Genomic DNA, 288,358 nt, shown 5'->3' on the forward strand with positions numbered 1-288,358 from the left:
TTGTTGCTTCTTGTTTTTTGTCCTACACTTCAGCTGAGGGTCACTGAATGCAGCAGTGATAGATCACGTCTGGTAGGGGCTGAGAAGCCTTCTGCATGTTGATTACACAACAGTTTTGGGAACTGCACTTCAGGGTGATGATTACTCATCCAGGAAGCAACTTAGCCCAAATGTCCTTGAAATGTTTCCAAATTTTATTCTGGATACTTTACAATGTCTGCCAGTGTGTGTGTGTGTGTGTGTGTGTGTGTGTGTGTTTGTATTTGATTGTGATTTGGAAAAACAAAACAAAAAGAGGATTTGGGATTTGGCTCAGCCTATCTGGTAAAATCTAAAACGTACATTTGTGACTTGCTGTGCTTGTTCCATAAGGTGGCGTTCATGTTTAGTGCAGGATTTTAAAAACAAGGGCTTTGAAAAGACTGGTTGATGTACTCTGCTATGCAGAATCATTCACTAGGAATGGAATCAATGCGGACCAGCTGATATAGCTGAATGCTTGCTTCTTGATTTAAACTGATCCTCAGAAGAAAATTTATTACTTTGAAGATTTATACATTCCACGTTGCTCTTTTTTCCCCCTCTTCAGAAATGGCAAATGCTGTTGTTTCAATATTTCCCAGTTATGTGACAAATTAAGGCAAAGTCATTGGATCATAAAAGGCTGGTAATAATAGCCTATAATTGCCTTCATGTGTTACCTATGCATGAGAAAAATATTTTACTTTTTTTTTTTATAAAGGAGGAAATACTATTATTCTCACAAGTCCCAATCCACCCCCTCCCATCTGTGTTAAAAATACATGGTCACTCCTTAGCTAATCAGCAAATTTATTAAGACCTGCATTTTGCCATTTGGTAAATGTACGATAGCTCATTTTTGTCCCAGTCAGCTGTCACAATGCTCAGTGTTGAAGTTGAGAAACTTCAAAGTTCCTGCTGTCCTTATTATGGTTCCATATCTTTAAACTGGACTCTGACAGCCCTTTAAACAAAGGACTGGATTCTGTCAAGTAGTACAGATGGCCACCTTAGGCCATCTAATCTCTATTTTTGACCTACCATTCAGGGATGGCGTGAAGATAAAATCAGATATATACCTATGTCTAATGCCCTGAACTCCTTGAACAAAGGGCTGAATGCAACTAGGGCTACAATCCTAGGTCACAAAGAACCCAGGGAACAGCCGTTTGTTAAGGGGGCTGGGAATTGTAGCTCTCTGAGGGGTTAACTACCATTCCCATGATTCTCTGGGGGGAAGTGATGTACTTTAAATGTGTGTTAAAAGTGTATTAAATGTATGGTGTAGATGTGATCCTATTCTCATTCACTGGGCAGTAAGTTCCTTTGAACTCATTGTGGACATGTAATGGATTACACTGTAAAAAGGATTAATAAATGGTGATTCTCATACACCTATGTTTTCTGGGTGTCCTATTGTTTTGGGAACCCAAGGCCATTTCAGCATCTTCCTTCCTTCCTTCCTTCTAATTATATCCCCCCCCCTTTCTGCAAGGAGCTCAAGATGGTATACAAAGCACTCCACATCCCCATTTAATCCCCACAACCAACCTGTGTGGTAGATTAGGCTGAGAGGCAGTGACTGGCCCAATATCACTCAGTCATTTCATAATTGAGTGGGGGATTCAAACTCTGGTCTCCCAGGTCCTAGTCCAGCTCTCTATCCACTACACCACACTGGCTATAGGCCTTGTTCTTTTCCATTTCCTTTTCACCACAAAACTTTCCAAGAACTGAAAGTCATTTATTACGACCAAACAAGCCAATACGTTTTTGGAAGAGAAAGAGATTGCCGCTAGAGGGGAGGATTTACAATTATAACCTCATCTTCCAAGTGACTGATCATGTTGCCATGGGATGGACATCCTGTCAAACAGATCTACAGTTAACAAGGAGACTCTTTCATTATGGTTGGCACTGTGACTTTAGCTTTGCTTTTAATGCCACTGCGGAGGTGTTTTCCATATCGCCCAGTCAGCACTTTTGCATACGCCCTGCCTCTTTCAACCACTCAGGAGCAAAACGATATCAAAGGGACACGAGCAAAACACCACCATCAACCCACATCAGTGCTGATTCTGTTCAGAGGGCTCAAAACAGCAGTTCTTACATTGCTGACAAATAAGCTCTCAAGCAAGGGAACAGAATAGGGTGGTTCTACATTTTTTCGGATCAAATCCTGCTCCCCGATCTGTCAGTTAAATGATAACTAGACTCTTAAGAGCCTAGGCTAGTGAGGTTTGGTTGCTCCTTTGAAATAGTAATTCCTTTATCTTTCAGTGATGTCTCAAAAAGATGCAGCATCAGGCTAAATCAGACAGTAAACATGTCATTGTCTTTCATGTTTAAGAACAAATAGTCAGGGATGAGGAACATGCCCCCCCCCAGATGTTGTTGGACTTTAACTCCTGCTAACCACAGCCAGTTTAGTCAGCAGTTGGAGAGAAGGGTAGTTAGAGTCCAGTGGCATAGAGTGGGCTGCTGATTCCCCCTCCCTATTATAAAATAGCACCAGAGGGGTGATCTGGATCAGGATCATGGAGGGAGGAAGCCTTAATGCCCTCCCTAACTGATTTCCTGCCAAACCCCTACCCTGAAGATGTCGTTGCAGCCAAAGCCTCAGAGCCTTGCAAATTTTCTACCCACATATTCTGAGCCCAAGTCAAAGTGCTGGTTTTAACCTGTTAAGCCTTAAGAGGCTTGGGTGTCAACTATTTGAAAGACTGAATCCATACCAACCTGCTTGCATGTCCTCCTCATTTGCCTGCTATTTAGGTCAGTGGAGTTGGCAGGCTTGAGATGGTGGCCCAGCAGCACTGGAACTCGTTCCCATCAGACACCTGGAAAGCTATTGCTTTCCAGCACTTTTGCTTTGTTTTTTTAAAAAAAGTATATAAATTATAATATTTACAAATTATTCAAGAAAAAACAATACATTTATTCATCAACTTCCCTTCCATGGTTCTTTCTAATTATCTTCTACTGCCGCATATTCTAATTGCTCCATTTTAATGAAAGCTTTCCATTAATTTTGCAAGACCTACCTGTTCCAGGTGTCCTTCATCTGACTGATACAGGGCTGAAATGTGTGTCTTTTCATTGCTCTGCTGTGAAATTATGTCTTATAACTTGGACTGGCTATTTTTATTTTCACTACTGCTGGCTTAGTAACTTCAGAGGTGTTGTAGAATTTGAGGGTGAAATCCAGTTCTTCTCATGCAATAGGACCTCAAAGAGGCATCCTATGGTTTCTTTCAAATTTAAAAAATACTATCTTCTTGAACCTATAGTATATACCGGTATATTATTTCTCCACTTTTAATAGATATAATTACATTTTCTATAAATTATATAATTTCTCCACATTTCTGAATGCGAGCGAAGCAAGTTTGTGGGAGATGGGTGGGCACACAATTGGCAGCTTTCCACGGACACAAAACTTGCTAGTTGCAGCCCTGCTTGGGGCAGAGCAGTGGCTGCTGTCAGCCTGAGGGATCTGCTGGTGGCTGAATGTTGTACATGGCCTTGGGAGGATAGACCAGCATTTGATTAATGTGTTGAATATTATTACTGAGATATTCACGCTCTATAAATCCCTCAGAATATATTACATTATTAAAATGAGCTTCACCTTCAACTTGATTTCTTTATTTTTAAAAAGAGGTTCATTATGTCCTTGATGGAATATCAACATTCATGTCAGTGTAACATCTAAAGGAAATAAGGCCATACATTGTTGTAGCGTTGCTCAGCCCATGAGCCAGTCTCCTTGGGGTGCTCCAAGCACTTTCAAAGGCACCTCCTGGGTTGTTTACAGTGTCTCTTTCATGTGCTTTATCTTCCAGCAAATTGCATCTCTTCATAATGTACAGACTAGATTGGTGTAAGTGGACATTTGCGACTTATCAGGTCAGAGGGTTTCATGTCCAATGCCAGATCAAAGTCGGCAAATGGTAGAGGAGTTTGTTCTTTCTGCCATTTTGCTTCCCTGTTCTTTCAAAGTATATTTCCACAGTGGGATGCTACCCTTTCCCTAAGATGCAGGTGAGGATTTCATAAAGCCACAGGTTCCAGAAGGACCTCTAAATTGTCTCTTCCTGGTGTTCAGTGCCAGATTACCAAACAGGCAGAGTGGGCACCAGCTTATGAGCCCCATGCCCTTTAGGGACCCCGTGACAACGGATCAAAATAATATTGATTTGATCTTGAAATAAACTTACGATCAAGCTTTCTTAGTTCAATGTTATCCCACTAGAGAGCACGCATGAGGGGAGTCCCCCAGATTTTGACTGCCTTGGGTCCACCACAGGGTTTAATCGGCAGTGCTGGTGCTAGATTTAGGCATGATTCTGAATAACAAGATCAGAGATGGGGAACCTGCAGCCCTCCAGATGTTGTCAGATTCCAACTCCGATCAGCTCCCACCAGGATGGCCAGTGATCAGGGATGCTAGGAGTTGCAGTCCAACAATATCACAGCTTTTCCATTCCTGTCTTAGATACTGAGCAGTGGAATAAAAATGTGGGAAACTGCTTCAATTTCTATTTATTGAGAATCACGAGCCGGTACTTTATCAAAATTTAAAGTCAATAAGGGGGGGGGGTTCCATATTATTTGTTTGTGTGTGCGTTCAAATTAATAAATGTGCAGTCATCACTCATTTGTTTTCTTGGATCCAGACCTCTTTTGTCAAGATGGTGCTTCTGTTGCTGGAACTTTGCATTTTCCCAGTGGTACTCAGACCACAGCTCTGTTGGGGGCACAAGGCCCTCCTGTGGTGCAATGGGTACCTGGCTGTTAACCAGAAGGTTGGTGGTTTGAGCCCATCCAGGGTTGGCTATGAGTGGGATTCCTGCATTGTAGAGGGTTGGAGTAGATGACCCTTAGGGCCCCTTCCAACTCTGCAATTCATGGTAGCTCAGTTGATGAGAGCAGGGTACTAATAACACCAAGGTTGCAGGTTCGATCCCTATATGAGGCAGTTGCATATGTCTGCATTGCAAGAGGTTGGACTAGATCGGGCTTCCTCAACCTCGGCCCTCCAGATGTTTTTGGCCTACAACTCCCATGATCCCTAGCTAGCAGGACTAGTGGTCAGGGGTGATGGGAATTGTAGTCTCAAAACATCTGGAGGGCTAAGGTTGAGGAAGCCTGGACTAGATGATCCTCAGAGTCCCTTCCAGTTCTATGATTCTATGAATTCCGTGATTCTATGAGAGCTTTGTGGAATGTGGTTGCTCTAACATCACACTGGGGTATGAAATGAATGACCCTGCCTGTGTGAAGCTTCCTGCTGCTCCTTCATCAAGTTAGGATTGACAAGAAAGTCAGCTGGCACCATTGACCCTTTGCACTCAGCCAACCTCTCTCTAGCTCTCTATACTCTCAAGTATTCATTGTCAAAGTAGCTGCTGCTATCTCTGTATTAATAAAAACAACCTTGTGGACATCGTAACTGTCCTATCCAATTAGTTTTCCTTTATGTCAGGCACAGTGTGGCGACACTTGCAGGCTTGGCTATCAAAACAAAACCACCGTCCATCTGGAAGGATGGTTTTGTGGTATGTGCCAGCCATATTTATTTATAAAAACCCTGGGGCCACTTAGTGACAGCAACCTTCATTCTAAAATTCAATTTATCATTTCCTAATAAACAAACAGTTATAGTTTCAGTGACATGATACCCATGTTATCTCCTTGCTCAAAAATTATAGAGCAGGCACCCTATTTTCCCCCCTTTGTCAATTGTTAACATGGAACTTCTTCCACTAGTGTTTTTAGCTGACAGATCAGCTGCAATCCTTCTTGGAAAGTGATGACTGTCTTCTAGTAATGATGAAATTTGGCGTTACACGGGCCTGGCTTTGAAAAGTGTGTGGAAGTGACAACAGGGTACAAAAAGAGGTGACCATGCTGTTAACTGTGGCTGGCTGCAAAAAACAAATACAACACTGGTGTTAGAAATCTTCACTGGCATAAGTAACAAGAAGAAAACACCAAGCCACTTCTTCAAGAGAAAAGAATGATAAAAAGAGAGGACCAAATGTTAGGTATCTTTCTGAATATTGTTCTTGCTATGTATTTTTCCTTTGGCTTTTGAACTATCTGCACTCAGACATCACATCAAACCATAGTTTATCATGAGGGCAACAACCCTAGGCTTCTCCTGGGCTCATGTGCTCCCTCACTCCTCTGGGCATGACCACAAAAAGGGGTTCAGAAGGTTTTGCGTCTTCTTCTTTATCAAGCACAGCTTTTTGTCCAAACCCAATAGACCAATTTATCGTAGTAATGGTTTGTTTGAAAGGAACCACATTCAAACCCTGGTTTATGAAGCTTCTTCTTTCAGCAAACCATAGTTAAGATTAACCTTGGTTTAAGATTCAGAAGGAATGTTAAACCATGCTTAATTGAAATCTTAAAACAAACCTTCCAATTTCCTCTTAGTGGGTGTGCTGTGTGGAAAGTGTGGGGTGGTTATTTGTGCCCAAAGGAATGCTAGGTTTGGTTCATTCCCATCACAACAAAATGTGGATTGTCACAATGTACAAATGTAGCCCATTTCAGTACCTGGATCTTGATCTTGCTTCTTCAGCAATGGAGTCTGAAGTGCTTCTGTTTGATTACAGAGCCCAGGTATAAATTATCTCTGGTGAAAGCTGGTGCTAAATAACAGGCTGTATTACTAATTAGGGTAAATGTCATAGCAAGAGCATGCTGACATTGTTACGATTAATGGCCCAGTGCATTACTATTTAAAACACCTTTGGAAGTTAATGGAATTGTATTAATTGTGCTGTTGAAGGGACTGAGGCAAGTGGAGTCCATCATTCCTGGGCTTTCTGGAGCAGCACCTCTTGTCATTATGTTAGAACTGGATGCCATGCAAGTTCTTTATGCTTTAAAGATGTTCTCCTCTGCAATCATTTCTCAAATTAATATAGCAGCTGTGCTCTGCTCCCTAGTGGAAAGGGAAGGAATCCAGCTGGATTCTTCCAGTAGCACAAATCCTTCTTAGTGGACAGATTACGTGCACATTCTCCATGAGGTCTAGTGAAAGTACACAATTGCCAGCTGTTGTGCACATTAACTGATCAGTTTACATTACACACACGCACATACCTTCTAAGAAGGTTGGGTAGGATACATGGAGTTTGTCACATTTTATCCTAACAATGACCTTGCATGGTAGGTTTAGACTACCATGAAGGGCATCCACTGAGCTTCATAGCTGAATAAGTATTTGAACTAGGGCCTCCTCTGTCCATCACTTTATGTACTTTATCACACTGGCCCTGACAAAGATGGTAGCTGTAGATGAAAATGAAGCTTTTCATTTCCCCAGTGGGTGAGAGGGTGGTGGTAACCAAGCAGGCCTCAAGAGGCTACAATTCATCTGCCCAGATTTATGTTAAATGCACCAGCAAAAGACCAGTAAATGTTTTTCAGATGACAAAAGATAAAAGCATGATAATATCAAATAGAAATTAAAAGTATGAATCATGAGGAATGAGAAATCCAAGAAATAATGATGTGGTTGTTACATGGAGGGATTATGACATGCAAGATTAAAATCAAATACTGAATTCTATATTGTCTGACCTAAACTTTACCAGCTTTCTAGTTAAAGCTTACTACATAACCTTAATTTTTCTGGCTGCATGGTCTTTTAGAGAACAGCATAGCTAACAAAGTGAGATCACAGCAAATAGGCTCCTGTGGACTCAAATGCATGTTGCTAGAGATCAGTCTGGTGTCCAGAGTAGAGGATCCAGGAAAATCCAAAGAGAAAATAAGTTCAGTTAAAAATTAAAGAAAAAATGTTTCAAAATAAAAGAAAGAAATATGAACCTTAGAATCCCGGAGCTGGAAGGATCATCTAGTCCAACCCTCTACAATAGCAGGAATATGCAGCTGTCCCACACGGGGATCAAACCTGCAACCTTGGTGTTACCAGCACCACTCACTAACCGACTGAGCTATCCAGCACCCTTAACTGACAAAAAAACACTAAATTTAGTCAAAGCTGTCTATAGGCTGAAGCTCAGAACAATTATCATAAGGAATAGCTATGGCAGCGGCAAAGTAAAATCTCCCCAAAACTCGGAGCAAAGATTAGTCAGAGTTGTACACAAAAGATGTGGAAAATTCAGCACAGAAAAACCTAACCCAGTGTAAAATTATTATCAAGAGTAAGAATGGAATCTAAAAACACATCTTTCTACTTTTTGTGTGTTTGAGAAAAGAGATAAGTTACAGCACAAAAAAGCCATCAGAAAGGATTGTTTGTGTGAAATAGAGATGAAGCCAAGATAGAGTCCAGAGAAGAAAATGAAACCTCTCTGTTCTTCAGCATGCTCAAAACTCCCCCCCTTCTTGTTGACTGATTCCTTTAATTCCCCTTTTGCTCATCACTAAAATTTGTTCTGTATCAGAACACCTGCAGAAACAGTTTTCTATTTTTTTTAGAGGCTGACATTATTGGAGTACAGGGAAAGCCTAAGAAAAATACAACCGTCTCCCTTCGCTGTGATCAATCCGATGCACGGGCGAAAAGAGGAAGCCCTAGCCTTGTGCAAGGAGTTTTACTATTTCTGGCTGTCAATCAATAAATGGCAACATTAACTTCTTCCCAACAACAAGGGAAGCCCCAATCGCATCAGTGGCCAACGATCAATTAGCCCGCCCCCCAACTTTGGAGTGTCCTGGCGGCCCCCACCGCAACACGTGCTCTCCATGAAGGAGAACACGCTTTGCACTGAAATGAATGGGGTAGAAAAACATAAAGACAATGTAATTAGGTAAATTATATAATGTCAAAGCAGCAGACAGCAAGATGAGTAATGTAGTTTTGGTGGAAGATGAACTGCAGTAGAATAGAAACAGTGCTGTATGCGACAAATACAGGGGGAAATGGAAACAGTGCCTTCTTGCATCCCTACTCATGACAAACATTCAGGCCTGCTTCAGTCATGAGCCAGAGCTTCTTCCATTCTACTCCACAGGTTCTGGGGTGATCACATTCACCAAGCACACAGATTTACCCTAAAAATCAAGCTTAGTAAACATAGATGTTTGCAGCTTGTTGTTAGCCTGGCATCTTTTCCCCCCTTATGTGTCAGTTGCCATATCTAAGCTTTGCACATAGTAGTCATCTCTGGTTTTCTCCATTGTGCAAATGTTCCCACATGGCCAAAAATATTTCTTCAGGGACCAGCTTGCCAAGTCTCTGTAAATGAAATTTTCTTAAGCTAGTTAATAGTGTTCTGTAATGGAAGGTTGGCGTGTTCTCTATAAAATTTGATTGTGTGAACTCAGCAACAGACATAGATGGCTACATCACAAAGCCAATTTCTGTGATCACTGAGTGTGGAATGCTTTTAAGAATACATTGGTTTGAGGTTCTCCCCACAAAGCCTCACTGTGTGCAGCCTCTCTGAGAACAACAATTTCACTTCCATGAAAATTTGCACTGTTGTGTGCAAGAGTGGAAAGTACAGTGGTACCTCGGGTTAAGTACTTAATTCGTTCCGGAGGTCCGTACTTAACCTGAAACTGTTCTTAACCTGAAGCACCACTTTAGCTAATGGGGCCTCCTGCTGCCGCCGTACCGCTGGAGCATGATTTCTGTTCTCATCCTGAAGCAAAGTTCTTAACCTGAAGCACTATTTCTGGGTTAGCGGAGTATGTAACCTGAAGTGTATGTAACCTGAAGCGTATGTAACCCAAGGTACCACTGTAGAGTATATTTTGCCTGTGTGAACGTTTTCACATTCCCTAAAATGGTTTCCCAGTGAATATCAAATCACACAAAAATGCAGTGCAGCACCAAGGGCAAGACATATATATTACGGTACAAAAACAATAGTGGATCATTTCAGCACATTTTCTGGCTGCTTCCTAACATATTTGCAAAACAGACATGAGGAAATGAAGCACTCCTCAGAAAATACAGGACTAAGCTTTCTCCCCAATACTCCTTTGATACTTGGCAGACATCCTTGCCCAGCAGGCATCCTTCCTTCCTTTTGCTGGAAGGAATAGCATACAGTGGTACCTTGGGTTAAGAACTTAATTCGTTCTGAAACTGTTCTTAACCTGAGGTACGACTTTAGCTAATGGGGCCTCCCGCTGCCGCTTTGTGATTTCTGTTCTCATCCTGAAGCAAAGTTCTTAACCCGAGGTACTATTTCTGGGTTAGCAGAGTCTGTAACCTGAAGCGTCTGTAACCCAAGGTACCACTGTTGTTGTCTTCTTGCTGCTAGATCACAGATCTCAGCAGCCAGACTACCTCACTTGCCCTTTAAAACGCACACACACACACACACACACACACACACACACACGTCCCTTCCAACTCTACAATTCTAAGAGACTATGGGCATTATTTGATTTTAGGATGCCACTGTATCCCTGGAAGTATTTTATCAGTAGCTGAAAATTCAACAGGTGCAGTTTCCCCCACTGCTGCCTCTACAATAAGCCGCACTTGTTGAATTTCTAGCAACCCTATTAGTTTCGCTTCCTAGATAGGCTTCTTATTTCCTTCCCTTTCATTTTTCAAAGGAACTGCAGGACTCTTTTTTTATTCATTAAATGCATTCATGTTACAAAATGATGAATGATTAATTTGCCCCCAAACCCTTCCCATTTCCACCTCTTCCCATTATCTGTCTATTCTCATCCTATATAGCTCTGTACAGCCTTGTCTATCTAAGAGATCCTCCTGCATCCAAATCGCCTTTTTCTTTTCCCCTGTCCCATTACTTCATACATTCTGCTATTTCATCAAATGCTGCTGATGTTTCTCTTTCATTTTAATGCCACATTTTTTATTTGCACTCTTGTCTATTGAGAACCACATTGCAGAGAGCTGTTTTCGAAAAAGTAAAAGTCCTTCCTAAAACCTAATACTCAATATTTTTTTCTGCCCATTTAATAATCTTTCTAATTCACTTTCTCTTGGTTTTATGGATCTCTAAAGCTGCTCTCTGGATGGTTTATATTTTTAATGCAATTCCTTTTATTGCTCATATTCCTCCTTACCTTTTGGCTTAAGCACCTCAGCTTTGAATGTTTTTGAGTCCCAGGCTGGTGAGTCTCATATAATGGAAGAATGTGCTCCAGGCAGCATACACGGCAGATGAACAAATGACAATTCTGAGGTGTACATTAGGGAATCTAACATACCAGCATCCAAGATTTTTTCCACTCCTCAAACCCAAGTCTCCTAGGAGCCTGAGAGAGAAGCGAGTCTTGTCTCTTTTGAATTACTAGTACAATCCGCAACCTGAACTACACAATGTATTCCTGTAAACAAAATCTATGACTATGCAAAATGGCCCACTCTCTATGACATGGTTTTATATAGCCTGTCACTTGTTGGTGAACACTAAGGTTCTGATTAACGACATTTAATGGCTGGTAGTGGCTGTTTAAACCTACTGACATTTTTGACACATCCATCTGCCTGGAGATTGAGGACCAAACTTACACAGGAGATCTGTGGCCACTGGGTGATATCTACCATTCATCATATCCAGAAGACACCCACAAAAACCAAGTCCCTAGATTTCAATAGCCTAAGTATGACAAATGTTGGATATGACGCTATAGCTCTCAATATTTCTTTTTAGATCTAAAAGCTTTTTTAAAAACAAAGAAACAAATGTCAAGAAATCTGATTATGTGTTTCCTGCACCACGTGTCATTTGGCCTATGAGCAATTTTTCGAACTTGAATGTGAGCAAGTATGGTGCTTGGTGAAAAAGGCTACTAAGAGACTTCTGACTGGGGAAAGCAGCTTCTTAGGTGTTGTGATGCTTGCTGAGTAGCATCTCTAGTGGATATGCTTGCTACCCATCTGCTCAACCTGTACTTTTCTCTGTTAAAAAAAAAAAAAGATACTGAACAAGTGTTCGCTTCTCACAAGGAAACTGTTCCTGAAGCAAGCTTCCCTTTAGTTTGTACCAGTCAGGGAACTGGGTAGTATAAAATTGTATTAACAAATGGTGCCAGTGCTTTCTAATACCATGTTTACAGTGGCGGAGCCTCATGCTCCGGCACCAGGGGCAGAGAGCAGATGGTGGCTTGGCTGGCACATGTCCTGGGGGGGGCGGGGGCATGTCCCGGGGGCATGGTGCATTGCCCGCAGGGGCGTGGTGTGCGTCCCAGGGGCATGTCACGCCGCCTGTAGGGGCAAGGCACGTGTTCTGGGGGCATGATGCACATCCTGGGGGTGTGGCACGCATCCTGGGGGTGTGGCGCCCAGCGTGGAAGGGCAGCCATGATGGCACCCCACCGGGATCATAGTGCCAGGGGCGGTGCGCTCCCCCCCGCCCCCTCTTCCTCCACCAGTGCTTGTTTACTTGTGGAAGGCAGGGAGGGAAGACCCAGCCAGAAGAAGTTACTGTTCAACTGCCTGTGCTAATCTATATAAATTCTGCATAGTCCCTTAAGTTAACACAGGGCTAATTGTTGTGCAATAGCAGCCTAGTCCTATGGAAATAGAATAGAGATGAATAGGTGACACTGTCTTTTCCTGAGTCAGACCATTGGCCTATTTAGGTCAGTATTGTCTACACACACTCACAGCAGCGCTCTCAAGATTTTTGGACCAGAGATCTTTCCCAACGTTGCTTGGAGATGCTGGAGATTAAGCCTGAGATCTTCTGCTCTGAAAGCATGTCCTCTACCATTGAGCCCCTGCCTCTCCTCCAGTGCAGTATCCATAGCCACTTCGGAGAGGAGCTCAGAAAAACGATGAATTATTATTTTTTTGTTCAAGATGCACAGCTTCTACAACAATGAGCCTGCATTCTCATCTTTACCTGCCCCCCCACCATCCGGCATGTTCCTTGCTGTGCTGCATAATGCAATTAAATTTGGCACTAGCCGAGGGGGGTCGCTGCACAACCGGATCATCTAACAGTCTTAAAGATGAAAACTCAGTACTCCATCTTGCTCATGCTTATGAAGTAAAAGCAAACTTTAGAGCAGGATGTTTGAACTGTAATCCAATTTCATTTCTTGTAGCTTCATTAGTCCTGGTGATAAAAGTTACAAGTCGGTCTGATTAAATTTTCTCCGAAGACTACAGAGGTACTGAGATGGCTAAGGTAGGTATAATACGGATTTGAAAAATCTGAACTCCTGGAGAAGTGACCCTGCCTCTATTTCTTTATTTATATCTGGGCTCCATATAAATCCCCAGGGATGGCAAATAGGGATGCATCCGTAATCCATTTGCTTTGCAGTACTAGAAAGATACAGATGTCCTAGAAAGTGTTGTTTTGATTGGTGCATGGAAAACTACTGTGCTTTGTTGCTGTACTTTGAAAAGCCAAGAACCAAAGATGGCTTTGATGCTTTGTTACATCGTGGAAAAAGTTGCAGAAATATCATTCTCTGCTCTTTGGATTGGTACCTTCCATTAATTAACACTAAGGATTGGGTGTTTTATTAACACTAAGAATTTATTAACACTAACAATTTAACACCATCTCTCTAATCATGTGGTCTATCATTGGCTGAGTTCGGCTTTGGCTGGGAAGGGCGGGATATAAATAAAATTTTATTATTACTACTACTACTACTACTATGTGGTTCATCTGGAAAATGTTGGCTCATCTAGGAAGCACTGCCCCCACTCTCAGTTTTCTGATTTGACCTCATTGAGCCAAATCTGATTGGCTGCTTGCTTCATGATGTCATCCTATCCATTATATAAGTCACCAGTATGACTGATCCAGGAAGGAGGGGCAAAGCAACTGCTGATCTGGGGATGGTACCTAAACAGCAGCAACTAGATGAAACTATGGGTCTGATGTGGGTCAAAAGAGTGAATATTCATGCAAAGGTTTTTTGGGGGGGATAAATATTTCTACCCTACCAAAATCGGTCTTTCCAACCTACTGGAGACTATTCAGCATAGCTCTGAAAAAGACACATAATATTCCACACAAGAGTCAGCTTCTGAAATACATTAGAACATGAATTTAAGCCAATATATAAGCTGAAGTGTATCCCCCCCCACTAAAAATGCACTTGTACCACACCTGCATGCATTTTCTGACACGTATGAATGCTATCAACATGGGACAGCGACCAGAAATAAGACTGAATGCACATTGCCATCCATGTCGGTTTTGCATTCGTGTCAGGAGTTCATTCGTGTCAGGAGCTGATTCAACAGAAAGCTGATTTAAGCTTCAAAGCTCCTTTGGGCTGATAATGACAAAACCTTTATTGTTCTCCATCCTCTATATAGTACGCACACTGGAATAGCCTTTTAAGGCGCAGATTGCATGTAAAACCTGCACAGCAATCCACTTTACAAGCCACATTTTTACAAGTCATAGCTCATTATCCACACAACAGCCCTATGAGGAAGGTGATTATTTCTCCCGTGTTACCTACAGGGAATTCTAGAGTCCGTTTTGAATATGAATACGATGCTAAATCCAAGTCTCTAGTATTTAATCTCAGCAGGCTAGCTGTGGGATTTGAAGGGGGGGGGGGGAGAGGACCCTGACTACGCTAAGTTTGAAAATAAATATATCTAGCTGAAGACTAGACAGACAACTATTATCCAAAAAGTATAATGCCATTAGAATCCATAGTGCCGAGCACTGCAGCTAAAGTGGCGAAGCTACATTAATAAATAATAACTCATAAACGCTGCGGTGTAATGTTCTCTCTATTTAATAAGGTTCTACATTGATCTACAGCTGCAAATTATACTTTTTTGATTGTTTAAGTAATACCGTGCTTTCACGCGGCTTCCATTTTATGAGGTAATTTAAACTTCCACAGTCTCGCTAATGCTGACTGAACAGAAGTGGCCCAAAGTTATAGCTATTTTACATATCAGATGGGAACAAGTTCTTCCTTCCCTGTTCTCTCCCTGGTGTGCCTTTCCCCTTTTGTTTCACACAGCACCATCAACCAGTGTGCAAACACAGATCTTGATTAACAAACCCAAAATTATTATTTTAAATTAATGCTCAGCTAACCTGGATCCATTATTTGCTCAATCTGATGAGGACCAAAAAAAGGGGCGGAGGGGAGAAATGAGAGGAAAAGAAGGTACTTTCTAAAAGCTGATTGCTCTAATTGCTCGTTGTTTTTGATCCACCACCTAGAACCACTTTCCAAAAGTTTCATTAATGAATGTAAATTATGGTTGACTTTTTGATTCACACAGATATGAACTCCAGACAACAGTGATAGGGTGGGAATCAAATAATGAGTCCCGCCAGTGGAAATCGGGACATCCCATTTTTTTCACACAAGAGCACGACACCCAAAGCCACACATTCTTGGGTGCTGTGAAGGCACAACCCCCAAAAGATGCTTTTTTTTCATGGCCATGATCTTGCTTGCATCATGTGACTCGCATGAGAGTGTAGCCCCATAGGACGCACATCCTGGTTTTTACTTCGAAATGTTGGAGGGTATAGGTAATTAGGCTTAGGACTGCAGCTTTAGTTAGTGTCTTTCCCCATACAAGCCCACGTAGCCATTAAGGTCTGGGGGACGGGGCCTTTTCCATGGTGGCCCTGAAGCTTTGGAATTCCTGCCCATATTATAAGATACTATGCTTCAAGGTCTCCAAAAGGCCTTAAAGAAACATCTGATCCAACTGGCTTTCCAGAGCTGATGTCTTTATTGCCTGGACTGTGATTATTACATAGTTTTGCTGTGGGTTTTTTCCTGTTTGATGTGATTGAATATGTTTTATTGGTCTTGTTCTTTCAGAATATTTGAAGGATTTCTAATTTTTGTATTATTGATCTTCCACGTTGTATTTTGTTGTTGTTGTGAGCAAATAAATACTTCAGATTCCTTCTACTATGAGTATTAAATTTACTGGATCACCCTGCTCAGAAAGGTTTACTTCAGTCTAAGTCTCCATGTTTTCTGAAAGAAAAGTAAAACTTCTGGTAGGTAGGTGTTTAACTTATGTTAATGGCTCTATTTATTGAATATAAGTTTTTCTTTTGGACAATCTTTAGTAATATTTGTTTCAATACAGTGTCATTTTGTAGTTTGGGAACTGGTTTTAGCCACCTTGAGGAGATTGCCAGTTCTTGGGCAGCTGGGGTATAAATTAATAAGATTGTCATAGTTTTTAAAAAATCTGGTTTTCCAAAACATTTCTTTAAGGGTGCAAGATTCCAATCCTCATTTGCACAATATTTGTAATTAAACTACAATATCCTCTAGATGGCAGCACCTTTATATGAATTTTGAATCTTACAGAATAAAGGAAAACAAAGCTGCTTCATGAAGCTGTTCTGCGGAGATTTGATCATGTTTTGTTTTGAATGGAGGGGTGCCTGCCTTTGCTCTTTGATGATCCCTAGAGCAGGATAGGAAATGACTAAGGAAGAGAAGCAGTGCCAACTTTGAGGCAGATGTCCAGGGACCCCAAAAGCACCTGTGAAGCAGTGGCAAGTTTCGGTGAGATCTCGTAAAGCATACAAGACCTCTCAAGATCTCCTAAGATCTCGCTGGAAGCTCCTGCCATTGTTCCTCCACCACTAGCAGGGGCAGCAGGCAAGGTGTCAGTGGGGGCCCACCTCTTAGGTTTCTGCCACCTGAGGCAGCTGCCTCAGCCCACCTCATGGGTAGGCCAACCCTGCTTCGTCTTGGGTGCCATCTTAGGACCCTGTTTACTTATTTTTTAAAATGTCTATTAATTAGGTATAGCCTGGGGGGATGCAGGGGGACGCATACTCCTAAACATTTTGTGAATCTTTGTACCTTTGTCCATTTACTGTATTTATTTTCCCGGATTTGAACTAGAAAATGGTGATTTTCTTGAGTCAAATTGAGAGTACCCCCAAACATTTTTATTTTATTTTTAGAAAAAAGCAGCGGGTATAGCAGTATACCTAATAAATATTTATATCTATCTGTCTTCTTTATTTTTCACCTGTCTTCTAATATAGGTATAGCACCACAATGCTATACTGCTATCACATTCTGCATATGTTTCCTGCAGGTGAGCTACCTCTCAAAAGACTAGGCAAGAAAATGGTAATGTGAACTGGCTCTTTTTCTCACTTCTCAGCAGCTACAGTCTGTAAACATCACTTTCTGTTGAACTTGATGTTGGAATATCCAGATGTATTTATACCTTCCTCCTCTCCAGCACTTTCCCCTCCTTATTGGGATGAAAATGGTTGTGATGAGACCTCCGGGTACAGGGCGGTATATAATTCTAATAGTAATAATAATAATAATAATAATAATAATAATAATAATAATAATAATGCATTTTAGAGCTGAACAGCCGCAGCAATGTTGTAACCTCCATGATCTGCACCAAATGAATTGGCATTCTACTTGCGTTTAAAAACCTTTTGTGCAGAACAGTCTAATTTTGTCTTATCAGCACTTTGTTTTTTTGTCACTTCAGTTAGTACTTAATTCAATAGGCCACTTGTAGTCTAATGCTTCAGGCTGCATAGAATGGATTTAAGGGCTTAAGAATGTATTTATCACATTTGTACACCAAGGATGTCAGAGGTTATCCCCATTCTGTCTTCAGATCAATGTGGTGTGGTAGGTTGGGCTGGTAGAGAGATGCTTTTTCAAGGAGTTTCATTGGCTAGATGAGGATTTGAATTCAGGTCTCCCTGGTCCAAGACCAATGTCTTGCCCACTACCGGTGTTGCTGAATCTGTGAGAAGGCTGGTGCTGCTCAGTGATCATATTTGGCCCTTCTTGCATGCACTAAATCTCTTCAGAAGGAAGAAAAGACAGAAACTTCTCTTAGTCTTATTGACTGTTTATTCACTTCTTCAAAAGCAATTAGGAATTTAATCACAGTTTCTATGGATTTCTGGGGAAAATCTGTAATTAAATCTGCACAGTGCCCTTGCATGATAGGTTTAACTTTTCCACAGCAGTGCGGGAATACTTTTAGTATTCTCGTATCTCTGCATTAAAATTGGCCAGGCATGCCACAAACCCAGGACCCCACATTGCTTTCCTACATAGCTGAAAATCCATTCTAACAAGCCAGAATTGGAGGTTAGCCCTCTTGATCTAATCAAAGTTGTTCTCATAATGGACAGAGATGTTCCTTTCCATCATTATTTTACAGCACAGAGAGGAAAGGAAGAAAGCTCTCTCCCTCCTTGTGTGGGAAATGAGGCTGGCCTCCCTCCCAATAAAGCTGGCTTAAATCTGCCGTTAATTGAAAGCTTATCTTCTCTCTGAAAAAGGGAATGATGTTCATATAAAAACGCAATGTAATAACTTAATAGCTCTGCTGGAGGTGACTTGTACGTGTGTGGGACAGATCGAGAAGGTTAAGAATTGTGGATGCTTAATTCCTGTTGGTTCAAATGTACGTCTAGGAACGAGAAGCGAAGAAAGAATATGGTCTTGCTGTCTTATTCCTGCTTGCATGGATGAGAAGAACTGTCACAATTGATCCAATGTCACTGACCCTCTCTTGGCTGTTACCGTATCAGCAGTCAAATGATGCATGAGGCAGGCATTCTCTGCTGGACAGTTGAAGGAGGCTGGGTGCAAACGAGGCACGTTCCAAAATGAGAACACGGCTTCTGTGAGACTGCCGAACACCCCTTTTCAAGACAAGTCCTCTTCAAAATGGCACCATTATTATGCCACAGACCACCTGCATTTTCTGTCCCCAGGAGTTTTTCCTCGTGACCCTTTCGCATGTGGCTGAGGGACAGGCGGAAGTATAGCTAGAACGACCCCAAAGAATTTAAGGAGCAACATTTTCCTTGCATAGAATTTACACTGAAGTAATTCCTGCCTTTTAAGCCCAGTCTCCTTCCAAATCTGATGCACCCAAAGAAAAGAGATACATTGTTCCTGCCTGATGAATTGGATTGATACTTCCTTATCATGCCATTGGACTGTAAAATGTAAAACCTGGATCCATTCCAAAGTTCTTTCTCTTTGCTTTAGCATTTTAGGGAGCCTGAAGACAGATGGACTTGTTCATCCTACTTCTAATTCAGCAATGAAGCTGAATTCTGCATGAGAAACAGTGCTTCTTCTGCAGGTAGGGATGGTGGTTGGGGGGGGGGAATTAAATTCAGTTTGCATTTAAAGGTGAACTGACTTAATTTCTGAAACAATGCATGAACTGGAACACAGCTATTCTTCGACATTCACACGTCTCCAAATTTTGCGATGCTGTTCTCCAGCCAAGTAATGTGTACAAAAATGCACGTATATTTATAGTAATTGTATCAATGTAGCAATTCTAGATGAGGCCCATGAGATGAGATGAGACAGGGAATGGGGCAGATAAACACATTCTGGTCTGTTTAGGATGCTGTGTCATGCTGAGGATTGCAGCCCCATGACATCCAAGAATGAACCTCTCCAATCAAGACAGCACATGCTCTGCGGGTCGGGATGGGTGAACCTGTCAATTTCAGTTTCAATTTTAGTGTGCATTTCTCATTTTATACACACGTTTGTATCAGTGGCGCAGGGTGGGTTGTCAGCACCCGGGGCAAGGCAAGTAATTTGCACCCCCTAACCCGTGGATTTGCGCCCCCTAACCCGTGGATTTGCGCCCCCTAACCCTAACCCCCAGATGTTGCGCCCGGTGCGGCCGGCACCCCCTGCACCCCCCACGCTACGCCACTGGTTTGTATGCAATTTTCCACGATATACACATCTTTGCAAAGCAATTTCCCCCAATATAATGCATTTCTGTATGTTACTTGCATAGATATATGAATTTTTAATGTATGTTTTACTGCAGTATGTGCATTTTTGTACACAATATTTGACTGGAGAACTGAATTGCCAAATTTTGAAAAGTGGGGATTTCAATGGGTGGCTGTGTGTTGTTTCAGAAAGTGCAAATCAGGGAGGTCTGCCTTTAAATGCCAGTTGAACAAAATTCTCTCCCATCCTTATTCACACCTAGCTTCTGTTGCAAGCGCACAAAGCCAGTTTCCCCTGCGCTTGGTCTGTGAAAGGTTATACATCTGCACAGAAAGGGGGGGACTGCAAAATGAGCTCACCATTCAAATTAAGTACCTCTGTATACCTTATAGTGAGAAAGAGCCTTAAGACTGACATTTCTGAGGCAAACTCATTTCCACAACACAGCCGATTAGAATGGCATTGAATTATGCTCGCCGATAGGACAGCCTGACAGAGCTGTTATGATTTCAAATCCAGGACTGTGAATCTTTATTTTTTCATTCTGCCCTTTACATTTTGTTTACACTCCTTCACTTTGCAAGATAATTCTGTTCCCTCCTTGGGTATTTATATCTCAGCACTGTGTGGGCTGCTATCTTCTCCCAATCTAATAATCTCCCTGATGAGCTCTACAGCAATATTTATCTCTCCTGATCTTCTCATCATAAATCAATTGCACTTGCCTTTTTAAATCTTTTCGGTGTATGGTGCTCCATTTGTTAGCTTCCACCAGCCTTTGATTGCGGAAGCACACCTATGAAATTGCAGATCCACAGATCTCACCAATACCCCTCCTTAGCTGTTTGGCACTTCCGCTGGCAGGTTGTTTACCTCACTGCTGCCTGGCCTTGTGATAAGGATGGGAACACAGGTGGTGCTGTGGTCTAAACGACTGAGCCTCTTGGGCTTGCCAATCAGAAGGTCGGCGGTTCGAATCCCCACAACAAGGTGAGCTCCTGTTGCTCTGTCCCAACTCCTGACAACCTAGCAGTTTGAAAGCATGCCAGTGCAAGTAGATAAATAGGTACCACTGCAGCGGGAAGGTAAATGGTGTTTTCGTGCACTCTGGCTTCCGTCACGGTGTCCCATTGTGCCAGAAGCAGTTTAGTCATGCTGGCCACATGACCTGGAAAGCTGTCTGTGGACAAACGCCGGCTCCCTCGGCCTGAAGCGAGATGAACACTGCAACTCCATAGTTGCCTTTGACTGGACTTAACCATTCAGGGGTCCTTTACCTTTTTTACCTAGTGATAAGGCAAACTGGATAATCCCATGCTGTCAAGGCAGCAAGGATCAAGCTAGCTGGGCAAGTGCTGGACTAGCTTTAAAAAAAGAGCAAGGAGGGTACCATGAAGGGGCAAGGGGTTGTTTAACCCCCCCCCCACCATTTCTCTTCCAGCTTCCTCCAGCTGTTGCCCCCTAGATGGGATGCACTGATGTGTGTTTGCAACAAGCAACAGGCTGCAGGGGGAAACTGCCGCTTGACCATTGTCTCTTGCAAGTTACTCTACCCCCCATGTTGCTTAGTAGCGAGCAGTTTCCAGGCCTGCATCTTCCCTGAATACCTGGATTTGCACATTAGAAATTAGGTTGAGAAGGTGGGTCTACCTTTTGTTGCTCTTAGAACACTGCCTGCAAGGGATTGGTTTGAAGGAGTGTGGTTCCATTGCCTGTGTGTGACATCACTTCTCTTGTTCTTCAAGTGGAATTCTGAACTACCTTAGCAGAAGCTTTCGTTCCACGGACTGTTGGAGAACAATAACCTCCACTGCCTCCAACTTCTGTGCCCTCCTCTGACACCCAGCAAGCTAATATACCTTAAAAAAAAACATTGGTTTGGTTTTGGAGAAAGAGATTCCCACCCCTGCCCCTCGCATCTCTCAGCAGAACAATTTGGCTTAATAATTAATAGATTGATCACTCTTGGCAGCAAAGGTAACGACCATGGTCCAACTATATGGATAATGGTACCCATGTAATAAAAACGTATTGTTGTTGTTATTCAATGGTAATCGGCTTTAACAAGAAACTGAAAAGACTACGCTGTTGATGCTGGGGCAAATCCCTTAAACAGTGACGCAGCATGATGGAGCTAGTTAATGTTATAGCACATGATTGTCTTTACTTTCTGCAATCAGCGTTTTATTCACAATTTTACAATAGGTGTAAATTTTTATCACTCGTTAGGCAAGCAGAAGAATGAACTGAACCTCAAGAAAAATCACTTAAGAATTGGCTACAGTGATATAACAGAGCAATAACTGATCCAAGACCAACCATCTAGTGGGAGAAGAAAAAGTAAGTGACATATAAAATGCTAAAAGGTCAGATTTCTTCTTCTTTTTTTAAAGAAAGAAAGGAATCCACAAACAGGAACATATTGTACCTTGTCAACAGAATGGCTGTGAGCTGAGCTTTAGAAAAATGAAGGTTCATTATAAAAGCTTTAGAAGTGAAAAATAAAATGTTACATTCTGGATCTTCTTTGTAGGCTGTGAGGGGGGTGGGAAGAAGACCATGACAGGAGCAACAGGAAATAAGAAGTCTAATTAAGCATCAATCTTGCTATGTGAATGATAGAAGCAGAGGGAATTAGGCCTGGAATTTTGCTATGATGGACAGATTATGTGACCAGGAAAATGAAATAGTAAACATATTGAATCAACTGGACAGATTATAATAAATTTAAGCATGCTTTACTTAAGAATTAGTACTATTAAGCTCAGCTGGAATTACATTCACCTAAACCTAATATGCAGGCGATAGTGGCAGATTAGCTGACATTTCTTTTCTTAACTAAACATGGTTGATTACCTGCAGGATATGGCATTGTTTTTGTGGGGATTTGAGGCTGTAGCAGGAGTTTCATTGTGGAGTGGGAACCCCCACTCACAATGTTTCAGATAAAATGTGATTACGTCTTAGGAGCACCTATATTTACAGCTCATACTCAATGCACTGAAAGACAGATGGACATATGCATTCAAAGCAAAACACATCAACTCGGTTACTTTTTTAAAAAAGGGAGAGGGAGCTGCTCTCTGATTGGGGGCTGCATAATGACGCCATGTTGTGCAGTGGTGTGGAGTCGCAATTCATGAAGGATGGGGAAGCGCAACTGGGAGAGCTGGTGGAACTGGGAGTTGTGGCATCAACACCAAATTGGAATGTGAGATCTTCTGCCCCTGAACACATTCTGCCTCTGCTTACCTCAAGGCAACCCAAGGCTTCTGTACTCCCATTGTATTTTCAGAAAGAGAAATCACCATCACATCTGGCTGCTTTTCTTCCTCAGCTTCCCAGCTGGCCTTTGCATTGGATGGATGGACATCATGGTGGATTACTACAAAATCCTGGATGTTCCCCAAAGTGCCTCTATGAGTGATATTAAAAGAGCGTAAGAGAAATCTTTCCTTGGAGTGCCCCTTTTCCTACAACCCTGTAATCTTAACCTTTCCTCATGTTGCTTCTCTGTCAACATTTACCAGCAGGGCTTGATATTAGTAAGTGACTTAATCTCAGGAAAGGTGCCATAGTTCAGAAGTAGAGTACCTGCCTTGCATTTAGAAGGCCCCGTGTTTAATTCCTGGCATCTCCAGGTAGGGCTGGGCAAGAACTCGGTCTGAAACCCTCAAGAGTTTCTGGAGATAAATACTGAGCCAGATGGACCAATGATCTGACTCAGTATAAGGCAGGTTCCTATGTTGTTAACTTGGCTTCCTCCGTGGACAATTAAGGCAGAAATCCAGTTGCAAGCTATTGCCTCATCATCACCATGATAAGTCATGGTCTGAGAAACTGTCCAGAATAATGGTACTGGAAGATGGTCACTAGCCTATTTGGGTGGTTCTCACCATTATCATGGTGGAGAGCATAGGTGGATAGTTCTAGGATGGATAGCCACTAATGTTTGTTGCATCTTGTGAACTGTTCAGGTACAGGAGTAAAGTGCTCAGATGGCACCCAGATAAAAATCCAGATAACAGGGCAGAAGCTGAACAGAAGTTCAAGGAGGTTGTGGAAGCCTACAAAGTCCTTTCAGACAGTAAGGCACCCAGTTTCTCTTCAGTGCTCCTTTTCTTCCTCTCTCCAATAAAACATTCACAGTCACAACAGCTAATTTATTTTTGACTGATTAATCCCAAATAAAAACATAATGAACATGGATTAAACTTTGTCAACTGCTCTAGAATGCAAATAAATGAACAAATAAAAATAGTAACACTCCATTCTTTAGACAGCGACACAAGGTTGCATAAGTAATTCCAAACTTCCTTCATTCATCTTTTTGTTTGCATAGTCGGAATTGTTAACATATTTTCTCCCAATCCTTCAATGTACATACGAGACCATTCCCACATTTGACCTTTGTTTTCTTCCACTCCAGTTTAAGCTGCTTAATCTAATCTCCATTTACAATTATCTTTGGAAGGATGGAAGTTCAACCTTCTACCTTGCTGACAGAATGATATTTTTTTCTAAAAAAAGGCTTGAATATGGAGCTAAACTAACTATGATTGGAGCTAAACTTTACAAGAAATATGGATTTGCCACCACTCTGTCCTTTATCTCCAATTCCTAGTAAAATATAGCATAATAATACAGTTTGGACTGTGGGTCAAATTAGACTCAGCAGGAGTCTCAATTTGGGCTGCAAGGTTGTTTACCCCAAACAATACCCACCTGCTCTGCACCCGACATCATTTGGAACATAAGGTGAGGGGCACGTAAATACGTGGTTGCAAAGAAACTATAAGGAGTTTTAAGCACACTCTTTATTGTTCCTTCGCAAGCAGAGCTCACTAACAGCAAGGCCTTTTGAAGCTGGTGTGGTTTGGAGTCAAACTGCACTTGTAACGGGACATTTTTATTTTGTAGACCAGCTTTGCAAAGAGCTGCAGAGAAACAATATCCTTTTGCAGGCATGGTTTGCATCCAAACCATGCCTACAAAAGGCCAAAGTGGGGCTCACTGTCAATATAAATCAGTTGATCAGCACTAACAGCAGGCCCCTCTGAAGTTGTCGCCTGGCATCATAATAAGACAATTAACAACTGGGCGGCTCTGCCCACCTGTCAAAGTGGCCTGGAGGTGGCAGTGGAAGTCATGTTCTGGCCCAGCAGTTGGAAAAGATACCACACCCCATCATGCGCTGTGCATCTCCCCACTGTCAAACTGATATTACATTCTTCACATTCACTTCCCAGCCATGCTTCCCCCAGGGAGGCTCACCTGGCGCCTTCATCATATCTTTTGGCAACAGGCAAAAACATTCCTCTTCTCCCAGGTCTTTGTTTAATTAGCCAGTTATGGCCTTTTAAACTGTTTTTGTTTCTTACTGTGTTACGTATTTTTGTGTTTTTATAATGTAAACTGCCCTGTGAGCCTCGGAAGTAGGGTGGCATAGGAATGGAGAGAACTGAGGTCCAGAGACAGCGGCTTGTCTAATAGTCACTGAGTTGGATTTATGGATGTGGTGTGGTTTGAATCAGGGGCCTCTTAGTTTCTTTAACATGATGCAGAACAGCAGCAATAAAACTGGAAAATTCAAAGCTAGAGATGAAGAGGCAGCTTGAAATTTCCTTCCACTTTTACTTCTATTCCAGGAAGCACACGTAACCAGTATGATGGGAGCAGCACAGAGACGTTCAAAGAAACAAGTGAGTAGTCTAGAGAAGAGGCCAAGGGCCTCGTCCCAACCTGTGATTAAGCCTAGTAACATCTCTAAGGCTTAGTGGGACTTACCAACCTGTCCGCTTCAGTTCCTCTTGGATTCATATTTTTCCAGCCTTTCACCACATTTCCACATCAGTTTGCATTTTTTTCTTGAAGCCCACATATTTTTACGTTCATTTTTCCTAAAGTGCATGATTTTTGCATGTGACATTGCATCCACTCTATCCAGTTTTTCAAGCAATTTCCTCTAGCATGATGCATTTTGGAACATGATTTTCATGAATATATGTACACTTTTTTGTACACAAATGGTGTTGCAAAATTCCGAGAGGTCTGACTTTTGAAAGATAGCTGTCTTTTGCTTTGTGTATTGGATATGCGAACAAATTTCTCCCTCTGTTCCTAACAGGACATTAATTGTTCTGTTTAGCACTGGGCTCAGGAAAGCAACTGAACACTCTTTGCAGCTCTTTCACCCACTTTTTAAAAGGATTGCTCCAGCAATCTTTAAAAGGGTGGGAGAAACTGCTGCAAAGAGCATTCAGCCCTATCCTGTGCTTAGACAGGATTGTGGGGACCACAAAGGATTTCAGTGGGTGTGTGGAGCAACCCACCTGTCAAACATGTGATGCCATAGTGGTGTTGTGACTGCCAGATGGATCATCTCACCACCTGCAGAGCCCAAAATGTTCCCCACCCCTATTGTACACATACCTCAAGAGCTATGAATGGTTTTCAAAAGTCTTCTTCACCCATATGTGTTTAAAGAGATCCAGAATCTAATTCTGTTTCCTTACGTACAAAGAAGCATGCCGCCCGTTGAAAATAGCTACTATAATACATGTAGGTTGACTGTATCTAGGGGTTTCATGACTGCTGCAGCCTGGTAGATTGGAAAGCAACTTGGAGCAAATAGCTAGTTCTGCCTCCAAGGAGAGATTCTTTTGCCTCCTTTCCTTAATCCTCCTCTACATCCTGGAAGGAGAAGATGCAACAACTTTGGTGATGTTGTAACAGCTCATTTTTATTTTTCAAAACCATGCTATTTACATATCCCTTTCAAACAGCACAGCATTTGGAATTGTTTCCCTTTCTCTCTCCTTAGAGAGATCTGAGGATGAGAAGCACCTGTCTGTGTTTGATCACGATGGCATCAAAATATTCTTCACAAAACAACGTTCTTCTTCAGGTAATCTTTACATCCTTTCTGGAAAACTGCTCTGCTGTGAAGCCTGTTGGTTGCCACAGCTGTTAGCTTAGGACCGCTAATTCAAGTACCCAGGGCTTTTTTTCCAGCCAGAACTTACCGGAACTCGCTGGAACTCAGTTCCGGCACATCTCAGGTGGGCTCCATTACCGTGATAAGAGAACAAGGGAGGCGATCATGGTGAGTTCCGGCACCTCTTTTTCTTGAGAAATAGCACTGCAGGTACCTATATTACATACCTGTGGGGAGGCTTCTGTTTGTGGCACAGTATTCTGATAAAAAGAGAAAGAAAGTAATAGCTAGGTTCTAAGGATTTAACCAAACTGAGAATACATACAGGCCAGGCATAAACTATGCTGTGGAAAGAGAGCAGAAGAGCAATGCCTGTATGTATCCTAAGGAAAATATTATTTGGAAGGGTGTGTTGATCATCATCATCTCTATCTCTTTCTCTCTGTCCCTTGGCCTATTTCTGGTTTCAATATTTCAGTTCCACTTGTCCTTCTGGTGCTTTGTGCCAAAGTGGTGACTAAACAGCAGCATAAGACTTATGCTGTTGTTACCAGCAACCCTTCCTCCCATTGCCAGTGTTATCAGAAAAATCACTAAAGCTGATGTAAAAATCTGCTGGGGCGGAAGCTGCTGTGGAGGTGATTTGATCCTTAGGGAGCAAGTTCAATAGCTCCAGAGGTCCTTTTCAGTCTTATAACTAGTATCGCTGAGGTAATTGACAAGAGCAAGTGTCGCCAATATGATAACCTCCTGATGTTTTGGGAATCAAACCTGCATCACACCCAGGCAGCATTGCTATGATTAGAGCAACTTCTGGAGGGCACTGAGTTAGCTACCCCTGACCAGAGCATCTTACAAGAGAGGATGAAAGATGAATTACAGTGTGCTTGTTGTGTGTGTGTGTGTGTGTGTGTGTGTGTGTAAGTGTGTAATTTGTGGCCTGGATGCACTTCATAATGAGTATGTGGCAACCTGTGTGTTTCAGATTTTTCTGTATCCTTCTTCAGCGCTCCTAAAAGGTTCCATCACTTTTCCATCATGACTGCCTTCATGAATGGCAAAAAAATCACAACCAAAAGGTAAGGGGGGTGGGTGGGAGGGAACAGCTTTGTAGGAATCTTCTCCTTAAGTCTTGATTCTCCTGGCTGCATAACTCTGTGTGTTTGCAATGTGCAAGCATGTCGAAAAGCAAAATGCCTCTGAAATACCAGCTGCTGGGAATTACAGGTGTGCACTCATGTCCAGCTTGCAGGCTTCCCATGGACATTTGTTTGACCACTGTGAGAACAGGATGCTGGACAAGATGGGCCATTGGCCTGATCCAGCAGGCTTGTTTTATGTTTCTAACTCCTGGGTCCAGGATAATGTAATGTATCTGTGTTTATACTTTGTATGTTGCGTGGAGTCCTTAGGATAGCAAGCAAGTAATGTGTCTGACTCTCTCAGGTGTACAGGATGTGAGAGGGTATCTGTACGTCTTTAGAGAAAAGAGGTATGTGAGTGAGTTTAACAGTCATATGTCTACCTTACAGAATTTGTGAGGAAACTTTTATTAGATGAATATTTGAGACAACAGTGACTTGACGGGCAGATTCCTACACACATATAGGAGCAAATAAAGTTCTCACATGCACATAGGGATCTATCCAAATGAGTGTTTGAACAAGGAGGCTATAATATGGAGGCTTCTCTTGTTCCTAAAGCATCTGTCCCTTGTTTGGTCAGGTAACTATGTGACATTTCTCCCCTTCAGACATCTCGAGAATGAAAGCAAGTACTTGGAAGTAGAAGAGGACGGGAAGACGGTATCTATCCATGTTAATGGTAAATTTGAGTGGGCTGTATTATGCCTTGTGACAGGTGTTAGATGCTTACCTCAGTGTGTATAGGGCACCTCCGAGGAGCCTGGTTTTCAGAAAGCATGCTTTCCCTCTTGAAAATTGAGACACCCAGAAAATTCTGACTCAGAGGGTTTTTTGTTTCCTTTTGTTTGAAAACCACCTTATTCTTTCACAGCTCATTAGGCAAACAAAAAACAAAACAACAACCCAACCCAATAAGAAAACATGTTCTTTGTCCTGTAAATTATAGGTAAGGATGATTAGCTCTGCAAGCAAACAAATGACTGAACAAATGAATGAATGAATGAATGAATGAATGAATGTGCAGGATATATGCCAAATACACTCAAATCTGGAATAAACAATAGAAAAGACAGAGCAATTTCATTGATTAGCATATGTTGTATTTGTGTAATCTAGGGAATCTACAATATTCACAATATATTAAGGCCTGGAATGGCAGGCAGTGGGAAGAGGGTAACATCCAGCTATTGCCAACAAACTTCTATGTAGAGTAGACCTATTGAAATTAATGAGCCTAAGTTATGCATTTTCAATAATTTCAGTGTGTCTACTCTGAGTATGACTAACACTGAATAAAACCTATTAGGTCATGATGATGATGACAGCAGCATTTATATACTGCCCATCTGCCCAAGTCCTCTGGGCACTTTACAAAGACGATAAAATACAAAACCCTGTTTACAAAAACAGAACAAAACAAAACAAAACACCTAAACCCAAAAACCAAAAAATAAAAGCTCAGCAATGCTATCCCCAAAGCAGCACAAGACACAGCTGATAAAAGAATTATAATCGGCACAACCAGCATAAACCAGGGGATGCTGGTTGCAAAAAATGAACCCTCTCTGGTTTACTCGAGTCTAGTCATTTACTTGGCAAAATTATGCACCTTAGTCAATTCAGGCACTGTTCTCCATTACCTGTCTTATATCTCCTTCAATGTCTGCTTCTCTCTCCCCTGTTGAATTTAAGAATGTGTGTGGTGCATTATTATCCTAATTTCCATGGGACATGATAATGAGTGGCATGCAGTGCCTCTGTTCCATTCACATAATAGACTTCTGCTTGGCACAAAGGAACTTCCTCCTCTGTATAGCTTTTGCACACCCTTACAATTTGCCCCAGGGAATCCCTGGAAAGTCCTGTTGCATTGAATACAACCCAATCTGTTTACTCTTTTTCTTGGGTATTTCCTTTGTGTGAGTACGATTGGTGTTCCTACTAAAGCCACCAAATGCAGACCACTGACCAAATTTTGGTAAGCCATCTGGTAGATGGTGGGATATTCAAGATCCCTTTCTGTTGCCTCAGACAACCTAGGGACTTAGAGACCATATGGGGACCATAGGGACTGAGAGAGAACATGTGTGGCTGAATTCAGCATACCCTTAGTGTGAATAGGATATAAGGGTGACAAAAAGGATTGGATCTAGACTTGGTCAAGCTTAGAGCAGACCCACAGAAATCTCGTTGATTGTGACTATCTTAAGTTTCATTGATTTCTGTGTCCATTCTAAGCATGACTAAGTCTGAATGCAACAGAATAGTTAACATTATTGTCAGCAAGTCATAAGAATTCTGGATGTTTACATGCTCTACAAATTTCTTTGTATGCCCTGAAATTGTGTGATAATTTGTAATCATGTTGGACACGGAAAGAGTGTGTAAATGCAGATCCTAGGCTTATTTCTGTAGCTCCATCACTGGAACAGACCTCTAGTTGACCAATATATTCTGGCTCTTGCAGGCATACCTGTTTACGATAGAGAAATTAACGCAAACAACTGGGATTACAGGTTGGACAGGGGCTACTATTATCCAGAAAAGAATCGGTTTTGGACATGTGAAAGGCGTCGGTGGGCAGAAGACTGGCGGCGCTGGGCAAGCCAATGGCGAGACTGGGCAGAAGAGTGTCGAGACTGGGCTGAAGGAAAGCAACATGAGAAAGACAAGTGCTTTTCTAGGGCTAATGCTGGTCATCGCTGGGCAAAAGCAGCACAGGGTCCAAAGGCTAGTGAGGAACATCTCAGGTCAGACAGGGGTTGTCCTAGGCCAGGGGAAGGGAAATGTGATCTGAAAGAAGGACATAAGACTAATAAGGGACTATCTCGCACAGAAGTGGAACACTCCAAGTCAGATAAAGGGTATTTTGTGTTTCCCAAGCCAGGTGAGAATTCTGGACCAGATGAAGGGCATCTCAAGGCAAACAAGAGGCAACAGAGAGTGGACGAGGGGCATCCCCCATCAGATAAGAACAACCCAGGAGTTGTTAGGCTGGGGGAGGGACATACGGATCAGGACAAGGGGCATACCACATGGAAAAAAGAGCAGCCTAGGCAGGACGAGGGGCAGCCCAGGCCAGATAAGGGGTCCCTCAGTCACAAGAAACCAGACCCTGTGTGTAATGAATCAGCTATGAAGCACAAGGTGGTTTCTGAACACAACCCTCAGGCTTGGAATAGGGAGCCTCATGCTGGGAAACAGAAGCAACCGGCAGAAAGCAACCCACGTGCTGTGAAAAGCGAAAAACTGCTCAGAAAGAATGAGCTGAAGGATGACAAGCCGGAGTCCAAAGGTGAGAAGAACAGGCTTATGTTAGAGTCTGAACCTGGGAAGGGAACAGAATTCAATGGTATGAAGGGAAAGGCTTGCGCTGATACTAAAGTGGCTCCTCAAACACATCTGACTTCCTCTGGTGGCAAAGTGCTGCCACTGAAAAGGAAAGAGCCCCAGATTCGGGTAAGAAAGCTGTATGGCAAGAGGAGCAAGTCTCAAGCTGGAAGGAGGTCATCGCACGGTGGTAGGAGCAAGTCCCGGGCAGGGAAGAATAGGGTGCCTGATGGGCAAAGTAAGGCAGAGCCTGCGGGGAGCAGCTCATCTAAAGGACTCGATGAAGAACAGCCTGAGGGGAATGACTTAGCTAAAGACCCCAGTAAAGGAAAGCCTGAGAGGAACGACTCAGTTGAAGGACGCAGTTTAGGAGAGCCTGAGGGGAATGGCTCAGCTAATGGAAGCAGGGAGGTGCCACCTGATGGGAAGCAGACACAGGCAGATTCTAAGGGTGCACTGCAAGGTCGGAAAAAGGGACCTCTATCAGCTCTCCTGGGGGGTGACATTTCTCTCCCAACAAAACACAGACTGCTCAGAAGAACAGCACAATCTCGCCTCTTATCTGAAGTCCAGGGTGAAAAGCATCAGTACGTATCTGAAACGAGCCAGTTCATCAGCATGAATGACCAACGGAGAAGGAGACTGACCAAACTCCCTCAGTCTGGTACACAGCTTCCAAGTATTGAAGGCCAGAAACTTGGAGCGAATCAGTTCCCAAATGTGACTCATTGACCAGGGGTATGTTCAAACTAGCTGGCTCACATTTAAGCTCACAGTCTTGCTCAGTGATTTGTGATCACCTCTGACTTCTGTGTTCACACCAGGCAGTGCAGGACCCCACATTTGCTGGGCTGCAATAGGAAGGAGAGTTTCCAGAGATTGCAGTCGGTAAGGGAGGTGTGTTTTTCAATAAAGGCAGTAATGTAACTCTCACAATTTATTGGTATGTGCTTATTAATCGGTAAGAAACAGGACATATATACAGGAGATGCTGAGCTAGCTCTTGATTTCTACATTCCACATGAACCTGATTTTCCCCACAATCAGGATAGATTTGGGTTTGCTGAGCATCTGCTCACTTTTAATTCACCAGTGTGTTTCCATCTATGTTTGTAGATTACAGGATAGGCAAGTACACACAGAAGGGCCTTGCAAGTTGCAATATGGGACCTGATATTGCCTAGGCTTTCTTAACCATGGAGGAAACACACAGCATTTCCAGCCCTAACCCATAAAGTAGGGTTGGGGCTGAGGTCCAGCTACAAGGGCCTTCTAGTGGATCCCTCACTGAGAAGGCACAGGGCCTTCTCAGTAGCGGTGTCCGCCCTCTCACCAGATGTCAAAAAGATAAATAACTATATGACTTTTAGAATACGTCTGAAGGCAGTCCTCTATGGTGAAGTTTTTTTTAATGTTTGATGTTTGATTGTGTTTTTATATTTTGCTAGAAGCCGTCCAGAGTGGCTGGGGCAACCCAGTCAGATGGCCAGCATATAAGTACTACTAGTAGTAGTGCTATTAATTATGTTGAGGGCCGTGTTCCCTCAGGTATAATCCATTGGAGGCCACATGCAGCCAGTGGGCTGGACCATTGTCAAAGGGAGCCACTGTAACAATTTATCTGCTACATTTGTATTAGGCAGAGCCCAAAGTGTGCATGTATGCTGCCTAGGTTGGGTTCCATGAAAGAAGAAGGGTGGTGGAGGAAGAAAAAGAAATAAAATGAAGAAAGTGGGCAAAGGAAGAACCAAATCTCTCTCTCTCTCCATTAACAGGCCAGAACGGATTGCTTGAAAATGGTTTCTTCCCTTCCATTGCTTCATCCCTTTTGACGCTCTGTAATTTTCTTCTCCCTTCTCCCTGCCCTTCTTTGCTTTCTCTGGGCCCCACAATGCTCCATGGCTTTCAGCAACACATGAGACAGCAGTGCTAGCATTATAACAAGTAAAACTAACACAATAAACCCCACATCTCAGTACAGCCTTTACACAATAAACCCCACATCTCAGTACAGCCATAGATGCTGCCTTTACCTGATGAAATATTAGCATCTCAGGGGAAATATACAAAGGTAGCCATTGTAACAATTTCCCTGTGACATTTGTGTTAGGCAAATGTGAATGTGATTCCTCTGGTGTTGTTGTTCCCATGTCATGTTATATTAAATTTGACATGGCACAGATCCTTAAAACATTAATTCCCATCTTCTGGTGATAAGATACACCGTAGCAATCCTATCATGTTCTATAATTTATTTTGAGGCAGTTCACAAGCATCTTTTAATGATTTGTTTATCTCCTCTGAAATGATTAACACATCACTCTTCAAAGGTCCTTATTAGATAAGTAACATGCCACCAACTGAGCTATTGGGCATGAAATTAGGAGATGGACAAAACTCAGGTTCTGGATGAAGCTGAAAATGTATTTTTATGCTGTCAATTAGTAAGTGATTCTGGGCTTCAGCATCTGCAGCATCACTTTGAACAATAACTGGGCTATTCTTGCAGGGAATCTAAATATCATCCCTCAAGAGCACTTACACTGTGGATACATTTTCATTCCACAGCACCAAAATTACAATATTTTGTCTCTGCAAACATGGTAATTTCAGTACCCTTACCACGATAGTTTGCATAGTCTGGACTAGTTGTACAAATGTCAAGACAAAGGATAGGCTTGACTTCATGACTATTATAGTACTGTGACAAACAGTATAACTTCCTTTCTATGTGCAGTGACTGCACCATTTTGTAACTTTAAAATGTGTGCACGTGCATGCATGGATCAAACAACTGATCTAGTTTATTCAGAAGGGAGCCTCATTTTGTTCAGTAGGACTTTCTTCCCAGTGTGTTGTGGAGTGCAGTCTTTCAGTGCAATCCCATACAGTACATGTCTTTTACTTCAATAGGGCAGATAAGTGTGCATATGATTGCAGCCTTTGTTCATACTGTAACCTCTTAAAAATTGCAGTTCTCATTTTTTTTCATGGATGGTGAAATTCTTCATGAATAGTGTTATTGACCTTCCTTGGAAATGTAAATCATCATGGTGCAGTTGTTTATTGATTGTACAAAGGTGTGGTTTTATTTTAAAATGCCTTGCACTCCAAAATGGTTTAAAATGTGTGCAGTATTACTAAATCAAAGAGCAGATAAAAGGGAAAACAAATTGAGAAGATGGAAACATGTGCTGTTCTAATACGTGAACTTTCAAGAAATATTCAAAGGACAATAGTTTGAACACTCCAAATTGATTTTGTGTTTTAAGGTCAGAAGCAGGCCTGACTGTTTTGTAAATCACATGGCTTGTGGGGGAGTCTTTTTGAACTTACAGTTTTATTGATTTTCCCCCCGGGGGTGGGGAGCATGTTTACCAATAGGAAAGGAATGTTATGACCATAATAATGATAATGGATTGTATCCATCTAAGTCAGACTCAGTGGAAACGCACTGGCACGTCCTACTTAATTGCATTGATTTCAATGGGTCTACTCTATAACTTAGCTGAATACAAACCCCAGTGCAGTTAAAGGTTTAGTATCTGTTTAGTTTAGTTTAGGTTTAGTTTAGTGATTATTACAGACCCTTAGTTTAACATCTGAAACCCTAACCTTCATGCTTTATGCGGTGTTATTAGTTGATGCTGTCAAGATTTGTCTGTGTGGGCATATGACAGGGAGCTACAGCGATGGTGCTTCAGTGTTCCTGGTTCTGGGCAGGGGAAAGTAGAGCATGAGTGAAAGGGCTAGTGATAATTTGGGCCAGAGGCCTAGATGTGTGGTCCCATCCCCTAACTGTAGGGGAACATGGCGGGCTCCCCCCCCCCCGCAAAAAAGGAGTGGCGGCAAAACTAGGCCTTCTGGAGTTGGGGCCCTGATGGAATTGTTATGGGAGAGTGGTTCCTGTGTGCAATAAATTGGTCACTTGCATGCCTTGGGTGGAGATATACTCTCTGAAGGAGCAGATTCACAGTCTGGGCATGCTTTGGGATCTAGCTTTGTCACCAGAGGCTCAGATGGCCTCAGTGGCTAGGACCACCTTTTATCATTCTTGGCTTTTGTGCTAGCTGCAACTGTTCTGGGACCAGGATAGCTTGACTGCAATACTTCAGGTACTGACAACTTCAAGACTGGGTTACTTCAATGCACTCTATGTAGTTACTATGATGCACTGCTTGTGATTGGTCTGGAAAATACAGTGCAGAGCAATGCAGCATGAATGTTCACAGGAGTTAGACTCTGTCCATACATATATCACATCCCTGCTCAAGAGATCGGCACAGGCTGCCAATTTGTTACCAGGCCAGATTCAAGATATTTGTATGTAAGGCTCTCAATACCTTAAGGACCACTCTGCTGCTAGACTATTGAACAGAATAGTAACCACAAAAAGTGGCCTTTTCCTGACAGAAATGATTGTGTGTATCCACCCAAATAGTGGAAGACCCATTACAGAATTAGAGTGACTGACCTTGCTAATTATTAAAGAAGTTGTAAGAAGCTGGTATTTTCCCTGTAGATGCATTAAATTAAAACTAGATCTCAATGGCTTGTGAGCAAATAATCTTTTTCCAAAACATCTGGTTTAAAGGTTGCAATCACCATTTAACCCTGTGAATTATGGGAAGTTTTAGCCACTTGCCACATCAGCAAGACAGGTTCTCTACCTCCTGCCCTTGCCTGGAGATTTCCTGGCATTTACTGTAGTATAGATAGCACTGGGTTCGATGGACCAAGAGTCTTCCTCAGCATAAGAAAGCATCATAGAGGTATTGATTCAAATTTCATTTCCCTCACCCCAAACCTCAAAAAAGGGCCTTAGACCAACTGCAGTCTCTCAGCCATCCGGCATATGGGCTCAAAACACTCCACTTATATTATGAAACATGTTTTCTACTTGGTATGGACAAAGGTCCTGAAATATGAATAGTCTACAACAATTATGAACAATGGCAAGCCTATCTAGGGTGCAGAAACAGGAATAAAAGCCAGCCTGTTTAAACTGAAAGAAGCTTGTCTCCTCTTCTGAAGTTAAGAACTGTCACATGGAGCCATTAAATGTTTTGAATCTAAGCTGGTGTAAAATGGCATAACCCTGTCCAAGCCAAGGAGACTGTGTCAATTTATGCCAGGCAGTGAGTTGGGCCTAATGCATCTGGAGCGAGCATCCTGTTTCCACAATAACATACATACACAAAAAAACCCTTTAAAAACCACTACTGCTGTAACAAATAGCGATTTCTGAAGTGCAACCCTCAAAAGTATGTCAAGCCTCTTTTTAAATCAATGGGCTACATTTACACACAAATGCGGACTGTCTATGCAAGCTTTTTAATTTGGCCAGACTGGGAATAAGTAACTTTAAGTTAACAAGTTAATCTTGTTGACCAAAAAAAAAGTTTAGCTGCGGGGAGGAAGTTTGCTTGTATTTTAGAGGTGGCTAAGGGAGCTAAGACAGTAAAGTGAAATATTAACAAGACTTGGCACAGAGTCGCTCAGGACGTCTTAGAGAAAGTCTTCCTCTGCCAGCGCACAGCTGGATTTGCAGAGTGCAGAGGAAAAGGCAGAAATGGCTGAGGAGGAAAGCGGCGCAAAAGGAGGAAAAGAGAAGCAAAGAGGTCAGTGGCTATTTGATGCTTCCCCACCCCTAGTCCTTCTAAAGTAAAGTGACTCTGCCCATCATCCAGAGCTTCTTGTACACTTTGGGGGGGGGGGGTACAGATGGCGCTTCAGTACAAAGAAGCTTGCTCACAGACTCTGAAAGACTGAGCAGTTACACAGCTGCTGAAATGCCCTTTTCTGCACCGCTACTAAAGGCACGGGAGCCCTGTTCTCTTTTGCTACCCTAGTAGAGTTGTCCTCTTCTACTCTAAGCCATCTCTAGGAGAGCTGCCCTTTTCCACTAGAACTTCTCTGTCTGCAAAGGATCAGGGCTCCTACAGATACAATGAATATGTGGAGAATCTTGGTGGAATGAAGGAGGGCCAGTCACTTCACTGGGATTTCCAATGTTGCATATTGGTCATTTACCAGGTAACCTGCTGGCCAGGGATGGGGTCTAGTGCTCAGTGTTCCTCAGGTCTTTTCTTGACTCTGCCGCTTGTCTGATATTTGTCCTTTGGCAGGGCCCTTATCAAAGGTTTGGTGGTGGAGGATCCTAATTGGATGAGGAAGAGCAAAGCTGAAAGAAACCTAAATTTATTTTAAGTTACTAGATGCATGGAGTGATGTTAATAAATTTCTGTTCTATTCATTGAAAATATTTTCATTATGTTGCTGTTCAGTAAAACCCTCCAGGGCAGCTCACAGCAGAGTAATGAAACGAAACAGAAAGATGAAAAAAATAAATTGAAGGAACTCAATTGAATAGATAGAACAGTAAAAAAAATTGAATTAATATAATATGCAAAACATATGGCACTCCCAGTCTCCTTTCCGAGTTCTCCAACACTTACTAACAACAGCCAGTGATGTGGGGCAAAGAATGCATCCCATGATAACGCCATGACAAGGGTAAGTTAGTTTTAAAATTTATCAGCAGAGCTTGACCACAATAGTTCAGGCATTGGTAACATCAGAATTGTCTTCCCTTGTCCTTGACCTGGAAACAGTAGTTACTGCAGGATGCTAAAACACAATTGCTAACAGGAGTGAGACCCTGTCAGCATATAACACCTGAGCTCAGAGGTTAGCAGTGGCTGCCTGCTTGGTATAGGACCAAGTTCAAGGTGTTACTACAGTGGTACCTTGGTTGTCGAATGGCTTGGCTCCTGAACAAAATGGCTCCTGGAAGTGAGCGTTCCAGTTTGCAAACATTTTTCAAAAGCTGAACATCTGACGTGGCTTCCGACTGAGAACAGGAAGCTCCTGCAGCCAATCAGAAGTCGTGCCTTGGTTTTCAAACCTTTTCGGGAGTTGAATAGACTCCCAGAACGGATGAAATTCAAGAACCAAGGTACCACTGTATTCATATATAAAGCCCTTCACAGTTTGGGATTACCATACCCAATACAATCGTACCTTGGATCCCGAATGCCTTGTGAGTTGAACGTTTTGGCTCCGCAAATCCAAAAGTGAGTGATCCTTTTTGCGAATGTTTTTTTGAACCTGAACATCCGCCACGTCTTCCGCAGCTTCCAATTGGCTGCAGGAGCTTCCTGCAGCCAATTGGAAGCCACACCTTGGTTTCTGAACATTTTGGAAGTCGAATGGACTTCTGGAACGGATTCCGTTCGACTTCCGAGGTACCACTGTATATTCTCACTCCAGTGTTTCAATCTGTGGCAGTGGCACAGCTATGGGTGCCATATAATGCCCAGTTTGAACTTGTTTTTAAATGTTTTTGTCAGAGCTGCCCCAAGGTCCCAGCTCACAGAGTGTGATGGCCTGGGATTCCGATTCAGAGGATGAACCAGAGGAATCCCAGCCTGCACAGGAGTCCCCGCCTCCAGGGCCGGCTGAACTGGGGCAAGGCCTAGATGCTGAAGAGCCTGCACCTGTGACAGAGCATCAGGAGCTGGCCCCAGGTGAAGCCCTTCTGGCCCCAGAGGGGCTTGACGACTCAGTGGCCACAGGTGAGCCTCCTCCAGGGCCCAGTAACCCTTCGGCCTCTCCTGATCTGCAGAGGCTTAGGGCAGAGAGGCGAAGGGAACTGGTTGCCCCCAGGAGGAGTGCTCGCCTTAAGGCCAGAGGAGGCGGGGCTCCTGGGGGTCGGGACCGCCCCCGGCCTTAGAAGAGGATAAAAGCCCAGTCAGCCTGGCCCCAGGTTGCGGGAGCAACGTCGTTGTTGGCTTTGGACCTTCCTGTGTTCCTGATCCCTGCTTGGCCTCCTGTTCCTGACCATCCGGTGCTCCTGTTCCTGACCATCCGGTGTTCCTGTTCCCTGCTCGGCCTCCTGTTCCAGCGTTCCTGTTCCCCGCCCGGCTCTCCGCCTCGGACCTCGCCCCTCTTCGTGTGGACTCAGACTACGCTCACGGTACCTCTCCCCCGGGTCCAGCACAGTTTGCTCCCGCCACACCCGCACTCCCCCTTCGTTGGGGTGCGTTCGGGAAGAGCCAGAGGCCATGGCTGACCAGGCGGCTGCGCTGGTGGCATTGGCCCAGGAAAACCAGGCCTTGACCCACACCGTTCAGCAGCTAAGCGATGTGGTTGCGACGCTTCAGCAGCGGTTGGAAGCCTTTCCAGATCCTGGGGCCGACGCCCTAGCTCCAGGCAAGTACCCAGTGGCCTTGCCAGAGAAATTTGATGGGACCCAGGCCAGTTTTCCCATGTTCCTCGCCCAGGCCAAGTTGTACATTCAGGGGCGAGCCCGGAACTTCCCTGACGACCGCACCAAGGTGCATTTTTTAATCAGTTTGTTAAAGGACCAGGCGGCCAAGTGGGCTTTGCCACTGCTCCGGCAAGACTCTCCTTTGCTAACGGACTATGTGGGGTTTTGTAACCACTTAGAGACTGCGTTTGGTAACCCACTGAAGGAGAGCCAAGCCAATCGGGCGATTCGTCGGTTGAGACAGGACAAGTCCACAGTCGCCGCCTACGCCACAGAGTTTCGGCTGTTGGCACAAGACTTGTCTTGGAATGACGCTGCACTACGGGACCAGTATCTTGAGGGACTGTCGGACGAGATACTGGACCAGTTGGCCATGATGGATCGTCCCACCACACTGGATACCCTCATTCAGCGGAGCCTGCAGATAGACGATCGGTTGGAGGACCGTCGCCAGACCCGGGACCGCCAGCACTCCCGACTCCTGGCGCCAGTCCTTCCCAGCAGGTCCACGCCCACAGCCGAGTCGCCAGTCGAGCCAACGCCGCTCGGGGCTGCGCGACCTCGGCTCTCCCCCCCGGAGAAGTCGCGGCGTCGGGAGGGGAACCTGTGCCTTTACTGCGGTGGGGGTGGACATTACGCCCGTTCCTGTCCCGAGAAGCTACCAGTCGCAGGGAAACCGCCAACCTCGGTAGCCGAAGGCCCTAGCAACGTGGGGTCCCAAACCATGCAAGAAGGGCCCTCACCAGTAGAATTGCGACATCTCATGGTACCGGTGCGTCTCTACCCTCCAGGTGGGCCCTAGATTCTTACCCACGCTTTGGTAGATTCGGGGGCAACCCGCTCCTATATGGACGCTGCCTTTGCCGCGCATCATCAGGTGCCACTTCAGAACAAACCAGAACCGGTACAGGTGGAGGCAATTGACGGACGGCTCCTGCGTTCGGGTGCCGTCACTCGGGAGACCCAGCCCTTGGTCCTGTGTCTCCAGCAGCACCGGGAGGTGCGAACCTTGGACATTGCCTCCATGCCCCGGTTCCCCCTGGTGCTCGGAATGGACTGGCTAGAGGCTCACAACGTTCAGATTGACTGGGTCAAACGGACCGTACACTTCCCAGATCCATGTTCCCATGCTCAGTCGCAGATGCTAGCGGCCGCACCCACGGAGGAGGCAGCACCCACGCTCCCAGCCGTGTACCGGGACTACCAAGACGTGTTCGAGGAACGGGGGGCAGACCAGCTGCCGCCGCATCGGTCTTTTGACTGCAGCATAGACCTCCAGCCCGGAGCGCCCCTACCGGTGAGTCGCTTATACTCTCTAACAGAGCCAGAGCGCGAGGCTTTGCAGGACTTCTTGCGCAAGAACCTGGAGCGTGGGTTCATTAGGCCTTCCACCTCGCCTACTGCGGCACCAGTGCTCTTTGTTAAGAAGAAATGTGGGGAACTCCGTCCTTGCCATGATTACCGAGCCCTGAACAAAATCACCATCCCAGACCGGTACCCCTTGCCCCTTATTTCGGAGTTGCTGGAGCGGGTGCAAGGGGCACAGGTGTTCACCAAGCTGGACCTCCGGGGGGCCTACAACTTGATTCGGATCCGAGCCGGGGATGAGTGGAAGACAGCGTTTGGGACCCGGTACGGGCAGTTCGAATACTTGGTTATGCCTTTTGGTTTATGCAACGCGCCTGCTGTGTTCCAACGCTACATCAACCACGTGTTCCAGGATTTGTTAGATAAGTACGTGGTGGTGTACTTGGATGACATACTGGTTTACTCCCGTGACCCGGCTCGCCATGAGGGACATGTCCGGACCGTGCTGCAGCGCTTGCGTGAGCACCGTTTGTACGCAAAGCTCAGCAAGTGCGAGTTCCATCAGCGGACTGTGGACTTCCTTGGTCACCGGCTCTCTCCAGATGGGGTGCAGATGGACCCTGGGAAGGTGGCAGCGGTTCGAGAATGGGCGGCACCCCGGAACCGCAAGGACCTACAGCGTTTCCTGGGGTTCGCCAACTACTACCGGACCTTCATCGCAGATTATGCTCATCGCACCACCCCGTTGACCCAGCTACTGCGCCCAAAGACGCCGTTTTCCTGGGACGAGGAGGCAGAGGAGGCGTTCCAGGGGTTGAAGGCCTGTTTCCAGAGGGCGCCGATCTTACAACATCCTGACCCCTCTCGACCCTTTGTGGTGGAGACCGACGCCTCCAGTACGGCTCTCGGTGCCGTCTTGTCTCAACAGAATGGACCTGAAGCGCCACTCTTGCCCTGTGCCTTCTATTCCCGCCAGCTCCTACCAGCGGAGCGTAACTATACTGTGTGGGAGCGGGAACTACTGGCCATCAAGGTGGCCTTTGAGGTCTGGCGCCACCATCTTGAGGGGGCACGACATCCGGTGGAGGTGAGAACCGACCACCGGAATCTGGAGTACCTCCAGACCACCCGCAAGCTGAACCAAAGACAGATCCGGTGGGCGTTGTTCTTTTCCCGGTTCCAGTTCCGGATCCGCTATATCCCTAGCTCTCAGAACCAGAAGGCAGATGCCCTGTCCCGGAAACCTGAAGACAACGCAGACACGGTACAGCAAGCAGAACCCACCACGATCCTACCTCCAGCTGCGTTCCTGGCCACCCAGGAGGCGGAACCACTGCAGGCTCGGGTGCGGGGACAGCAGCGGGTCGACGCTTGGGCCCAGGAACGACTCCGGGAGCTGGCTGAAGGGTCCAGCCCACAGTATCCGGGGCTGGTCCTGCATCAGGGCCTTCTGCTGCACCACGGCCGTTTGTACATCCCGCCAGGGCCACTGCGGCTGGAGGTTCTCCGGATGGCCCATGATGCCCCAGCAGCGGGGCACTTTGGACGGTATCGGACCACCCATCTGGTCAGTCGTGAGTTTTGGTGGCCCCGCCTGAAGGCCGACGTGGCTCGCTACGTTGCTGGTTGTGATGTCTGCCGGCGCGCCAAGGGTCCTACCGGGCGACCCCCCGGCCTACTTCAGCCATTGCCAGTTCCACCACGCCCTTGGCACACGGTTTCGTTGGACTTTGTAGTGGACTTACCCCCGTCTCGTGGCTGTACCTGCCTTCTAGTGTTCTCCGACCATTTCACCAAGATGGTGCACTGCACCCCCTGCCCATCTGTACCCACAGCCAAGGAAACCGCTCAGCTGTACCTTCAGCATGTCTTCCGCCTGCATGGCCTACCAGAGCGCGTGGTGTCCGACCGGGGCGTTCAGTTCACATCCCGGTTCTGGCGAGCATTACACCAGACCCTCGGGACAGAGGTCTGCCTCTCGTCAGCCTACCACCCACAGACCGATGGCCAGACGGAACGGGCGAACGCGGTGCTGGAGCAGTACCTCCGGTGTTACTGCAGCTACCAGCAGGATGACTGGGTCGACCACCTGGCATTGGCGGAGTTCGCCTACAACAACGCGGTGAATGCATCCACCCAGCAGACCCCGTTCCAGGCCAGTTACGGTTATCATCCACGGCTGTTTCCAGATGTGCTGCCGGCATCCGCGGTCCCGGCGGTGACGGAGTGGCTTCAAGAGCTCCAGTCCCAGCAACAGCTTTTGGTGGAGCAACTGCACCAGGCCAAGGAAGCGTACAAAGCCCAGGCCGACCGCCACCGCCAGGTGGGGCCGGAACTTCGCGTCGGTGACCTGGTTTGGCTCTCCACTCGCCACCTCCACCCCTCTCGACCTTCGCGGAAGTTGGACGCCCGCTTCACCGGCCCGTTCCCTATCGTGGACCAAGTCTCTCCTGTAGCATTCTGTCTCCGGTTACCCGCAACCCTGAAGGTTCACCCGGTCTTCCACAGGTCCCTGCTGAGTCCGGTGGCCCCACCCGACGAGTTCCACCCGAACCGTCCCCGTCCGCAGCCAGTGTTGGTTCAGGGAGAGCCTGAGTATGAGGTGGAACGCATCCTGGACTCCCGATACCGCAGGGGAAAGCTGCAGTATCTCATTGACTGGAAGGGGTATGGACCGGAGGACCGTTCCTGGGAACCAGCGGCCAACGTCCACGCACCTGCCTGCCTCCGAGAGTTCCATGCGACGTACCCCGGCAAGCCGGGTCCGGACCCTCGGTTGAGGGGGGGGCCTGGGAGGGGGGATGGTGTGATGGCCTGGGATTCCGATTCAGAGGATGAACCAGAGGAATCCCAGCCTGCACAGGAGTCCCCGCCTCCAGGGCCGGCTGAACTGGGGCAAGGCCTAGATGCTGAAGAGCCTGCACCTGTGACAGAGCATCAGGAGCTGGCCCCAGGTGAAGCCCTTCTGGCCCCAGAGGGGCTTGACGACTCAGTGGCCACAGGTGAGCCTCCTCCAGGGCCCAGTAACCCTTCGGCCTCTCCTGATCTGCAGAGGCTTAGGGCAGAGAGGCGAAGGGAACTGGTTGCCCCCAGGAGGAGTGCTCGCCTTAAGGCCAGAGGAGGCGGGGCTCCTGGGGGTCGGGACCGCCCCCGGCCTTAGAAGAGGATAAAAGCCCAGTCAGCCTGGCCCCAGGTTGCGGGAGCAACGTCGTTGTTGGCTTTGGACCTTCCTGTGTTCCTGATCCCTGCTTGGCCTCCTGTTCCTGACCATCCGGTGCTCCTGTTCCCTGCTCGGCCTCCTGTTCCTGACCATCCGGTGTTCCTGTTCCCTGCTCGGCCTCCTGTTCCAGCGTTCCTGTTCCCCGCCCGGCTCTCCGCCTCGGACCTCGCCCCTCTTCGTGTGGACTCAGACTACGCTCACGGTACCTCTCCCCCGGGTCCAGCACACAGAGGACCAACGCCAGGTCGTCGTTATGTACAAAAGTCTTTATTAAAGTTCAGTTTCCATTTCAAAGCCGCAGCGCGCAGCTCTACGTCTTAAACCCTAGACCGTCGAAGTTCCGTCTGAATCTCCTCCCCCCTGACACCAGTTTAAGATTCTAGCCCTGCTCCACCTCTTCCTCTGCTCTCTCCTCCGCTGGGTCCTCCTGCCCGCTGAGGCATTCCCCTTTCTGGACTCTTCTGACGCTGAGTCGCCTGACTCCTCCCCTTGCCTCCGGCGGGCTTTAGGACCTGGTTCCCAGTCCTCGTTCTCTACTGTCCCGCTCGCCTGTACATTTGAACTTGGCTCTCGCGCCAACCCAGTGACCTTCCTCCTGACTGTTACACTGCTTCTATCACTGCTTCCCTCTTCCGGGATACTGGCTGGACCTGACCTCCCCTCCGTTGCCTGACTCTCCGATGGAGGCGTGGTCAGCCCTGACTCATCTTCTCTCCCTGGTGGGGGATACGCTGGACCCGATATCTGGGACTCTTCCCCCCCACTATGCTCTGGTGGGGAAGCTGGTCCTGATCTCCAACTGCTGCTCTGGGAGTCCCCGCTGGCCCCTTGCTTCTGGAGTGTCCCCCTTGGGACCCCCCTTGCCCTGGCCACCGGCGCCCCCTTCTGTGAATCTTCCGATTCGCTGGAGAGGCTCATGGAATCTCTCGGGCCACTGTCATCTTCTCCTACGCTGCCCTCCGATTCTTCCCCTTCACTCTCCCTTTCCTCCCTTCCCTGTGCTTCTGCTCCTGAGCCCCTGACAGTTTTAAATCCACAATTTTTATTTTTTATTTCATTTTGTGATACGCTAGTTAGAGGGAGTTTTGTTTTTTGTTTTTTACAGTCAAGGGGCATATAAACATTGCTAATGAAATAAATAAATGAAAGTTACAGGAGACGCCAAGGAGAACTCGAGAACAGCATGTGTCTTTGTTGCAGAATTGTGTCGAGGATAAGTATAGTTCCAACCTGTGAAAGGTTCAGCTGTTCTTTTTTGGTTTTAAACTAATTGTGAATTGTGTTTTCAAAACTTTGAAGACTGCTGCTTTCACTGTGAAATATCAATCAGCCGGTGGAGATATTGTGGGAGGGCCTTTCCCCTCAGGCAACTGATGGAGCCCTTTCACATCCCTCTCCTCTGACACTCATCAAGGTGCACTGCAAAGCATCCTTGCCATTACGGAGAATGCAAGGCCATTTTAGAAGTTACAATGGTTTGGGATGTTCCAGCACCCCAAAGTCCACTCCAGAACTGAACCCCCCCCCCAATTCATGTGTTCTGTAAATTTTCGTGGTGCATTGCTGCGTGCTTTCTGGCACAGCAAAAAAAAGGGATTTTTATTCATCATATGATGCCATAGCGTACATTATTATGCTGACATTACTGCTCCCACATGACATCTCCGACCATTAACTACTATGGCAACAAATTACCTATACTTGGCCTGCTCTTTAGTTTTGCAAAGGCTCATTCTCCTAACAAACAGGAATGTGCCAGGCTATCTGTTTAGCAAAAGAAACTGGATGCTGGATGTTAAGTCCTTATGTAACAAAATAAAAATCAATATCGGGGAAAAACAGCTGTGCAGGAAAAAAGGGGGGATAGAAAATCCTCCTTTCTCATGTGGGACAGGACAAAAGAGAACAGTCTGAACCACATGTGGAATAGGAATCAGGGATTTGCCAAGTACAGTGGTGCCTTGCAAGACGAAAAGAATCCGTTCCGCGATTCTCTTCGTCTAGCGGTTTTTTCGTCTTGCGAAGCAAGCCCATTGACGGATTAGCGGATTAGCGCTATTAGCAGTTTAGCGGCTTTTAGCGGCTTTTAGTGGCTTTTAGCGGCTTATCAGCTTAGTGGATAAGCGGCTTAGCGGCTTAGAAAAAGGGGGGGAAGGGGGGAAAGTCGGAAAAACTCGCAAGACATTTCGTCTTGCGAAGCAAGCCCATAGGGAAATTCGTTTTGCGAAGCGCCTCCAAAACGGGAAACCCTTTCGTCTAGTGGGTTTTTCGTCTTGCGAGGCATTCATTTTGCGGCATTTGTATAATGCAGCAATGAAGGATAAGAATAAAAACATCAGTGTGGAAAGGGTGGGCAATCAAAAAGAAAAATATATACATTGTATGTTAAGTAAATGTGTTATTATTTTTTTAAAAAAAACTAATAAAAATTAATAATGAAAAAAAGGAAGCATCCCTATTGCAGTGGCCCTTCCTTTCCTGGGCTCCAGGTGAGCAAATAATATATCTTGCATACTGCAGTGTGGTGTAGTGGTTAAGAGTGGTAGACTTGTAATCCAGGGAACCGGGTTCGCGTCTCCGCTCCTCCACATGCAGCTGCTGGGTGACCTTGGACCAGTCACAGTTCTCTGAAGTCTCTCAGCCTCACTCACCTCACAAAGTGTTTGTTGTGGGGGAGGAAGGGAAAGGAGATTGTTAGCCACTTTGAGACTCCTTTGGGTAGTGATAAAGCGGAATATCAAATCCAAACTCTTCTTCTTCTTCTTCTTCTTCTTCTTCTTCTTCTTCTTCTTCTTGGGCCTAGCAAGGAACAGGCCACTATATATTAAGGAGATGTGTGCATAGCCCTCACGTTCTTGGTAATGATGGAATACCTTGAAATGCACGCGGCAGTAGTTGAAGGCTGGTGGGAGAGACAGAAAGGACTCAGTATTCCTTGTGGGGAAGCACTTCTGCAAGTGCAGATTTATGAGTGTGGAGCAATGCATGAGGAAGCAATAGATCTTGCCCATTATTCAAACATTATATCGTGCAATCCTACACATAATCTGCACAGAAGTAAGCCCCAGGGAGTTCAGTGGGAATTTCTCCTAGGTAAATATGTACAGGATTGCAGCAGACTTCATTTCTTAAAGAATTTCAATAAAATGTAATGTGAATAAGATATGAACAGAATTAAATACATTCCTAACCATGTCTACACAGAAGCACCTCCTACTGAATTCAGTGGGGTTATTCCCACGTAATGGGGTTAGTATTGCAGTGTTAACATATTAAGCACTCTTCCTAGGGTTTTATTACCCCCCTAGCGCAAAATAAATGGGTTTTTACCATCCACATTCTGTCCCTCTGGTTCTTGCTAAGCAATAAACATTAAGATCACTTCTTAGGGACTCTGTAAAAACAACACGAAAATCAGCACAGTAGGTTTAATCTGACAGACAGCCTTGGAAAGAGTTTCAGAAAAAGAATAAATTGGTGAGGCTTTTGCGGTGTAGAAAGATGACAGCCTAAAGGTAAAGCAGGGTGGGACATCAGATTGGTGCTGCTGAGGTCATTTGTTAATTAATGGTGCCTCGCTTCAGATCTTACTCATAGCTAGCTAATGAGAGAAGTGAACACCAATGCATATACTTAAGCAATAATCCACAAAACCCCATCCTTGCACTTTCTGTAAATGGGAGCAACACTATATGTTATGCTGAACACACAGGGCTGCCTCTAAAAATGTAGCCCAATGTTGAGTTATTCCATCTCAACGCCATGCTCATTTAGGCACGTCTTCTCCTGTTGTGTGGTATCATCACAGGGGTGCCAACTTGAATAAAATATTGGGAGGGGCCCAGGTAAGCCCCACACTGCTTAACTGATCACAAGATGTGGCATGCAGACACCTTTTGAATACCAATGCCCATCATCTTTGGCGGGAGGGTGAAGGAGTAGGCTCCTATATATGATAACATTTGGTGTTTCCCCACTGCTGCCAGCAGGAGCCAAATATGGAGTGATGGCAGAAAAGTTCACATCCCAACCACCTTGCAATGCATGTTGCAAGTATGGCTAAAAACTACATGGGAGAAGAGGGAGAACTAGACAAGCAGCTGCTATTTTTAGCAGCAGCCTTGCGTCAGATATGAACAGAAGAAGCTGCCTTATACTGATTCAGACCACTGGTCCACCAAGCTCAGTATTGTCCTCACAGACTAGTAGCAGCTCTCTAGAGTTTCAGACTGGGGGCATCCCCAGCTCTGCCTGCAGATGATGAGGATTGAATCTCTGTTCTTCTGCATGCAGAGCAGATGCTCTACCACTGAGCTACAGCTGTCCCCCCAATGCATTGCTCTGTCCAGAGACAGGGGCAGTGTGAATTGCCTTTTTAGTACGAATGATGTTGCTTTTTGTTGTTGGACGTAAAACAGCCGGTGAAGAATTTGCAGGAGGGCCAGGAATGGCACGGGGGTAAGGCCTTTGCCCTTCCAGGTCATCTTGTGGCTATAGACATGCCCTTTAGCAAGTTGCTCAGCACTTGTATGACAGACAGCAGCAGCAACAAAAATGACAGAGATTTTTGCCAAGACTTGAACAGCGGAAAAAATAATAGGTGTGTGCGTTCCTATAATGTCGTTCACCTTAAAATGCGAAGCAACAAACAGCAGCAAGGAAAGAAGGGTCCTACATTACAATAACAAAACAAGGAGCAGATAAAACGTAGGAGCCCTGGCTGTGGTTGTCCCTGAAGGGAGCGATGCAGTGGAAATCATGTTTGTTGTTTCTGTATTGATTGCAGAGGTAGCATGCAATTTGATCTTGGGGCTGATAAGAAATGAGAGACTGTGAACTTCAGGTTGTAATTTGGTTCTGGCATGGTTTGCGCTTGTAATACATTTGTCTAGAACAGGGGAGGGGGAACTTTTGGCCCTCCAGATGTTGCTACACTACAACTCCCATCATTCCTGACCAGTGGTTCTGCTGGCTTGGGTTGATGGAAGTGGGAGTCCAGCAGCTAGGGGCATCTGGGGGCCAAGGCCCCTCTAAATTTTCAAGGAATGGGGGCCTGGCCCCCTCAAAATCCCATGGTGGCCATGCATGTACACCGTGAGGTATGTTGACATCATTCACACAAGCCGTGCAGCGTGCGTATGACACATCAGCACGCTACCCAGCATGCGCGAGTGACATCAGCATATTGCACGGCCAAGGCCCTCTCAGTCATGGGGGCAAGCTGGCACACTTGCCAGCAACAACTGGAGAGTCACAACTTAGCCTAAGTAGGACAACTGGAAAGATGAGAAGATAGATTTATATCCCAGTTCATCTCCTGTACACATGCAGCCGCAGAAACTTTGATCACAGTCAGGATAGACCCTCGTGTGCAGCCTAGAAAGAAGTGATCCTGCTTCAGGGAGCACCATGAGCAGAGGTGGTTTTAAGGTAGCACAACTGGTGCAGCTGCCACAACAGTGCTGTAGCATGGAGCCCAAGAGGCGGTGTGGGGCCAAATGTTGCTGTTGCACAGGGCACTGCTGAAACTTGAGAGCCCAAAGTCTGCCACTGCGATAAAAAGAGGAACTGATGCCTGAATGGTACAGCAAGATTTTTAAAAGCCCTAGGGGTAGGGAACCTTATTCAGCCCAAGAGCCACATTTCCTCATGGATGATCTTTCAAGGGTTACTTACCAGTGGTAGGCAGAGCCCAAGGCAAAAGTGAGTGGAGCAATAGCTGTGACTCTTTTCCTTTTGTCCTGCATGTTCTCACAGTGGGAGATGAGGAGATATAAATTGATGGGTTTTTATTTTTACAATATGAGCAAAAACCGGGCAGAGGCCAATATGGACAAATAAATTTGGAGGGAGTGGATTTTGAGCGGCTGGGCATCTTACACACTTTTAATTATACACAGTAGTTCTAAGCTTCCTGTTCTCCCCCACCTCTTCGTTCAAAAATGGTAAGTCCTTTGTGAGGTACTAGGGTTGCTAGCTAATCTCCTCCTGTGGAAGAGGGTAAGCTATAAACAACCCTGCAGGAAGCATCTCACAAAACACAAAAACAGTTACATACAAGCCCTGCCCTTATCTCTGCAGAGGGGTGCATGAGGAATCCATTTATTACCTATACTAGTAGCCTACGGTGGCTGCACAGATAAGAGACTATTAAAAAGAGGGTCAATCAAAAGAAATGTGAGGAGCTCTTCACAGTTATTTATTTTATGTATGCATTTATTTATTGCTCTTATATCTTGCTCTTCCTGCGGCAAGCTTATTGGGGAGCATTTTATTAGTGAGATATCACAGTCTTTTAAAGCCAAGCAGCGCCTAAATAGCAAATGAGCAGCAGAAATCTAAGTGTAAGCCACACAGAGCTCATTTGCTCTGAGCTCTCAATGCATCATTTTGCTTCAGCCAGCTAGTTTCAAATAGGCGGGGATGCCTGTGGTTCCTGCAGAATAAGCCTGCTATTATAGCAGAGATGGCCCAAAGCCACAAACCTTGCCACTAATTATGAGTTTCAACATTTGGAATAGGGATTATCATTCAGTATGCATTTCGCTTGACTCAACACAAGGGTTACTCAGAGTACCTGAAGTGTGCTCAGAGTGAACAGCACACAGCCCTGCCTGCAGGTGCTGAGGACAGCCCTGTCACTGTTGTGATTTAGTGACAGTTTCACCAGCCCAGTTTAACTTTGCTCGTCTCCTTCCTCGTGAAGCTCTCCTCCTGCCTCAGCCTGGCAGAGAGAAAAATGTGCACAATCAGGGTTAACTTAAATCTGAACTAAACTCCACTCATTTGGAAGTCTTCCCAACCAACTCACCACGACAGCAGAGAGTTGTGTGAGGCAAACTGGGGAGGGAAAAAGGAAAAGCATAGGATGGACCTCTCAGGGAGAAAAGAATCTAAGGAGACTCTGTTCACTTTTATTTCTGCAGGAGATAATCCTTCAGAAGGAGTTTGCCCTCCTGAGAGAAAGTCCCCGGTAAGTATTTGATCTGACTTGGTTGGGGTGTGGTGGAAGGGTTGTCGTGGAGGGTTGTTTTTATTTTGGGGCGAGTTTATTTTGCTGTTTCTTTCAACTTCCCTGGAACAATTCTCGAGAGCTTGCTGCTCTTGCCTTCGCCTGTTGTGCTTTGGCCTCTGACAGACAAGCACCATTTCTTGCCTAGGGTTGGTATTAGCATTAGAGATTCGAAACGAAATTCTTTCTTGCTAACCTGATTAATGTACTAGAAAGGCAGCTCAGACAACAGAGGAACAAACCCGAGCCAATGGCTTCTTTGGGAATTACCACTTCTTGGAATGCATTTCCCAGGCAAAAACAACACTCTTTTGAAGGAAGCAAGAATGATATACATAGAGGGGGAGGTGAGCCTGCAGCTTTGCTTGCTGGATTTCAAAAGTGGAGGCAGCTTCCAATTCAGCGGCAATATTTTGATATGGGTTAGTTCTACTGTCAGAATTTCCACTAGATTTTTTCTTCTTTCCCCTCTCTGAGGATAAGTGCTCCTGAGCCTTTCTAGCTTATTCAAAAGCACACATTTTATTCTCCAGACTGTATTTGTAGAGAGCTAGTTTAAAGATTGCTGCAAAAGGAATAGATATGTAATGGTGAATTAAGGAAGAAATTAAGGTACCGTAGATGTGCAGTCAAGCATTGGAGCAGGAAGTACATAACCTTCAAAGAACAAGATTGTGCTATGTATATTTGTAAAAGTCAAAAGGCTAATGAAGAGGAACATACATGGTGATACAGGTGGAGAGGGGAAACCTTGCTGGTTTTTAGTAAAACAAGGGGTGGCTTGGTGAGTGCTCATGTGTTGGAATGTCCTTTCAATCAATTAAAAAAATTAATAGTAATGGGGACAGGGTCTAATTGGGTCACTCAGCAGCATGACTAGTGATAATCTGGAAAAGTGTTCTGATTGAGGTTTTGATCAGGTGAATTTATTTCACTATATACAGTTTTGCCATTTGTGCAGATTCAAGGATGGATACAGGAATGCATTAGCATTGACACCTGTGCAAATTCATAAGTTAATGCTGTAATTACCTTAAGGAATGAGCCAACATAATTTTGTGTTGTTCCCCTTAATGTCAATATCCACTGGAAGAAACTATGGGCTAAAAACAAGTCAAAGTGCAAGTAGATAAATAGGTACCACTCCGGTGGGAAGGTAAACGGCATTTCCGTGTACTGCTCTGATTTGCCAAAAGCGGCTTAGTCATACTGGCCACATGACCCGGAAGCTGTCTGCAGACAAACACCGGCTCCCTCAGCCTATAGAGCGATGAGTGCACAAGCCCAGAGTCGTCCGTGACTGGACCTTCCGGTCAGGGGTACCTTTACCTTTACCTTTAATGGTTTAAATTTTTTTATTAAGCCCTGCTCCCACATACAAACACAAAACTGGTGTTTGGACCTAGATTATGTGATCATACTCACCCCCCCTTTAAGTATTATAGGGAAGCAAGCTCACAACATTCCACCATGCCCATCAGGCATACCTGTTCCAGTGAATATAGTGTCTGAAAAGGTCACATCTGTACAAAATGCAATGTGTGTAGGCCTGAAAAACGGTCAAGTTCCCTCATTCATTCTGGGAATTGACCAAATTGCTTGTTCTCACACATACAAGTTGGTTTATGTTTATTTGTGTGTACTCTATTCAAACATTATGTCACACTCGGATGCCTGACAGTACAGGTTTCCCAAATAGACAAGGTGGGAAGGAGTGATATGCAAGATTGAAAGCAGTGGTGGAAGAAGTTTAGCAAGGCCACATAAATCTCCTCAGATTGGGAAGTAATTGTTGCAGATTAATAAACAGAGAAAATCAAAGGTTCCAGAATAAAGTGTTCTGGGTTAATAAAAGTTATTTTCAGATATTAGAACCAGGGCTTCCAGACCTTTGTTTCATCTAGTAACACAAATGAACCTGAGCTGCTAGTAGAAGGAAACTTCAAGAGGGAAAGTGATGGGCAAGGGAAGGTTTAAGCACCCTCTTTCTGCCCATCACTTATCTGCTGCAAGTTGCACCTGCCCAGAACTTCTTTGCAAGAAGCGATCGTGTCTAGGTTTGGAGGCACTGGAGCTGGAATAGGTAGTTCTGCCCTCGGCTGAAATGTAAACACACACTTGGTTAGGAGCAACTTACTTAGATTTTCAGTTCTATTCTCATTAATGAGATATAGGGATGAGAGAGAAATTTGATTCAGTTCACATTTAAAGGTGAGTTTGCCTAATCCGTGCTTTCTGAAACCATGCACAGTACCAAAATACAGCCATCTTGCAAAATTCGTCTTTCTCTGAATTCTGCAGTGCAGTTATACCAGTAAGGACTGTTATTATTATTATTATTTTAAAATAACTAACTGATATGGAAAGCTGAATTTAAGATTGGAAAACTGGAAAACTGAAATGGACAGATTCACCCTTCCCTAACGAGATGTGTCTCAATCCTCTTTAAATTCCACAGTGATCCTGATATATGTGCTTTCTGGTTCACATCATACATTAACTTAGAAGGAGAAGGGTTTCCCTCTTCTTCTGGCATTGATGTGTGTTGCTCTGCTAAGATGCATGAATTGATGCTAGGTAGATGCTATTTTTACTTTGAAAGACAATAATTGCTCATTAGATAATGACAGATGTTTGAATGAATTCAAACAGAGTACAAAATAGGGGTTAGTGCTCAGGAGCATCCTTGGCATGCCTAATGTACTAATCCTCATTTTGAATTCATCCAGGTTTTTGACAGCATGATGACACTCACCTGATTAGTGAACACTCCTGATAGGAGAGCAAAAATTCCCCTTAACAGAAGTTCCAGTGAACATGTGCTGGATGGAGCAGGATTGCTGCTGCAGACTCAGCATTTTATGAGCATGTATAGATAATCCCTCCATGTAGAACTGTACGTGTGGAGGGCTTTTTCTATGTGTTCAGCAGCTTCTGATTTCCAAGGAGTTCATGCAGGAGCTCACTGCGCATATTCACATGAATGCTTGTTGGTTGGGATAGAGCCTGCTGAGGAAGTGCAAGTTTAATTGTTTTATTCATATCTGCGGTGCCTAAATATAAATTTCAAATTTCTAGATTTGGGCCTTCAAATTCACCTAACCAGCTAGTTGCTGTCAGAACCATGTCACCAGCACTGGATAGGCTGTTTATTTCCCCCACTATCAGATGGGTTTATGTTTCTCCATAGGCTATGCTGTCTCTTTTATGTCCTGAGATAACACCACAAAATGATGCAACAGCACTCTGGGGAAAATGCCAGCTAACATTGTTTCCTTGTTTTACAGCGAAGCCTCACAAAGTTGAGGACAAAGTGAGGGCTTGGCTCTGAATGCAATACGAGTGTCACGTTGCTTCCAGTCACATAGTAATCCTTTCGCGTGTGATGTCTGGAGACCTGTGTCTTACTGATACTGGCATTATCATTTTCTTCCCCCTTTTTGTTTATTTTCCTGTTGATGACATAAATTACTGGATAGATCTCATTACAAACTACTGGATAGATGGAACCCAAGCATGCTGGGATTTGCTTTGTGGTTAGAATTAATCACTAAATGGAACAAATGGAACTTTCTAGAAAAGCAGTTGACATCTGCCCTGATCACTTCTGATCCACAAAAAATCTTCCTCCTCTTTTCTTTCTTTCTTTCCTTTTTTTTTTTGCCAACAGCTGTTTTCCCTCACATAAGCTGTCCCTTAGACCAGGTGGTCATGTAATTATTCATTTCATTTCGTTTATGGATCACTTCCCATAAAACATCCCAAAGCAATTTAACAGTGTAAAATATCAATAATATAAAAACAGCAATAAGAACAATTTAAAGTCAAAGGCAGATAAGGACAGGGATTTTTTTTAAAATCCACACTTAAAGGGGTTGTTGGTGAAGGAAGGTCTTCCAGGTGTGCTGAAAAGGTAATGGATAAGGTATGTCTGATATGTGATTGGCGTTCCAAGGGTAGGTGCTGCCTCGTGAAAGGCCTGGTTTTCCATCATATGGAAGAGAACTCCTGATGAGAGGGTGTCTGCAGGAGGCCCTTTCCTGTAGAGTGCGGTGACTGGGAATACAAGGGATGAGTTTGAAGAAAATCATGAACACACATTTGTGGTTCCTGTTTATCTAACTTGCAAAGCCACAATTATGCCTGCTATAGCTAGAAAATTTATACAGAGGGAGAAATATATATTTCAAACGTATTCACCTCCATTTGACAGTCGTTCACTGTGCTGATTATCAGCCTTCGGGCAAGGCTTTATTTATTATAAGCTCTGTATTTCCTTCGAATCCCTTCTCTGGGGACATCTGCCAATTCAGCATTGAATTATAGGTTTGTACATTTGATTCTGGGATTCTGTGTGCTGTGCGTCATTATTTCAACTGTACATATGACCGAAGGACAAGTTTTGTATGACACTACCTTTTTTCTGGTTTGCTTCTTTAGAAAGTATGTGGTACCAATTACCCTCTCAGCATCGCCTTCATTGTGGTGAATGAGTTTTGCGAGCGCTTCTCCTACTATGGCATGAAAGGTGTGTGTTATATCTTTCATCATTTCTCCACAGCTTCTCAGAGAATAGTTTGGCTCTCTTTGCAATTTGTTTTGCCTTTAGGATGATAAAAGGGGGCCTGTGGGTGGGAGCAGAGAATTAATAGTAGGAATTATCTGAAAAGATTCCTTGCCTTCAGATCTTAAATTGCCTCAGATACCTCAGCTGTCTCTGATACGTGTACACACTAACAGGATAGACTGAAAGGTTATAAACATGGTGCCAGAGGCTGCTTCCAGGTGGGTGGCTGCTAGTACTGCCGAATAATTGCACTTCTGCTGTAAGCTACAAGTGAAGTTGCACTTGACTTTCCACATTATTGGGAGTTCTAAACTTTTTCTGTGTCTGCATGCTGCTGTGTTCTGTACACAAGTGCTCATGACATAACTGCTGTGGGTGAGGCCAACTGAAGCTCAGCACACATCCACTAAAACCCTGCAGCAGCCATTTTATATGGCCCCATTTTTTAAACTTTGTCTTTTAATAAGCTCTAAAATCCTTTCTTGCCTTTATTAATGAATGAAAGGTATAGTGCTATAACACTATAATGCTGATTTGTTTGTTTTGTTTGTGTTTTTTTAAAAAACTATTTTAGGAATACATGCATACAAAAAAAATCCCCTCTCGACTACGTAAAATGGGAGCCATGTACATTTTGCTAAAATTGCTTCGGTCAGAAAGACCATTATATAACAAATTTGGTGTTACAGTGCTGTAACTCTCATTCATTTGTTTAAGTGCCATAATACTACATTTTAAACAAAAGATTTTAAAAATAACCTTTCTGATCACTGCTATTTTAGCGACATGTCAAACATAGGTTACTGGTAGGAGTTTCAATGCTTTTAAATAACATTAATACACACACACAGAGAGAGAGAGAGAGAGAATATCAAATCCCCATACTTTTAAAAAGATAGAATACTAATGCTAATCTACACCTGTGGAGATTCCATCACTCTTCTGTTCTTCTGAAAAATGTCCGACTTTCTGCCTTCTGAGAAAAGGTGGGAAGAGCCACAGGAGCAATAAAGGATGAAAGCATTGTGTGGATGTCTCATGAAAAGTGTGCAAATGAAGCATCAATTCCACATCAAGCATCCATTGTGACAGCCCACTTGCGCATCTGCTCGTCCACTAGTAGAAGCCATATTCCTAAGCCATAGTGCAATAGCCAAATTCAACGAATTCATAACCCCCAACTGAATGTTATTATTATACTTGGTGACAGTTAAGCTTATGCATTACTATTTGTGCTACTGCTCGGACATCAACTCTCAAACTGCTTGCACTAAAGTTATGTTGGATCTCGCCCCCTGCTATGGAAGCTCTCTCCTGTCTCTTCCCTTTGGGGACAGTAATATGGAAGCAGAACTGGAAGCTGGTCAGCAAGGGCTACAATCTCTGGAGAATGACCAGGAGCATATAGGGGAGAGAAAGGAAGAGTGACAGGAAAGGTCTATTGGTCTGACATCCAGGATTGCTTGCTTTTCCTCTGTTGGAGGCTGTATGCTTGTATCAGTGGGATGATAGCTAGAGACTGAGAAAGGGCAATTTGCTCATCACTGTGTTTTCATGGTAGTGAAAGCTGAGCCTCCTTGGGTTTCTTTTGGTCATTGTTGGCATCGGCCTGCCTCAGGAGACAATGGAAAAGTTGCACCTTCAGGGGTAAAGTCAAACCGTTGGAGAGTTACAGAGCCTGCTATGGCTGTAGAGTTTTCATGGTAGTGAAAGCTGAGCCTCATTGGATTTCTTTCTGTCACACCACTGGTAAAAGCACAGGGCCTCTTTCGGGAAAAGAAAATGGCAATTATTGTCACACTCTGGGGCTCACACATTGTTTATGAAACTCATTGCTTTTGTCTTTGTTTTTATCCCTCAGCCGTTCTGACTTTGTATTTCCTCTACTTCCTTCACTGGGATGAGAATACATCCACCTCCGTCTACCATGCCTTCTCAAGTCTGTGTTACTTTACACCTGTCATTGGTGCCCTCATGGCTGACTCTTGGCTGGGAAAATACAAGTAAGGATAAAATATATTACGTCTTCAAGTGGAAGATGGGAGAGGATTTTTTTCAGCTTACATTTTAATTCAACCTTGTTTAATGCAAATTTGTGAAATTTGTGGTTCTCTGAATTTTGCAATGCTGTTCTCCAACCAAATGATGTGTACAAAAATGGGTATGTTAGGGAAATGCGTGCATAACAATGTGCATATTAGTGAAAATAACATACAAAAATGTTTCATATATTAGCAGAAATATGTTTGCCAAAATATGTATATTAGGCAAAATTGCATACAAATGGGTGGATATTAGGAGAACTCTGATGACTTTTCAACAGGAATGAATTTTATAACAAAAGCAAAAATAGATTCAGAAATGTGGAGATCTGAATTTACATTTGGAGAAGTAAGAAACCTGATAGAAACCAAAATTCACAAATTTGTCCATCTCTACTTCAGGTACATAAATGACGCCCCCCCCCATTAATTAATGGAGCAAATGGGGCATTTTCTAGCTGATTAATAGTACTATTTTTAGAAACTTTTGATATACGTTATCACAGATTGCCAGCTTTGTTTGCCATTGAATTTTAGCGTGCCTTATGAACTTGCCTATGCAATGAGATTTTTGTTTGCACTTTGATTGGTCTTTGCACAATTATATCCTGGTTTAAGAAATCTCCTGCTTGTCCAGCTCATATCTAGCACTGGAGGTAGACTGGGAGAAAAGTGCTTAAAGCAGTGAAATGCAACTGAGGTTTGGGTGGGAGGGGTGTTTGCTTCCATCGCTTATATAGTCTTTCGTCTTTCTCATGTACAGAGTAGACTCTTGTAAATAGAAGACTCACTTTATACAGGAAAGTATGCAAACAGGTATCCACACAACGGCCTTGTCATTTTTAACTGGGCTCCACTGACTTCAATAAGGGTTAATGCTGGCTCTGTCTACTTGCACATCTAAGTATTCTAGCTTCCAGTGGCATTTATGTTCAGCTTAATTTCTCTGGATTGCACTGAAAGTCAATAATTTAGGGTGTAGGACACCAAGCGCTGCTCTATCCATTGCTCAGGATCTGTGTTCAGTGTGTTTGGTGTGGCGCCTCCAAATTATTGCTAGGAATGGTTGAGGGCCGGCACCATCATTAGGCAGAATGAAGCGGGCCATGGGGGTGATGAAAAGCTAGCAAATCAATCCGTTGTTTAATTCAATTTATTACTCCAGGGGAAAGGTGTTTGTAGGATTTTAGAGCTTTTGCACCATTACATCTTGTTACTGTCCCCCCCCCCTTTGGTTTTATTTTGCTGCTGTTTTTAGTCTGTTTTTGTTTATATGGTGGTAATTTATTTGTGTACTTTACCATATTAATTTTTACTATGGGCTGCTCAGAGAACTTTGTTGTTGTTGTTATTGTAAATGAAGAGAATGAAATTGGTCTGCTTGGGTTCTGTGGGCTGGGGAAGTGGAGTTTGGGGACACCATTTGCTGTTCTGTCCCTCAGGCAGTGAGTGTCTTGGGCTGGCCCTGCCACCACAAGTAGTGGGAAACAGAGCAGCTGTGCCTGTCAGTGCAGTTGTCCCAACTTTCTGTTCAGCTGCAGCTTTTTCTCAATGCTTTGAAGCATGATGGAGAAAGAGGAGTTTCAGTTCTGGTAGAGGGAAAAGGGTAACAGAGAAAATCCTTGTGCCTTCCCTATCAGGAAATACAGACACACGTTCTGTTTTCAGATTATAAATCATGCCACTGCCTTGGGCTGATAGCATTTCCTTACTTTTTTCCCTCTTTCTCTCCACAGAACAATCATTTATCTCTCCATTGTTTACGTTATTGGGCATGTGATCAAGTCCGTTGGGGCAATACCGAGTGTGGGAAACCAAATTGTTCATGTGTAAGTAATGAAAAGACGGGTCTGCTATGTTTTGATAACATTATTATTAATTGGCTTGTATTAAGGTATAGATCATTCACGTGCACCTTGCAATAAGTGGTTGTGTGGTTATTTCAGGCCTTTTGTTAATGCTGGCACAGTGTCCTCCATCCCAAATCGTGTCCGGACATCGTAGCCTTGAAAGCTGCTAGCACCTTGTGCTAGGCAATCCACCAGTCTTGCGTCTCGGGGGGCAATGCATCAAGTCTTGTACTGTACTGGCATAACCTCCGTACATTTCCATGGCGAGGGTGAGCACTGCTTCAAGTAATGAGCCCTTAGAAAGCGCTTTACGCATGAGCTGCAGGCAAACCTCTGTCCAGAGCCACATGCTTCAGAAGCTCATTAACTTCAGCTGTTACTTATTTTTTAGCACTCTAAGGTTTTTCATTTTGTTTAGATCTAAAGCCCAAACCTGGAGTGGGGCGGGGCGGGGGGAAGCAAACCACTGTTTTAGAAAGTGTATGTTTGGTTTTCTCAGAGGTGAACGGTATAGGCAGGCAAGGACAGAGTCCATCTTAGAATCCTGCAGAAGTCTTGTAATATGACCATCACAGCTGGTTGTATGGAATGTCCTACGGAAACCAGGTAGCGCATTTTCATGCCCACTTCAGCTGCATTTGCCACAGAGGGAGGGAAAGCCATTGGGGGTGGCGGTGGCTCCCATTCAAACTGGGAGCTTATTTAACGACAATCCTGGGACTTGCAGGGGAGGGAACATTTAACCAGCTGAGGAAGGGTTACCCAGCATGGAAAATGGAGTGTGCCTCTGATCCTGCTTTGAAATTGTGCCAGTTCAGAATGCAGGTGTGGAATCACAAATTCAGATGCTCCCCTCATGTCAAAAGCTCTCTACACATGTAAAGCAAATTCTTCTTACACTGGCTGGCAGCAGCTCTCCAGGCTTTGGGACAGGGAGTTTCCCCAAGCCCTACTTAGAGATGCTGCAGGTTGAACTTTTGCATGCAAGGAAGACCCTTATCCACTTCTCTGTTATGACACCAGAAAAGAGCATACAGGACATCATGCATAGTTCTTTGCATTCCAGACTTTTGCTGTTGTTGTTTTTAAAACTGCACTCTTTTGGCCCACATTGTTCAAGGAGGCTTATAAAGCCACCATGAAACATCCTTATCACATGAAAAAGTATTACGTATTAACAGCAGAGTAAAAAATACACCCGCAACAGCACAAATCCAAATGCCATCCAACAGATAACCCCAGTTAATCACTTGGAATGGCTTAACTTTTCAACAGCTTGCCTAAATAAATAAGTTTCTCAAAGCTCCCAAAACCACACTAAAGGAGCGCATTAGCAGACTTCCTTTGGCAGCTCATTCCAGAACTGTATGATGTAATTTTTCTGAATGTTTGAATCAGGCCTTAGGCATCATTCCCACTTCAAGCTAGTGGTGTGCTAGCAACTTTCTTGCCAAATCCCAGGCAAGTGCAGCATGCATATAAATAAAGCAGGGTTTCCCCAAACTTTGGCTGGCTATGACATAGATAATATTTTTTTTCCTGGACTGAAACTGTTTCCCTGCCATGGCTGAAAATGGGAGGCACATGGGTACTATAATATTCCAATGCTGTTGTTGTTTTTTTTATAAAAAAATACAGTGTTACCAGAATACAGTGGTACCTCGGGTTACATATGCTTCAGGTTACATACACTTCAGGTTACAGACTCCGCTAACCCAGAAATAGTACCTCAGGTTAAGAACTTTGCTTCAGGATGAGAACAGAAATTGTGCTCTGGCGGCGTGGCGGCAGCAGGAGGCCGCAATAGCTAAAGTGGTGCTTCAGGTTAAGAACAGTTTCAGGTTAAGAACGGACCTCCAGAATGAATTAAGTGCTTAACCCAAGGTACCACTGTACTTGGGATCAGCTCATAGGAGCAGGACCTGTCTTGTTCAGACCATTGGTTCAGCTAGCTCTGTATTGCGTGGACAGGCGGAGTCCCCAGATCCCGAGTGGTCCCCCCCCCCCGTCATGTGGAATAACGACTCTAGACAACGTGCTATGGGATTAAATTGGCCACAACTTTATTAAATTTCAAATGTGGGTAGACCTTGGCTCAGGCATTGGGCGTTCTCCCTCCCCAGTCCCCAGCCGGGGACCTAGGGAGCTACAGGGTTATCCAGTGTGTGGGGGGGGGGAAGGGCTGGCTCTGGAGAACATATGTTCAAGCAGAGATAGCCGCCCCCGTTACGCCGCCGCCGCAGGGGAGAGCAATGACGACCTTTCAGCGTACGGTCAAAGCCTCCCTTCAGAAACCCCTTTAACGGGGAACCCTGATATCGCCGCCACAAAGAGGAAGATGGACTAAAGGATTCCGCCCAAGGCCTGATACCGCCAAAGTTGTGACGTTTTGCTACAGGAAAGGCGAAACCTGCCAATGCAGGGAAATTCCTTTCCGGCCCTTTAACAGCGACCTTATCGTAGCAGCGCCCGCATACCTGTGGAGAAAGGTTAACCTGCAAAACCTATGAAGAAAAGTTAACCTGCAAAAGAAGACATTAACTGAGGGTGGGTAGGGTGGGAGAAGCTCTGGAGCCAAGTGAGGATTACCAGGTAAGATCCACCCTCTATTGTGTGGGCAGGTAATCCCTCCCCCTACCTGGCCTGGTTTCCCTGGCAACGCTTCCCCCAGGTGGGATTGGACAACTCACTGGGGTAGGCGGGGACCTCCAGGTATCCCACCTGAGGGAAGGCAAAGCCTATGCTGATGGGGCCACTCCAGATCCAGGGCTGCACACGTCCACGCAAAGGGCGCCCCCCGTTTTAAGCGGGGAGCGGTCATTATCTATCTATGCTGACTGGGCAGTGGCCCTGAAGGGTTTCCAATAGGGAATCTTTCACAGTCCTGCCTGGAAATTCCAGCGAGTGAAAATGGAACCTTCTGCATAGAAAGCTTGTGCTCTTCCACTGAGCTACAGCCCTTCCCAGAAGCAGACAGCAGTGTGTTTGCCTGCCATGGTGACAGGCCCAGCATCAGCATGGAACCCACTGGGGCTGATGCCTGGTTTGCTCTTCTAGCACATTCTGTCACTACCCAATACCTACTACCTGAAAGTGGTGGTCAGGGACAAACTGACAGGTTGGTTCCCAGTGTCTGGTGCCAAGTAAATCCACTCGCTATAGAAGGGTGGAACTGGCTGTCTCATCTGCTTCACTTTACACTCATGAGTGGGCTTAGCTGGTGGCAGTGCCATGGCTACCAGTGAGTTCACAGAGTGAGTGCAAAGGGAATAATAATAATATTATAATAATTTATTATTTACACCCCACCCATCTGGCTGGGTTTCCCCAGCCACTCTGGGCGGCTTCCAACAGAATATTAAAATACAATAGTCTATTAAACATTAAAAGCTTCCCTAAACAGGGCTGCCTTCAGATGTCTTCTAAAAGTCTGATAGTTGTTTTTCTCTTTGACATCCACTCAGGGTTAATCAGGGGTTTGCATGCAGATGAAGGTGATGGATGGTTGGGGAAGGACACTGTGTGAGGAGCAGGGAAGGAAAGATCTCCCAGACTGTGAGGCTGGGAGGGTTCACCTCTTTCTGTGTGGGGCAAGTTAAGATCTACCTGTAAGAGAGGACTTTGCAGTCTCCTTTTTCTCTTTTTTCTGTTTAGATTAGTTTATTTTTTGTTGTAACACATCATGAAATGTCTTAATAAAATTTTATTGGGGAGAAAAGGATTCTGGTATGCAATGTAGTTGGGAGGTGCTGCTATTCTCCCTACACACACACACCCTTCTGTGGTGCTGAAATGTCTCCATTCCTGTTTGAAGGGTTCTGTCGATGACTGGCCTGACTCTGATTGCTCTTGGAACAGGAGGTATCAAGCCCTGTGTGGCGGCGTTTGGTGGAGACCAGTTTGAAGAGGAGCATGTAAGAGTTTTGTTTCTTTTATCCATGTGGTTTCTTAATGCTTTTTTAAACATAGCACTTAGCAGGGATGGTTAATCCCTGACCTATGGGCTGTATCTGGACTCCTGAAGCAATTCATGGTGGTCCCAAACTACCATTCCAACAATTTGCCTTCTTTCTTAGAAAAAAACAACCCTTATAAAAAAACATTGTCCAGCAGTTGACATTATTAAGTCCCACCGTTTCTCCATTGACCCGTTATACAGCGGGGAGGGGGGAGGTGCTGTTGCTTCTTTTCACCTTCCAAAGGGTCCCTTCTACATCTGACCTGGCATCATTCTTTGAATGTTGGTGATATTGTTAGATAGTCTCAGAGAGGTTTGGGAAACAGGAAGGAATACTCTTTCCCATTTCCTTTCTAAGACTTCCTGTCAGTGTTGCCTTACCAGAGGGAGAAGGAGCTCCTTTGCAAAAGATAAAAAAGAAGCTGTGTTTCTGCTCCCCACGGCAACAATGGAGCAGGAGCAGACCCTCTCATGCCAGCTTGTTTCCCTTCATCTGCTGAGTGTGTGCCTGTATATGTACGCTGCCTGTTTATCACCTTCTGCTGAGTGTGTGAGTGTGTGTACTGCAATGCAGCCCTTGGAATGGTGGTCAAACTCTCAATGTGACTATCAAGCCCCCTCAAAGGGTTACTCACCCCTGGCTCATCATTTTTAATAAACAGTCAAATGCAATGTAATGAACATTCATTCTTGACTATCCATGCAAAAGAGACAATAGCAAGGTTGCCTATATAAAGGGTAGCTTTGGGTATTACTCAGAAGCTCTGTCCATGAGAAGTGTGCAACTTGCTCATCCTCTGTCCACATCTAGGGAGCCTAGTAAGTTGCCTTATGCCATGTCATAGGCCTTGTCTAATGTAACCAAGCATAATTAAACTCTGTCTGGCAGCAGTGCTCCAAGGTCTCAAACAGAGCAAGGTATTTCTCACCACCTGCTACCTGATTCATTTTGCTGGAAATGCCAGTGGCTGAACCTGGTGCCTTCTGCCTTCAAAGCATGAGCTCTGCCTCTGAGCTAAACCTTTCCTCCCACACTTCTCTGAAGCCTCTGAGGAACAAACAGGAAAATATGCAGGATTTGGTCACTGCTGCCAACTATGGCTTGAGGTCTCGTAAAACATGGACATCTGTGGAAACAAAATGGGATGTCATTGGATAAGCGCCACCTGAAGTTGCTTACTTCCATTTAGTCCCTCCCTCCATATCTCAGAAAGCATCATCGACGGCACAGGTGACTGTGAGCTGCGGTGGTTGGAACTGAAGAAGCAGCAAATGGAGTTCCTGCATTCCTTTGCCAAAACTTTGTGCACACAAGGCAGAATCTGTTTCCTTGGAACCTGTTTTTCCATTTCTTTGCCACCACTTACCCTAAGGATACTCTCTCATGCCATCATGGAAGCTAGGCTGAAAACAACTCTCTGAGCTCTTGGACGTTCCCATTACCTACTACCCACCGTGGCTACATGGAGATGTCAAATAGGCCTAAATGGACCACTGTCCAAACTGAGAAGGAAACTCTGGCATTAACAATTAAGGAAACAAGTTGAAACTATGCAACAAAATGGTGCAATATGTCTCCTCTTAAGAGTTCAGGCCACTTCATTTGCCCTCCTTCCCCATTTTCCTTTTCCAACCAATGCTCAGGATGATATGGCTACTGAGCATATTCAGTTCTCATTGTACTGTTTTGAGTCCTGCCCCCCATAATATGTGTGTGTGTGTGTGTGTGTGTGTGTGTGTATTTATGCTGAACCTGCTGTTCCCCCAAGCATGCTGATACCTCCCTCTTTTCTCTCAGTTGCCCCATTTTGAGTCCATTGCTGTTGGCACTTGTCACAAAGTTCACTATTAAAGTCAGTGTTGGGAACATTAATGGTATCTGTGTTTCCAATAAAAATCATGTGCAAAGCTGGTCAGTGCAAATACACCTTGTATTTCATGCTGGTTTAAAGAACAACTCTCCCTTACTTTCCACTAACCTTGCATACCTCTGCGTCCTAATCTTCCTTTCCTCTCTTTCTCTGTTTGTAGTTTCATACCCCCAAGCCCAGAGCATGGGGAGTTTTTTCTACTGTGCATGGCTTACCAGCACAAGGTGAATGTGTGTGTATTTAAAATAAGATTTCAGCAAGGAATTCTATCTATTACGTTACTAGCAGTTTACTGAAACACCTTGTATTTTTTCTGTAGTGTTCCCCATCCTAGCACCAACTGCATTCACTTTCTCACATAGCTCATGAAACCTAAACAATAGGATACCTTCAGGATATTGAAAATTCCTAGCATCCCCCGAAAGCCTGTTTGTTAATGATCAGGCAGGCAATAGTTTTGATCAAACATGAGATTGCATATTTTCACAGCCCTGCATATCATCTCTGTAGCTGCGGATGGATGTACTGAGTTATTTTATTGCATTTTGGTTGTTTATGTTTGCCTGTTGTTGGGGGGGGGGAATCATGTAGTTAGCATCTGGGCCTATGTCAGAAAATAATATTAGAACACAGATAATCATAGATTTAAGGTATGGGGAAGTATCATTATTAGGCAGACAGCTGACAACATAAGAATCACACAAATCATGTAATTTGGCTGGGGAAGGGAAAGACACATAAAAGATTTGTTTGAGTTTAGAAAAAGTAATTGTAATTGACATTAGGAATCTTCCTCTGCTTATCTCAAAGTAGCAGCTCCTGAGGGTTATATCATTCCCAGAAGTGCAACATCTATGACTAATAATAATTAGTAATATTTTGTAATCAACTTCTAATTAACAACTAATTAGTATGTGATTATAACAAGAACACACAGCACTTGTTTTCAAAATGCTTTGCAGATTCCCTCCAAATTAATCACTGTGCTCTTGTCTGAGAGGTTAAGTATTACCTTCCTGGGTTAAGTTGATCTTTAGAAGTTGTTAAAAGCTAATCGTTAATGGAGACTAGGAGACCTTTGAATGTTTCACCCCAAAATTCCAAACTCTGAGTGAAGAAACAGCTGTTTTCTTTTGGAAGATCATTATCATGTGCACTCTGCTTCAGCGCTGTATTCCTTAAGGAGGATGTACTAAGGTTCACTTCATATGTAGGAATGTAAGCAGGCATTGATTTGTGTTCTGTGTTCATCGTACGCAGTATTGTTTCTGCTCTGCTGCATGTCAGCATCCAACAAAAACTATATTATTCGTCTTGCTGTCCACTGTGGTGGAATATTACATAATTAATTACATTCTTGTTGCATTATTCGACAACATTCCTTCCAGTGCAAACGCCATTTATTGCAGCGCAAAGGAAGCACAGTGCAAATGGAAGGGAACCCCAGCAACAATTATGCAATCATTTGCAGGCTGAAAACAACCACAATGAATACCAATCCTATTCGCTGGATTGATTTCCATTCTGGACATGCACTAAATAAGCAAATGTCATTAATTTCCCTTCCTGTTTCCATTCCCGTTAGAATTCTCCAACATCCCTGCGAAAAGCAGGCATGTGAACAGACTCATGTTTCTGCTTTCCGCGGGTTATTTGGCCTGCAAAAAAGAGCAAGCGCATGCATTTACCCTGCAGGTTGCCGTGCTTCAATTTAATGTGCATAGGTTCCAGATGCACACTGATAAGGGGAATAACACTTGTCACACTTGACTTCTGCAAAGAAGGCAGGGTAGAGTATCTTTCGCAGTGACTGGGACCTTGGTGTTCAGCCTACAGAGCAAGGGTGACCTGGCAGCTTTTATACAGGCAGCACCACATGGTCTATTCTAGCCTACTGCTGTGAAGAGAATTACTTGCTGTCTGATGTGGCTCTTTTCCTTGTAGTTCTCCTCAGGCTGGAGCTTGTTAGAACTCACAGGATGCCTACCTGCTGCAGGCCACAGATTTAAGGCTTACTATGGGCTTAAGTCAATGCGTTTTTATCTGGCAGGCAAAATCCTTGACTTCCCTTCTTTTTGTCACTCAGCTTTATGCCAATTTCTTGACATACTGTTTAAAATGAGCCACCCCAAACTATTCAGGGTATTGCAATGTAACTTCCTGCCCCTGTGTCTTAGGACCACTTCTCCCATTATGCTTTAAAGTAATGGGTGCATTATGGCAAGCTGGAGTATATATTCTGTGGCAAGGAAGGTAGGATTATGGGCAAAAAAATGTGATTGAGAAGGTTGTGTACATACACAAGACATTGCATTGCTGTTCTTTGCATCAAACATTGTATCAAATGCCTGTATGGACCTCTTTAGGTACTCATGGGCAGCAGAAGGCAGTACTGACTAGTTAAGGGTTCCCAAATGTATGTATACTGTTGTTTAAACAGGTACTTCAGATACTTTGGATTATAACTCCCATCAGCCCCAGTCAGCTGTTGTGGGAGTTATAGTCTGAAACATCTGGCAAAGACTGCACCATCATACCACCTATGACTCCCTCCAAAATCATAAGGCGTAGAACTGCCCTTACTCTGCAAAACAACATGTACAAATAAGAATTTCACTACCACTGCAAGATGACATGTCATTTCCTCACCCTCACTACTGCCACTTAACAATATAATTCATTTACACACGGTGGGGAGTTGTGCTTAAAATATTTGCAGACTGTTGTCAACTGCTACCTAGCCTACGAAATTCACTTCAAGATAGATGTAAATTGTGGAAATTGTGTTGAATTGTTGTAGTGCTGGTCATTTTGAATCCTGCTCCAGAAATTATGACAAGCATATTGAAATCAATTTGAATGCATTTCAGAAATCTACCACATGTTCACGATGGATCCCTCACCTCTTCTCCACATTATTCTGTTTTCACATGACACCTGTGTTCTTGGGATATTTTAACACTTTCATGACAAACCATCTCTCCTGCAGTTCTGTCAAGACTTTTTGCAGCTTTGAACTATTTGCAACGCCATTATGGATGAAAGAGAAAATAGACTCCCCCAAATGTTGTGAGTCCTGTGAGCTCTCTTGCTCCATGCAAGTGGTGAACTGTCTGCAACCCACTGTCTTTGGGATATGAGAGTGGCTTTATGACACTCCTGCATGCCCAAGAATGACTACGCATGCAGCTTTACAAGCTCTGTGCTGCAGGGTGACCTCAAGCAAAATATGCATCTGCAAGAATGACTACAGCTTTCAAAATGCAGTGTGATAGAGAGTGAAAATGCATGTGCACAAATATCCAGAGTTTTGAATTAAAGCAAATAATTGAGAAAGCAGCATGGAAGTACATCAGGAACTGAAGGGATTTCAAAGCAACCAACAGAAATCCACCAAAATCCAATTACACCGGAATCCAATTCTTGGAACCAAGAAAATGGCATTGACAACGGGATTTCTTCTATAGGCTTCACACTTGGATTGACTGAGTCAGGATTCGCTTTCTTTCCACTCCGTGGCATCAAGATTATTCAAGAGATGTACCAGATGTGATTGCTCATAATGAGACATACATTTACATCTTAATTGTGGACTCCCAAGTTGGGGAGGCATTTAGGTGCGGAAAATGCATGAAGAACTAAGCCAGAATCAAAACAAATATGTCAAGGGGCTAAGGCTCATGCACTGCCTATTTGGAAATTCACACCTCACTTTATGGATGCTGCTGCTGGGAAGTAACAAAGTGGGGATTGATCTTTGAAGTTTTCTTCTGCAACTGCTAAGTGTTGACAGATGCAGTTGCTCAGCAGGTGCCTGTGCATGGTCTGTGGGAGGTGGAAACCAGTGAAGTCATCAAAACTGGTTAACTCAGGCATAAGATGCTTTAGGGATTTTGAGCCTGGTGATCCTTTCACCTTCCCTCGAATCCTAATGAGATCTCTAAAAAAGTCACCAGCCCATGATATCCACAGTACAGCTTTGAAAGTCCATGCGAATGCTGAAATCACACTTTCAAAAGTTTGAGAATGACTGCTGACAGAGCTTTAAGGCTATAAGGTCCTTCATGCAGCATGGACCTCAAGCAGACAAGCTACATGCCAAGAATCCCAAGTGCCTTCATAATTTCAGAGTCCGTCTTGAATACTGGAAAGCACCAAATGGATAGCAATATGCTAAAGAAAGTGGAGGCGGTGCATCATTTACATCAGTCTGTATAGGCGCAGGCTAGAGATAGGGGAGAAATTGGATTCAGTTTGCATTTAAAGCCAAATTTAGCAAATTTGCATTTTCTGAAACACTACGAGATCTGAAACAGCCATCCTTTAGAATTCACATTTTTCTAAATTTTGTGATGCAGTTCTCTAACCAGCTAATGTATACCCCAAAAATGCATATATTAGGTAACAGTATGCATAAGCATGAATATATTAGTGAAAATAACATTCAATAATTCATTATATTAGGAGAAATTGCTTGCAAAAATGTGTTTATTTGGAGAAATTCACACATGCAGAAGAATTTCATGAGGATTTAAAAGAAAACAGAAAATCCACAAATTGCTGCTGAAATGCTGAGAATTGATTTTAAGAAGGGATCAAAACTGACAGACCCTACTATCCCTAGTCACAGTCACCAGGAAAAGCACCAAAAATGGTATTACACAGGGACAGCCAAGGTGGTGTCCTCCAGATGTTTGGGACTATAATTCTCATCATAGTCAATGTGGTGAAGAGTTAGGGATGACGGAAGGTGTAGTCCACATCTGTCGGGACTCACCTTGGATAACCCCTGTCTAACAGCAGTTAGCAAACCTTGCTCGGTCTTGGGTTTGATGGATAGGCTGTAAGGAACCAGTGTTGCCTTCACATAGCAGGGCTATGGTCCGATAGTTGGTAGTGGGGATTATTTAGCTCAAGGGGCTAATAGGTAAGTGGATGAAACAGTAGCACAATTTGTCCCTTAACAAGCAAGTTAAAGAGTTATGGTGAAAAGTCGTTTGCAAAATCTTAATATTTATTTTCGTTACTTGTATTTCTGTATATATAATTAGTAATCTGGAAACCAAATTCAACTGCAGAAAATTACATTTGCTATACTTAGTGTGAGCAAAAAGGTTTCTGTGCATACTAATTATGGTCAACAGCTCTTGATTTCTATAATTAAGCTATAGGGTAAGCTTGGACTTTTTTATTTTCTGTTTATAGAAAATGTGGCTAAGCCATACTTCCCTTTCAATATTACTGTATTCACTCAAAATGAAATTCAGCTGTTTCCAGATGACCCCAGTTCATCCTGATTTGTTTATAGGGAGGCTAGATGATGTCAGCTATTCACTGAACATTGAATGTGGTGAGGTTAAACAATGCTGCATGTTCCCTGTGACTTTCTTTGTCATAAAAAGTTCATGGGGTGGGGTTTGTTGTGCAGGACCTTCCAAGGACGTGTAATTAGACAATCATAATTTGCCAGCATGTGATTTAATCCCACCCCTACATAGTGACAGTCTGGAAGCAATCATAGATTCACACTTATCAGAATTTTGTGATACAGTTCTCCAAGCACAAAACAGTTACAAAAATGCATATATTAGGGGAAAGTGTGCATAAAAATAAAGCTATTTGTGGAAATAACATACAAAAGTGCATTGTATTTGGGGAAGATGCTTGCAAACATTTGTACCTTAGTCAAAACTGCATATTAAAATATGTTTATTAGGAGGAATTGGCACTAAAATGCTGATGCATTTAAAAAAGAATTCTTAAATAGCTGCAAAATGTGGAGAACTGATTTTAAGATTGGAAAAATGAGAAACTGGGAGAACCTAGATAGATAGAGCCTTTCATCTACAGTACCAGGTTCTGTCTGAATGTTGTTGTTCATGAATAAATGCAACTACAGTGGTACCTCAGGTTACATACGCTTCAGGTTACAGACTCTGCTAACCCAGAAATAATGCTTCAGGTTAAGTACTTTGCTTCAGGATGAGAACAGAAATCGTGCTCTGGCAGCGCGGCAGCAGCAGGAGGCCCCATTAGCTAAAGTGGTGCTTCAGGTTAAGTACAGTTTCAGGTTAAGTACGGACCTCCGGAACGAATTAAGTACTTAACCCGAGGTACCACTGTCTTGAAGTTCTCCTGACTCCGGCTGTTTCCTGGACAGATTTCCTCACCCAATGAATACCCTTCCCAAACCCACAGAATACTTCACTGTCAGCATAAAAAGGTCTTTGGATACAATTGAAAGTTCAAAGTGAGGGCGCTCACCAGATCTCCGCCATAAGAGTCTGCCACAGCATGGGACCAGTATGCTGTGGACCCCAACTTGTTGTTGAAGCCAGCTGGTCCTCTGTAACATGAGGGACAACAAACAGCATTTCTCTGTGTGAGCTCAGTGAGCAAGCAGAGATATGAAAAGCTAAAATCAACAAAGGCACTTTCAATTTCATTATAAAAATAATCAGAGAGAAAGCCTAATAGATGAGCAGGGGGAGGATGTTCCAGAGACAAAGCACCATGATTGAGTCCCATCTCTTCTTGCTGTTCACCTCCCCTCAGAAGATGGAGGCACTCTGATCAGGTCCTCCAAAGAAGATATTAAAGGTTGTGCGGGCTCATGAAGGAGCTTTACCTAAATATGAAAGCATTTTGGGGTAGTAAATTGGCACAAGGAAGGGTGGTCTACAAACTGGCGAAAAATAAACAAAGGTTCGCTGTTGCACCTCTTAAATATTATTAAGAAAATAATATTTGGATTCCACCCACTCATTATCATAGTCTGCCTGTGAAACTCCACAACCTTGAGCACTGGAAGGTAGCTCTGCACATAAAAAAATCTATATGGGGCAATTTCTCATTACTGTATAATGATTTTGAACCTTTTTATAAATTAAATAACCGCAGGAGTTCATGTAAAAAGAGGAGCAGACATTTACATATATTGCTCTCCCTCCTGCCATTTTCTCACGTCGGAATCAGCCTGTGCCAGTACAAAGAGAACTGAGTCTGCCTATTATTTTTGCCAACTTCAGAGTCAATAATAGTGAGAGGTGCCATTAGAGCAGCACTTTGGGGCAAACAGAGAGGGGCCCCACTCAGCAGGAGGAGCTACAAACACAGCAGGGCTGGCTTCCCACACTTTAAAGTACGTGAAGTAATGCACATTACCATCTTAAAGAGTCCCTTCTCTAAGTCCAGAATCAAAATCATCTAACTGTGCTACTCACATTAGAGTATAGCTGAATAGCTGTAAATTGGCCAAGGCTTCTGAGCACATATTGAGTCTGAGTTTTTTTATTTCGCTGGCGGCTCTTTGCTCTGCTCTGTCATCCACAATTAAATAAGTGATTGTGAAACCTGAATCTTTGGCCTATTACCTGGAAACTTGTTGCTCTTGCCTGGTTCTAACTTCCTGAGCTGGGCAACTGGAACACTTTTGATTTCTATGGCTTATTTTTAGTTGTGTTCTGATTAATGAAAAGGAGCAGCCATAAGATTATGCATGGCTTTGCTAGCTTTTTTTAGATTGCCCTGGCATAAGGCATGGCTGGCTGGCTGGCTGGAATCCACACTGTAGCATTTTGTTGTAAATTTCACCTGTATCTGCATGTAATGCATATTAGTAATATAAGTTCTTCTTCTGTGCTCCTGGTTAGCATAAGCAAAAGTTAATAGCCCCTTGAATTTGTCTAGCAAGGATATTTTTAGCCTACAGAAGTAGGTTCCGTTGAAATAAATGAGCTAATACTACGAAGCAAATGTACTTAAGGCTGAAATGTAATTTATATAATCCCAATTATTTCTTGCCTAACTATGGCTTCACGTTGCCAACTTCTTCCACCCTTTTCCTTATCTGAGCTGTTGGTGTATGCTTTTTATAATGAATATGTTTCTTTTCCTATTTATGTTTTTTGGGAGAATATTGCCTAGACATGATGAGCTGTCAAGCACTGCCAAGTTGGATTGAATGAGGCTATACTGGGACTCAATTAAAATGCTCCTTCTGAATAAGTAACTGCTACTCTCTCTGTAAATCCCCCTCCCTCCATCATGCAAAGAGAAGATAATCTTTCCTTCTACTTGTGTATTTATATAGAAGTGTGAAGAAAGAGAGAGAATCTATATCTTGCCTTGATTTTAACCTTGCATTTTATTTTAGGTCAATACAAATGTATAATTCATACTGGAGTGGAATTGATGGAGCCCCGTTGACAAATCCATTTCTATGTTTCTAAGCAGTGTTTTAAAAAATCTCTGATGTTGATTTGATCTTCTCTCATTTCAGGGCCAGGAAAGAAGCAAGTTCTTCTCTGTCTTCTACCTGTCCATTAATGCAGGAAGTCTGATCTCTACTTTCCTTACCCCTGTGCTGAGAGGTCAGTGTTGATTAACAACATGGATGGATGATATTCCCCCAGATATTGTTGGGCTACAACTCCCATCATACTTGACCATTAGCCATGCATGGTGCGGCAATAGGAGCTGGAGTCCAAGAACATCTGAAAGGCCACCAGTTTCCCAGCATTGATTTAGAATGAAGGTGGGAATTAGATGCAGCATGACTATCCCACTCCCTTAGCTAATTGGGTTTTACTGACTTCCACGTGAATAAAATCATATGTCTGTTTGGAGTGACTAGACCACTGTGATTCTGCTTAAAGAATGGAGAGGAGTTGTTTTTAAAACGGGATACAATTTATATGTACAGCACTGGAACTTGGAGGGCTCCACAAAGAACACAACAGAACCCCATTCCCCCTCAGGAGGTGGAAACATATGGATGACTCTTTAGAAACAGTGCCAGGGCAGTCTGAGGAATGGGAGACATGGAAGCAGGAGGTCCACCTAACCAGCCTTCTCTACTTGGGGAAGGATTGCAAACGTGGAGTTCATGTTCCTTGAGTGAGTGGATCAGAGATTAGAGGACAAGGTGGAGATCTCAGAGTTGCACATGGACCTCCTGTTCACCAGAACAGCATGGCAAGCTGAATGCCTGTGCCTATGCCTATGCACTATAGTGGGGTTTGGGGATATAAAAGGAGGAAACAATGCTCTTTTATCTGGTAGGGGGATTCCTTCATGTGCAGGTGCTGTACCCATGTTGCAAAGGATTGTGTCATGTTTGTTTGTTTGTTTGTTTGTTTGTTTGTTTGTTTGTTTTAAGTACCATAAGACTTTCTGTGATATAAACATTGAAGAGAAGATGTGATTGAGTAAGCTCAGTTATGGATCCAACTTGCAATACAATACAAATCTTTATTATGGCCATAGACCAGCATTTAAAATCTGAAAAAGCGCTTTAGAAAGCTAAAAGGTATTAAAGCACAAGATGAATATAAAAGTCTATAAGAATTTTAAAGAAACTAAAAGAATCCAAAAGAAGGGTCAGGAACATTGGACGGGTGTGGAAGAACACAAAAGGTTGATATATAAAGGCTTTAACTATTATTTAAAGAGCACTCTGATATGTTCACTATAACTGATTTATGGCACAGGTCATCCTCCTATGACTCTGGAGCGCTGCTATGCAGAACCTAGCAACACTATACATTGCAGCAGGATCCAACTTGCATTTCCCCAGCTTCTGCTCGTGATCTTCATTCCATTCCCAAACAGAAGGGCTGCTACCCTCAGACCAGCACAGAGTTCAGTACTCTAAATCCCATTGAGTTAAAAGCACAGATAACTGTATATTGGGCTATGACCAACAGATCTGGGACAAACAAAATGGTAGTCATTACAAGATAATGCCAGCCTGCCAGAGATGCCATGCTCTTTTGCTTGTCCTATATTGTATCACTGAAGGGAACAATGTAGGAAGGAGGAAATATCTTACAGTTAGTCAGATAAAGGAGTTTTCCCTCCTGGTCTCATCTTCTCCCATAGAGAAGACATGACAAATACCGTAGATTCCGGCATATAAGACGACTTTTTAACCCCGGAAAAGAGGTTAAAAAGTCGGGGGTCGTCTTATATGTTGGGTATGGCTGCAGTGGGCGGCAGGCTCCACTCCACGCTGGGAGGAAGCTGCCTGGTGAAGCTGCCCAGCGATGCTAAGCTGGCTTCGCTGGGCGGCTTCCTCCCAGCATGGAGCCCGATGCCCACTGCTATTTCGGAAGCTGCCAAAGCTGCCGCCGCCGCTGCCGCCGCCGCCGTAGTAGGCAGCGGGCTCTGCTCCACGCCAGGAGGAAGCTGCCCGGTGAAGCTGCCCAGAATTATATATTCTGGAGTGTGCCCAGAGAAATAATTTAGGATAATAACATAATACCAATTTCTCTTCTACATAACAGCAACTTTCAGGAGCAATATAGATTTGCAAAGGTTTTTAGTTAATGTGCCAAACTGAGTAAATTTCTCTCCTGACCACCAAGTTGCAAAAGCCCATTTCAATCAAAACATCACTACCACCCTGATATTTAACATGTCCAAGTTAGGCTAAATGCTTCCCATTTCTTGCTTCGTGTTTTGACTGCTCTATTTGGTAGCAGGAGTATGATAGCAATGTATTGAGAACAGTTGAGATGTTGTTAGGGCCAGGCCACGATCATTCTGGGATCTTCAGAACAGCAGTAGAGGCAGAATTATGCAGCTTGCTCTGCATTAAAGAATATAGAAATCTGCCATACAGCATGTCAGACCGTGTAGATCAGAACTGTCTACACTGGCCGCCAACAGGTCTCCAGGATTTGTGACTGGGATATTCCTTCCCCTACCTGGAAATGCCAGGGATTGAAACTGGGACCTTCTTCCTGAAAAACAGATGTTCTACAACTTCATTATGATCCTTCCCCATACTGTATGTGTTCTTTCTTGAGAGCTGGTGGAACACAGCATGACATCACCTGGTGAGCATAATCTAGTGGGATCACAAGTTTGCAGACCTTTGTAAATCACATTGTCATTGACTTTGCATGACCACCTATCCACAATCATCCAGTGAGACCTATGCCAGAAAACACTGCCCTAAAGTTCCCCGGCCAGTCTCCCACCCATACACTGACCAGATAGACCTGTTGAGCTTCAGCAAAATTGTTGTGTTCTGTGTTTTCAGCCCATGTCCTGAGATGCAAGGAGTGAAAGCAGACAAAACAAGAGGTTATCTTTAACATTGCACAGAGCAGCTCTCAGGAGAAAAACAATCACATCCACAGGAGCAAAGAGAGGACCGTTTGTGTGTCTTGTGTGTCTTGTGTGTTTTGTGTGTTGTTTTTGAAACCTATTTAGTGTCTGGGGTTGGATTGGGAACTTGCTTGCCTTCTATATTTAATCTAAAGTACAAGGCAGAAAGCAAAGCTATTTACCTGTGTCAACACTGGTAAGTAGGTGCTGCTCAGAACATTTTGTAGCTGATTGAAAAGGAAGCTTCTTTTAGGCTCTGCATCTTATATCAACATAGGTCAATGCCAGGACAAATAAATATTGTGGCATGGTGCAGAGTGGAATGTTTGGTTCTTAAGAGTCTTCCTTGAAGAGAAAAAAGAAGCACATTCCCTTTAAAATTTGGCTGTTTTGTGTGGTCTCTGTGGCTACTATATTAAGAAAGCTATATTAAGTCCCAAACAGCTAAAAACGTCCTCTGGTGAAAATCAGAAATAACACGGGCAGTTCTGGACTATCAAATTTCAGCTTATGCCTCTGAAAGCAAAATACTGTAAATAACCCAACATTAGGCACAAACACAAAGGCAGCATTATAAACTTTAGATAAATATGTCACACATTAATAATAGCCAGTATTTATTTATTTATTATCCTGTTGGTGTTCAGCTGTGAAATTGTTTTGTTTTCATTTGTTCCGGTGCAGAACAAACAGCATCTCTGCAACCACTTCTCCTGGAATATTTGCAGCTGGGTGTATGTAACCCTTGATTCAGAAGTTGGGCCACGTTCATGAGTCTAGAGGTTTCTCTCTGACTTTCACTGTGTTCTGGCTTGAGTACCCAGCCAGGTGAGCCTGGGACTCCAGTCTGGATGCCTGGGTAACTGCTCCCTCCCCACCACTTTCACACCTACTACATATATCCAGGCACACACTGTTGGGAAGTGTTCTTATCAACAAAGTAATGTTGTGGCTTTTGGAGTCAGTGCAATATTAATGTTTTGTGTATGGAAGATTAATTAAGGCAGGAGTTGTCATCAACCATTTTGGGGCAAGTTTGCAGATTGGATAAATGGGCACACATTTAAAGTACATCCAATGCACATTTGAAGCACACAATTCCAAACCAAGACACTTGGCCCTTCCCAGATACAGCAATTCCCAGCACCCATAACAAACCAAATTTCCCAGGATTATTGCAGGGAGAGTTTTGTGTTTTAAATGTGCATGAGATGCACTTTTTAAAGTCATTTGCACCACACACACACCACAACCTAGCACATAGCATAACCTAGCCTATAGGCTACAATAAAATGCTTCTTTTGAGTTTAATTTCAATGAATGTAGGGGACCCTGCAGGCACCAGGGAAAGGTTCTGTGGGCACATGTGAGCCTACAGGTGCCCTTGACTTTAAGCACCAGTTCATACAATTTTTAAAAAATTATTCATTACCCACCCTTCACCAGCTGGCTCTGGGGCAGGTTACGACAATTTTAAAATTCAACATTAAAAATAGTTAGAACAAATTACAGTCACAGGAATTGCCCTCAGAATGCCGCATCCTGAGAAGTCTTAGAAAGTGAGCAGAGCCCTATTTCCTGATCTGCATACATTCTGAGCCACTCACAAAACTGATTCAGTGCATGCAGGTATACTAAGGAAAACTTGTCCTGTGTTGACTTCAAGCAAAGAAAAAGGTGGTAATGGGCATCTCTTTTTATTATGGCATTGGAAGGAAGGATGGGAATCTGAATTGAAACATGATGAAAGAGAGTTCTGTTTCTGCTTCTCTTAGGTGATGTGGAGTGCTTTGGTGGAGACTGCTATGCCTTGGCTTTTGGTGTTCCTGCTGCTCTCATGGTCATCGCTCTCAGTAAGTAGGTGGTGCTGTAACAGAGCAGCGGCAGTGCTAACATCTTATCTACCCCTTTGCAATACTGTATTGCTTAAAGCAGAGCAACTGGATGTACAGTCGCTCACAGCAGAGAATCAGTGTCCACCCAGAGGCCCAGAGAAATGCTGCCTTTTGCTTTGGAGCAGCAGCGTAGCGTGGGTTGTCAGCACCCGGGGCAAGGCAAGTAATTTGCGCCCCCTAACCCGGGGTAAGGCAAGTAATTTGCGCCCCTAACCCCTAACCTGCCGCCGCTGCAAGCTTCTTCTTGCTGCTGCCATGGGGCTCTGCTGCAGCCTGCGCCCGAGGATCTTCGGCGACTCCGGAGGCGGCGAGCGCACCCCCCCCCCCGATGTTGCGCCCGGTGCGGTCAGCGCCCCCGCACCCCCCACACTACGTCACTGCTTTGGAGAGAACAATCTGTGCAACGAAAAAGGCAGTGTTTCCTACCACCACCCACCACCACCCCCAGCTTCTATTTGTCTAGCTGCTTTAATGCCCTCTGGAATAGAAGTCTTCCCAGCAAAGACTAGGAGATGCCACTAGACAGCAGCTGATGTTGCAGGAATGGTCCCCCTTCACACACACCAAACAAAGCCCAACAACATGCCAGCAGAATCCTAGAAGCCTCCTGTTTACCACATGGTTCCTTTGTATTCGTGTACTGTGCTTGTTGGATATCATCTGACATTACTGTTTAAAAAGTACATCACAGAAGCAGTCAAGGGAAAACATGCCAGCAAATGCTGCAGTTCTTTTCTTTCACTTTTTTTTAATAAAAAAAGTCTACCCAAAATGGATTTGTTGCTGTTCCTGCTATTTGTTGATATGGCTGCAGATCCTTCAGTGATATGAGGTGGGCACAACTAAGTTTCAGAGCATATATTGGAATGGACCAAAGCTAAGATTTTAGTTAGTTCCCTTCCCCCTCCAAATTGGGTTATTAATAATTATGGCTCAAAGTACGCACACACACACAGAGAAGCCCAGATTAAATGCCAATTCAAAGCATGCTTCTATTTTACTTGTGTGTTTCTTTACATGTATACTGTGTGCATGCCAACACATGCCTGTGATAGCAACAAAATTAAATGCAAATCAGATGACTGGACCATTTAGTCCAGTATTTCATTTGTTACAGTGACAAATGAAAAAAATAATAATCAGATTTTGAGTATTTTTTTATGCATGATGATTTTCAAATCTGCTCTTGCTTGTGTTGGGTTAGGCAAAACTTAAAAACTACTTTGTCCAGAATGCTCAATCGCACCACAGATGCCTCCCTCCATCCCACATCGTTCTCTTCTCCATGAGCAATTAAGCACAACGTAGATAGTGGGGACATCCGACAAAGCTAAGTGTTGGAAGTTTCAGGGCAGACAAAAGAAAATGCTTCTTCACACAGCACATAGTCAAACTATGGAATTTGCTCCCACTAGATGTATTAACGGCCACCAACTTGGATGCATTTGAAAGAGCAGCAGATGAATTCATGGAGGATAAAGCTGTCAGTGGCAACTTGCCATAATGGATACATTCTCCCTCATCTGTCAGAGGCAGCACGCATCTGAATACCAATTGCTGGGAATCTTGCTGTTGTGCTCAGATTCTTCTCAAGGGCTTCTGCTGGGCTTCCAATTTAGCCACTCCCAAAACAGGATGCTGGACTAGATGGGCCTTTGGCCTGGCCCTGCAGGGCTTTTTGTAAGTTCTTGTGTTGAATTATGGAGTGGATGTGCAGCTGTAAGCGCCAGCACCTCCTCCACACTTTATTCCTCCCCCCCCCACATTATTTGAACACCTAAATAAAGTTTATAGCAATCAATGTTTGGGGACACTTAGATTTTTTTAAAAAAATCATTTTTTGTCTAAATGGACACACTCTTCGTAAGATTTCTAAAGCAGTGGAAAGTGCTTCTGCTTGGTCAAGGCGAGGCACCTGATTTTTGACTGTGCATCCTGCCTACTGAATCCCTCTGTGCCACTTTCCGTGCTATTCTGAAAGGTCCCTGTACACCCAGGACCAACTATGAAAGTTTCTTCATGCAGATGCCTAGCTACATTGGATGTACAGTAACTCCTTTTGCCTACATTCATACCACACTTCTTTTATAGTTGTGTTTATTGCTGGAAATGGAATGTACAAAAAGACTCCACCAGAAGGAAATATCTTACTTGAAATTTGCAAGTGCATTGGGGTAAGTGTGTTTCTTAAATATCCTTTCATGCATGACTCTGAGATTGTAAAATCATATTTTCCACATGTCTGACCCTGATGTTAATTGATTAGCCATATGAGTTTTACAGTGTAATCCTATATAGATTTGCTTAGAAATAAATTCCACTGCAGTGGAATAATGCCTGCTGCTGCTGCTTCTGGCCTCTATGTTGCACACAAACAGGCCCTGGGCAGAATACCTGATCAGCACAATGAAGCAGAGGAGGGGCAGGCAGGCAACATTATCCTGCTCCCTGCTGGATATACTGATTATCTCCACTCTTTCAGTCATCTGCGTAGGGCTTTTATGTCAATGATTCCAAGAGCCAGCTTCAGATTGGAGAAGGGACTTTAGCCAAGTAGCCATTCAGACTCATGGGAATATTTTGTCCAACTTCTCTCAAAGCATAACTGCATGTTGGATCTAAACCAGAGGGCTTGGGGCCAAAAACGTTCATTGGCTCTGCTGCTCAACATCCAGAATGGCTCCCTACCATCCATCATCCTGATTAGTATTACTTTACTCCAGCACTGAGGTCACTGTGACAATTTGCACAACAAGGCATTTGAGGCTTAAACAAAAAAAAAAGATTAGGAAAAATATAACTCAGGGGTGTGATGCAATGGACATGTGAAGAATTGTGAATGGTATGAAGGGTTATATTACATCACTTTCTCATTCTCCCCTTCCTAGCATATTAGAATTCAGGGTTAACGAGTGAAATTGATTGGCACTGTATTAACTGCAGTCAAAATAAGTTGTTTCCCATACAATCATTAGTACATAATTATCATATGAAATTCATCACCAGAAGGTGTGGTGAGGGCCACTAGCTTAAGGTGGTTTCTTAAAATGGATTACCGTAAATAGCTTGCTAGGGAATGGGTTGCTCAGTGGCTATTAGCCATTACAGATAAATGGAAATTCTCTGTCCAAAGGAAGTGCAATTGATGATGAGGTGCTGGGTATGGCTGCCTCAACATCACACCCTCCTCATTAACATAGGGTTGCCACTGCAGTGAGTAGGGCTCTCTGGGGATCTACTGTTGATCATCTGGGCCTCCTGACACTTCTGTACCTTATCTCTGCTGTCATTGTTCATCTGCCTCCTCTGGACATGCAAGGAGTGAGGAGAGGGAGGAGGAAAAAACAGCATCCTTCACTTGCCTTGAATTCTCCATCTGGGTCTTGAAGGAGAGGGGAAATAATGGCCAATGACAACAGCAGCAAGGAGGAGGTGGACTCTCTCAGGGATGGGGCCCACTTGGAGTTGGCATTGGGCCACTGACAAAATGTTGGGGTGAATGAAACTTGGTTTTACTTTTCAAGGACAGGAAACTTTTCTCTATCATCTAGATTTTCCATATCAACATTTCCAAAATAAAGGACACTGCAGATATGCGGTCAACTACAGATATGGAGCTTACCAGCAGCTGTTAAATATTGCCCCTTTTTTCTTGTGAAAAGAAAAAGACCAAGAATTTCAGGAACAATATCAAGCATGCCACGCATGCCATGATTTGCTTTGCTGGACAAAGGGGTATAGAACCCAAGGCCTTATTCATACAACAAATGCCATTACCCAGAAAATAATATCCTTTGTGTCTTGTGGAAGTCATCCAATGAATCAACGAAAAGGATGAAACCTTATTTAAGACAGGGATGAGGAACTCGTGGCCTTCCAGATGTTGCTAGACTGCAATTCCCATCGTCCCTGACCACAGAATATGCTTGCTGGGGTTGATGGGAGTTAGTGTCCAATGGTATCTGAAGGGCCACAGGTTCTCCACTCATGATATATGGCATGAGAGTAGGGTCAATAAAACAATAGAAGCTTGTGTAAGAAATGATGTAATTAATTGTAATGGGCTTTATGCAGTGGACTAAGTCAAACAAATGTAGGAGAAACTCCATAACCTACACATCTCTCAATTGCTTTTATTCCCCTCTAGTTTGCTGTTACAAACCGGATCAAAAATCGATCCCGGCACATTCCTAAAAGGGAGCACTGGCTGGACTGGGCCTCAGAAAAATACTCAGTAAGTCAATATTTGGATCTGAAGTATTTTAATATATATTCCTCCAATAAGATGTGAGCTATCAGAGTATAACAGCTAGAATGTAGAAATGGATCAACTCTCCTCATCTTCATTCAAAATCACTGCAAGTGTCTCCTGACACTCCTGTAAGTGTCTTCAGAGAATATACAAAAAATACATCCTCCCCCCCTAAATTGACTTCAGTTTTTTTGTTCATGTGTGCTTCCTTTATGGAACATTTTTGCAACACTGCCTGGGAATCGTAGTTTGAATACAAGGAAACTGAAGCTCTCAACATCAGCCATAGTGGAAATTTGTTTGTAAACTGTCCCTCTCCCAAAACAAAGCACCCAAGAACAGAGGAGTTTAGATCTAAACCAACCCAAGTTTGCCACCATGAGCACACTGTTCAGGAAGGTGCATCCAATTCCACCTCTGTGGTTAGTGCGCCTCTATTATAGGCATGTGTTTGTCACAATCACACCTTACGATTTTAGTGTATACCTGAAAAAGTAGTGTGTTCCCTGATACTGAGATACATTGATTTGGTGCAGTGCATGTCTGCCTACCCATTTTCTTTGTTCCTCCCTTGTGCTTGCTATATTAGCTCACATTGTTTACAGTACATTTGCTCAAATATCCATAACCAGATCTGCCATGTGTGATTATTCTGCAGTAACTGGGTCACCCCAAATATGCATAGGCATAGCTCTCTTTGCATCAGCCTCCAAAGTCATTGCATCTAAAATGTTCCACAACGGAGCTGAACAGATTGAGAAGCACCTGAACACATCAACTGCAGAACTGGTGTAGTTAAAGCATAAAAGTTGATATTAGGGAAAGCACACATATTTTCCTACACAGAGTTCACCTCCATGCAGCAAAATTATATTGTCTGAGACTGTTGCTTGTAGACCTTTATTTCCTACTAATCATTATTGCCTTTTGCTTTGTGTTTCCCTTCACAGAACCAACTGATAACTGAAGTTAAAATGGTGACACGGGTCCTATTTCTCTTCATACCACTGCCAATGTTTTGGGCTCTCTTTGATCAACAGGTAATGTGCGGTACTATCTAGTGTGGCTTCACTGTACCCCTCAGCCCCAGTATCAAGATAATGCAGCTGCAAGACTTTTTTTCAGAACAGGAGCAATGACATCATTGGGTAAAGCACCAGGGTAATTGGCAGACACACTTTGTTCTGGCAAGTGATTGAGCTAGTAATAAGGCTTTCAGGTCCTTTCCTTTAATGGGGTTTCTGCATTACAGTAGGTTAGGTTAGCAATTTAAATGGCAGTAGTACATCTCTGCAAGCTTGTTTTCATTTCTAATAAAAAGCTTAAGGCTACATTTCAGCTGGGCTGAAGATCTTTTCTTAAATTTCAGTGTGCTTTGCAAGTTTAAACCTATGCAGCCAGAAGTAAACACCACTGTGATCAATGGAACTTACTCTCAAATAACTAGGTATAGGGTTACAGACAGGGTGCAAAAAAACTTTAGACTTTATGGTGCCACAGTGTAGCACCCTGCTTGTGGTTAACGCTTAGCTGGAATGAAATATTCAACGCAGCAATAGAGAAATTAAAATAGTAATTTATTTGTCAGACAAATAAATAAGAGGCACAGTGGTACATGGTTACCAAGCTCTGGCCTGGCCTCCTGCCATTCTGGCCAGCACTTATATTCCCTTAATCCAGCCCCCTTTGCTCCTCCTGTGGCTGCCTCTGTCCAATCAGCCTGGTTGAAATTCCTATTGGCTGTTTGCTAGAACCAATCACAAAAGATACACCCACAAAAGATACACCCACTTCCTTGCCCTTATAAGGGAGACAAAGAGCTATATATATGACATATAAGTAATAATATATCTTACATGGAATCTTAATTACCAGCTCACCTCTTGCCCTCCTTGCCCTATTGCCTTCTAAAACAAATGTTTAATCTTACATTTTTATGTTCAACAGATGTCAAGGATCTTGAGTTTCACATCAACATTGAAAGATTTCCTTCATTTAAGGTTTCTAAACAAATGCCTGACAACTATATATCAAGACTGCTTGGATGGCGTCTTCTGTCTGGCAGGGGGGGGGGGCTGGTGGCTGACTTAATTTCAGGATAAATACAACTCTTACAACCATATGAAATAAGAATCTAGCATTCCTTAAATCCTTTGCATAATTACATTTAAGCCAATATATTTAAGCTAATATATTTCATACATTTATCATAGGTAGCCTCTTAAAAGAATAAAGCTTTTCAAAGTAAAAAGGAAGAAACTCAGTAAAACACAGCTTTTAAAAGAAGCCTCTTCAGTGTACACCTCCCCCTTTCCAGCCTCAAAATAAAATAGGAAGAAGCTGCTTCTTCTGCCAAGCCAGTTGCCTTTCCAACATTTAACACATTTTAACCTTTTTAACTCTCTCAGTTTAAGAAACAGCTTTAGAAGAGACTTTTCAAAAATGTTCTCTTTTTTTCTAGCTAAATGTTTTTCCCCATTTGCTCCTGGCCTTTGAACCTTAGAAAGAAGATCTGGCTCATTTTACTGGGAGGCACATTAGTATTATCTTACCCCATTCCTAATGGTGTTTTTTCAGCCTTGGGGCAGCATATGTAATTCTCCCTTTTTATGACTTTGAGAATTGTTTTTCTACTATAAATCAATGGGGCCCTCTTGTCTTAGGAGAATGGCCAAGGTTTTCTCTGCCTGGCATGAAACATTTGAAAATCCTTTTTAAGCTCATTTTTAAATACAAGCCTTGATTGAAATATATAGAAGCTTTGATAAAAATGCAGGCTTATGGTTAGGTGCCTCATTCCCCCCTTTCAAGCTCAAGGACCTTCATCCCAAGTGTCCTTGATAGCTTGACCTTCATCATATTCCTGAGGTAAAGCTCTGTATAGGGCCATGATATGAGGTAGAGTTTCATTTGAAACCATCTTGCTAATTGTACTTCTAAAACATGAAATGATACATGGCATCATACATAAAACCAATACTACTACTGTCAAGAAAAACAAGCAAGACAATAGTATCCCTTTGAGTCCTGTGACATTAGGTAACCAATTGGTGAGCCATCCCATATCCCATCCTTCCCATGTTTGTACTGGGACATGTGCTATATTCTCCATCTTTGTGGCCAACACACGGATTGCCTCACCATTATCAGAAATGTTAAAGCAACAGGCATTCCCTGTCAAGTTCAAGACTCCACATAGGCCTCCTTGCCTGGCAAGTACATAATCCATTCCCATTTTCAGCTGCAAAATGGCGGCTCTACTTTCATCCAACTGTTGTGCAATAAGTCTCAAACTCTGGGCCGTTGCATTAGTTACAAGTTCCACTACTGCTTGCAATCGAATTATTCTGTTTAGATTATAAATAGGATCCCGTGCCCCTTGTATGAGCTCACCAGGATTCCAGGAGGCAGGATCATAATAGGCTATAATGCGCTCTGGCGGCCAATCATCAGTACCGCTCCAACTTTGGGTACTTCCTCCTGCTATATGAGAAATATCAGCATTCCTTCGTGTTCGCCTGGCCGAACTAGTGGGCATAATCCACATTGGTGGTAATACCCAACCCAAGAAACAAGTCCCACTCCATTTGGAAGGGAGTTTCTTGTACGCCCATTCTCCACATATCCACCACAACCATCGGGTCTGAGGTTTTTGGTACGGGGAATACAGAAGGCGAAATACCAAAAGGGGTAGAGAGTTCACAGTGCAGTATGTTAGATTGCCTTTTTCTGTCACAGTTATGTTCCACACCACTTTCCATGCGTGAATAAAAGGAGGTGCACAGGGCAAGGTATTCCGAGTTCGATAGGTAGTACCGTGTGCCCAGGTATGACTATTCTTCTTATAATCCCAAGTATAGTGACAATGAGAAGAGCCTATCATGGGAGAATCAGCTGCATCTGATGATTTATGTACACAGAATTCCCCTTGTACAGGTATAACTCGTAATGGTTTAGTTGAGTTCCATCCGGGGAAATTCTGTATTTCAGTTTGGTGTGGCATTTCGCTTACCATACCAATAGCATCTAATGGTATCGGTAATAAGGGCATACCTCCCTCTGAATCATCTGGCCCAAGAGAGCAAACAAGGCAATTGGTCCTATTTGCAACATTAGCTACCATTTCAGCTAAACCTACCCACATATTGTGGTCATGGCTGAATCCATATTTAGCCAATTTGGTCAGATTCAAGGACCCTTCCCCTTCCCAAGGGATCAGGATTAATAATAAAATCATGTTGATGTCTAGTATATGCATTCCTTCCACAAAAGATTACCTTATTGTGATAGCAAATAATTATTAGCCCCAATATAATTCCCCCAGTGACAGAAATGGGGAACCACCAAGACCAAAACATATATCCCGAGGATCCCCAATGAGTAATATCTCTGATAATTGTTCCACAAGGGGGGCAGTCAATCAATTGTATTAGAGAATCTTTCCGTTCACAGTCGCTGGTTCAGACGCTCCTCAAGCTTCAGGCGTGCGCAGGTCAGCCAGCTTCCAGGTTGTGGCTGCAGCAGGCCGGTCGTCAAATGTTGCCCGTGACCTAGCCCGTTCCCGGTAGGGCTAGATACAGGGGTTTTTGGAGAGAGTTAGTTTTAAAGGATTAGAGGGGTCACCTTTGCACGTCCAACTGCCTTCAGACTTCTTCAAACGAGAGTGATGAATCCAGGGGGTCACCTCAGCTACCTTCACCGCTGTTGGAGTAGAGAGCAAGACGGTGTAAGGTCCACGCCACTTAGGTGCAAGTGGATCACGTTTCCACTCTTTCACCCATACGCTATCGCCAGCCTGGAACTGATGAATCGGCTCGGCAATGCTGCACGGCGTGCGCTCGAGGGCCCACCTGTTAAGAGAAACAAAAACACGGGAGAGAGATTGCACTTGTCCCTGTGTCACATGATCTCCTATTTGTTTAAGGTCAGCTGGAATATCCTGAACAAAGGAGGGCGATCTCCCATACAGGAGCTCAAAAGGTGACAACTTAAGTCTTTTTGTGGGTGCACACCGAACACGAAACAGTGTTATGGGTAACACATCTACCCATCCCAATCCCGTTTCCTGGGTTAATTTTGCCAATTGGGTTTTCAGAGTCCGATTCATTCTTTCAGTTTTCCCTGAACTCTGAGGCCTATATGCTGTATGCAGTCTCCATTTTACTTGTAGGACTCGACATACATCTTGTACTACTTGATCAATGAACGCTGGCCCATTATCACTTCCAATGCATCTAGGTAATCCAAACCTTGGGATCAATTCAGTGAGGAGTCTTTTAGTTACCTCTCGTGCCTTTTCAGTTCGGGTGGGAAAAGCTTCAACCCATCCGGTAAAAGTATCTACAAACACAAGGAGATACTTGAATCCCTTAGAAGGGACCAGCTCTGTGAAGTCCACAATTAGGCTTTCCATGGGGACGTATCCCACATGCTGAATTCCAGGAGGTTGTACCGGTCCCTGCCTGGGATTGTTTTTAGCACAAAGAACACATTTCTGTGAAATGCAAGTTGCTAATTGTGATAGATTAATAATATACAACTTCCGACTGAGACTCTCTCTAGTTGCAGTACCGCCAAGGTGAGTAGATTCATGATAATTTCTTACAATTGTGCCTGCTAGATGATGAGGTACATAAATCCTATTGTCCGGCAGGATCATCCAACCGTCCTTCACAACTGCTCCTTCCTGTTCAGCCCACTTCCTCTCTTCTGGGGTATAGTGAGGTTTAACATCTTCTGGAACTACCTCTGGTATGAGGGCTGCTATAAATCCTCCCACAGGCTTTTGGGCTGCCTCTCGGGCTGCTTTGTCAGCAGCATGATTTCCTCTGGTTATTGGATCCCTTCCTCGTCCATGACCTTTGCAGTGCATTACAGCAATCTGTTCTGGAGCCCATACTGCTTCTAACAGGATTTCTACTTCAGGTCCATATTTCAAAGCCTTCCCGTGGGCTCCGATTAGACCTCTTTCTTTCCATAGAGCTCCATGTGCATGCAGGGTTAAGAAGGCATATTTTGAATCAGTATAGATGTTTGCCTTACATCCGGCTGCCAATTGCAGAGCTCTAGTTAAACCTATAAGTTCAGCCTTTTGTGCTGAGGTGCCAGCAGGCAAAGCTTCAGCTTCCACAACTTCCTCATTGGTGACCACAGCATATCCTGCTCGTCTGGCACCTTCATGCAGGTAACTGCTACCATCCGTATAATATACAACATCTGGATTTTTCAATGGCTCATCTTTCAGATCAGGTCTACTGGAATAAACTTCATCCATTACTTGGAGACAATCATGTGATTCCTCATCATCTACCTCTGGTAGGGGCAGCAAAGTCGCTGGATTGAGCATATTCACTACTCGTAGATGAATCCTGGGATTTTCACACAATAGGCCTTGGTATCTAGCCATCCTTGGGTTCGTTAGCCAATAACTACCCTTATATTCCATGAGTGTCAGAACAGCATGAGGTACATTCACATACATCGTCTGGCCAAAGGTAAATTTATCAGCTTCTTTGACAAGGCTCGCAGTGGCCGCTACTGCCCTTAGGCATGGAGGCCATCCTTTTGCTACTGAGTCCAATTGTTTAGACAAATAAGCTACTGGACGGTTCCAACTTCCTAATCTCTGGGTCAGGACTGCCGCTGCAATCCCATTCTGTTCATGTACATACAGCTGAAAGGGTTTTTCCGAATTAGGCAATCCAAGGGCTGGTGCCTCCATAAGTCGTTGTTTGATAACTAAAAAGGCTTGTTTCTGCTCAGGTCCCCATACGAATGGGTCCTTTTCTGCACCTCGAGTGCTTTCATGTAAGGGCTTGGCCAGACTACTGAAATCAGGTATCCATAGTCTACAAAACCCTGCTGTTCCCAGGAATCCCCTAAGTTGTTTTCTTGTGGTAGGTTCCTTGATAAGGCAAATAGCTTCTTTCCTCTCTGGTCTCAATGCTCGTTGTTGGTGTGAGATGTCAAAGCCCAAATATTTGACCTTTTCTAAACATAACTGTGCCTTTTTCTGGGAAACTCGGTAGCCAGCTTCCCAGAGCAAGTGGAGCAGTTCCTCTGTCCCTTCTTTACAGGTATCAAAATCCTTTGCAGCTAGTATAAGATCATCCACATATTGCAGAACCACCTTTTCTCCCGGTATTGAGGGGTAACTTGTTAGATCCCTCGCCAAGGCAGTGCCAAATAAAGTTGGGGAATTTTTGAATCCTTGGGGCAATCTTGTCCAGGTTAGCTGGCCTTTTGTTCCTGTCAAAGGGTCTTCCCACTGGAAGGCAAATATAGGTTGGCTCTGTGGTGCCAGCCGGCAACAGAAGAATGCATCTTTCAAGTCCAATACAGTAAAAAATGTTGCTTCTGGTGGGATCAAACTCAGCAAGGTATATGGGTTTGGTACATTTGGGTGCAAGGTCTCGATAGCCTGGTTTACGAGCCTCAAGTCCTGCACTGGCCTGTATTCATCTGTCCCAGGTTTTCGAACAGGCAAAAGGGGTGTGTTCCATTCTGATTGGCAAGGCTTAAGCAGACCATATTTTAATAGGCGGTCCAAATGTTTCTGGATGCCCTCCGCTGCTCGCCGGGGTAAGGGATATTGCTTTACAGATACAGGGGTAGCCATAGGTTTTAGGGTTACTACAATTGGAGCTATATTTTTAGCCATTCCTGGTGGGCTATTTTCGGCCCATACTCCTGGTGGCACCTGTAGAGTTCGGAGGAGCTTGTTTAATTCTGTATCCAATGTGGGTTGGACTTGCAAGGCTGACATTAGGCGCCATGATTGTTCCTTAGGTACTGAGAGGGTAATTATTCCTGCTGCTTTTGATGGCAGTTTCATTTCTGGACCTCGAGGAGTGAAAGTGATTTGGGCCTGCAATTTGGACAGCATATCTCTGCCTAAGAGAGGTATTGGACACTCAGGTATATACAAAAACTGATGGGTTAAACGATGTCCTCCAATCTGGCATTCCAAAGGTTGGAGGAAAGACCTCTTAGCTGACTGTCCAGTGGCACTTTTAATGATTACACTTTTGGATGCCTTTTTCTGCAATAGTTCTGGGAGTACTGAGTATTCAGCCCCAGTATCAATCATAAAATCTATTAAATGGCTTCCTAATTGAATCGTGACCGTGGGCTCCTGGAAGCCTAACTTTATGGAGTCCGGTCGTTCCTAGTCTTGAGTAAAATCCTCTTCTGCCAGTCCAATGAAATTGTCTCTACTCCGTCCCTGTCCTGGTCTCTGATATCTTCCATCTCGGATCATTCCCCGTCCCCGTCCCTGGTTTCTTGGGCCGGAGCCGGAGCCTGGGCCTGGGCCTGGGCCTGGGCCTGGGCGTACTTCTTCCAACCTCAGGGGTTCAGGACACTCCCGCTTCCAATGACCCTCCTTCTTGCAATTTGCACATTGATTCCTTCCCAGTGGTGGATTCCTTCCTCGCCCTCGCCCTCCATTTAAGGGGCGGTGGTCTTGCTTCACTGCTGTGGCTAGCATTACCATCTTTTCCTTCTGCCACTTCTTCTTCTCTTGCTTCTCAGCCTCATCCCTATTCCGATAAACTCGGCGTGCAATGGCCATAATTTGGCTCATCAGCATCCCTTCCCATCCTTCTGATTTCTGAATTTTCTTACGAATGTCAGAAGCGCACTGGGCCACAAATGTAGCAGTAATCATTCTGCTGTTTTCAGGGGCTTCAGGGTCAAAAGGAGTCCATATACGATAGGCTTCTTGCAGCCTCTCTAAAAAGTCTCCCGGACTCTCATTTGGTTTCTGTTCTACTTCTGAGACTTTAGACATATTAGTGGGCTTCTGGCATGCCCTGCGGATACCTTGCACAAGTGTCTGGCGGTAGGTGGTAAGTCTGGCCAGGTGAATTGCATTGTTTGGATCCCAATTAGGATCTTCCAAGGGAAAGTTATCTTGGAGATGACGGTCAATATTATAAATATTTCCCACTCTGGCCTGCTCACGCAAATATATCTGTGCCTTTTCAATTATGTCTCTCCTTTCCTCAGTGGTGAACAGAGTATTCAGGAGCTGGCGGCAATCTGTCCAAGTAGGACTATGAGTATTTATTATTGAAGTCACCAAGTCCATCATAGCCTGAGGTTTTTCTGCAAAAGATGGGGTGTGTGTTTTCCAATTCATCAGATCTGTAGTTGTGAATGGAATATATTGCAGGGTCGAAGTTCGAGGTGGCCGTGGTCCGGGTTGCCCATTAACCAGCGCAGGCTCCTCAAGTGCATCAAATACTCTTCTAAGAGGGGCTACTACGTGATCTTTCTCTTCACTTTGCTCTAGGGGCCTCAAATCATAGGGGATGGTATCTGTCGCAAGGCGTTCTTTTAGCAGCTTTATACGCCTGGCTGTATTGCTTGCTGACCGAGCAAGGTCTCCCTGTAACTTCTGTAATATTTCTCTGGGACTTGGATGTACAGGGGTTTGGGGTGGGCAATCAGTTGTTCCACTAAAGGAGACTGTAGATGGAGGTCTATTAGGAGTCACAGGTGGAATAACCACTTCTGCTTGGGCTTTATTATAGGACTCCAATGCCTCCTGAAGATATTTATCATAATCTATCAAGGAATCAAACTCTGTGACTCCACTCCCATTATTCATTCCAGTTTCTTGCCTTGGGGTTACAACTGGTGGAGTGTTTGGATTAAGCTCCCTTCGATGTGGAGCATAGGGTGGAGGTGGAAGCACCTCTTCCTCTGGCCCCTCAAAAATGGGTTTGAGTTTATTTGGCAAGATTCCTTTCCTAGCTTCGGCTTTTACAGCCAATAATTTGCATCGTTTGACTTTGCATTCCCTTATCCATGGAGGATTTTTATTTAATGTGCTCAGCCAGGAATCTATATATGGAAATTGTTCTGGGCACCCTCCAGTTTCTTTGGCGATATCAGTCCAAAGTTTGCTCACTAAATTTATATCAAAGGTTCCCTGAGATGGCCATCCAGTAATTTGTTTTGGCCATTCTAGTTCACATAACGTTCTCAAGCGCTCTGGCGTCATTTTGACTCCATATGCCCCTGAGAAGGCTTTCTTAAAATTATTTAACATACACTCAAGAGGTGTATTTTCCCCCTTTGAACCCCCAACTCCCATTGTATGGCCCTGTGAAGTATCCACTCAGTCACTCACAGACGCGCTTTGTGGGTTTCCTTGCCTAGATGGAGTCGCCTCACTAGGAACCGAAGTACTGCCCACTCCACACTCAGGTCAGCTACAGATTGCTCTGTACTTTCTCACACATACAATGCGCTGGATACTTCACCACACTCTACCTCCCAATTTTTCCCTTTCCCTACACCAGATCACCATCTGATGTACCCAACCACCTAGCGTACTCAGTTTCCCCTTACTGAGACGCAGAAGTTTGATCAAGACTTCTCTTCCTCCTAATTAATTGGAGGGCCAAAAATCCCTTTGTGCACTTACCCTTGGTTGGTTCCCTGTTTCCCCCGGTCCGTCGCCGCCAGTGAGCAGGGTATCAGACAGACGAGTCTTCTGCGTTCCCCCTGGAAAAATTTACCAGTGCGCGCTTTGGGTAAGCAGTTGTCCTCTCTCTTGCACCCTGCCCAGTAGGGCGAAGGGGCTGCGTTCCAGCAGACCACTTATCCGAGTCACAGGGCACCATAAAATGTAGCACCCTGCTTGTGGTTAACGCTTAGCTGGAATGAAATATTCAACGCAGCAATAGAGAAATTAAAATAGTAATTTATTTGTCAGACAAATAAATAAGAGGCACAGTGGTACATGGTTACCAAGCTCTGGCCTGGCCTCCTGCCATTCTGGCCAGCACTTATATTCCCTTAATCCAGCCCCCTTTGCTCCTCCTGTGGCTGCCTCTGTCCAATCAGCCTGGTTGAAATTCCTATTGGCTGTTTGCTAGAACCAATCACAAAAGATACACCCACAAAAGATACACCCACTTCCTTGCCCTTATAAGGGAGACAAAGAGCTATATATATGACATATAAGTAATAATATATCTTACATGGAATCTTAATTACCAGCTCACCTCTTGCCCTCCTTGCCCTATTGCCTTCTAAAACAAATGTTTAATCTTACATTTTTATGTTCAACAGATGTCAAGGATCTTGAGTTTCACATCAACATTGAAAGATTTCCTTCATTTAAGGTTTCTAAACAAATGCCTGACAACTATATATCAAGACTGCTTGGATGGCGTCTTCTGTCTGGCAGGGGGGGGGCTGGTGGCTGACTTAATTTCAGGATAAATACAACTCTTACAACCATATGAAATAAGAATCTAGCATTCCTTAAATCCTTTGCATAATTACATTTAAGCCAATATATTTAAGCTAATATATTTCATACATTTATCATAGGTAGCCTCTTAAAAGAATAAAGCTTTTCAAAGTAAAAAGGAAGAAACTCAGTAAAACACAGCTTTTAAAAGAAGCCTCTTCAGTGTACACCTCCCCCTTTCCAGCCTCAAAATAAAATAGGAAGAAGCTGCTTCTTCTGCCAAGCCAGTTGCCTTTCCAACATTTAACACATTTTAACCTTTTTAACTCTCTCAGTTTAAGAAACAGCTTTAGAAGAGACTTTTCAAAAATGTTCTCTTTTTTTCTAGCTAAATGTTTTTCCCCATTTGCTCCTGGCCTTTGAACCTTAGAAAGAAGATCTGGCTCATTTTACTGGGAGGCACATTAGTATTATCTTACCCCATTCCTAATGGTGTTTTTTCAGCCTTGGGGCAGCATATGTAATTCTCCCTTTTTATGACTTTGAGAATTGTTTTTCTACTATAAATCAATGGGGCCCTCTTGTCTTAGGAGAATGGCCAAGGTTTTCTCTGCCTGGCATGAAACATTTGAAAATCCTTTTTAAGCTCATTTTTAAATACAAGCCTTGATTGAAATATATAGAAGCTTTGATAAAAATGCAGGCTTATGGTTAGGTGCCTCAACAGGACTCCTTGATTAGCTCCTGCACTTCAGAATTTACCACTACACCACTGTGTGTGAAAGTAAAAGGTGACCTTCACCAGTGACTTTCACAGTCTTATGTTTGGTTCTCTAGTTTTCTAAACTGTTTTTTTAAAAAAGCTGTCATGAAAATTCATCAGCAAATTGCTCCAAACATGCACAATTTTGTATGCAGTTTTACCTCCTAACACATATCAGTGCAATGCAATTTCCTGTAATCTAATGCATTTTTAACTTCGCCAAACCTTTATTAGGCATTACAAGTATAGGCCATGATAAAACATCCATATATAAAATTTTAAAATATATACAAATAAACAGCCACGTAAAATATGTAATAACGAGGATTTTCATTGGAATTTCTTCTCACTAAATAGTGCCAGTAGTATCTAAGAGATACTGTTGACAAAAACTCAGCCACCCTTGCAGTTACTTCCAGGTTAATGTCAGACAGATAGAAACTAATATTTTCACTGTGCCATGATATTAGACTACCCAAAAAAGGGGATAGCACACGTTTGTGTAGCTGGTTGTACAATGGACAGTAGAAAAGTTTCCTGTAATGCACACATTCAAGCAATTAAACAGAAGAAAAAACCCTCTGATATTATTAGAGACCAAATTAAATTCAGCTTGTATTTAAAGGTGAACCTACCTAACCTGCACTTTTCACAACACTATGCAAACCAAAACACAACCACTGTTGGAAATTTTCACTTCTCCAAATTTTGCAATGCAGTTCTACAGCATATGCTAGGGTAAAGTACAGTGGTGCCTCGCAAGACGAAATTAATCCGTTCCGCGAGTCTCTTCGTCTTGTGGTTTTTTCGTCTTGCGAAGCACGGCTATTAGTGGCTTAGCGGCTATTAGCGGCTTAGCGGCTATTAACAGCTTAGCGGCTTTAAGAAAAAGGAAGCAAACTCGCAAGAACTCGCAAGACGTTTCGTCTTGCGAAGCAAGCCCATAGGGAAATTCGTCTTGCGGAATGACTCAAAAAATGGAAAACTCTTTCGTCTTGCGCGTTTTTCGTCTTGCGAGGCATTCGTCTTGCGGGGCACCACTGTATGCAATAAAATGCCTGTAGTGAGAACAATGTACAAAAATGCATCGGTCCATCACCTTTCGTCAAGAGCAAATAATCAAACATCCCCAGAAATGATAGACGTTGCTGATGTTCTTTGAATGTGCCAAACACTGTAGAACATATCATTCTGCTTAAATTTTCAATGACAATCCCTACATATGTGGATATTTAAGTCCAATGATGTAGTGGGCATATATTTGCCCCACCTCCATTCCTCTTAAGAGATCCTGGGGCACATATACACTACAAGCCTATATCAAATTTATTTATACCAATTGTCACAATCAAGATAGGTGATGAGATCCTACACACACTTACATGAGAATAAGTTCCATTGAACTCAATGGGACTTGCTTCTCAATAGACATGTGGTGGATTGCACAGATAAGCCCTTGAAGATGAATCTATCCCTAACGACTTATTTTCCTTTTCATTGAGAAACATTGTTTCCGGGTTTCTTACAGCATTTGACTAACAGAAAAGGTATGAATAAGATACTTCCTTGTGTGGGAAATATACATGTCAAGAAGTGGGTATTGCTTAGAAAATCTTACATTTGATCCCATTTTTAAGAACAGCCTTCCTACCTTGGTTGTGTGCATAATTCTACCTGTTGCTTTAGCCTTTTCTTGGTTTGCTAAATGTGCTTCTGTGGATTTTCTCCCTCTTCAAAGGGTAGGCATTTAGGAAAAGAATTGGCAAGGTTCTGTTTCTGGTAACAGATAAGGAGAAAATGCACATGCTTTCATTTAACTGCAATTATTATATATGTTAAGAATGTATGATGAATGCATTTTCATGTTCTGAACCTTAACAATATTTCATGGCCCTTTTTGGTAATTTGCTATTGCTTTTCTTTCCAATGTTGGCCATGCATGCAGTACTCCATGGTATTCATTTTGATCTGTTTTCTCCTTAGGGTTCTAGGTGGACACTGCAAGCCACTAAAATGAATGCTGACTTTGTAAGTAGATAGGGTTCATTCATGATAATTATATTTCTTCATTAAACAAATTCAAGTCAGTAGTTTAAATTATGGGCTGGCAGTGTAATAAAGGGTCACACTTCTATTGATTTTAAAATAAGTGCATCTCTAACAGAACAATAATTATAGACTTAATGACTAGTGGGGGGCAGGACGGGAGAACAATTTAATATGGAATAGAAGAGATATGGAGAGTATTCTCCAGCAATTAATATATTTTGGCTCAGTGAGATTCTGAGAGTCCCTAAGCGAATTCCCATTTGCTCTTTAGCCTACTGTGTCATATTATTTATTTAACAAAAATTGTGTACTGCTTGATAATAAAAAGACCCTCTAAGCGATTTACAGATATATAAAATACAACATCACACTTTTCAGTAAAACCAGGTATTTAAAAGCTTTCAAAATATTATTAGATTAAACAGTAGCTAAAAATGGATAAAACACATTACGATCATCTTCATGGTCTTCCACTTACTTTATCATAGTATTGTCATGATTGTCAGCCTACTTTGTATTATTACCATCAGCAACAACAGTAATGTTCAGTCAAGGTAGGCAAAGCCAGCTCAAAAGTGTTTTCATGCAGTAGGTGGACAAAATAGGATCTTGGACTTCTGGCTGAAACTCTCTTTGACTAAGGTTATTATAGGAAGATGATGTCTCAGCAGAGAGCTAAAGTCTACTGAAGCCTTATGGATGCAACCATGGCCCAAAGTGTGATTGGTTCTGCCTCTTGGGAAAGGTGGCTGAATTATGGAAAAGCCCTTGCCTGATTTTGCAGTCTTTGACTTCTGAGAGGATGGAGGTCCTGCAAGGGTCTCATCATCTGAGTCCAAGAATGGTGGCAGGGCTGTGTCATTGCACTGGGAGGGCCCCAAATAAGATACTGACAGTTATCTCCATGAGGAAGTGGTCTGAATCTTGTCACCATTGGTGTCCACTGCTGTGCACTACAAGGTCTCAGAGGTCAAGGATCATGACACATGACCAGGCGATTGAGCAGGGCAGGGCTGAGAACATAGTTCCAGTAGAGCATGACTGAGGAATCAGACAAATGCTCATGATACATTATGAAATTCATAAATAGATACAGTCCTGTTCTTAAACAAACAGTGTGTCTCTGTGGCTAGTCCCACGTCTGTTTAGAGATGTTGTCTAAATACAGTTTGGTCTGAAATGCAATGAAGTTTTCTACTATGGGATCTCTGTTATGTTCGGCAGATGGCTTGCTTCTAAAGCATTGTTCCTTTCATCCTCCCGCATGTGTTAGCTGTCTGCTTCACTGATGTCAGTTTTGCCACAGTTCTCTTATTTTGTTTGCTAACCAGTTTCAATCCTTTAATTTCAGGGAGGATTTGTCCTTCAACCTGACCAGATGCAGGTAAGGCAATGGTTGTCAGCTAGGGCACGTTGCTACTGTGTCGGAACTCATATTGATGGCACTGGCATAGCACCAGCGATTCGTTGTTTAACCACTTCATCTATATAACTACAGACTGTATCCTGACATTCCATCAGCACCAGTTGTGAATTACTCCCTATGGTGTATTTAGGACTGTAGCCTAAGTTACCATAAATGGCTAATATAATGCATCATTTGGTTTTTCAGTTCTTAAATCCTCTCTTGATCCTTGTCTTCATCCCAGTTTTTGACTTCGGGCTGTACCCCTTGGTGAACCTGTGCAAATTTAATTTCACGTAAGTACCTGAACTTTCCCCCCTTTTGTTTAGAAAATGCACTACAGATTCATGGATGCACACACTCTTGTAGGTTGAAAATGTCTAAGATTATTAGTCAAGGATGGATAGTTTTATGAAGGAGAGGTAACAGAAGGGAGAATCTCCTTCAATCTCTATAGCCTATGAGTTCTAGGAAAATGTGGCCTACTAGTTAAAAAAAAAAAAAAAAATTCCTTCCAGTAGCACCTTAAAGACCAACTAAGTCAGTTCTTGGTATGAGCTTTCGTGTGCATGCACACTTCTTCAGATACACACGAAAGCTCATTCGTGCATGCACACGAAAGCTCATACCAAGAACTGACTTAGTTGGTCTTTAAGGTGCTACTGGAAGGAATTTTTTTTGTTTTGACTATGGCAGACCAACACGGCTACCTATCTGTAGTTAAAAAAAGATGGACTTTTCTGCAGCTTTTAGATATCCCCTCAAAGCAGAGGGACTGCATGCAAACATCAGCATCTTCTAGTTTGAGTGGTTTGTGGTGGGAGGCACCAGTATTTTTACAACCTTCCAATATTTTTCTGTCAAAGTAGAGCATCTTTACGTATTGAAACACTCTCCTAACTTGTGCTTCACTTCATTTAGGCCCAAGGGATATCCACACAAGCACAGATATCACATTTTGAAAATGTTGGTCATGATAGGTGCTCTGGGAGATGAGCAATTTATCCTTACATGCCTTCAGCACTTGTAGTTCAATAACCCAAGGCAATTTTTCTGTCTGCTGCCCTAGAAGGGAGTTGGAGATAGATCATCAGTGGTGCTTTCCTCCACTTCACACATTAACTAAATGCCAAACAACGTTCCTTCCTAGAAGAGCTAAGGGGAAGATAATATGAAACTTGCTAGCACAGAGCATTTTTTAAATAGCTTATCAATTTGAATGGGCCTCGGTTATAGCCTCATAATAATATAATATGGAGGTTTTATGTTAAAAGAACAGCCTCTGTCTGTTCATATGGCTTAATGTGCAATGATCTCGGACTCAGAGGAATTGCATGATTCATCTTAAATTACACATTTTTTGTAATTAAGTTGTGTTTATTTACTATCAGACCCATTAAAAAGATGGCAACTGGCATGATCCTTGCGGGCCTGGCATTTGCAATTGCAGCTGTTGTAGAACTCAGGATAGAGGTAAGCACTGAGCAGCTGTATGAAGCAAAGAGGTAAAGATACATGCTTCCTACCTCTATGTACCAATGCACTACCCATCCTCCCTCCTTGACTTGTTTTATGGTATTGGCTCCTGAATACACAATTTTAAAATATTCTTAGGTTTCAGATCCCTATTTTGGAACAGAGATTGAGTGTCATGAATCTGTAGATCAGAAAGTGATCTGGATCTAATCTGGATCATTAATAACCAGAATTCAGGGAATCATTGTGATTATATTGTGGCATACTCTTTTCATTAGGAAAGGCTATGTTGAAGCCAATTCCAAAAGAATATTGCCTCCTTACCACATATTTGACAGACATAATCCTAGCAATAGCACGCTGGAACTCATAACAAGTGAGACTCAGTGCCCAGGCCCAGTTCTTGTCCTTTGTGGTGCAGCTGTTGGTTTTTCATGCTTGGGTCCCATGCCAATCTGCTAATACCTGGAACAGGAAGACCACGTGAGATGGGCAGATGTTTCTGGTTCATCTCGGATGAGTAGGACATCTTCCTGGACAGTATACACACACACTTCCTGTTCCAAACATGAATGGTGTAATGTGACACATGGCCACAAAGATGTGATGATCACATCACAGAAGGTAACATAAGCCCTAAGGTTAGAAAGAAACCCACCTGTATGTATATGCTTGTATATATTATCAAGTAGAGGAAAAGTCTGTGCATGTGTGGAACACACCTCTTTTACAGCAACGTTTTCAAAAGTCTTTTATGCCTCTTTTATAATAACTACCAACCATCAAAATATCTATAGCTAAGAGCTATGTTCTGTTGCTATTGTACAGCTTTGGTAAAGGAGGGAATAGGGTTTTGACTAACCAAGTGCTTAATATTACAGCTACCTACTGTAGTATTATAACTTTGCACTTTATTTCCATTAGGAAAATGCTGTGCCAAAGCCAGTTTCAAAAGAAAGCTACATTCAGGTCCTGAATTTGGCAGACAATGATATTGAAGTGGCAATCCAAGATTATGACCTGTTTCGACAGCCGATCAAACCATTTCAGGTGTGCTTATTGGTTATTTCCTTGGCAAGATCATTCCTTTTCAAAGTTAATACTTAACTTTCCAAGTTACCACAGACAGATACCACAGAAAGATGCTGTGAACTGCCTTGAGATCTATGGATGAAGGGCAGTATACAATATTGTTGTTGTTTTGTTGTTGTTGTTGTTATCACACCCCGTGATAATTATTGGTTCTGTGTTTTACATTCCATATGTATTTATTATTGTATGGATCCGTTCTCAGGCATTATGATAATGGCTTCTGTATGACAAAGAAAGCTTCCATTTCCTCATATATTCAGGAGAACAAGAAGATTTGACCTTCCTTCCCCTGTGTCTGTTCTACCATATGGAGCGGTGACACGTTTCTACAGGGCACTGTGCCTTTGACAGCAATCCCCATCCTCCCCAGCGTATTTCAACAAAAAAGGCACAGATGGCTGACTATATTTACTTATAATTAGGGAAAAAAGGTTAAATCTTCTGGCATGAATATGTTCCCCAAAAAGCCTCTTTATATGATCTGTGTTTCCCATAGGTCACAGTCAGTTTAGATCTGAAAGGAACATGCTAGAACAGGAAAAATTAAAAGAAGTGCACAGAAAGAATATAAAAATGGGGTGGTTAACCAAAAGTGCTGAAAGTGTGGTTCTCTCCCCTTTTTCATAATTCTAGGGTTATCAGAAGTAAGTTCAAGCATGCAGTGTATCCAGCTGGCAGGCTTTCTGCATGATTTGCCACTGAAACTCAGTTAAGGAGGGAGTGTTATCATTTATGCTCCTCTTCCTTTGATTTGTTCATGCAGAAGCTTGGGATTCATTGAAGAAGTCTGGGCTGGAGCTTGGTCATGTCCACCTTTTATATTTTTTGGCTTCCCTTTTGAAGTTGAACTTCCTGCCCACCTCATTCATCTAGATGTGAGAGCTAGTGGAGCGGAGCGGCTTGAAACTTAGGTTTCTTCTACACTAACAGTTCAGTCTGAAATTGCCATCCTTAGTTAACTCACCTTTTCAGAGAAAACAGATGACATCATTGGCAGAGTATTGTATTCCATTTTCTGTATTGTCCTCCCATTTTTGTTAAACCTGAATTGTTGTGGTGTGATGTGATATGTGTGTGCAGGAGTAATCTGTCCAACATGAACAAATTGCTCTTGTTCCCATGGGATGGTTTTAGTTCCCAATTTTTCCATTTTTTTTTTCTTTTTACATAGTGAAATTACATTATTTTGCTATATAAAAATGAAAAAGAGAGAGACCATTAGTAACTAACATCCCTGTTCCACTGCTGGAGCAGGAACTGACAACAAGGAAGAAGTTAAAGAACCCATTCAAGGGGCAATTCATCACTATTCTTCCAGCAGAAATTAGAGGAAAGCCACAAAAGGGCAAAAACTTAAATTAAAAGCACAGGCTCACTTAAAAGATTCAACAGCCTATTTACTAATCTCCCACTTGTATTGTAAAACAGGCATGACCTGCAGATAGGTCCATACCTGAGGTATGGGGACAATGGGTTGTATCCAAGGCAGCACCAAGGGTTGAGTCCCCCCAACCCTTTCGAGCTGGTTTTGAGGGTGCTGGGGGGGGCTGCAGGGGAGAGGGGAGCCAAGTTTTGTTCTGCTAGCCATATCCATGGCTCTAGCAGAATGGGAGTGTCGGCTACTGCCCAATTATATTGGCCTATTCAATGGGAATGTTGGGTCATTGACAAAATGCTTTATGCAGTCTAGTATTACATAAATGCTAATAATAGTTCTTTCAGGCTACCTACCCCATGAACCATCTCATGAGTCTTTTTCTGACAAATTGCATAAAATCTTTGGGATGTGCACATGTGCACAGCTGCAAAGGTGCAAGTTCACAGTTTATTAAGAAATGATAGATAAAAATAAACTGAAATAATTTTTTTCCATGCATAATGAATATATTGTTTTCTTTCTTTCATTTTGCTCAGGATCCTGCTGAGTACACCAAATTGATTCTGAGAGATGGCCAACAAAACCTTCACTTGAAGATACAGTATCAAGGATCATCTTTCATGTTTAATTCTACCGCCCACGAAAAGTCAGTGTACAGCTTAATTGTCTGCAAGGTGGAAAGAAGCCTAACAAGCCATTTAGTAAGTGAGGAAACCGAGTAGGGCAATTTCAGAAAATCCAACAACCTACATAATCCTGTAAGGAAGATTCCAGTTTGCAGCCAACAAGCAGAGAACATTAATGTGCTGGACCTGATATCATCCCATTTTCTAATTTTTGCATTTTAAGTTTTGTACCTTCCAGACTAGAGATGCATGCAAATGGCCTCTCAAAATCCTTCCCTGTATCCATGGGGAAATAGCTTGAGAAACCATTTCACCAAATTTCTCCAGGGTGAAAAGTTCTCCAAAAAATTATTGGGACTGGTGATCTGCTTTAAAGGTAGCACTGGCACAGCTTCTAGCTTCCCCCCACCCCAAGAGGATTTCTTTTAGCCTAGCTACCATTTCCATTGTCTCAAACAATGCCCTGGTCTGTGTGTCATTCTGAAGCATTGGTGGGGTGGGCCATAAAAATGGTGAATAATATTTGGAGAAAAATATGTCAAAGTGGCTTTTCCCCCTAGGTGAGTGGTGATAAGGAAAAAAATTCTCAGAAAAAAATGTCTTTTGAAAATAAATTGGCTTAGTTCTACTCCCAGACTAAGGGCTATCTTCCAAAAAGTTTATCCATGTTCCTTGGGATCCAAAGCTATTATTTGATTTTGGTAGGCATGGTAGCAGATTGCCTCACAGATTCTAAATAGGAAGCAATTTTCATCCTAGAATGAAAAGTATAGCATCTATTTAGCGGATATCACAATGCAATTAGTAAGAGATAACTAGTTCATTATCTCATCTACTTATTCATGAGGGACTTATGATTAATTTAGATGTTTTAACAAGTGGTACTGCCTCTGCTATCACTTCTGCTAGGTGGTTTTATAGCTTTTGAGCTGCTAGACCCAATTTAAGCTGCCAAACACTGCAATGGGAGATCAGAATAAGACCTACTGGATGGCAAAGCCCTACAAAAAGAGTAGAGGACAAGAAGAAACTTTTTTCCAAAAGTCTTTCACATAAAATAAAGTTTGCAAAGAGGCTGTGGAATGGCAAATTGGATAAATCAATTAGGTGATGAGATATGTTTAATCACTGCTCTAACACGACACCATAGTAATTTGGAATAGAAGCCACCAAAATGACCGTACCAAAAGCCATCAGAATCATTAGAGTTACATTGGCCATTTGGAAGTACTAAAGCACTTACAATAAATCACTTTTACATTTTTTATTTAAAAAAAGATAAGTTTTTGATTTGACAATGAACCCTGTGTTTGTGATTTAAATCTCTCCTCGTTTTCACGACAGACGCAAATTCTCTAGACTCTAGGCTCTTTGCAAATGAACAGAACAGCCATTAAGCTGACAGAATAGGCCACATGATTAAGCAAACTTCTCTCTTTCTGCAGAAATCTACATAGAAACAGCAAAATCAGAGCTAAAGACTTAATGATGAGGCAGCTTTTGCTGTTTTCTGCTTCTTGCACAATGTAATTTGCATGATGATAGGCTAATGTTTTCTATAAAGAGATGATGAGCAAGGGAATCAGGCCAAAATAAAGAGGTTGAACTATATGATGTTGATGTTTGACCTAAACATTGTATAATAGTAATACTCTTTAAAGATGTAAGTGCCATACTGCGGACGAGTTTCAATGAATTAGACCTATTAGCAGGATCCCTGCACAAACCCTTCCACTTTGCAATGGGGCTCACTGCTCCCAGCTACTCCCCCTGTGTTGCCCCCAAAATTGGCTCAGGGGTGGGAGGTTGTTCTGTGGGGGGAGAGAGGATCATTCTGCCTGGCAAGCTGAAATATTTGCCCTTTCAGAACCATCACCTTAACACAATGTTGAAATCCTTCCCGTGGAAAACTTGCCTTTGTTTATTAGCAGCACAAAAGTAAATCCCCGTGACGGGGTGAACTCCCATTGATCGGTCCCTGTTCCTGCCAACCTAACATTTCAAAAGCACATCAAAGTGCAAGTAGATAAATAGGTATCGCTCTGGCAGGAAGGTAAACGGCGTTTCAGTGCACTGCTCTGGTTCGCCAGAAGTGGCTTAGTCATGCTGGCCACATGACCCAGAAGCTGTACACCGGCTCCCTCAGCTAATAAAGCAGATGAGCGCCGCAACCCCAGAGTCGTCCATGACTGGACCTAATGGTCAGGGGTCCCTTTACCTTTACCTTTACCATGCATGCAGTCTTAAAGATGTTTACAAGTGTCTGGGCTGGTGCAGGACATGTTGATTCATGAGGCAAGGAACAACCGGATGCCATTCCCTCTTTCTATGTAGTACAGAAGCTGACTGGGCTGGCAGTCATTTTTTATTTCAACAAGCGGCTCATGGAGTAGTATCCTCTGTGGCTGAGTCTAATGACAGGAGTTTAAGGTCAGAGGTCTTCTTTCTGCAATAGAGTTTTATTTCCTCTCCCCATGACTCCCAACTTTCTCTCACTGTCTGCTGCTGCCCCTGGACCTATGCCTCTCTTTTCATTTTATTTCCCATGTTCTTATGAAACAGACATTTGCCCCTCAGTGCTTCTATTCTCAGGCTCTTGCAAAAGCTGCCACTAGACATCAGGATGTGCACATATTTTTTTCTGCCTTTGCCTTTGCATCCCCTGTTCATTAGCAAGACATCACAGAAGTCAACTAACACTTACCTGGGAATAAGGTCCATTGAACTCAGTGGATCTGTTTCTTAGGAGATATGCATGGGGCTTGTTTTCAGTTTAAGCCCTGTTGTGTTTGCAAGATTGGATATTTGTTTTGTTTGTTTGGTGGGATTCAGGAAGAGAATGATTGCTGCAGCATCTCCATATATTTGATGGCATCACAGCCACTGGCTGAAAAATTAATCATTGTTGGTTAGCACCAATAACTGGCTGGATCCGCTAGTGAGATGCTAATCAGCTTGAATTCATTATCAAGGGAAATGCTGCTGTGGACTGTTTGCAAACTAGTTGTTCATTATTAATCATGTTTATTTACTATTCCTTTTACAATTTATTGTCTGTTTACTAAATATAAGCCATGCAGCACTCAAAGGCCTTTTATAGACATGGAAGTGAAAAGGTTGGGAAGAAACCCTCTTCCAAAAGTCATTACAGTTAAGTGTAAAGGACTGCCCAGCTGTTGGAATTGTTACTGACAACTGGGGTCCTCTCACTAGTCCTGTTTGTGTGCCCTGAGAAAGTTCTGTGTAACACACTCAGTTTATGGAGTGATATTATAGAGATTACAACCATTATCTAGAAACTTGCAGGTTAAAAAAATTGTTCAGATTTTTAAAATGCTATTTTGGATGAATATGTGAAAATTCAGCAATGCATATCTCTTCCCAGCCCTTTTAATGAGAAGTAACTGTGGTTTGTATCCAGTTGTATCCCTCTGCTGATGGAAAACTTCCAATAGTGGAAGGATGTAATTGGATAGTATCTTCCATTCCTTCAGATCTGTGTGAGATTTCCCACCATTCCCCTCCTGCATCTTTCATCCCCTAACCTTCAGTTAAAAAACTTTATGCATTCAATTTCTTAACCAACTTGATCTGCTATGCTGTGGTGATAAAGCTTAGGCCTTAACCATTCTGTAGGAAAGAAAGGTCACAGACAGTCCATTAAATATTCATCTGCTATTTAGAATTGAGAAATGTATATAAGGTGCTACGTCTAGACCTCTGGTTTTCAACTGATAGGTCGGGACACCCACTTCAAGGTCACAGCCTGATCTAAGGTGGGTCACAATGGCAGCACTTCCACCAAAAAAATGCATGCTTAAAAATTAAGAACTGGGTCTCCAAGTGCATGTTTGGGTTAAAGGTGGATGGAAAGGTTGAAGAGTCCTGTTCCAGAGGCCCTCCAGACACATGGTATCACATGGACTCACTGCAATGCTTCAGTGTGTACTTCTCCACCACTTCTTTCTCAACTCAGTGCTGACCCAGACCCTGGTGATCTTCTCCATTCCTACATGATTTGTGGAAACTAAGGGCTTGTTAGTTTTTGCCCTGCACTTTAAAGCTCTGTGTCCATCTGTTTGGTTTCACTTTTTCATTTTTTGTTCCCTGCCCCAGGAAAACCCACCCTTTAATGCTAAATCGTAACAAACAGTAATTTGGGTTTTCTGCTGATTGCTGTTTGCTCCAATTCAGCGGTAAAGAGTGGGATTTTCGGGGGGGAAGCGCTGGGCACAAAAGAACATCTGGATGAGCCCTAAGTGCAGCTGGTGAAGCACCTGTTTTTGTCACAAAGTAGATCAATGCATGCCTGGGCAAAACAGGGTCCCATTTTAGCTTTTAGCTTTAGCAAGATGAGAAAGTTGCCTTGCCTGTCATTTGGACCAGTGTGAGCCTGGTAGGTTATAAATTGGATAGGAACCTTCCTACCAGAAATCAAGCCATGTAGGACCTGATAAAAAGAGCATTTCAAACATCTTCTTCCATTTAATAAGTTCACATTCAGAACCCATGTTTTTTTTTTAGTTTTTATTTACAAATTATTTGCTTGTTAGAAAACCTGCATGTAAGCAGAAATCATGTACTGATTTTGTTTTCCTTTGCTTTCAGATTAAAGATATGGGGGGAAAGCCATCAGAAGGCATGTCTGCTGTGAGGTGTGAACTGGATTTGGGTGACCTGTTTCTTTGCTGCTCTAATTCCATGCTTTGACAGAAGCCGTTAACACAGGCTCAGCCAGAGCTTGGGCCTCATCAGTGTGTTTCAAATGAAAGCTGTACTATATGGCAATTATGCTTGCTATGGCTGCACCCAGTGAGAGTGTAAAGGTAGGAAGTAGTAGGAAGAGTCTATTATCACTAAGCAGTGACCAAAGAAGAGGAGAACTTTAGCAGTAGGAAATGCAAGGTGATGGTGGAGGCAGGGAAGTCAAATGGTGCAGATATGCAGCTGCTGATTGGTTAGGAACAACCACTGCAGCAGTTCCCACTGAGCACTCTGAAGCAGCCACATCACACACATCTATACAACGCTGAATTCAGTTGGCTCCTTGCAGCTGCTTCTCTCCACCCAGGGAAAGGGTGCTGTGTTTTCTCTGCATTTTGCAAAGCGTTTGGACAAGATGCCTTCAGTTGGTCAATCAATTGCCATTTCCCTCTGGTCCTGATCCATTGTTCTCTCCAGAAGGAGAGGGAGCCTGCAGCTCTTGACAATCTGTGTGTAAACTTGGAAGAGTACATGTGAACAGGCAGAGACATCAACAGGGAAGTGGCACAGGACCAGAGGACTGGCAGTGGGCTCCTTGCTGAGGTGTAAACCTTCCTACCTTTTGCAGTATCCCATCGGCCATAATTGGCTACACAAGTGTTCCACATAGCAGATATGTAAAAGGAGAATCCATGCATTTCTAAATATTCAGGGATGGAGATCTGCCACCAGTCAGAGCTCTGCTAGGTATATCCCTAAGTGTTTAGCAAGTGTTTAGTGTTTAGCAATTCATGTCTCCCATGCCAGATTCCCCCTATTTCATGTGGCACACACAGTTTTGATGTTGCTGCAGCAAACATGATTGCCATGCAAACTGTGAAGAGGCTCAGAGAGACAGCCGCACTAGTCAGGTATTCCGGTTCAGTCTTGTAAGCTACCCAGAGTGGCTGGGGAAACCCGGCCAGATGGGCGTGGTATCAGTAGTAGTAGTAGTAGTAGTAGTAGTAGTAGTAGTAGTAGTATAGCAGTAATACAGTTCATGAATCCACCATGCAAGCCCGAATGGCATTAGAAATGCTTCCTTCAGAGTGGCCCAAGACTGAAATGTGGGTGAAGGGGAGTGACCTTATGTGAAGGATGGGAAACCATTTTGGTATCAGTGAACTACAACTCCCACAATCCTTGACTTTTGGCCATGTTGGCTGGGGCTCATGAGAGTTGACAGGGGAGCGGAACCTGTGTCCCTCCACACAGAACTTACTGGGTTTTAACCCCAATCATCCCTGACAACTTGGTTGGGGCCAGTGGGAGTGGGAGTCTCCAACAACATCCGAAAGCCAGCCCCGCCCCCCGCCTTACCCCACCAAAATAATGTTCTAAAGAAGGAAATGCAAGCTTGCCATATTGCTTATACATGTTCCTTATTTTATTCTTATTCCTGTAATGTGTCTTGCTTTTAAACTGATTAACTGAAGAAAATTCTGAGAGTATTAATAAAGGAAAGAGCACCCCTTCCATCTGAATAACAATTCACATAATTCATTGGGAAAGTCATCTGTAAAACCTTACTTGAGTGGAGACTTCTACACAGTTTGCTTATTACAAATGTTGTTTCTGTTGAACACTCTTTGGAAGGGAAAATACTTCTTTTAAATTACAACCTCTGTTAAAGCCTGTGATTAATGAATTAATCAATTGCAATAATTAATTCCATTTTTTCTCTTATCCTAATTATTGTTGTGTTGCAGTCCACTGCCCACCTCTAGGGATCAGAGCCTCCATCATTCTGCAGAAAGCGGTGGGTGGGGTGGGTAGAATCCCGGATAGTTCAGATCTGTAGCCATTAGACCGTAATGTTTTTTCTTTCTTTGCATTGTGCAAGGAGTAGAAACAGTCTACACTGTGCTTACCTAAAAGCAGCAGGGAACAACTCACTTGGTTTACATGATTGCTGATGCTCATTTGGTTCTAGTCCTTAGCTGCAAGGAAAATGTGAAATATATGGAAAGAAACTTACCATTTTGCATTAGACTGGACAGATTTATTAAGCTTATTTAGGACTTGGAACACTGTACAGTTTATGGGAAAACTAAATCTTCATTGTTGAGTTTAAACCCACTTTGGAGATCTGGCATTGTACCCAGTGCTGGTGTTCCAGCCACGTAGCAGACTTCGGCTTGCACTTCAAAACTTTACCCTCCTCTCACCTGTGCAACCTTAGAATCTGCTTTAGAGGGCTGAGGAACCTTGTGAAGTAGATTTTGGGGGTGCAGAAGGAGGGGAGGAAAAGGGGCTGTGCAGTTGGATTTGACTGGACTGGATTGGATACAACCAATGGATTCCAGGTCAGGAGGATGTAAGGAATTACAATATGCCATTCAGGCGTTCTGTTAAAGTTTGGGTGAATAATATGAGGATGGTGAGGGTGTGCTACCCTCACCCACAATGTCCCTGTTGGCTTCACCCTCAACATTTCCATGTTTAGAGGAAATCCTCCCCACAATTGGGAACCCTACACAGTCCTTTAATTGACAAAGCGAGACCAAACCTGGGAACTTTTGCCTACAAGTATGTGCTGTGCCATGGAACCAGCAAATGTTCATAAACTGTGCTGAGCTGGGATTTATCTAAAATGTTCCTACAGTTTCTTTACCCTCCCAGATGAAATATTTAAGATATAATGGGATCCATTTCACCCTCCCAAAGACATATTCACCCTGTCTTGTTCATAGAGCATTCTATTTAAATTGCTAGCAAAATTAAGCCAGCACAAAAAGGAATAGATAGAATTTCAGGAGGGAGGACACTGGAAATCATAATGCAGGTTTGTGTTTCCTACCAATGTTAGAAGTTCCATTCTGATTTGTTGAAGGAAGGTCTCTTTCAAATCAGCAGATGTCAGGCTTGCACAGTTAGTAACTCAAGCCAAATGCAGCCATGTATGGTGGCTCACTAGGGTCACAGCAAACCTCCTGTTCTGCTGCTTGCCTATATAAGAAAAGATTAAGGGAAGATATGGTAGCATTCTCTCCAGAAATGTGAAGGGATGTCAGGCAGAAGATATTCTCATTGCCCCACTAGAACCAGTGGGTGGCATTCTGCAGGGAAACAACACTCTTGGCTGTTAGGAAAACCCTGCTAATTGTAAGAGTTGTGCAAACCATGCAAAAGGCTGCCCTTCACTGGATGTATTTAAGCAGGAGGTAGCCCACTGCCACAGATGCTCTGAAGGTTCTGTATTGAGCAGGAGTTGCACCAGGTGACCTTCAAGGTCCCTTTCACCTCTGTTGACTGCAAAACAGAGTAGATTTGTCAAGGACCTGGTGGGCTATGCTCAGCTTGGTCAGTCATGAGTTGTGCAGGTCTGATATAGTTGCATAACAGTTACATAACAGTTGCATAACAATTGTTGTTCAGCATCCAGTTTTGGACAGATGTTTGGGCAGACGCCTTGCTGAGAATCACAAGCATCAGAGCTTACTAGCCACCCACCCCCTGCTGTATGTCCTCTGCATGGAGCCATAGTGATGCCCGTGAACTCTGAGATTTTGTTATTTTTCATTCTGAAATAAGTAATAATACAACTCTGCAACTTACCCAGTGCCTTCTGAAAAACATAGTGTTTGCCTAATATAGCCAATAGGAAATTGTTCTTTCTGGAGTAGTATCATGAAGGAGAGTAATGTTTAGCACCCTTGACTAAGGTTTCCATCCCCCCTCAGCCATCCCACCCCACTGAGTTTCTTAGATAGAATCACCCACACAAATCATTTTATTTCTCCTAGAAAGGAAAAGGGCATCATTGCATTGTCTCAAGGGGTTAAATGTATAGGGATACTGTAATCTGTGATTAATTGGTAGTATTTCTGGTGGCAAGACTATCATAAAAATTAAGAGATAGATGAAGCCCCCTTTAAAAAGAGATTGCATGCCTCCAGTGAAATATCTGGTGCTTTCTTTCGCCTTATTCACTTTCTGTCATGATGAAATCAAGTTTCCTTTCAGATTCATTAATTCTTTGGACCTGGATGTCAACATCACTCTTGGCAATGAGGATTTTGTCAGTATTAACAAAAGTTACGGTGTTTCAAGCTACAGGACCCTGGCAAGGGGAAGGTGAGATACTGTCAACATTTCCATGCTCTGAGCTAGCACCCATTTCTCTTTGCGGGCTCTGTGTGATATCTCTGGGTCGGTTCACTAGAAATTTGGCCCTTTCTTGTTATTATAAGGTATGGTTTTGGTCTAGTTTCCCCATGTATATCTTCCAAATACCTTCCCATCCAGTTAATCAGATGAAGAGAAGTACACAGTGGGGATGTTCTGGGCTAGGCAACTCAGTGGATAGCCTACACTCCAAGAAGCAAACAACAACAACAACAAAGCTCCACTGAGTTTAAGAATGAAGCTCACATAGAGCTTTCCCAACCTGAAATGACTGCATGGAATATCCATAAGTGATCATGTAGATGTATGATGGGATTAAGCACTACCAGTCCAAGGCAGGCATCACAGTTTCCCACATAGTCCATAACAAGGAAATTCAGCATTGTTAGAACTGACAGCTCTGATCCTCTCTTGACAGCAAGGAAGGACCATGTGGTACAGCTCATGCTCTTGCAGGCAGAAAGTCCAAGGTTCAACTCCTGGCATTTGCAGTTTAGAAGTTCAGGTAACAGGTAATGTGAAGGACCTCTGCCTGAAACCATAGAAAGCCATTGCCAGTCAGAGTGAACAATACTGGGCCTGATAAACAAATGATGTGTATTAATCCTTCTAGTGTGGCTAGCAGGAGTCCTCCAAGCTCTCACGCAGTTCTTTAACAGCTTTGCTCTCAGAGATCTTTTAACAGGAGGTTCCCAGGATTGAACCTGTGACCTTTTGCCTACAAGACAGATGTTCTTCCACTAAGCAGTGGTCTCTTTTCAAGAAAGGCATGTTCATTGTGCATCTCATCTTGCTCCTGAGTAAATTAGTATGTGTGAAAAAGATGAGTACAAAAAGTTATTCTTCTTCCAGTCCTTATGGTTGGTAAGCCTTGCTGAAATTAGTAAAACCAAACCAGGCATCTGGCAAATCCATATTGCTTCTCTGCAATTTTGCCTACCTGCACATGCAGAACAGGGTCTAAGATGTATCTTCTTCTTCTTCTTCTTCTTCTTCTTCTTCTTCTTCTTCTTCTTCTTCTTCTTCCCCCCTGTCTTTAAAGAAAACCAGAGCTGGAAAATAAAAGTTTAAACAATTCTGGCAATTTACTGTACAATGCAAAATAAATGCACAATTGTTTTTGATCAGTGCCCTTCTTCAGCTGTCCCTAAAGCAATACCTGTGAATATTAAAATGCTCATAACACACTGTACTTAACACAGAACCAGAAGCATGTGTTATACAATGCCCTCAATCAGCTTGAAGGATCTTATTAATGGGTACACCCTGTGCTTTTCAGTCATGAGTGGCTAACCAGGAACTATTGTGTTCCCTCTTTGTCATATCAAGATACAACAATGTCAAATGCAGAGTGGGAGCAGAAGAATTCATCCTGCACCTGGGCCTTCTTGATTTTGGAGCAGCATATACAGTTGTTATAACAAACGTAAGTTGCCCGTTGACTCTTGCATGCCATTCCCAGCCAATGTTCAGCCACTGAAGTCAAGGCCATGTACTTGTCTCCCACATTGACCTCAGTGGGTGTCTGGCTGAAATCCTATGTGGATTTATTAGGGACGCAGGTGGCGCTGTGGTCTAAACCACAGAGCCTAGGGCTTGCCGATCAGAAGGTCAGCAGTTTGAATCCCCACGACGGAGTGAGCTCCCATTGTTCGGTCCCAGCTCCTGCCAACCTAGCAGTTCGAAAGCACATCAAAGTGTGAATAGATAAATAGGTACCGTGTGCTGTTCTGGTTTTGCCAGAAGCAGCTTAGTCATGCTAGCCACATGACCCGGAAGCTGTCTGCGGACAAACGCTGGCTCCCTCAGCCAGTAAAGCGAGATGAGTGCTGCAACCCCAGAGTCCGACTGGACTTAACTGTCAGGGGTCCTTTACCTTTACCTTTTTAATCCCTACTGAACAGAGTGAGATTTACTTCTGAGTAAACATGCATGGATTGCAGGTCTGGCAGGTCTGGCAAATTGCAGGTCTGGCAAATGCTGCCTACAGATGCCAATGACAAAACTTTTTTAAAAAGGCCCTGTGCACATCAGGCAGCTGCAGCCTCTACTTAATTTCCTCAGACACCTGTGGATCATGACATAGGACCCAGAGGCATTCTGGGAAAATTAAGATGGTGGCAGCTGCCTCAGTGTAGAAGAATTATCCTTTGTCTACCCAGAAACAAGCCCCATTGAACTCTTTGTTACTTCCTTCTGAATAAATATGCATAGAATTTGTGATAAACACACAGATGAACTGATGGATGAATGAACAGGCATATGAATGGATAGACACAGCCCAGCAGAAATTAAATTTTTGCTCTTAATTCTTGAGGGTCTGACATAGATTGTCCAGTTTTTTGTTTTTGTTTTTGTTACTGAATATTTAATACTTCACTATTTGTTATCCATAGCTCTATCAACTGTTTCTTGAGACACAATATGAGGCTGGCCAATCAGGAGCAGGAATTTCCAATACTCATTTATTCATCCCATGTCCACAATGGAAATCAATCCAGCAAAATACAATTTGTATCCACTATTGTTCTTGCTTTCATTTCAAAAATGATTTATTGATTAACACCGCGCGCACGCACGCACGCACACACACACACACGCATGCATTTGCATTGGATTTTATTCGCATTGAAAAGAATGGGGTGGAATAAGATAGCGACAACATAACTTATACAACTTAATTATGTAAATTATGTTGGTTATGTAATTTTACTGCAGCAGAGAGTGAGACAAATGACAGTTTTTGACAGAAGTTGAACTGCAGCAGAATGGAAACGGTGCTGCATGCCGTGAATACAGGGAGGAACAGAAAGAAATGCTTTCTTTCATCTCTACTGTGAACAAAAATAGACAAGTAAAATTTATCACACATTCCAAGCAATAAAGTATACACATATGTATTCATCATTTCTATTGTGTGAATTAGTCTTTATCTGCAAGTAGTTATGCTCTGGATTGGTAGAGTTGGTAGATGTGAAAGACCTGAAGTAAATGTAATTGTATTATACTGAGGAGTATGTATTGTGCATTTATGTATTGCAGTCAGAATAATGTGGGATCTAGATTTATAACAGTATGAACAATCAAGAGTTTAGCAGTATGCATCAGGATGGTAAAGAACTGCCACTGATAGCACTCAAGTCAATCTGGCCTGTTTTGAATTTTCTGCTGGCTGTATGTCTTCTCATTATATACCTATTCTTCTTCTTATTGACCAAGTGACTGATCTTCTCCAATCTGGCTGTTGCAATTAACAGTATGCTTTGTTCAGCTTCCAGATCTATTATGCTTTGTGGCATATGCATAAAGAAGCTAAATTATGCATATGGTGCTGCAATATGGCTGAACTGCAGTATGTAAATAGCTAGGATCATTATCTTCTATGCCCAATCTTTTGTCAACATCAAACTTCTTTTGAAGGTGTTTGTGACATTTCTCCATAGTCCAATGAGTAATGCACACAATTACTGCTCACCCCTTTTAGCCTTCTAAAACAGGCCTTCTTGTTGTCTTTCCCTTTATGGTGATTAAATGCATCTCATAAACAATTCCAGCACCTTCCCGGTAAAAGCAGAGTTTGCCGATGCTTTTAATGTGACTTTATTTCAGTCCACTGGCAGAGTTCACACTTGTTTAGTGGGCCCAGGAGGAGAATGCTGCTTCAGTCTTCAAAAGAAAACCTTTCCTCTCCACACACACACCAACATAGATTCTGCATTAACATCACCTAATCATCGTGACTTTTCCCCCCTCCTAACTTAGACTTCTACAAAGTCCCTCCAAGCATGGAAGACAGAAGACATCTCAGCCAATAATGTCCATATTTCATGGCAGATTCCACAGTACCTATTAATATCAGCTGGAGAAGTGATGTTTTCCATTACAGGCATTGCCTTCTCTTACTCCCAGGTAATGTATGTAGAGCACAAAGAAGAAAATCAGAAATCTGATGTGCTTAATGAGAAGAAGGACAGGATAGAAAGCTGTACTTTGCCAGGTCTTCCAAAGGCTGAGAGAACAGAGAGCAAGTTGCAAGTTTGGTGTAGACTTGCACCACAATCCTGACCAAATTTACTGTGAATTTACTTGAAAGTAAAGTGTGCCTTGGACTGCAGTCCTGATCTATTAATATGTACATCTCTCTGCTCTCCATCTCCTTGTGTGGACATGATGATTGAATGCAGTGACCAGAAGATCTGGCACAATAAGAACATAAGATGTGCCCTGCTGGATTAGTCCAAAGGTGCATCAAGTTCAGCATCCTGTTCTCACAGTGGTCTGTGGGAAGCCCACAAGCATGACATGAGCATAATAGCCCTTTACAGATCATTATCCTCATCCACTGGTATACAGCGGCACACTGCCTCAAAGACTGAAGGTAGTATATAGCCATTTTGACTATAGCCATATGAACTTGTCCCATATAACAGCCATCCAAGTGGGTTGCCATCACTACATCCCGTCATAACAAATTTCATAATTCTATTATAAACTAGGTCAAGTGGGTAGAAACTACAGCCCTCACAAATTCTATGGAAGCAATTACCCTCCTGTATTAAAGGTTCCAGGAGTAAATGGAAACATTCGCTTTGGCTATCACAATATACTATTGGTGTTTTAAAATTTATTAGGTGATGGGGGGGAAACTAGTATATAAAGTAATCCTGAGTAATCCTTTTAAAACTTAAGGTCTAGAAACATATAAGGTTTATAGCAATATGGGACAGAATATAATTGGGAGCAGTGTTAGCTTGAGTCATGTGCTCTCGCTCTCTCTCTTGTTTCTTTTGTATTGTGCTGACAGATTAGTTCTTATTTGTGTGCAACGAGGAGGGGCCATTGTTCAGTAGCAGAGCACATGCCTTGCATGCAGAAGGCCTCCTGGTCTATCCATTTTTTTTTTTAAAGGATCAGATTGCTGGTGATAAGGGAAAATCCCTGCCTGACACCCTGGAGAGATTCTATCAGTCAGAGCAAAAACTCTAAGATAAGCAAACCTGGTATAAGGCAGCTTCCTATGCTGCTTCCCTCAAACATCCAAGAAAACCACAGGGCATTTCAACAGCCACATTTATTTCAAAGGCTATGTGGTATTTCTCCACTCTCCTATATTCCTGAAGTCTCTTCTTGGGGCCCCTGGGAGAATACAGAGATAACCCACACATGACACAGGCAGGTAGGATGACGCTTACATGAGAGCTGCTGGAGGGCAGAGGAAGTATGTGCTGGTTCTCAGAATCCCCTTGATATACCTCAGTGCCATTTTCTGCCATGCCTCAGGGTTGATTGATTTATACACACATAAATGCTCATCGCTCGATGGCCGCAGCATCAGATTGTGATGGTCAGATGTGAATGAGCCATTACATATCAGACACCTCGGCAAAGACTTCCAGATCACTTCACATTACCTCAGAATGATATAGTGTTATTCAACTGAGTCAGTTCACACATCTGTCTGCAAGTCACTGGGCCACTCAAAAGCATTTTGGTACCTGAGGTAAATGGTGTGCTGCCATCCCCACCCTCTACCATTACATGTACAGATGCTGATTGGAGTGGCATATCACCACCACCACCATTTATTATTAAGGGAATTTAACTTTAACTTTAAACGTCCTTCACTTCACATGAGGGCAGCAAACTAACTTAAGGGCTGAAGGTCAGGCCACATGGTGGACACAGCCCTGTCCTCCAATGCCTCACCACCATTCCTTTTCTGCATCTTCTGCTGGAAGCGGCCACCTCATTCTGCCTGATGGTAGAGGCCGGTCCTGGTGAATCATCAGGTGTTGAACCAAGTAACTAAGGAATACATACTGATCTGTAACTGGCCCACAAAGCCATGAGGTGATTTGCTTACTCCATCGCAAAACAGGAAAGTGGTTGAGTGCAGTCTGCAGCATAGTACTCAGTGAGGATGCTGAGGAAATTTCTCAGTGTTTGGGAATGGACTAATCTTCCTGGTTTTCTTCCTTTCTTTTCAGGCTCCTGCCAGCATGAAGTCAGTGCTGCAGGCTGGCTGGCTGTTAACCGTGGCCTTTGGAAATGCGATTGTGCTTGTTGTTGCCCAGGCTGCACCAATGGAACAGGTATGGGATAGAATAAATTAACCATGGCACTAGGCTGGAGTTGTGAGTAACACTCCACAGGACATTCTGATCTGCTTTCAGTACATTTGGCAGCCATTCTTGCAGAACAAGGGTGGAGAAACTAGTGGCTTTTCATATGTTGTTGGGACTCCAAATCCCATCAGCCTCAGTCAACATGGTGAATTGGCAGGGATGATTGGAGTTCTCAGGTATGTTTTCTATGCTCAGGAGCAATCCCTGTCCTGTCCAGTAAAAAGGATTAGGTAGGGGGTGATGGGAAAGGCATTTTCTTTGCATTAGACGCTAGGGAGTTAAAGAAGAGAGTACAGGGTAAGATGGAAATGGCAGTCACTCACCTATTTATTTCCTAGACTTGATTTTACTGGTGATTAACCTGGCAATCCCCGATATAGTGAGAAGAAATCCGCTTAATCACAGTTGCACCTGATTGTCCAGTTCACACATTACATTTGTTTACACCAGGGATGGGGATCTGTGTCCCTCCAAATGCCATTGGAATCCAGTTCCCATTTGGCCTAGCAACCACGGTGAACAATCAGGTATTATGGGAGTTGTATTCCAGCAGCATCTGGAGGGCCACAGGTTCTCCATCCGTGAAACATGAATGCATACCCAAAGACGCAGGACTTTCTTCACGCAAAGAAAGACATCCTTCCGTTGAGGCAAGAATGCATGTTGTGTCGAAGAAGAATGTTCTAAAATGGACCATCCTTCCTAACTATCACTTCAACTTCTGTAAATGGCACAGCATCTTAGTATGACGGACAACATTTTCTCTGTTAGTGTGGCACATATGTCAGTGGACAGGAGAAGGTGTGGATTCAGGCATATCCAAAAGAATAGGCACAGCTAGTGCTCTTTTTTGTGATGGCACTCCCTGGTATGGAGTACCTTAATGGATGATATTCACCAGTACAGAGTACTATCTCTTTTTTTCTTTTTTGGCTGCCATGATAGTCATTTTGTGCTGCAACCATGATGATCAAGATATGACTACCAGCAATACTGTTTTTAAAAAACCAAAGAAAGCACTGGGTACAACCAGTGGAAACCAAATCCTCCTTCCAAGTGCTAATTTAAAATGCTCAGAGAGACTTATAACCTAGATTGTTGCCGACAGTTTAATGTGTATGATTAGGACACTTGCCTACCAATGGCCCCAGTATATAGCCCAGAAGTAATGAATGCGGAAATAAGTAACTTGTACAAAGGGGAAGAGATACATCACAAAAAATAACTGATTAACCTACATAATGGAGAGAAAGGCCACTGAGCAAATGAGCAATTAACTAATAAAGCAATTAACTAATAGAGCTGACACAACAAGGAGAATAGAATGCAATTAGTGTGCCATCCAATTTAGTGTCCTCCCTCACAAATTAATAACATACACACACCAAAAAAAATTAATGCCAGGGCATTTAGCTGAGCACATGTGTTGTTCTAATCTGTACCAGTAACAATAGATGTATATTGCTGGAAAATGTTCACAGGAAGGACATTGGGGGAAAATAAGAAAACTAATTAAACTAGATTCATTTGACTCTACCTGTCAGCTCACATGATGCATGACCTTGCTTCTATATGACAAGTTACAGATAGGTAGCCGTGTTGGTCTGCCATAGTCAAAACAAAATTAAAAAATTCCTTCCAGTAGCACCTTAAAGACCAACTAAGTTAGTTCTTGGTATGAGCTTTCGTGTGCAAGCACACTTCTTCAGAACTGAAGAAGTGTGCTTGCACACAAAAGCTCATACCAAGAACTAACTTAGTAGGTCTTTAAGGTGCTACTGGAAGGAATTTTTTTATTTTGTTTTGTCTATATGACAATATCAAGTTCATGCACGCTAAGGCTACAAACCATTCATTTAAAGCACTTGCCCCACCCCAAAAGTCCTGTGAATTGTAGTTCACTCCTCACAGAGCTATAATTCCCAGCACCCTTAAGAAACCACAGTTCCAAGGATCCTTTAGTGGTGTGTGTATGCTTTAAATGTGTGTATTTAGTCTCATTTTCCAGCATATGACTGTCTTTTATTGCACAGAAGAACTCCTGTGTGCAATTAAGTGTTTTTAAACTTTGGACATAATGGTGGGTTGGGGGTGGGGCTACTTAGTTGGTAATGTGTATTACTGCACTTAGTGCAAAATATGCTGAGCCAGCTCTACTGCATTTTGTGGCCATCCAGCTCATTCTGCTGAGTGGGAACCTGGACTTCTGCCCCTTATGGTACATCTGCAACTACAGCTGTTCATGTTATCTCAGTCCTCTCCCAAACACACGTACACACAGCGACATTTTGCTGTGGTCATGAGAACCAGTGAACTTATCGTAATTCCAGTAACTCCCCTCAGAGGCCAAAATGCCAAAATTCTGCCCTTCAGGGTAGCATATCCCTATTTTTAGCCTCCCTAAATATTCCCCAAATAAAACACAATGTGGATTTTGAAAAATTGGGTTATCACACAGGTTTTTTTCCCCATGCCACACATGCACTGAAAAGAGCAGCAGTTTAGCTATATGGTCTTCCGAAGGATTTCCATGCTCACATTCCTGAGCCATTTTGGAAACCGGAGCAAACTGGAGCTTTCCTCCAATGTAAGCATTCAGTGCAGGACCCCTAATCCAGATCAGTACTGCAATGGGGCCGCATGCAAAGGGATGACGCCATCCCTATCACCCATGTCACAGTCCCATTGAAGCTTGGTGTTTGGGGGAAGGAGGCACACCAGCTATTGGTTAAAGCAAAAAGACCAAATTGTGTCCTATAAATTGCATCTAGTTTGGCCCTGTCAGAGTGATTTGCAAAGTTCTGCTCCTCTATCACTTCCAGGTGCCATATGCAGCTGGTAACTAGAAGTGAAATAGTTTGACTAAGCTTCTGTACAGTTGGAAGAAGATCAATATGTAAGTGTTGTTGGCAAATAAATATTAATTTTTTGTTTTTTTCAAAACCCTCTTCTTTCTCCAGTGGCTCGAGTTTGTCCTCTTTGCTGCACTGCTCTTTATTGTGTTTATTATTTTCTCCATCATGGGATATTTTTACACCAGCATGGACCCAGAAGAACTCCTTGCCAGAGAGGACCAACAAGGGATGTCAAACAATAAAAATATGATTGGGCTTGTTACCAAGAAAGCAGAGCTATAAAGGCGGCTGTGGACACTGGCGTGGGATTTTGTGGCCTTTCTCTTTTAACAAGATGTGGAGGAAATGGATTTATTTTTCATGATGGCATCTCACAAAATATATTATATTCAGGGGAAAGGGCAAAATAGGCTCTTTTAAAGTCGGCTGAATAAATGTGAACAAACTCCTTGGACACGAAGCATTAAAAATAGATGCAAAGCGGTTTCAAATCTGCCCATTCCTTCCAGCCCCACCAAGCAGTTGGAGTAGTTATTCTCAAATGTACACAATTTGGTGAGTGACCATCATCTCAAACAATAGGTCGTGTTTATTTGCAAAGTTCTGAAGAAATGAATGAGTGAAACAACCTGGAGAGCACACAAGTAATGCATAAAAAAAAATTCAAGAAATGCATCAATGGATAAAATCTAAGGGGTGTGTGTGTGATCAAGTATGTTATAATTCACCCTTCCTGCTCAGTGCCATTTCTGTGCCAACATGCTATTACAGGCAGACAAAAGCAATAGGTCACAATCCAGAGTGGTTTATGAAGCTTGCTTACCTATGTATCCCTGACTGAACCCCACTCTACCCCCAAGAGCCCCTCTTTCAGCAGCTCTCCTCATGGAATCTTCAACCTGATCTTTAAAACAAAACAAAGTTCTAACACTAATGTGGGAGGTGTTGGCACTGCTGTTTCTGTTGGGACCTGGAATGGTTTTCAACTAAGTTTTACTCAGTGTGTAGTCCCACTGAAATTAATGCGCATGACGAAGTTAGGTTCATTATTTTCAGTAGGTCTACTCTGAGTACAACACAGTAGAACACCACTCCAAAATGTGGCAACTGGCATTAAGGGGAAGTTGTTTTTCTCCACCTAATACTAACTACCAGGCACGATGCTAAACTGAGTCTCACCACTCTGAGTGCTGTAGTTCCAATGAAAATCAGCACATACACCTCAGCTGTGCTTTTTTTTAAAAAAGAAAAAAAGGTGCCATTACTCACAATGAAGTTGTTACAGTATGTGCCACACTTTTAACATCTGGAGAAAAATGGTGCTGGTACATCATACCCTTGAGCAGCCCCAGAAAAAAGCGCTACACCTCAGTGTTGGTGTTAGTGCTGTTAAAACAAATCTGGTTCCTTATCACAATATTAAAGTAATGTTTGGTTTGTTTCATAATCCAACATTTTGCAAAGCTGTGTTTTTTCAATTATCCACTCATGGAGCATATGCCTGTAAGACTTTCCAGATAGTCTAAGACTGTGGATTGAGATACAGTATTTGTATGCTCTGCTCACTAAGCTCTAGTGACTTGACCAGAAGAGTGCTTTGATTTTGTATGTTTTACTGTACGTGGATCAACTGATCATAGACTGTTGCTTAAGAATATCGCTATTCAAGTAATAAGCTCTTTAAAATGTGACATTTTTTCTGAGCAGAAAACATTTCCACATAGAGAATGGCATGCAAGCCGTGTGTAACTTTTTATCCATCTGTTCCTTTTATTACAGCAAATTGTCACTCACACAGTGACTCTTGGACTAGAGAGACCTGAATTCAGATCCCTAGTGAGTCAGCGAAGTATATTGGCTAGATTTGGGTCAGACACAAACTCTCAGTCTATCCTACCGCACAGGGTTGCTGTGATAAGCCCCAAGTAAGCTGTCTTATGAGACACGGCAGGAAACAAATAACAAATAACAAATAATGCTATGAAGATCCATCAACACAAATATATGGATCGTAGTGGTTATGTGGAAGTTGAGTAATAGTAATTGCTTTCAGTAGAAACACTTGCATAGCCTCTCCAGAATTCCACTTCTGCTCTTATGTATACACAAAGCTTTTGCATTTGCAAGCTTCCCCATTCACTTCTCTGAAGGAACATGATCAGCATGCACAACAGATCTAAATTGAGAAGTTATTGAGGATGAAAGTATCTGGAGGATGCATCTCTAACAAGCTTCAAAACCCATAAACAATTGCTGGATCAGGATATGTTAAAAGTTGGGGCACAAGAGCACCAAGGTTTACATGTTTGTGCAAAAAAATAAGGAAAAAATATGTATCTTCTTATCTCTTACTGTTCTTCAGGCTCAGAGGAAGGCAGATAAGAGCATAAATGATGCTTTTGGCTCTTGTAAGAGAATTAATCAGAGATGCATCTATTTCTTTGCACTGTCGAGAAGTGCAACTTCCAGGAGGCTTGTAATATAATTGTCCAATTTCTCAGCTTGTACAAGCATGAGATATTTTGGTGCTTGAAAGTTATAGCCTCATAATTATTGGCCCAGCTCTTATGCCTATCCTAGATGGATAGGAATTGCTCTCTCCCTGCTACCTTTTGAAAAATACTGGTGGCGGGTAGGGCTCTGCCGGCTTCTCTTTACTTGCTAACCCCATCACTACTCCCCCCACATTAACCACCCAGTGCTTCCCCTTCCTACCCCATGCAACTACTAAACACCCTTTCACCTTCCCAATATATTTTAAGCTACTTTTCCATTCTACAGCACCACCATTTACACCTTCACCCTTGTATCCGTGCCTACCCTTCTCCCTCCTTTTGTGCAATACCCATTTACAGACAGATCACCCCCATGGAAACCCCCTGCATCTTCCTCTTCCTATGCATTGCAACCCTTTTCATCTCCTACTCAACTATGAAACCACCATTCCCTCCTATTCAGCACTCCCTTTTGTACCCTTGCTTTCATCTTCACCCTTATTTCCATGCTTCCTACTCCCTCTTTTTTGCAATTCTAATTTTCACCACCAGCCCTTTCCCCTGCCTCCTCCTTCCTTTTTTCAACTCTCCCTTGCATCCAGACCAGCCCCATCTCCATGCCACTGCATCAATCCTATTCTTCAGCCCCCTTTTCACACACACCACATGATGATGTATGTGACTGTATCTTTGAGATGAATAGAATCTTAAGAGAAGGAGTCAGTTTGTTCAGCTAGAGGTTAAGTTCAGCTGATGGAAGTTCTTAGCTCTATTTTTCTAGAAATAGAGGTGCTGGAACTCACCGTGAACACCTCCCTTTTTCCCTTATAAAGGCAATGGCGCCCACCAGAGAGGTGCCGGAACTCAGTTCTGATGAGTTTCGGCTGAAACAAACAAACAAACAAACAAACAAACAAACAAACAAACAAACAACCATTCTCTTTAAGGTCAATCCGGGGCTGCTTCTTCTTTAAATGGCAATCCACTTAAAGCCTGAGTTGATGTTTGCTCCAACTGTGCGATAAAGAGTGGGTTTTCATGGGGAAAACTCTGAGGGGGGACCCCAAATGCTCAAAGGGCTTTTAAATGTGGGCCCATGCTGGTTTCCTGTTTGCAGAATGTTCTTCTCAGGCAGACTCACCTGGTGCCTTCATGACATATCCTTAGGCACCATGCGAAAACATTTCTCTAGGACTAGGCCTTTGTTGGTCTGTTTCTGTTTTATTATGTATTTTGGGTTCTCATTTTATGTTTTTGTGTTGTGAACTGCCCTGTGATCTTCAGATGAAGGATGGTATGCAAATTTTAATAACAACAACAACAGAATGGGCTTCCCCAGGGAATGTGGTGGGGCAAACAGAAAACCATGCCTAGAAAGCAACAACAACCCTCTGCTTTCTAGGCACAGGACAAATGGAAGTGTGGGCAAGTCCTCCCTTACTTCATGTGTACAAAACAGAGACATTCAACAAAGCATTAAGAGGAAAACTCCCTCACAACTATATAGCCAATAAACATACATGCTATCTCACTGAAGGATCATGCCACTCCACCTGCTTGCTTGCATCCCCCTCTTGGCAAGTTGACTTTTAACACCAACAGAATTAGCCCATAAATTGCACACTGAAAACTACACATGCTGAGATTTCCTTTTCAACATGACTATTAAATGTTCAGGAGCCCTGTGCTCTTGTTTGCTTCTGGCTACCCACAAGTGAAGTTTCACTTGTTTTCCATTTTCTCTGTTTATGCCCATTATGTTTGGGGATTACTGGAGCACATTCTTTGCTCTTCAAGAAATTTGTTTGCTTTTCCTAATTCTGTTTTATGACACATTGCAAATTAGCTCTGCAACAGCTGAACTGCACGAGTGTGATGCTTCCATGAGCTGCTTCCAAATTGAAGCACACATAGAAAATAGGCCTCTTACCCACTCATCCCAAATCCCATGCCTGAAGGAACAGATGAATTCCAGCACTGGTTAGCACTAGCAGACATGATTTTAAATTACTGGAGCATTTAAATTTTTATAAGCCTTCAATTTGGGTACTTGGCTTTTGGAATACACATGGAACCCGATGAATGAAAATTATTGGGAACTTTTATTTTGTTGTAAAATAAAAGGTTTATCTGCAGAAGGCAATGCCACTGCCCAATGAGATATTCTTTAAAACCACATAATTTCCAAAAGCTCTTCCTTTGCTAAAAGCAACAACAATCAAATTACAAGGGGGGGGGGCAGAGGGAGCCAGAATCAGTCAGGGAGCACAGATTGTCACACATGCAGAGCTTTAATTAAAGGAATCCAGTTCCAATATCATAAAAGAGCCATTTTACATGCAACATGACTCTTTATTTTCCATTCATATTGCCAAATATACCCCCTGTCTCAGTTTTTGCCAATAGATATCTGCAAAAAGTGGTAGAAGAGACAATAAGAGGTTTAAAAACAACAACTCAACATCTTATCCTGCTCATTGATGAGATTCAAAACCCTTAAAAAGCCCAGTTTCACAATGCAGCGTGATCACTGCCACGAATCGCTGTATGTTCCCTGTTTCAGAGTCATCAGGGTTAGCTATACAGAAGTGAGGTATCTGTGGCCTTCTGAATGTTCCTGGACTCCAATTCCCATCAGCTCCAACCAGCATGGTCAGTCAGTGGTCAGGGATGATGGGAGTCCAGCAATGTCTGTAAGGTCAGAGGTCATCTGCCACCCCGCCTTCAAAAATGTCAAAGATCTGGATTAGAGATCCTGCAAGACCTGTTAGCATTAGAGCATTAGTGGAATTCAGTGTCGTTCAGTGGTGAGCATCCCAACTGTCAGTATATGGAAATATCACCGCTGCAGACAGCCAGATTGTTGACACCACATGATGCGCTTATCTGTGGGAAAGAATTTCCCAGGACGTTCACAGGCTGGATAAGTCTTTGTGAAGAGTGCAATCTGAAACCTTCCATTTGCGCATGTTCAGGAAGTTTGTCGGACATGCTGGAAGAACTGAACTGAAAGGACGTGTTTTTCTCTAGTGCTGTAATGTCAGGAATAAACATCATGTAAATAGATTTCTGACCTATTTTCTTTCCCATGCGGAAGCAGGAGGGAGGGGTTGTGCATTTTGCCCATGCTTGGGAAAATGTCGCCTATCAAAATCTCCCTGGTCTGTCTGGATATCAGCCAGAGGAGGTTATCGGTAAGCAAGCTCCGAGGACAGTGAGAGGGGCCAGCCTCTATGGAGGGGGCTTGCAAACCAACACCAACAACACAAGCATTGCAATTTGCCAGACAGAACAACAATCCCACCTTTTCTCCCTCCATTCACCGTTCTGGGGGTTCTCCTGACCTCCCTCCCCCAGAGCCAATTTCAGGGTGCCAGGAGGCACGGAGAGATGAAAGGGACAGTTCCATTTTGCAAGCAGAAGCCCTCATATGCAGGGCTCACACTGACCAGACTCCTTAGGCAAATCCCACCCTTGGTCTCCCCCAGGGGCTTTCAAATCAGAATTGCTGTGGCTTCTACTCTTCCCTTTCCATCCAGTAAATATAAGCAGACTCTGCCTGCAAATAAACACCTGCAGCTTACAGATCCTTTCCCCACATTCACTCATTGATTAAAGCCTCAGTGGGAGTGGGGAAGAAATCTGATTCAGTTTACATTTATTCCACACAATATTTATTTATTTTTCAATACTTCCCACCCACCTTTCATCAAAGAATTATCCCAGGGAGGGGTATAGCAAAATGAAATGCTGAACTTCAAACCATTAATACATCAAATTCCAAACCATCGTATATAGCAGCAGGGATTTAAAAAACCCACAGTAAATAACTTCAAAAGAATAGACAGGCTTCATTCTTAAAATAAATAAAAAGATTTCATTGATTTTCATTTTTCACATCGCACATAAAACAACCTAACTCAAAAGACATCAGCCACGTATATTTGCTTAAAAATATCAAATCAAATTATTATAGTTCACTCCAAAAAATCTTTCCACATATTTCCATGAGATCTCGGGGGTTATAAACAAAATCTTTTGGACATACATAGTCCCAAAATGGTTGCCACACATTATGGAAAAGATTGGGGTGGGGTGGGGTGGGGTGGGGGTTAGAATTCCCTTTGGTCACATGAATCTGGCACATCAGCTTTACAGCCAGGGCTATTGTCCATGCTTTGAGTACCAAGCTTCAGTGTTCAAGACCAAGACAGTGTGCCATCACACGGCTATTTCCGTACATGCCACCCCAAGGAAGAAAGTTAAAAGTTCTTTATGCACAATTGTTATTCCAAGTAAAACAAGTTGAAAGGAATGTTGTAGGTCTGTTTGAAAGGTTTCATTCTTCAAAATAAATGTGCCGCTAACATTCCATGAATACCTGAGTAAACAGGTGCGTTTTAATCTGATACTAAAAATTAAAAAGTCAGCACCAACCATACTTCAGAGAGGTGACACATTCCATAATAGGGGCACTGCCACAGAGAAGGTCCTTTTTTACACATCACCACCATATAATAAACATAGTAGTTCCATCTTTGTTTCTAGTCAGTCTGCCTTTTAAAAGCAACTTTGCTAGTGATCAGGTGTGCAGAAATGAAAAGTTTTTCATTGAATGCTGCTCTTTAAAGGTGCAGAAATAAGTTGGAAGTGTTGGGGGGGGTAGCATTTTTGTGCTGTCCGAAAAGAGTACAGTTAAAATGACAATGGTATCATTTAGATCACAAACACAAAAGAAATAAGCTGAAAACCACCAAATACACCTCCATTTTTGGAAGAGCAGCTTGACCTGGAAAATGGAGGTATACCAGCTGTTAGCAGGTCAAATTCACTGTGGCGCATCAAACTGAGAGAAAATGAGATTGTAAAGCTGAGAATATAATTAAATACTGGAAGACTTTAGATATTACCAACACACACACACAACCCTCTCTATCAGTTTGGAACTATGTGCTAGTACAGCTGTTTGCATCATGCCTATCCTTATCTTCAGTTCATCAAATCCTTCTTCATTCCTCCTTTGCAATATAAAGAACACACAGCATCCTGTCAGTCTCTCTGGTACAGTCGCATTAGGTGTACTGTGTTGCATTCTTCTAATACCACATAGAAGCACTTAGAATCACTGTTTTGCTGGTTGAGTATTCATGTTACACAAAAGTTTGTATTGTAGATTTGCTAGTCTCACCTGTCTGTTACCAATGGTGATATTGGCCCCCATGTTTATTTCATTTCTCCACTCTCCTCGGTTGTTCTGGGCTCCTCCTGCAGCTTCTCCCAGATAAAGCTGTCAACGGGCTGACACCTCCATCTTCTCCGTCATGGTTTTCCATTATGGCTCCCTTGAGTTCTGTCGAACTACATTCATGGTGCTTTAAACAGGATAAGCTGAGTAAATCATTAAAAGCCTTGCTGCTCCGCAAAGACACCCTTTTCATCGAATAGCAAGATTAAATTAGGTTCCCCTGATAAATTGATTTGATGAGCCAATTTGGCTGGTACATAAGGTATTTATACAATTCCAAAAAGATTGGGATTTAAAAAAAAGAAAACCCCCACTGAGTTAAACTTCTGCACTAGCTTTTATTAATTTACCCCCCTTTCCCCTAACCATACAAGTAAGATTTTGCTTAGGATCAAATTTAACATGACATTAAATGGATGACTATGCATAATGTGCATTGTCCTGTTCTCCTCATGCACCCCCTCACATACACACACCAATAACAGCTGCAGAGAGAAGGGGGAATCAAGATTGAGATTACAAACAAAGAAAAGAGATTGGGAGTACAGAACAGATCTGCTGCCCCTGTGGATCCTGCTGCCTGAGGCAGTCACCTCACCTTGCCTCATGGGTGGGCTGGTGCTGGATGAAGCACACTTGTTAATCCCCTGCAGCAGCATCTGCCACCTGGCTCCTTTGTCTCACTGCCTAAAGGGGAACCAAGAGTCCAAACAGCACATGAGTAAGAAGTGATGGCAATGCTGTTGGGCTGCACAGCCAGCCTTGCAAGAACATCCTCATTATGACAAGGCTATATGTCTGCTGTTGCTTTTGTGGAACATCTGCCCTTCATTTTAATTACAACACTTAGAATCCAACATAGTGGCTTGAGTACAAATTGATCTTGTTTTTCAGCCAGGAAGTTTGTTTTTCTGCTCTTTATGATAATAAATGTGCCACTGGTAATGGCAAGGGGGCCATATAGTGGCTCATTGTGTTGTGTGTGCACTGAGCCTACTACTTTGGGGCAGGCTTTTCTTATTATGCGTTATTGATGTGACAGTTTGCAAACATTGTACAAAATGAATTAACGGGCTCGCCTTTTCTTCTCCCTGAGTTTGGGATTTTAATCTGATTGACGGCTACAGCTGCAATTAGCAATGATCTCACTTAAAATGTCATTTTGTCATAGGCAGTCAAGTCCTGTGTGTCTAGTTGCAAAGTGACACTCTGTGGACAGGCGATGAAAATAAAATGTGACATTCTGTGGACACCCAACACCTCCTCAGGACATAGCCAAGATAGCACGTCCATTTTGGAAAAAAATCTCCAATTCCCTTTCTGAGCTGCTATTTCTTTGGAAAAGCTGGCTTCTTTGAGAGCTATAGAGTTGAGAGGGGTAAATGCAGAACTCTACTCAATCAGTTATGCAGTTCACTCTTTGGCCTTGTGCCTTGGGCAAAGTATTATCTCTTAACCTTTTTCACAGAGCTATTGCAAGGCTAAACAAAGAAGATTAAAAAATATATTAAGTGAAGAGTGCAACACAAATGATAAATAATTTTTATAAGGCATAGTTTAGGTAGAGGGCTCCACTCAGAGCCTCAGGGAACATTTACTAGTTAATGCCTAGCCCAAATATATGAACATGCTCAAGTTAAGGAAGAAATCTTGGTTTTGGAACATGGCAATCTTTCCTTATACCAGGTCTAAATTATTTGTGCATTGAGTGCTGTAGTGTCTAATGATTAGCAGCGATTTTCTAAAGCCCCAGGCAGTGATCTTTCCCATTAAGTGCAGATTGAACCTTTTAACCAGAGCTGCCATGGATTTAACATTGCATCTTCTGCACAGAAAACATGCACTACGTGTGCACTGAGCTATGGTTTTGCACACAGCAGAGTCATGAAATTCCAGTGGCTCTCCAAAACCAAAAAGTAATCCTTTCTATTAAAAATGCCAGCATCTATTATTTCCCCCTTCTGCTGAAAATAATGTTCAATCCACTGATATGACTGTTACTTAACAGGAATTGTGAAGGTGGATAGAGGAAGAATAGGTGTGGAGCACCACTGAAAAACTTTATGACATTCACTCACATTCACCGGTTCAGACATTTTGATTCAGAGCACCAACAGCATGATTCAAACACTATATTGTGGGGCAGCAGCAATATTGCATACAGGTGAGTGTCTGATTTGCCCAATCTGGATGTTTCTTCTGCGTCTGTCTACTGCTCCCACTGCATCATGTGTGAGATTTGAAGATGTCATTTGCAAAAATCTAGGCTTCCATGCTCCTAAGCTATAGCCTTTGCCTTGGAAGTATAAACTTCTTGTTACAAGCCTAAATGTCTGTGTGAGGCTTTAGAGGTCCAGTATAAATGTTCTATATGCCTGTTGTCTTTGTCCATGGAGTTTTCTTGGCAGGGATACTGGAGTGGCTTACCGGTTCCTGCTCCAGGTGGATCACGTTTGGTCAAAACTCTCCACTATGACCTGTCCATCTTGGGTGGCCCTGCATGGCATAGCTCATGACTTCTCTAAGTTATTCAAGGCCCTACGCCATGACAAGGCAGTGATCCATGAAGGATTACTGGAAGAAATATCAACAACCTCAGATATGCAGATGGCACAACCTTGATGGCAGAAAGTGAGGAGGAATTAAAGAACCTTTTAATGAGGGTGAAAGAGAAGAGCACAAAATATGGTCTGAAGCTCAACATCAAAAAAATTAAGATCATGGCCACTGGTCCCATCATCTCCTGGCAAATAGAAGGGGAAGAAATGGAGGCAGTGAGAGATTTTACTTTCTTGGGCTCCATGATCACTGCAGATGGTGACAGCAGTCACAAAATTAAAAGATGCCTGCTTCTTGGGAGAAAAGCAATGACAAACCTAGACAGCATCTTAAAAAGCAGAGACATCACCTTGCAGACAAAGGTCTGTATAGTTAAAGCTATGGTTTTCCTAGTAGTGATGTATGGAAGTGAGAGCTGGACCATAAAGAAGGCTGATCGCCAAAGAATTGATACTTTTGAATTATGATGCTGGAGGAGACTCTTGAGAGTCCCATGGACTGCAAGAAGAACAAACCTATCCATTCTTAAGGAAATCAGCCCTGTGTGCTCACTGGAAGGATAGATCCTGAAGCTCTGGCCACATCATGAGAAGAGAAGAGAAGACTCCCTGGAAAAGACCCTGATGTTGGAAAAGACTGAGGGCACAAGGAGAAGGGGACAACAGAGGATGAGATGGTTGGACAGTGTTCTCGAAGCTACCAGCATGAGTTTGACCAAACTGCGGGAGGCAGTGGAAGACAGGAGTGCCTGGCATGCTCTGGTCCATGGGGTCATGAAGAGTCGGACACGACTAAACAACTAAACAACAAAACAATAAATGTTTGGGACTTTCTGGCACAAAACACATACTGTATTCTACCCTAATGGGACCTCCATTTTCTTTCAATGTCTTTGACCCATGAACATTGAAGCATATGCATTTCATATCCTTACTGCAGGGATAGGGAACCTGAGGTCCTCCAGATATTGTTGGACTATTCTATTATCCCTGACCATTGACCATGCTGGATAGAGCTGACAGGAGTTGTAGTCCAGCAACATCTAGAGGGCCAGAGATTCCCTATCCCTGCCTTACTGGGAAAATGGGCACAAAAAGTGAAAAACAATATTAGAGGATTGAAATTGCAGTCCCCAGCTAGATGCCCCAAGGTTTGTAGTAAGACAACCCAATTTACCTTTTGCAGTTCACCATCAGCAACCATTGTAGATTAGGAATCAAGCCAACCACAAGGAAGAAAACTATTAAAGCTGCTCTCTTATAATCATTAATTATGAAGATATCATCATTCATGTTTATAATCTATGAAATGTCCCAGAGTAATTGATTTTTGTAGTTCGATGAATTTTAATGGCAGGACTGCAAACAATGCTTGCAAAATAACTCACTTAGGGGGACAACTAGCAATGGCTCCAATCAGCCCAGGCTACTTTCAGCCTGAGAAACAGGACAGCTGCCTCCTCCTAGGTCTGCAGAGGTCAGTCTTCAGTCATATATCAACTGACAACATGCTCCAGTTGCTATAATAAAGAGTGAGTATAAGGGCAGCCAGGCCATAGCTACTGACCAAGCGACTGTGGTGTGCTTCATAGGCACAGATAAACATTGTAAAAAGGCTAGTTTTACTGAAAACAGTATAGCAGAAATGCAGATTTATGCCTACAAGAAAACTCTCATGGCTGCCAGCCAGGTCAAGCCGGTCAGGAGACTTTCTGTGCGACAGCAAAACTCAGGTTGGAATATTTCTTGTAGTTTGAAGACTAATGCAAAATATAGAACTGGGATTACTGGAGCAGACTTCTAAGCACTAAACTAGGTGTGTGGAACCTTTGGCCCTTCGGGTGTTGCTGAACTATAACTCCCATCATCCCTGATCATTGGATACTTGCTGGGGCTGATGGGAATTGTAGTTGAGCAGTATCTGGAGGACCAAAGGTTTCCCACAGCTGTGCTGGACTGCTATGATGTTGGGCCTAAGGTTGCAGATATCATAGATGTGCATCTACCACCTTAATTATACAGCTTCTGGTTACGGAAGACACACGTATTTACCCCGACTTCTGACACTTGAGGTGTATATTTTCAGGAGCCAGCTTATTACTGTTTTCAGTATTGTGTTTTAAGGTTGTAACCTGCCCTGGGATCTTAGGGTGAAGGGGAGGTCATTAATAACAATAACAACAACCTGGGAGGAAGATTCCATTTGGCTAAGGTTTTTTGTCTAATTGCTTGCTTGCTTATGAGACAGTTGCCAAAAAGCAAGAGCAAAATTCTGTCCCCACTTCCCTTCCCTCAGTAATCTCCCCCGACTTAGGTGCATAAAAAGCCACTGAATTTGGCGCTTTGCACACAGACTCGCCGCCTAAACCACTGATCTTCACTCCCTGCTTGTAATCAATGGACTGGCCAAACTCATTTACCATGAGCAGAAGCTGCAGCTTAGAAGTGGCTAGACAGCTCTGTGCCTTCCAGTGTCTCTATGTCAGGGCTTCCCCCCGCCCAGGAACTTGGGGGAACTCAGTTTCGGCACCTCTCAGGTGAGCACCATTGCCATTCTAAGAGATCAAGGGAGGAGTTCATGGTGAGTTCTGGCACCTCTTTTCCTAGAAAAAGAGCACTGCTCTATGTTCATACTTTCTAAAAAAACCAGGCCTCCCCCATTTGTGTCCTCCGAAGCTAAATGTAACCCACTAGCCATGCCTTTGTGGCCTACCACAGTGCCTGGCCACCCCCTCACCCGCTCCTTGTAACTTCTCACCGCTTGATGTGCACTTTGGTACCTCAGCAAAAGCAATTTAGGTCCTTTAAACGAGGCACATGCATAATTTCCATAAACAACTTCTGCCAGTTTCATGTGAGTGTGTGATTCACACATGTGAAAGGGGAGAAAGAACATCTTTCCTTCTCCATCCACCCCCCTCACAACTGGCAACTAGGCCTCTGGGCAATTTCTTACCAGCCCAGTGGGCCTACATATATACCACTGTTGCTACATAGATACCCACTGCACTGGGCCACAGGGCTGTTGATCTTATGCCGCTGCTGCATGGCCCCCTGCTTCACATCCGGAGTGTTTTTGCCTGGCTGGAATGTGTCCTCCGGTAATGCCTCTGGATAAATGGTGCAGAGGGGTGTGTGAGGGTGTGTAGAAACTAGCCTCTTGTACCACTGGTACAATGTGGGTGGCAGTGTGGTGATGTGGCAATTGGCAACTGTGGGCCTTGGCTCTCACCCATACTTTCCCCTGTGGCCCTGTCTCCTGACCTGTACCAGATTTTCCCTCACTCCATCAAATCACAAAATTGCAATCCCATTTGTGTGAGATCTCATTTTGGCTCTTCTTGTTGTCTCTGTTTTCCTCCCTGATGGATGTGGTGTCAGAAGGATGCTCTTTGTATCTAACCATGGAAAGAATCATCAGGGAAAACTGTAAGAAGCCGTGTCTGTGTGAGAGAAATATTGATGAACAGGACATTGTGGGGTGGAGTGCTAATTAAATAGAAGTTATGTCATCTGCTAGCTGTCAGGATCTAATTGAATTAGAATTGAGGAGGTGAGATTAAAAGGCAGATAATACAAAAGCAGCATGGCTTGGCTAGGTAAAGAGAGAGCGAAAGCTTACAAAATCCTATTTCTAAGTTCTTCTTTGGAATAGGAGAGTGAATGCCCTCTCACTTGACAGATTCAGTCTAAAAGCCCTGTAAGATGTGCAGCAAGGGAAGAGGCTTGTGAAGGAAAACCAGGCCCCATAATAATTTGGCATGCAAATGCAAACTGACGTAGGGATGGAGGAGAAATTCAATTCAGTTTGCATTTCAAGGTGAACCTAGCTAATCTGCACTTTCAAAAACAAAACACGGCCATCATTCCAAATTTGGAACACAGTTACCCAGCCAAGTAATGTGTGCAAAACTACATAACTTGATGTAAAGGGTGCATAAAAATGCATATATTTGTGAAAATGTTTGGTTTTGGTAAAAGGGAAATAGTAGTGGTATAATAAAAGGAAAAAATCCCTGGGTGCCTAGATCCAGGTTTGGGGCAAGTATTTTTTGGTGAAAGAGCCTCGGTAGAGATTTAAAATCACAAAACAAGCAGCAATATAAAGCATGGAAATATAGGCTGTTAGACCTTTAAAACATCCCCTTCTAAGTTGCTTTCAAAAATTCCCACTTCCCTTAGCACAGAACCATAAATGGTTTACTTACAAATTATTCAAAGGTCAGATTAATATGCTTTTCCATACAGCAGCAAAAAAAGACAAGCAGTTTAACTTAGTTTCAAAATGGTAAATGTTTCTAAATTAGATGGCTTGCTAAAGCCACACAGTCTAAGTTTGGAGCATCCAACTTAGACATCCTTACTGGTTCACATAGTGGAAAAACTTAGAACAAAGAGTTTGGTAACTATTTCTCCAAGGTGAGAGAAGCTAAGCCTAGCAGGACATCTTACTATATGGTCTTAACCTCTTCATGCATGAATTAGAGTTAAGCATGTTGGCTATTTGAGACTGAATATATCCCATAAAAATAACATTTTTAAAAACTCATCAGATTAAGGAAGACTGCTTTTCAAAAATGTGTAGATTAGGCAAAATTGCATATAAGCATGGGTATATTAGGAAAAAAATCATGCTAAAATGCTGGTGAATTTCCATAAGGACTTTAAAACAAGCAAACAAACAGTCTCAAAGTGGAGAATTGAACTTAAGAATGAAAAAAATGAGGAAACTGAGAGAAACTGGCAAGTACATTGTCAGAGCCAGCCCAAGGTGTTTTTGCTATCTGAGGCAAATCAGCATACGACACATACACCAGTCGTGGTTGCTCAAGTTATTTTTAGACCTGAGGCAGAAAAGCACAAAACAGTCTCTTCCTCTCCTGGCAATAATAAAAATAATAAGGGGGGGGGGGACGACGATGACACCTAACTAAATAGCTAACAACTTGCTACTGTTCCATGACAACCCAAAACCAGCTGCCTGCGGCACCTTCCTCATTCTACCTAACAGCAGGCTATCTACTTGAGTGTGCTCAGGAATGCTCACTCAGAGCGTATGAGATGAGGCACCATTGCTGCACCATCCTCCTGGCTGCAGCAGCATTTCTGCTCACAGGGATGAGGTGGGGCAGAATGGAAGGAAAGGAGGGGGGAAGCACAAGGAGGGATAGGGGGACACACATCTTCACTCACTTCTGCCACCAACCCAGTGCTCCCCCATCCTTACCACCACTCTGCCCTTTCCTATCCTGGCCCCTCCAAGCAGCAGTGCCTCTGCAGCTGGGCTGACAGCACAGCAGTGGTTCCCATTTCACATGCTGCCCTTGGGAATGCCAGACTTGCTGCCTTAGGAGGATGGAATTTTGTCCAAGGGGACACTAGATCAGAGATAGGGAATCTGTACCCCTCCTGTTGTTGTTGTTGAACTCCAGCTCCCATCAGCCCCAACAAGCATGGTCCATGTTCAGGGACAATGGGAACTGTAGTCCAGCAACAACTGGAGGGCCACAGGTTCCCCATCGCTTCACTAGACGAAGCATGTTTACAACAGGCATGTATGACACTAGTCATACTTAAAGCACATCAAGCACCAAATTTAAGAAGCACACTTCAGCCAGAAGGTCCCATGCAAACCCTGTTGAAATGAGCACAGGTTGCTGTGCAAAAACACTATTGTGGTCCTGGCACAACACCCATTCATTTCAGAACTTCTAGGTGGACTTTTGCTTGTCATAAGCTGGTGGTCATAATCTGCACAAGTCCAGGTGACTGCCAACACAATAATAATCTTTGCTGTGTGTTTATAGCATCACACACACAACATGAATCCAGCTTTTCAATGGCACCATGTTCAGCAGATATGGGCACTTGGCCCTCATTCTGTCCATGTGGAAGTGTGCCTAGTTTTCTTTTGGAACATCTTCATAAAGGTTTATTTTGCTTTATAATTAACTTATGAGCTGATGAATGGGTTCTAATATGCAACATGTTTAATTTCGGTTTGACCTGATTTATAGCATGATAGCAAACCACAGGTGAAGATTTTAATTAAGTAGGTGGCGACTCTGATTCAGCACATGAAGTGAAACTGAAGCGGTGATAAATTTGATTTGGAAGGCGATGCATCATTTTGAGTACAAAATGTATTAAATTTATTGTGCAATGTATTTGTTGCACTGCATGATGTATAGCTTATACAAATGCGCTACATTTTTTATTTTTGTCACTCCTGTAGGGTTTTTTAAGGTTTACTAAGTCACTATCCCATGAAATAAAGTTTTGTGCTACTGCCTTTTAAACTTTGCAAAATTAAAAAGAGATCTAAAGCAGTCCTGGTCAGTAATAATGTTTAGCATTTATACAGCTCGATTGTTCAAAGCACTTCAGATATATAGTATCATAAAGTGTCCATATCAAAAGAAGTAATAGTACCACTCTATTCTACCTTGGTCAGACCCCACCTGGAGTACTTTGTCCAGTTCTTGGCATCACAGTTTAAGATTTGTCCAGTTAAGGCATCATGGGACATTGAGAAGCTGGAATGTGTGCAGAGGAGGGCAACCAAGATGATAGATGTGAAAATTAAAGTCTTATGAGGAACAGTTGAGGGAGTTGAATATGTTTACCCTGGAGAAGAGAAGACTGAAAGATGATATGATAGCCATCTTCAAATATCTGAACGGCTGTCACAAAGAAGTTGGAGCAAACTTGTTTCCTGCTGCTCCAGAGGGTAGAACCAGAACCAATGGATTCAAATTCAAGGAAGAGAATTCCGACTAAACATTAGGAATAACCTTCTGATGGTAAAAGCTGTTTGACAGTGGAATGGGCTACCTTGGAAAGTGGCAGACTCTCCTTCATTGGAAGTTTTTAAACAGGGTTTGGATGGTCATCTATCAGATTTTCTTCAGCTGTGATTCCTGAATCATAGGGGGTTGGACTAGATGGCTCTTGGGGTCTCTTCCGACTCAACAATTCTATGATCTCAGATTGGGCTAACCTGTGCCTCCCCAAACTGAACCAGCCCACTAAGCCCCAGGAAGTGGCCCACCTGCCCCAAAGCTTTAGCTTAACACTTCTTTATTAGCTTTAGTTAGCCACCCAAAAAATAAAGCATCCTGCCTGCTCTTTAGTGAGAGATCTAAAGAACTGGCAGAGCACTATCTCTCCCAATCAGAGATAGATCCTCTCTAAGTAGAAGGCATCATAGCACATAAGCATCTTATACTGGTGGTAAAGCCATCTGCTTGCTCTTTAAGAGTAGAAGGCAGCATTCCCAGCCCCCACATCACTCCAGTGCTGGAATTTTGTGCTAAAATAGGAGAGCAAACCCTCCCCACCCCAGGTGCTCTTTACAGATCACACTAAGCACCAGAGTGCTAATATTGGAAATAAGGGTCCAAGACTATAGAATTCACTGCCCCAAGACGATCCAGCCACTTTGATCATCATCACACCCTGCTATGACGTTTCAAAGAATTTTGTATCTTGAATTATTTTAAAAGGGATCACAAATAATTGTTGAAAACCAAAGACAACAACAAAAAGCAACCAGGCCTGATGCAAGTAAAAGAGAAAATTGCTACCAACGCAAACTTTTGCAATAGCAGAATGTTCAGATTTGACAGAACAGGCAAACCTGTTCTATATTTAGAAAAATCCCTTCTTTCTCAATTTCTCAACCATGTTATCTTTAAAATGAAAGGAAAGAAAATAACAATGAACCCAATCCTTAGCAAAGCAAAATGTCTGTTCCAGTACTTATTTTTTAAGGAAACAACAGCAGCAAGGATTTGGTCTCCAAAGGAAAATTGAAATCTGAAACATATGGCCCTAAATTAATGAGCAGCAATTCATTCACCTCAGGATCAATGAAGCAGAATAATTTCTGGCCACTAATAACAGCTTAATAAAATGAATGGCTTCAGCCTTGTCATGAATTACTTTAAAGCAGGGCATTGAGGAATGGCAATATAAACAACCATTGATTCCCTCCCCTGCTTTAGAACATACAGTATCACAAATAAAATATGACTCCAGTCCATCTGTAATTGATACCAGGCACAGCTGCGCATCACAGAGAGGACTGGTGTGATGGGAAAGCATAATGGAACCTTTGCGATTCTTGAGGAGATTCAAGGAATGAAAGAGGCACAGTGCAGAAATGATGAAGACTCATATAGCTGATGCTTGGGATCGTCCAAATCTAACATGATCTCATTAATAACCCATTAGCCCAGGCCAGCTAGTTCAGCTCCATTAATTGAAATAATGTGATTAATGGCATTAAAGGAGACTGAGCAGACTTAGGGATATAAATGGCATCTGTACTGCCACTAGGGATGAAATTCTTAGCAGATGTTTAACTGTGCATGCAAACTGATCCAATAGGCAAAATAACAGAAATAAGGGGTTTGCTTTGCATAGGCTGCAATCCTGTGTGCGTTTACTTGGGAGTAAGCCCCATTTGACACAAAGGGACTTACTTCTAGGGTTGTGGTTATTTGTTGTTTAGAAAGGAATCCAGTCAAATTTGGTAGTGAGTAGGGTAGAATAGCCACTTGTTTGCTCATATTTGGGAATATATGTCCAAAAACAGAAAACATTTCATGGACATGCTTGTTCATTGTTTCGTTCCCTTTGTTGGGAGATGGCAAAAAGGCCATGTTGCAAAATCAGGATTTTGCCAGGTGATGAAGCCAACAGAGCACTACATTGCTGCGCTCTCAGAAGTGGCCCGCGTGCCACTCAAATGCTGTTCCCATATTTGCAGGGGTGGGCACCTTTGCCTCTATCCACTGCTTGGGACATACTAATCCATTATTGTCTTGCACATTAGGGCTCAACAGCTTTATACAGTGGCAAGTGGCCAGCATCTTAAAACTGGTTGCAATCATGTTAAGGGTGCAATCCTAAGCACACTTGCTAGTGAGTAGTCCCAGTGGGTCTTATGAGAAAACAACTATAGGAACATAGGAAGCTGCCTTATGCCAAGTCAGACCATTAGTCCACCTAGCTTGGTATTGTCTACACTGGCTGGCAGCAGCTGTTACTGGTTCTCAGACAGGATTCTCTTCCAGCCCTACCTGGAGATGTCAGGGATTGAATCTGGGACCATCTAGTGGCTAAGCAGATGCTCTTTAATGAGCTATGACCCTTCCCCAGGATTGCACTGCAAGTCAATCTTCCCAGCTGTTCTCTGAAGCAGAAGGAGCCTGTCATGAACTGGCAGGACAATGGGGAGGAGGAAGAGGATCCGGGCAAGGGTTGTAGCCAGGACTGGGTCACACCAGGACAAGCTGGGGATGAGGAAGGAGAGGTTGGTGTAGGAAGTACTCATGCGTTGATGGAAAATGATGAGGGGATGGGGGTCAGTGCACAGGAACCAGAGCAGCAGGACCCATCACCAGAGACAGAGGGGGCCCTGTCTCCACAAACATGGCGGGTTCTGAGGTGTAGGGAGCAGTGGGAGTGGCGCTCTAGGAAGCTGAAGCAGGCAAGGGCCCATAACTGAGCTCCCTAGCTAGCCAGGTGGGGCTTGCTAGCTCTGGGAGGAGGTGGAGTAGGATTGGAACAGGTGAGGAACACATGCCTCATCAAGCCCAGATGCTGCAATCAGCATCAGAGCTGAGGTGCTGTGTCTGCTCAACTGCCCATGTTGATGGACTGCAGCTTGGATGCTCCAGGATCTCTGAGGGGCTTTGGACGCTCGACATGTGGATTGAGCCAGGACTGGAGACTTGGCATACTGACTTGCTGCAAGGTAGGTCAGGGCTTCAGGACATAGCCTTGGGTCTAAGTAAAAGTAACCACTGTATAGAGGCAATTTGTCTTCAGTTGGGAACTATTGCACACTTTTTCTCTTTCTCTGTGCGCATGTGTGGTCTGTTCAGTAGTATTGGTGTATTATCCCCATTTCCCCAGTTTGTCTGAACTTAACCAAGGCCACCCACCTTTGGAGGTATGCCACAGGAAAATGGTGCTTTATTACTTAAAATAAACATAATAGCTACTATTCATTGTGCAGTTAGACACACTTAATTTATGGTGATGCTTTTTGGGGGTCTTGAGCACGTGCAATTGTGAGCTGAATCACAATTCTTGTTTCCAAGGTCTAAAGCTTCTGAATTCTGTGGTTTAAAAAAATGTCACATTCTGCATTCATTTCCATTTCTTCTCTCCTCTGACTGGCGCAGAAAAATACGCTGATGTGTCTTATTATTAGTTCAAATAAACGTGTTACGTTTGCTTTCTACCTTTCTTTTCTCTCCACCTTATCCAGTTGGACTAGGGATCCTTTGTTTGTCTAGAACAGTTCCCAAATCCCACCAATCTGTTCTCCTATTTGCAATCAATACAAAGAACTTGTGGAGGTGGGGGGGGCGTGCTAATGAAGGCACATCTGTTTTCCCATAGTGACTGAAACAAATTACAGGCTGCATGCAACATGGGAGGTCAGCTTTTATGGACTGTTTACTTTCCATCTTCTTGGCTTGCTCTCAATCCATGCTCCTAATCAGAACGCAAACACTGGCGTCTCCTTGTTAGCAAATCACAGATTTCCACAGTAGGCCAACAGGCAAACACTCCTTGTTTGTTTCTATTTTCCCCTTCATTTGGAAGTTAATTGCTTCTTCTATAAATATTTTTCATCTTTTGCATTGATGTTTGCAAAAGCAAATTTGGTGGCAACATTATTTCTGCCATCCCCTTTCCTTATTTTCACTTTGTTTTAATATGGTGCTCTTGACTCCTGCAGGATTGCTTAGTATGTATGGGCAGCCACTTTCACCAGATGTATTTTGGGGTCAGCGGTTGAAACAAATGGTCGTGCCCTTTGGTAATTTGTTGGAATTAATATTACATTTGGCCTTTTGCAGTATTTTATTTTTTAATGTGGGGTTTTAGATTCCTATAAAACTACTGTCTCTTGGCTGCAGCGAAGACTGCCTTAGCCTTTTGAGGGTGGTCCATTGGGGGAAGTGGGGCACTGTCCCACCAGCTCTAGTCTGCCCCCAGCCAGCCCCCACTTGCCTGTCCTCTTAATTACAATCAGTTTACGGGGTGGAACTGCCTGTCAGCTTCTTCCTCCTTGACCTCAGTGGGCTCATCTATACTTCCACTAGTCCTATAGTTTCTTCTGTTTGTCCCACGATTTCTGGGCACAGGTCTGAGAGGTTTTTCTTTCATCCCACCGCTTTCCTTGGGAAAGCCTACTGTTTATTGCTGAAATAAATCAGCAAAGTAACCGAACTGATGTTTGTTGCGATTCAATGGATTTTCCCAGGGGAAGTGTCTGGATAAAGGGACTGTGGATGAGACCAGTGTTGCTCATGTAGAACTCAACAGGGAGAAGGATGGGGATAAAACTGGAATTAGTTGGCTCTGCCCGTCATTGGCTGTAGCTCCACCTGCTGTGGGTCTCCCTAAATTCTGCCCTACCAGTCGCAATGGGCACCACCCACCATTGTTTCTTAGCTATACACTGGAATGCTGTTTCCATTCTGTCTGTTAAGGAATAGCTGAATAAGGCATTGGAGATGGCCAAGATTGACAAACTGATTGACAGCATATACAGAGAAGTAATGGAGCTACGACATCAATTTCTGTGTTGCAAAAATTGTTTCCTTTTATAATAAAGTTGCAATGCAGGCTCATTAGATAGACTTTTGTTTCTGTAACATTTTGGCCAGTTTAATAAAAGTTTAAAAGAAAGAATGCCAGTGCTTAGGTCTTAATCCCTGTAGTCAGTGCTATTTTCCTAAAAAAAAGAGCTGCCGGAACTCACCATGAACACCTCCCTCATTCTCTTAGAATAGAAATGGCGCCCACTTGAGAGGTGCTGGAACTGAGTTCCCTCAACTACCTGCTGGAAAAAAGGACCTGCCCATAAACCGACTGTATTTCATATTTAGATCTAGATTGTTTGGCATCTTGCTCTAAAGGTTATTTTGGCATCCGCATCCCTTCACATGCAGATCTGTAATATTATATCAGAAGGCTCTCACACTCCCTGATGTTGAATCATTCAAGAATGCACAATTATGAATAATCCTTCAGGCACTCAGGTAGCAAAGGCCAGGGATGGGGAACCTGTGGCTCTCCAGGTATTGTTGCCATTGTTTCCACCACGTTGGCTGGGGCTGATGGGAGTTGGGTCCAATATAAGGTTACCAGATGTCCCCATTTTCCAGGGACAGTCCCCAGATTTACACATCAGTCCCCATACAAAATCCATTGAAGTTGAAAAGTGTCCCCGGATTCATTGAAAAAAATCTGGTAACCTTAGTCCAACAGCATCTAGAGGATCATAGGTTTCTGACTCCTGCTATAGGCCTTAAAAAAGAGAGTCCTTAGTTTAGCTGCTAACAGCAGTTAAAAGGATCAAGTAGCAGTTTATGAAAACACCTCTGCCTAAGGCTTTGGAAAGCTGCTGGAGTATGCAATCCAGATAAAGAGAAAAGACACACCATTCTAATCCAGCTGCCTTGAATCACCACTTTTCAGTTCTGGATGGAGATGCCCCATCCGACAGCTTCCATGGCACTCCAAGCACCACAGAAAACCCTTCAGTGTTCATCATGAACAAAGTCATAATGATTTTCTTTTATCACCCTCAACAACAAAAAGAAGAAAAAAAGAAGGGGCTTAGCCAATGTTTTATTGAATAGCTAGGGGGATTGCAAACCGCTGCCCTTGCCTTCTCAATCATTTTCATGCATTTCAATATTCCTGCTTGAAAAACGAGTCATCTTCCTCAGCCAGTTTCCCTCTGACCCTTCTGCTGTTTTTGTAGTTCCATCCCACTGTCTCTGATTTGCTCTGCGCTGTTACTCAAGCTAAAGTTACCTCCACCAGGATTTGCAGAAACGCACAGCCATTTGTTTCCTGGACCGCATTCAAAACTATGACTTTGACGGTCTTTCAAGACTGAACTTCTTTTCCTAATGAAATCAAATAGGGTCATGAAACTGACATTTGAAACTTTTGCACAGGCTCTTCTGTTGTTATCAAATATGGGGTGGGAGAAGCTTTTTCAACCCAAGGGCTATGTTTCCTTCTGGATATTCTTCCAGGGGCCAAATGCTAGTGATGGGCAGAACCAAAGGCAAAGTGGACAGAGCAACAAATGTTAAATTCACCTTTGGTACTGTAGGTTGCCTTCTATGTGCATGTGCAGACCTCTATCCATTTATCCTCTGTCTGGGCAAACAAGAAGTGCCGTCAGAGTTTATCGGCACAGTCAAGCAAGTGAAAACACTCAACTGGCTGGCAGGGTACAAAGTAGGGCTGGTAATGTGTGTGGCCTGGGGGGCAGAGGATGTGGCTGGGGACGAGTATGAGGGAAAGTCCCAAGGGCCAGATAGAGAGACCTGGAGAGCCACATTTGGCCCCCATCCCTGAGGTCCTCTATCTCTGTCTGACAGATTTTATCTGTGTCTGACATTTCAGAGCTATGTTGCCTCTGAGATATCAAATGTGTTCATGTGGAGGGGTGGATGCTGATGCTGTTGGCTGGTGGCTGAGATGGAGGGAAGGGGCCCAGTGTGCATACCTTGGTAGCAGTGAAGACGGTAGGTGTGTGTGCTGTGCCTGAACAGGTGCCATATCTAGAGAATGCCTGCCACACAAACCAATGGCACCATATACTGTATTCTCCAGGTACAGCTGCTACACTGGGCTGCCCCAGTTCACTCCTTGCCTCCACTCAATAACGCCTTCTGGTTAATGTGCCTTGCAGCTTGCCTCAAACAGCTCCTGCCAGAGAGACCAAGCGAGAAAGCATCATTGCCTCGTAGAGGCATCCAGATGTGTGAGAGTGGAGCACATTTCCCGTGGATTTACTCAGCATTACTCGAGGCCCAGTTTTCAGAAAACCACTGTGAGAGGGAAATCTTCGTAAAGGCATCAGGGCTTTGAGATAGCTTCGTATGGTTTCCGAGTAGCAGCCCTCCATGGAATGCAGTTCTAAATGGGCACTTTGCAGGGAGAGGGGAGAAATTGAGTTCCCTTTTCATATCAAAGGCAGTAATGGTTTGCGTTATCATTTAATTACTGAAACTGTAAATGTAAATGGTCCCAATTTTTAGTTCTAGTCAATTTAAATTGCCTACTTACACTGCTTAATCCTCTGCTTTGAGAAGATATTGTATCGTTCTAAAGCATATTTAGGGGCTATAATATTAGTTAGCTTTTGATCATATTTTAAATGGCATAATCAACTGATAGCCATGTTGCACTGCATAGCATTGGGAAATCAATTAGGCAGAAGAGTGCAATGTATTATTGACCCCTTTTCTCCATTCAGGAATACCTGCACCATGTTACTAAAACGTGTGAGCTCACACTAGTACAATTTCTTTCTTTCTTTCTTTCTTTCTTTCTTTCTTTCTTTCTTTCTTTCTTTCTTTCTAAAGCTCCATCTCAAAATTACTCCAGACTAGTTATATTGGTTCAGACCAATAACCTAACTAGCTCAGTCATTTCTCTCCATGCTCAACAGGCATAGGTTTAGGCCCTCCCTAAGCATGTCTCCCTACTTCTCTTCCAATGACTTTGCCTAATGACTAGTGGATCACATTGGCTTCCATGAACCATGAATTTGCTCCATGGATATAATCAGCAGCACCCTCTGCTTGGCGTGTGGTATGGATGCAGGGGTGGCCTAATGATTAGGCAGCGTGTGTCAGCTACCTCAGGCAGTGGATGCTGGGAGGTGGGGGGGGGCAGCACTGCTGCCAGGCTGCCATGCAGGCTGCCCTTTGTTCTTCAAGGAAACTTGCTGCACTCAGGTAGGGGTGGGCAAACCTCTCTGTTAGGGTTTCTCTAAGATTCTCTTTTTCTTCATTCTTAAGTTCAGTTCTCCATATCAGTTTACAATTTTAAAAACCTAATTAAAATTTGCCAGCATTTTCGTGCCAATTTCTTCTTATGCACGTGTTTGCATGAAATATTGCCCTATATACACTTTTTTGGCAAAGCATTTTTCTGACAATGCATTAGTTAATTCCCCACCCCTCTCTCTCTTTTTACACACACACACACACACACACACACACACACACACACACACACACTTTATCCTAGTGTTATGTACTGAGTTGAATAGGATCCAAACTGCAGCAGTCTGATTGGTCCTAGAACAATAGGATCCAAAATGCAGCAGTCTGATTGGTCCTAGAACAATAGGATTCAGAATGCAGCAGTATGATTGGTCCTAGAACAAAGCAGCAGTATGATTGGTTGGCAGGAGCCACCCAATCATGCTCCAGAAAGAAGTGAATCCACAACCTGATTGGCTTACAGTAGAATTCCGGAATTACCCAATCATGTGCAGCCCATTGTGTAAATAATGTATATAAAGCAGATACTGTGAGGGGACTTTCATTCATTCCTCCTCACCACTATGAGCTAAATAAAGAGCATGAAATCACTTTGCGACTCTGATCATATTTCACCTAGTATATGCATTTTGTGCATATTACATGGCTAGAGAACTACACTGACAAAGTCAAGGACATCAGAATTTCAAAGGATGGTTGTGTTTCAGTTTGCAAGTAGTTTCAGAAAGTGCAATTTAGGTAGGTTTGCCTTTAAAGGTGAACTGAGTCAAATTCCTTCCCTCCCCCTCCTGCTCAGGTGTGATGGAAGAAGCTGCTACCTGGCCAGAGTTCAAGTCAGGTTTTCAGCTGCCAGTCTCTTCATGCAATGGAAGTGAGGTGCCATCTTGTCCTTAACCTCAGGCAGCAAAATGTCTTGAGCTGACCCTGCTCAGATCAGGAGGTTTTGCTCCGTTCCCCAGTACAATGTACCAAAAATGAACCTCAGTATAGATTGTCTGTTCACCCTTTGAAACATATGTTGTGCCCAGCGGCAGCAATTGCATGCAGTTGGAAGAGTCTTCCCCATCCACTCCGATGTCTTGCTGTGGGCCATAAATACACTAGGAACTGTTAAAAGCAGACTTGATCAATGACTGCCGAGTCCCTCTGGTTGCCGAGTTCTTCCGACAAATCACAGAGGATCTTTGTGGACAATTCTTCTTTTCTGGCAAATGGCAGGTTCCTAAAGTGGTTTTCTCATCACTGTCTTTTTACTCAGCCTCTTGTCTCCCCTAAAGCAAATAGTCACAGAGTGCCAGCGTCTAGAAACTTGCCCAAGTAATAAGTCAGGAGGACATGAATTATGGGCTCTCAGAGCAAAGAGACCAGCAGATAAATGGCTCCAGTGACATACCTGTCTGCCCTCTTGATTAATTTGTTCTTAATATTACTAATTTTCTTCAAGCTTAAGCAGGCTTCCTGACTGTTAATATCACCAGTGGTACCAATAGGTATAATTCTCCACTCTGACTGGAAACTGTCATAGCCGTCACAAAGGAAAGGGAAGTACAATGTGCCAGAAGGGAATGCTGGAATAGGATATGCCAGCTTTCCTACTGCCCACCTCACCTTGGTGGAAGTTTTCCTTCCAGGGCTGGATTAAGACCTTTAGAAGCCCAATGCACTGAAAAGATTATGGTGTGTTGTCACTTAGTGGAGACCTGGGTCACCGAGCCTGAGCTTCCACAGCTGCCAGCCGCCATGAGCTGGAGAGGAAATGCCTCCCTGTCTCTTACTGTGGCATTAACATATAACCAGAGCACATGAAGGCAGTAACTATCTGCTGAGTTTCCCTCTCCCTTACCCTCCAGCCCAGAAGCTACACTGTGTGGTCAATTAGCAAATGTTCACTCTGTACAGTATTCTCGTTTTGCTTGTGATCACCAGTTTGTTTTTAAACTTTTATTGATAAATGCAATACTTACAAACACAAACCAGAACACTAAACAAACTTCTTATACATAGATACATACACCTCTCAACTTACCGGTAGATTACAAAAAAAGAAAACAAACATATAAACTAAGCATAAATTTTGACTCCCCCCCACCTATATGTGGCTTCCTTTGTTTCTTTTCTTCTTTTCGCTGTGTTATCAATATTATTTTTGACTATCTCATCTTATACCCATTTCTTCTTAATTTTTTACTCTATAAGTTTCATTCATTGCATATTGATGTATTAATACTAGAACAATGTTTTTTGATGTATTCCTTCACGCAAGTCCACTCCTCTATCAGTTTTGGGTCTGATTGGCCTCTTACCACTGCTGTAAGTCTTGCTGATTCTATATATTCACAAAATTTTATTTGCCATTCTCTTATTGAGGGTGTTTTTTCTCCCTTCCAATTTTTTGCTATAATCATTCTGGCCGCAGCAGTTGCATATAAGAAAACTTTTTTCCTAGCGGCAGGAATGTCAGTCGATATAATTCCCAAGAGGTACGCCTCTAGTTTTTGTGGTTTTTTTACATTGTATTTTAAGCATTTTTAAAAAGTTCCTCTTGAATGTGTGATCACCAGTTTCGACATATGTTTGAAGGAAATGAATAAGTGATGTGACTGCAAGGAAGTCCAGGATAAATTTACAACAGCTTTAGCATCAGAAAAACCTGGTGTTTAGTGCAGTCTACAAAGGACTGCTGGGAGGAGTGTTTTGGAACTAGAATGCCTTGTGCAGAAAAGAGTTCAAGCTTCAAGTCCACATCTGTACATTATCTTTCCTACCGTCCCAATTTGTCCTAACATTTCCCCTTGAGCAAATGATAGGCAATAAGCAGACACCCTCCTATTTAATCATGAGTGCTTACATCCTGCGGGTATCTTTATGGCCACTGTCTTAATCTAAAATGGGTTTTAGGTGGTGAGTTGGCAAAGCATACCGTACAGAGAACAAAAGCTGAGCAGTAACGGAAAGATTTTATCTGCAGAAGTACCTTTGTCATAAAGCTCCATAAAATAAATTTTATTTTCAATGGATCCCTGGGGGCTTACAGAATAAATATCCAGGGATTCACATAGTGGTGAAAGTCGATAAAATGTTTGAGGCCAATGAACTATGGAGAAGTTATGGATGGCAATGCACGGATGGAGACTTCTACAAATCTCTCTGTGGAGGGATGCTGACAAAATGAAGATGCAGCACATGTAGTAGTAGGGGTATTTTTGTCCCTGTTCTTTGCGTTGCCTGTTTTTTAAAGTGATATTTTGCCATACTCTGTGTATGGTGGGCGGGAGGGGGAATCACCTCAAGGGTGTTCTATAGAAAAGGCTAAGTAAATTCCTCATACTATCAGCTGATAGACCCATCACAATTATCTCTTGGATCAGTGTTAAAAGTAGTGTGAATGTGAGAGGTGACAATGGGGGCTCCTCCAGACCTTTTTATTGGTTGGCTTGCACAAGTCTTTTGAGGAGTTTAGACTATGTCTGGTCTTGAGGATTCATTGTGATTTATTTGCAGGAGGAGATTATACAACAATGAGCAATGAACCAGATTTGCTTGTGGGGTTTTTTTTATACATCCCATCATTTGTTTGTTCTACACTCTTCAATGCATTTCCCCTTTACTTTCCTTACTGCTAAAAGACTGTGTGTGCATGTGTTGTGTTGTGCCAGGGAAACAGAGCACTTCAAGTAAATCTATATTTCCACTATGTGTTTCAACGTCAAGAAACTTGTAGCAATAAATTGCAAAACCATGCCACGCAGAGGTGGGTGGAGCACATAGTTCCTGAGAGGTGCCCGGTGGTAACATGTGAGTGTGGCCAAAAGATGTACAACGTGTGAGCGCTCAATTGTGCAAAGAATTCCACTATAGGTAATGCCAACTTCCAGGGGATTTTGAGTTTGAAGACATTATTCTTAAAATGGGTAGTCACTAGTCCACAATTATATTCACTGCCTTGATCTTATGCATGCTTAGAAGCAAGTCCCATTGCGCCCAGTGGGGTCAGTGTTCATAGGTTTACAGCCTGAGTTGTTTTGTGGTCTGAACGAAAGCAGTGTCCTTGCCCTTCCTTACTGCTTTATCCCCAGCAGCTGGAATTCAATGCCCTGTTGAACCCAGAGGTTGTGTTCATATTTTACAGGCCATTCCTCTTGTCCCAGGGTAGGGGAAAGAGACTATATTCTTGCTCTCTTGTTAACTTCCTGTTGGCAACTTTCTCCTATGGTAGTGGGGCGAGGGGAGAGCTGGTTTTGAAAATGCAACCACAACAACAGGGGAATAATGCATAATGTGCTAAAAAGTCCTGCATGACCAGGAAAATGAAGAAACTAAGAACTTGCTTTCATTTACATGGCTTTGTTCCTCACAAAGGCCATTCGGACACAGAATGTGATTTTGATCTGGCTTCATGATATTTGATACAACCTCCATGTTGTTGATTTGCTGAATGAGCAGGCCTTGCATTAGCATTCTCCTGCACAGCTACACAAGGTCAGCAGTGATGATCTGCCAGCAATCCAATTTTCACCATGGCCCAATGCAATTAAAATCTATTACTATATATTGTATATTATAACTCCATGCATATAGATTCACAAGTCAATGGTGCTGGATAAAGTAATGCATAGAAGCACTAATTCAGGACCTTTCTGCTTGGATTTTAAAGTGAAATTAATTTGTCATCCCTAGATGACTTGTCCAATATGTCACCAAAATGCCAAATTTGAGTGTTACAGTTGTAAATTGAATGCTTTTAATGGACTAGTCTTCACTTACAGAGCTGTGGAAAATAGGAAAGTCTAGACAAGGCAGGCTCCTGGGAGACATAGGTTAGTAAAATAATTGTCACGCAAGGTGGCCTATTTCCTGAAGTGGGGTAATAGCAAAAAAAATGAAAGGAGAGATTCTGCCAGGTTAAGAATTGAATTCCTTTGAGATTTTGATTCAATCTCAACTTTAGGAACATCCAAACTGGTGAGTTGAAGATGTGGATTGAGTCAATCAGTGCAGACTTTGGCACAGGCTGACATCATAACAGTGCATTTGTTATGTTAAGCGGCAAGGGCACAAGGTATGTAGGACAAGCCAGAAGAGCTTTAGCAACTTTTACTGGTGTACATAAGAGTAAAATTCATACCGATGCTTTGGAACATCCACAGACTTCACAGTTTGCAGAATGTAAACCTACTGCTGAGGTGCTTGTTTATTTACTTATCTATGGAACAGACAAACATGCCTCTGTATAAAGGGCAAGATCCAAGTCGAACATTAGAGATATATTAGACATTTTGGATCTTCACACTGAGTCTTAATGGACTCAACAGCAAACTTGGATTATCTATGTTGCTTTAACATCTGTTTATGATAATTAAGGATTAGTCACATGAGAAAGCATACTCACAGCTATAATAGATTATGTTTCATGAAAGTGGTATTTATTCTGTTTCTCTCTGGAAGGCATTCTTAGAGTTTTCCTGAAGTTCCTAGAGTTCATTACGGTATTGTTTTCATATTTTGGGTCTTTTTATTATGTATTTTTATCTGAAGCTAGAGCCACATCACCTCATTGCCACCAATCCACACCAAGTCAGCCCTCTCCACTGCTGCCTCGCCTTTTCCAGCTTGCCTTGTTTATTATTATTAATTTAATAATTACATTTAGATCACACCTTCCCTCCAAGGAGCCCAAGGTGGCACACAAATAATGGTTCTCCCCTGTGATTTTGATTAGGCTGATAGACAGTGATTAGTTGGATGTTACCCAGTAGGGATTTGAATGCTGGTCTCCAGTCTGGCACTCTTAACAAGCACACCACATTATTGAAGGGGACTGCTGTCAAGGAAGTCTCTCAGCAACCCTAGGCATTCCTGCATGCCATCACAAGCAAGCATAGCCATAGCCAGTTGGCACTGGGAAGCAGTATCAGTGGATACTGCTGCTCACACTTGAGGAAACCTTTGGAGCTCCATTCCTCATAGTCTTTAAGCCTGAAAGTTAGGCTACTTGCAAAGCTTCTTCCCTCAATAAGGTTTGAATTTGGAAAGATGCAGGCAGAACTAGTGGCTGGGAAGAGTGGTAGCAGAGAATTGAGCACCGGTGAGCCAAACTTCTGAGGGATCTAGGACTGATTCAGAGGGGGCTCAGACTGGTGAAATTCCTTTTCCAAGCCTTCCCCTCATTTCTAGATTTGACACCATGATTAAATGAATGGTTGTGTGGCAAACATGGTTTACAATCAGCTACATGCAGATTCTGTTGGGATCCTCTTACTATGTGAGTTCTCTGCTATATCTTCCAGCGTCACTATCACTCTTTTGAGTCTCTCTGAATCCTGAGGAATACAAAGGAGCAGCTGCTGTTCTACAGGAATGGTCAGTCTTTCAGCAATATAGCTCCTATATCTTAGGTCACAAGGGCCGAGCTTCATGTGGGACAACAAAAAGGGGGAAGGGTGAGAAGAAGGGGTAGGAAAGACAGGGGAATGGCAAAAAGAGTGAAATAGAGGTGACCCCACCCACCCAACTCTGGTCCCCCTTGCTTTTGGTTCCATTGCCACCCGTCACTGGTATACAGCCCCCCAATTATCCTTGAGGGAATGTAGCTCTCAACAGAAAAAGGTTGCCCTCCTCTGCCTTAGGTTTTAATAATTAGGCAGAAGATGCCATTTTAGTAGTTTCTGAAAATTTGTACCTGCCGACCTTCAGTCAACACTTAAACACAACTGAGGCTAGACATTGCTATTATACTATAAAAATGATTTGACAACCACTACCATCCTTTCTCATAAAGCAAAAACAAACAGCTTGAGCAATGGCATCCTTTTTTGAATGCTACAGTTTGATAACTGCACACACGCTCCCATACACTAAAGAGTTTGCGTTTGAATTTAATGGATAAAAGAAATTGGTCTGTGTTAGAAATCGGCTTCATCTGAATGCTTGGCTGTATAATTATTTATTCTGAAAAAGAAATTATACAATTCACTAGCACGGCTGCCAAATTTCATTGTGGCATAAAGAATATTTTTATGAGCAGGTAATAAACCTTTGGAAAGTGAGATTTGCAAGTGGATTGCTGACATCAGAGGAACAACTAGCAAAAACATGATATATACACCTATCACAAAATAACACAGCATTTCAGAAACGACTATAAATCAGTAGCTCCCCTTGCTGGGTCAGGGGTGGACTAGGAGTGATTTGATGATTGGTTTTAATGGCTATATCCTTTAGCTCGCTTGGTTATGGGTGGACTTATTTCAGTGACCTTTTACCAGCACTTAAAATCAGAGCTGTGACAGCATGCTCAATGGAGGAGACTTCCATAGCAAACAAACACAGTGAAGTGGGAGGTGGGTGGGTGGGGGAAGAGCATGGGTAAGGCCACATCTGCACTATACATTTAAAGTAGTATCATACCACTTTCCCCAAAGAATCCTGGGGACTGTAATTTGCTAAAGGTGCTGAGCGTTGTTAACAGGTAAAAGTAAAGGAACCCCTGACCATTAGGTCCAGTCGCGGCTGACTCTTGGGTTGTGGCGCTCATCTCGCTTTATTGGCCGAGGGAGCCAGCGTGCAGCTTCCAGGTCATGTGGCCAGCATGACTAGGCCGCTTCTGGCGAACCAGAGCAGCGCACGGAAACACCGTTTACCTTCCTGCCAGAGTGGTACCTATTTATCCACTTGCACTTTGAGTGCTTTCGAACTGCTAGGTTGGCAGGAGCTGGGACTGAGCAACGGGAGCTCACTCCGTCACGGGGATTCGAACCGCTGACCTTCTGATCAGCAAGCCCTAGGCTCTGTGGTTTGGACCACAGCGCCACCCGCTTCCCTAGTGCCACCTACATCCCGTTATTAGGAGATTCTTATTCCCCTGACAGAGCTACTTTTCCAGAGTTCCCAGACACTGTCTAGCAAGGCAAAAACACTCAAGGTGTGAAGCATGTGGTGGGGAGGTAGGTGTGTGGTATTTGGAGAGCCCCAAGGGCAAGGTAGGCAGGCCTGGAAGCCTCATTCCATCCCTAGGCCTGAGATTCCCCATCCTTGGACTAAATGCTTTATTGCAGAGAGGGCATTCACAACCAGCTTATCTTATAAGATCTATGCAATCCAATTCAGGAGTAAATATGGCGATTTGTAGTGGCTCCAATCCAACCTGGATGGTCTGGGCAGAGTGCAAAATTTATTTAGAGCCTTGTACAGTCATGGCATATGCCTCTCCCTTTCTCGCTCCCAATCATATGTTTAATCAGGGTTTAAAACCCTTATTCTTCTCCTCTGACCACGTGTTTAATCAGGATTTAACCCTCTTTGACAGCCCTGGGTTCACCCAATCCAACCTGAAGTGATCCAAGGCTGCCTCAACCCGATCTAAGCAAATTGGCCCAATTTAGTTCAGGTTCTGAGATTTGGTTGGATCTGGTACACTGCCCTAGTAGTAATATACAATCTATGTATTTATTTATTCAGATTTTTATCCATATCAGTATTATTTATTCATCTACCACTTAATGTTCTTCTAAGTGGTTTGCAAATCATAAAGCCAATTGAACTGCATTGTTAAAATACAGATTAAAGTATCCTATAAAACAATCCATTAAAACATTAATATTGCAAAGGCATATTGTACCATTCCCAAATGCTGTAACAAAATAACCTCTAGAATGCAACAATAACTAACAATTAAAGCCTCACTGTTGGTGAAATTCTACACCTCTTTTTATCCCAGGACCACCCACGCTAGATCAGAATGAGACTTAGCTAGTTCAGAATATAAGAAGGGCCTGCTGGATCAAGCCAATGACCCATTTAGTCCATCATTCTGTTCTCACAGTGGCCATTCAGATGCCTGTGGGAAGCCCATAAAGAAGATCCAATCTGAGCCAGGGTGATCCACAGCTGAAGCAACCAGGACCCAGGAGACCATTCCACTGTCAAATAGCTCTTACTGTCAGAAAGTTATTCCTGATGTTTAGGTGAAATCTTTTCTTCTAATTTGAAGCCATCTTCCATGTGACAACCCTTTAGATATTTGAAGATGGCTATCATATCTCCTCCATCTCCTCTTTTTCCAGGCTAAACATACACACGGCTCCTTCAAGCACAGACAGTGTTGGCTCTGCTACAACATCAGGTAATCCTCAAAATCACTTTGCAGCTTAGGGAAAACCGACCTGTTTTTAGGGAAAACCGAGCCACTCCTGGGGAGTCACACAATCAAATGTACTTAGTGCTTTCCTTTCCTAGTAAATTCCATGTAATTCCATAAAGAAAGGTGAATTGCCCTTTCAGTCCACTTGAATTGCTACCATTCTCTGACAGGTGACAACCTAACTAGGCTCCAAGGAGAAGAATCCAAAACTATTAGCCTGCCCATTGCAACACCTTCTAATTAATTTGGACACAGATAGTTGGGTTTTTACAAAAAGTAATGTGCCCTTGCCCGGGAATCATTGCTCCAACCTATGCTATCGACTTTAGTTCCTCCTTCTGTGGAAATGCTAACAGATATACTAAGTCTGATGACTTGAAAGAAGTTGGGAGGTTTTTGGCTGAACCAGCATTTCCACAAATATCTAAATGCTGATAAATATATGTGCAAGTGGCCTGCCCTCAAAGTTGATGAATTTCTGGACATCCTTTAGACATTTTTGCATTTAGAAAAGAAGCTAATATTTACACATTGCACTCAATTCTTACAAGCTACTTCTTTATGCATTGATGCAGGCTGTTCATCCTCTCTCTCTTAGAGGTCTGCGGCATAATTTATTTATAGCATAAACCTGGACGGATGGGAATTAGATGTGGTTTGATACTTTTATGTTTCCTTAGCTCCATCCAGATGCCAAATTTACATCTGCATGAATATAGAGGGTGTAAAGTTAAACAACATAAAAGAAGCAGCACGCAGCTAAGACATAATATTTAAATGAGTTGTTACTTAGATTATACAGAGACATTTAATGGCCCCTGTATCTCTTCTCCCCCAAAGCCAAAGTCTTTAGAGATTCCTTCTTTTCATTCCTGTACCATAATAACCATTATTTACCTATTAAAATGCTACTTAACACAACAGGGTTTCTGCCAAAAGAACTTCTTCCTCCTCTGCACAAAAATATTCTGTAAAGGAAATGGTTCTAGGAACCTCCACAGCCCTAGCTAATGCTTGTCAGTGTTGAATCTGTTCTTGCATGCCAAGGCCTCATGACCCGCAGTTCTCCAGTGGATAAATAAAACACACGAAAAAGCGGATTTTGGTTTATGGGTTCAAATACTTTATTGGTTACAGATGCAAGCAGTTTGGTAAAGCCAGACTATCTCTCAAAGTTGTGGCAATTGTTACAAGGTAGGCGAAAACCAAATGGCTGGAGCCAATTGCCAAATGGAAGAATTTCCACCCCATCCCAAAATATGGCGACCAACATTTGTCCATAGCAAGGCCATATTGCAGCAAAGCAGAAAAAGAGGGCCGGTGGGTGGGAGATCCAGCAAACGGCCCGAGAGGACAGTCTCCCTGCTGGCCCGTGGTTTAATTTCCCTGTGGTTACACCCCCTGTCAGCACTGATTGGTCAGTGGGGCCCTGCCCAGTGCCACTGGCATGGGCAAGTGGTAGCGAGGAGGGCGCAAGTCTCCATCCCCTGGCCGGACCACCATGGGGCCCAGGGCCCAGCCACAGTGCCACCCACCAAATAAGGTAAGTGGACTTGTAGCAAAGGGATGGGAAATCTGTGTTGCTTCAGATGTTGCTGGACTACAGTTCCCATCATGTCTAACCAATGGCCATGTTGGCTGGGGCTGATGGCATTTAGAGTCCAAATGTAGAGGAGGGACACAGGTTCTGCACCCCTGGTGTGGCAGAATCTGTCTGTTACTGTCAAAAAGTATGAAAATCTAAACTCTGGAAGGGTTATGGATCATTAACTCATGGGAATAATGTCTATATTTTCCACTCTCTGCTGCTCCTTTCCACAGTCCTGTGTTTCTGCTTCCATGTTCCAGCTAACTTAATCCCTGGCCCATTTCTGATTCCTCTTCAGCCGCCAAATTGTCAAATAAACCACCATATTTCTCAATTAAAATATTCTTAAAAACTAAGCATACATCTACATTTTCTGCAACTTGTTCTTATTTTGGCCCACAGGTAAGTTTTTGCATTTAGAGGCTATATAAGCCATGCACTCTGCAATGGTTCCATTCAAACGAATAAAGCCACTCCAGCGTAGTTACATCATATGTACAGCTCTTTAAAGAATGCAATAGACTTCTGAATCAACATGTCCGCCTCTAGTAGCTAGTATAAGGCCGAGGGAAGAAAACAAAGAATTGGCACCGGTGAAAGAAATTAAAACTCAGAATTGTAAAGTGGGGAGTGTTGATAAATAGGCATCTGCCAGGGGTTTGCCTAGCCCACAGGCACTTTTAATGAAGACAGATTTCAACAGCTGCTCGAACAAATGTTTAATATATTGAAATCATTTATGTTCATTTGTAGCAAATAATTACATTACAAAGTAGCTATTCATTTGAATTACTTTAATAATTGTAGATGTAATTGTTTTAAGTGTTGTATTCAGGAATGCAACCCACAACAAGGCATATGATGAGAACCAAGCAAGAGACAAAGGAGGCAAGGCACACTTAGGTCCATTTGAACTGGAATCTTTTAGCCAAGACCACACAACACAGGGACAAAACAGAGTTGCTGGACATGGGCCTAGCCAGGATTTTTGTTGGGTGGAGACAGAACCTCAGTTAGTTTTTTATTGATTAGGTGGAGGGCAGCTGCCCCTCCCTGCCCCCCTTGACTATGCCCATGCTACTGGATCAAACAAAGGGACAATCAAGTCCAACATCCTGTGGGATCAGATGCCCTCTGGGAAGTACACAAGTAGGGCATGGCATGGGCACAATAACACTCTCTTACTTGTGGTCCCCAGCAACTGGTATTCCTAGCAATACTGACTCTGTGCCTCAAGTGGCTCTTGACAGACTTATCCTGGTTGCTCAATACAGTGGTACCTTGGGTTAAGTACTTAATTCGTTCCGGAGGTAGGGGTAAACATAACAGCAAAAAACCTGAGTCTATTCAAGGATAACTATGAAAAATGCTGGTCTGAAATTAAGAGAGACTTGGATAGTTGGACAAAATTGAAGCTTTCTTTGTTAGGCCGAATTGCTGCTATTAAGATGAATGTATTGCCAAAAATGTTGTTTTTGTTTCAAACATTACAGATTGTGGACAAAACGGAGTGCTTCCGGAAGTGGCAGAAAGATATATCCAAATTTGTCTGGCAGGGCAAAAAGCCCAGAATTAAGTTTAAGATATTAACAAATGCGAAAGAAAGAGGGGGCTTTGCCCTGCCAGACTTAAAGTTGTACTATGAAGCCGCAGCTTTTTGCTGGCTAAAAGACTGGCTACTTCTCGAAGACACTGACGTGCTGGACTTGGAAGGTTTTAACAATGCTTTTGGTTGGCATGCATACTTATGGTATGATAAAGTTAAGATCAATAAGGCCTTTAAGAACCATATTGTCAGGAAAGCAGTGTTTAATGTCTGGACAAAATATAAAGACTTACTGGAAAATAAAACTCCAAGGTGGCTCTCACCTCTGGAGGCTAAGGCCCTAAAAAGACCCAATATGGAGGCCAAATGGCCAAAATATTGGGAAATATTAGAAAAAGATGGAGACAATTGGAAATTGCAGAGTTTGGAGAAAATGAAGGATAAGGTGCGAGACTGGTTACATTATGCTCAGATTAAAGAAGTTTTTAAAAATGATAAAAAGTTAGGGTTCCAGGTGGAGAAATCGAAGTTAGAAACTGAATTGTTAGAACCAAAGACTAAGGTACTATCTAGAATGTATAACTTGCTGTTAAAATGGAATACACAAGACGAAATGGTTAAATCGGTTATGATAAAATGGGCACAGGACATTGGGCATAACATTATGTTTGAGGACTGGGAAAGGTTGTGGACCACTGGGCTGAACTTCACCGCATGTAATGCTCTGAAGGAAAATGTTATGAAAATGATATATAGATGGTACATGACCCCAGTTAAACTTGCTAAAATATACCATTCGTCTGATAATAAATGTTGGAAATGTAAAGAAAATGAAGGAATATTCTTTCACCTCTGGTGGACATGCCCTAAGGTGAAGGTCTTCTGGGAAATGATATATAATGAACTGAAAAAGGTATTTAAGTATACCTTCACAAAGAAACCAGAGGCCTTCCTCCTGGGTATTGTCGGCCAGAAGGTGTTAAAGAAGGATCGAACATTTTTCATGTATGCAACAACGGCAGCAAGGATTCTTATCGCAAAAAACTGGAAAACTCAAGATCTACCCACACTGGAAGAGTGGCAGATGCAGCTGATGGACTATATGCAACTGGCCGAGATGACCGGCAGAATCCGTGATCTGGGAGAAGAGAAGATGGAGGAAGACTGGGAGAAATTCAAAATGTATTTACAAAAACATTGTAATTTGGTTGAATCTTAAGAAGGATGCTGGATTATAAAAAACTGCTCACCACTAAATTAGATTTAAATTTGATGATAAGTGAGACTAAAGAAAATATAAAAATTTTTTTGGAAGAAGTGCTAGATTATATTTGAATGAATGGACATGAGATTGAAAACAAGTTGATAATTTGTGTGGAAAAACTTTTAACGATGTAAATGGGAGCGGGAGACGTGAGGGAGTCCAAAGAAGTGATGAAATTGTTATGACATAAATTAGATTGTTTATTATGTGTGCATTTATATTTAAAAACCTTAATAAATATTTATAAAAAAAAAAATAATAATTCGTTCCGGAGGTCTGTTCTTAACCTGAAACTGTTCTTAACCTGAAGCACTTTAGCTAATGGGGCCTCCTGCTGCCGCCGCGCCGCTGGAGCACAATTTCTGTTCTGCAAAGCTCTTAACCTGAAGCACTATTTCTGGGTTAGTGGAGTCTGTAACCTGAAGCGTATGTAACCTGAAGCATATGTAATCCGAGGTACCACTGTAATAGTTCCTCTAAAGTAAATGGGACGGATTCCAAATTAAACACTTTCTCTCTTAGATACCAGTTGGGATTTTAAGGTCTGATATATTTGATATGTGGCAACTCAAGAAACGTTCTTGATACATGCACCCTGTTTGTAGACAAATCTCTCTCTACAGTTGGCGGCAAGTCTTACAAGTGTAGGGTGCTGTGCAAACAGCTACTTACTCACTCAGGCTTCCGGTTGAATCTGTGTTGTTGCACTTTGTAAATAGTTGTTTGGTTGTGTATGTACCGACATCAGTTTTTCATAGTTTATATGTTGGCCGACTATGATTTCATTGAATTTAATTGGTACTGTTTAGGAATTATTTTATCATGGAAAGTGAAAATCGATTTTTATTTTTAAAGCAAATGAATCAGTAAGTGACCATCTAGGTCAGAATGGATAGCTATATTGTAGTTCCTGAAAGTTATTTTGATTTTGTTGTTGTTGTTTATTCTGTGGCAGCTACATGGCTCCATAGCAGCAGGTGATCTGAGGGCAGTGATGGGGAATCTCTGAAAAGTGGACCTAAATTGAAACTAAAATTAAGAATTCCAATAATCTCCCCAGTAAAGAGTTGAAAGTGTCTTTTCTGATGGCTTGAAATATTTCCTAACTGTGACAATAATGCAAATATATATATGTGTGTGTGTGTCCGCACCAATTTTTGTAATTATACCACTTGCAATATAGACAAAAAATACAGTATGGAAAGGCTATCCCAAAGCTTGTTCAATGATTGCCCTTCAGTCTTCCTTGATAAATGGGGGATTAGCAAGGCTATTTTTCTTCTATTCATGCTAAAATAGAGACAAGACTACTTTTGCTGTTTTACAACAGGAAGCAAAAGAGCTGCTGTGCTTTCCCAGTGACTGAATATTATTCTCTATTTCCTCTAAACAGCACAAAGGCTAATGGATCATACAGCAAGCAAAGAAGTGAAAAGAGAGACCAAAAAATTATCCATCCCCATTATCTATAATAAGGGATGGCAGAGAAATTCATTTCAGTTTGCATTTAGAGGCAAAACCTACTGAGTCCACATTTTCCAAAATAATATGTGAACCAAAATACAGCCACTCTTTGATATTCACACTTCCCTTAATTTCACAGTGCAGGGAGAATTCCCTGATTTGAGCTGAAAGAGATCCTTAGTGAACCTTTTCCCAAGCCTTTTCTCCTATCTGAACTCCCCAATTGTGTTCCCACTAGGACCAATGATTTTGGCCTGAGATAAAAGTAGCATTTAACAAAAGTTTATACAACAATGATACTTTTAACTGTGTTCATGTGAGGTTTTACTAGTTTATGGGTATATTATTATTATTATTATTATTATTATTATTATTATTAATAATTATTAATTCTGCTTTTATGGTTTTTTAATTGTTATTTTTATCCATGGCTTGTATTTAACTGTTGTAATCTGCTTTGAGGCTTTCCAGTATGCCAGGAGATAGATCAAAGTTTTTGTTGTTTATTGCCCTGCACGCCTTTGACTTCTTTGATGAAGGATAGGATAAAATTATAAACAGGGGAATCCGCACTTATGTGGGGGTTCCATTCCAGGATGCCTGCAAGTGGGGACTCCCCTGTTCCACCCCCGCTCTGCCCCATTCTACACCCATTCTGGCCCTGCCCTGCCCCCTTTTGGCACTGTTTTCATGTCATTGGGAGCATGTGCCCTGATCATATGCAAGTGGGGATACACCTTTATATTTAAAAGTCATCCATCTGTTGTTGCAGACATTTTGTAAGTTTTTATCTTATTGCCCAGGCTTTTCTAGGTCTGTAGGTCTAGACCCTGTTATTCCTGAATTCCTCTTTTTTAAATCTGTTTTTACAATACCATTTTATTGTTTTTACATTGAATTTTTGTTCACCGCTCAGATTATAATATGTTAAACAGTTCTGAAATGCTTTTCAGTTCAATTCAAAGTGGTGTATGTGTGTGTAGAAACACTGTTGTTTTAATTCCACTTCCAGCTGATCATGGAAAAGCAGCCCCTCAGCCATGATAAAGGGCCTTGTTGTGGAAGCAACTTTTCGAAAAAACAAGGAGGCAAAATGAGAGAGCAAGAGAAATGAGAGCCCCGAGGGGGAAAAGCTTCAAGAGTGTTGATACCACTTTTGAAAGGTCTCCTGCCTCTTCAGTATAAATTATGAGCTTCCTGATGCAGAAAATAAAACTTCTGGATTCACTGGAGGTCTTCCAGAGCAGGAACCTCTTCCTCTGCCCACATATCGACTGCCTTATTTTAGATTCTGAAGAGTAATCTTGTAGGGTCTTTTTAAGATTGTAAGGGGGAATAGGCCTTATTTACTGCCTTCATTTTTGAGAGGAATGTGCTCTTTTAGGACTTGTGTAGCATACAGCCTACCCCAGAAAAAAAGTTTTTATTTTCCTTTTAAACACAAGTTGCTGATTTAGGAGACTGCAAGGGAGATGCAGGGAGTCTTCACTGAAAATACATCGATTTGCTGCAGGCTGTGGAGCAAAAGAATTGCCACTGTTTTGAGGAATGGGGGACAACTTTGTTCTAAAAATCACAGTAATGTTTTCCCAAAGTGTTTATGAAGCCTAAATAAGTTGGTCAGGTGTGGTTACTGTGGGATTTTATTTGATGTTTTATTCAATTTTATCTATTGTAAGTGAACACAGAGCTTTACATACACAACAAAACCACCCAGAAGGAAAAGAGAGAGAAAAGAGAGCCAACTTATTGATTAAATTTGTATACCATAATTCATCCGAAGATCACAGGGCGGTTCACAACATAAAAATAGAAAATGAGAACACAAAATACAAAATAACCACTCTACCACAAACACATTTAAAAGGTCATACATAGGATGTTTAATCAGCCAAAGACCTGGTTATATAGAAATGTTTTCACCTGGCACCTTATCCATAATCAATCATCGGTACTCTCCATCATTCATAGTTCACATATTTCTCAACACTTCTGGTAAAATGCACACATTTAAACCATTCCTACCAGCAACCTAATACAGTGGTACCTTGGTTCTCAAACTCCTTGGTACTAAAACAACTTGGAACCCAAACACTGCAAACCCGGAAGTAAGTTTTCTGGTATGCGAACTTTTTTCGGAAGCTGTTTTGAGTGCCACAGTTCTGTTTTGAGTACGCTGAGGTCCGTATGCTTTTGCTATTTTGTGTTTTTGTGACTGTGTCAAACCCAGTTCACCTACTGATTGATTGATTGATTGATTGATTGATTGATTATGTGACTGCAGTACATTGTTTATTGCTTTCATTTTATGGTTCAATGGTCTCGTTAGATAATTCATGTTAAATTGCTGTTTTAGGGGTTGTTTTTAAAAGTCTGTAATGGATTAATCCATTTTGCATTACTTTCTATGGGAAAGTATGCCTTGGTTTTAGAATGCTTTGGTTTTGGAACGGACCTCCAGAACGGATTAAGTATGAGAACCAAGGTACCACTGTACATTAAAACCCAGTTTTCTCAACCATCTCTGAAACTTCAGGAGGTTTCAACCTGCAACCTATTTTGCAGCTCTTAAAGAAACAAATCAAAGTCTTTGTTATATCAAAGTTGGATCAAACTCAATGTTTTTCTTATGATCGCAAAAACTTTGGGACATGACCACCTTTCACCTCATTATAGCTCCAGCATGTTCCATCCACATTCCTATTATTGCATCTTCATCTCTTGCTCTAAACACTATGCAGTCTCATTCTACTTAGCTAGAAGAAAGAGCACCATTGAGCTCCGGTGTACTTACATTTGAGCATTCATATATACATACCACTGCATTGGCTGTAACTTGAGAATGATTTTCCATTTGATTTACACCAGGCCAACTTGAATAAAATAGGGGGGGGGGCGCTCAGCTAAGCTCCGCCCCACATAATCGATCACATGGCGCAGTGCACACACAAGATTTGAGTGGCAATGCCCATCAACTGTGGGGACCTGCGGCCCCCTCAAATATTTTAGGGGGGGCTGAAGCCCACGCAGCCCCTAGGAGTTGGTTCCTGTGATTCACACAAGGGTCAACTGGGCTGGCACAAGATGTTTTGCTTCCTGAGGTGGAGGACAAAATGACGTTCCCAACTTCCACGTACAGAAGCCAACTGACCTGGCAGGTGAATTGTACTCCAGCGCTGTACCTGAGGGCAGCAGGTTGGCTTAGGGACTGCAGTGGCTTAGTGCGTAGCATACACAGTTTTGTTGCTGCTGCTTCTCCCCCCCCCCCCCCCCAGCATTTGCCAGACTAGAATCAGTGAAACATGAGCACAAGTCATCACTCATCTATGGAACTGAGTGAAGCACTTTCTCTCAGGTTAGCCCAAGTCACAGGGTGGTTGTCAGGATAAAGGGGGAGAGTCAAGTACAGTGGTACCTCGGGTTACATATGCTTCAGGTTACATACGCTTCAGGTTACAGACTCCGCTAACCCAGAAATAGTGTTTCAGGTTAAGAACTTTGCTTCAGGATGAGAACAGAAATTGTGCTCCAGTGGTGCGGCGGCAGCAGGAGGCCCCATTAGCTAAAGTGGTGCTTCAGGTTAAGAACAGTTTCAGGTTAAGTACGGACCTCCGCAACGAATTAAGTACTTAACCTGAGGTACCAGTGTATACTGTCCTGAAGGAAGGATAAAATAACAATAAAACAAATAAATACACCATAAATAAATAACTATTACATAGTTCCTAAGGAAGCAATTGGCTTTCTAAAGTTTTTTTTAAAAAAAACCTCTTTCTTTCAAAATCAGTTAAGATAGCCTTTCTCAAGTGATAAAATACAAAGCTGTGAGATTCAACGATGTCTCTAAAAATAAATACATATTGATCGTCTGCCTTTTTGTTCTAGCGATAGATCTAATTCAGAGACAGTATCTCAAAGTCTTGTAAGCAGAAAGGGCCATTAGCATACCTGGCTGCAACAAGTGTCATGTGAATCATACTCATAAGATAAATAGCATACATTGTACTTTGCAGAAAGAAATTTGAGCAATAGCACTCAGCATCAAATAATTGGTCTTTTTTCTATGGCTCCTTTGTTGCTTCCGTATTCACTTCTGCCTTCAGGGCTGTACTCTTAATCTAGCTGTGAAAATCAAGTTATTTTCTCCTTCACTAAACCAAGCAGATCACTAGGCATATTCTTCCATTCATTAATAGCTGCTTGCTAGGCTTGGCTTCTTCTTTTTTTAAAGAAAGGTAGATTTTCAAAAACTTAATGATCACAAAATTGTTAATATCCCTGAATGGACATGGTGCTAAGTAAAGTTGTTAAGGTCCCTAAGCCAGTGGTGTGTCAGTTCTATGCTATTCTGACTTCTGTGACTTTTACTGTGGATAGCTCAGTTGGTTAGGGCATGCTGCTGATAACCTCAAGGTTGCAGGTTCAATCCTCGTAAGCAGTGCTTTTTTCGGGGGGGGGAGGCAGGGGTACGCGTACCCCTAAACATTTTTAAAGAAAAAAAGCACTGCTTGTAAGGGACAGCTGCATATTCTTACATTGCAGGGGGTTGGACTAGATGATCCTCAGGGTCCCTTCTAGCCCATTGACTCTATGATGAATTTTCATGGATGAATTACCTGTCTTCTTATTACCACCTACCTTTAGATAAAATTGATAATAATCTTTACTATTAACATTGCTTTGGCAGCTTGTAATTTTTTTGACAGATGATACTTATACCTCTTGAAGGTAGGGATTGGCATCTGTATGACCTTGGTTTATGGAACGAAGCATCCATAACTGCATTCTTTTGGTAATATGATTATTATAATAATTTATTACCCACCCTTCACCTTAAAGTCTCAGGGCGTGTTACCGCACTTCAGAAGACAACATTAAAAATGACAAAGAATAAGGTGTGTCCTAAAAATATATGTCTCAGGTGTCAAAGCCCAGGGTAAAGAGGTAAACAGCTCTCACAAAGACTGGAAATTCACAGCATTTGGCTTTATCTCCAGTTGTGAAGGGCACAGATTCTTTCCAGGGGCAATGAAGTCAGAGCTACAGATGAGGAGGGTGGCCTGTCCTGTGAGAAGCAGCTCTACACCTTTATTCCTCCACAAGAGAGAAACATGACTGGCTGCATACTGTGAAACTGAAGCATGTGGCCACTTCACACTGTGACGGTGCACATCATGGGCTGACAGATGCACACTATTAATTAGAATGTGCAAACATGGAAGAAGATGCCACAAGAGAAGCGATGGCTTTAAATTAGGCAGGCATAAAGAAATATGCATGACAGACAGCTAAGACCCCTTTGGAGCATTGGCAATATCATTTTTAAAGCACTTTAACAGTAGCGAATCACATCTGATATCCTCTCAGAGTCATGACCCAAGCAGCATTCAAATCTTTCAGTGTCTCTTTCATCTGATTACAGTGGTGCCTCGCAAGACGAAATTAATCCGTTCCGCGATTCTCTTCGTCTAGCGGTTTTTTCGTCTTGCGAAGCAAGCCCATTGACGGCTTAGCGGATTAGCGCTATTAGCGGTCTAGCGGCTTTTAGCGATCAGCTGAGAGGCGGCTTATCAGTGGAACAGCTGATAAGCGGCTTAGCGGCTTAGGAAGGGGGGGGGGAGTGAAAAAAACCCGCGGGAACTCGCAAGATTTTTTCGTCTTGCGAAGCAACCCCATAGAGAAATTCGTTTAGCGAAGCGGCTCCAAAACGGAAAACCCTTTCATCTAGCGGGTTTTCCGTCTTGCGAGGCGTTCGTCTTGCGGGGCACCACTGTATAAAACACAGCATAGAGCTTCTTCTCAACAGCTTTAGAACTGATGTCAATCCAGCATCAGCTGTTACCATCCTTTCCCTTTCCCCCTCTCATAGCCTACCAAATATATATTATAATTCATAGACCCTGCAAAAGTCTGGCAGTCCTGCTGCTGTGTTCCACGAGAAGTTCTACTTAAATCACTTTAATGCCTTGCTTGTTCCGTTACATTTTCCGTTAAGGCAAGCTTCCTCCAGTTCAGGCATTTTAATTAACACGAGCGATCTTACCTTTGACTGGTGCACTGTTAAAATGTTGTTATGCTAAGTAACTGTTACAGGAGGTGCTCTAAAGTATTCTGCTGCCCACCTGAGCCTTTCCTTACCTCCTCCAGCCAAGCGTAAGTTTGCATTCCTATCTTACAGAATTCATCACAGTGAGTTGTGAGATGGCTTTAAAATAATGTTTCGACAACTTCATGGAAGATAAGTCTATCAGTGGTTAAAAGCCACAAGAAACTATTTTAAGTGTCAGAAATCTTGCACTCCATTGAATGTCAAGTGCAGCGAGCGGCAAACTACATTTGACCATTAAATTTGTCTCTGCAGACTTTAAACTGCAACAGCTGGAGGGGGAGCTAATTAGTAGGATTTTAGCAGGTGTGGAGGGGAAATTGAACCCTTTCCTTCCTTGCTGTGATCCTGAAGTGAATACTTGCTTTGGGGATGGGGGGAAATTCCCCACTGTTTCCACTGTTGGGGGATTGTTTTATTTACTGCACTTATAACCTCCAAGGAGCTCCAGGCAGCATACATGCTTTCTTTCCCTTCCTCTGTTATCCTCACAACAAACCTGCAAGGTAAGCTTATGCTGAGCAATAGTGACTGGCCTAAGGCTACCCGATGAACTTTGTGGTTAAGTGAGGGGCTTGTCCAACAATCTTACCATTATACCACACTGGCTAACATCACACCTAAGCAAATGCTATTATCAGAAGAGGGATTTTCCTCAAGACTGCAGCAGGGAAACAGTTAAATTCTCCTTCCAGGTCCACTCTGATTCCCATAAATATCAGTTGATGTGCTTTGCTTTTTTGGAAAACTTGCACATTAGATGCAATGACACATGTGTAATATCGTGTGTCATTTGATACTGATAGTCTATTGCTGGGAACAGATTTCTGGAAGACCTTGGTCTTTTCCACCAAAACAGTTCTTAACATCCATTTGATTGCAGCTTCTGATACATTTCAAGGCTATCAGTATTGGAGCGTAAGCTCAGATGAATCACCAGTTTTCCTGTTACCACCTACCATTAGATAAAATTGATAAAGCTCTTTACTATTATCTTTGCTTTGGAAGCTTGTAAATTTTTGACAGCTGAGAATTGTGTTAGCAATATTCAGGATTGTTAATTGTCTTTTTGATGCTGCTTCTGTTAGTTGTTGTTTTTTTGAAAATGTAAAAGGATGAATTCAGTGTAGCCCTAAGGAGATTGTTCCATCAGGCAAGCAGAAATGTTTGCGCTGGCAGAGCATTCTCCCCTCATGAGCTGTTCTGGGACTTCTCCTGACAGCTTCAGTCAAACTGCATTGTGGCAGAAGTGAATTTAGAGGAACATGACTGGTTTGGTCACATTGGGTGCAGAGCCTTGGGGGCACCAGGGGGTACTACAACTATAATGTAGAATGGAAGGTGAGAGGCACAGAATTTTGGCGTTGCAAAGGGCGTCGCTTAAATTTGAGACCCCAAGGTCCGCCACTGATTGTGGGGAGGAGAGGGAGCAAAAACCCGCCTGTGCTAGAAAATGCCCTTATGCAGGGTTCCACTAGTGGGACTGCTTAGTTTAATGTGGCCCTATACTTGCATGAAGTGCAAGTATAGAATCATAGAATCATAGAGTTGGAAGAGACCACAAGGGCCATCGAGTCCAACCCCCTGCCAAGCAGGAAACACCATCAGAGCACTCCTGACATATGGTTGTCAAGCCTCTGCTTAAAGACCTCCAAAGAAGGAGACTCCACCACACTCCTTGGCAGCAAATTCCACTGTCGAACAGCTCTTACTGTCAGGAAGTTCTTCCTAATGTTTAGGTGGAATCTTTTTTCTTGTAGTTTGGAACCATTGCTCCGTGTCCGCTTCTCTGGAGCAGCAGAAAACAACCTTTCTCCCTCCTCTATGTGACATCCTTTTATATATTTGAACATGGCTATCATATCACCCCTTAACCTCCTCTTCTCCAGGCTAAACATGCCCAGCTCCCTTAGCCGTTCTTCATAAGGCATCGTTTCCAGGCCTTTGACCATTTTGGTTGCCCTCCTCTGGACACGTTCCAGTTTGTCCGTGTCCTTCTTGAACTGTGGTGCCCAGAACTGGACACAGTACTCCAGGTGAGGTCTGACCAGAGCAGAATACAGTGGCACTATTACTTCCCTTGATCTAGATGCAATACTCCTATTGATGCAGCCCAGAATTGCATTGGCTTTTTTAGCTGCCGCGTCACACTGTTGGCTCATGTCAAGTTTGTGGTCAACCAAGACTCCTAGATCCTTTTCACATGTACTCCTCTCAAGCCAGGTGTCACCCATCTTGTATTTGTGCCTCTCATTTTTTTTGCCCAAGTGCAATACTTTACATTTCTCCCTATTAAAATTCATCTTGTTTGTTTTGGCCCAGTTCTCTAATCTGTCAAGGTCGTTTTGAAGTGTGATCCTGTCCTCTGGGGTGTTAGCCACCCCTCCCAGTTTGGTGTCATCTGCAAATTTGATCAGGATGCCCTTGAGTCCATCATCCAAGTCGTTGATAAAGATGTTGAATAAGACCGGGCCCAAGACAGAACCCTGTGGCACCCCACTAGTCACTCTTCTCCAGGATGAAGAGGAACCATTGATGAGCACCCTTTGGGTTCGGTCAGTCAGCCAGTTACAAATCCACTGAGTGGTAGCATAGTCAAGACCGCATTTTACCAGCTTCTTTACAAGCATATCATGGGGCACCTTGTCAAATGCCTTGCTGAAATCAAGGTAGGCTACATCCACTGCGTTCCCTTCATCTACCAGGCTTGTAATTCTGTCAAAAAACGAGATCAGGTTAGTCTGACATGACTTATTTTTCAGAAATCCATGCTGACTATTGGTGATCACAGCATTCCTTTCTAGGTGCTCACAGAATGTTTGCTTAATGATCTGCTCCAGAATCTTCCCTGGTATTGATGTCAGACTGACTGGGCGGTAATTATTTGGGTCCTCTCTTTTCCCCTTTTTGAAAATAGGGACAACATCTGCCCTCCTCCAGTCTGCCGGGACTTCGCCTGTTTTCCAGGAATTCTCAAAGATGAGTGCCAGTGGTTCTGAGATCACATCTGCCAGTTCTTTTAATACTCTTGGATGCAGCTCATCTGGCCCTGGAGACTTGAATACATCTAAACTAGCCAAGTATTCTTGTACTATCTCCTTAGTTATTCTGGGCTGTGTTTCCTCTGCTGAATCATTTGCTCCAAATTCTTCAGGTCGGGCATTGTTTTCTTTATCGGAGAAGACTGAGGCAAAGAAGGCATTGAGGAGTTCAGCCCTTTCTGTGTCCCCTGTTTGCATTTCACCATCTTCTCCTCTGAGTGATCCCACTGTTTCTTTGTTCTTCCTTTTGCTACGAACATACCCATAAAAGCCTTTTTTGTTGCTTTTAACCTCTCTAGCAAGCCTGAGTTCATTCTGTGCTTTAGCTTGATAAATAGGTATCGCTCCGGCGGGAAGGTAAACAGTGTTTCCGTGCGCTGCTCTGGTTTGCCAGAAGCAGCTTAGTCATGCTGGCCACATGACCTGGAAGCTGTACACTGCCTCCCTCGGCCAGTAAAGCGAGATGAGCACCGCAAACCCAGAGTCGTCCACAACTGGACCTAATGGTCAGAGGTCCCTTTACCTTTTATGTATTGTTTAAAATTTACAGATAAGACAATCTTGGGGGTCTGAATTAATGGAAAGGTGAGATACATATGCTATAAATATGAACAAATAAATTAGCATTAACATGTTCAAAATGCTTCACATGCATTATCTAGTTGTAATCTTTATGGCAAACCTATATGACAATAATTATTTCCCATATTGCAGATAGGCGAACTGAGGCTGAGGGAGTCTGGCTTGCCTAAGACTCTTTAGTGAGCTGATGGCAGACACAAGGTTCAGACTGGGAACTTATCAATTTATGTCTCAGTCTTAGACAATACATCCCATGCCCCAAAACATGTGTGCGCAAATACACAGCATAAGGGTGCCCCCAGAGTGGGGAATACAGGCTTGTTCAAGTAGTGGGTTAAAGCGCTCAGTCACCCTAGGGCAACAAATCGACTGTTAGGAAAGTCATGGAGCTATGTGTTGAAAAGTGTTGAGTGAATGAAGTATTAATTTTCAAGACATATAATAAGCACTTCACAAGCAATTCGTAATGAATGATCCTTGTCATATAACCTTCCTGCAAACTAATCAGAATGAATGGTCAATAAAGACAGGAGACAGTCTGACCTCCATATAATCTTTTTGTAAGCAAATCAGGATGAATGCTCAATAAACAGGTCATCTGGAAGAGCCCTAAGGATGTGCTCCCATTCACTGATCTGTTCTAGATATGAGAACTCCAATGCACATTGAAAGATTCCTTGCCCTCAATGGCTCCTTCATTCATTTAATTAAAAGTAGCCAAGCTGTTCATCTGTATGTTCAGATCCCTCCACTCAAATAAGCGAGGAACGTGCTGGACATACATGCATGCACCTGATTTCAAGATTAGGTTGGTATTGTAGCTTATTAACAGAAAAAGCTGGAAAAGGAAATCTAAAATTCTAAAGGATTTTAATCTGAAGGTAAACCAACAAACAAATCAATAAATCAGGAATGTAATGGAGCAGTGCAGTTATAGAACTATTTAAATTTTATTTACTCAACTTCTAGTTTCAGAGAGATGGCGATTCCACAAACACCACTCAGCTTTCCTTAATTAAGACATCACAGCTGTCATCTTCAAACCTTCAACTACCCCCAAGTCGAGGGAGGAATAGTGTGCATTGCTAATGCACCCCATAATGCATGCTGTCCCATTGCTGCAAGCCATGGTAGGTGGCTATCAAAGAGAGCGCTTCTTAAATGCTTTTATACACTGTAATAATAATAATAATAATAATAATAGCAGCAGTAGTAGTAATAATTCATGGTGGAGTTTGTGTGCTAAAACCTATTGGCTCATGGGAACAGGCCTCTCCTAGAGACTTTTTTTAGGAGGGAAGAAAAGTTAACCAGGTTAATCAAATTCATAGTGCTCGGAACATCTGAGTTATGCTAATAGCAGCATCTCTAGAGTAATTACATCTTTGTTAATTGGTCTTGATTGCCTTGCACTGGTTGCGTTGTATGCCTGACTTTTGTGCACCAGACACCAATGGAGTGCAGCTAATGTGCAAACCCTCAAAGGTTTGGCTAATTAATTTTTCCCAGGAGCAAACATGAAGGTTAAGGCTACAGTGTTGGCTTCCCCTTTCGATCTCGCCAGCCTGCCCAGTGTAATTGCCTGCAGGACACATTCTGTCACCTATCAAGCTAGATAATCGTTAATATTTGATTTTCAGAATGAGACTGTTGTACCACCACCACATAGCAGTAAGGGTGGGGAAAAGAGAAGGAATACCTTGCGCCCCCCCCCTTACTAATACTGAATGGGAAACTCCTTCCTTTCCCACCCAGAAATGTTTGTGCATTTTGCATACTTGCCCTTCCATCCATTAGGCTCAAAGCTCTTTAGCAGAGCTGCCCCTGGGAGCTCCTACAACTTCCAGTGGTTCTTTTAGGAATCGGAATGAAAATGGGGTGAAGGCTAAAAGGTTTGATTAAAAGGCCCAAAGAAATCTCCAAAGCATTCCCACTATCTTATGTCCCCCTTTGGTCATTGGTTGCTGGGAATCACATCAGCGACAGATGGAGCTGGAGCTTGGTTGGTGCACAGTGCTTTCCAGATCAGCTTGCATAGAGGTTCACAGGTTCTGACACACTCTAATTCTAAAGACTTAGCAATTTATATACTGTTGAGGTAACGTCAGCTACATCTGATATTTGGGTTTAAATCAGGTTCCCACCAGAGTAAGTCACAGCTGATGTTTTGGGTAACCCACCAGTTACCCACCAGAGTGGAAGATGCTTAGCAGGAAGTCAACATAGATAACTTCCAAGCTAGCCTATACTCCTTATTCCAGGTGCAGCCTTATCCTAAAGATAAACATTCCCACACAGTGCCATCTCAACAACAAATAACTGTGAGAAACCAACACCTTATGAAATGAACAGAATTAACCACTAAAAAACCCAGGTCTACAGGATATCTAGGCATTATCTGGGCACTGGAGAAGCAATTTCTAGACGCCACTCTATCTCCTTGAGAACATGTTTTTCAGCACACATTTAAATCTCTTTAAATGCATGTGTGCCCCCCCCACCAGCTCAAGGAACCTTGAAACTTTTCCTGTATACCAGGCATCACCACTATGACTGCAAAAAATTGACTACCCTAAATCATGTTTGTATGGCACCATCCCACAAAATTGTGCCAGAGTGCCTCAACAACATATCAAATGATAAATCTAACAATTAAAAAATAAGAACAATTTGAAAATAATAATGTCTATAAATACAGAAAGTAAATCCACACATTATAGAAAATAATGGAAATAAGACAACCAATTTTAACAGCTTAAAACTAAACAGGGTAGAGAATAACACCCAACAGAAATAGCACGTTTGAAGCACGTCTCTCCCCCCCCCCAAAGAATCCAGGGGACTGTAGTTTGTTAAAAGGGCTGAGATCATAGCTCTGTGAGGCATAAACTACCATTCCTATGATTATTTGAGGAGGGAGGTATGTGCTCTGGAGATATGGTGTGTTTGCAGCCAAAATGGTAGTGTATAAAATTGGAGAGTGGGGGGAAGAGAGTCTCTGTTCTCAAGGGACATTCCACAAAAGCTCGACCCCATTAACTTACCGTAATTTTCGCTCCATAACACAGTTTTTTTTCCTCCTAGAAAGTAAGGGGAAATGTCTGTGCGTGTTATGGAGCGAATGCCTACGGATGGCAAGGGAATCTGCTGCAGTCATGAGCAGTCCGTGGCTCGCTTTGAAACAGCAAAGCTGGTGTAAGCGGCTCCTGTCTGGTTGGCTGCTTTAAAACAACCCCGTGTTCTCTGTCCCTCTCTCCTCCCCACTGAGCTCGCTAAGTAGCAGCAAAGCTTTTCAGCGAGCCGAGCCGGGGAGGAGGGAGAGAAGCAGAGCGGGAGAGGAGAGGAGCCGCTTACATGAGTGTAAGCGGCAAGCCGAGCCGGGGAGGAGGGAGAGAAGCAGAGCCTGCTTGTTTTAAAGGAGCAAAGCGGGAGAGGAGAGGAGCCTTCTCCCCTTATACCCCTCTCCTGCATTATTAGCAGCATCCTTCTCCACACACCCCATGCGTGCTCCTTGTCCCTTGAGTGCTTTTCCTTCCCTCCCCACTTAAAACGTGGTTACAAAGCATGGATCCACATGGATCCTCAGGATTTTTGCACTGGGTCACCCCAAATTCACCATCAGATCACATAGCATGTCCATGGCTACAGCCTGCACCAAAAAACACACACGCACCCACTGTTTCATGGGGCCGCAATGGCGCAAAAACGTGGTTACAAAGCATGGATCCACATGGATCCTCAGGATTTTTGCATTGGGCTACCCCAAACTCACCGTCAGATCACATGTCTGTGGCCACAGCATGAACCACAAAAATCATACATCCACTGTTTCATTTAGAATATTTTTTTCTTGTATTCCTCCTCTAAAATCTACGTGCGTGTTATGGTCAGGTGCGTGTTATAGAGCGAAAAATACGGTATATGCATTGGATGTTAGCCACACCTCTCAGTTGGGGATGTATAGATTTATTGTCCTCCTTCAAACACCACTTAACCTCACTGTTTTGATATCTCTCACTCTCTCCCTGAACATCCCTTCCAACATTGTCCTCGAGACACAGAAACCATGAGCCAAGTTTGGCTCCTACAGCACTGCCTGCTCCAAAGTACAGTGGTACCTCAGGTTAAGTACTTAATTCGTTCCAGAGGTCTGTTCTTAACCTGAAACTGTTCTTAACCTGAAGCACCACTTTATCTAATGGGGCCTCCTGCTGCTGCTGCCGCGCCACCAGAGCCCGATTTCTGTTCTCATCCTGAAGCAAAGTTCTTAACCTGAAGCACTATTTCTGGGTTAGTGGAGTCTGTAACCTGAAGCGTATGTAACCTGAAGCGTATGTAACCCGAAGTACCACTGTATAGAGATCAGCACTGTCACCTGTTGATTACTATTAGCTCCAGCTGCATCCCACCATTCATCTAAGGAGTTCACGGTGGCATGCATGAGGATCACCCCATTTTATTCTCATAACACCCCTAAAAGAGTGAGTGATGAAAGGTCAGCCCAGTGGGCTGCATGGAAGTCTGCAGATAAGATCTAACTGCTGTTGAAGGCAAAGGAGCAAAGGCTGGCTAAAATAAAAAGAAATGCTGGAAAACCTAAGCAATGGGGGGGGGGGGACAAGGTACACAGCCTGCAAACTCAAGGTGAAAAGCATGCATTAGCATACAGAGCATGGAAGAACAGCTATTCCACATGTTTTCCTTTATAAACAGGACAGGGAATGTGCAGGGGAAGAGAAAGCGGGTCGCTAGGTCATGCCACCCCTAAGAGACAAGAGAATCCAAGCTGAAACCTTGGCAGCTCTTTTCTTTTCCATCAGTGCTGTCCTGGCAAAGCCAAACGATGACGCTATGAGGATCCATGGGGACATGGCAGAAAGTGCCAATTTTAAGTAGGGCAAAGAAAGCTAAAGCCGTTTGACAAAAGACAAAGTTCTGAAAGGGAATACAAAATACAGGGTTGAAGCAGCACATTACGGCACCGCAGGAAATAAGATAAAACTTGCTCAATATATGCAGCACTTCTCAGAAACTATATTAGCATTTGCTTCTTGCAAGGTTTGCATTGCAGTCCCTGCTGCTGGGCTCGCCACTCAGACAACGCTATTTTTCATTTCCACAGTTGCCTTTTTTCAGGCAGTGCAGCAAAGGCTTTTTACTAATTGGATTGGATCCCTTTTTGCTGGAGACAAAACGAGTTATTAGTCTAGTTGAAAGGGAGGGGAGAGACACATATTCTGTTGTCCGATGTCCCGAAATGTATGTGAACAGCTATTTCAAGTACTGGGTGGGAGTGGAGGGCACTACAATGGGGAGATGAAGAAATCTACCACACCAGCTTGTTTTCCTGTTCTTGCCAGTCATTCTTGCTACTATTGTTGGAGTCATTTTCTTTGGCTATGTTCCACCTTCGATGTCAGAGGCAGTATGCTATGGAACAGGTTGCTGGACTAGATGGGCCATTAGTCTACAGGGCTCTTCCATATAAGACTTTCAAGGCAAACACCAGTGCAATGAGCTGTGCCCAGATATAGATGAGCAGCCAGAATAGTTCAGAAAATGAAGGCTATCCTCCATGTGGCTGATTCAAGCTTGCAATCTATTTGCTGTATTTTGGACCTGTGGTCATTTCAGGGCAATCTAATAAGCTTGCTACCAATACATTGATAATTGTCTGCCCTCAGAAAGAGAAACTCAATGGGTTCCTTGTGCAAAGGAAGTTGCATTTATCCCCCCCCCCTAATGTCACTTTGCCCACCAAGAAGGCCTTGGTATTGTGCACCTTTGTATGCACTCAATTTATAGAACACAATATTTTGGGTGATACATAATCTAATTTAATCAGCATCATGGGTCTCTATAAAAGAACCAAATTTAACTGTTGAGAATGATTCCTCCCTTGCTGGTTATCTATACAATTTCAGATGAGTAAATGAGGGAGGTTATAACTCTCTCTTTCATTATTAGATTTTCTCTCCCCTTGTATCATCATTAATAACTGTTATGACACTTAACTTTTTAACTATTTTAGATCACTGTTTTCATTATTGAAAACTCACTTTATAGTTTTTAAATCCACAAATAGGTGTAATGCCATATTATCATCCATCAAAGCATAAAAGTTAAGGTATTAAAATAAACAGTAACATTTCAGAATCCATTAAACATGCAACAAAAATCCATTAAGGTACTTATAAAGGCCAATATTTTTTTTAATATTCTGAAGGCACAAAATGCAGCTACCTTTTCTGAAGCTAAACAGGTCTGGGTGGGAAAGTGCAATGTCATTTATTTAAAGGCTTTATACCCTGCTTTTCTTGTGTCTCAATGTTGCTTGCAAATAAAAAACAACACCAAATACTGAGTCCCCATGTACGTCTCCTTCAGTCCCATGATGGAAGGAATGTGATTAACAGCATTTCATAATCCATTTCAAATTCAAACATACAAGGAAACGATAATAAACTCAAACAACGTAGAACAGCAAATTTATATTAAAACAGCCATTTCCAGGCCAAGCAAGCACATTCGTCGAACTTCAAAGACCACTGGAAAACAGGGAGCATAAGTTCAGCGGGGACATGCACCAATGTGCATCTACTGGAAAATAGTTTCAAAGAACCAAGGTAATAGCTACTAAGATCCAGTTCTTTGATGCTCCTGGCTTGTAGAATTAACTCAGGGCTTTCAGCAGATACCAGAGGGAAGGAGGAATCCTTCATAGAGATTTAAGGCCTCCAAAGTCAAACTCAGCCCACTGAATCCATCTGTCAGTATACGTACAGCACACAGAGCTGATATAGATTTGGAAACCTATGCCAATAAAGAGTTGTGTATTTGAAGTTTCTGAACACTCAAGTCCCATATTGATCCTGTCACTTCTAGCACTTAAAAACACTGGTGATATAGTGTCAGCTGCATTACTGCTATGTATCTCCCAAAGTTCTGTTAGTCTCTTGTGCCACCTTATTACATGGGTCATTCACAATATGTTTATTATCCATTACAGTAGTCTAAGCCTTTTTTCCAGAGTTCCTGCCAACTTATTTGTATCCCATCTCACACAAACATGTAAAAGAACCTTTGACTTTTCTTTCCTATATGCAACATTTTCCTATTTGTTCTTTAATTTTGTTGCCGTCTATAAGGATAATCTAGAAGTGATCCCCCCATGAAAACAAGAGTGGTGATAATCTACAGAACGGCTAGGGAATGGTTTACAGATGTTGTTGGACTACAACTCCATCGGTCTCAGCCAATGATCAGAAATGATGAGAGCTAACATTAACATCTGGAGGGCCACAAGTTCTTCTTCCCTGATCTACAGCACAATTAAAACTAAGGCCAATGTTAGATTAGATTATTATTAGTCTTGGATGTTGGAGCAAAAATCGCTAAGTTTCGATGTGGTAGAAATATCAGAACTGAAGAGTAATATGTTGAGAGATCATGTGATCAGCCAGCAAAGAAACAATCACTGCTGCAGTTTGCAATTGGTAGTACATTGGTACCTTGGTTTACAAACTTAATCCGTTCCGGAAGTCCGTTCTTAAATCAAAGCATTCTTAAACCAAGGCGTGCTTTCCCATAGTAGTAGGGGACTCAATTTACAAATGGAACACACTCAACAGGAAGCGAAACATCTTCTGCTTCCAAGGCAAAGTTCACAAACCAAAACACCTACCAGGTTTTGGTTTGTGAACCAGGTTTGCAGCGTTCTTAATCCAAGTTGTTCATAAACTAAACTGTTCTTAAACGACTGTATACATTTAAAAACCTGTCCCGAGGCAGTAAAATGTATCTATAAATCACCCTTTAGCAATGCTTCAATGCCCTTAGTAGTACATTTGAACATAAGGTCAACTTCAACACAATCTTCCATACATATATATATACTGCATACAGTATATATTTCTGGTCTGCATAATGACAAATATGTCCATGGAGAACAGAGGCAATAAACTAAGTAGCAGAAGAAATCAAGGTTTTGCCATCTAATAGGAACAGTTTTCTTTAATAATAATAATAAACCATGCCAGGAGACTACTGTAACTAGGAGACTGTCAAAACCCTTGTCCTTAACAGTAGGAAACGGAGGACACTGGCTTATTAGGAACCTAGAGCTACTAGGACACAAATCATTATATTTCTTTAAACAAGGCAATTAGGGCCTTTTGAGGAGTTTTGTGGCTTTTGTGACATGCTTGCCAAAGTCAGGGCAACCTTCAGAATCGGTTCATGGTCAAAATGTTAATACACGCAAGTGACCGTAGAGCAATCACTTGTGGATAAATCAAATCAATACAAATGCAGAGAATGCCATAGCAATTCTCTCAAAGAGCAAAAATTATATTTAGAGACAGCTTATTTATAGTGTCAAATAAATGTTAATTAGTAAATCTGCTCCACTTCCCAGTGGGGAGGAGTTGCGGTGGCCACCCACTCCCCACCGGGGGCGGGGAAACTTGTCCCCCGTTGCCTGGGGGATCCCAGCCACGGGGCCGTTTAAATGGAGGAGCAAGCCAGAGGACTTCCTCTTTGGCTCGCTTCCTCAATCACCCACCCTCCCTCCCTATTTTGCAGGTTAGGCAATGGCCTTGCTATGGACTTCGGTTGGTCGCCTTGGTTGTCCGAGGGGCCTGGTAGGAATTTTTCCACTTGGCAAATTGGCACTGGCCACTTGGTTTTTGCCTACCTCGTAGCAATCATCACAACTTTGTTAGGGTTGCGGTTAGGCATTGTTTGACCTTGTGTGGGGGAGGGGAGGTGTGGCCATCACCTACCCCTCCATGCTTAAGGGTATTCCGTTAAAGGAATCCGGGGGTGTTGTTCTAGTCTGAAGCCCAGCTGGGGGGGGGGCTAAGGCCTTGACATGACCCCGACGGGAAAACCAGGGGGAGCTTGAGTTGGTCCACATCGACAGGGCTCCCCCTACCGGTGGCTTACCCTTACTGGGAACTTCCTGCACAATGGGCAGGAGTCAGATATATAGTCAGGTCCAATCAATGCCTAAGCCAATACCCCTCACATTCTGTAATTTCAATAAAGTTGTGGCCAAAATTTGTCCAATAACACAAACCTAATATCTGTGTCCTTGTGTGAGTTATTTCCAATGAGGGGGTGGCTTGACACGCAAAATGTAACTGCAAGGAAACAAAGGGTGTGCACTGAGGAGAGACAAACCCATGAGAAACAATATTGTTCACCCGCAGGGCGAAAGAGAGTGAATTGCAATAGCTGTATTGAAATTCTCAATATGTCTATGGAGGAGTTTGCACACTAGTATAGAAATGAAAATGTTTGCTACCCTCTGAGCAGAGAGGTCCAGACACATAGCACAATAATTAAGTTTCACTGTGAACTTCCTCTCAGGGAACTGCATAGACTGCCTAAGCACTCCCCATTACTAAGCATCCTGTGCATGCCTGCTTGGGAAGCAGTAGATACACATTAGCCACAATCCATACCTTGTATTTATCCTGTCCTGAATTACTGCATTTTGATGACTCCCCCCAACCACCCTCAAACTATCCAAACTGAGAAAAAGAGCAACCTAGCTGTGTTTTAATATGTAATGTGTATACAGCCTTAGCGTCATTGAGTTCAGTGGGATTTAGCACCAGGTTAATGTGCTTAGAATTGCAACCTAAAGCACTGGAAGGTTGTAATTATGGTATGTTAATGGGGTTGTTGGGCAAGACAGGAGGTAATAATTTCTGGCTCTTCATCCAGCTTCAACCAGCTAGACCTGGCCCAAGATGATGCAAAAGCTTTGTGAAGCACCTTCCTAAAACATTTTTGTTGTCTTAAAATAAACAATTTATTTATATATTTTGACAATGATTTGTGTTGTCTTAGCCTTCTGACAAAAAACATAAATGATCCAGCAGGATTCTTCTTCTATTTTTATGCATAAAGACAATTGTTAGTTTTTAAGGTACCAAAAGACTGTTGCTTCTGCTGCAACACACAAAGTTAGCTACCCCATGGGAAATGGTTACAAAAGCCCTGACATAGTTAGCTGCTGTATTGTTTGGAAGTTTGCAGTTGAGCTGATGCTGATGTGCAGCTAAGAATTCTTTAGTACAGAAGCTGTGGAACCTCCAGAACGTACTTGTCATTCGTTTTTTTTATTTTCAGAAAAGCACACATTTTAAACACTTGCTCTTTCTATCAAAAGTTGAGCCATTAAACGGATGGCTTGGGGATTTAGCACACAATCTAGCAAATCATTTGTACAAATAACTGCTTGTGGAGAGATGGTACTACATCCTGGATCCTTCTGATCTACTAATGCTCCAGAATCACCATTCACTTTTGATGTCTTCCCAGCACAATGCAATTTTCCAAAGTGTTCATCATTCGCATTTGGAGACCCTTTACTGTCATTTTCAGCTGAACCAGTTGAATCTGTTTCCCAGAATTGTGGTAAAACCTGAAAAAGATTATGTCCAAACGGAATTTTTTCCAGTTTCTTTCCTTTGATCACGGTTAGGCTAGATTCATGGGACATCAACTGGAAGCCTTCAGGTTCTGATCTCCCTTGGACCTTCTTTCTTTTACATGGGTATTGATTAACCTCTTCAGTTCTAAGGTTCATGTCTTCAATTTTACTAGTCTTCTGATGCTCTAAATATGCAGAAACAGCCCCATTTACATACTGAAGATTGGTTTCATGGGAAGTTACTTCAACCTAGAAAATAAAATACATTCAGTGTACAAACAGGGGATACTTTCTATGCTGATCTTAGGATTTGTTTATATGTTTTGTCCTTCTCATATATCCCCATTACTTCCACTTTATTTTGCCACCCTATTGTGTTCTTTGGGTGCTTTTCTGCTTGCTTTCATTTCAACCAAGGTGGCCCACTAGCCCAGCCAAGACATTGCGTGCATGGGACTTTCCCTTCTGTTGAAGCAAAGGAGGAAACTGGTTAAGCAAGAGCTACTTGTGCAAGCCTGAGTTTGTGTGGCATATTTATTGCCTGCAAAAAGCGAATGTCAAATAAACTTAAACTATCCCTTTCAAAGTGCTTCCTTACCATAAAGCACTGGTCTCTACAGTAATATGTGATGATGTTAGGGTGGACTTAAGAACAACTGAATGTGCACTGAATGGAATCCCAGAGCCATGCAGTGCACACACCCACACTCTTAACTGTGCTGGATCCCCTGACCATTCCTACTACATACAGGGCAAATGGCTAGATATGTACAAGTTGTGCAATCTGCACTTCTGAATCTCTGGACTTGGAGGGAATCCTTGAAAGACACGGCGTACGCTTCCAGTGAGGAGTTAAACCAAGATAATGGGGAGCAGCCATGAAGACTCAGGCTCTGCCATGCCAAAGTTACTAAAAATTCAGCTGCAAAGGTGGGGGAGTGAGGGAGCATAGATTTGCAGTTTAGGAAACAAAAATGTCACTGGGTCAAAGGAGTGAAAACCACAGCTTATTCATGCGGAACTTCACCTCTGTGGGGTTGAGCCAGGAATCTGATGCACTGGTGGATTCAGCAGATTTGATTGCACATATCAGCGTTCGAGTTATTGCCTCTTCTACACGGGCTTCATGATCTGCATCCTACAAGAGAAACGAAAGCTAACATTGTGATAACTGGAATGGATAGAAAGGAAGAGCAGAAACAAGAAGAGAGGGAAACTCAGAGGTGCAATGAAGAGGTGATTGATCAAGCCCAATGTGTTTTGAGCCAGCCACTCTTCTTTAGTGGAACTGATAAAGCAAAAAATCACTACAAAGAAGTACAAAACGCCATGTTTTTGCTTTCAGTTTCTGTTCCTGGACTTTGGGTTGTGAATGAAGACACCTCTTGCAAGGGCAGCCCATAACATAAGTACTAGGGCAGAATTAGTTCTTCTGTGATGGGTTTTTATCCATCCTGTCTTAAAAAAACTTTTCCAGAAAAGACAAATCTCACAAATTTCTCAAGCAACTTGGAAACACAGAAGCGGACTTATACCAATTCAGATTGTTTAACTTCTCCACCAAGCAGGGCATGCAAGTAATAGTCTTCTCCTGCTGTTGCTCTCTAGCAATTGTTGTTCAGTGGCATATTCTGAGACTTCACCAGTCTTTCCACCAATACTCCAACCTTTATGACTAGGATGTTGTGTTTTTTAATGAAAGCTGGGGTTTATTTATTTTCTAGGAAGAAGTTGAATTCCATAGCAGTAGAAGGAAGTGGGGGTCAGATGAAGCTCATTAACCCAGGAAGAAGCCCATCTAGGAGAAGGAAAACTCTTCCCCTTCCTTTGTTGTCTCCCCTGCGTTGCAATTATATTAGTTGTAAGCTGCTCAGAACAAAGACCTGTCTCTTATACAGATGAATGCCAACAACAACAAAAATTGTCTACTCTGACTGGCAGCAGCTCTTCCAAGGTTTCGCACATGTTTCTTTTCCACCACCTGCTACCTGGCCCTTTTAACTGGGGGTGTCAAGGATAAAACCTGGGAGTTTCTGCATGTCTTCTACCGACCTATAGTCACTGAATGGAGGGGGACTGCAGCTCAGAGTTATTGGTTTCACCTTTCACACCACTGACATCTTCGGGAGCTATGGTGCCCCGAACCTCTGAAGAATCCTCATCCTGGAACTCACCCAGTAGTACTAGAGAAGGCGTCCCTAATCTTAGGTTACATCATATTTTTGGACTGTGACTCCTTTGACCCCCTGACTATCAGCCATGCTGACTGGGGATGATGGGGGGTCCAGCAACACAGGATTGGGGACATAATGACTTCCTGTACAATACACAAATCAAGGGAAGAATTTAATATTGTGCTATGTTGATCTTTCCATCAGGGCAAGCATGAACGACCCCCCCTCACCTCCCCCTGCTCTGTTCTGAGGGTTCTTCCGCCACCTAAACCAATCTCGGGGGCACATGGTGGAAGGAGATGGGAGGAAAGCCCTGTTGCACAAGGCTGGACGCAATAGTTGAAGGAAAGAAGACTTTCATGTTAAAGAGATCTCTAATTTCCAGCACATACACTTGGGGGTGGGGTGGGGAATTAACATCCCTTATTATCATAGCTAGGCATAATATGCCCATAAAAGCCACATGATCAAGCAATTACATGTTTCTAATTGGCGGACAATACACTGTATTAGCGTCTTGTTAAGTTAATTGAGTCTTGTGAACCTTAATTTATACTACAGGGATGCTGTCTAACGTATAGGGTCTTTAATTCAGAAAGATCAAAAAGGTATGTCCAAAATTGTATCTCTAAATGACTTAAGCTAAGACACAAAGGATATTTCTGAGAGACAGCAAATGCCTTGGGAGCTATTACAAATGCAAAACTAAATCATTTTAAATTCCAGGGAGCATACTGTCATCTGACAGTATCACCAACCCACTGATGTATTATTGCAACCTTAAATAGCAGCAGCAGGGGGGGAAAGCAAATGTTGTCTTTAACGAAGGATACCAGCACACAGCTTTTAAAGATGAAACAAGAATCCAGTAATTGATTCTTACATGTTACAAGCTGTCATGTCTCTTCTGAGTGCCTTTAGGCAGTGAAATACAAAGACTAATTTAGGATTTCATCAGGATGAGACACACAGGCAGGCCAGGCTTTCTTGTTTAAGTGAATTGCTTTGGTTCGGAGGACTGTTTATGGGCAAGGACAAGCAAATTCAACGTGTAACGTGGTATTCCTGGCACCATAGCAAATAGTAAGATGGAGGCAGATTGACGAAATGGGGCTGGCTTGCTTGAGTTTGGCTGGAAGGAAACTGAAGGTGGTGTATAAGAAGATGCTTGTTCCTTCCCCATGGAAACTGCATAAAATCTACCTTCCTCTACCTACCGTCCCATTCCTCTTTCATCTCTACTATTTATCACTGCGCCAGCAAAGGAAGCACTATCTAGAATAAACTGTTAGCATTTCTGATGGTGCCATATCACATCTATATCAAACAAATAACCCCAGATTGATCTAGTTCAAAGTTATCAAAGGAGGATTGCAACTTGTACAGACTAGACAGCCTTTGCTGGTCCAGCATCAGTCTCTGTTTGCTATCTCTATCAACTCATGCTGAAGTCGTGCAGTAAAAGCTAGACTTGCCTTTTCTTTCTTTAGATATGTGTGTGTTTGCTTTTTAAGTTTTTCTTGATTGTGTTTACTGCAAATGGCTTTAGGACTTCTACTGTGTTTGCAAGTCACTTTGAGTCATTTTTATGAGTTACGCAATATCACCACCACCATCACCACCGCAGTCCCAAAACTCTGTATAAACTCCTAGACATGGTGCGACAAGGTACTGTTTCCTTTGGTAAGTTCCCTTTATTAAATAGTTCGGGAACAACTGATTCGATGTGCTCAATAATCCTAGGAACCCAGAGCAAAATACTAATTGTGATTAGGAAAAAGAAAGCTTGGCAGAAGGACCACTTCATTGTCTTACATCAGGGCAGTTGCTAGGGAATCTCATGTAAAATTGAACTAAAATGTAGTGCCAGAGACTTGTAATATAAAACTGATGTTAGGAATTACGGACAATCTTACTATAATCTACAGTTCTTTTTTTCAAATACTCTGCTCCATTCTAAACAATTAAGGTAGCTTTCATTATGATTTTATTTCATGGACAGTCACAATGTATCATGGGCTATGTAGTCTTAGAGCTACCAGCAATAATTTTATAATCTTAAGACTAAGAAATTCATCATATGGTCTGATTGTGAAGTATATATGCAGAAAAAGATCTGGGGTCTGTACCTGTTATATTCAGAGCAGGTGGGCTGTTTCCTAGGAAAATGGACTTCAGTGGCTTTACATGTCCTTTCCTGCAGACATTTTGATATCACTGCAATGCAGCTTCATAAGCCTGAAACCTTTCAGCTCATCTATTCACATTTTAGTATGTACACATTTAGGCTAGCTTACCTCGGTACATGAACATTCTTAAAGCATTTCAAGGGGTTGCAAGCCTGGAAAGTTCATTTTGCCTCAAAGTATCCATGAATAGCATTAATCCCCCCCTACCATAAGAAGCAAGAGTTGAAGTGGTCTCAGTGTGTTGAAAACAAATTAAAACTTTATCCTTTATTATAAGGTCTCAGCGAAATAATTAATTGTATCAGTAAGGCTATTGAAGTGGGCTTGACACACACCTATCATATCAACATGGTAACAGCTGGTTATTGCTGGAAGCTGGAGAACTGCTTGAGTGAATAATGAAAATGTTCTTGATATTACATTTTAACACCCGTGTCACGCATTATTTTTCTAAGACAGATAGCCCGACACCTAAAAAGTAATGCTGCTGTCATCTCCAGGGATAATAGGGTATAATCAACTGTCACCAAAAAGACGACGTGCAGGCATTCCTCAGGTTAAGCAGTGCCCACAGTCAACTTATTAGCTCGAAGCCTCCAAACTGTTTGTGAGGTTTTTAATTTTGGGAGATAGTTAATAACTTCTGTCCAGCATGCTGCATTCAAGCAATACCGGAGACTACAAAACACTAATGTTTGCTTAGCTTTGACTTCAAGAGCATATGCCATTTTGTAAAAAGATGAGGAAGGCATCCTGTGTAGAATACTACCAAGCCTTGGGATTTTCAGGATGTCAGATTCAGTTCCAAGTTACATGGCATGAAGGCACATGAGGCCCCCATTTTGCTGAAACTAAGCAGATCTGGGTCTGGCCACTGTTGATGGATCACCCTGAGAACCATATATATATATATAGACTGCCATGAGTTCCATGGTAGAAGACAAGATGGGATGTAAATGTTGTGGGGGGAAGAAGATAATATGACACCTACATCAAAGTGAAGCAGACATTTTAACTAAAAAGACACACTAGTAGCATCTTCACTTTTGGTCCTCTCCACCCACTCTAGCTTGTACTGTCCTGGTCTCCAAAGGCTGTTTCTTGGAAATTTCATGAGAGAGATGAAAATACGCTCAGCTTTTAAACCACACTTACAAAAATAAACTACAGCAAGGGGTGGGGTACATGTGGCCCTCCTGGATTCCAACTCCCAGCCCTGACTACTGGCCATGTTGGCTAGAGTTGATATGAGTCCAACAGTATGTGGGTGATGATTTATATAGCCTCATCTATGTACATTACACATTACAAAGTGTAAGAGACAGGTCTCTGTCCTGAGCGGCTTACAATCTATGTAATTCCAAGGCAGGGGAGACAACATGGGAAGGGGAAGGTCAGTGGTGGCAAGGGAAAGAACCTGTGATCATTGCAGTCAAGTATGTTTAGTAGGGTGTATGGAAATAGGTAGCTAGATCATTATTATAAACTACTCCAGCACATTTCCAGATGTCATGTCCATCTGTGAACATTCAGGCCGTGTGTGTGCCTGATGGTTTTAAGAGATAAACAATGGGGGGGGGATAGTTACCAGTTCAATCCATGAGTTTATGCTAACAGTGATTGGGTCAATGGATTCTACGTAATGCCACCAGTGTCTGGGAACAAACAGGACCTGAATGGGAGGAGAAGAAGAAAAGGAATTTAAAAAGTCATAAAACCCCTTGTGTGCAACTACAGCGTTTCCCTGACATAAAAAAAAAAATCACCTTGAAAAATATATTTTTCAGCAGCAGTTTCTAAACTTCTCCAATTGATCCTCCTCTGCATTTGCAGTCTGCTGTATAATGTACTTAGGCTGTCTGACATGGATCTTATCTGGTTCTGCCAGCCTTTCATTGCTAGGTTCAAAATGCAAACTCCAACTAGCCCACCTCCGCTGGAAACAATTTTTAAACAGTCTTGTCAGCAAAACAAGTTCCCCCTCTGTGTGAAATGGCAGGGTGAGAGCAGCATGTTAGTGAGACCAAAGTGCAGGAGGATTTCCTGTCACAAGCTTGTCCAGACTTCCCTTCTTATCTGACATAAGAAGGGGAGGAAACGCCAGAATGTCTCATCCCAGGTCAATCTCAATCTTTACCTTCACCTTAAAAAATAAATAAATACAGGGTTCGGTAGAGGAAAGAGAATAGAGAAGAATGGGATTTGGGGGCTAGAACCAGGAACCAGGAAGGCAGTTCATTCATTAGATGCTAAGGGTACAAAATGATTATTAAAGGAAGATGGGGAAATGAAAGAAAAGCTAAAGGAATAATTTGAATTCTTCTTATTGCATATCTGAAGTCAGCCCAAACCAGTTTTTGGGAGAGAGCATTTGAAGAATTATTATTATTATGAGATTATATTATTTAATATTTCTATCCCTCTCTTCCATTCAAATGAATACTTACAACAGATAATAAAAGAAAATTAACAAAATAGATACTATCGAAGCTATGCATTAATACAACAATAATGAAAAGCTGCAGTCATTAAATGAAACAATTAACTGAATCAAATAAGAGTAATATGAGTCTACAATTCTGTGACTCTATGAGGTTCTGCAGCTAACTGACAACGTACAAATTAGCAAGTCACCAGGACCGTATGGCATCACTGAGAGTTCTTAAAGAACTGTGAAATTGGTTAATCTTCTAACAGAAAAATGCAACTTGTCACTAAAATCAACCTCCTTACTGGAGAACTGGAAGACAGCTAATGTAGCACCATTTTAAAAAAAAATCCTAGGGAAAGTCAGGAAAGTAATTGTTGTATATTATTTGAAGTCGGGGGTAAGCAAGGATGCAGTCAAGTCTGCCAATAAGACCAAGTTAACCAAGGTGCTTCCAAAAGGAACCAGAGGCCTGACTAGCCCAGCACTCAGTTGCCAAACAAAGACCTCTGGAAACCCCACAAGCAGAACATGAGGAGAGCAAGAGCCTTCTCTTGGTGTGGTCCCCAGTATTCTTTACGCTAGTTGGCAGTGGCTCCCCAGAGTCTCGGGCAGATGTCTTTTCCCATTACCTGGTTATTTTAGCTGAGGATGCTAGGGATGCAACCTGAGACCTTCTGCCTGCTATGCATGTGCTCTACCACTGAGCTATGGTCCCTGAACAATCACAAGATCCAGTTCCTGCAAATTATTGTACTCAATTTTCTTCTGACCCCAATTCTCCCAGGACTCTTATCCGAAAAGAAAACACTGGCTCCAAACCTTCCACAGGACAAAGCCAGGATTCGGGTGTCATGGGAAGCTCGGGTGACCACAGAGCTCCATAATTTTCCATCCCACCTCCAAAACTGGTGTAATAATCTTAGTATCATTCATAAAAAGATTATTAGCAGCATTAGGTACATCCAAGGAATATTAAATGCTTTCAAGTGTTCAAACAGCTGCAGAATCTCCATTAAGCACACAGCAATGTCAGCACTAATACACAGGAGCAAAATTAAGGCATGATTTGATTTGATTGATCAGTTTATAAGCTGCCTTAAACCAAGTGCTCAAAGCAGCATCAAGAGATTAAGGGCTGAAGGAAGATTGGTCATTGGGACACGGGTCCCTAGGTATTATTTTGGCCTTTGAAAAATCCACTCTTGCAATAATTTTTTCAAGGACATACACAAAGTTTCTCAATAATAGTATTCACAATGCTTTACTTCCTCCTGGTTTTCTAAGCGGAATTATCTCAAGGCTAAAAACATCCTCCATAGTCTTGTTCTACCAATATTTACTACAGAGAGTGACCAGCCCATTGATAACCTCTCATTCCAAATCCTCTTATCTGAAACAGGGTTATTAGCCCTGAACTATTGCACACATAAACAAGGGTTAGATTGAAAGAAAAAGCCGCCGTCCCAAGGCAGAGGAACCATTTAGCAAAGCAACCCCAGAAGACCCTAGTCTGTGATGTTCAGTAAATGCTTTCAGTAGCTGCTCTAATGCAGCAAATAAAGACCCAATTCCAAACAGCATTTTCAACTGTAGAAATACTTTTGGCACTATCCTCTTGGAGGAAGACACATGGAAGACATTACAGCAATCCTGAAAACCCACAGGGGTTTTTCAGGAAATATCCATGAGCAATATGCTAGGTTCCTGCCACATACAGCTATGTAACTTCATTGAAAAATCCACTGACAAAAATAAAATTCTGATGTACTCTTTTCCTCCATTGATGTATTTTCCTTCGTTGATACAAATCCAAATTCAGTGAGGAGGAACAAAGCATGAAGGACATAAAACTACCCCCCAATTAAACACTTCTAGGTCTCAGTGAGTTCACTAAGAGTCTTATTGATTTCATTGCACCCTGCTAACAGTCCAATCCTACATGTTTCATCAGAAGTAAGCTCCACTGAGTTCAATGGGACTTGTTCCCAGGTGTATATAGGATCAAAGCCTAAATATCTCCTAGTCCCAGTGAAGTTGATAGAATTAAAAAGTGCTTAATCTTTGACTAGATCACACCCCAAGTCTATATTTACATTCTAGCATAGTCTTCACTAAACTGCATATATTCTGGAGTACCAGCTACCACCATTTCTGACCAGCGGCCATGCTGGTTAGGGCTAATGGGAATCCAACAGCTTCAGAAGGACACTGAGCTGGGGGCGGCTGTTCTAGCAGATGATTAACAGTGTATACTTTCAGTTCAATGTTTTAAATGGTGCATATGTTAATGCTGTTTTGATGCATTGCTCTCCAGCTCATTATCCAAACCTCATTAATCCTAAACCTGTGATTATTTAAAAACAACTCTTTGCAAGCGTGTGCACACCGAGATGCACCATGCAGCTTACACAGGGAGATGAGTATATGTAAAACACAGGCCCATTTATCAGAATATTTGGGGCATTTTGGATAAATATTTTTAATCCTATGGAAAACTGTTGGTCATAAGAAACTATTAGGTCATAAAAACAGGGACTAAGGGGCTAAAATATCTATCAGAGTATAGGAAAGGAACTATTGTGTGGTAACTATATTATAGTAAATTAGTTTACTGAAATATGTACACTGATAAGAATTCTCCAGTTTTAAAGATATCCAAGGACATGATTCAAAGTGTTAAAGTGCCTTTGAATCCCATGGATTTCTGTGGAATTGAACTATATGCGTGCAACCAATGGGGCTTACAGTGCAATCCTATGTATGTTTACTCAGAAGCAGATTCCATTCTGTTCAGTGGGTATTAATCCCTAGTTAAGTGGGTATAGGATTGCAGCCTTCAGCTATATAGTGTACCAGATTTTCAGATAACCTATGTTGGGGTTGCCTAGGCCAGTACAGTATGTCTAAAAGACATACCTCAGATATTCATCCACCCACAGTCACTTTAAATGAGATTATTATATGTGTTAGCAGAATTCATGTCTAAAGATCCCTTAAATTTAGAATAATAATGTTATACTCGTGACAAAGGAACTAGTAAAATAACATTGGAACAAAAATACACGAGGCTGTCACTGAGAAAAAGAACATGTGTTTGCAGTTTTGTGCTTCAAATGTTTTCTTTCCAATATAGATGCATACATTATATAGTATGGACACTTCTACAATCCAGAATTCCTATGCGTTGTGATGCTTATACAAAGCTCTTGCTCACATCATTCTCTTTCTTTTTCAATTAAATGGAAGGAGCAGCTGTGGATGTTGGTGTCAGGGCTGGGGAGTTGCACCACTGAACTAAATGGAGTAATTTTTTAGGGCAAGGTAGGAAACTACCTGCACACATTAGAGCACCTCCAACCCTCTACTGGCTTGCTGTAATAATGCTATTAGAGTTACAGTGGTGCCTCGCAAGATGAAATTAATCCGTTCCGTGAGGCTCTTCGTATAGCGTTTTTTTCGTCTTGCGAAGCTAGCCCATTGACAGCTTAGCGGATTAGCGCTATTAGCGGTTTAGCGGCTTTTAGCGGATCAGCTGATAAGCGGCTTATCAGCGGATCAGCTGATAAGCGGTTTAGCGGCTTAGGAAAAGGGGGAAAAAAGGGGGGAAAATCCGCAGGAACTCGCAAGACATTTCGTAGGGAAATTCGTTTTGCGAAGCGCCTCCAAAATGGAAAACTTTTTGTCTAGCGGGTTTTCCGTCTTGCGAGGCGTTCGTCTTGCGGGGCACCACTGTATTTAGACACAGATGCTACTCTTACGGTAAATGGGAAAGGCAGCATGAGATAACTAGTAAAGATGGGACAGAGACGAAAGGTTGACTATGGGGGGAAAGGAGATAAAAAACGTAAAGTAATAAAACAGCTGTCAAGAGAGCGCCTTGAAACAATATCTAGTTTGTACATGATATTTTTGGACATGCTAACACAGGGCCAGAAGGTATTCTGAGCAAGTGTGGTTATGGGGTGTGCAAATGTAGACAAGAACAATGAACTAATGTATTTCTCAATTTAACGCAGGCCTTTGCAACCAGTCCTTGCACAATTTACTACTGTGCAGCTACAAATTCTGACTGCAAGCCAAGCATAGTAAATAACTAGCCAAGAGAACATCTGTGCATACCAGCATAATGTTAAAACCAGAATTTATTAAAGCAGCAAGGAATGTAAAGTTATCAAAGGTGAAAAAGGAGAGTGTTGGTGGACGGAATACAAATCCGATGGCAAAGCATGTTTCGAGTTTTGTAAATGTTTTCTCCAAACACGTGTCTCTATGGTGTCTATGCATATAAGGCCCACCCTTCATAACCAGGACTTTAGAGGTCCCTGTAAATGTTATGCATGTGAACAAGGTCCATGTATTGAAGGGGAAGGGGAAGGGGAAGGGGAAGGGGAAGGGGAAGGGGAAGGGGAAGGGGAAGGGGGGGCAGTGGGGCTGTGATGCAGGTCTCATCCTCAATGTTGCAGCTTCCCCAGCCCTGACTCCAACATCCACACCTTAGGTGTGGATAACTGAGCCAGGAAAGGCTACATGTTTAGCCCTTCTTTGGCTGGCGGTCCAGCTGTGGCCCTACTTGCAGAGGGGTACTCTAGTTTCAGTTGTCTATGCTCTGTTACCCTCTAGGTCAGATCACGGCAGTGTGTTATGTGTGGTATACTGCAGTCTTCATCAGAGGCCTCATCTGAAGTAAAAGTAAAGATAAAGGACCCCTTTATGGTTAAGTCCAGTCAAAGGCAACCATGGGGTGTAGCACGCATCTCTCTTCAGGCCAAGGGAGCCAGCGTTTGTCCACAGAGATTTCTGGGTCGTGTGGTTGGCATGACTAAACTGCTTCTGGCGCAACAGAACACTGACAGAAGCCAGAGCGTATGAAAACACCATTTACCTTCCCGCCGCGCCAGTACCTATTTATCTTCTTGCACTGGTGTGTTTTCAAACTGCTAGGTTGGCAGAAGCAGGGGCAGAGCAATGGGAGCTCACCACTGTCGCGTGGATTTGAACTGCTGACCTTCTGATCAGCAAGCCCAAGAAGAGGCTCAGTGGTTTAGACCACAGCGCCACCCAAGTCCATGCCTCATCCGAGACAGGCATGGAAAGTGACCACACAATAATGGACCTTTTCAGTGGTAGCCCCTAATATGTGAAATGCAGAGACACATGCCTGGGACCATCACTGCCAGGTTTGCAGGCACTAGGCTAAGAAATGTATTTTTACCCAGGTCTTTGGAAGTTAAGTTAGCCTTTTTTGTGGTAAAGGCAATGGCTGATTTACGCATATCCAACTGACACGCGACCATGCATGTGTGTATCACAGGGGCTGGAAAAGGAGTGTAATAGGGGGTAATGGGCTTATACATGCTCCTCCATCAAGCATGATGACCTGGAATGCAACCCCCGTGCAAATCGGGGGGTTGCCTGCCTGTACTTTTATTTTAGTGGGGTGAGAGAAGACTTGCCCTTCTCATTGCATGGTTGGCTGAGCCTTTTAGGAATTTAGTACAGTACATTGTTTTGAAATTTTATGCTTTTGATTTTCATCTATTTGCAAAGTTCAGTTACTTTGAGGCTTTTTTGTTTACAGTGACTAACAAACGTAATCAGCAACTCCTCCAGCTCCCATAGAAGCTTACCTGAGCAGTCAGGGATCCAGCTCATGTAAATATCTACATACATTTGGTTCCTTGGCTCAGACCTCCCCACCTAATGTGTAAATGTCAGAGGTACAGCTGGGGTCCTGCTGCCATTTTGAATAATGCAGCCCCTTTATGTGCATAAGACATGGAGGGAACTCTGTTTTTCCTGTCTCCCAGTTAGGCAGAGTAACTGTACACCCTGCAGAACATTCAACAGAATGAGTGTAGGCTGCAGGGCAAGACATATCCCCTTTCCCCTCTTCGCCTCCTACACGTTAATTCACCAGTTATGCTGTGTGAATAGGGTTATCAATAGGGCTGCATGTGGGGAAGTTTTATTTTAAAGGCCTTTAAAAAAGTGTCCATTACGGAACATTACGGAAGGTCCCTTCTAAGTTCATGATATACGTCATTAGTCTTGTTCCAAAAGCTGTGACAGTCTCACCAAAAGGTCCCCACCTTTTGTACTGAACGTGTATATTACAATATATATATTTGCCCATCAAAAAACAAAATCTGTCCAAAATTAGGCAAGACATTACTTGCCTACAAGGAGGGTTAAAAATCACTAGCAAAGCAAGAGAGCAATTTCTGAGGGGCAAGTCCTCAGTCTTGAATGTTTGTCGCAGAACAAACACATTCACACAGAATGAAATAACTCATGAGCAGTTTCATGTTTATTCGGAGGGCAGAGCAGGGTTGATTTTGCTGATGTGCGGCAGTATTCTAAAGAGATATGAAGTTAAATCTTTCAGTGAAAGTCAGATGAAGATTACAATTTATTTCAATGCCATTTCAAATCCGTTTTCCATATATGATGACAAACTTGATGAAACAAATACTCTTTTTTTGTGTGTGTGTGGGGGGTGTAGCCTACAATTTATATGAATTGTGCTCCACAAAAGAGAAGAGTTATGAATGTGTGAAAATGAGTTTTTTATTGATCAGCAGCTACCCACATCTCTTGTCCATTTTTTTTTTTTTTGTTTCCCAGAGTATTCTTTTTAATTCAGGTAGGTAGCTGATGCCAATTTGCTATAGGGGCGGCGGGGGGGGGGGGGGCGGACACCACACAAACTTCAGACACTCACAAATGAACCTCTCATTTTGAACACATAGTTATGCTCACAAACCCACATGCTGAAATTATCATTTGCAAGTGCGAGATGGAATTAATTATGAAGTAACTTGGCCATCACTGATGATCACACAGATGTTTTAAGGATAGTGTGACATTTCAAACATTTTAATTGGGGGTGTTAAGATTTCAAAGGACACATTCAAGCTTCTAAAAAAAAATTAGCCTACAAACTGACTAGGCAAATCTTTTAAAATCAATGAAATTGCATTGAATTTAGCTCATCTACTTCTATTCATCCTGGCTTAAGAGTTAAAGACCAAGGTAACATTAAAAAGCAATTAGAATATATATTGAAACAGGGATCCTGAATGTATTTAATATAACCAAGAGTGGTGGAATGAGACACATTGGCCAGAAGATGGCATTAGGCACATTAAGTTTCTTTTAATATTCAAAGCCAGTATCCAGCTAGCATACAGCTGCTCTCCTGAATACCAAAACACACCTTTATCTTTATTTTATTTTTCAATTCTGCATTGTTACAACATCTTAATCCAAGGCATGCAGTTCCCGGCCAAGCAAGAAACAGAGATTACTGTAAATTACCACAAAGTGAAGCTGACTGCAAATCCTCAAGTAATTGCATTTGTAATACACGCTCAATCTTTGCATTTGGTTAGAACAATTCGTTTGCTATCTAAGGGATTCTCATCAAATTGCTTCATCACAAACCCTTCCAATACTAGACAGGCCTGAGCAGAGCCAGCAGGCATTATTCTTCTGGGAGACAGGCTGCCTTAAAGGGCCTTGGCATTCATTCATTGCAGACAATTCCTTAGCTTTGCTCATTTGGAAGGATCGCTTAGTACAGCCCTCCTGGGATTTTAACACTTTAGAGGGCAGGTAAAAAGTGGTGGCTGCAGGAATACATGCTCCATTAATTTTCTTTAAGGTCCCTGTACACAGAAAATTAGCAGGGCAGGGAGAAAGCTAGGCTAGAAGGCTTCTTCCAGATCTGCTACCTGTCCATAAGCAGGGAATTATTTACATGGAAGTATATTCAATCATCCTCTGGAATAAAATAAAAAAAAATCCTTCCAGTAGCACCTTAAAGACCAACTAAGTTAGTTCTTGGTATGAGCTTTCGTGTGCAGAAGAGGGCGACAGAGGTGCTGAGGGAGACCTGGAAACCAAGTCCTACTAGGAAAGGTATGTTTAGCCTGGAGGAGGAGCTGAAGGTGTATTCCTTCAAATACCTGAAGGGCTGCCCTATAGATGGTTCAAAGCTATTTTTGAACCTGACCCAATTAATTCAAATATCACCCCTGCCTGCTGGTCACCTATCAGGGATGCTGTAGCAGAGAGGTTCCTGCACCGGCAAGGAGCTGGAATAGATGGCCTTGAAGACACCAGGTGAGCTTCCCTGGAAATAGCATTCCACAAATGGGAAGCCACCACAGAAAGGGCCCACTCCTCTCATGTTCCCACCCTCTCGACCTCTCGTGGAGGGGGTGCATGAGGAAGAGCTGCAGATGATGATTGCAGGGGCTGGGTCAGTTCATATGGGGAGAGGCAGTCCTTGGGGTATTGTGGTCTTATGGTTCTATGTCCTCACTTGCATTCTGAAGTAGAAACCTAGGCTAGCATTGCCATGTGTTCTCTTGGCTTCAAGTCTCTGTCCACTCAGTGGCTGCCAGAGATTAAAAAAAAGAAGAAGCTATACTAGCATGTCTTTTGCAAAGTAGCACCTCAGAGCACTGGAACAAGCAGCTGGCCTTTAAACCTTCTATTTTTAACAAGATTTGACTTCTAATTAGTTGAAGCTTAATTAAAAACAGTGACACTACTGCTTCATTACCATTCCTAATCACTGAAACAGAATGCCTACATTGAATTCTTTAACCCGAAAACAAGGCAATGCCCCACTGTTGGCAATTTTTAAAAAAACACAACTGAGGAAAAACAAAAAACACCATCTATTGAAAACATCAACAAAATGATGAGCAAAGATCATTACTCTGCTGCAGGAGAGAAAAACTGTGAAGTAAAATCATTTAATTTGGGGCACTGGGAATACATTTATTATGCAGTATAAAATGTTAATTTGCTATACAACAGAACACGCTGAAAATAGCTTTGAAAGTGCCATAACAGCAGAATGCTATACATGCCCACTTCTAAAACTTCAGATGTTCCAGTGGGCACTGAAAACACTTTACTCTTTACTGTTTTTAGTGAGTGTGTGTAGGAGGAAAGGGGGCCTCTATTTTGTGGGGAATGGGCAGATGATGAAATTTGATTCAAAGAACTGAAATGTTTTGCTGTTGCTATTCTTATTGTTATCAGCATACTGTTTGATATTTTGTATGGGATATATGTGTGTGTGTGTGTGTGTGTGTGTGTGTGTGTGTGTGTGTTTTAGGCCACCACAAATGGTGAAATATAAATGCATTTTAAAAAGAACTTATTTTTTGCAGATTTCACAGTAACTTTAAAATGCAGCTACAGGTGACAGACACAGGGTAGAATCCAATGCAATGCTAAGGAGATGCCATCAGCCTGAGCATTCCTGCTTACCCAAAGGAATGATCTCTTACCTTCCCCGACCACCACCCCCACTGCCCCACATTGTGCTCAGGGTTCTCCCAACTCTCCAGAGTGGATTTGGGGGAGGCACGGGGTGGGGGGCACATGAGGGAAAAGAGGAGAAAAGCCCTGTTGTACCAACAGGAGTCCTTGTGCTGAATCTTGCCAGTGGAATGGAGTAGTTGAATCGGCCCATAGAATATAAATTTAATAAAACAACTCATTAAAAGAAAAAAAAGTCACAAAGAGAATTGGAGAACGTTAGCCTTACAGCCTTAACAGGTTATCATGCTGCTTCAATCTTTAGGACCACAAATAAAAGGGTGGTGAAAGGTAAAGGGACCCCTGACCATTAGGTCCAGTTGCGGACAACTCTGGGGTTGCGGTGCTCATCTTGCTTTATTGGCCGAGGGAGCCGGCGTACAGCTTCCAGGTCATGTGGCCAGCATGACCAAGCTGCTTTTGGCGAACTAGAGCAGCGCATGGAAACGCCGTTTACCTTCCTGCCGGAGCGGTACCTATTTATTTACTTGCACTTCATGCTTTCAAACTGCTAGGTTGGCAGGAGCACGGATTCGAACCGCCAACCTTCTGATTGGCAAGCCCTAGGCTCTGTGGTTTAACCCATAGATAAGTCTATCCAAAACTATCCCTGTGAGTTTTGGGGCACCAGGGACCCTCCCTGTCTTGTAAGATACACAATAAAGGATGCTGAGATTCCATCAATCCATCAATGTGCTGCATTCCCTTAAAAGACTTAAATAATAAATAAGTGAGTCTCACTGAAATCAGTGGCACTTACTTCCAGCAAGCGGGTATCTGAATCGGAGAAAACCGGCCCGTTTTGTACAGTAAGTTACATGTTAAGCAAAGAAGTGATTACATCTACTATAGAGAAATTCATCTGAAAGGAGCATTCTAGTGACCCTTAAGTACTGATGGCCTGACACATTGAGAGATCCTTCACAGGGCTGCTTTTCAGATACTGTGGTCTCCTTTCCTCAGTAAAATATGATTAATCAACTTTCACATGACCTTGTTAAGAGTACTTTGAGATTCTCTACTGAAATACTAATGCGTGCTGTAAATACAAGTGATGTAGCTGCTGGGCAAGTGTTTCCATTATGGAAGTTATCCATCACCACGAAAGCGTAAGTAAAAGCTCTTTGCTGGCTCTGCACACTTATTCATTAAGAATACATTGTAAAACTTGTGAGTTGCAGAGATGAGATGGTTTCAGAGCAGCCCGAGAAGCCTGTTAAGTACAGGATTCAGAGAAACTAACGGGTAAAATGTCTGTGAAGCATGGTGGCTTTTTCTAGATGGTCCAGTTGCAAGACAAGTGAAAGAACATGAGCCAGGAAGGTTTCACTTGCTAGAGAATGGCAGTAAACAAACAAGGTTAGATCCAGAAGACTTTGCCTCCTGTGAACGAAAAGGCTTCTCCAATCCCCAAAGGCTTCAGATCTAGCTTGAGGAATCCCACTGGTGGAACAGGAGAAAATGATTTTTTTATTTAAAAAAAACCTTCCCCCTGCAGTCTCCTATAGACCCTGGAAAACTGCTCTGGGTTGGGGAATCCTTTGAAATAACATGGGAGGTGCCACTGAGGACTACAGATGGAAAGGGATATTGCTGTAAGTTGCCTCGCCTCTCTTTCCACCAGCAGGAACAGTCTCTGCTCAGTGGATATATCACCATACAATGCAAAACGTTTTAGTGAGACTGGGAGAAGTAAGACAGACCTCATGGTCCTCCTCCCAGCTTTCTTTATTTCTTTGTTTACTCCCACCCAACCCCCCTCTCTATTTCATATTTAACAAACGTTCCAAACTAGAGTAAAGTTAGAGTTCAGGAATTACCTGGCCAGGTTCAAGCGTAACCACATGAGCCTTTGCTTTCTTAAACTGTGGGCAGCTTTTCAAATCAGGATTGACCACATTGACCCTGCTGAAGACGCTGGATTCTTCATAGGGAATTCTGGTAGGATAAAGGAAACTGGAGTCTTCAGGTGGGTAGAGATGCCATCTTTTCCTGGAAGCAGAGATGATGCAAGTCACAGTCTCCCATTTAGGCTGAGCAACTGCAAACAAACAAGTCTATCAATACCACAAACGAGCATCCTATTTATGACTTGTGAGAAGCTGGAAAACAGGCACTTATTAAGTAGCATAATGCACTAAATGGTCACGCACCATTTTAAGGAGGCGGGGAGCATCACTTTAAAAACAACAACACATTTATGAGTCAGGACTACATTTCCCTGGATACAGCTATGAAGGGAGACAACATGTACGACAAACTTCAGTGACTCACTTCTGCCTTTACTTCTGAGAAACCAACTCTGTATTGAATTTGATACTGCAGTTTGTGTTAACTCTACTCAGGATCTTAATTTTTCTAACCAAACCAAAAGGTGCGCCACTGTGGAAGATTTCCAGTTTACATATTTCCAGTAGTTTGGGTGCCATATTTCAATATATTTAAGACATACAGCATATCCAGTGTTTATATTTTTGCATGCATCTTGGTTATTCCTCCTCTCTCAGTTGTCTTTTATGCTCACCATACTTTAGTCCAAGGAAAGCAATCTGTCTATTTAGACACCTAACTCTCATAAAATGCCAGGGTGGTGCATAGACCCCCATTGCTTGAATTTCCTGACTCTGCCCTTGGGGGTATGGGAGTTTAGCACAATATGAAAATCCTAGCAAGTGCATGCTTCTTCTCTCTTTGAAGAACCTAACAACATAAAGCAAGATTTTTCTGCAGGGAGCCTGCTGTCTAATTTACTTTCATGTTCAACCCAATCCTAGCAATTGGGGGAAGTGGCCATAGTTCACTGATAGAACAAATGCCTTCCATGCAGAAGGTCCCAGGGTCAATCTTGAACATTTAAAGTCAAGAGCTTCAGAAGTTGTGAAAGGCATGTTTGCCTGAAACCCTGGAGAGAGTCAAAGTAGATATTACTGGACTACAGTATAAGGCAGCTTCCTATGGTTCTGATGCATGTTTACTTCTAAGTACATTTCTCGTTATTTAATGAGGCTTTGATCCAGGTAAGCATGGATAGGATTGTAGGGTTAGTGAAACATCCAAGTTGATTTCAGAGATCTTGGGGAACAGGCCTGCAATCCTGTTATTAAGCTATTTTTTAAAAATGTGTCTGTGTGTGTTTATCCATAATGCTGAATTGTCAATTCACAAGGCAGAGCAAATGAGCACATAAAAAAGTTTTATAAGGAGAAAAGTCTAAGTGAAGGAAATAGTAAAAGGAAAAGTAATTAAAATAATAGCCCATGCAGCAAATTTATGGAATTTAAGAAGAGCCACATAATTAACAAAAGAGGGATGCTCTCACATGTTTATTGACACCATAGACAGGAAAAGCAAAAGGCAATCTGATGAGCACAATTAAAGCAATTGGCACTGCCTGGCTTTCAGATCAAGGCTGTCTCCCTTTCCTTCCTCCTGCGACAACCATCACTTCATTGTCATACCCTCCAGCTTCTGTACCATTTTCTTCTCTAGCAATTCTTTCTGTTACTTTGTGCGTAAGGTATCGTTTTGGACTTGCATCCTCCCAGGTAAGATGTTGTAAGGAGAAGGGGGGGACAAGAAAAAAGGTGTAGCAGTCATCTTATTCAGAAGGTGGCCAGAGGATGGCGAAATGCAAAGCAAGCTGTGAAGAGCCCCGAAAGGATTTTACTGGAGAGGGTGAATGGGCAATAAAATGGCAACTGACGTGCAACACACAGAAGAGATAGAAATCCATGTTACAGCCACACATGAAGTACTAAGTCCTGTTACAGTTCCCCCATCTCATTAAAGGGCAGCATAGAACTGGAAAATGTTTAGGAAAGGATGCACAAAATAAGCAGGAATTTGGAGCACCTTTCTTATAAGGAAAATGCTAAACTGTTTGGGGCTCCCATACGCCTTCTGATTGTGTGGAGGCCATCTAGTATGAATCAGCTATGACCATTAGTGAAAATGCAGCCTCTCTCTCTCTGATCTGGCTACATAACAGACTGAGCTTCCTTGTACCAAACTATCTCCTGCCTAAGTTCTGGTATCCTGCCTATGCTGGAAGCAAAGTTGGCTGTGACAAGAGATTGGGGTCTTCTCCATGGCTGCACCCAACTTATGAAATAGCTTACCCCATGACACCCAGGTGGCTCCGTCTCTTGTGGCAGCACTTAAGATATAATGCCTATTACCATCTAAAGATCCTCCCCCCTCCCCATAAGACCAGTAAGCACCAAGTCTAAAATTATTCAACTGGGCATGACTCAGCTATAAAGAGAGAACTTTAGAATGCACTGGTATAATTCCATGAGTCAGGTATGTGCAGAAAAGCAGCACCTCTGTATTGGTGTGACAGGAGGAGAAGTATATACACTCAGCATAGCTCTTTACTCCAAGATTAACGAGATATTTCATATAAATAATATCAAGAGAAATTCATATTGATTTTCTCATTTGAGAACAATGCTATTTCTTAATAATGAGCCCGGGGCTCTCCCAATCACAAAAAGCCTGAGAAAATTAAAACATCAACTAAACATTCAAAAAGAAGGAATCATCATCAGGAATCAATCACATTTGGTTGCACAGATGGCAATGTATAGTTAATGATACCTTCCTTGCACTTGTAGCACCAAGTTGCACCCATAAGAGTCTAAATGACAAGGAGTGTTAGCTCTTGCTGAGCCAATCCACAGAGTACTCTCTCTTCCATTTCTTTCAGGAAATCCAAAGTCGGACCATCTTATGTCCTGTTGAAAGGATACACTTCAGGTAAAGCAATCATGTTTTGAATATATGTTGGGTTACTAAGCCCCCTCCTCCTCTTGGATTTTTTCTCACCCTTTGTGGGTATAGCATCTTCAGAAAGCTCTATCTACTCTTCTCCCCGCCCCCACCCCCCCGATTAGATTGCCATAGGGTATATGTGCCATTAGAGATTCACTGAAATGAATCAGAACTGAAAAATTATGTTCAATAGAGCTTACCTTTGAGCTAGCAGAGCTAAGGGAGCCTTGTTTAGGGAAGCAGCTTTTAAATCTAGATATGTACACTTTACGCCAGTCAAATCATTCTTTGTGGCCTATTAAGTGGTGGGTTCAGAGGGCCATTCACCAAGTGGTAGGTTTCCTCAATGTAAGTACTGGCTAGGGAGTTACAGGCAACCATTTAATCATCATTTTTTGTACCCGATGTGCTGTAAAATTCTCAGTACTTGACAGAAGAATACAGTGGTGCCTCGCAAGACAAAATTAATCCGTTCCGTGAGGCTCTTCGTATAGTGGTTTTTTCGTCTTGCGAAGCAAGCCCATTGACAGCTTAGCGGATTAGCGCTATTAGCGGCTTAGCGGCTTTTAGCGGATCAGCTGATAAGCGGCTTATCAGCGGATCAGCGGATCAGCTGATAAGCGGCTTAGGGCTTAGGAAAAGGGGGGGGGAACCCCGCAGGAACTCGCAAGACATTTTCGTCTTGTGAAGCAAGCCCATAGGGAAATTCGTTTTGCGAAGCGCCTCCAAAACAGAAAACCCTTTCCTCTAGCGGGTTTTCCGTCTTGCGAGGCGTTCGTCTTGCGGGGCACCATTGTACAGATGACTATGCTATCCAAGAAAAAGAGGCGTCATCCCAGGTAACTGTTCACAAGTATGGACTCTCTCTGTGGCGTGGATAGTGTTTACCACATATTCTTTGGAAGGAACAGGATATATGTTTAATCTATCAATCAAATGAACAGGCAAACGGATTGGCTGTTTCCATCTGCTACCACTGCACCAACGTCTGGCCAACCTAAGTGGCCAGTTATTATTCAAATAACTAACACTCTTTGTCTGAGGAAACAAATAATTCCCTATGTGCAATTAACTAACCTGGGGGGGGGGGCAGAAAGGAAATTTGTAATCAGAGTGTCACCACAGTTTGGTGAATCTGTATGATTTCTAGAACATAAGAAGAGCTTGCTGGATCAGGCCAATGGCCTAGCTAGTCCAACATCTTTTTTCTCACAATGGCCAATCAGATGCCTGTGGGAAACCCACAAGTGGGATTGAAGCACAAGAGCACTCTCCCCTTCTGCAGTTTCCAGCAACTAGTATTTAGAAGCATTGCTGCCTCCAACTGTGGAGGCACAGGATAGCCATCATCATCATCATCATCATCATCATCATCAATTATTATTTATACCCCGCCCATCTGGCTGGGCTTCCCCAGCCACTCTGGGCGGCTTTCAACAAAATATTAAAATACAGTAATGCATCAAACAGTAAAAGTTTCCCTAAACAGGGCTGCCTTCAGATGTCTTTTAATGGATAGTAGCCATTCAATTTTTGATACTATTCACCCTTAATTGGTAGAGCTCCAATCTCTTAACCCAGGTATTGGAGGGGGGCAAATTTGTCACTACATCGGGGGCTGCATGCCAGCAGGGGGTGGGACCCAAAGCAAAAAGTGTGCAGGCCACCCCCACCCACCTCTCTTTGGACTACAACTCCCATTATCCTTGATTATGTTGCCTAGGGCAGATGGAAGGCACCAGGTTGTCAAAAGTTGGAAGAAACCTTCTTTCCAGTCACACACCCCCAACCTCAGGTGGTAGGAGACCCAGAGAAGTGCCTCAAATGATGAATGTAGTATTCATGTCACAGAGGGCAGTCATTTAGTTATGCAGAAAACAATATACCTGGAATTTGGACTCTTTCAAAATAAACAATGGAATCAACATGCCATGAAGGTTTAAAGGCAATTCATGGCATTTTGGTTGCTGATGTACAGAAATGAGGCTCATTTCATTATTTAAGCAGCCATTAATTGAACTTACTGGGGAGAATTTACATTTGGTGCTCTAACCAAAAAAGAAGGGTGCAAATTAATTGTCCATGAAAAGTAAAAATAGTTCTGCTCAGATCCCTTATCATTTTATGTACCAAATGCATAATATTTACTTTGTAAAATCTGTTAAACTGGAAAAAAATACAATTCTAAGCTATCCAAACTAACCTGGTACTTATGTGAAAGGAAAATGCTTGAAGTGTCAGCTCTTGCCATACTCAAGATTTATTTAAGAGGTGTTTGTGTCTTGATCTACATATCTAATAATTTTTGCATACCTGGACACTTTTTGCCACTCTCTGTGCTACCCTGGCTGGTATAATTAATCTAATGGACAGTTGATTCAATGCCAAATCACCTAAAACAATGGCTACAATTTGTCCAAAAAGACAGCTGATCAATTACCAATTTGTTCAGCAAGATAGTCAAGCCAGTGGTATATATCTAAAGAACAGAATAAAAATGATAACCCTCCTCAACTATGTAAATATGAAAACACATTGTGCCAAGTCAAAGCCAGGGGTCCACTTATTTCCATGCTGTCTTCTTCAGCTAGTGATTGTTCTCCAGGGCCTCAGATATACCTCTCTCCTATGCTATTATCTAAGATCTTGTAACAGGAGAGGCAAGTGACTGAACCTGGATCCTTCTGCATGTAAAATATGGGTTCTACTGCTAAGCTATGGACCTTCCTTCATATAGTTGCAGGTAGCATATCCATCCAGGGGTCCTAGCATGCTGCTTATTCATTATAAGCCATGGTTTATATCTCACCATGGCATGGAAACACAAGCATTATACCTTTGTCTTGGATTTTGTATGTAATATATGTGTACATTCTGGAAAACATCATTACCAAATAGCACCAACTTTATTACACTGTGCAGCAGGAAACACTTCTGGCCTCTGGGCCACAGTCTGGAGAAACACCAGTATTGTAGATCCCTCCTCTACATAACAGAATTCTCCAACTTTCTTGGTCCTAAATGGTTTGGGAGCACATTACCTATATGAACTAAGATTGACTGCAGAGAATCTGACTGCAGTCCTACCAGCCAGTTAGATTGGCAATCAGAAGAGACAAGGTCTTTTCATTCATAGACTCATAGAATTGTAGAGCTGAAAGGGAATCCATGGGTCATCTAGTCCAACATGTGTAGAGCCTTACATTTGTCCCTATTGAAATTCATTTTGCTAGTTTTAGCCCAGTCCTCCAATCTGTTAAGGACATTTTTAATTCTGATTCTGGCTTCATGTTTGTAGAACTCACTTCCCCAAGAGATAGATCTGGCTCTTTTCCTGCCTAAACAATTTTGATCTACCTTTAGTTAAAGAGCTTGGGTTAGTTTAAACAACTATTTTGTAAGATGGCTTTAGTGGGATTTTTGTGTGTGCTGTTCTCTTATTTTTAATATGTTAGATGAGAAGTGAGTAACCTCTGAGTTGTGGGCTAATTTGGCCCATGAGGCAAACAACACGATGTGTGGCATCAGGCATGAGCCAAGTAAAGACGTGGTAAGACTGGGAGCTTCAAGTGCACTCCTGATTGTTTCTTGGCAAGCAAGGCCTATTGACAGCTGATCGCCACTGTCAGAGAGCTCCCAAGGGGATTGGTTGCACTAGGTCCTGCACGCCTGTTAAAGTTAGCCAGTGTGGGGTAGGTGAAATAAGGATGTGGCCAGATCTAGTGCCTCACCACGGTTGTTGAACACAGATGCAATTTCAAAATTTGGTGACCATATGCCATTTTGGGAAAATGTTACATTTTGAAAGGTGGCTTAGAAATCTTGAAATAAATGAATAGTAGTCCAAGCTTTTGCATACTAGAAACATTCAGTAAACCCTAACTCCCTAGAAGATAGCACATCTTTTTCTGAGATTCAATCCTTGGGAATCGTCAAGGTGAATGATAAGGTTCCAGATGAACGAAAAACAGTAGGGGGGGTTACTTGATTTACAGAAAGAAATACTAAAGCCTAATACAAACATTTGTCAGAAGCTTCAAGAAGGAAAAAGCAAAGGAAAAAGTTGTGCTCTAAGCTTTCCACAGTCATAAAATTTAAAATCCAATACAAGTATTTCAGTGATAAAGTTAAGGGTAATAACCACTCCTATACTTTAATCTCACACCTAAATACTTTCTGAATTCTGCCACAACTTAAGAAGAAAGAGAGCGAGCTTAATCAATATTAGATTTTTAAAAGAGGGTTCTTTTTTTAAAAAATGCTGCAGTCTCAGTAAATACCTGACATGATTATGGGAAAAATAGTTTTTATCCAATGAACTGAAAAGAAATTGCTAAGTACTGAAATCTTGGCACAATGGGCTGCTCTTTCTTTTACAGTAAAAAGATCCACAGCTAAAAGAAATGCATTTTATAAGTATCCCAACCATAACAGATGGCACATTACCTTCTGAATTACATTTATTTTTCTTGCTGCTTACAATAGAGCTAATATACCCATATGTCACTTTAAGAGGACTTATTTCTATTTAAGCTTCATGTATATATCTTGCCTATGATTTATATCTCAAAATTCTATAATGTAATATCAAGTGAACAAAAAAAATCCTGGATGATGTGAGATACTGCTCATACATTAAAATAATGGAATCATTACCTTAAGTCACACAACTGTAAATGATAAACAGCACAATCTAAATTTCAAACAACTTCTAAATGGCCCTATTAATCACTATAAATAAAAAAAAGGGTAGATGGCCTTCTTGTACCCTTCAAATCACCTTAGAAAACTATCTAAATAAAACCTAAAATAAACAGCAGATACAGATGGGAACTTATAAGAAAACCCATCCATCCATGGCTAAGAAGTCTTTCTTGGTATCTGGTCTGGACTTTTAAATGGGGCTTCATGCCATGACTGAATGAGCTTTTGGCCTCATCATAGGCCTATTCAAGCCTTCAAAAGAATGCATGATTGCTTAAACCAGGGAGAGGCAACGGGCACCCATGAACAGAATTCAATCCAATATCCCTGGGCACATTGAGGTTTCTGTTCCACCACAGACTTTTTTGTGCAGGGGGTTGCAGGAGGGAGGAGAGGAAAGTTCCATTGCACAAGGAGAAGTCTGTGGTGTGAGCAGAACTGCAATGTTGGATACAACCCTAAGCGCACCTATGTGTATATTTGTGAATATCCCACCCCCACCCCGCATCAAACTCTTACTTATGCATACAGTCAATGAAGACCAAAAACACATAGTGATACAAACAAGTCAATGGCACCCCAACCCTGAATATTTTGTCAGGCAAATCTGTAACTATATTTCTTTATTATTATTAAAAAACTTGATAATTCATCTCTCCATAAACTGTAATGATACTTAGCTTTTATACTGTGTTTTTGACCTTTCAAAGAGCTTCACATACAATTTTACAGCAACCCCATAAGGCAGGTCAAGCAGTATTATCCTTATTCGCTGCTGAGGGAGATTAAGCATGAGAAAAATAGCAGCTTGGAGGCCATCTAGTGAGGTCATGGTGGTGAGATTTGAAACACAGACTTCCCAATTCACAGCAAGCGTGGTGTAGGGGTTGGAGTGTCCTACTTAGACCAGAAAGAACCAGATTCAAATTCCCACTTAATAATGATGCTCACTTGGAGATTTTGGCCTTGTGATTACCTCTTAGCAAAACCTTCACAGGAGCCAAATGAAGGCTGAGCAGTAACAACAATATACACTATCTTGAGCTCCTTGAAGGAAAAACACACAGGTGGCGCTGTGGGACACAAGCGGCGCTGTTCTCTAAACCACTGAGCCTCTTGGGCTTGCCGATCAGAAGGTCGGGGGTTGGAATCCCTGTGATGGGGTGTCTCAGCTCCTGTCAACCTAGGAGTTTGAAAGCACACCAGTGCAAGTAGATAAATAGGTACTGCTGAAGTGGGAAGGTAAATGGTGTTTCCATCATGGTGTTCCGTTGTGTCTGAAGTGGTTTAGTCATGCTGGCCACATGACCCAGAAAGCTATCTGTGGACAAATACCAGCTCCCTCAGCCTGAAAGCGAGATGAGCACTGCAACCTCGTAGTCGTCTTTGACTGGACGTAACCATCCAGGGGTCCTTTACCTTTACCTACACTATCTTGAGCTCCTTGAAGGAAAAGCAGGCTAAAAACATGATAAATAAAATAAAAATTACAGTATGCTACACTAGTTACTGGCTGTGTAAGAACCAGAAGATTCCCTAGGTGTTTCTGTATAGTTTCGACATGAGAAGGACAAGAAGAGGTTAATAACGCACCTGGAAATTTTCTGGCTTGTCTTCAAATAGCCTAGCAATATATTTATAGTCAGCGTAAGTCCAGTATTTACACAACTCATAACCACTGAATGGTCCACAGGAGCGCGATGGCTGTTTCCCACTCCAGGCCAGAAACTCTTCAAGTGTAGCTTCCACGTAACTGCATTCCGTTTCAAACAGAGGAGCTAAAGCAATATAAGCAGAGACAGCATTACATGCACACTGAACACAATGCCAATAATAAAGAATAGATATGGAGCGAGGCAGTTTAGTAGATAAAACAATAACTTTTGTGTCTCAGCTCAGACTGCTGGTTAAATGCAATATAAAGCCACAAATGAAATTACAGCAGCTTTAATGTCTCAGATGAAATGCAGCACAAATGACAAACTCTATGACTAATTCCTTAGGATTGATGGTCACTCTGAATTTTACTCTGTTGTTTGTATAACTAGAAGGGTTCGTGTATCTAGAGGCCTCAGCTTCCTAGGTTTCCCTTTCTGAAAAAGTAGCTTCTCAGGGGAAAATGTCTTAGGACATGTAAACACACAACTGCTTTAAGGAACAGGGGTCCTGATCCATGCTAAGGTCCACAGCCCCCAATCTTAAAATATGTAAGGCTAGCAATCCAGAAGCATTGTGCTTTTTTAAATATTCCAATTTTCAGAAGACTCTGGGAGAGTTTAGAACATCAAATCCTGGCTCAGTGAAATGAGAAATGAATGCACCTTTCCCCCACACATGCAGCCCCTTCTGTCCTCCCTTTGTGTATTACAGAAGCTTGTAATTAACCATAGTTTTCCATTTCAAGCAAACTGGGAGATAGAGTAAAACTACAGAGTTTCGAAAAACTAAAAAATAGAGTGCGAGATTGGCTCATTATCAAATAATGGAGGCATATAATCTGGACAAAAGAATTGGCTTCCAGGTGGAAAAATCTAAATTGGAAATAGAACTGTTAGATCCCAAAAGTAAGAACTTGTCAAGAATGTACAACTTGCTGTTGAAATGGAACACTCAGGATGAAACGGTGAAATCAGCTATGATTAAATGGGCACAAGATGTTGGACATAACATTATGATGGCTGACTGGGAACAGTTATGGACCACAGGTATGAAGTTTACGGCATGTAATGCCTTAAGAGAGAATATAATGAAAATGATATACAGGTGGTACATGACACCAGTCAAGCTTGCAAAAATCTGTCATCTGCCTGATAATAAATGTTGGAAATGTAAAGAGACTGAAGGTACATTCTTTCACCTTTGGTGGACATGCCCAAAGATTAAGACTTTCTGGGAAATGATCTATAATGAAATGAAAAAGGTATTTAAATATACTTTTCTGAAGAAACCAGAGGCCTTTCTCCTGGGCATGGTCGGCCAATTGGTGCCAAAGAAGGATAGAACTTTCTTTATGTATGCTACAACAGCAGCAAGATTTCTTATTGCAAAGTACTGGAAGACACAAGACCTACCCACCCGGGAAGAATGGCAGATGAAGGTGATGGACTACATGGAATTGGCGGAAATGACTGGTAGAATCCGAGACCAGGGAGAAGAGTTGGTGGAAGAAGATTGGAAGAAATTTAAAGTCTATTTACAGAAACACTGTAAAATTAAGGAATGTTAGAAGGAAGCTGGAATGAAGTTATGTGGCCTTAGCAGAAGTATTATAAAGGATTAAGTAAAAATAGATTGTTAATGGATGAAAGGAGGGAAGGTAAAGTTACATTGTATTAGGATAAAAATTGGGAAGGATGGAAAGGATTTGTTGAAATAGCTAACCGAACTAGAATACAAAAAAGGGAGGTGCAAGGAGGTCAAGGAAACAAGCAAATGAAAGATAAGCTATGGGAAGGTTCGTTGTATTTTTTTTTGTTTTTTCTTTTTGTTTTCGGTTTAATGGTATCTATTTTTCTATTTTTCTGTTTGTTACAAGTCTGTGTTTAACTTGGTGTGTTTTCTTTTTCTTTTTGTAACCTTTAAAACCTTAATAAATATTATTTTAAAAAAAGAAAGAAAGAGGCTTCTGGTGTTAGCAGAGAAGCCCCAGTTCATATATTACTTCTCCTGTGTGGGTCTATTTTGTGGGGCGGATTTTTAAACATATGATCTGGGACTCAGCTTCAACTAGTAGCGACTAACTCATCTTTCTGAGAAATATTTCTTTTCCCTACAGCAGTGATCAGCAACATATTGTTAAGCTTGCAAATGGAGCTGTTTAAGGTGTCAGGATTTGAACAGTGCTGGGCTTGTACACTGTCAATCATGTCAACATTTCAGCATGTGGGGATTTGAATACTCGTGGAGTACATAAATAGAGAGGCAGGCAGACAGCCTTGCCTTTTTGCCTAGAGGAGAAAACATTGACTACTGCCTAACTGAATGTTCGTCCACGTTGAAAATAGCCCATGTTCTTCATTCGCTCCAGTCTCGCAGATATGTATTTTTTCATGTTGTAAGCCGCCTTGAGCATGGTTTGAACTGTAGGAAGGCAGCATACAAATACCATTTTGTACATATGCATGTATGAGTGAGTATCTGCTAGCTCCTCCCACTTGCCATCTTGTGACCAGATTCGGGCTCCATGGCTTCATCCACAGCTAACTTGTTTCCTTCCCCCTTGCTCTGTTTACCATCTAGCTTGATGAAGCATTCTGGAGGACTCAAAAGGTGACATGCTATTTTGTGACATTTCGGTTGGCCTAATAAATGGTATTGCCCTAATACGTTTGGAATGTTACTATTTCTATTCCCTCTGAAGCTCAAAAGGCAGAGTGTGATTTAGAAACTGGTAAGTTTTTTTTTTTAAAAAAAAAACACCTCTGCATAACCCCTTGCAACTGGCTTGCTATTTTATCACTTTTCTTCCAGCCAGTCTGAATTTACTGGTTTCATGTCTTTTTCCAAAAGGTTATACCTTAATTGTGAGCACATAAGGGCAGTTAACAGAACGAAAACAAGAATGGCCTTTCTTTTCAAAATGCTATTAGTGACACAGACAGTTTCATTGGAGTGCCAAAACAATTATTTCAAGGTAGTTCTTCAAAAGGTATATTCACAAAGCAGGAATTCTTTACTGGAAAGATAAAGAAGCTGTTCAACAGGAAAAGAAAACAGGACGACCATCACGGCTGACTTTCAATGAGGGCCCAAAATATATTATGAAATCTCTCTCTCTCTCTCTCTCTCTGTTTGTGTGTGTGTGTGTGTGTGTGTGTGTGTAGGACCATAAACACCAAAATGAAGGGCTGCCACTAGCAGCATATATTCTTTGGTTTCATTTGAGGCCAACTGCCTTCCATGTGATTCAAAGGCACTGCCATTCTGTTGCAGTGTGAACCGTTCATCTTTGCATGCATAGATGAGGGTGCATGCACAGATGGAAGCTGCACCAACTTTAGGAAAGAAACCATTGGGCAAAAACATCCCTATCCCTGCCTTGATGAGAACAGTGGCATGAGAAAGCAACTTGGAAAAGCAGGGGAAGGATTACAACCTCACAATGATTCAAGCCACTAACGTGAATGCAGCCTTACTTCCATCAGTGCCATCTAGTATGGACAATGATCAGCAATGATGAGAGCTGTAGTCCAACATCTGGAGGGCCACCTCAGCCATATAGCTTTGCATTATATTATATTATATTATATTATATTATATTATATTATATGCACCGGGAATGGGGAAGAGGGTAGTTAGGCAGCACATTAAAAAACCTACATTTGTATGGAATCAATTTCTACATCTTGTTTCTGGCAAATTCAGTCACAATTTTTCATCATACCACACGGGACTAAAGGCTGCAGTATTCTATCTTGCACTGTGTCACATATTTCCTGTGGCTAATCAGAAACCTTCATTTCTCATCAGAGCTTGTCCTTGCACCAAAAAAACCACCGTAATATATGAAATTATATACTGGACCGAAACCATTATTATTGAGGAAAGCAAATTGCAAAGGACTGCATGAATGGCAATGACAGAACAATCATTTAGCCTTCATTCCAGTACTCTTCTACAGCTGCTTAAATATGGACGCCTTTCATTCTTACAAGCAAGTCAGTGCTCCGAGGGCATTCATTCTTCATTGCTCTGACTGCATGGGAATTGCTACCATCACAAGCTCATACATTTGTTCTAATTTCCTTCAGGCAAAAGAACAAAACTTATTGTTGTAGTTTTCTATATGGCCAGCTTGGATATCAGTTTCTCTCCCCCCCCCCTTCAGTTCACTGTAAGGTTTATTGGCTAAGAATGTAAGACAAACCTGGTGATCAGAAATACAGAAATTGGCTTGGTGCTGTACTAAGACCTTCTTCAGAAATCATAACTATACCTTAAATAATAAAATTGTGCACATGCAGTTTCTAGCAAACAAGTGATGGAGGACTAGTGACCCCCCCCCCCCGGTGAAGTAAGGCTCCAGCTCCCATCAGCCACAGTAAGCATGGCTAACGGGCGGGGATGACGGAAGCTGTATTCCACAACATTGTGGAATGCTTTCCCCAGGGAGGCTCGCCTGGCACCTATGCTACATATATTTAGGCACCAGGTTAAAAATTCCTCTTCCCCCAGGCTGTTGGCTAATTAAACAATCTATGTGACCTTTTAAATTGTGTGTGGTAAGGTATGGGTTTTGTTTGTTACTACATTATTGTGTGTGTGTGTGTGTGTGTGTGTGTGTGTTTTACTGCAAACTGCTCAGATGAAGAGTAGAATAGAAATTTAATACAAAATGATAATGTGTAGAACCACAGGTTCCCTGCCCTGGCATTACATTTTAGCTTGGTTCATATATGCCCTGGGTGTACAGGGTACATAAGACAGGGCAGCAGTGGGAAACTTACCACACACATAACCTTTTATGTGGGGGGAAATGGCCTATGAGAAAAGGCCTCATTCATGTGATTCACCTCCACAACCCCCACAAAAGGATTGGGGGTTATTCCTGTGTTGCACCAAATTTGTAAGTTATGGATCTGGGCTATGTATGATATCAGCCTTTATATTAGTTGCATTCATTTTCTCCCCTCTACTACAGTTCACTGCTTGTTATCGATGTAGAACCATGAATGCAAGACACATCACTTTGTGAAAATATGAGCTGATTAAGGGGATATTACCCCACAAAGATATATATGACTACTGAAGGACATTCAGATACATGAATTAATTTGGCAAGGACAATATTCTCATATAACTCTGGTTCTTTCTGAGATAAGCAAGGCAAATATTTGGAAAAAATCAAGAAACATCTCTCACTTGGATAGTTTATTGGAAAAATCCTCACTATTAATGGAAAAGGCAAAAGGCTGTATAGCTGGTTCCATTATCCCCAATGCAGAGACTTCGATTTAATTTATTTTTGATTCAGCAAGAAATACAAAATTATTCATTAGGCGCTTAGTGAATAATTAAAAGCTATCACCAGTACAGTCAGTCGATCATAATGGAATAACTAAATCAGAAAAATGCAGCTATCTTGGAAACATCAGCTCATTAACCTAAAATAAAATGAAATGAAAGGAACCAATGGGGCAGTCATGTCCTTCACAAGAACTGACATAAAGACACTGCGTCAATTACATATGTCACATGTTTTTCTAGGGTTACTTTTTCTTCGCTGTAGAAAGACACATCTTTCTAGTGGGTATGTAATGGGTTTCCCCAAAGATACCTCTGACCTATTTAGCATACAATAGTATTATGCCAGACACACAGAAGTGGTGGTGGTGGTGGGGTGTCACCTTAATACGAGATTTTTCAAGTTAGGGATGGAAAGGTACAGAAAGACTTTGACCTCAGTACCACTTCCTGAGTAGAGTTTGTCTCTATGGACTGAATGCTGTTGTTATCAGGTGATTATTACCAAATCCATTGGCTGGCACTGGTGCTTTCCTTGTTATTCACCTCTCAGCCCATTTGCAGTTTTTAAGAAAGAGGCCTAAAGGATATAAAGATTGGGCATTTGCAGCATTCTCTTCCCACCCTCATTCACTCACACTTCAAAAATGTCTAGATAGTCACTCAGAGGTATGTGCATGAAAGCAGGTGCAGTCATTTGGTAAGTCTCCAAACAGTGAGGACACCCAAGGTAACCTGAGAGTCAAGCTCACAAATGACTCTCATCTGCTTCAAAAAGCACTGGAGTTTGTGCCAAAGGCAACATGTCCCTCCTAAACAGCAAGTGACTATATTTTGGGAATTGGGTGTTCTATCTCTGATGCCTTTGCTTTCCTATAGTTGCCAGCAGTAGCAGCACAAAGGCAGCCACAAAGGTGTGGGGATGGTAGATTTGTTGCAATATTTAGGAGAGACATTAATATGTATTCTATTACTGGAGTTCTGATTGATCTCAGTGAATAGAGGACAAATGATGAAATGTATATTACTCTTGGCGATTTTCATTTAAAAATATATAAATACTTTGCACAACATCAGTAATCAAAGAATTTAAAAGGATTTTGCATCAATGAAGCCGCATAAAATATTTATAATACTGATAAGCGGCATTGTATTGGGAAGGGAACAGTGGCCAGCTAGTCAATAATCCATTGCCTCTAACCACAACTGAGCTGCTTAAGCCCTCTTGGCTGCTCAGCCCCAGCAAACAAACCGCAGGAAGTCCTGGCGGTCAGAGACTGCCAGGCTCAGCTGCCCCATAGCCAACCAGCAACACTGTTGTTCCCAATAACAGAAGCTGCAACACACTCTGGCAAAGGGGCCGTGGTACCCTGCTCCTTGTGTGGTGACTGCTCTGACCAGGTATTTGTTTCCTCCCCAAATCTCAACACAGGTGCATTGTTAGGGGATAGCCCAGGGGTCTGAGCCCTAGAGTTCCCACTCCTTTCCCTTGGCAAAGTGTAGTGCTGATGTGCTGATCTCACAAATCCACCACCTTAATTTGTCCAGATATGCCTGTATGTATAAATTAGTGCACGCATGGGTCTATGCCCTAATAACCATTCAAATCCTTGAACAGCCTGTGCTGGCAAAGCGGGGAGCACTGTTACTCTAGCTCAGGGGGGACAAAATCCTTTCCTAATAAGGATTCCACTTATTATGGAGAAACCTCTCCAAAACATGCCAATCCCAACAAGAAAACAGATAGGTAGCCGTGTTGGTCTGCCATAGTCAAAACAAAACAAATTCCTTCCAGTAGCACCTTAAAGACCAACTAAGTCAGTTCTTGGTATGAGCTTTCGTGTGCATGCACACTTCTTCAGGTATCTGAAGAAGTGTGCATGCACACGAAAGCTCATACCAAGAACTGACTTAGTTGGTCTTTAAGGTGCTACTGGAAGGAATTTGTTTTGTTCCAACAAGAAAAGGCATCCCTCCTTTATGTACAGTATATTTATATTCATAATTGAGCTACAGCATGTTTTTATGGAACATCTACAAGACATCTTTTGAAGCCATTGCGGCTGTACCACAAAACATACCAAAGTATATTCATGTATGCAAAATCACCACACAAAAATATTCAGTGCATGTTGCGCTGGCAGTCAGGAGCTTGGGAAACCCGTGGAAGGAATTTTGACAGGTGGGCAGAACAAGCCAACTGTCCATCATGTGGCTTCATAAAAATGACATGTGAACGACGTCAAATTTGGCCCACGAGGGCGATCCTCATATGGATCTGGTTTTTAGAGCCAAAAAATGTTTACCGCCCCATGACCAGAGCATGGGTAGGTTGATAGGATATCAATGGACTATGATTCCCATCATTCCTGACCATTGAATGCCCTGCTGGCTGAGGCTGATGGAAGCTGGATAGAAGTGACACCCGGAGGGCCACAAGTTCCCCACCTCTGCTTTTGTGAATGGCTCCTCCCATAAGAATTCTTGTGTGTGCTTAAGACCTTGCCCTAAATGCTACCACTATCAGACATAAGTTTTGGACATTGTCAGAGCAAGACACAATGGCATTCATTCTGTCAAACTCTTCTTAGGAATGCATGCTAGGCCTACTTTCTACTATCCATTCGGGACAATTTTGGCCATTTTATTCCAGAATATTTGGGGGTGATATGTGTGCTTAAGATGCTTTTTAAAAAAATAATTAACAAAAATTATTTATCTTTATCAGGAAATATTTAACAGCTGATTTTTGCATGTTCCGTTGGTTTTATGTTTGTTCAGTGTTTAATGATGTTTTATTTGTTATGCTGAGTTTTTTTTTATCATGTTTAGGATTTTTATTATGATTGTGAGTCATCTTGTTCTAGACAGACACGTGGGACAAAAGTTTTAAAATAAAATAAAAACATAAATGTAAGGAGAAGTGTGGAACAGGGCTGCACATTGCATTTAAGCATCCCCTACCTGTGCCCGTGTCCTTCATTCCTAATCGAAAACGCATTCTCTTTCCAGCCAATAGCTTAGCAAGATATATAGCATGCCAGTGAAGTGCTGGCCAATCAAAAGCCATGTTGCAGAAAACTGCAGGTTTCTGGAGAGACATCACAATTTCTCTGGCTTCTTCTGGTGTAAAAGGTTTGACATCACCACCTACAATAAAAAAGAGCAAATTTTGATAGATGATTAATCATATAAGAACAGTTACCTGTCATCTCATGGTCCCAAACCCATAAATTATTAGACTCTCCTGATTAAACCTGAATTCTTACCCCCTCCCCTCCACACTTCAAACATTTTGTTTCATCAAATTTTTTTGCAGTCCTGACACCATAATTTTTTATGTTAAATGAGAATTTAAAGCAGCCCATTAACATCCAGAATATAAATATCTTGGTAAATATTTATGATTTCCTAATGTGCTGCATAGCCCTAGTAATTTAGAATTAGTCTGACATTCATCACAAGTCTCCTAATTAAGGAATGTTCAAAGGACACATTTTGTGATAAACCTAAAATGTGTTGCAGTGGAGGGGGACACCCAATGCAGGCAAACATTCCTTTCAAAAATGGGAGGGGGGGATAAGTACAGGTTGTTGTCAATGTGATGGCAGAATGTGCTGATGCATCCAGTTTTAGCTACTTAATTAAATATACTTTGTAATGCAAGACTGATGAAGCAGCTTTCAAAAAATCATCTAGTTCTAACCCTCCCCTTAAAAAAAATGTTGTGTGCTAACCCAAGGACTATGCTAATCCCAGATTTCAATTTAGCCCTGAGATTTATATGCCCCACTGAAACTGTCAACCTGAAATGTTGGCAGCCTTGGATAAACTCGGCAGGTTTACAACAACTTCCCTAAAGGGACATGTTAAGAGGAAGGAACTGCTTTTTTCAATAAACAAATGTAACGATCCCGCAGAATAAAAGAAGCAGACTGTATCTAGAGATCATAAAAACATCACAACATTGATTTAATGTCCCAACAAGAATTTAATAAAAAGGAATTTTTAAATGTGCATGGATTTTTGTTGTTGTTCACTGTTATATATCTATCTATCTCACATAACAACTTATTTCAATCACAGTCGGCTCTGAATATTGGACCAAGGAAGAAACATGCTGTAAAGTAATCTCTCTTTCCCTTCTCTTGTAGGGCCCACAGGAAAAATTCCTGGAAATGTAAAATATTTCTGTTCTGTCTTTCATTTTTTTTCAAATCAACGTGGTTCAGGAACATTTTCAAAACCAGCAACAATGACCATGTCAAATTAAGAGGAAGCAAAGTAACAAAATGGGCAGCAAAGTTTCAGCAAGTGGTAGATAAAAAAGCAACTTAAAACCCATCATATGTCCCGGCAGGCAAACAGAATACTCTTTACCCGACACCTAAAAGTAAACAATTTTGGTGCAAAGTGACCACCATGTGTAAGGTATTTCCACTGATGAGCCACCATAACTGGGAAGACCCTGTCTCCAAAAGGCATCCCCCTTAGGAGGTGGGGACACCCAGCGCCAGATCTCTATATAGATGATCTCAACAACAAACAAGTTTAACTGAGTTTTAACTGAGATCTTCTGAAATGCTGTTCTGATACTGTTTAGATCTTTGGATGTTTAAAACCAGAACTTTGAATGAGCTAAGAAACAAACAAGTAGGTAATCAAGGTATCTAAATACTGGTGAAATATAGCTCATTCAGTATATATATAATAATGGGTCTACTACATCCCCATATACTTCCTAGCAAAACCAGTTATTTAGATTCATTACCTACCTGTACAATCCCCGTATCCAATTAGTACTAATGCAAACAGCAAAGAAATCCCCTCCAAGGTCTAAAAAGGGCATGCCAAGATTGTGGAAAGACCACTATTACAGTTATAAAAATCACTACCTGGTATATCTGTTACTGAATCTATCATAATCTTATGAAGCTTGGGAATACATAAAAGTTACTGCACAAACCCATTCAAGCATCAAAGAAATCACTAAGGAGGCTCTCACAGACGTCCATGGGAATTAAAGCTCCCACCCCTTCTGTTGAAAAAGTTCATAAAACAGTCAGTGTTCTTGTCAAAGAGCATAAAAATTGGATAAAACTATCTACTTGAGCAGAGCAAGGTGAGAATCATCATCAAAGCCAAGGACTGGCATCATTTGGGCGGGTGGCACTGTGGGTTAAACCACTGAGACTTGGGCTTGCCGATCAGAAGGTCGGTGGTTCGAATCCCCGCGATGGGGTGAGCTCCCGTTGCTCGGTCCCTGCTCCTGCCAACCTAGGAGTTTGAAAGCACATCAAAGTGCAAGTAGATAAATAGGGACCGCTCCGGCAGGAGGGTAAATGGTGTTTCCGTGCGCTGCTCAGGTTTGCCAGAAGTGGCTTAGTCATGCTGGCCACATGACCTGGAAGCTGTACGCCGGCTCCCTCGGCCAATAAAGCAAGATGAGCGCCGCAACCCCAGAGTCGTCTGCGACTGGATCTAATGGTCAGGGGTCCCTTCACCTTTACCTTTTTTACATGTTAAACACATGGTTTGGCCTTGAGTTCACACATTGTATTTTGGAAACAGCCAACAAATGGGGAGCAGGGACGTGGGACGTGGGATGGCATTAGCCCTTTGCCCCCCTTGTAGTCCCAAAGTGCACTGGGGATCCATGCTGACAATCTGCAAGGGAGAAAACCTCCCATTCCCTCCAACTGGAGCCTTCCTCCCCATGCAAATTGCAAAGGCAACAGGCCATACCAGAACTGCAGCAGGAGGGGTGGGACAGCTAAATCCACCCATTTCCCATCCTAGAATCTTAATCTACACCAGGATCCCCTTGTGGCTATTTCTGAAAGAAAATTCATGGATCCAAGATCCAAACTATGTGATTAACATCACAGGTAGATTGGTCCTCAAATAACCAAATTCTAAGACCTTCACTGGATATGTGGTTCACTCATATATGAATGCAACTTGCAGTGGATTTCTTTAAACATGGATGCTTTTTACTTAGCTGTTCTATAGGTCAGCTTTTATTTTTATAACCTCCTTTCATGAGCAACAGACCACTTGACAGCGTGACATTTCTAAAACCAAGGAGGCACGAATGAAACTTAGCCCTTGGCCTTACCCTCTGCTACGCTACAAGTCCAATGCACGTGGGGGTCTCACAGGAGCTGTATTCCTTGCCATATCTTGTTTCTTATCCTGGCAAAAGGAAATCTATCAAGCAACAAGCTGAATACAGAGAAAAAATATATCAGATGGAGCAGGGTGTCCAGCTGTGAGCAAGGATTGCAGACGCAGTTGCAAGTCCAGGCAAGCTGGCTTTCAGGATTGATTAACTGGCTGGTATTGAGCCTATCTTTGGGATGACCCTCAGCTAGAGATTAAGGGCAACGGTTTGTTTGTTTTTTAATGCTAGATGGTAGTGGGATATAATAAGTTGTGAGGACTTAAACCTCTTTACAAAGTCCCACATCCTCATGCTGATACATTGCACCCTTGTACTGTTATCGTTAATTACATTTCTAACATGCATTTGTTTTAGTGCAATAAAGCACAGAGCTAGCTTTTCATGACCTGGCAGCTGTGCGGGCCTTATTCATCTTTTCGATTTTCCAACATCCAGGAAAACAGAATCACAGCTGTCCTTTTGCTTATTAGAAAAGTCAATCACCTTGCAAAGTTCACAATTTTTAAAATATCAAATATACATTTAAAGATTAAAAATTAAATACATAACGTGGTTATTTGTAAAATAAAATAAAAACATGATACCAAGCTGTTTTAAAACTCTTCTTCCCCATAAGATACCATCTTGCTGTCTGATCACATGTAGAAAGACAAGATATGGAAGTCTGCACATGCTCTTACTTACCTGGAGCCAGGTTGGAGCAGCCAGTTCTGCTTGCACACCTACGTCCAGAAAAGCACAGAGCCCTCTCTGCCCTCAACTGTACTGCTGTGACCGGACTTCCTTGGCAAGGATTGCTTTGTGTTGGGTAAATCGACTTTTCATTATATTTTCAGACCCCCAACTAGCTATAAATTAAAAAACTGGGCCTGAGATTTCCATGAGACTGAGCTAATGAGTTACCTTCTAGGAAGCTGAAGTGTCCTGTGAGCAGTGCTTCCTTTTGAGAAGCATCAAATGATGCCGTCTCAGGGAATAATAAAGACAAAATGTTCATTTTGTCTGGAATTACCTATAGCTATCTCATATGAAGTTCTCAAGATTGACTTAAACTTTACTATTCCAGAGAATGAAAATATAGGGTAGAGATGTTTTATGTTGTTCAGAGTAATTGGATTGGATGATATTTGAGACTTGGGCTCAGCTGAGTTCCACCTGTGCTGGAAAGGCAACTTTTGCCAACTCCATCTTCCCTCTGCTGCCTCAAAAGCTGCTCTGGGAGGTTGGAGAACTCTCTGGCACTGTGGGGTTCAGGGGTACTTGGTAAAAATCAATTTCCTGCTCTCTACCTTCTGTGGGGAACTTTTGCTAGATCCCAGCATCCCCCACAAAAGGAACAAGCCCTTCCATTCATCCGTTCTTAATTGTTATTATCATTTGAGATAGCCACCTGCTAACTAAAACATCAGCTACATCTACAAGATGCTGTCAACAACTGAAGGTGAATCTGACTACTATACCATGAACAAATCCATATGGTTTCTAAGACCAGTATATAATGGTGGGCCTTACCATTGTTGTTGGTAGCCTGTCTCACTAAAGAATGCCACAACTGTCCCAAGGAAACAAAGATCCAAATTACACATGCAGCAATGCACATGCAGAACCAGTTCTATCGCAAATGCAGTTCTACTGCACCACATGGAAAGCTATGTCAAGTGGCTTCCAACACGCTTTGACCAGTTCCAACCATGTAAATGGCAAGCCTTCCTGCACCAGAACTAACAAGCACTTTGATGTGCAATTTTTTTGCATGCAAGATTCCACCCTCTTCAGGGTCTCACACTGTCTTCAGAAAATATACATCATGTTTTGAAAACCATTTTAAATATTTTCAAAGTAGGGAAAAAACAAAACCCTGACTGAAAACTGTTCAAACTTTTCAATTAATCGCTGAGAATTCTGCAGAACTGGGGGAAATAAAGAATATAGCACCACAGGGTTTCTGCAGAAAAGTGAACTCCATGTTGTTAAGAAGTTAAATGTACTGTCAATTATTTAGAATAATTTAGCAAATTAGAAGAATTCATTACATGTCAGCAGTTGTCTTCTGCCAACATACCCTGCTGATTAAATATGGGGTTTAATTGAGAGGTTTTAGAATAATTTTCCAAAGAAAGAACCAGATTCACTAAAATAACACTTTATTTTTAGAGTAAGCTATATATCCAGCTGTTACTCTAACAAGCACATAATAATGTATCAGCCTAACATCTTGGGGCATTGGGGTGGGCTGGGGGAACAACTGAGTTTTAAAAAATGAAGCCCCTTTTGTGTAAAAATCAAAAAGAAGATAAAGTCACTGACAGGATTATGAGGAAATGCAATTTTCCAGTTAATAGACAGGGTACTTCTAGTAGTGTTGGAAGACTATTTTTAGTGGCTCTGGTGAGATCTCATTTCTGTAAATTCTGTTTAACTGGGCACTTATTTATTAATTTTCACAGAGCCCAAACTCAATTTCACATTTTGGCTGCATATAGTTAGCATAATTTGCATGTCATCTATAGCCAACCAAAATTTTAAAATAAAATAAAGATTCAAAATATTTCAGAAAGATGCATCAGTGAGTTTAAAACTCTAGCCTCTCTAAAGCACGGGTGGCAAACCTGTGGCCCTGCAAATGTTGCTGGACTACATCTCTCATCATCCCTGACTGTCTGGGGCTGATGGAAGATGGAATCTGAATGACCAAATGTTCCCTGTTCTAGAGCTTATGTGGAGATAATTCAAAAAATGTATTTTTTAAAAAACCCTACTTTTTCATTATATCTAAACTGGGCAAAGCATAGTATGCTCACAACCTAGGAGTGCAGAACATAGCTTGAAAGATATTAGCAATTCTGGTTTGTAGGGAAAACTATGGTTTGCCTGTTTTGGATGCAATAGCACTGTTTTGAAATGAAAGGAAAAATCAGAGCATACTAGGGGCAAGGAGTGTGTGAGCTAAGGGTTCTTTCATATAGCAGCAAACTACTGTTTGGTGTTACATATAAATCAACGACAAATGCGAAGGTAATTCTCAAAACAAATCCTCATATGAATAGGGAACTTCCCAGATATATAATTGTTTGCCTCACTGACACCAAGTTCTCTTGCTTCCCATTCCACCCTTGCTCCTTCTCCTATGGAACTGAGAGCCCAGTCTCTACCTCCCCACCCTCTATATCACAGAGTGTCAGGTGTGAGGGAGGTGGGCAATGTTTAGAGAAAACGGACTCATGGGCCAAATCTGGCATGCCCACCACTGCTTTAAAAGATAAATTCAACAGTGAACTTCAACGAACACTTACTTGGGAATAAACATTATTGAACTCAATAGAACTTACCTCTGAATAAGATGATTGTGCTGTTAGGGAATCCATCTTTTTCCTGAGCAGAACCTTTGTATTTTAAACAGCTGCAGATATTCAGCAGGAGTATTTTACTGAATCATCTCTTCTCCACTCAAGAAAAAAAATGCCCCTAATAAATTCCTGTTTGTCAAGACCCTCCATCGTGCTTGGTTCTAATGTCATTTACCAACTGTTACTGCTAAGAACACCATAAAGAAGGCTGATCGCCGAAGAATTGATGCTTTTGAATTATGGTGCTGGAGGAGACTCTTGAGAGTCCCATGGACTGCAAGAAGATCAAACCTCTCCATTCTGAAGGAAATCAGCCCTGAGTGCTCACTGGAAGGACAGACAGATCCTGAAGCTGAGGCTCCAATACTTTGGCCACCTCATGAGAAGAGAAGACTCCCTGGAAAAGACCCTGATGTTGGGAAAGATGGAGGGCAGAAGGAGAAGGGGACGACAGAGGACGAGGTGGTTGGACAGTGTTCTTGAAGCTACCAGCATGAGTTTGACCAAACTGCGGGAGGCAGTGGAAGACAGAAGTGCCTGGCGTGCTCTGGTCCATGGGGTCAAGAAGAGTCGGACACGACTAAACGACTAAACAACAACAACAACAACAACACTGCTAAGAACACCAGAAAGTAAGCAATCAGCAGTCCTCCTACTGTGCTTAGATGCAGCTCCATGACCTGCTGAATTTTGTAAAGAGCTTGTGTCAAAGGTTGCTGAGCCGCACAACACCTCCTTCCCAATCCCCTTTTCTTTTGTGTGTGTTTTGTAGATTGTAAGCCTGAGGGCAGGGACTATCTTGTTTTTAATCTTCATAAGCTGCTCTGAGATTTTTTCAGGCCGAAGAATGGGATAAAATGTTTTAAATCAATAAACAGCAGTTATATATGTTGGGTCATAAACGCTATATAAAAGCACAGACTGTCAGGAAAAGAAGTGGAACCTCTATATGCATTAGAAATGTGGCAAGGAGGCTAGATCACATTTTTATTGATCCAAGAAATGTCAGTATAAATATTGAGAGGTTCCAGTTTCTTCAATTAACTCCATGTGATCAGAAGCCTTCTAAATTATTGTTTTCTAAATTGCTTGTGGCAAATTTGCTTAGTTTTTATTAAAACATCTCTCAGCAGAGCTCTGCATATGGAAAGTGTCAGATGGCATTCTAGTAGGAACAATTGTAGCAGGAAGTCACGGGCTATGATTGCATGCCATGCAAAAACTAAGCCATAGTTTAGTGGAATGCGAACAAGTAGAAATGAGTCACAGCAAGTCTCGGGCTCAGGTGCTCCCCTTTCCTAGTCCCTTGTAGCCAGAAGGAGACAAAGAAGTTTGCTTAACTGTGGCTTGTCTAGGCAGGCAAATGTAAGAGCCTGCTGGATCAGCCCAGTGGCCAATCTAGTCTAGTACAGTGGTACCTCTGGTTACGTACTTAATTCGTTCTGGAGATCCGTTCTTAACCTGAAACTGTTCTTAACCTGAAGCACCACTTTAGCTAATGGGGCCTCCTGCTGCTGCGCCACCGCCATGCGATTTCTATTCTCATCCTGAAGCAAAGTTCTTAACCTGAAGTACTATTTTTGGGTTAGTGGAGTCTGTAACCTGAAGCGTATGTAACCCGAGGTACCTGAGGTACACTGTTCTCACAGTGGCTAACCAAACAACTATGGGAAGCCTGAAAGCAAGACTGGGCACAACAGCACTCTCTCCCACTTGTACTTTATCTTTCCCCTCGATCAGTTTAGTTGCCCTTTTCCAAACCATTTCCAGCTATACAGCATCCTTTTGCTGGTGAGGCAACCAGAACTGTACGCTCTGATTATCATTAACGTTTGAAACAAGCTTGCTTCAAACTGCTGTTACTAAAGCTGGTTCAGTCAAACTAAATAAAGTTAAGATTACCTACCGTAAATTTCGCTCCATAACACGCAGATTTTTCCTCCTAGAAAGTAAGGGGAAATGTCTGTGCGTGTTATGGAGCGAATGCCTACAGATGGCGGGGGAATCTGCTGCAGTTGTGAGCAGTCCGTGGCTTGCTTTGAAACAGCAAAGCAGGTGTAAGCGGCTCCTGTCAGCGAGCCGAGCCGGGAGGAGGGAGAGAAGCAGAGCGGGCTTGGCTGCTTTAAAAAAACCCGTCCTCTATGTTCCTCTCTCCTCCCCACAGAGCTGCTAAGTAGCAGCGAAGCTTTTCAGCCAGCCTAGCCGGGAGGAGGGAGAGAAGCAGAGCGGGGTTGGCTGCTTTTAAAAAAACCCGTACTCTCTGTCCCTGCCTGCAGTTTTTTGCTGTCCGATTTTGGATTAGCCACTGTAGGGGCTGTGTGTGTGTGTGCTTGAGCTATAGTTCTCCTCCTCCTGCTTCCCCTTCGCTCTCCCTGCGCCCCTGCACTCTCCCTCCGACTTTAGAATTGACACTCTGTGTCTGTGTGTGTGTGTGAGAGAGAGGGCTCCTTCTCCTCCTCCTGCTTCCCTTCACTCTCCCTGCGCTGTCCCTCCGACTTTAGAATTGACACTCTGTGTCTGTGTGTGTGTGAGAGAGGGCTCCTTCTCCTCCTCCTGCTTCCCGTCACTCTCCCTGCGCTGTCCCTCCGACTTTAGAATTGACACTCTGTGTGTCTCTGTGTGTGTGAGGGCTCCTTCTCCTTCTCTTGCTTCCCGTTCACTCCCCCAGCGCCCTGCGACTTTAGGGCCAGTTCCCTCTCTGCGTGTGTGTGTGTTTTGACCTCACTGCGCTTGTTGGGGGAGAGTGTTGGTCGCAATTTTTCTTGATTTGTCTCAGAGTGGTTACTATCATGGTTTCCTTGCCGGGGAGGAGGGAGAGACGCAGAGCCTGCTTGTTCTAAAGGAGCAAAGCTGGAGAGGAGCCTCTCCTGCATTATCAGCAGCATCCTTCTCCACACCCCCCACGCGAGCTCCTTGTCCCTTGAGTTCTTTTCCTTCCCTCCCCACTTAAAACGTGGTTACAAAGCACGGATCCACATGGATCCTCAGGATTTTTGCACTAGGTCACCCCAAATTCACCATCAGATCACATAGCATATCCATGGCTACAGCCTGCACCAAAACACACACGCACCCACTGTTTCATGGGGTCGCAATGGCGCAAAAACGTGGTTACAAAGCATGGATCCACATGGATCCTCAGCATTTTTGCATTGGGCTACCCCAAACTCACCGTCAGATCACATGTCTGTGACCACAGCATGAACCACAAAAATCATATATCCACTGTTTCATTTAGAATATTTTTTTCTTGTTTTCCTCCTCTAAAAACTATGTGCGTGTTATGGTCAGGTGCGTGTTATAGAGCGAAAAATACGGTAACTACAGTTCCAAGTCTGGAGGACACAGAACATTGTAGTTAATAAAAAACAGAAATGAAAGCTTATGAATTCCTAATCTTAGCTGTCTGAGAAGAGTCAAGGACAATGTGCTCACCCAAGGCTCCCTGAAGCTCACATCTGTTTAGCTCACACTAAACTATGGTTTACTATGACTTGCTAACACAGCCACACTGCAATTCAATCAACGTAAAAAGGCAGTATTTCAAATGCATAGGAGATTACACAGGAGATACATGTATCCTGTAATATTACAAAGTTAGGTGCACCTAATTAAATTAGTTGCACACTTTCCATAGGACTGCAGGTTCCCCTCCCCCTTCTTGCCAACATCAGGAACAGGAAGCCTGTGGCCATCTAGGGACTCCAGTTCAATTCCAGGCAACACAGTCAGCAACACCTTGGAGTGACATAAGCTCTCTGCATGTAATGAAAATGGATGTGCCCCTATTTAGTATTAATGTTTATGCTTCCAAAGCACTCTGTGACAAGAGTGCCTTGGTCTAAGGAGGAAATAATCTAACTGTGCAATATACAACATACTAGCAGTATGCCCCACTGAACTTGATGGAGCTTACTTCCAAGTAAATGTGCATAGAATAAAAATATACATTGGCATAAGATATTAATGCAGCAGATAAATTCCAATGTTATCTTAAACACATTCTCCCATGGCTACCATTGTGCTTCAGAAATGCTTGCCCATAATGGCAGGCCTACCTTTTTAACATAACTTTTCATAATGGGGTTTGTCTTGAGTGCAGGCTTTAGATTATCTGCAGGCCTTGTAGGTGACAAATCAGTCCTTTTCTTGTGTAGATATATATTTCCTTCTCTAGTGATACACATCTCTGGGGCTGCACTGCGAGGCAAGCTAAAGCAAGCAGAGATCTCCTTCCATTAATATTATAATGTCAACGATGAGAATGCTAAAAATACCACCCAACAGAAGTAAGAGTGAAATTAGCATATTTAGAGATGTATTAGTCCCATGAGTAAAATAATGCTATCAGCTTGCTGCAAGATAAAGCTAATTTGGCTTCCAACAGTTTATCAACAATGCGCCATTCCTCCACATTAACTAATTTAGACAGCTCTATAGCCTGCAAATTCACATGGAATGCTGTGCTATGCTAAATTAACTGGGGAAGAAAGGTCACATCACTAGAGTCACATCTGTATGCAGGCCACAGTGCTAGGAAACAAAGTAATTAAAATACTGTAATTGCAATTAGTTATTTCAATTACAATTTGATTAATGGAAAATACAAATGAATAATATTTAACATCTATCCTAAACTCTTAATTCTGTCGGAAGAGATTTAAAGCTGATTATATTGAAAATCTACAAAAAAAGAAGCTACAAACATGAGTCTGACCAAACTGCAGGAGGCAGTGGAAGACAGAAGTGCCTGGCGTGCTCTGGTCCATGGGGTCACGAAGAGTCGGACATGACTAAACGACTAAACAACAACAACATATTGAAAATAAGATGGCTTAGTCCAAATGACTGAATACGTGATTCATGCTTATATTTACATTCTTCATTTTCCTACTTTCTTATTTACTAGGTAAGGGACAGGCACAGGAAACTTACCAGTGTTTGTATTTTCATCAATATGAACACAGGGGGAGTGTGAATAATCAGCTTCAGATTATTTACTGATCCGATCCAAAAATTACCTAAACATTGCCCAGTTGATGGGACTAAATAAGCTGGGCATTGTACCATGTGAGCATTATGAACAAGTTCCCCTTAATGAATATGAAGTCAAAAGTTCTCTAACCAGTCAGGGAGCAGTCACTTCACAGTTCAACCTGATGCATGTTTACTCACAGGCAAGTCTTACTGTATTTAGTGGGGTCTTTTCCCTAGTAAATGTGCAGTACAGTGCTACCTCGGGTTAAGAACTTAATTCATTCCGGTTGTCCGTTCTTAACCTGAAACTGTTCTTAACCTGAAGCACCACTTAAGCTAATGGAGCCTCCCTCTGCTGCCACGCCGCAATTTCTGTTCTCATCCTGAAGCAAAGTTCTTAATCCAAGGTACTATTTCTGGGTTAGCGGAGTATGTATGTAACCTGAAGTGTCTGTAACCTGAGGTGCCACTATATTAGAACCTCAAAGAGATGAATATACTACTTGGAAGGTGTAAGATAGTACTGTATTTATCAATTATGAACACCGCTCATAAACTAGTAGGCTATTGGTGATACAACATAATGAGATGAACAGATTTCCCCATTCACTTAAAAGATAGTTTGGATATAAACCACTAGAAAAGAAAAATTATAAAAATAAGGAAATCGTAGGAGAACTTCTCATAAAATCACATTGGGATCTGAATGGGGAGGGGGGGTCACAACTGCCATAACTACAAAAAAAAAGGAGAAATATTTAGTGAAGTCTGCATCTAATGCTGCAATTCTAGACAAACTTGTGGAAGGTTCTTATGCAGAGTTGGATTCAATTGACTTAAGCATACTGAACTCATCATAGGATCAGACTGTTGCCAGTGTCTGAAGGCAGATGATGCACCTATCTTGTTGAAGCTAAGCTAGGCTGGGTCGGGATGACAGACCACCTGGGAACCCTACACACACCGTGTTGATTTCCATGGAAACAAAAGAGGATATAAACATAATATATAAAGTAAAAATATGAGCATGATTCATTAACCTCAGGGGAACTTGCTTCCACATCAACATGCATGTGTGCAAGAAGGAGAACCTAAACAGAAATAAAACTAAGCAACCACATCTATTTAAAAAGTAAAAATGTGAGTAAGTTTAATTGCCCACATGGGGACTTGCTTCCACATGCACATACATGTGAGCAGGAAGAAGGAAGAACTAAAACAGCATTAAAAAAGCAAGAAGTAAATTGAGTTATGCAGGCAACAGGCCAGTTCTTCAAGCATCATCAGCATCAACTTGAACTATTTTTTTGCACCTTCATGTGCATGATCAAATTCAGCATCAGTACAGTGGTACCTCGGGTTACGAACTTAATTCTTTCTGGATGTCCGTTCTTAACCCGAAACTGTTCTTAACCTAAGGCGCGCTTTCGCTAATGGAACCACACGATTTCTGTTCTCATCCTGGGGCAAAGTTTGCAACCCAAGGTACTACTTCCGGGTTAGCGGAGTTTGTAACCTGAAGTGCTTGCAACCCGAAGCTTTTGTAACCCGAGGTACCACTGTATGCACTTAACTGCTGCAAGGCTAGCCGCTTTCTCTTTTGCCTTTACCAACAGATGACATCATAATGAATTTATTTTTGCTGCAAATCCTTCCCCTTGCAACCAATATACATGGGTATGGATTGGGCTCAGTGAGGGTTTTCTCCAAGAATAAACTTCCTGCACATACCCACAGACACTTTGAAACCCAAGAAATTATGCCTCTGACTACCAGCTGCTGGGAATCACAGGTGGGCAGAGTGCTGTTTTGCTCTTGTCCACCTTGCAGGCTTCTCACGGGCATCTAGCTGGCCACTGAGACACCAGGATATGGGACTAGATGGAACACTGGCCTGATCCAGCAGTCTTGTTTTATGTTCTTATGATAAGATCTCCTAAAGCAAACATGGGCAAGGAAAATAACTGGGCAAGTGAGAACTAGTTTCACTAGAGTTGTCCTTTCTGGAAGCTTTGTGTTCAGTATCCTCCTCTACTGTGCGCACATAGACCACAGGCCAAAGGTTACTCCTTAGTATGCTGCTCTCTGCTGCTAGGAGTATTCACTTAAAGCATTGTGGGAAACATGCATTCAGAAAAGGGCAATTCTGGGGGAGGCAATGAGTTATTCTTATTCCTGCAGTTTTTATATTCCAGGCATCCCAGTTTACAATCAAATAGATAGCTATGTGTCGTGGCAAAGAAATACCTTTGGTTTAGCCCATTTGAGCATTCCATTTGATTGCTGACTTGTAATGAAACTTCTCTAAACTTTGAAATATCAGAATTAAGTTTGATGTGCATATTCAGGACACAATTATACATATTAAGGTTAGATACCAGCTCAGTTCTCCTATCTATATTCAAAGTAAGAGGCAAAATACAAAATATAATGCAATACAGCTGAACACAAGAATTATCAGCATGAAATGCATATACTTCGGACATCATTCCACACTTTGGTTACGAACGCTCAAATCCAAACCATTTTTCAAGGGGTGGAGGAGCACAGGAAAAATGTAAAATACAACACAATGCATTTCCTGGAAGGCTGTGACATTGGAATGGAGGTGGATATTCATGGCCAGTCAACATTCTGTTTTTTAAATGTGACGATCAGCTTGACAGTTGTACCAGTTTTCGAAGGAAGAATGCAAGATCTAAAGTAATATCTGAATCAAAGCCTCTCAAAGCACTGCTTTTCTTACACTTAGCTGATCAGCAAGTTAGTGAAGAGAAGAGTGGATTTATACTTTTGTTTGTGTATGTTTTGCTGTGGTGAACGCAAGATGAACACAGAATAAAGCCGGCCTTAGTGTACATTTTCTAAACTGCATGGAGAGTGTGTCCAGTAGGCAATTTTGCATATAGCCCAGTCAATGTGTACAGTCTCCAACTAAGGCTGGGCAACCATTAATCGATTAGCAGGGCATTTCATACATTGCTCGGTTAATATGGGCAGGCTGAACATTCACCAGCCAATATGCACAACGTCTACGTTGTTCAACACGACTTGGTCACCACCGGCTTCAACTCGGGGTTGTAGGCGCTGCAGTCGGGAAGGCTTATATTGTATTTAACGAAGCTGAAGCTGGTTCACCAAAGGGCATGTTAACCTGATGTCTGTCCCACGTAAATTGAGAAGCCAAGACATGAGAGCCTGTGCAGGTGAGATCCGATACTTCGGCGGGCGGGGATACCTGGACAGATATTGGCACAGAAAGGAGCAACCTACCGGGCAGCGAAGAGACCACCAGAGCATCTGCTCTCGTTGCCATCGTTTCCCTCTCTCGCCTTTCCTATTCCAAAAGAGAAACCGCCCCGGTCCCCTCCTCTTTCTCCCTCAACGGCTCGACGTTTCGCCGTCACCACCACCAGCCCTCCCCGAGATCACGTGGGAGATCAGGCGCAGAATCACGTGGCTTTTGTTTGTGTTTTGCCTTGCAAAGCGTGGGACGGCAGCTGCTGCCCTTGCTTTTCTTCGGGGGACGCGCGACTGCTTTCCACGTAACCACAAAGCTGCGTCCAACAGTCACGAGTTAGCCTGGGCAGAGCGCACTGGTGTTTACCGATATCCCCAAATAGGAAACTCTTCCCCTCCCGCTTGCGCAACGCTTGGTGGAATGCGTTCACGTATTCAGCTGCTGCTCATCAGGGATGTGGTAATCAAATCACGTGCAGACACGTGTGAACCAGCGCGGATCCTCTTCCCTAAAGAGCTGTGCAATCTAAGGGCGGGAGAGGTCAAGCTATGGGCACGTATAGGTGGACAAACCCTGAAGAATCTGGAGCTATACCTACTGGGGGGGGGGTGTTAATTTTTACTCCTCGCAACTACTACAAGGAGTAGGCAGCGAGGCGGGTTACTCTGCAAGGCTGTCTTGACGACCAACGACATATTCCTTCTCAGAATATGAGGACGATGGACTGCATTAGCGTCAGCAATACAAATCTTTAAATGCTTTATTTTTAAAAAAAAACATTAAACTCAGACCAATCACATTGCCTCCGCCTCAAAACAAGGCACGCGTTAGACCATAAACTCGTGTTTTCGCTACTAATCTTCTGCGTGCGTGTTGACATGCCGCTCACTCCCGGCGACACCCAAATCCTGCATTTCCCTCCCTTTCGTCTTCAATGGACAGCCGTCGCTTCTGCCCTTGAAAACGCCCGCAGCGTAGGGCTGTGTCCCAACGTTAGCCCTCCTCAGAGGAGACCCGCCGAATTCAATGTACGTTGCTTTAGGTTAAAGGCCAGCAATTTCAGTGGGTCTGCTCCGGGTATTATAATAAGCACAGGACCGCCAGCGTCTTAACCTGACACACATCCTCACTCAGGTGCAAGCGCTTATGGTGGGCTTCATTCCCACGTGAAACCGCGCCCGGGCTGGAAGCAGGAAGTTCCGTGTGCAAGACAAGCAACCATTCGCCGCTCTATTCTTTTCCGCTCTCTATGCGCTGCCTGGTGCCGAGAGGCGCTTCGGCGTCGGGTGAGGCCCGGCTGAATCGCGCATGCGGCTGCCCGGGCTGCTGCCTTCTGCCTGCGTTACTGCAAACGCCGCTGAAGTGGGGTTACGTTAGGACGCCGGCCGGCCGGCTAGGCAGGCAGGCGACAGGCAAGCGGGCGGCGGGCGGTCTCCTTCCCTGAGGCGATGGGCTCGGACTGGAGCAGCCCCGAGGAGCGGGAGCCCCTCTTGCAGCCTCCGCCGGCGCCCGCGGCGCTGCCCCAGCACTACCCTGCGCATGGCCAGCCCCGGAGGACGGCGGCGGCCTCGCGGGCGGCTGCTCCCCGCAGCCCAGGGCTGGTCCCCGCGGCGCCTCCGCGCGTGCCGCCGCCTCCGCTGCCCGGCCGCGTGTACGGGCGGCGCTGGCTGGTGCTGCTGCTCTTCTCGCTGCTGGGCTTCGCGCAGGGCCTGGTGTGGAACACCTGGGGCCCCATCCAGAACTCGGCCCGCCAGGCCTTCCCCTTCTCCAAGCTGGACATCGCCCTGCTCGTCTTCTGGGGGCCCATCGGCTTCGTGCCCTGCTTCTTCTTCATGTGGCTCATGGACAAGAAGGGTAAGGGAAAGAGGAGGGCGGGCTGGCTGGCTGGAGCGGGGCCTGCTGCTTTTAGTGCTCCCACCCCACCTAAATATCTGGGGAAATACCCAAAGGGATGGGCAGGGGGGCAGCGGTACAACAACCCTACTAGGTAGAAACAACTGAGTCTTAAAAGGGGAACAATTTGTGGCAGAAGCTTTCATGGATTAGAGTCCGCTTTAGTTAGAGACAGGGGTAGTACCTAGAAGAAGGGCTGAAGTTCACGTTTTTGACCACGTCCCATGCTGTTATTTACTTAATTTATTGAGTTTCTCTGTCTTTCCTCACCAAAGAGCCCATACGGTGGTACCTCGGGTTACATACGCTCCAGGTTACAGACTCCACTCCGCTAACCCAGAAATAGTGCTTTGGATTAAGAACTTTGCTTCAGGATGAGAACAGAAATCATGCTCCGGCGGCGCGGCAGCAGCAGGAGGCCCCATTAGCTAAAGTGGTGCTTCAGGTTAAGAGCAGTTTCAGGTTAAGAACGGACCTCCGGAACGAATTAAGTACCTAGCCCAAGGTACCACTGTATTTCCCACAAGATAAAAAGTTTCTAGAGGGAAGCGATGTGTCTCAAGCTGCTCACTTTACTGAATATCTGCTTCTTAAAATACTGTACAGACCTGCTTCCCCATCTAATGTATTACTTGTTTAGCAGGTGTGCTGATATTCTATGTTCAAGGTGGATAGCAACATGGAATACCCCCCACATAATTTCAACGTAGCAAAAGGAGTCATAATAAATAAAACAAAAAATACGCAACCAAATCAAATAATTTCCACGGAAATCATAAGATCTAAAATAAACAAACAAAAAAATAACACCACAGCAACAATCTAACCCCCCACCCCCCAAAAAACAATACCCTGGCCCCAGTGTCTGTTCAGCAGCCTCAGCTTTGCAGCCTCAGCTTTTGTAGCTGGAGTCAGTCAGGCCTGCACCCTTCCAGCCCAGGTAGAAAAGGGCCTGCAGGGCAGGGAGCAGGTCTTCTAGGACTCATAGCAAAGTTAAGAATTCCTTCTGAACTTTCACGGGCCTTTTGTTGTGCTTACAGTAGCTCTTTGGATCTGTGGTCATTGCTGCTTAACAATCATATTTTAATGCTGTGTCAGAGTAGATCACATTGGTTGAAACCAGATTCTATGAGCTACTTTGCTGGTTCAGTGACTTAAAGGTGTAGACTTGAGGAAACGGTTAGTGAAATAAGGATGCTGTTCGTCATTCTTGTTCCTTGCTCCTAGAATGGTGTTTGTATGTGCATTTGCAAGTGTGTATGTACGGACCACATTTTTTGTACAAAAGAAAAGGTGAGTAATGGTGAGTAACAGAAAACTTGGCAGGTTAACCTGCCTGTTTATGGAGCGCAGGATTTTACATTGCACAACAGAGTTACAATGGATGGGGTTGGGATATTTATGAGATATGGGAAGTGGATGAATCAGTGGGATGCAGAAAGTGTCCTGACTCTTCTCACTCAAAGCTGATGGCCTCACAGTCAGCCCTCTTTCACTCTCCCCAATTCAGGACAGAATACCCCAACCTCAAAACCTGTTTATTACTCATGTTCATTGTCATCCACACCATCTCCCTGCATTACATCGCTGTCTCCTGGTACCACTCCCCTCCATGTTGTATTGAGTGGTATATAGGCCAACATACACAGCCCAATTATGCAATCTAGAACCCTGATTGTGCAGTGTTCTAAGTCACACGGTAAAACCTCACATGTAGAGCAGGCTTCCCACTTTAGACTTTCAAGGTGTCTCTCTGTGTAAGGAGGAATAGGTTTGAGGTTTTTTTCCAGTGGGACTAAAGGAAGAGAGTTACATACAGAGCTGATTTTGGGGCCCAAAGCTCACAGCATTTTGGGGGATGCTAACTGTCTTTAGAAATCTAATATGGGAGCATGGATGAGGTTTGTTGGAGTGTTTAAATTGAACCCCCTACCTGTATATTTGTAAATAAAACACGTTTATTATAGCAACATATGTATTCTGCAACCTTTGTCCAAGGGAAGCATACCTTGGTTGAGTGCTGCTCTTTTGGAATATCTTGCTGCCTGTAGTTGTGGAAGGAGCACAATCATGCTATGCTCAGGTGTCTTCATTCTGAGCCCAGTGTTCAAAATTTGCCAGGTGCATTTTGCGACTGGCACGTGGCCAACTGTGGCCATGTGGAGATCTCTGGATGCCAAGTTGGCTACTGACATTTCCATTTGGCTGTCCCCTCCAGCTTTCTTAAGCAGGTGAGCAAAATATCTTATTTATTGCATATATGCCCCACATTTTTCTCCAAGGATTACATGTGTCTCCCCACTTGCGCACAGTCAGCACATGCGCTTCCACTGACATACATGCCATCTTTGGCACTGAAAGGGTCAGAGGAATTCCCATTCACGCGCCACCTAGTGACATGTGCAGCAGCTGGGAACAGAACCCCTGACACTCTTAACCAGTACAGTGGTATCTCAGGTTACATACGGTTCAGGTTACATATGCTTCAGGTTACAGACTCCACTAACCCAGAAATAGTACCTCGGGTTAAGAACTTTGCTTCAGGATGAGAACAGAAATTGTGCTCCAGTGGTGCAGCGGCAGCAGGAGGCCCCATTAGCTAAAGTGGTGCTTCAGGTTAAGAACAGTTTCAGGTTAAGAACGAACCTCCAGAACGAACTAAGTACTTAACCCAAGGTACCACTGTACACCACACTGGCTTCCTAGAGTACTTCTGCTATGGGGCAGCTCTATAAATTGTTGGTAAATAAATTTGGGAAAACAGAATGTCACTTAGAGAAGAATCTGAAATAGTTCCCTTGAAGCTTGATTTTGTTTTATTCTGGATTGCTTCAATTGATGTTTTAATGTGGTGTTAACTGTTTTGAGATCTTTTCTTTAAAATATAAAGCTGTATAGAAATGAAATGTATACCAATAACGATAATAATAAATTTCAGTGCAAAAGACACCACAGCAACGTGCCTAGACATTCTGTTGTAGTGACCATAACCTTGGTTTAAGGTGCCATTTGGTGACTAGCTTATATATCTAAGTTTCTAACTCTGGCTGAGCCTCTAGTTCTGCCTTTTGCATCAGAAATGCCCATTGTTATGGAGAGTTTGAATATATTCTGTTGTAAATGAATGCTGAAAATATTCCTACTACAACTTGGGAAGAAAATCAGTTGTCCCCAGAATGCTTCATCAATATGGCCGCAGTTATTTCACCTTTGGAGCAGGTAATTTAATCTGCTGGAACAGAAACTCATGACTACATCCATTCTTTTTGTGTCCTCTTTCCCTAGAAGGTTTTGTGTACCTTCTCAACTTTCTTTAGTTTCCCCTTAATGTTCTCCCTAATCACAATTCAGGAAAAAAAACCTGCTGTTTAAAGGGAACAAAAGTGAACCATCTAGGACAAAATTGATGTCTATATGTCTAGTATATTGTCTAGCATTCATTGTAGTTTTCATAAAGAAGAAGATTCACAAGCAGACAGCTCTATGAATAAGTATATGTAAATATATTTTTAAAAGAAACTTGGATTAAGAACATAAAAGTGGTGTTGCTGGAACAAGTCAGTCACATACTGTTGGAGTGCTTGCAGACAGGACACTATGCTACAGCCATATCGTGCTGTTTACCCCTAGTGATCAGAGTTAAATTGCCTATAAGCATTGGGACTTCATTTCTTTTTTTTTATGTCAGCTGAATTTGTCTAATCCTCTATTTTAAAAAGCTTTCAAAGCTTATAACCATCACAAGGAATAGCAATTATTGGGTGAAGAAGAAATTCGTTTTGCCTGCCCTGAATTTATCTACTGTCCATTTCACTGCATGACCTCATCACTGAAAGGTTCTCATAGTTATCACTATACATTAAAGATCTTTTAAGTCTTTCAGGAGTCCTAAATCTTTCAGCATAAAAGCATCTCTCTTTCTGGTGGTTGACAAAAGTTGGCCAGACCAGTTATGTGAACCCAAAACATTCAACAGATTTGTCATTGTGCTTTAGTGTTCAAGTAGTTTCAGAAACAGTCAGTTGTGCATTGATAGATAAATGTGAGCACATGAAGTTAAACTTGCACTGATAGTGTTTAGATATTAGTTCACATTGTATTGCTCATATAATAAGGGAGTATGAGGAATTTAGGGGAGGAGTTGGAGCTTAGAGCACAGAAATAATGCAACTAAAGTTGAGAAAATTAGAAAGTGGTTCAGTCTATGACAGTAAAATGCAACTTATAAATATTTATCAATATACACTCGGATAAACTTAGTAGTAATGGCCTACAGCTGCTCTTCAAGAAGGCAGCAGCAAAAAAACACACAAACAATAACCCTGGAAGGGGTTTAATAGGTTAGATCTAAAATATGTCAATAAAATTAAGGAAGTTTGTGCCCTGTCATGCCTAGCATAAGAAAAAACATGAACTTTGTTATGAAAAGGATGAATAAAATGCTAGCAGTTATGCTGAAAGTGCAGGGGTAGCAAAAATACTTTTTTGATTACTGTTAATTAATCTTTATAACATTTGAATGTCTTGTCATTCCATATCCCGAAGGCTTTGAATGAATCGCAGCATTTTAAAATTAAATGTTAAATAAATAAAGTTAAATAACTCCACATGGACGTGGAAATGTTATGTAATGGATTACATCAAATTTTGTGGAAGACATTAATTTACTTAATTTAGCAAATCTTGAAGGAAATGAGATTGAGGGTTTCTTATGAAGTAATTAACGAAGCAGTTAAATGCTAAGTATTAGTGTCTCTTCTGTGCTGAAGGTAGCTTGACATCTTGGTTTTGCAATTTTATGTTGCATTTACAGGCTGTGGCATTAAAAAATACTTTTCTTTTTATGTTACTATGGGGAGATACTCAAATAGCTCCATGCTGATTGAGAGAGCACATTTTTGCAGATACAGGGTGCAGTCTACCTTTAATGAACACAGAGAACAATTAAAACTTCTAAAAACAGATTTAGACCGGGAAATATCTCAAAATGCTTCTGAAAGGGTTAGGCCTTCATTTGGCACTGAAAAGACCACAGAGATGGCACCTAGCTAGTACTTAATGAGAGGGAATTCTAAAGGGTACGAGCCACTAACAGCCCAATTCCTATATAGTTTGGAACAGACCTTTCCTGCAGAGTACAGTGATTGATTGGATATACGAGGTGTGGGATAATCCTTTAGGTCAGTGTTTCCCAAACTTGGGTCTCCAGCTGTTTTTGGACTACAATTCCCATAATCCCTGAGTGCTGGTTCTGCTAGCTAGGGATGATGGGAGTTATCAAAAAACAGCTGGAGACCCAAATTTGGGAAACACTGCTCCAGGTCTTGAGTATTTGGTAAGCTGAGAATATTCAATTTAGGTACAATCAATTAGCTCTAGGGCAATCATACTAATAAGGAAATTCAAGGGATTTTATTTTGCACAGGAGTATTAAACACATTTTAAAATCAATTTTTGAGGGGAAATGCAGTACCATGAAGCCCAACATACAAATTATCTATTGATGACAAGAATAGAAACTAATTGGAAGAAGGATAAATTGAGATATCTCCAATTCCCATCCTTTAGGATTTAATAATGGTACCATAAATAGTAGCTCAATTTCTTGGATCTTTGCAGCATAATCAGCAGATTGACTTCTTGATTTTGAGAAGTAAATATGCTCAGTCGACAGTTTGTTCTTGAGAACCCTCTTGGTGGACCCAAAGCTTCTCACCATTCAGAAATAGTGAGGGATATTTTTGAGCTATACACTAGAGTAATTTGACCTTAAATTTAGTGAATGTGGCATTTTATTCTAAAACACTTGATCATTACTAGAAATATTAAGACCTACATGAATTGAACATAATGTATGTGTTTAAAGATTAGTACTGAAAGTTACTATTTCAGAACCTGTTTAGATTTCCAGTCCAGCAGATCCCAAGCAGTTTCAATATCCGGGCTAAGGGAAATTTATGTAATTTAAAATATTCTATACTGTTTTTCTTAAAGAAAAAAACCAACATAGTGCACACAAGGACACAGTATCAGATAGATCACGCAAAATAAAAATAATCAGTAAATCCAACAGCAACAGAAATAATCAGTTAGCCATTACTGATCAACCAGTTGGATCTCATCTCGACCATGAACTCACTTGGTGGCATTAAGTGGGGAATTTGTGGCCCTCCAGATATTGCCAGACTGCAGCTCTGACCAACAGCTATGCTGCCTGGGACTGATGGAGTCCAACAACATATTGAGGGCCACAGATTTCTGACACTTGAATTATTGAGAGAATGTTACGTGAAGTGCTTTGATCACTCAAAAACTCCATGTGGGTATGAAGTATTCATTATCACTCACTTGGATATTTATATTCTGTTTGCAATGAAGGCAGTGTAGAAAAGAAAATCAGCTCAGGAACCACACCAGATTACACTGCACATAGACGTGTGCATTTGTCGGGGTGGGGGTGGGGGGAGAGATTGGTAATGTATGAAGTGCTGCTGGTATGTTATGAAGTAATCTCATGTGCTTTTCTTTTACAGTTGTAGCTTCCTTAACTGATATTTCAGCTTCCTCAAGACTGTTCTCAACCCCTAAAACTGAGCACTATTCTGTTTTCTTCCTCCTCTCTTGCAATGTTTGAGCCTATATCTGATCAGCATCTAGGACAGAGTGTTTTGAAAGTAAAATATATGCTTTTAGGGAACAGCTCCTTTAATTTGTTGATAATTGCAAGCGTAGATATTATCTCCGTTCCTTTGACATCATACCCGTGGTTTGTTTATATACTCTTTCATTGGTGATTTCAGGTGAGTTGTCAAAAATAAAATAATAAATACATATAAGACAGACAGATAACATACAAACTGAAGAGTGTAAAGTACTGGAGATGGTCATAATGTTTTAAGTGCCTGCATAAATGTTTTTGCCTGGTGTCTAAAAGACAGCAAAGTTGGTGTCAGGCATACCTCCCTGAGGGAGGGCATTATGTTTACATGCCTGTTACCCATAATTAATGCTAACAAAAGTTCTCTCTGTTAGAGTTTACAAACCTGCTTTAGATACAGCAGTTCATACTCCCTTTATTTGCCAGCCTTAAGGTCTTCTGAGTGTTGGAAGACTCAGGACAGACAAAAGAAATACTTCTTCACACAGTGTTAAATTAAACACTAGGATTCACTCTCCCCAAAAGTAGTGGTGGCAATGAGAATTGGGCATTCATGGAGGATAGTGGCTGTTAGTCATGATGGCAGTGTTCTGCCTCTGTGTACCATTTGTTAGGAATCGCAAGTGGGGAAAGCGCTGTTACACTTAGGACATTTTTGTGAGCATCCTGTAGTCATCCGGTTGGTTACTGCAAGAACTGGATGCTAAACTAGATGTACCAGCTCTGCTTTTCATCTAATGACCGTGCCAGCGAGCTTGAAGGAAAGATGTCTTGGACTGTGCTCAAGAGAGAGATTTGAAGAGTAGTTGCAAATTGAAACTATGAGTATTTTGAAGGAGGGGATTATTTATGTTTCAATAAACCTTCAAGGAGCATCTCCTTTCCAGCCCATAGTGACTCAGTCTGAGTTGTTTGCAGTGGCAAATTGTCACATTATGAGAGAAAGAAACAAAAGCAGAAGTGAAGTAACTAGGTGTACCAGATGTACTAGATGTAACTAGCAGCAAATGTAAAAATAGGGTGTTTTGGTGTGGTTGCTTCACTTGTTTCCTCAATTCACCATGCCACCCAGTGTGCCATCTTGCTTTCTCCAAGGCACTGTCTGTTTCTTAAGGGAGATACCGCATTTTCATTACTCAGTGGGCATGTTCATGGTACTGTCAGATTGAATAAGCTACTGAAAATTTATTGATGTTCTGTGCAGCTGAGAAGCAGGATATTAAAACTTAAAATAGATAATAGATTTTATTGAAAATAATAAAAGTTGTTCTGAATTTAGCATTTTGGTCGTGCTGCTTAATTCTGTCTTCATTATCCATGCATATAAATTTGTAGTCTAGGAGCTAATCTTTCAACAGACTTACTGCGTGTTTTATAGGCTGCAGGTCTCCACTATGATTAGTACAGTGGTACCTCAAGTTAAGTACTTAATTTGTTCCGGAGGTCCGTTCTTAACCTCAAACTGTTCTTAACCTGAAGCACCACTTTAGCTAATGGGGCCTCCTGCTGCTGCCGTGCCGCTGGACCCCGATTTCTGTTCTTATCCTGAAGCAAAGTTCTTAACCTGAAGCACTATTGCTGGGTTAGCGGAGTGTGTAATCTGAAGCGCATGTAACCTGAGGTACCACTGTATATCCAAAGGCTGCTGATGTTTGGTTGATGAACAAGACAAGTACCAGTGCCAGTAAATGTTTTTGCATTTGTATAGTTGTAGGTTCTCTTAACATATACATGACAGCCCTTTAGATATTTGAAGATGGTTATCATCTTTCCCCTCAACACAGTGAGATGAACTGTTGATGCAACAAAACATGGTACACAAACATGCATATGGCTTTTGAGGAGCTAGCTATATGTTGTGCAAAATTGCATAGAAGCTTGATCCCACTATTTAAAGAAAGACACAGACTCTTTTTGTGGGAGGATTTGATGGAAGTAGTGTGGGAAGGGATGTTTAACCCTTCCCTACCTGCTCTTTTGACTTGGGTCTCCTAGCTGTTCCCACATGGAGTTAAAGATGTATTTACCTGCATTTAGAATCCTGGATGGTGGGAAGCCACCCAAAGCTCCACCTCCATCGGTTTATTTTAATTTTTAAAAAATGACATGAGTGCCTCATCATACATATTTGTGTGTTATGTGTCTTTTACTCCAGAATTGGGCATGATCCAGTCCACTGTGGGTACATTGCCCATATTGAGCACAGTTGACAGTATCCAGAGGGAGAGCTAGATGTGAATATGGAGAAAATGCAGAGATTTCCTATTTACTCTGAAGTTCCATAGTGCTGCATTTACACACTTTTTATGCATTTACAGGTAGATGGTGGGTGGGAAACAGGGCTCCATTGAGACTAAGTGAGTACTATGTGGGTGTTACACTCACAATGGACCAGATGAAGCTCCTAAAATTTAGGCCACCACATCAAATATTTTAAGTTCAAATTGTAAACTTGCTGTTGGAAAAAAGTAAAGTTATAATTTTACAAAGATAATCTTATTTTTGCATTTCTGTTTGGTCCGTTATTTGCTCTCAAGACCTTCTGCTGTAATGCAGCCACCCTTTATAGAGTGTAATATTAGTGCAGCATCTCCAGCCAGCCCTCTGTGACCTTTATGCTTTATCACCTTAATCAAGCTACCTGCTTGACATTTTTAAAAGAAGATTTTTTCTCTTCTTGGCAGTTCTTGATGTGTATGGCATTATTCTTTAACTATAGATAATTTCCTAGGAATACGTGCATATTAAGAAGATACAAAAGGTCGGAGAAATCGTGAGCACTATTCAAAGCCCTTCAGAATATTGCATTATAATTTGTAGCTCAAAAACCAAATGGTTTGCGCTAAAGCGCTGCACCTGGAAAAATAGTTGAATCCATCATTTGACCCTGATCCATGAGTCTCTTATCTACGATCCATAAATTTTGTACAGGCTTGGTAGCCAGTTAAAATTTGTGCTAAAGATGGGGAGCAGGATCTTGATTGTGATGTCACACTGAGTGCTGCACTACAAGAACCAGCCTTTCCCTGGACAGCTTCAAGCTGTGGTTCTTTTTTTTTTTCTTCTGGTCTTCTGAGAGGCTCAGAAAGTAGCAAGAGATTTCACTTATTCAATGTGAAGTTTGCAATATCTCTTCTGTGCTTAGAGAAAGGAGAGGGGGAAGGTGCAAGGCATTGCACTGTCTCTAAAAGGATTGCAAAGCAGGGAGGCATATTGTCACTTTTCAGTCCTTCAATCCATGTGAAGTCTGAGCAGTGTGAAGTCTGGTAGGAGGTCTTGCAGGAAAAATATGTGCTTGTCAATGGTGAGCTGGCAAACAATTTTCACATTTTTATCATGTGAACTCAACATTAAATATAATAAATAAGTTAATTGTGTACTGCATCTATAAAAATCAGTTCCCAGCATCATGGGACTCGGGACTCTCAAGGGAGCTTACATTCTTACCTCTTACAGTCCACACAGTCAGTTTCATGAAAGGCATTTTGCTAGTAATAAATTGGTAATGGAGACTATGTGTGAACTCAGCCTAAAACAGCCAACAGAATATTCAGAAGAAAGACATGTAGTATTAAACAAGTGATTCCTCTGAGGAAGAAGAAATCTCTTGATTATGACAATAGAACATTCTGCAAAACTCAAAACTGGCCGAAACATATAAATACTTTTTCTTGAGGGCTTAATATTGGGCTCCATTCCTAATACTTTGTTCCCTGTTGTCTGGGATCTGTATCTGCTACAGTGTGTATGTATCCGCTCTCTGGATCAGCAACAGGAATTCTGTCATAAGGAATATATTAGTATATTTATTCATATGAAGTTATAGCAGTCTTAATAAAGATCTTTATCCGACCACATGTTATTCTTCAATAGCACACATGTAGAGAAGATATAAACATCTATTAAATGCCAATGTAGTATTTTAAAAACGCTGGATGCAGCAACTGGCAATTGGACCTGAACAATGCAGTCTTTGCTGCTTTTTTTGCAGTATCGCAAATAAGCAAATTCTTCCAATGTAGAAGCCATATTTATTTCAGGATTAGATTTAAGACTCCACTTTGAAAAACAAACAGGAAGGGAAAACGTTAACTATTTCAGGAAAGGAAATGATATGCATCCACTTCTCCTTTTTATACATGAGACTAGATAAATCATTCAGATTTGGCACGTGAATTACCTGTCCAGTAATTCCTTGCAGCTGTGGCAGGTCTGATGTGCATACAGAGCTCTGACCCCTTACCACAGCTTCCCCTCCGCTTTCAGTAACATCTCTGTGTAGAAGACATGCCTATGTAGAGCTGCCCTCTCTTTCAAAATGATTGGAGAAGGCTGTTTATTTAGGTGCCTTGGGTGTTTAAGTCTGGATAGGAGTGTCAGCTGAAATTTTAGTTAAGCATGCAAACATTAGCACTGTTTTTAAAAGTTCTTACTCTGTTAATATCTGTCTATGTTTGTTTTACATATCCTGTAAGATGCACTTCCTCAAAAGGAGGGTTACTTTTGTAATTGCTACTTTTTATGTCACATGTTTGGATACGCCTTGTAAAATTGCTATTCTTTCCCGTTTAGGCCTCAGGGTAACTATGTTGCTGACATCATCCCTCATGGTGGTAGGAGCTGGCCTGAGATGTGTTCCTGTATCAGACCAAGAAACAAGGAAATGGTGAGAGGTTTATTATTTGTTCTTTAGTGGCTGGGGAGGGGGACCTTTCCAAATTATCTTGTATCAGTAGGATATAAGGGTTTTACTGTGAAGACTGTGGTGTAGCTAAAGCATATCTGGTGACGCATAACCATTGCGATAACCGGTAGCAGTTGGAAGATGTTGAAGTAACCTAGTTGAAGACATTCTGCAGTTTAAATCTATTTTTCTACCACGGAAAGCTACATGAGAAAAATCCCATAAAACCATTCTAATGGCATTTTTTCCCCTTAGGGCTGAATAAGATTATTTGTGAGATACAGTACTGTATGTAGCATCCAGCTACTAGACTGTGTTTCAGTCACACAGGAGGGGAGAGACACCCCCCTCCCACCCCATGTGCTACCTTCTAGATAAGGACCACCCCCTTTCCTGACCACCAGATATTCTGAGATTTGAAAGGGTTATGAAGACTGGCCTCTTAACCACCTTCTGCCTCAGATGCTCTAATTTTGCAAGCTGTTAGGTCATGCCCACAATACTGTGGTTCACCAGCAATGGAAATAAAACTTGAAGGAATTTGTCATGGTTTAAACACAACAAAAGAATGAATATGTAGCTCTGCATGTGTGAGGACCATTAAAATATATTTTCTGACTCCCAAGTGTCTAGAGCAGGTAAAAAACAACCAAAATCAGATTGTAATTGCCTTGTGGTCCCCAGATCATACCCCTGGTTATAGTAGAACTGATTCTACATTCATGAGACTCGCTTCCACCATTGTCACTGCCAATATGAAACTCACCCAGACTCAAAAACAGTAAATAACAACAACACCACCACAGCCAACAACAACAACAATGTAGTGTTTATCTGTGCAGGATAGTTTGAAAATGGGATATTTGAACATTCTGCAAAAAATAATAATTAATCTGATATAGTAAAATCAGCTTAAGTCCAAAGTGGAACGTAGAACTTTGCTCACAAGGAAAGGGGCACATCACATTAGAAAGGCCAGATGGTGTTTGCTCAAATATGAGATATGTATGTGCTTTTATTTGTAGAACAAAAAAAGTTTATTAAATAGTCCACCACAACTCCTCGCAATTTTCAAGTGGTTTGCGAGAGTCTGATGGGGAACTGCTCAAGGGCAGAGCTCTAGGTTTCGCAAGGCAACTCAAAAGAGACATAGCTATGGCTGTAGTTGTAGCCACAACACTAGTTGTGTCCTACATTCTAGGTTACTCCTCATGCGTCCTTTCTAAAATGTTAACATTTCCACTTCTTTTAAAAAGTAGCTTTCCAGGACTCTGTTTATTTAAAAAAAATGTCAGGTAACTTTTGTGCAAGGCATAGAAACCAAGTAGGATATTGGAAGGGCTTCCAGCGAGTAGGGACTTGACAGATGGTGCAATTTTCTGCCCTCTGTATACTCCCTCTGCCATTTTCTTTCCAGACCTTTTTGCAAAATGAATTAGCTTTGTTTATAGTGCTGGATATGCAGCAAATCCACATGTGTGTTGCATCCAATAATATAAACAAAACTTATTTATTTTGGGGGAAAAATAATGTGTGTTTTCCAGAATTGCATTTTGTAGGGAATTACTTCTATCTCTGATTCTATAAGCATATTATATTGTCATTTATTTCCCTTCTGCCTTACTATCAGTACAATTATTCACTCCACTCTATATCTGCAGAGCTTCCCCTCCCTCTTTGTAGTGCATCTACAGAGCCAGAATGTGCATTCTGTGTGTCAATCATTCAACATTTCTCACCACTGTGGTTTGGTTTTGACCCTTTTGAAAATATATAAATTGTGATAGCTCTGTGAAACTAAAAATGTGAACATTAGTTGTTCCTTTGATGCTTACGGTAGGCTTTCAAAAGAAATGATGCTGTGTCTTATGTGTTATTGAGTATTATGAAGTTTATGCCATGTTTACAGTTACATTCCTTTCCCCCTCAAGTCTCCTTCAAAAATATTTGAACTTATAACTTGAGCTTTTCAGCTTGGTTAGGATCTGAATAAGTTTTGTGTGCTTAACAAGGTCATTTAGAAAGAACAGTGCACTTAGCTTGATTGTATTTACCTACAAAAGGAACATAAAGTATTATCCGAGGGCAAGATCATCTTTTTTATGGATATTTGCCAAGCATTTGTCATCTTTCTGAGTGAAATAAGCAGCTTAGTATAAAACAATAATGTCTTAATGACCTATTGATTGTTTTAGGGTTGGGCTGCAGTGTGAGATTTAATTAATTTTGTTTTTAAAGCACTTTGAAGTTGGGACCAACATACCCACTGAAGTTCAAAGTATTAATAATTTTATTATTTGTGGGCAGCATGCAGTGCATTGGGTTACTTTCCCTCATATAAAAATCAATAAAACAATTGGCAAAAAAACCCTGTTCACATGCCAAGTTCCTGTGAGGAAAGGAAACTGTTGGGCTGCCAGCATCTATATACTTAGCAATGAGTAATAAACCTTCAAGGGAAGCTATTTTGTGATGGGATTTGTAGGGGGGGGGGCATTAGGCAAGAGTGCTTAGTAGTTGGACCAAATTTTAAACAGGCCATTTGATTGGGCTTGAGAAGTCCTAATGAATTGATTGTTCTTGCAGAAGTCATGCAATTTAAGATTTAGACCTGGTAATTTAGGATGTGCCCTTTGGATGGTGGGTTTCTGGCTCAGTCGCAGTTCTCCGTGACATAAAATTCTTGGAAAGAATGTGCCTTTGATTATGTTGTGAGTGTGAGAGTTCTCAATATTTTGGCCATTTTAACTAGTCTTAGCACTCCAAAGAGTTAGACAAGAGTTGTCTATACACCCCCATTTGCTTTGCATCCAATGCCCTCCAACCACTGAGAAGTGGTGTACACACAATGTTACTCACAGTCTGTATTTATCCTGTATTTGTCCTGTTGTTTCTTAGCAATACTGCTCTTCTGTATTCAGATTCTACCACACTTGAATCACTCTTCCACAACTCTGATTTATTTTGCCAACTGCCCAGTGTATCTGCAAACTGTGGCACTATCTTCCACAGCACACTGACACAACAATCTCAGCAGATGCAATAACTGTTTCAAGCGCCTCCAATAAGGTCCTCAGCTACGTAGACATTACTATTATGAAACACAGCTATTTATTTCTTTTTATCAATTCAGATTGAATTTGGTTCGCTGAAAAATGCATCAAAATTTAGTAAGCTTGGAGAGGGAGGAGAGGAAGAACCAGATGGCTCAGCTGTAAAGTGCTCTTGTCTTCAGGCATGGATAGCCATGTTATTGTTGGGGTTTCACTGGTCAATGGAAATCCGTTGTTTTTCCCCCAGCTCTTTTTCCATCCAATTTCAAACCGTAGTTTATGAAGGTGGCTTGCTTTTCCACTAACCATAGTTAATATTAACCAGAAGAAATTGCAGTTAACTTAAAATGAAGCGGAAGCTTCCAATCTTCTCCTTGCAGCTGTGTCAGGAGAGGGAAGTGTGGAAGCCTGGGTGGGAAGCTAGGCCTATTCTTATTATGTCTGAATGCAGCCATTTTATCTTTTAATGGCTACAATTGGATTCATTAGTCCGCTCGTGCCATCGATGAGAAATCATTCACTGCTAAATCTCTTTGCTGCATCTGGTTAGTATCAGAGTAAGAGCCCATACCAGCCTTCTGCAGCCTGGTGCTTTCCTGATCTTGTGAGACCCCATAAGCCCCAGCCAGCATGGCCAGCGGTCAGTAATGAGTTACACACCAAAACATTTTGGAGAGTACCAGGTTGGGGCAGGCTTGGCCTACAACCTCACTATGTCTATTTGTTTTGTGTGCTGCTTTTTTTAAAAGTGTGGCTTTATGGAAGAAAACCATCATGTTGAAACGGGTTGTTTTTGTTTTCTTCTTGTTGTTTTTTTAACATGTTCCCTGCAAGCTTCAATTCTGTTTGCTCCTCTATTTCAAACTTTGACCGACGAAACATTCTCAAGTGTCTGACAGCTGTGATGGCTGTGCAATAACACGGCATTATGATGTGACGATCTGAGAGAATATGTCGCTGTACTGTCAGGGGTCTTGCTGCATCGTTATATTGTTGCCTTTAAACTGTCAGGATGTCTGACAGAGATGCCATTGTCTTGGCTTGGTATTGCAGTGTTCGTTTCATTGCAAATTTTTGACTCTTGCTTGGCAGGCTTTCAGTAAAAAAAAGTTTCACAATAATGAGATTCCCCCCCCCCCCCGGTCCATTTCATAAAAAATGGAAGTCCATTGTGCTTCAGAATCCTTATACTTTTCTTTAAAACAATAGCAGCAAGAAACAAACAGACCCCAAAGATAAGTGAGAGGATCTAGCCAAGTTCAGCGTCAAAACTACTCCAGACTTATGTTGGATGCTTTCATATTTGCTCTTTCTTTTCTAGCTAGGAGCAGTTCCTATATCAAGCCACAGTGTCTTAGTTAGAAGAGCCTATTAGCTTCACTTATTTCTCTGCTTTCTCCCTGAGATGTGTCTTATTTTATTTTTAGTAGTATTATTAAGCAAAATCATTCGCACGCTACCCATATTGTATTAGGTGATTACATAACATTGAAAATGAAGCCAGATATACAAGCTAAATACAGATTTAGCAAGGGGAAAACCTTTACAGTACAAATATATCATTTAGCAATGATAACTTGGCAGCGCATTGTTTGCATGGATTTGTATAGAACAAGACACTTCTACATAAATATCAGTGGGTGGAAATGCTAGTTCTGCAAAAACAAACAAACCCTTTATTTTTCAGCTACATGTGAATATATGGCCATCTCTGGACCGAGATAGCCTGACCCTTGTCCATGTGCTGGCAACCCCCAGATTGGATTACTATTGGATTAATATTATGTTTTTCAAAAGACGGGGTAGTTTTATGTTATCCATTTTCATATATATTATATTCGCCAATACTTTGAAAGGCTTGTTTGATTCTTTAGTGGGATTTAGTTTCAGTAGTCTTGTTTGCTAGTTTGTGCAGTAGCTAAATATGCTCATTGGGTCGTATCCATTGGGTCTATCTGCTGATGGAGAGAATCTGTTAGTGAAAGGAGGGGAAACAATTGATAGCAATTTCTGCCCTCTCCAGCTGCAGCTCCTGCTCCTAAATCTCCTCCAAATGGTTGGGGAATCATCTAGAGGGGCATTGGTGAGTGATAATATTTTATAACATACTGATTTTAAAGAGACCCCCCCCTTGGGGTGCTACACACTGTAATCTATATGTAATTATGTTTGGTTACAAATGTTTGGCCACAGAAGAGGAAGTTGCTAAAATACATGTGGTTGATTCATCTAAGGAGTGAACCCCTTTTTTTAAATGTTGCATTTGGACTATATACAGAATATAGGAATGCTTTCTTAACACTGGTATGTAGTATATATGACACATGGAATATGAAATAATTATTTTCATGTTTGTAAACTCACCATTGAGGATATTACCTTAACTTTGTCTTTTTGCAGTTGGATTGTGTTAAGGAGAGCAGAACTGTTTTCTGTTTTCATTTAAACACAAAACAAAATAAAAAATTCCTTCCAGTAGCACCTTAAAGACCAACTAAGTTAGTTTTTGGTATGAGCTTTCGTGTGCATGCACACTTCTTCAGATACACTGAAACAGAAGTCACCAGACCCTTCTATATAGTGAGAAGGTAGGGAGGGGTATTACTCAGAAGGGTGGTGGGAATGGGTGATTGGCAGATAGCTGTGATGAGCCTGTTGACGACTCTTAACGACTGCAATACATTGTGTATGCCATCAAATGCCAACAGTGTCCTTCAGCTCTCTATATTGGACAAACAGGCCAAACCTTACGCCAAAGAATAAACGAACATAAATCTGACATCAGGAATCACAAGACAGAGAAACCAGTAGGAGAACACTTCAATCTTCCAGGACATTCTATACAAGATCTCAAAGTAGCTGTTCTATTACAAAGGAATTTCAGAAATAGACTGGAAAGAGAAGCTGCTGAATTGCAACTTATTACCAAACTTAAAACCATGGAGAGACCTGGTCTGAACAAAGACATTGGATTCTTATCTCATTATACATGACAAAGCCATTTTTCACCTTCTCACCCCTTGCTTTTTCCTGTAAGACCTATTGCAGTCGTTAAGAGTCGTCAACAGGCTCATCACAGCTATCTGCCAATCACCCATTCCCACCACCCTTCTGAGTAATACCCCTCCCCACCTTCTCACTATATAGAAGGGTCTGGTGACTTCTGTTTCAGTGTATCTGAAGAAGTGTGCATGCACACGAAAGCTCATACCAAGAACTAACTTAGTTGGTCTTTAAGGTGCTACTGGAAGGATTTTTTTTTATTTTGTTTTGACTATGGCAGACCAACACGGCTACCTATCTGTAACTGCAATAGGTCTTACATGAAAAAGCAAGGGGTGAGAAGGTGAAAAATGGCTTTGTCATGTATAATGAGATAAGAATCCAATGTCTTTGTTCAGACCAGGTCTCTCCATGGTTTTAAGTTTGGTAATAAGTTGCAATTCAGCAGCTTCTCTTTCCAGTCTATTTCTGAAATTCCTTTGTAATAGAACAGCTACTTTGAGATCTTGTATAGAATGTCCTGGGAGATTGAAGTGTTCTCCTGCTGGTTTCTCTGTCTTGTGATTCCTGATGTCAGATTTATGTCCGTTTATCCTTTGGCGTAAGGTTTGGCCTGTTTGTCCAATATAGAGAGCTGAAGGACACTTTTGAAGGTAAACTTGCTTGCCCAATTACTAGCTCAAAGGAAAGTTAATGCAAATTAATTCTAACTTCAAGATTTTGATTTGGCCACAAAGCTTATTTTTTAAAAATCAAAAAATCAGGTGTTCTAGTTTGGCTTTCACAAACTTTAGTCTTGAGGCAAAGGATAAGTAATTGATTATTTCATAATCCCCTCTGTTGAAATGTTCTTCTTATTTTCTTTCATAGTTTTGGTTTCAGGCTTGTTATGAAAAGCTTCATACTCTTAGATTGAACTCTCAGAGTTCACTATGTTGCTTGGTACCTGAAAATAATTAGCTGAATATTGGAAAAGTAATGTATAAACCTGAGCACAGAGTATAGAAATCGATCAAAATACATCTCTTACCTTAGCCAGTCTTAAAAATGCTTTCCTATCGGTCCAAGTGCGGAACAAAATTGTCTTGCTCTTCTCATCTTTCATACAAAAGACATCTTGCATTACAGAATCAAACTTAAATTACAGTATTAGGCAGTGAGGGAAAATGCAGTTGCTCTTTGCTCCTTCTGGATAACAGAAACAAGAAGAAAATGGGGAAATAACGGGAACAAATGTTTCTAATCTCAGAGCAATTTTTAGAACAGATGATGGTTTGTAAGAAAGAGTTCCGATAGTCCTTTCAGGCTGAAATCTGCTGCAGTGATAACAAGACACCATAAAAAAAGCAAAATGCACTGATACTGTTGTGTTCATATTTTTCTGTCAGCTATATTAGCTGCTACAAATTTGTCTTCTAGAATAGTAGTAGATTACTCCATACATTGAACCATATCATGGGTATCTCCTATCTGTCCGTCTCTAGAAGATAAGGTGGAGATACACAAAAAACCCCAATGAAAAGTGGCTTAATTCTGACAGAGTTCATAAATCAGTGAATTAATACAAGTATGTGGTAGAGAGATTTCAACAAGGCTTCTGGTTTTGTTATTTGGAATGTATAAAGGCAGTAAATGCTGGGAAATGGAAGAGGACAGATTGTCGGTGGTTGGGAGTGTTTACTTCAAACCTCTTCCAAAGTGAATTAATAATAATAATAACAATAATAATAATTTATTTGTATCCTGCCCTCCCCGGCCGAGGTCGGGCTAAGAGCCGCAAACATCATAATTAGGTTACTGACTTATCACCTAGCTTATACATCCCTCCATGACATCCACTTTTATAGAGTGAAGGAAAATATAATAAGACAAACCTGCAAAACAAGTGAAAAAAAGATGCTTACTAGTGCTCCAGAACTGGTCTGTGACCCCAATAATAAAATTTATTTTATTTACTAGTGCTAAAAATTACTTTCCTTTTCAGAATGATCCTCCATGTCACACAACTTGAATAATGGATCTGCTAAATTACCCACTGGGAATTGTTACACACCCTGAGGTGAACAGCTAACTTGGGGGGCTGCTTCAGACAGAGTGTAGAAACTGGGAATCTAAGGCTGCAATCCCGTACCAATTTACCAAAAGTAAGGCCCACTGAACTTAGCAGGACTTACTTCTGAATAAGCTGCGTAGGATTGAGCTCCACGTATTTCAAGATGTCTGTTTGTTTGTTTGTTTGTTTTGAACACTTGTTCCTGCTCTTTAGCCAAAAGGGACAGGGAGGGGATAGAGAAAAAAGCAAATTTTGATACCAATTCTTAAATAGTAGTTCTTATAATAACCAGCTGGTATTGGAACAGCTCAGGGGTAGGAGGCGTGTGATGGAGCTGGTCTTTTGGCAGAGCAAGCTGATCTTTCAGGGTGGAATGAACCCTGTTTCCAATCTCCTCATCGTGCATGCCTGCAAAATATCTCTGCCAAAAGCATTATTTGGCAATCCAACAGATGGCAGCCCTATATATACTTGCTTGTTTACAAATTCAGTTTTTACCTTGCACCTTCAAGGTCCAATAATTACCAGGTCAACTAACAGACAGTATAAGAGAATAAAAGGAAACAGCAGCAATATGTCATTAAAAAGCATTGTGGGGAAGGGAATTCTCATCTGGTACCAAGCAATCTTCCAAAGGCATGAAAGCAGCACCAAAAAACGCCAGTCACCATCTGCTGCATGTCAGAAGGCAGGGTGTCTGGAGGAGAACCTTAGATGATGATCTTAGTGAGCAGGCAGACTGGTATGAGAGAAAGCACTCCAATAAATACGGTATATTGGTACCAAACCCTGTATAGGGCTTTTAATAGGTTAATGCCGGCTCTTTTAATTGAGTTCAGAAACTAACTGAGAAACTAATGAAGATATTTCAGTACAGGTAATGGTGTCACAGTTTCCATCCTTGGGCCACTCTAGTTGTGAGGACAACAGGGTCATTGCATTTTAAAGCCAGGGTTGTACAAGTCATTAAATGCCTTGGAATCATTTAATCAATCACAAAATCAGTAAAGGCTGTTAAAAGGGGCAACTAGTTTGGTTCAGTGAAGTGAACTAATGTATTTGTTGAGTAGAATTAAGTCTGAAAGTCCTGCATTTAAATACCATGTCTATTTCATGCTGTAGCCACAAGGGTAGATGAGAGAGGATTTAAGCAGGGAGAACGTTTGGTGTTCCACATTAGACAGCAAAACATATTTGGGAGGGAGAGAGGGAGACCTACTGCTTTTAGAGGCAGCAATATGTTGATCATAGCATGGCTGAGAAGATGCATGGCCGGCAGGAGTGGGGGGGGGGCAGCAAGTTCTGTTTTGAGTTTCTGACAACAGTCCACTTGGTAGAAGCAGCAACTTTCTTTTATCACTTCCCTCTTACTTCCTCCCGCCCCCTTTCTAATCAGAGAGAGAGAGAGTGACTTGCTGCACAACTGTCATCTTCTCAAAGTGTCTGCCTTTTCTATTTGTTACTATGTTAAGCAGTCACGTACCTTATTACTTAACATTGTGGAAACAGTGACAATTGAGGCTCTTCGGCATGTCATTCTCATTGTCTTTGTTGATTATAATGTTTTGATGGAAGGCTTTGGAACTTTATAATCTGCTGTTTTCCCCATATGTAACCCTTTCTCTCTTTTGTTTATACATAGTGTCAGTGAAAATTACGTTTGCAGCTTGCATAAACTGGATAATACAGCTTCATGCATCCATCATGTTGTGATTCCAGTTTGCACATACAACCCAATCTGAGTTCTCTTTTCACTGTCCCAATGTGTGCGGCAGTATTTGAGGTGGTTTCTTCGTAACAGATTTCCCTAGTACAAAATAACAGAGCAATTCCAGATTTCAGTCCGAAGTGATTTTGCTAATTTATGTTTTGTTTCTATAAATGATTACTGAAATGCATACATTTGTATGATGGAATGTATTTCAATCCACCTCAATATAGAGCAGATAATGAATTCTACTGTATGTTGTTAATCTTCTTGGGGAATTTACATTAGAGAGGAGATAATTGACTACATTGGAAGCAGACCAGTATGTCTGCCCCTGCAAAAGTATGACCATTGTTTAATTATTTGCTAAGTGTTTGGGAGTTTAGTTTTGCATATTGCCAAGAAGGAGCATATGGCTGCCTAACACTGCATTGGCATATTATTTCAGTGACAACAAGGCTGGAGAGATTGTATGGCCTCTGGAATTGTATATCAAAGGCCTTAGATTGTATAATTGTGCAAAGTTATTAATCTTAGTTTACAACAGAACTCTTAGCCTTCAGTATGTATGTCACAGCATAATGATAGATTCCCACTCTTTCTCCTCTGAGATCTCTTTTTAAGTTTTGTTGTGAAATCCTTGATTACCTTAATGTCCCCCCCAAATAATAAATAAAAAGGAATTGACATGTTCATCAAACTTAAAGAACACACACACACCTGACAGTGCCTTGTACTTAAACACTACATCATAAAACCTTAATGTTTGTCAGATTTTCTGTTCTCTAAATTCTAAACGGATTCAATGCTGCGAGAGATTTAATAGCAGCTATGCAATCTTTTTTTGACAGATCAGTATTTTTACCAAAAAGTTGGCATGTGTCTCCCCCTCCTCCTCCTGCAATTATTGGAGTACGAATGACATATGCAGAAATAACAAAGTTGCCTAGACTTTCCATACCCCAAGGACAGCTGCCTCTTCTTAAAAAGTATTTTGACTTCTTTGTGTGAAGGCTACCGGGTTTATTTGAGAGAACCCAAATAATACAACAGCTTCTTACCAGCATATAGTTGTTTCCCCACTGAATGTCATTAGTTAAGATTGACAAATGTCATTGTATTTCAAGTTGCATTTTAGAAAAAGGAGTATAGGAAAATCTAACTCTTCTCAGTTTGTATTACAGAATGTTTTTAGCCTGCTGAGAAATTACTTATGTATCAAGGAGACTGCACCAAATCAAATAATCTAACCCAATTAACTTTAAAATATTGGTACCATAATCTGTTAGGTAAACAAATTTAATCTCTTAGATTTTTACCAATATTAGTAACTAATTAGTCATAGTTGACATTGACCCCACTCCTTCACCTGACTCATCTGGCATGTGGAGAGGATTTGGGGCAAAGGAAGAGGCAGGTTCTGCTTTCATTCCATGTCTTGGAAATGCTCAGCAGCAGCGACAGTATCTCAAAATTGTCTCCAAGTGTGGTATGAAGGGAGAAACTTACCCCCACCCACCGTGGTAGCTTTGTGCCTGGCCAGTAAATGTCTTGTGTTGTGCTTTCTCCCTAGGATGATCCACGGAGGACAGCTGTTGAATGGATTGGCAGGCCCTACTGTCACTAGCGCTGCTCCATTCCTCTCCACTACATGGTTTTCACCAGATGAGCGTGCCACCGCCACAGCTGTTGCATCATTGATTGGTTACCTTGGTGGAGCATGCGCTTTTTTAGTAGGACCCTTTGTGGTTCCAGGACCGAATGGCACATCCACAGTTGCACCTGGAAGCAGCCCGGAGCATATCAAAGACCGCATTGAGGCTGTGTTGTACGCAGGTATCCAGAAGTAATTTCACACTTAATTTCATAATGTGCATCCATTAGGAGTTTGCTGGTGCCCTCTAGTGACTCCTCTGAAAATAAATCTCCATGACTGTGAGCTCTAGAATGATTTGCCCTTAATTGTAAGAGCCAAACACTGGTTGTGGGGTGTGTAGCTGTTGATCTTACTGTTGACTTGAATATCGCCAGTCATTCCAGAGGTAATACCTCTTTCAGACTTCCCAAGCCAGACAGTTCCTCCAGCAAACATTTCATGAGATGGTTTAGTTCTGCTTTTCTCAATAACTGTTTTTCATAAGTCAGTAAAGTCCAGAATGAATTGCTTTCCTCTGTAAATCATTTTTAAGTTACCTTCAAAATATTTTTATTTTTATGTAGATTTTTGTCTACATAAAAATGGTAGGAAACTGCTTTATCACAGTAAATAGTTGTGTTAGGCCCCATCATTTATTTTAGCCCAAACACAAATGCCTTAAACTGATTTTCACAAAATTCAAAATGCTACCTCCGAATACATTGGTCATGCAACTTTTTCAGGAATGATATTGTGAGCAGCGTTTAGCAGAATTTTAGGATCCTGATCATGAGGTATTCTCTAGAAAAGAAGAATTGCTTTGATCTTTGATTTAAGAAGAAATACAAAATAAAATCTTTAATAAACAAATGTGAATGGCCAATTCAGACTTAATTTGTTTTGGTGTCAGTGTTCACAGCTATCTTCCAGGGGTCAATAATTGAGCACAATTGGTTCCATTTTGGCTCCAATAGGCAGAAAAAGCTTTGCCTCTGATGTATTTCTAAAGGCAGGCAGCCCCAGACCTCCAGGGCAGCCACTAAGAAGACATTTCCCTTATTTATGAATGTGATGCAAGGGTGGTAGCAAGTCTAGGCTGGGATTGAAAAGGAACACAAAGGAAAAGTAGTCTGCAGATTGTAGCTCCCCCCCCCCCCTTTACAAGTTTATATTAACAAGCAGATGCTAACTGGAGGTATGCTGGCTGTTTAGCTGTAAAAATAAATATTCAGTCAGTCAGTCATTCATTCATGTTGACTGGAGACGAAATGGCTGGAGTGTTGTGTTAATGCAGAAACATTAAAATGTATCTGTTAGGCATGTGTTTGTATTAGTTGTTAGTTGGAAAGTTACAAGTAACCAAGGAATATAAAAGTAGTTGGTTTTTCAAGAGGAAAACTTTGACTTCCACTGGTTTCCATAGCTGGGAACTGCTTAAAATGTATTCTCACTTCTTGTGTACCTACTGGACCTTTTAATTTGTTGTTTGCCTTACATATTGATCTGATTTGATCATTAAAGCCTTTGGCAATGAGGGCCAGGACACTAACTGCCCACAGCACCAATGTAGTATAGCTAAAAATGACAAACTAATTTTGCAGGCCGACCGGCAGATGTAAACTTTCAGCTGTTGTGAATACTTTGCATACCGGTATATTGTATTTTATTTAAATATTTATCAGTCCTTTTCTGAACCAAGCTCCCAAAAGATAGGGAACAAAATATAAGAATCAGAAAAACAAAATAAACCAACAATATATTAAGTGTATCTCAGCTGGTATAAAACAACAAAACAGCAGCATGGTGAATAAAACATATACATTAAAATCAATATGAAAACTTCTGAAATAGCAACTGGTGCCCGCCAATGTAGTCTCAGTTTATTTATTGATTGTATTTTAAAAATTCCTAATCCGCCCTCTATCAGAACATGTTATCAGGGCAGGATATTATCACATAAACAGAAATTTAAAATACAACAAAAAATTCAGAGTAGATAAACAATAAAACAGTGACTACAGACCCAGGCCATATTTGCCACTAGAGAGAGTGTATTATAATAATAATGCTGCTGCTGTATCCAGCACAGTAGTTATGCTTGTGAAACGGGGTTCTGTTTCATCTCCTTCCCTGCACATCTCCAAAATCTGCTCTGTAGGGTCCCCCAACGCTCTGGAAATAATTTGGGTATTTGTGGGAGGCTGGATAGAACAGAAGAGGAAAAGGAAGTTTATTGTGTTGGTCTGTTGTGTGGGTAGAGCTGTAACACTGGATTTAGCCCATATAAAACTAGAAATATTTACCCTTCACTTAGCAGACCTGTCAAACTCTTTGCATCATACTCATTTTTTTCTCTCGAAAAAAGGGGAACGAGTTTGGGGGTTTGGGGTGAGTGATGATACTGACTTTTTCAGGACGTGTTGCCTTATCACAGAATGCTTTTTCTTTTAGCTTTTCGCATTGTGGTTATTGATTCTTTAGTGTAAAGAAGCCAATATTTATAGGGCATTGGGACAACCTTATATATTAGAATTGGGCAGGGAAGGCAGTTGGGCCAAATGTTGTATGTTCTTGTAAATGGCTGCTTGAGATTAATTTGGCTGCCACTAGGCAGGTACAGCTGAATAAAGCTGAATGAATTTATGTAGACCTGCTTGCTGGTTTTACTGAAAACATTTGAGTTGAATCATTGTTTCTTCATTGATGTGACTTTGTATAAAACTCTGCATTGGAAAAGCTATGTGATTTGTACCATAGTTCTCTTGATCAGGTTGCTCCTACATTTTTGAACATGGGATGCTAAAAGTAAACACCAGGAACTGGGAGGTGCTTCTGTGGTTTTCTGTTGCACATGCTTCCTTTTGAAGCATCAAGGACTTTTAATTTGTCAGATACAGGATACCGACTAGGGGCCACTTCTGTCTGGTCTTCTGTTTGGATTCAACTTTAGTGGATAATGCCATGACTATTGCCTTCGTTTTTCATATGTTCTGACCTCCTCTGCTTCATCCCTACATGGTTTGTCCCTTCTGCTGACACATGCTTTCAGACTCTATTCTTAGATTTAATTACTTCTGTGCTAGTATTGGAACCCTATTTGAAGCTTAAATTTAAAGCCATGGATGGACTCCAAATAGCATATTAGGCTGCTATGAACCCCATACTCTTGTTGTTCCATCAGATGCTCACATAGCATTTTGGACAGGATGCTTCCTTCCTGTTGTACTTTTCACCTGAAATGGTTTTCCTGCACTTTCCATTTCAGTCACTTCCCCTGCCCCTTGTTGCTTTCTAGTACTACACAGTGCTTTTGCAATTAATCTTCTCCTCCTAAAATTCTACTGAGAATTTATGTAGGAGTTTAGATTGCTAAAAGCTCTTCCCCTACATTGTCCCAGTAAAGCTGCAGTTTATATATTTAACTTGGAGATTGCAATTTGCCACTTGTCTACATGGCCTGGGGTGAAATAGCAATTACTCAGTGAAGGAATAACATTAGGTGGTGGTGGTGGGGTTGATGGTGTCCTAGTTGCCTGTCCTTTAAAGTTGAGGCATTCTACATCTCTTAGCCAAGGGAAAGATCAAAACTTTGCAGTGCCGGTTGTCCTTTAAAACCTGTCTCAGGTGCCTGGTCTTATAATACTGGGACTGGCCGGAACAACAGAGAGAGTGGACCCTGTGAGCAAAGAGTACTGTATGTGTTTGTTCATTCCTTGTATTTAGTTAGATATTCAGATCTATGTATGTATGTATGTATGTGTATATGTGTGTATGTATGTATATGTATATATGTACATATATATATATATGTGTGTGTGTGTGTGTGTATGTGTGTATATATATATATACACACACACACGTACACGTATGTCATATTCTCTGCTGTTTCTGTGCACCAGGGTTCACTTTTTAATCAATGTGTGGATCAAATCGTATATTCTGTGAATATTCATATTCCATTCCTGTTGCACATCAGTAAGGTGGAGTCCCTATTGCCTCTTCTTGTTTGTTTTTTTGCACCTGTGGATAAAGATTTTCCAGAAGCGATTTGAGTTGAGATCTGTTATTCCAGTGTATCTGAACCAAATTTGAATTGCTTTGGTTTTGCACATGTATTTGCATTGCTGATATTGTTGAGTGCTTTGAGGTGTTTCATATGAAATGATAATAGGATAATAATAGGATGATGATGATGATAGCAGCAGCAGCAGCATCTACCATAACGGTTTGTTTTTCCCTTTGTATTCCCTTAGAATTTGGCTTTGTGGCCTTGATATTCTCTGCAGCCCTTGCCTACTTCCCATCACGTCCTCCATTTCCACCCAGTGTAGCTGCAGCTAGCCAGAGGCTCAGCTACAGAAGAAGTTTTTGTAGGCTATTAAGGTATGTATACTTGGGCCAGCTTGGTACAGGAGGTCATGGCACTCCTGCCCTTTTTGTAATGTTTGTGGGTTTTAAAATAATATTGTAAGCTACAGTATTAAGCTACAGTATGTATTGTAGTGTGTTGTATTGTAAGCTACAATACATACTGCTTTTCCAGGGTGCAGTCTTCCACAATTTTGAAATTACGTAGTCTCAATTACTATGGTACAACAAATTGACTTTATAAGAGAAAGGCATTTTAAAAGCCAGTGAAACAGATTAGTTTGTTCATGTTGACTAAGAAGCTGAATCAGTTCTCTATTTTTAGTGAAGATTTTGTGTATCTTCATCGAAGCAAAATGAAGTCTCCTTACTAGTGTTGGACCTTACCAGTCAAGCCTAAATTGTGCAAGGAAAATGAACTATGCAGCATTTTTTGTTTTTAAAAGTTTTTCTAAAACTGTAGGGAAATACATTCAGGAATCATTTCTATAGTTCTTTACTTCTAGAGAAGTTAATTTGAAGGTGGTCTGCTAAGCAAACTATGAGGAGTCAAGTTTTATTTTCTGAGTGTGAACTGAGTGGGTAGCAAAATGTATCTGTTACTTACTATTGATGACCGTTCTGCCATCCTTATATAAGAAGATTGACAAGAGGAAACAGAGACTGAGTGGAGAGATAAAAACATCGGGGTGTGTGTGTGTGATCCTTTCTACTTTGGGTGGCGCACCAATGAACAGAGTGATTCCCCCATAAGACTTAATAATTCCTGTTTATTCTCTACTTAACCTAAACTTTCAAATATACCTTTGGAAATAATCACTAGAAGCTTACTCTTTCTTAAGGCAAAAACAGAGCTTCTCAGGGAACCTTCTTTTGCAGACAAACCTGTGTTCTATGCTTTTTCTGCATGCTCACAAAATTATACCATACGCCCTTGCTATACACTAATACATGATTCCTCATTTATATTCTCATCATTTCCTGACACGCCTTAGAAACTCAAGAGAAGATAATCTCTCAAATGATTTATTCTTCTTCCCAGAGAACTTGAGTACTGCAAGGACAGAGAAGAAGAGACCCTAATTCCTCTGTTAATTGTGGCTTATATTTTTTGGGTCCCAAAATGGAATTAGCCAGTCAGTAGAAACTGAGGAGTATGCGAGATACTGTTTTTTATATATAAAGTATCAATTTCCATTTAGGACACTTGGCACCATTTTTGCTGCTGTCACCTGAGAGCCAGCCTCCTTGTCTGCCTGCGGGCTGTGTTGTAAAAATGTTACTGTCAAATAAAAACCTGAATAACAGCTGGACCTGCAGGTGGAATATAAAATGCCTATTGACAGGGCTCCATCTGGGAGCTATGTTAATAAAATGGATGCTTGTTCATAATATTCTAAACGCTAAATCTGAGATCCCTGTAAAGTTGAATGGAGAACTACAAAAGTTCAATTTTACCAGCTTTTTAAAGATAAAAGAAAAAAGAATACACTCCTATACTTACATACTGAATATATTTCTGTCTATGAGGCTGTAATTTGAAATGCTGGTCACGATTAATAATGTAAGAGCAGACTAATTCTTTGTTGGCTATTTCCCTTTTAAGAAGCCCTTGGAACTTACTCTTTCATTTACCTTGTACACTATATTTTCCTGACCTTCCAAATGCTTCTTCTTAATTTTTTGTCTCTTGAGTAGATGTGTATGTGTGTAACTAACCTGTCACTGGACGGATGTTTTAAATGGTTTTGGGAGAATTGTGAGGGTAAAATGGGGAGGAGAAGCATCTACACCACCTTGAGCTCCATATATAAATGAAATAAATAAATACAGATAGTGCCTAGTATGCAAATTGTGTATGCTGTGCAAATATAATAATCTCAAAAGCTGTTGCCTTCAGAATTCTTCATGTGCTATCAGAGCGTATACTGGTCAGGTTTAATCACGGCATTGTTATTTAGAATCTAGACAATGAATGAATAGTGCAGAAATTTTTCTCTTGAACTATTGTAGTTACTGGCCAGTAAGTGATTCGCATTGAGCTGCGTGTTGTGTTGTGTAAGCTCGTTTAGGAATATGCAGTGGTGTTGTTTTTTTGGATATCAGCAATACGCTGCTGCTGTTGCATCCTTGCTTCAGTGCAAACTGGGGTGTTGGTGTTGGCGATTCATCCTCTGTGCATCCTATTCAGTGTCCTTTCTTTTCTATTTGTAATATTTGTGCTGAAGTGTGCATCAACATTGATGTCCGTGTTGTGTGATCAGTGTACAATTTCATTAGCTGTGTCAGCTCATGCTTGTTTGCCTACCGTATTTATCTGCCACTTTTCAGATAAATGTCACGGAGTAGTTTACATCAAGGCTGGGGAACCTGAAGGCCCACCAGATGTTCTTGGGCTAGCTACCATCATCTCTGGTTATTGACAGTCCTGGTTGGGCAATCATATCTGGTATATGGTTCCCTAGCCCTAACTTACATAAAATATTAATTCAGTAAGTACTACTAAAACTATGTAATAAAACAATAAAGACAAGCAGCAGAAGGAGAAACCCTATAGAGAGTCAAATTTCCTCTCAGAGAAGGATATTAAATAAATGGTATGTGTTTGGGTTTCCTTGTTTTCTGAGTGGAGTCTTGCGTTCACAATAACTGGTTCAAGGATTGTATTGGGTTCTTGTTATGTACCATAGGTGGTCCCCACTCCATTGTGTCCCCCCACCACTAGCATCGCCTCTGATTCTTCTGCTGTGCTTGCGTTGGCCCACCATTGTAGTGTCTTCAAACACTTTGCTGAAGCATGACTTGTGATGCTGCACAGGTGGAGCTGCAGGCATTGCACTTGGTGCTGTTCACCCAGAATGGATGAGGCTGTTTATCATAGCTATTAATGGAAGGTGTTTAATCATTTTTGTCTAGAGTAAGTAGCTTATTTTATAATTGGTTGTAGCAGAGTGAATTATTTCTTGCTTAAGAAGCAGGAAGCTAGAAGTATATGACTACTAAGCCTTAGTATTTATTTCTTTGTGCAGGATTGCATCCAGCTAAGTAACTGTGGACATGGAATGGTTATGTGAGCATTCCATGAGTGAAACTTTCCCTCCCTCTGCTCCCCTTGCATATACTCCAGATCTGCTCTGGGGATTCTTCCAACCCTTTGGGGCAGATTAGTGGGTATGGGGAGAAGAGGGAGTTAGTTGTTACATTTCTTCAAATATTACTTCTAAATATTACTTTTATTTTAATCACTTGAGAGAAAGATGACTGGCTGTAGCTTTCAGTAGGTTGGTACCATGTGTTTATGTTTGTGTGCATTTTAAACAAATAGATTATAAATTATATTCTAAAGCTTTACATTGGAGAAGATTCAATTTGCTAATTTTTTTCCTTATTTAATAGTTATATCATGTGGCATCTCAATTCAGTCTTGGTATATAGCTACTACTAAATAGTGGCAGGATCATTGCCAACATCATTTACCGGTTATACAAATGACCAATTTTTTTCCAGCTCTGTGAACCATTTCTCCTATGCCTAGAATGGATCTTCTACCTTTTCTGTACCTAAAATAGTTTTAAACCTAACTAAATGCAGCAGAGATTGATTGCATTGCAAAATACTGATGCTATAAATTACAGCAGGTGCGGTTTAGTATATGAGGTGTGGGAAGAAAGAAGGAATCCTAATAGTTTAAATAATTCTGCCATCTCAACGGACATGTTAGTAATTTTGAAAAGGTTAAGCAGAGAATGGAAAGGCATGAGAACACGATAAGTCTTCCATTCCCTTATTAATAAGAAAACCAACATGAGCATTTGGTGAAGACTATATTTATAATGCCTTTTATGTCAGAATAAATGGCTTGGAGCATGGTGCAGAATCAAAAGGTGTTTCCATCTCATTGCTACATGTGGGAAGAAATTTGAAAGCAGGGCTGTAAAGAGAACGCCATAGCTGCATTATGTGTAAATTGCATTGAAACAGTTCTTTAGAAGGAAATTAGCATATAGGTGATGATGGTGATGATAAAATCTGGGGTTTGCAACAGCTGATCATGTCATTTCTGTGAAATTTTGCTTGGGTAGTTACTTTTGTTTAAGGATTTTTGAAAAATTAACTGTTGCTCTTGCAGTAGGGCTCTTTTTTTGTGGAAGCTGACTTGTTGGTATGGGAAGCAATTCTGTTCTGCTCAAATAAAGCACGTGTACAAAATGACGCTTCCCATACCAGCAAGTCAGCTTCCACAAAACGGAGCCCTACTGCAAGAGCAACAGTCCCCATCTGACCTGCTGACCCATGCTACTGTACTTAACAGGGAAAAGACAAAAGTTAGGGTTCCAGGTGGAGAAATCGAAATTGGAAACAGAACTGTTAGAACCTAAGACTAAGGTACTTTCAAGAATGTATAACTTGCTGTTAAAATGGAATACACAAGATGAAATGGTTAAATCGGCTATGATAAAGTGGGCACAGGACATAGGGCATAATATCATGTTTGAGGACTGGGAAAGGTTGTGGACCAACGGGCTGAACTTCACTGCATGTAATGCTTTGAAGGAAAATGTAATGAAAATGATATATAGATGGTACATGACCCCAGTTAAACTTGCCAAAATATACCATTTGTCTGATAACAAATGTTGGAAATGTAAAGAAAATGATGGAACATTCTTTCACCTCTGGTGGACTTGCCCTAGAGTGAAGGCCTTCTGGGAAATGATATATAATGAGCTGAAAAGGGTATTTAAGTATACCTTCACTAAGAAACCAGAGGCATTCCTTTTGGGTATTGTCGACCAGAAGGTGTTAAAGAAGGATCGAACATTTTTTATGTATGCAACAACGGCAGCAAGGATACTCATCGCTAAGTACTGGAAAACTCAAGATCTACCCACACTGGAAGAGTGGCAGATGCAACTGATAGACTATATGGAACTAGCCGAGATGACCGGCAGAATCCGAGACCTGGGAGAAGAGAAGGTTGAAGAAGATTGGAAGAAATTTAAGATTTATTTAAAAAAGCATTGTAATTTGGCTGAATGTTAAGATGGAGGCTAGATCATAAATAATTGACCACCACTAAATTAGATGCAATTAGGATGATAAGTGAGATTAAGGAAAAATCATAAACCTTTGGGAGAGCTATTAGATTATATTCTAAAGGAATGGGATATAAGAATGTAAACAAGATGATAAATTGCGGGCAAGAATTGACAATGATGCAAGTGGGAGCGGAAGACGTGAGGGAGTCCAAAGAAATTAAGAAATTATGTTATGATATATGTTACATTGTTTATTATATTTGCATTTGTGTTTAAAAATCTTAATAAAAATTTATTTTTAAAAAAAAACAGGGAAAAGACAAATTCTTAATACAGAACATAATACTGATTTACTGGCCATGCCTTTAGTAAATCATGGACGGTGAAGCTGTATGATCCCTGCAGTTCTCAAATGGAAACAGTTGAGAAGCATATACTTCTTTCTAAACAGATAACAGCTTGTTGTTTCCTTCATTTACAGTAAAGTTGTTTCTTTGGGGCTTTTCTGTCAGCTCTTGCTTACTTGACAAGGTGATGATGATGATACAGCTTTCACAGCTTCACCTTTAGTGTGCAGTGAAGGTGAATTGTTTTTAAGAGGGGGAAAACGCTGAATCCCTTAGCCCAGCTTATTGGAGTTGTCTCTCTGTCTTAATGGAAATGGTAGTCACTGTTTCCAAATTCCTTTCTTCTTCCCTTCCCCCTTCCAAAGGCTTTCAAGTGAATAATTTCTATAGATTTATTTGAATACTGCCATTTTTTGAGATTTTTCTCCTTGTGCTGTTGACGCTTGTGCCGTAAATCACTATGTTGCTAGGCAAAATAGAGATTTGGAGAGGCACATTTGTACAGGATCTTGTTTGCCATTTCAGCATATCACATTAGTTATCATCTGATGTAAGTGAAGCTGTGCTTCTTTCTTCCTCTCATGGTTTCAGTAGGGCACAGGCATGACATATTTGAAAAAGGTTGAAGAGTTTTTTGTATAGTGCACTCTACTGGGTAGTTGGCTGTTCAGCCAGGTACCCAGCTCAACAACTGTGTGTCTTCGAGCCAAGTTTGTTACATGTGTAGTAAACACACAAATGTTGTTCTTTGATGGATGAATGGCATGCACTTGGCAAAAAATCACTTCCTTTGTTTACTATTTGATAAACAAATAGCTAAAGAAAAAGAGCAATTAAGCCATGTTCCCTGCTATTGATAGGAGTCTAATAGGGTGGAAATGCAAATGGAGCTGCAGGCAGAAGCCAGTTTCTGAGTTTGTTTGTTTTTCATGCTGGTGTGTAATCGAGGAACTGAGGTGTGTCTGAATAGTAACAGCAACAAATAAAGTTGAAAAATATTATTTGTTACTAAAATATTTTGCTTTCGGCACTTAATGAACTGATTCTTGTTGTCTAACAAACGTTAGCACTCAAGGCAGTTTAATAAAAATAATAACAATGTTGGAGGCAAGGAAAGTCTGAAGCAGAAGCATGTCCTACAGATCACGCTGGAACAAAATTAATGCTTTTAAAATGTGGTGCCAGAAAGAAGAGCTTAGCAACAGCAGTGTGAAGTACAGTAGGAAAGCACCTTATTAGCAGCTGCTTCTTTGATTGTTCAGTCATATACTTGGAGGAGACTAAAAAGAGATCTTGCCTAAATTCCTGTCACAAAATTGTGCTATCTACTTGCTTAGCCTCCTGGCAAATCAGCTGAATGCAATTCATATACAGTGGTACCTCGGGTTAAGTACTAAATTCGTTCCGGAGGTCCGTTCTTAACCTGAAACTGTTCCTAACCTGAAGCACCACTTTAGCTAATGGGGCCTCCCGCTGCTGCTGCGCTGCTGGAGCATGATTTCTGTTCTCATCCTGAAGCAAAGTTCTTAACCCGAGGTAATATTTCTGGGTTAGCGGAGTCTGTAACCTGAAGCGTATGTAACCCGAGGTACCACTGTATTAGTGTTCTACAAAGTGAAAGCACATTAAAGTAAATGCAGGGCCCCAGTAGCACTGGGTGAATAAAAAATGCTGGGGGCACCACTGAGCAAGTGACCGTAAGTTTGTTCGTTCCCTCAGCCTAATAAGCACCTCTGTGAACCGTCCAATCACACACAGTTTTTTTTTTTTTTTTTGTTGTTTTTTTGGGAGAGAGAAGCCAAACAAACTCTGTCTCCATGAGACACTGAAGTGGAATACCTGGGTTACTTTGAAGATTATTTTGTGGGGATGAGGTGCCCTTGTAGTTTTTCCACCATACTGTTTCAGCTTGTAACCCCCCCCCCAATGAATCAGGCTTATAAGACAAGACAAAGCAATTCCTTTCAGCTCTTTAGTGTCCCTCAATATTTGTCCTGCTACAAATTTCCCTCTAAAATATGTGGTAACAACATCTGAACATGACAGAATTCCATCCACAAGCTGTGACTTCTTGCAATAGTTATGTGACTGCAGAGGTACTTAACCTTTGATAAGCCTTTAGTGTTTATATATGGTGCTATTTAGATTTAGTTATTGATTTAATTCCATTTCCTAGTTTCCTAATAAAAGTTTTCTCTGGGTGACATGCACAGTGAAGTCAACAAAGTTAAAACAGAACAACTTGATAATCTTATATTGGCAAAACTGTTCCTAATTATTATTTTCCTTTCAGCAACCCACGGTTTCTGATGATTGCTCTAGCCTATGCTATACCATTGGGTGTTTTCTCGGGATGGTCTGGTGTTCTAGACTTGATATTAACCCCAAAGGACATAAGCCAAGTATGTATATGTGTATATTGTTTAGCTTCGCTTATGCATCATAGGCAAAATACTGGTTTTGTTACTGGTAACTGAACCAACCAAGCAAGATGCACTGGAGACTATGTCCTGCTTTTGTAGTAAAAGTGCCAATGGGTTTGAGTTGAAATAGATGCTGAAAACATTTGCAGATAACAGAGGCTAAGGAAAAAGGATAACACTGGCGTCTTTTGAAATGTGTGTATTAACATTTTTAAAAACTAAATCCTGTAGAAATCTAGGAGGGAAATGTTATCAAGTGAAACTGATTGGCAATAGATTTGAGTTAGACAAAAGGAGATATTTAATCAAACATCACCAAATTCACTTATACTATTTGCTGCCACAAGAAATGGCGACTGTCATTGTCTTAGATGACTTTGAAAAGGAGATTAGACAAATTAATGGAGAACAGGTCTATCAAAGGTGAAATAGAACTACAGAGTGCTGTACCTCTGAATTCTAGTGGGTATTTGCTTATAGTAAATACTATCATGGTTACTGTGCTTGAAATAACACAGTGTTGTTCACTCTTAAATCTTTTCTAGGTGGATGCAGGTTGGATTGGATTTTGGTCTATTGTAGGAGGTTGTATAGTTGGCATAGCACTGGCAAGGTAAGTATCACAGTCTTTCTTCATTTTATTTTTCTTCATTGCAATTGTCTTTTAGTTATACTGAAACAATACCCCTCAGGATCATTTCCTGTCATCTATGACAATTGTAAAAGAAGAAATGCTTTTCTGTGGGGGGGAAATAGGTTCATCTTCTAGCATAGCAATTTGTGTGTTTCATGATCTTTTTAGGCAGTGATTGCTGGAAATTCCATTTGCTCAGCCATCAAACTGAGCAGTTCATATTATTGTGTTTGACAAGTGCTCCCTATCCACTCCATCCAAAGGTGGAAAGAACCACTTAGGTAAAATAATCAAGGAACCATCAGTGGGGTTTTCCTACCTGTTTGCTTTCAGCTCCTCCATTACAGATGTGATGGATTCCTCAACAGAATAGTTAGAGAAATTTGATAGCTCTGATGTCATGTTGAGGTTTTTTGTTTTAGAGAAGAAAAGTACGGCTTACGAGGTGCAGTTAATTTACAAGTTCTCTGATTTATTAAGTGCTCAGAGATAACAAACCCAAATATTACACTGTGGTTTGATGCTGGTTTGGTATCATATTTTGTTATGCCAGTGTGGTGTAGTGGTTAAGAGCGGTAGTCTCGTAATCTGGGGAACCGGGTTCACGTCTCCACTCCTTCACATGCAGCTGCTGGGTGACCTTGGGCCAGTCACACTTCTTTGAAGTCTCTCAGCCCCACTCACCTCACAGAGTGTTTGTTGTGGGGGAGGAAGGGAAAGGAGAATGTTAGCCGCTTTGAGACTCCTTAAAGGCAGTGAAAGGCGGGATATCAAATCCAAACTCTTCTTCTTCTTCTTCTTCTTCTTCTTCTTCTACGGGGGGGGGGGGGGATTGGTAGAGCATCTGGCTCAGTTAGTAGAGACTCTTAAAATCAGGGTCATGGTTTCGAGCCCCACACTGTGCAAAAGATTCCTGCATTGCTGGAGGTGGACTAGGTGACCCTCGTGGTCTGTTCCAGGTCTACAATCCTCTGATTCTATTATCCCCTTGCCTTTAGAGTCTGCTTATAAAGGTTAAGAATTGAGTCTCTTGAAGCCACTGGTGCTTAAATCCACAAGTTCTTTTGAGATGGGTCCCCCCCCCATATTATCAGGTCCTGCACCCTGTATAAGGTTTTGTCCTCCCAGCCCTTGTGGAATTGGGCTCCACAAAAATACTTCTATTGCTGTGGAGTTCGAAAATGATTTTGTAGCAGTTACAAAAGACATTAAAAGAGTATTCTGAGACTGAAAGCAAGTTTTATGTTTAAAAAATTAATCTACTACAAAAGGTCAAGATTTTACATAATAGGTCTGAGTCAGCAGATATGCACTAGCATCATCTTATGACTAGAAGAGGATGGCCTTCCAAGCTCAGTTTAAGAGCACAATATAATTTATGAGTAGAAGAAGGAGCTTCCCAGTATTTAAAAGCGTCTATAGAAGCTTGGAAATAGTTTTTAACATGATATAGGAGATTACTGTTATTGAATGGATGTTGGCACATTTTGGGTTGCTGTTCTGTGTCTTAAATCCCATGGCTGTCACGAGTTCTGCTCTCTCACCTCTGGAATCTTTTTTAGTATCTCCTCCTATTCAACAGCCATTGCTTTTTTTTACATGTTTCTGGAAACTTAATTTAGAAATGAAGTTGAACAGATTTAATTAGAGAGTAAAATCTGTTGCCAAGATTAGATTGGCCATATTTGAACATTAGAAAAATCCTTGGGGGTTTGTGACCAGAATGTATTGTGGTGAACCTCATGTTCTTGTATTCTCCCTCCTTCACTAAAAACAGATTTGAAGCTTCCCATACTGGTTTGTAACTGTCCTGCCTCAACAGGTGTGGACTGTGGGTGGGCCCAACCCCTAGAATCCAAGGAGGCCAAGGCCTCACACACGAGATTGCCAGAGAAGACATGCAGAGACAACCAGGGTGATTCACAAGTATTCAGCCTAATTTGAAAACTTAATCCAGTGTCAGGAACAGAGGAGATCCAGTCTAGGCAAAAGAAGTCAAGGAGTCTGGCGTCGGGGAGCTTGAAGAGCTGTGTTTTTCTTCAGCAGCTGTGAAGCTGTGAAGGGGCTGATAAAGTCTGGCCTACCAGGCTGAGCCTAATCCCAGGCTGGTGTTTGAGGGCATTCTAAGAGCCCTTTATTTCAAGGAACACCTTTACTCCTTAAAGGGGTTTACTCTTGAGTTACTCTGTGACTGTGGGCTTTCGGGCACCTACTTAGTTGTGCACCTGTTGCCTGGACTTGAATATTAGGCACCTGTACTCAAGGTGAGGAGGGATATCTCAGCGTCTCCCTCAGACTCTACTAGGGGCTTATGGCACTCTGACCCTAAGGGCCCCTCAACAGGATTCTGTAGAGGCTCCCTTTCAATTCTAAGGATCTTCAGTACTGACGGAAGGAAATCTCATCTGCTTCTCCCAGTCTTCAGACAGCTGGAGGTCCAGTTTGTCCCCTGTGGATTCTGTTTTCTGGATTGGGGTTGGGCATAGCAATAACAAATTTCAGTTTCTTGCTTCATCTGAGCTATTTATTTATTGGATTTATATACCGCCTGTCATCAAAGGATCTCAGAGGGTTTACAACATAAAACACAACATAAAAATGCAGCATAAAAACACAAATAAGTAGCTTAAAGGCTGTGGAGTATTAATCAGCCAAAGGCCTGGTTGGGTTGAAGAGGAATGTTTTTACCTGGCTCCTAAAGATGAAGGTGCTCTTAAATTGGCAAACCATTTTCTAGTCTTAAGATGACTAGTGCAGATATGCTGACTTCATGTAAATCCTGACCTTTTGTGATAGATTGATTTGTTAAATATGTAGCCTGGTTTCAGCCTCATAATATCCTTTTAATGCCTTCTGTAGCTGCTACGAAATTGATTGCAAATTCCATAGCAATGTAAATATTCTGTGGACCCCAGTGCTGCCTCCTTCAGCCTAATCATTTCTACTTTTTCAGAAAAAGCTAACTGACTGTTGCCAGATATCTCTTTCTGATTAAGTAGCTTTATAGTTTCAAACATAGGGTTTTGGGCACACAAGGAGTGGTGGTTTGCCACTTTTGATGGATGACTGCCCCCTTTTAGGCCTACTCAGCAGTTATCTATATACAGTTGAATCAATGTCTGTGCTGACTATAATTTGCTGAAAGTTGTAATTAGGAAAATTAGCTAATGATTCTTGTCAAGTGTGACAGGCTCATGTATTTCAAAGTCAGTCCTGTGACTTACCAGGCAGGCAGCCTGGTACCTATTGTAATAGCTCAGTGTGGGGGTGCTTTGTGTTCTACCAGCTGCTAATTTTCTTACATCAAGCGTTTCCTTTTAGGAACTATGGTGTAGCTTTGCTTCCTCCTAGTCTCTCAGTTCCTCCTTTCATCACACTTAAATCTCAATATAATTTCACTCTGCTTATGAACATTATTTACCTGCTATATGGAATAAGTAAAAGAAACTATATGCAAGTGTCCTTCCCATTTTCAATGATGCACAAGCTGTCATTTGGATGCCAAACTATCTCTGCATGCTGTAGAAATGTTTTTGCGGGTGTTAACAGAATCATGCCTGTCAAAGGAAGGCACAGTTGGAAAATAAGTTCTCAAATTTCATTATTTTGTTACCCGTAGTGTACCGTGTCTTCCTTCACATGAGATTTATGCCCTTGATCTTGCCACTCCAAGCCCCAGACCAGGAGCGTGGCATGTTTATGATTGAAGAGCCTTCAGTATTTTAGGCAGCTGGCAGGTATTTGCACCCTTTCCTTAGCAGTGATAGACTAGACTGGTGGTGGGGAGGGGAGAAAAATCAACTTCAAACAGTGACAATCTCATGTTTTTGTTTTTGTTTTTTAAATCTGCAGAGCAATACAAATCAACCTCTTTTTCCCCCCGCTGACATTTTTCTTGTTGCATTCACTAATGATAAGAGATATTTTTCAGATTTTGTCCTTCACAGCTCAGAATTTCCTTCATCTTTTAAATAGCAGCAAAGTCGAAATGCAGCAACTTTGTAGCATGGTGTAATTTCAGTAGCAATGAGCAGCAGAGTTGACAGCAGCAAATTATTACTCGTAGCTATACGAGGCACATAATGTGAATTTTTTGGATAAAAAAATCTGGGCCAAGCAGATCTGGGGAGCAGTAGACTTTTTGTTGGGAGGGGACATATATTTGTGGCAGGAAGCATTTGTCTCCTGCTTTTCTATCTTTATCGCTCCTCTGTATTTAACATGGAACTAGGTGCTTTGTCACAATTATACCAACAAAACAATGGAGAGGGGTGGGAGAATGAGCAGCAGTGATGGGGAGCCCATTGTCGGTGGAGACTGGACTAGGAGTTGGCGGCAGTAGCTGTTAACAAGAACATCTGTATAGGCACTATATCGCTGAGTGCTATGTACAGAGGAGAAAAATATTGGAATTATTTTTCCTTCATGTCTGATTTATAAGCTTCCCAAAGGTATGTGACTGGCCACTGTTAACAACAGAATGGGGGATTGGTTTGACCAGCGAAGTAGTTCCTGGTGCCAAGCTAGGCCTGTGTGAAAATATAATAAGTAGAGTGGAAAGTATTTTGACACACAGGAATGGGAAGATTCTTCTCAGTACAGTGGTGCCTCGCAAGACGAAATTAATCCGTTCCATGAGTCTCTTCGTCTAGCGGTTTTTTTGTCTTGCGAAGCAAGCCCATTGACGGCTTAGCGGATTAGCGCTATTAGCGGCTTTTAGCGTCTTATTGGCTTAGCGGATAATCAGATAAGCGGCTTAGCAGCTTAGAAAAGGGGGGGGGGAAACCCGCAGGAACTCGCAAGACATTTTCATCTTGCGAAGCAAGCCCATAGGAAATTTGTTTTGCGGAGCACTTCCAAAACGGAAAACTCTTTCGTCTAGCGGGTTTTCCGTCTTGCGAGGCATTCGTCTTGCGGGGCACCAATGTATATGAATGATCCTTTGGTTCATGGAAGACCTTTGGGTCCAATCCACTGATTTTTTTAGTGATAATATGTGGAAAATAGTAAGTTTCAAATAAGAGAAAAACTTACATGTATTGGTTTCCGATATTAAAAGAGCATAAAGTTGAGACAGGTTTGTGATAATGTTTTGTCTTCAGTTTCATAATGTAGCTGTCTATTATGATCCAGTGTGTTTCAAATTGTAAAACTCTTCTTTTAGGGGCAAGTATAAAGACAAAACCTCTTTTACAGATCAATTTTGAACAAGGTACTTATCTTAGAAACATACTGCTGCCACTTATTCATAAGAAGTATTTGCTTCTTTTGGTGTTTTACCTTCCTTAAACTTCAATATATCACATTAGAAATCACTATACAGTGGTACCTCGGGTTACATACACTTCAAGTTACATACGCTTCAGGTTACACACTCCACTAAGCCAGAAATAGTGCTTCAGGTTAAGAACTTTGCTTCAGGATGAGAACAGAAATCGGGCTCCGGTGGCGTGGCGGCAGCAGGAGGCCCCATTAGCTAAAGTGGTGCTTCAGGTTAAGAACAGTTTCAGGTTAAGAACGGACCTCCGGAACGAATTAAGTACTTAACCCGAGGTACCACTGTATTTCAAAGTGTTGTAGCAATTTGGCTAAAGTTTACAGAATTTGTGAAGGGTTTGTTAATTGTGATTTGTGTTCCTTTCAGGTTTGCCGATTTTATCCGAGGAATGCTGAAACTTATACTGCTTCTGTTATTGTCAGGAGCAACTTTGTCATCCATCTGGTTCACTTTGACGTGTTTAACAACTGTCAGTCATCTTCCTTTAACTACAGGTATGCTAATGCCCAGCCTCGTCAAATAAATGGTTTTGGTAGCGGTTCTTAGATATGTGAGATGTTGGAAAAAGAAGTTATATTGCAGATTAATTTTCAATAAACTGTTTTAATTCTGTGGTGCTGCTGGGCAGGGGAGATTGGCATTCATTGTGGGATTTTTATTTTATTTTGGGGGGGGGGTCACTTCTGAACCCCCAGTGCTACAATGTAACTCAAGCCACTTTGTAATGTATAATGAAGCAGAGGAGACAGCTGTCAGAATTGACAGTGTAAGACCAATTCACATATGCAAGACTGGACTCTTGAAATCTTCACGTCCATTGACTGAAGTCATTATGTCCATTGATTTCAGTGAGTCTACTCTGAGTGTGACTTACTCAGATACAACCCATACATTAAGCTGGAAGAACTCCCTGTGTCGCCATAAACAAGTTAAAGTAAAAGAAAAGGCAATAAGAAACTAATTTTATTTAGTGATATAAAGCCAACAAGGGGAATTTTGAAGTTCATTAAACTGACGTGTCTTTGACAAGGTTTTCAAGACTCCTGTTAGCTGGCTATAAACATTGGTTAAAACAAGTGATTAATTCTAACCCTTTAGCCCGACCTGCTTGGAATTCCATTGGATAATAGTGTGTTTTGTGGTTACTTATCTGGGAACACAAGTATGTAGGGAAATAATAAGCTTGTAATACGTCAAACTAATTAACTTGCCATTTCCCCTTTACTTGTTTTGTTACACCCCCTTTGTATATTACAATAGGTATTATGTATGAAGTACAGGTTGTCTATAGTAATGTTAAGTCAGACAAAAAGTATATGTGGTTATTTAGTTTTGAACTAGACTGGGCAAGCATTTCTGAAATTTCTTTGTTTTGATATCATAGGCTTCCCCTACCCTACCCTACCCATCTCTTCATCCCACTTTTTTTTTGCAGGGGTTGGGTGGGTTCTCATACCTTCTTGTATCTATATCTTGGGGAGATGCTTGAACTGAAATCCTGGATAGAAATTCAGTATATCTGTATAGTAACTAAACTTCACACCACAAATATGTATCGTCTAATGATATTAGACAAATTCTTGGAGTATAAGGCTGTCAGTGGCTACTAACTGTGATGGCTGTATACTACATGCAAGATCAAAGACGGCATGCTTCTGAATATCATTTGTTGCGGAATAGCAGCAGGAGAGTGCTCCCAGGCTCATGACTTCCTTGTGGGCTTCCTAAAGACACCTGATTGATCAGGTGGGAAAACAGGATACTGAACTAGGCATTCCTTTAATCTGATCCAGTCAGGCTCTCTTTTGTTCATATTCATACAGTTGGTAAGGTTGCTGTACTTGGGGAGGAGGTGTTAGTGAAAGAAGCTGTGCCATGTTGTATTGCTGCATTTTCTGTTGTGCTCTCTTTTTCTTCCTCATCATTGTTTTTAAACTAGTCTTCCGCTTTTGTGGCTTAGTCGCTGCTCATTTCTCTTTGCTTGTTTTCCTTCACTGATTCTCAGTCCCTATCCCACTGGAGCTCACATTTGTTCCCATTCAATTTACTGAAACATGAAGTCGCTTTATTGGACTTAAGAGCTGATAATCCTTAAGATGGGTAGCCGGGAGTTTATGACTTGGTAGCCTCTGCCTGAAGCTTTGTGCAAATCCATTCATCCATTTAAAACATCAGCTTCTGTTCTCCTGTTTGGAAGCTTTTTCTTCTAAAAGAGAAGGCTTAGAAGATTTTAATTTAAACTGAGAGGTGCCACTACCTGAATGTGTTTTAGAAGTTGCACATATGCTTAAATCAGATCTGAGAGGATTGGAGAGGCTTGAAACTATCTTAATAAACCTTGGAAGACAAGTCTTTGGTTTGATGCTGTACTCTCTGTTCTGGAGAGGAGCACTGTTGGTTTGAAGCTGATGTGCTACACCTGCTATAAGTTCTGTAGCCACAGAAATTGCCTTCTCCCAGCTCTGTCATTGAACTTAAATTAATGAACGGAGCTTTCATAGAGTACCCTCTCTATATAAATATAACTCTGTCTTATTCAAATTAACTTTGAGACTCCCAAATTGTCCTTGGTGCATAGCTATAAACCAGAAATGAGTACAGCATATTGAAATAGATGTCTGGTTGAGAGGAAATACCACCAGAATTACCAAAACTGTAAATTCCATTTGGTGTATCCTTTGATCTGTGTTTCATATTCTAAAATAATCAGCTCTGAAATATTTTTTTAATAAGGCAAGAAAAGTATTTTTAATGGCTGAACAAATCACGTGTTGCAGAAGCTGCTGTCTTTGAGATGGCAAATCCTTGCACCGTTCTTCCCGATCAGGAGTGAAGAGATACATTGAGAGTTTTCCCCTTTGTGCTTGTCTGCACTGTTATCAAATGCAGGTAGTAAAATTAATTGTAATGAAAAGTGAAACTGTCTGAATTGATGCAGCAGGAGCAAACTTATGCATTCACTTCAGTTCTTATTTACTGAGATAAAAGTGGACGGGCTTCAGCAGGTGAGAATCACCTCCATCTCCCTCTGTCTCTGTTTCATGCAAAACCCACTGATCCAAAACAGAGCTGGTAGATCAAGTTTATATTTTGCCAGTCTCAAATCGCTGTTTTCAGAGATTTCAGCACACACAAAACATGATTGCCTGAGAATAACAACCCCTATATTTTTTTCTTGGTTATTGTAGCATTAAGTTGCATTGCTTTTTTCCTAGAAGACTGCTGTGACTGTAGAGATGACAGATAATCTCTCAAATGGATTTGATAGCTTTTCATTATTAAAAGCTTTTTTGGCACCCTCCTTCAAGACTGAAGGGAGTTGGTGTCTTGGAAAAGAGAATATTGGACTGTGCTTTAGTAAACCAGGTCAGTGGCTTACTTGGTCAATTCCATTGTCTATGTAACTTGCTTAGTGATTTCTGGTCTAATAGGGATGAGCTTGGTTTCTGGAAGGTTTGTTCCTTCTGTCTGCATGATAGTGTCCATGTCCCCAGTTTATTGTCACATCTTAACCAATTTGACATTCAGTCTACCATGAATGTATATGCATGTAAAATGGTAGGGGGTTTGAGGTACAGGGAAATTTGTGGAGTTGAAAGATAATTTTTATACGTTTTGTGAGGATATTTCTGTCAAATGGATTAATGAAATAAATGAATTTGGCTTGCTTCCTTTGGCTCAGGTGCAGGGTTTCTTTCCTGCAATCCAACAGCTTCACTTTGTGATTCTTTTGGATGTAATGTCTATACAAGTGTGGGATAGCTCAGTCAGTAGAGCTTGAAACTCTTAATCTCAGGGCTGTGGGTTCGAGCCCCACGTTGGGTGGAAGATTCCTGCATTGCAAGGGATTGGACTAGATGACCCACGTGGTCCTTTCCAACTCTACAGTTCTTTGATACTATGAAAATGGACAGTAGACTGGATGTACTTAGGTCAAGGCCATATTTTAGGGAGAAGAGGATCTTCGAAACCTTCTCACAAAGTAAATTTAATTGCAGACCAAATCAGGCTGATGTGAGGGTCATGAAGTTTGCACAACCATAGTCTACAACAGTTTCCAAGACTCTGGGCTTGCAGTGTTTCTTTATTTTGCTAGGAGCCACCGGTGCAGTGCAGATACTGTAAACTGCAACTCCCATCATATCTTACCATTGACCATGGTGGCTGGAGCTGATGGGAGATGTAGTTCAAAACATTTAGAGGGCAACATGTTTGCTTACATCCCGTGCAAATTATCTAATGCTTTGTGAGAATGATCCTATGCCCATGTGGTTGAACAGATCCTGCCCCCACTCTCAGTTGCATATTTCTTTCTCATAGTGAACATATTGACTACCATTCTTTCCAGTCTTACGGAACTAAGGATGGAATTTGGTGTTGCACTATTAGAAATCAGCTTGCCAGAAGAAACAATCCCCCCTTCCCTGTGGACTGTTCTGGGGTTCTTGTGACCCCCAGAGCCAATTTCAAGGGGGCAGGGGGGAATTCCCACTGCACAAGCAGAAGCCCTTCCTGCTTCCTGTTCATTAGGTGAATTCTGCCAATGATCTTCCTTATTTTTTCATACTAGTTTGGGTATTTTATATTTGTGACCAAAAACTTGAGATCGTATGCTAGAATGAAAGATTAATGTTTGGTATGACAAGTAATTTTATCCCCGTAGGCAAAAAAGTGTCTCATATCTGTGACTGACACAAGTTTGTTGGCCTGTCAGTTACAAGTTGATCCCATCCAAATTCATGTTCTGTCACATTCACTTAATTTTAGTTAATTGTAAGATTAATCTTTTCAGGCTAGGTATCAGTATGCATAATAAGTTGTCTTCCCATAGAGCTGTGGGGAATGAAAACCAGAGAACCTTTCACAACAAGAAGATGATCTCTTCCTTTGACATAGCAAGCAGCCTTTGTTTCTCTTTCATTCCTCAGGATCCATGTCTAGAGATTATTGCTAATATCAATATAGTATGCCAACACAATAAATCTTCAGGTTTTAAAAGCCTCTTCTTATCTCATTCTTGTACACCAGTACATATTTTAGCACTTGGCATGATGTTTTCTAAAGCAGAATCCATTAGTTAGAGGTTAGATTCTTATTTTTAGGTTCAGTCATAGAATCGTAGAATCTTAGAGTTGGAAGGGACCCCCAGAGTCATCTAGTCCAACCCCCTGCAATGCAGGAATCTCAGCTAAAGCATTCCTGACAGGTGGCCATCCAACCTGTGCTAAAAAACCTCCAAGGAAGGAGAGTCCACCACCTCTCATGGGAGTCTGTTTCACTGCTGAACAGCTCTTACTGTCAGAAACTTTTTCCAAATGTTTAGTTGGAATCTCCTTTCTTGCAACTTGAAGCCATTGCAACATTGAAATGGAAACACCCAGCCTTTTCTTGCTGCATTTGCTAGAGACAAAGTTTGCCTATTTCAAACTTAACCACATAGCATTTTAAATACACAAACATAACTTTTTATGTACATTGAACTAATATCCTTAAGATGAACTTCATGGTTTTTAGACTTTTTTATTGTGCAACTGAATATTATATGGATGCAATGCATTCTCTTGATTTAGATATTTGTATAGTTTTGTTCTGAAGCTCCTGTCTCACATCCACACTAAGTGATATAAGGATGAAAGCAAACCAGCTATTTAAGTGCTAATTTATAGGGCTTTGTGTGGTCTCTTTATTCCTGACCATAACTATGCAATATAATGGCAACCTTTGTGCTCTGGAGTAATTGAGGGAAATGGCACGATTTAATTGATTTGGTTGAACTTATTCTTTTTTCTGTTAATTAAAAGTTCCAGGGTGTGTAGCATGTAGCTCAGATAAAGTATGGGAGTTCAAATGCAGGGCAGTGCTTGGTGACACTCAGGCTTTGGGGAAGGAATGTGAGATGGCTGGTTAAGAAGTCAGAGCTGGTTCAGCATTAATGCCAGAGCAGCTTTGCATTGACAGTGGAGGTTGCACAGGGCATTGGCAATCTTTTTTAAACGATGAAGAGGGAATACACTGTGTATAACAAAAGCAGTTTATCCATGTGTCCAAAGTATCTAATTTAGCATTCCCAGTAATACTTCACATTTTCAGGGCAATTGTATGTACGCCAATTATTTGATAATGGTACTTGCTGTATGGGGAGAAAGCAAAGTCAGAAGCAGCCATATCCAAATTAGTTTCTAGGTTATACTTCCGAAGGGCTGCCTATCCATCAGGTTTAGGTAAACGAGAACTTCCAATGGTAAGGCTTGTAAGTCACTGCAAACCTGCAGCATGGGACTTTTTGTCCCTTTCCTGTATCTCTGAGAAATTCCTTATTGTTCTTATAGTACATCCATCACTCTCACTGCTCAGAATATGCAAAAGTACTATTCTGCCAATGCTACATATTTTAGAAAGATATAACATCAAACTAAATCTCTCACGTTATCAAGCTGGTTTCATAAGCTTTTGATTGGAAGCACCTGAAGGAGCCTTCTAGTAGAAAAGGTGAGTGGCTTGGAAAGTTCTTAAAATTAGATGTTAAGTTATACTCCTAGTCAAGCATACTAGTTAACCAAATAGATCAAGATAAACATTATTTGTAGGATTATGCTGAATGTTCTCTCATTTCACTTTTGAAGTAAAGCAATGCTTTCATGATGGGCAAAAGATACCTGCCCAGAGAAAAACAACCTTATGTATGTTCACATTATTTTGAACCTCTTAGCAGGAAATGGGAAGAAACAAATGGCAGCAGTTTGTGCCTTTTTTCCTTTGTAGAAGGATTTATTTAGGTCTTCTTTTTCCTTAATAGAGCCATTCATATAATGAATGGATGACAATGCTATGTAACCAATGTGTTTTGCTATGTAGCTAATGTGTTACTATTTCTGATAATCCCAAATAGCAAATATTACTAAGCAAAAGCAAATCAAAGTCAATTCATAGTGCTGCTTCTTTGATTACTCAAATGGTGATTTTAGCTGAGGGATCACATCCTACAGAACAGAATTGCATCATGGTGCTGCTGTGAATCGAGTCATACCTAGCTACATGTTGATGTCTGTGAGGGAACACAAATCTCATCCAGAGTGAGAGGGTAGCAGTTCCTGAATAGCTGAGGAATTCGGTCCACTTTTGAAGCAACCACTGAAACATTGCCTAATGTATGGAGAAAGCTTTTAATACTGGCAAAAATGTTTAAGAAAAAATATCCCTACTTAGTGCATAAAGGGGGATGAGAGAGAGAGACTCTGCTAAAAGCAACACTGCTGAATGAAGGCTACTATGGGTACAGTCCAGCCCAAGTAAAGTCTGTTTACATCTAATTGATTTTAATGAGGCAGACTTAAGTCTTTGATTACTTCTATTGAAATAAATTAGACTTAGAATTTGTCATATTTGTGCTTTTATTTGTGGCCTTGCAGTGTAGTTTGCATTACCTAGAGTCATCCTCTTAATTTTTTCAATGGTTTGGAATTCTAAAGGACATTCCATTGTCCTTGATCTACTACTGTTAAGCTCATTGGTTCAGCTGTGATAGAGACAGATCTCCTCCTTCAGTTCGGCCATAGTCTTCCTTCTATTCGTCTGTGGGAGAAACAGTAACAAACTCTGCACCCCAAGGCAGCTTCAGTCAGCTAGCCATTGGCAGAGAGCTGACAGGCCCTGCAATTTCCAGCAGTAGCTGTGCCACCAGAGGCCATGTGAAGTGGCTCATAGTCATGAATCATCCCTTCCCTACAGCAGTAACAGCCAAGCTAAAACTGTGCTAAATTCTACAGGTGAACTCTTTGGCTTAACTGCTGCCATTCTCTGCTGGACTGCTTGCCTCAGAAGTGTGGGAAAATGGCTGTTTGTACATAAGAGCATGGGCGAAAGTTTATTATTGCAGGGTGATTTCGTAGCAGGAGGCATCGCATGGAGCATGAACGGCACGTGAACAGCTCATGCTGTTCCAATGATTGGTTCACGTAGCATGGCCTGATCGACTACGTGGCCTGGTGTGATGGCATGATGCCCATGTATGGTGTTGTCTTTATCTGCCGGCTGAGGAAAAAGTTACCTTTTGGAATTTGTATGGTTCTATTGTGCACAATAAACGCTGAGCTGCAGCAGTCAGACTTTTTCAACCCATCTTGGTGTGAGACTGATTATTACTGATGGCGAGCAGGTTCTCGTCCCAGAAGGTCTGCTCCTCCTTTCAAACTTGTTAAGAGTTAGATCATGCACAGAGAACCCTTATAACACTGGTCAACAACAAATTTATTGTCTGCATTTTTTCAGTTGATTTAGGATGAATTTGATGCGCTGAATCTGAAAATCACATTGGTTTTGCTCAATCAGGTCAAGTTTTTGAGCTACAGCCACGTGTCTTTTTTTACGTTTTTGTTCACATGTACGCTTGTGTGGAGCATTTTAGAAGAAGTTGGTGGGGGTAAAATGCCATGTCGAATAATTGTTTTGATTGGAAATGATTATTTTAATGACAATAAGTATTCAGGTCCGATAGTTCTGTGTGATTATGTCGAAAAGGGATCAGTTTGAAGTCATAAAACCTCAAAATCTTCCATAAATTGGTGCGGATCCATAAATTGGTGGGATCAACAGAAAGAACCGGAGCAGCCTCAAGTATCCTGATCTTCAATCAGCACATCATCCTGTAGCTCATTGTGATGAAATTCCAGTGCCTATCTTTGGAGAACTTCCTGACAGTGACGAAGATGCCTCCAGTGTTGAAGGACATGAAGAAGAAGAAGTGGTTCTTGAAGATGATGCTCCACATCCATTTTCCCAAAAGGAGTTGAATGATCTAGTTCGTGACCTCAGCTTATCAAAGGACTCTGCCGAACTGTTGGCATCCAGATTGAAGGAAAAAAACCTCCTCTCTGACAGTGCTCGCATCAGCTTCTTCCGCAACAGGCATCAAGAGTACCTTCGTTTTTTCTCGGAAGAGAAGGACTTGGTGTACTGTGCAGATATTGTGCAGCTTCTGCTCAACCTTGGAGTGCTACAGTACGAACCCAAAGATTGGAGACTGTTCATTGACAGCAGCAAGCAATCACTGAAATGTGTTCTGCTACACAACGGCAACCAGTTTGCCTCTATACCCCTGGCTCACTCGAGTACACTGAAGGAGAACTATGAAGCGGTGAAGTATGTGCTGGAGAAAATTGGTTATGATCAGCATAAGTGGTTTATTTGTGTTGACCTGAAGATGGTGAACTTTTTGTTGGGACAACAGTCTGGCTTCACCAAGTACCCATGTTTTCTGTGCATGTGGGATAGTAGGGACCGTGCTCAGCATTACACGAAGAAGGTCTGGCCTGTGCGGGAGGAATTGGTGCCTTGCAAAGAAAGGAACGTCATCAACAACCCTCTGGTGGACAGAGACAGAATACTCTTCCCACCCCTGCACATCAAGCTCGGCTTAATCAAGCAGTTCACCAAGGATGGACAAGGATGGTGACTGCTTCACTTACTTGTGCCAGGCTTTTCCAGGATTGACCATGGAGAAGTTGAAAGCTGGCATCTTTGACGGTTCTCAGATCCGTCAGCTCATCAGAGGTCCACAGTTCGGAAAGTCAATGAACGAAGTGGAACTGGAAGCTTGGAAGGCATTTGTTCTGGTAGTGAAGAACTTTCTTGGCAACAATAAGGCCAGAAACTATGCAGAACTTGTCAACAACATGCTGACTGCTTTCAGAAACCTGGGCTGCAACATGAGCGACAAGATGCACTACCTATTTTCACATATGGACCAGTTTCCTGAGAACCTGGGTTCAATGAGTGACGAGCAGGGGGGAGAGATTCCATCAGGACATGAAAGAGATGGAGACCAGGTATCAGGGTCGCTGGGACGCAGTCATGATGGCTGACTGCTGTTGGATTCTGAAGAGAGACCACCCTGCCGCTGAGCATTCCAGGAGTTCCAAGAAACGGAGTTTGAAAAATGGTGAAGCAACATGCAATTTACGTGTACTTACCTTTATCAATGCCCACCATTCAGTTTACAGTAAACCTGACCTGATGGAGAGAAACGGATGCCATTTCCTGATTCAGCAGTGCAAAAATACCCTAAATCAGTTGTAGAAATCTAGACAACATTCAAAAAGTAAAAAATTGTTGCCCAGTGTAATCACTTTTAGACTGTCCAAGTAGAGTACAGTAGTAAGACATGTGGCGGGAGACAGTGTGTTTCTGAATAGCAGTGATTTGAAGCCACAGGAGGGGAGAGTGCTCTTGTAGCTCTTGAAAACCATTTGTTTTCAAGCAGTGTGCTGTGGTATCCTGGGGTACCTTGAATACTGGTCAAGGGTGTCGCAGGCAACACTGGCCTCTGTCCCTCTTCCCTTCCCTTCCTCTTCTGATGCCCTCTTGCGTCTCTGCCTCCCAAAGGCTTGCACAGCTGTTTATTGCAGCAGCCCTGGCTATAAACTCCAGAAATAAATGGTGCCTCTGGGAGGTGCCTTTCTTTGGGATGGGGGGCAGCTCAGAGACCTGGAGCAGCAGCAGCAGCAGCAGCTGCCCAGAGGACTCCCAAGGAAGGAGGAGAGGAGGCTGAGAGAAGACTCCACAAGGGAGGGTGTTCGAAAAAGAGTGAGAGAGGCTGCCAGCTCTGCAGGCAAGGGGTAACATAACTGGGCTCCTGAGCCCCACAAGCGTGCCACAAAAAGAATGTAGTTGGTCAAGGGAGCTGTGGACTCAAGAAGGTTGAAAACCTCTGCCTCAGTCAGTTGAACCTCCTAAGTAAATACCATCAAACCCACAATGAGAAAATGACCACACTGGCAGAGCCCTCACTCGATAAAATACTATGTTGTGGGTGTATTTATTTCTTTTCAGGGAACATATGAATATTTTATGGCAATATTAGCACATGTTCCATTCTTAAATTGCCTATAGGTTCATACATGTCAATAGATTATCTTTAGCTCTGAGAAAGCCTTGCCTGGTTGTGGAATCATTTTCTAACATGCAGACTTAGGCACCTGCATACATTAAAAGTTGTATTCTTCTGTTAAGTTTGCTACCCAAATTATACAGTTGCATGTTCACCTGCAATCTGTGCCCTTGTAACTAGAAAAAAAGCAAATTCCTTCCAGTAGCACCTTAAAGACCAACTAAGTCAGTTCTTGGTATGAGCTTTCGTGTGCATGCACACTTCTTCAGATACACTGAAACAGAAGTTTCCAGACCCTTCTATATAGTGAGAAGGTGGGGAGGGGTATTACTCAGAAGGGTGGTGGGAATGGGTGATTGGCAGATAGCTGTGATGAGCCTGTTGACGACTCTTAACGACTGCAATAGGTCTTACAGGAAAAAGCAAGGGGTGAAAAGGTGAAAAATGGCTTTGTCATGTATAATGAGATAAGAATCCAAGGTCTTTGTTCAGACCAGGTTTCTCCATGGTTTTAAGTTTGGTGATAAGTTGTAATTCAGCAGCTTCTCTTTCCAGTCTATTTCTGAAATTCCTTTGTAGTAAAACAGCTACTTTGAGATCTTGTATAGAATGTCCTGGGAGATTGAAGTGTTCTCCTACTGGTTTCTCTGTCTTGTGATTCCTGATGTCCGATTTATGTCCGTTTATTCTTTGGCGTAAGGTCTGGCCTGTTTGTCCAATATAGAGAGCTGAAGGACACTGTTGGCATTTTATGGCATACACAATGTTAGACGATGAGCAATTAAATAGTCCCGAGATGGTATGTGTGATGTTGTTGGGGCCAGTAATGGTGTTGTCCGGGTGTATGTGGCAGCAAAGTTGGCATCTGGGTTTATTGCAGGCTCTGGTGCCAGTGTCCGTGTTAGGTCTGGTTGTAGTATTATTGTGGGTTAGGAGTTGTTTAAGACTGGGTGGCTGTCTGTAGGCAATGAAAGGTCTTCCTCCCAGAGCTTGAGAAAGAGAACTGTCATTGTCCAGGAGAGGTTACCTCCTTGCTTTTTCCTGTAAGACCTATTGCAGTCGTTAAGAGTCGTCAACAGGCTCATCACAGCTATCTGCCAATCACTATATAGAAGGGTCTGGAAACTTCTGTTTCAGTGTATCTGAAGAAGTGTGCATGCACACGAAAGCTCATACTAAGAACTGACTTAGTTGGTCTTTAAGGTGCTACTGGAAGGAATTTGTTTTGTTTTGACTATGGCAGACCAACACGGCTACCTATCTGTAACTAGAAAAAAAGCATATGTGAGCTTGTAAGCTAATTTTCCATATGAAGAAGTAGCACTTTGTGGTATTTCTCTTGCTTAGGAAAAGCATTATTTAACAATGCTGTCAATGTAGCTTGAAGCCCAGAATGACCGTAGCCCATGCTTCGATTCCTCTTGCTGTAGGCACTTTAAGATTGGAGAGTCTTGGGTATTTCTTTCTGGGGAAGTTGGAAGGAAAATGCCACAATATATGTCTAAACCAGCTTTGTTTCCCTTATTGCCTATACCAAAGTGAGCAGAGAGTTTTGTGTTTGTATCTTGGTTATAGTTTATCACAACCAAGCTAGTTTATCATTGCTATTCTACATTTCTGTTTAATAATAATTGATAATAGTAAATCAAAGCAGCTTACACTGACATTAAAATTATCAACATAAAAACAAATACAGTAGTACCTCGGGTTACATACGCTTCAGGTTACAGACTCCGCTAACCCCAAAATAGTACCTCAGGTTAAGAACTTTGCTTCAGGATGAGAACAGAAATCGTGCTCCGACAGCGTGGCAGCAGCAGGAGGCCCCATTAGCTACAGTGGTGCTTCAGGTTAAGAACAGTTTCAGGTTAAGAATGGACCTCCAGAACGAATTAAGTACTTAACCTGAGGTACCACTGTATAAGAAGACATGCCCATTAAAACAGTACAGTGACAATAATAAAAGATCACTTTAAAGACATGGGGTTTGATCCAAGCGTACCCTTTTATTCATGGAATCAAGTGTCAGTAACGTCACATTCTGTGCTGTTCTGGAGGGTCCCTCAAATACATTTTCAGGGGTGCACTAGGTTGAAAGTGGAATTTGTGAAAATTGTGCCCCCTACACTACCATTTGTGGGTGCCTTTCCCCAAGTGGAATTCCACTCCAACCTTATGAAGCGAAGTTAGTTTAAAAATATAACCCAAAATAGCATGTATGTCTCTCTGCACTTCCTTAAAAAAAAGTACATTCCTTTTTTTAGTAAGTGTGATATCTCTTTGATTAGGTTACTTAGGAAACCAGTTCCCCTGAAGGAGATGGGACCTCTCATGCTGCTGTTAATGACTTTTGGTCATTTGCTGTGTTTTGTTTTGCTTTGAGGCAGAGTTCCAAAGAGTGTTTTGTTTGAAGTATAATTTCACTATGATTTTTGTGGAGAATAGAAAGTAAACCAGATTTATTCTTTAACTGCAAGCCACGTACATGACTTTTTCCTGTGAATAAGAACTTGATCGATATGCACTGGAATAAGAATATTTCTAGTGAACTGCATTAAATTGATGAACATACCCTATGGGGAAATGCTTTTTTGTTTCTGTGTAATTCCATTACTTAATTATGGGAAAGCCTGCTATGTTAAAATTACACCGCTCAGGTTTCATGAGAGACTGTTAACACTTGGCTACTTCCCTGCCAGCTTGCATAATAATTAGCTTCATGTAGAGTAAAATAGTGGGACTTCAAATGAAGTAAATATTGCTGGGCACGAGCAGGATCTGATATCACATTTTATAGGGTCAGTTAGAGGAAAACAGATTGCTAGTTCTGTTAGAAATCACCGTGATGAGTGCACAACAAATACTCTTATTCTTTATACTGTGCTCGACTTCCCTACATCCACTATTGTGCAGCAAACTGAAGAAATGTGATTTGTCTTGTCTTCAGTTCAGTATGGTTTTAAATACCATTACTCAGGAGCTACTTCATTCCCAAGTTTGCCTTGTGAAAATACATCTAATGGTGGAAATGAAGCTGAAGCACATACATCAAGTAATGTTTGAGAGATAAGACTGCTGATTAATGGATCTATGTGACCAGGAGTGACGGATGGATAAGTAAATCTTCTCATGAATCACCACTAGGAGACTGTATGTTTGGAATGAAGGGGGGGTGGAGGAAAAAAAATATTTTTCTTTGCATGATGTGATATTAATAACCCTTCACCCCAGATAGAAATAAGACCGTTGCGTTTTTATTAGTCACAAGCAGGAATTCAAGAACTGTGTGGGATGGATTATAACAGGAGAGAGGATTGGTGAACGGTGAGAAAGAGGAAAATTTTTATGACGCAGTTAAAAAATGGCGTCTCACCAAGACAGGCTTGCCGGAGAAAGAAGGACAGGGGGAGGAGAATCAGGATCGTTCGAAAGAGAAGGAATGTTGGAACACAAGCTTGTCCTGACAGAGCCTCCTGATTCATTTGATTTATTTGGCAAGCCTGAGAAAAGTAAAGGACAGACCGAAGATTACGTATTTTTCCTTCTATAACATGCAGATTTTTTCTCCTAAAAAGGAAGGGGAAATGTCTGTGCGTGTTATTGAGCGAATGTGTGGTCCCTGGAGCCAAATGGCGCGAGGGGAGGCAAAAAAAATCAGGCAAAAATCAAATCGCGCGTCTCGGAGAAGGGAAACCTGAAAAGAGGAAGCGGCTGCTTTCCTGCATTCTGCCTCAGGGTCTTACT

General features: G+C 42.1%; 4 protein-coding genes and 3 long non-coding RNA genes across 13 annotated transcripts in view; 4 read left to right on the plus strand and 3 right to left on the minus strand.

Moving 5' to 3' along the window:
* Window positions 1-17,802: 17,802 nt before the first annotated feature.
* On the minus strand, window positions 17,803-21,433 carry LOC309348750. Its single transcript, XR_014159538.1, has 2 exons — window positions 21,343-21,433; window positions 17,803-18,560 (listed from the first exon to the last, which is right to left on the minus strand). It is a non-coding gene; the product is annotated as an uncharacterized lncRNA (long non-coding RNA).
* A 26-nt stretch (window positions 21,434-21,459) lies between these two features.
* On the plus strand, window positions 21,460-32,040 carry LOC309347382 (uncharacterized protein). 2 transcript variants are annotated; one of them, XM_081871938.1, is made up of 9 exons: window positions 21,460-21,669; window positions 21,922-22,032; window positions 22,988-23,131; window positions 23,670-23,779; window positions 25,341-25,394; window positions 26,516-26,599; window positions 27,615-27,708; window positions 28,383-28,453; window positions 30,242-32,040. In XM_081871938.1, exons 3-9 carry the CDS (start codon window positions 23,058-23,060, stop codon window positions 31,834-31,836), a joined length of 2,082 nt encoding a protein of 693 aa, XP_081728064.1. In that variant the 5' UTR covers window positions 21,460-21,669; window positions 21,922-22,032; window positions 22,988-23,057; the 3' UTR covers window positions 31,837-32,040. The 2 variants fall into 2 exon arrangements, with proteins under 2 accessions (XP_081728064.1, XP_081728063.1); XM_081871937.1 differs by having other exon boundaries at window positions 23,030-23,131.
* A 4,349-nt stretch (window positions 32,041-36,389) lies between these two features.
* SLC15A2 (solute carrier family 15 member 2) lies at window positions 36,390-120,806 on the plus strand. Of its 3 annotated transcripts, none has more exons than XM_081871904.1 (23): window positions 36,390-36,725; window positions 50,831-50,877; window positions 55,357-55,444; window positions 57,345-57,486; window positions 59,262-59,354; window positions 63,190-63,289; window positions 73,486-73,576; window positions 78,095-78,172; window positions 80,306-80,388; window positions 82,362-82,448; window positions 83,417-83,506; window positions 96,422-96,466; window positions 97,839-97,871; window positions 98,100-98,188; window positions 99,284-99,365; window positions 100,293-100,418; window positions 102,375-102,539; window positions 107,073-107,119; window positions 111,174-111,284; window positions 112,665-112,761; window positions 115,098-115,244; window positions 117,323-117,427; window positions 120,421-120,806. In XM_081871904.1, exons 1-23 carry the CDS (start codon window positions 36,677-36,679, stop codon window positions 120,595-120,597), a joined length of 2,172 nt encoding a protein of 723 aa, XP_081728030.1. In that variant the 5' UTR covers window positions 36,390-36,676; the 3' UTR covers window positions 120,598-120,806. The 3 variants fall into 3 exon arrangements, with proteins under 3 accessions (XP_081728030.1, XP_081728031.1, XP_081728029.1); XM_081871905.1 differs by lacking the exon at window positions 36,390-36,725 and adding an exon at window positions 50,450-50,520; XM_081871903.1 differs by lacking the exon at window positions 36,390-36,725 and having other exon boundaries at window positions 50,527-50,877.
* LOC309348761 lies at window positions 107,128-129,300 on the minus strand. The gene is made up of 4 exons (XR_014159541.1): window positions 128,654-129,300; window positions 127,999-128,182; window positions 112,276-112,387; window positions 107,128-110,156 (listed from the first exon to the last, which is right to left on the minus strand). It is a non-coding gene; the product is annotated as an uncharacterized lncRNA (long non-coding RNA).
* Window positions 129,301-150,564: 21,264 nt separating this feature from the next.
* LOC309331379 lies at window positions 150,565-162,011 on the plus strand. The gene is made up of 4 exons (XR_014151833.1): window positions 150,565-150,639; window positions 151,744-151,816; window positions 154,519-154,577; window positions 161,903-162,011. It is a non-coding gene; the product is annotated as an uncharacterized lncRNA (long non-coding RNA).
* An 18,067-nt stretch (window positions 162,012-180,078) lies between these two features.
* On the minus strand, window positions 180,079-231,251 carry HSPBAP1 (HSPB1 associated protein 1). Of its 3 annotated transcripts, XM_081872528.1 has the most exons (9): window positions 230,985-231,251; window positions 226,793-226,946; window positions 216,168-216,353; window positions 207,834-208,018; window positions 201,363-201,499; window positions 198,584-198,755; window positions 186,582-186,665; window positions 181,658-181,768; window positions 180,079-180,879 (listed from the first exon to the last, which is right to left on the minus strand). In XM_081872528.1, exons 3-9 carry the CDS (start codon window positions 216,304-216,306, stop codon window positions 180,340-180,342), a joined length of 1,368 nt encoding a protein of 455 aa, XP_081728654.1. In that variant the 5' UTR covers window positions 216,307-216,353; window positions 226,793-226,946; window positions 230,985-231,251; the 3' UTR covers window positions 180,079-180,339. The 3 variants fall into 3 exon arrangements, with proteins under 3 accessions (XP_081728654.1, XP_081728652.1, XP_081728653.1); XM_081872526.1 differs by lacking the exon at window positions 226,793-226,946 and having other exon boundaries at window positions 230,985-231,250; XM_081872527.1 differs by lacking the exons at window positions 226,793-226,946; window positions 230,985-231,251 and adding an exon at window positions 218,312-218,404.
* Window positions 231,252-231,828: 577 nt separating this feature from the next.
* The window catches only part of SLC49A4 (solute carrier family 49 member 4), a 68,548-nt gene continuing 12,018 nt past the window's right edge, over window positions 231,829-288,358 (plus strand). For both annotated transcript variants that reach the window (XR_014159011.1, XM_081872393.1), the window contains exons 1-7: window positions 231,829-232,806; window positions 244,076-244,169; window positions 255,578-255,840; window positions 259,894-260,023; window positions 267,688-267,796; window positions 268,363-268,430; window positions 274,096-274,223. Coding sequence is in view for 1 of the 2 variants with exons in the window: in XM_081872393.1 (XP_081728519.1) it covers window positions 232,401-232,806; window positions 244,076-244,169; window positions 255,578-255,840; window positions 259,894-260,023; window positions 267,688-267,796; window positions 268,363-268,430; window positions 274,096-274,223 (1,198 nt within the window). In the remaining variant the exon portion in view is untranslated. The remainder of the gene's footprint in view (window positions 232,807-244,075; window positions 244,170-255,577; window positions 255,841-259,893; window positions 260,024-267,687; window positions 267,797-268,362; window positions 268,431-274,095; window positions 274,224-288,358) is intronic.

Source organism: Podarcis erhardii (genome assembly GCF_964252035.2).
Source record: "Podarcis erhardii genome assembly, chromosome: 1".
Lineage (NCBI taxonomy): Eukaryota > Metazoa > Chordata > Lepidosauria > Squamata > Lacertidae > Podarcis > Podarcis erhardii.

Bases quoted from the DNA above. Each gene is read 5' to 3' on its own strand.
- LOC309347382 (XM_081871938.1), top strand. From the start codon at position 23,058: ATGGACATCATGGTGGATTACTACAAAATCCTGGATGTTCCCCAAAGT. The intron at 23,132-23,669 runs GTAAGAGAAATC...TGAACTGTTCAG, and splicing joins ATGAGTGATATTAAAAGAGC to GTACAGGAGTAAAGTGCTCA. The intron at 25,395-26,515 runs GTGAGTAGTCTA...CTCTCTCCTTAG, and splicing joins AGAGACGTTCAAAGAAACAA to AGAGATCTGAGGATGAGAAG.
- SLC15A2 (XM_081871903.1), top strand. From the start codon at position 50,773: ATGGACCTCTCAGGGAGAAAAGAATCTAAGGAGACTCTGTTCACTTTT. The intron at 73,577-78,094 runs GTCAGTGTTGAT...TGCTTCTCTTAG, and splicing joins CCTTACCCCTGTGCTGAGAG to GTGATGTGGAGTGCTTTGGT. The intron at 107,120-111,173 runs GTGTGAACTGGA...GTTTCCTTTCAG, and splicing joins GAAGGCATGTCTGCTGTGAG to ATTCATTAATTCTTTGGACC.
- HSPBAP1 (XM_081872526.1), bottom strand. From the start codon at position 231,027: ATGGCAACGAGAGCAGATGCTCTGGTGGTCTCTTCGCTGCCCG. The intron at 201,500-207,833 runs GTGCGTTATTAA...TCCTTTCAACAG, and splicing joins ACAAGCCAGAAAATTTCCAG to GACATAAGATGGTCCGACTT. The intron at 181,769-186,581 runs GTAACTATCCCC...TTTCTCTTGTAG, and splicing joins TAAACTCATGGATTGAACTG to GATGCAGATCATGAAGCCCG.